Source organism: Oncorhynchus tshawytscha, linkage group LG02 (assembly GCF_018296145.1).
Source record: "Oncorhynchus tshawytscha isolate Ot180627B linkage group LG02, Otsh_v2.0, whole genome shotgun sequence".
Lineage (NCBI taxonomy): Eukaryota > Metazoa > Chordata > Actinopteri > Salmoniformes > Salmonidae > Oncorhynchus > Oncorhynchus tshawytscha.
Window position 1 is genome coordinate 12,887,828 of NC_056430.1, and position 286,658 is coordinate 13,174,485.

General features: G+C 42.1%; 1 protein-coding gene across 2 annotated transcripts; it reads left to right on the plus strand.

The window, feature by feature from the left end:
• The first annotated feature begins 29,379 nt into the window (after positions 1–29,379).
• LOC112221587 (metabotropic glutamate receptor 4-like) lies at positions 29,380–239,851 on the plus strand. 2 transcript variants are annotated; one of them, XM_024383748.2, is made up of 10 exons: positions 29,380–30,349; positions 133,482–133,698; positions 172,109–172,244; positions 172,998–173,152; positions 173,998–174,138; positions 183,330–183,530; positions 199,793–199,929; positions 200,846–201,781; positions 234,406–234,652; positions 237,026–239,851. In XM_024383748.2, exons 1-10 carry the CDS (start codon positions 29,804–29,806, stop codon positions 237,073–237,075), a joined length of 2,766 nt encoding a protein of 921 aa, XP_024239516.2. In that variant the 5' UTR covers positions 29,380–29,803; the 3' UTR covers positions 237,076–239,851. The 2 variants fall into 2 exon arrangements, with proteins under 2 accessions (XP_024239516.2, XP_024239508.2); XM_024383740.2 differs by having other exon boundaries at positions 234,406–239,851.
• The last annotated feature ends 46,807 nt before the right edge of the window (positions 239,852–286,658 follow it).

Genomic DNA, 286,658 nt, shown 5'->3' on the forward strand with positions numbered 1-286,658 from the left:
CTTGAGATAGAAGCTGTTTTTCAGCCTCTCGGTCCCGGCTTTGATGCACCTGTACTGACCTCACCTTCTGGATGACAGCGGGGTGAACAGGCAGTGGCTCGGGTGGTTGATGTCCTTGATGATCTTTATGGCCTTCCTGTAGCATCGGGTGGTGTAGGTGTCCTGGAGGGCAGGTAGTTTGCCCCCGGTGATGCGTTGTGCAGACCTCACTACCCTCTGGAGAGCCTTACGGTTGAGGGCGGTGCAGTTGCCATACCAGGCGGTGATACAGCCCGCCAGGATGCTCTCGATTGTGCATCTGTAGAAGTTTGTGAGTGCTTTTGGTGACAAGCCGAATTTCTTCAGCCTCCTGAGGTTGAAGAGGCGCTGCTGCGCCTTCCTCACGATGCTGTCTGTGTGAGTGGACCAATTCAGTTTGTCTGTGATGTGTATGCCGAGGAACTTAAAACTTGCTACCCTCTCCACTACTGTTCCATCGATGTGGATGGGGGTGTTCCCTCTGCTGTTTCCTGAAGTCCACAATCATCTCCTTAGTTTTGTTGACGTTGAGTGTGAGGTTATTTTCCTGACACCACACTCCGAGGGCCCTCACCTCCTCCCTGTAGGCCGTCTCGTCGTTGTTGGTAATCAAGCCTACCACTGTTGTGTCGTCCGCAAACTTGATGATTGAGTTGGAGCGTGCGTGGCCACGCAGTCGTGGGTGAACAGGGAGTACAGGAGAGGGCTCAGAACGCACCCTTGTGGGGCCCCAGTGTTGAGGATCAGCGGGGAGGAGATGTTGTTGCCTACCCTCGCCACCTGGGGGCGGCCCGTCAGGAAGTCCAGTACCCAGTTGCACAGGGCGGGGTCGAGACCCAGGGTCTCGAGCTTGATGACGAGCTTGGAGGGTACTATGGTGTTGAATGCCGAGCTGTCGATGAACAGCATTCTCACATAGGTATTCCTCTTGTCCAGATGGGTTAGGGCAGTGTGCAGTGTGGTTGAGATTGCATCGTCTGTGGACCTATTTGGGCGGTAAGCAAATTGGAGTGGGTCAAGGGTGTCAGGTAGGGTGGAGGTGATATGGTCCTTGACTAATCTCTCAAAGCACTTCATGATGACGGATGTGAGTGCTACGGGCAGTCGTTTAGCTCAGTTACCTTAGCTTTCTTGGGAACAGGAACAATGGTGGCCCTCTTGAAGCATGTGGGAACAGCAGACTGGTATAGGGATTGGTTGAATATGTCCGTAAACACACCGGCCAGCTGGTCTGCGCATGCTCTGAGGGCGCGGCTGGGGATGCCGTCTGGGCCTGCAGCCTTGCGAGGGTTAACACGTTTAAATGTCTTACTCACTTCGGCTGCAGTGAAGGAGAGACCGCATGTTTTCGTTGCAGGCCGTGTCAGTGGCACTGTATTGTCCTCAAAGCGGGCAAAAAGTTATTTAATCTGCCTGGGAGCAAGACATCCTGGTCCGTGACTGGGCTGGGTTTCTTCCTGTAGTCCGTGATTGACTGTAGACCCTGCCACATGCCTCTTGTGTCTGAGCCGTTGAATTGAGATTCTACTTTGTCTCTGTACTGGCGCTTAGCTTGTTTGATAGCCTTGCGGAGGGAATAGCTGCACTGTTTGTATTCAGTCATGTTACCAGACACCTTGCCCTGATTAAAAGCAGTGGTTCGCGCCTTCAGTTCCACACGAATGCTGCCATCAATCCACGGTTTCTTGTTAGGGAATGTTTTAATCGTTGCTATGGGAACGACATCTTCAACGCACGTTCTAATGAACTCGCACACCGAATCGGCGTATTCGTCAATGTTGTTGTCTGACGCAATACGAAACATCTCCCAGTCCACGTGATGGAAGCAGTCTTGGAGTGTGGAGTCAGCTTGGTCGGATCAGCGTTGGACAGACCTCAGCGTGGGAGCTTCTTGTTTTAGTTTCTGTCTGTAGGCAGGGATCAACAAAATGGAGTCGTGGTCAGCTTTTCCGAAAGGGGGGCGGGGCAGGGCCTTACATACCAAGCTGCTGCTACTCTGTTTATCATATATCCTGTTGCCTAGTCACCTTACCCCTATACATATCTACCTCCCATCACTCTAGTATCCCTTCACATTGTAAATATAGTATTGGAACTGACCCTGTATATAGTATGCTTACTTACTTACTTATTGTGTTCTTCATATTTCATGATTTTTGTACTTTTAGTATTACATTGTTATTGATTATTACATTGTTGGGCTTTGAGTTGCAAGAAAGGCATTTAACTGTACTTGTGCATGTGCCATTAAAACTTTTCATCTTGCAACAGTATCCAACAGGCCATTCTTGTCTGCCCAGCCAGGTATGAGGTGTTGAACGCTCAATCAATGTTGTTAGTTATGAGGCCGTGTGCAAAAGCACACGTGTAACTCTTGCCTAAAGGTTATTTTGTGCCCTTTTCAAATGGATCCATTCTCTATTACAAACATTGCCTCTGAACCTGAGGAAAGGTTATTCTTCTCACATGAATCCCACATCATTCCCACACCTATCTGACATTTTGTGACTACGATGCACTTATGTTGTTTTACTCTTAATATTTAGCAGAGCATATGTGGGTCTTTCTATAAACTAGGGTACCAATGAGCATTTATTGTAGTGGACAACTCTTTGAAGCTGTTGCAAAGTCATTAATACATTTGTGTCTACATTAAGATATAAAGAGATAACGTAGATACATTCAATATAATTCATGAGTTGAATCAAAACCTATGTTTAAACCCTTTCTCATGCTTGGAGTCTTTACAGTTTTGGCAAAAATCGTGTGACATAAAAAACTACCTTTCTTACCTTACATTTATGATACTGTTGTTTGTTGTTATATCATATACTAAGCAGTTAACAATTAAATTACACTTGATTCTGTGACATTCCTGAATATTGCTGTCTGACTTTTTTTTTGTATGGAGATCTCAGAAGTGTACTGTAACCATGGAACATTTTAAATCTCCCTATGTTACGGTGTGAAAACAGTTTTCATGGGCACACATATCCAAAATAATGTATGTGATTGCAAAATCCAATGCTTCAAACAGAAAGAGTAACTTTAATAAGATGAACAATAATAAAACATGATACTGTCATTAACAGTGTTCTTATAATTATGCATAATAGTTGTTTGATGCAAGTTTTATGTTTAGCTCTTTAGTTACGTGGGGACATTATCACGCAACATCAGCTTATACAGGAAAGGATTTTCTGAATCACAGTCAAGTGATAAAGAGCTTGTGTGATACTGCACGCGATTTAAGAACAGCCAAAGTGCGGGAATTAATGTTGATCTGGAGGACTGACAGAACATTTTGGTATCTATGTTGTTAAGATAATTAGCCTACTTTGTGGACAACAATAAATCTATATTCCTGAGGTAAGATTTTGGTCAGTGTACATTTTGATCGTTTGTTTTCCTGAGTTTAAATGGAGCAATCGGGAACATGAAAACAGTCAGCTTATTTTTATTTTTTGAAAGATATCGAAATATAAAACCAAAAAACGACTTGATATTTCGATGTTCAATTGTGGGTGGGGTTAAATGTGGAATGCCTGGTCAATTATTATAATGGCGCCGGAGGGGATGGCTGCCGTTTTATGGGCTCACAACCAACTTAGCTATTTATTTTTTCTTCACATTGTTTGTTTTATACATTTTGTACATGATGTTGCTGCTACCGTCTCTTATGACTGAAAAGAGCTTCTGGATATCAGAACAGCGATTACTCACCTCGAACTGGACAAAGATTTTTCTTTAATGAGTCCGAAACCAGGCCCAAATCCCCATCATTCGCGTGATGAGAAGATGGAAATACAGGGGGCGGATATCGGGGTGCCTTGTGAGAATTCTTTGGCGAGTGGGTAACCCACCTCTGCCATCCTTTCCATTGGCCAAAATGCAATCACTGGAGAATAAACTGGATGATCTCCGTTTGAGAGTATCCTACCAACTGGACATTAAAAACTGTAATATCTTATGTTTCACTGAGTCGCTGAATGACAACATGGATAATATACAGTTGGCTGGGTTTTCCGTGCATCGACAGAACAGAACAGTTACATCTGGTAAGACGAGGGGTAGGGGTGTTTTGCCTATTTATGAGTAACAACTGGTGCACAATGTCAAATATTAAGGAAGTCTTGAGGTATTGCTCGCCTGATGTAAAGAACCTCATGATTAGCTGTGATCATGGCTCACATCAACACCATCATCCCAGAAACCCAAGACCCACTCCAATTCGCATACTGCCCAAACAGATCCACAGATGAAGCAATCTAAATCACACTCCACACTGCCCTTTCCCACCTGGACAAAAGGAACACCTATGTGTGAATGCTGTTCATTGACTACAGCTCAGCATTCAACACCATAGAGCCCACAAAGCTTATCACTAAGCTAAGGACCCTGGGACTAAACACCTCCCTCTGAAACTGTATCCTGGACTTCCCAATGGGCCTCCCCCAGGTGGTAAGGGTAGGCAACAACACATCTGCCACGTTGATCCTCAACATGGGGGCCCCTCAGGGGTGCATGCTTTGTCCCCTCCTGTACTGCCTGTTCATCCACGATTGCATGGCCAAGCACGACTTCAACACCATCATTAAGTTTGCTAACGACATAATGGTGGTAGGCCTGATCACAGACAATGATGAGAAAGACTATAGGGAGGAGGTCAGAGACCTGCCAGTGTGGTGCCATGACAACAACCTCTCCCTCAACGTGAGCAAGACAATGGACCTGATTGTAGACCACAGGGAAATGAGGGCCAAACACGCCCCCATTCACATCGACGGGCTGTAGTGGAGCGGATCGAGAGTTTCAAGGTCCTTGGTGTCCACATCACGAACAAACTATCATGGTCCAAACACACAAAGACAGTCATGAAGAGGGCACGACAACACCTTTTCCCCCCTCAGGAGACTGAAAAGATTTGTCATGGTCCCCAGATCCTCAAAAAGTTATATAGCTGCACCATTGAGAGCATCCTGAAGGGTTGCATCACCGCCTGGTATGGCAACTGCTCGGCATCTGACCCACAAGGCACTACAGAAGGTAGTGTATATATCCCAGTACATCACTGGGGCCATGTTTCCTGTCATCCAGGACCTATATACTAGGTGGTGTCAGAGGAAGGCACCAAAAATAGTCAAAGACTCCAGTCACCCAAGTCATAGACTGTTCTCTCTACTACCGCATGGCAAGCGGTACCGGAGTGCCAAGTCTAGGTCCAAAAGGCTCCCTAACAGCTTCTACCTCAAAGCCATAAGACTGCTGAATAATTAATCAAATGGCCACCCACGCTATTAACATTGACCCCCCCCCTGTTATTAGACTGCTGCTACTCGCTGTTTATTATCTATGGATAGTCATTTACCACTACCTACATGTACAAATTACCATGACTAACCTGTACCCCTGCACATTGATTCGGTACCAGTACCCATTGTATATAGCCTTGTTATTGTAATTTTATTGTGTTACTTTTTATATATTTTTTTGCTTCAGTTTATTTAGTAAATATTTTGTTAACTCCATTTCTTGAAATGCATTGTTGGTTAAGAGCTTTTAAGTAAGGATTTCACGTTAAGATCTACACCTGTTTTATTCGGCACATTTGACAAATACAATTTGATTTGATTTGAAGTGCACAACCAACACTTCCATTCAAAGTAGGAGGTCACCCTTCTAACTCCATTCTATTAATCTCTTCATTTATTATTGATGAATTAATTGATTAATAGCTGCCCATACCGATCCACAGCTGTAAATAGTTAGCTGACTGATATAGCCTATTTACCTAGTTAACCATTGGTAATCTTATTAAATGATGCTTTACAGCCAAAACAACAATGTCTATTGCTAGACTAGAGATATGCCCCTGGCTATAGTTAATCAGTGGTTGCACATTTAACTAGCTGGAATGAAGCTAGGGTGTGAAATTTGGACATGTGAATATATCCTTCCACTGTTTATACAGCAGGTCTCCAGATATCCATACCTGTCTGGTCAGCCTGATAGGTTTTATTTATAATTTTTTATTTTTTTTATCACCTTTATTTAACCAGGTAGGCTAGTTGAGAACAAGTTCTCATTTGTAACTGCGACCTGGCCAAGATAAAGCATAGCAGTGTGAACAGACAACACAGAGTTACACATGGAGTAAACAATTAACAAGTCAATAACACAGTAGAAAAAAAAGAGAGTCTATATACATTGTGTGCAAAAGGCATGAGGAGGTAGGCGAATAATTACAATTTTGCAGATTAACACTGGAGTGATAAATGATCAGATGGTCATGTACAGGTAGAGATATTGGTGTGCAAAAGAGCAGAAAAGTAAATATATATAAACAGTATGGGGATGAGGTAGGTAAAATTGGGTGGGCTATTTACCGATAGACTATGTACAGCTGCAGCGATCATTTAGCTGCTCAGATAGCAGATGTTTGAAGTTGGTGAGGGAGATAAAAGTCTCCAACTTCAGCGATTTTTGCAATTCCTTCCAGTCACAGGCAGCAGAGAACTGGAACGAAAGGCGGCCAAATGAGGTGTTGGCTTTAGGGATGATCAGTGAGATACACCTGCTGGAGCGCGTGCTATGGGTGGGTGTTGCCATCGTGACCAGTGAACTGAGATAAGGCGGAGCTTTACCTAGCATGGACTTGGAGATGACCTGGAGCCATTGGGTCTGGCGATGAATATGTAGTGAGGGCCAGCCGACTAGAGCATACAGGTCGCAGTGGTGGGTGGTATAAGGTGCTTTAGTAACAAAACGGATGGCACTGTGATAAACTGCATCCAGTTTGCTGAGTAGAGTATTGGAAGCTATTTTGTAGATGACATTGCCGAAGTCGAGGATCGGTAGGATAGTCAGTTTTACTAGGGTAAGTTTGGCGGCGTGAGTGAAGGAGGCTTTGTTGCGGAATAGAAAGCCGACTCTTGATTTGATTTTAGATTGGAGATGTTTGATATGAGTCTGGAAGGAGAGTTTACAGTCTAGCCAGACACCTAGGTACTTATAGATGTCCACATATTCTAGGTCGGAACCATCCAGGGTGGTGATGCTAGTCGGGCGTGCGGGTGCAGGAGGCGAACGGTTGAAAAGCATGCATTTGGTTTTACTAGCGTTTAAGAGCAGTTGGAGGCCATGGAAGGAGTGTTGTATGGCATTGCAGCTTGTTTGGAGGTTAGATAGCACAGTGTCCAAGGACGGGCCGGAAGTATACAGAATGGTGTCGTCTGCGTAGAGGTGGATCAGGGAATCGCCCGCAGCAAGAGCAACATCATTGATATATACAGAGAACTTGTGGAGATCTGAGAGAATTGGACAGGTGTAACCGAAATTCCACCAATATCAGAGGGTAAGGTGGAGCTCTCACAATGTAACCACCCATCATTCCCTCTCAGATCTCCACAAGTGTCTAGACTCTGGGCAGTAGGGGCTAGGGATTGTTTCTAGACAGGCCATGGGTATTATGGTAGCTTAGTCAGTCAGTCAGTCTGGCACTGTCAAAAACATTTTAATAGCTGTCAAATTCTTGCTTCCTCTGTCCTTGTGAGATTCTCAAACCTAGATTAGTTGCATTCTCATTCCTCGTCTCCTTCTCAAAGCCCATTGGATGAGAAGGTCATAGGTCCCTCCCCTCTCACCTTCGTATCCAATGGGTTTTGAAAAGGAGGCGAGGAGATAGGATGTGAGTGTTTCCCCCATTCCTCTTCCCTCTCAAAGCACATTGGAGGAGGGGAGGGAAGGTTCCTATAGTCGGGATCCAATGCAATGTCAAGGAGAGGAAAGGAGTAGAGGAAGCAAGAATGTGATGTTTAGTTCACACACACACACACACACACACACACACACACACACACACACACACACACACACACACACACACACACACACACACACACACACACACTGCTTGAAGAGTTTACTGATTATAATGAAATCATTATTTGTTATTATTATCATCAATGATTTTGTTGACAGAACCCATTGTATTATATTATTGAATTAAATTATTATATCAACTTAAAAAATATAGAAATGCTGTTGTTTATATTTTTCATTCTTCTGGAAGGTTTTGCATGGCTATAAATGATAAAGAAGTTGACTAAAGCAGTCTTGGCCACAGGCATGACAAAGAAACATACAATGTCCATGTTTCATGTGACATTTAGAATGACATGTAAATGTTTTGTTGTTGCTAAGGGTCATGGTCTCATTGTGCCAATTTAAACTCTTATTCCCGTAACTACATATTTGAAGCTGCAAGAAAATCATATTTGAATACAGTCCATTTGGAAACTATTCAGACCCCTTAACCTTTTCTACATTTTGTTAGGTTACAGCCGTATTCTAAAATGTTCCTTCATCAATCTACACACAATACCCCACAATGACAAAGCAACAACTGATTTGTAGAAATGTTTGCTCATTTATATTGAAAAACCCCCAGGAAATTTTACATTTACATAAGTATTCAAACCCTTTACTCAGTACTTTTTTGAAGCACATTTGGCAGTGATTACAGCCTTGAGCATTCTTGGTTATGATGCTACAAGCCTGACACCTGTATTTGGGGAGTTTCTCCAATTCTTCTCTGCAGATCCTCTCAAGCTCTGTCAAGTTGGATGCAGCCACCACAATGCTTCACTGTAGGGATGGTGCCAGGTTTCCTCCAGATGTGATGCTTGCCATTCAGGCCAAATAGTTACATTTTGGTTTCATCAGACCAGATAATCTTGTTTCTCATGGTCTGAGAGTCTTTAGGTGCCTTTTGGCAAACTCCAAGTGGACTGTGATGTGCCTTTTATTGAGGAGCGGCTTCCGACTGGCCACTCTACCATAAAACCCTGATTGGTGGAGTGCTGCAGAGATGGTTGTCCTTCTGAAAGGTTATTCTATCGCCACAGAGGAACTCCTGAGCTCTGTCAGAGTGGTCATCGAGTTCTTGGTCACCTCCCTGACCAAGGCCCTTCTGCCCCGATTGCTCAGTTTGGCCGGGCTGCCAGCTCTCGGAAGAGACTTGGTGTTTCCAAACTTCTTCCATTTAAGAATGATGGAGGCCACTGTGTTCTTGGGGACCTTCAATGCTGCAGAAATGTTTTGGTACCCTTCCCCAGATCTGTTCCTCGACACAGTCTTGGAGCTCTATGGATAATTCCTTTGAACTAATTGGCTTGGTTTAAGCTCTGACATGCGCTGTGAACTGTGGGACCTTATATAGACAGATGTGTGCCTTTCTAAATCATGTCCAATCAATTGAATTTACCACAGGTGGACTCCAATCAAGTTGTAGAAACATCTCAAGGATGATCAATCTAAACAGGATGCACCTGATCTCAATTTTGAGTCTCATAGCAAACCTGTTTTCACTGTGTCATTATGGAGTATTATGTGTAGATTGATGAGGAAATTGTTTTATTTAATACATTTTAGAATAAGCCTGTAACGTAACAAAATGTGGAAGAAGTCAAGGGGTCTGTATACTTTCTGAAGGCACTGTATATCAAACCATTTTGAAATGTTGACCCTGATGTCACACATTGGCCCCTTTAATTATAGAAAGACCCATTTACTGCTCTAATCTTGGTCTCAGTGGCTTGCGAAAGTTTTCATCCCCCTTGGCATTTTTCCTATTTTGTTGCCTTACAACCTGGAATTAAAATTTATTTTTCGGGGGGGTTTGTATCATTTGATTTACACAACATGCCAACCACTTTGAAGATGCAAAATATTTTTTACTGTGAAACAAACAAGAAATGAGACAAAAAAACAGAAAACTTGAGAGTGCAAAACTATTCATCCCCCCCAAAGTCAATACTTTGTATAGACACCTTTCGCAGCAATTACAGCTGCAAGTCTTGGGGTAAGTCTCTATAAGCCATCCATCATTCCTTAAATTCTGACCAGTTTCACAGTCCTTGCCGATGAAAAACATCCCCACAGCATGATGCTGCCACCACCACGGGGATGGTGTTCTTGGGGTGATGAGAGGTGTTGGATTTGCGCCAGACATAGCGTTTTCCTTGATGGACAAAAAGATACACTTTAGTCTAATCTGACCAGAGTACCTTCTTCCATATGTTTGGGGAGTCTCCCATATGCCTTTTGGCAAACACCAAATGTGTGTGCTTTTTTTTATAGCTAAGGCTTTTTTCTGGACACTTTTCCGTAAAGCCCAGCTCTGTGGCGTGCGAGGCTTAAAGTGGTCCCATGGACAGTTACTCCAACCTCCGCTGTGGAGCTTTGCAGCTCCTTCAGGGTTATCTTTGGTCTCTTGCCTCTCTGATTTATGCTCTCCTTGCCAGGTCCATGAGTTTTTGTGGGTGGCCGCTCTTGGCAGGTTTGTTGTGGTGCCGAATTCTTTCCATGTTTTAGCAATGGATTTAAATGGTGCATTGTGGGATGTTCAAAGTTTCGGATATTTTTTTTATAACCCAACCCTGATCTATACTTCTCCACAAATCTGTCCCTGACCTGTTTGGAGAGCACCTTGGTCTTCATGGTGCCGCTTGCTTGGTGGTGCCCCTTGCTTAGTGTTGTTGCAGACTCTGGGGCCTTTCAGAACAGGTGCATATATACTGAGATCATGTGACACTCAGGTGGACTTTATTTAAGTAATTATGTGACTTCTGAAGGTAATTGGTTGCACCAGATCTTATTTAGGGGCTTCATAGCAAAAGGGTTGAATACATGTGTGCACCACTTTTCTGTTATTTTTTTTCATTTCACTTCATAAATTGAGACCATTTTGTCTATTTTCATTACATGAAATCCAAATAAAAATCCATTTAAATTACAGGTTGTAATGCAACAATATAGGAAAAACGCCAAGAGGGATGAATACTTTTGCAAGAAACTAGATGCCAATTTCTAAAATTCTAATTTAAGTGTTATCCCAATGCCTGACTGATGATTTAAATCAGAATTTTCCTGGTCTCTGGAGACCATCTGACGGTGGGTTGTAAAGCTATTCATAGGATTCAGAGATATAGAGATTCAAAGCCAGGCCAATTAAATAGACATGACAGTCAAAAAACAGGACTGTGAGCATAAAACACTCTCATCACAATCAAAGTGGGATTATTACTCAATATCCATCTTAAACTGGGAGACAACAAAGGGGCATTGTGATGTCGACCATATTGTTTGATGCACTCTCATGTTGTGATCTTGTTAATTGAGTAAACATGTAAACATAATAATACATCTCTCACATCTTCATTCAAGAAAATATAAAAGAAGAATGCCAAGCAACTAATGATGAACAAACTGGTCAGGTTCCAGGAACACAAACATATTTACTCTATTATAGGGAGACACGCTTCTTTACTGACTCAACTCAATTATATATCTGGAAATAATATTTGTACCCCTTTAAAGACCTGCCCTTTAATTTGTAAGCCAAAAGAAACCTGCCCTTTAAAGTTAGAATCTGTTGCAGTGAAAATGCCACATCTGTTTTGGGATATTACAACAACAAATATGCTACTTCAAACAATGACCACTGTTTTATTCCCTCTGACATAACTATTTTAGTCCCTATGACATCACTGTTTTATTCCCTCTGACATCACTGTTTTATTCCCTCAGACATCACTGTTTTATTCCCTCTGACATAATTTCATGCACGATAGTAGAACAGCAGAGTATGTACTATTATAACATTCATTTTCCTCAGAACCTTTTCTCTCTCATTGTTTTTCAAATACTATAGAATCTGTCTATAGTGAAAACTGTTTGAATTTTGAGAATTAGATTCCTTATAGAATCATTAATTAGTTTCAGTTAGATATGCTGTGCTGGGGATGTGTGGAGGGTGTTGGGGGTAGTTCTTCCTGGGCTCTCCCTCCCTCCCCTCCCCTCTCTGTGTGTCATTGCCCTTTCTGCTGCATTTAAAGTGAATCTGCAGTGAATGAACTCTGATAAATGACTTCTCACTCACTAGGAGATAGTTGGGTGTATTCAAAGGACCTTGTCTCTTTCAATATGCTCACAATGAATCTCGGAACTTTGTGCAGCTTTCCATCGTCTGACTAACCCACTCCTCTGGGCCAACTAGCGCCTTCACCTCTATTGTGTGGATGTGTGCTCGGAGATTGTTCCTTCAGACTCCATTACTGATCCTACTGCCGAGCCTGAACAGTGTCAGGAACATTCAGGACATCAGCAATTAGGTGGGAGAGAGAGAGAGAGAGTGAGAGAGAGAGAGAGAGAGAGAGGGAGAGAGGGAGAGAGAGAGGGAGAGAGAGGGAGCGAAAGAGAGAGAGAGACAGAGAGAGACAGAGAGAGAGAGAGAGAGAGAATACCTAACCACTGTGACTGACCCAAAATTAAAGAAAGCTTTGACTATGTACAGACTCAGTGAGCATAGCCTTGCTATTGAGAAAGGCCGCCGTAGGCAGACATGGCTCTCACGAGAAGACAGGCTATGTGCTCACTGCCCACAAAATGAGGTGGAAACTGAGCTGCACTTCCTAACCTCCTGCCCAATGTATGACCATATTAGAGAGACATATTTCCCTCAGATTACACAGATCCACAAAGAATTCGAAAACAAATCCAATTTTGATAAACTCCCATATCTACTGGGTGAAATTGTGTGTGCCATCACAGCAGCAAGATTTGTGACCTGTTACCACGAGAAAAGGGCAACCAGTGAAGAACAAACACCATTGTAAATACAACCCATATTTATGCTTATTTATTTTATCTTGTGTCCTTTAACCATTTGTACATTGTTAAAACACTGTATATATATAATATGACATTTGTAATGTCTTTATTGTTTTGAAACTTCTGTATGTGTAATGTTTACTGTTAATTTTGATTGTTTATTTCACTTTATATATTCACTTTATATATTATCTACCTCACTTGCTTTGGCAATGTTAACACATGTTTCCCATGCCAATAAAGCCCTTGAATTGAATTGAATTGAGAGAGAGAGAGAGAGACAGAGAGAGACAGAGAGAGAGAGAGAGAGAGAGACAGACAGACAGACAGACAGAGAGAGAGAGAGAGAGACAGAGAGAGAGAGAGAGAGAGAGAGAGAGCATAATGTACTTGTCCTCTTGCTCAGTTGTGCACCAGGGCCTCCCACTCCTCTTTCTATTCTGGTCAGAGCATGTTTGCGCTGCTCTGTGAAGGGAGTAGTACACAGCGTTGTACGAGATCTTCAGTTTCTTGGCAATTTCTCGCATGGAATAGTCTTAATCTCTCAGAACAAGAATAGACCGTTTCAGAGGAACATTATTTGTTTCTAGCAATTTTGAGCCTGTAATGGAACCCACAAATGCTGATGCTCCAGATACTCAAATAGTCTAAAGGCCAGTTTTATTGCTTCTTTAATCAGAAAAAAGTTTTCAGCTGTGCTAACATAATTGCAAAAGGGTTTTCTAATGATCATTTCGACTTTTTAAATGATAAACATAGATTAGCTAACACAACATGCCATTGGAACACAGGAGTGATGGTTGCTGATAATGGGCCTCTTTACGCCTATGTAGATATTCCATAGAAACAATCAGCCTTTTCCAGCTGCATTAGTCATTTACAACATTAACAATGTCTACACAGTATTTATGGTCAATGTGGTGTTATTTTAGTGGACAAAACTGTGCTTTTCTTTCAGAACAAGGACATTTTTAAGTGACCCCCAACTTTTGAACGGTGGTGTATGTTATTTGATGTTGTTTCAATGTTGATAGTAAAATTATGTTTGAATCAGCATCATTGTTTCAACTTCATGCCATCAACCTAAATAAAGACGTATTTTGAAATAAAATTGTAAGCCGCAGTCCAAAGATGACTGCCTCTGTGTACAATGCTTAGCTTTGGAAAATCAGCTGTGTGCGATTCAGCTGAGCTATCATGTCAACACATTTAGACACTGATCAGCTTCCATGCTCATTTGCATAGACTACCTAAATATCTTGAATAGTTGAAAGTAACTCCTCTGACTGTTTTACACAAGCTGTATGTGAAAGTAAATTTGGAGCGAGGTTGGGATTATGTAGGCTACATTGACATTTGATTTGCCAAATGGACATCATTTCAACGTGAAGCTATGTATACTATCATTCATCCATGGTTGATTGGATCTTTGGAAGTTAAGAAGTAGTTACCATTTTCCATTTAAAATATGATGCCAAATTCATGATATTAATAATAGACTTTGTGAAATAGGTAACGTAGAGATGAGGTCTTAAGGGCAGGTATTCAGAAGGATGCAGAAGGTCCTGTTGGAAAGGTGTACATATTTATCCACAGCGTGATAGCTGGCAATGACGGGTAGACAATAGACTTACCTCTCATACAAAATAACGAACCGCACTAAGACTAAAACAGGCTTGCCATGTAGCTTCCAAAGCCCTTACAGATTGGCTCAAGCAGCCTCCCCACTTGAATTCTAAAACAGAACTCCATTGCGCTCCAAAAGGAGCCGAAACATACGAGGTACACATCCTGGAACATACCAATATGTATGGCGACATAACGCCAAACTGTGGCTCACACAAATGTATCTGGCTTACTCATAAACAGACGTGACCACTTCCATGTACACTTTAAATTAGGCACACGTTAAACAACAACCATGAATTGTTACCTGAATGGAACCAGCGAATGGCAGCAACCTACACTCTAAAAAGAAAAGGTTCCTGGAGTATATTTTAGGGGTTCTTCAAATTGAAACTATGGGGGAACCCTTATACGTTATTTGAAGAACCCTTTCTTCAAAGAACCCCTTTGAATGGATCCTGGAATAACCTTTTGAAGAACCTTTTGGGTTAATTATTATTAATAATAATAATATGCATTACAATAACAACAATAACACTTTATTTTAGTTGCCAGTGTTTATTATGATTTTAGTGGCAAAGCAGAATAAAAAAAACAATTATGAGGTAAACTCCCAGCAGAGTCCCAAGTCCAATGGGTATATCCTCTGGCGTGTGTTGATGTTGTATTGATGTGTTGATGTTCTCCGTATCCATAGCCAGAATGATTTTGCAGTGCATGGTGAACGAACAGGTTTCCTGTTATATTCATCCGAGGTGTAGGGAGGGTGAAGTCTGTGAATCCCAAAAATAGTAGTTATACAGATGATTAAAAAAACATGCACACAACAGTATTCATACCTTGGTTTACGTGGTAAATGTGAATGATTTTTTATTTATTTTGGACATACCTTGTCCATAACGTAGAGGCCTAGGGGATATTCATTGAAGAGGTAAGGGAGGACAATGGTAAATCTGATCTGCATTACATACTGTACCAATACCAACTGACATACATGTGTATGCCTCCTCATCTGTATACCTGCAGACAGACAAAAGTGAGCAGTTCAGTCATCTGCACCCATTACAGCTTTCCTTTAACATATTCTTATAGACTACAGTACATATTCTTACCTCTTTGTTTATTGATATCTACTGAATTGTGTCCATTTTCTGTTTTAGAAAGATTTGCACAAATATGAAAAGATAGGCAGTGTCATCACAAAACAATTTCAATTTAGATCATACAAGGGCCATTCCTTAACTTAAATTGAGGAGATCTTTAACATGTTCAGTTACTGTAAGTGCCTTACCTGCTGTCCTTTCAAATTCAAATCCAAGTGTTTCAGTTGGGCAATTAGGTTCCTGCAAGAACCCCCACCAACTAAGGAGGTCCCTCGATGAACCCCACCTCCTATGGGGTTCTTGGAAGAAACTTTTTGGGGCAATTTTCAGTGCCAAGAACGCTTGGTTATTCAAATGACTCTGATGATCTTAGAAGAACCCTTGTTGATACCTTCATTTTTGGAGTGCAGTAACATATAGCGGTACACAACCCAAATGACACAGACAAGACAGGACACACGGAGCTTCGACACAATGTGGGAAGTATGGACAAAGGAAAGCATTAACAGAATGAAACACACAGAGTCTTTAACTTGTGTTACAATGATTCTGTGCACCAAACCAACATTTCACTCTTGTAGGCTAGAGACAGGAAAATAACCGCATTTATGACTGGAACCGATTATACGAAAATACCTTTCCATACAAACATTTTCCTACCGACATTTTCCTACCAAACTGGGCATGAACTATAAACAGTAGCTTACTGCTAACAAAGGAGCTAAAAAAAAATACAGTTACTGTATGTCCAGTATAATGCTCCTAGAAAGAAATGGCAAAATGCATAAGAGACAGAATATTTTAATGTAGGGCCTAATGGCAGATTAGACAGTGTGCACCGTTTGTGACGAGTGGGCACAAATCTACATCATCACACAATTTTACCTTTGGATGTTTTCTTGTATATGAAGGATGGTTGATGGATTTCAAATGTATCTAAACGTTATTAATATGTTGGATTCACGTTTTCCATCTCAACCAAAAATCTTTGTTGAAAAGTAGGACTAAATCAAACTTTATTTGAAGTGCATTTAAAGTTGGATTTGATTTAGTGATATTTTGTAAATCTGATTTTTGATGATGGACACGTGAATCCAACATACACTATAAATACAAATGTCTGTGGACACCCCTTAAAATTGGTGGATTCGGCTTTTTCAGCCACACCATTGCTGACCGGTGTATAAAATCGAGCACACAGCCATGCAATCGCCATAGAAAAACATTGGCAGGAGAATGACCTTACTTGAAGAGCTCAGTGACTTTCAACGTGGTACCGTCATAGGATGCCACCTTTCCAACAAGTCAGTTCGTCAAATTTCTGTCATGCTAGAGCTGTCCCGGTCCACTGTAAGTGCTGTTATTTTGAATTGGAAACATCTAGAAGCAACAACGATTCAGCAGCGAAGTGGTAGCCCAGACAAACTCACAGAATGGGACTGCAGAGTGCAGAATCGCATACTGCTTAAAAATCGCCTGACTTCGGTTGCAACACTCACTACCGAGTTCCAAACTGCCTCTGGAAGCAATGTCAGCAGAAGAACTGTTCATCGGGTTTGGGTTTCCATGACCCAACAGCCGCACAAAAGCCTAAGATCACCATGCGCAATGCCAAGCGTCGGCTGGAGTGACGTAAAGCTCGCCGCCATTGGACTCTGGAGCAGTGGAAACACTTTCTCTGGAGTGAGGAATCACGCTTCACCATCTGGCAGTCTGACGGACGAATCTAGGTTTGGCGAATACCAGGAGAACGATACCTGCCCCAATACATAGTGGCAACTGTAAAGTTTGGTGGATGAAGAATAATGGTCTTGGGCTGTTATTTATGGTTCAGGCTAGGCCCCTTAGTTCCAGTGAAGGGAAATCTTAACACTACAGCATACAATGACATTCAAAATGATTATGTGCTTCCAACTTTGTGGCAACATTTTGGGGAAGGCCCTTTCCTGTTTCAGCAATGCCCCTGTGTACAAAGTGAGGTCCATACAGAAATAGTTTGAGGAGATTGCTGTGGAAGAACTTGACTGGCCTGTAAAGAGCCCTGACCTCAATCCCATCGGACACCTTTGGAATAAATTGGAACACCGACATGCGAGCCAGGCCTACATGGCACCACATCAGTTCCTGACCTCACTAATGCGCTTATGGCTGAATGGAAGTGAGTCACCGCAGCAGTATACCAATATCTAGTGGAAAGCCTTCCCATAAAAGTGGAGGCTGTTATAGCAGCAAAGGGGGGACCAACTCCATTTTAATGCCCAAGATTTTGGAATGAAATATTCGACGAGCGGGTATCCCATCATGTGGTGTGTATATATAGTGTCTTCAGAAAGTATTCACACCCCTTGACTTTTTCCACATTTTATTGTGTTACAGCCTGAAATTAAAATGGATTCAATTGAGATATTGTCACTGGCCTACACACAATGCTATCAACAAGGTAGGTCCTATAGGCCCTAGTTTTGTCGTACCTGGACTACTGTCTAGTTGTGTGGTCTGGTGCCACAAAGATTTAAAAAAATTCACAGGATAATGCCCCATGCCACAAGGCTAGGATTGTCCAGGAATTATTCCATGAACATGACAGTGAATTCACCTTACTGCAGTGGCCTGGTGCCCAGTCACCAGATCTCAGTCCAATTGAGCATCTGTGGGACGAGATGGAACGAGCTATTTGGAGTAGAGATCCACTACCAGCCAACTTGACACAACTGTGAAAAGCATTGAAGTCAACATTGTCCAGCATCCCTGTGGAACGGTTTCGACACCTTGTAGAGTCCATGCCCCAACAAATTGAGGCTGCTCTGAGGGCAAAAGGGGGTGCAACTCAAAAATAGGAAAGTGAACAATATTTGTTCCATTTCTATGTGCAATGTTCAATGTATGCGTAGTTCTGATGATTATGTTGAAATTAGATAGATGTAAAAACTGTTAGGTAAAGTCAATGTATATAAGTTTAAGTTTTACCCTAATTTCAATGTTTACAACGCTAGTTGAAATGAGATGAAAATAGTACCGTAATGGACGATGATTTTCCACATTGATTCCAAGTCACAATACATAGACAAATTATGTTGAACCAACATTGATTCCACCAGTGTGTACCCAGTGTCCACATTGTTTCACAAGCAGTTCTCCATAACTATCAGGAATCCAGGTAAGACCCAAGTGCAGACGGTGTGAAGTAACAATGTTTATTGTAACAACAGCGGCAGGCAAACGGCAGGTCCAAGATTAGCAGAAACCCAGCACCTCTCCTCCGGGCCGTAACCCTCCCAGTCATCAAGGTACTGAAAACCTTTGCCCAGTGGTCGAACCCTCAGGAGGCATCTCACCGTGTATGCTGGCTGGCAATCGATGACATGGGGGGAGGGATGTGCCTAGAAACAGAAGACAAGGGGCAATCAGACATAGTTTTGAATCTAGATATAGAAAAGCCCGGACCTTACCGAACCCCTCCTGGAGGTCCTGGTACTCTGCGGAGCAGTCCGGGGCAATTTCCAAGCCCCCAGAAAGACATCCCGGGGCAGGCAGAGCTGACTTCAGGCAATGAGTGTGGCAGGACAGGCTCCAGCCCACAATGGCACCAGTAGCTCAGTCAATGGAGGGATTGTGTCACTAGAGCCAAGATAATTCCAATACCTCGGGAACCTGAGGCGAGTCAACCAGCAGGAATTGGATCGTCTCGCTGTGGTTCCTCGACACTTGTAGGTTGACGGGGTTGTCTGGTGGTTGACCTGGCCTATACAGCACCCGTCCAATGCTCTAACAGCCATGGGAATGGAGAGGGGTTAAGTGGGGCTGCCCAGCTCGGAAGCCAGGGTAACCTCCATGAGACTCACATCGGCTCCGAGTCGATGAGTACCTGCAAAGACTTTAACTGGTCACCCCACAGCAGTGTTTCATGGAGAGGGGGGGCGAGTAATGGGAGAAGAACAATTATCTTTAAGACCCACCAGTGTACTCACTCAAACAAATGAGCTAGGTCTCTTGAAGAGACATGTAGACACAAAATGACCGGCAGTACCACAATACAGACAACTCTTCATCTCAAGTCTGCATATGCGTTCTGTCGGACACAGCTTAGCCTTGCCGAGCTGCATCAGCTCGTTGTCACGGCCGTTGGAAAAAGACGACCAAGGTGCAGCGTGGTGAGTGTACATACTTTTAATAGTGGATGTCGCCGACAAAACAATAAACAATACAGAAACAAACCGTGAAGCTTAAGGCTAAGTGCCATCAAACAAAGTTAACCTCCCACATACACAGGTGGGAAAAATGGTATCTAAGTATGGTTCCCAATCAGAGACAACGATATACAGCTTTCCCTGATTGAGAACCATACCCGGTCAAAACATAGAAATAGAAAATCATAGAAACACAAAACATAGAATGCCCACTCCAACTCACGCACTGACCAAACCAAAATAGAGACATAAAAAGGATCTCTAAGGTCAGGGTGTGACACTCATGAAGAGGTGAGTCGACAGTCTCTGGAGGCTCTTGGAGGGACTCGGGTAAGTTCAGATCCTCTCGGGGACGTAGACGTCGGGGACTTCCGGAGTTCATTAGCTGCAAGGTGGGATCCCTGAGTGAGCTATTGGGACTGCAATCGGACCTCTTCTCCCTCCTAAGTTCCCGTAGCCGACCATCGATCCGGATGGTTAAAGTGATGAGTGAGTCGAGATCCGTCAGTAGTTCTCAGGCTGCCAGCTCATCCTTTAACACCTCGATAATCCGCACAGGAACGTGTCGAACAGTAATGATGTAATAATGTAATAATGTACACTATCTTTGAGTGGTCCGAGGGGAACAAAGAAGGCTGCAGCTCGAAAACGAGGGAGCACTGGGAGAGAAAGGTCCGGCATGTTCTGGAATCTCCATCGTAGCGCTCTAGAGGGAGGTAAGCGGGGTGCCCCGGGACCCGGGGTGACGGCGCTGCTACCGGCCGGGTTACAGAAGGGTTGGGAGTTTACCGTCGTGGTAGGCCGCCTAGTAGGCAACCAACGGATTTGCTCCCGCAATGCGTCCAAGTTTTGGTTGTGACGTTCGGCCATGGCCTGGAACCCTTCCATCAGACTGTAAAGCCTCTCCTCGTGTCTACTAATGGTGGCTCCTTGGGAGGAGATGGTGTTGCGGAGCTGGTCCAAGTCTGCTGGGTAAGTCATGACCAGTTCATACTATCAGGAATCAAGGTAAGACCCAAGATCAGACGGTGTGAAGTAACAATGTTTATTGTAACCACGGGAGCAGGCAAACGACAGGTCAAGGCATGCAGGGGTCGACAATCTAGAGTGGGAGCCAAAGTACAGGGACAGGGGGAGTTCAGTGATCCAGAGGTGGAGCGAAGTTACAGGATGGCAGGCAGGCTCAGGGTTAGGTGAAACAGATCAGGGTGTGACAATAACGACGAATAGAGGTTAGCCTATATACCTGAACTTTAAACAGAGACAATTAATTGAATTTCTAAGTAGACCAGACCCCACTGCTATTGTATTGGTGTCTATGGGAGACCCACCCCATTTAGTAGACTAGAACTGACTATTTTTTTCAATTAACTACAGTATCTTCATTTATGCACCAGATTTCGTTTAAACTCCCAAAACAGGCTAAACCACTAACAACTAACATTCCCCTCTCTTTCATGTTGGCAAAAGGGTCTATGCCTCTGTCATACAATAGTACACACTTTCAGTTTTTGTTGTCCTAGACTAATCTACCTGGCAAAATTATTCGTAGCCTAACTTCCTCGCAGAGGCAACAATGAACCAGCTAAATTAGCTAGCTAGTTAACACGAGCCTACAAACATTTTAGGCAACATATTGAACTTCAATTATGTAAGGCCGGTGGCACAATATATGAATATATGGTTAGATCAGATCAGATCAGATCAGAGCAGATTAATTCAGCCACTTGCGAGTCGAAAGAGAAACAGAGTAGAAAGAGAAATTGTTGAATAAGTGTTTTTCTTTCATTCACATTTTTGGGGAAGCCTGACTTCCCCTTGGCATCCGTGAACACACACCACTGCGTAAGAAACAGGTTCATGCAAAGAATGTGCATAACAAAAGCAAATAGACAAACATTTAGACAACATCAATAATGATTAATGCATTCCACCCTGCATCCCACTGATGACTTGCCTTGACTTGAAGCTAAGCAGGGCCTAGGCTACATGAGGTGTGAGACTATAATTTGAAAAAGTTACTAAAATAGACACGCATTGCTTTTTTAAACTTGAATGAGGGGTGCAATGGAAAACACTGATGGGAGAATGGAATTCAAATTATTATATTCAGTCCAAGAGCACAATGTCCTCTGCCAGCAAAAGGCATGTTTTTTTTTTATGGGGCATTACCGCGACAGAAAGGGGATGCCGCCGGGAAAATCGAGGCATTATCAAGTGCTTGTCGAATTGTGAATGAGAGACTGATGAAGTGTGTACACAGGCTGGACATTATTCAATTGCTAATATATAATTAAAAAGTGATGGGCTAATATTGTCACCCATCAGAGTATTCTTCACTTAATCTTGTCTTTACATGTGCTAAATAATATATGTCCGAAATTTCTTTTGATTTAGCATTGACGATTATCATGCACTTGTCTCGAAACGGGGGCAGGGGAAAAAATACATGTAATGTATTCACTTAAATAGAGAATGGAGGACAATTTTCCCGTGGTTAATTTTCATGCCAGGCAGGTTGGCTAAACTCCTGTTATAAAGAGAAGCAATGTGCTTAATATTTGGAAAGTTGATAAATAAATATTGTAGGCCTAGGTTATAGAAAGCGGATGGGATCCTCCTCTTTTTGATAGAGGCCATTACTCTGTTTTCTCATACAATTTAATAGCCTATAGAAATGTTGCGCAACATGAGCTGATGGGCTCTCATGAAGTGTTTGATTAGATTTCCGATCAGATTTGTATTGATGTCAGAGCGATTAGAGGGACATTAGAGTGCAAAGTGCTAGGCAGTTAGCAAGTTTGGTAGGCTACAAATGACCATCAGCGGCATCAGAGCTCCGAGAAGCCTAATTAATGTGACTAAATGGTCACGTGGAATTTGACTGCGATCATGACTATGCGATAATACGGTCATGGTAGCAGCCCTAGGCGGAAGGAGGCGCAATCAGGTGGGACCATTCGAGCCAATGAGAGGGCAGATATGCCTGTGAACTCAGGAACAACTCCGATAGAAAGTATTTTTTTTGTTTCCAAAATGGTACGTGCGCCTGTATCTAGCTTTAGCTGTAGAAGAACGCAAGTCTGTATGTTTAAAAAAAAAAACATTTTACATCACTCTGACGTTTAATGACGTGCCACAACCCATTCATACATAAAGTAGCACACTGTCGTAAACCATAGCAATGTACAGTTCAATGTACAGCATGTCACACCATACATAACAGCATCCACTTATATTAGTTCATTCGCAAACAACCTAGCCATTATGAATCTTCTATTTGTTCAAATAAGCCTCACGTAGCAAATTAGCAGTTACATTTTTTTGTTGACCAAATTTGTGACTCTCATTGAGCTACGAAAATTCCTCACTTGATGCTCTTATTTTCGTGCAGATTTTTGGCACAAAGTAAACCGTCTTGCTTCGCCTCTTCCTCTGCACCAAAATAGGTTGGGTTACAACAAATTGAAACAATGTTTCAATAGGAAGTTGTGTGTGTAATCCTTGCAATGTAGGCCTAACTCGTAGGCTGGTACAAACTATATCTGTGCACTAATAAGCACTACAAAGTTGCCAGTTTGTTGTAGAGTTCCATTTGTAGGGTAGTGTCAAGGTGCCAAAATTTGAGATACAGCTACCCGAGGTAGAACAAAACACATCCCTAATGTTTAAAAAAGTTTACTGCAGAAGTGGTTACAGTATATGAATAGATATTATGGATAGATGTCTTCCAAAATCCAATATGGCTGCCATAGTACCATTTAATGGAGGTTAAAGCACATGTAAATATGAATTTTGGAGATGAGAGGCATTTTTTCAGAATTGTGTACAACATTCTTGTCCATAGTGACTGTTTTGGTGTAATTATTTTCTGAATCCAATATGGCCAACATGATTGCACTCAAACACCTTCGCCTTTATATAAGTGGCCCTTGTTTTTTGTCTTGCATTATTCTGTCTTTAAAAGGGCTTCATAAGGCTCTTGGTATATCTAAGACTCAGTGGCACTACCATGCCTCTGTGTTTGAATAGCTAAAGCCACATAGCTTTTCAATGTGTGCTCATGTTTAAATCTTATTCAGACTTACAGCATAACAATGGGCAATTCCGCAAATATGATAAGAAGCCTTTCACAACACAAGCACACAGTAGCGTAACCAAGTTACAGAAAAGCAACCTTTAACACAGCAGTCACTTCCTGTAAGAGCGTATATGTACAGCTCTAACCTTTTGCCTGTTTTCCTCATTGAAACTAAGGTTGAGGGCAGTGTGCAATGTCGATTCAAAGTCTGATAAAAAATATTTTTCTAGACAGCAAAATATAAAAAATATTTGGTTCCAGCATACATCGTGGGGTCATTTGGATTGGTTTTGAAATGGTTTTAAATGTTACTTCAATACATATAGTGAAGGCCCACTAAGGATTTCTTGTCAATGATTGTCAGTTTGTGTTGGTTCATTGTGGTGAACACCTGCCTTATGCACTTGACATCATGTTTGGTTGCATTCTACCCATACATAATATTTTCATTTATTCCACCTTTATTTAACGAGGCAAGTCAGTCTTATTTTCAATGACAGCCTAGGAACAGTGGGTTAACTGCCTTGTTCAGGGGCAGAATGGCAGATTTTTACCTTGTCAGCTCAGGGATTCAATCTTGCAACCTTTCAGTTAAAAGTCCAACACTCTAACCACTAGGATACCTGCCACCAAGTCAACATGTATGGCAACTCCAGGGTAGACAGCCAGGATGGTGGTCATGGTTTTCTGGAAAAGGTCATGTGCCCGCTCAACCATAACTTTAGAAGAGTGCCCTGCAAATTCCATTGTGCATCACGAATGCAGGGAGCCAGCGGAAGGTCATTGGACTAGCAATTATACCACAATGGGGACAAGATGTAAAGTTAGGGTTAGTATGAGGGTGTCAAGAGTCCAGGGTTGGATTCTCTTTCCTTTTATTGGAGCGTCCACATTGAATCATTGATCCTCAAAGAGGTGTGGAATACTTGGTGTTGCCATGCCAAGCAGTCTGCTGCCTTTCCTGTATTCGAGACAAAAGTGTTTGAGTGTAACTATAGCAGGAATATTGGATTTCCAACAAAGTTTAATTGTACAGAAATAGTCTTGAGTGCAGGTCATAAGGACAGTACACAAATCTGAAAGATGTCTCTCATTTAAACATGTATATATACAGGTGATTGTATCACAATTTAATGGTATTGTGGCAGCCATATGCAATTTTGGATGCCATATAGGATTAGTGGTCAAATCTGGGAGTGGCCCCAAATGTAACTGTAAGAGTAGGAGCTGAACAAATATAATCTTTCACTGAAATAGACAACTGTAATTTATGTCTGAGCCCAGTTGTTTTTCTCAGAGCCCATTAGATTAAAATAATTACATCACCAAAAGAACATGTGGAACTGTATGTATTTTTGTCAGACTGGACCATACAGCACTGAATGAGAGTTAATCTGATATTTCCGTCTATTGTATCTCTGTGTTTACAGCACAGGAGGCTGACGACGGGGAGAATGGCTCAAAAATAATGTCCGGAACGAATATAATGGCATCAAACACCTGGAAACCATGTGTTTGATGTATGTGTTTCCGTTCCACTAATGCCGCTCCAGTCATTAGAGAGAGAGAGAGAGAGAGAGAGAGAGAGAGAGACCCTTCTCCCAAATTAAGGTGCCACCAGCCTCCTGTGGTTTACAGGTCTATATTTCCAAGATACATTAAGATATCCTTAATCTGTTTGTTTGTGTATGTAGAGCAAACAACAGATTACTTGTATTCTAAATTGCAGCAATTTTAGTGCTTGCAATATTGGGTTAATGAGATTATAGAGCCCATCCCCCTTCCGGCCAGGCATTATTCTGCATGATTTGAGTTTAGTTGGTGTGTCACAATATTTATCAATTTAACCACTTGTCATAACTTTACTTTCATTAATCTGATGACTATTATTTGTTTAATCCACTAACTATGTTTAATTGTTATCCGATTAAATGAATCATGTAACACTTAACTCATTAGGATTTAGGGCACCACGGAAGATGTTGTTTAACCTCTCTAGGGTATGTGGGACATCCCACCTGACCAACATCCAGTGAGATTGCAGAGCGCCAAATTCAAATACAGAAATACCCATTACAAAAATTCAGAAAAAGATACAACTATTTTACATATGTTAAAGATTAACTTCTTGTGAATCCAACCAGGGTGTCAGATTTCAAAAATGCTTTACAGTGAAAGCATACCTTACAATTATTTGAGAACATAGCCCAGCAGACAAATCATTACAAACAGTAGCCAGCCAAGTAGAAGAGTTACACAAGTCAGTAATAGAGATAAAATAAATCACTTAAATTTGATGATCTTCATATGATTGCACTCAGAAGACATTCATTTATTCAATAAATGTTCCTTTTGTTCGATAAAGTCTCTCTTTATATCCAAAAACCTCTGTTTTGTTTGCGCGTTTTCTTCAGTAATCCACAGGCTCAAACGCAGTCACAGCAGGCAGAAAAAAAAATCTAAATTGTATCCGTAAAGGTCATAGAAACATGTCAAACAATGTTTATATTCAATCCTCAGGTTGTTTTTAGCCTAAATAATCGATAATATTTCAACCGGACAATAACGTTGTCAATATAAAAGGTAAACAAGAAAGGCACTCTCTCAGTCGCGTGCATGAAAAAGCTCTGTGACACGGCAGGGTCCACTCATTCAGACTGCTCTTACGCCCTGATTTTTCAGAATACAAGCCTGAAACAATTTCTAAAGACTGTTGACATCTAGTGGAAGGCATAGGAACTGCAATTTGAGTCCTAAGTTAATGGATACTGTAACTTCTTGAATGGATTTTTCTCAGATTTTCGCCTGCCAAATCAGTTCTGTTATACTCACAGACATTATGTTAACAGTTTTGGAAACTTTAGAGTGTTTTCTATTCAAATCCATGAATTATATGCATATCCTATCTTCTGGGCCTGAGTAGAAGGCAGTTTCATTTGGGAACGCTTTTCATCCAAAATTTCAAATGCTGCCCCCTACCCTAGAGAAGTTAAAGAGTTACCATTTCCCAAATTAAACTCTATAATGTCTTTACCTATAACATCCATAAAACAGTCAACATATGAATTGTAACCTCTTATCATATCATCATTCTGAACAATCGTAACCTTCTTGGATCTGCAAAACTTCCAGCCTTGCTCATGATTCAGGACTACATTAATTGTTCTAATCATTTATTTACTAGCTAACTAAATAATAACACAAAATAAACATACGCCCTTTACATCAGACAAGGTTCCGTAGCGGACTGACACAATATGACGGCTTATAACACAGAGATGGAGAGGGGGAAAAAGAGAGAGATAGATGGACACTTATTGTGGATACATTCTATAACTATTCACCCATTAATCATATACTTTGCACACAAATCGCTGCCCGTTTGTAGTAAGAAATCATGAATGTATTTACGTGTGAAATGCCTTCGTTCATCGTTTATCTCTGTTGGAACCAAGCCTTCTTGGTTCCGACAAAGAGTTTTGGTTGGCCTTCTCTCAGACTTGAGTGTAAGGCTCTGATTGTGCACAAGAGGTTACAATGTTCTTCTTCTTATTTGTCCATGGCTTCAATGACTTGTCATGTAGTCTAGAGCAAGCGGACAAGCTCTCTGAACTCACTTGACGCTTGGCTACTTAATGTGCAAAGGATGTCAAAAACTATCATCTCATTAGAAATTGAAAATCACATTCCAATCTTAACACACATACGTTCATAAATGTTCATATTATATACACAACATATTGGATGGAAACTTGACAGTTTCCTTTAAAGTGTATATACTTTCCCAGTTACGGTATTTCAATTTCATGCATACAGTTGTTAATGACATCACAAAATGAAAAGCAATATTATATTTGTTTTCCACATTCTTTATGTTAGAATTATTGTTCCATTATCCACTTTTTGGACGTTAGAGTTTAGAGCAGGCAAAACTCTCTGGAGAAAAAGGGATATTCCTTTTAACCAATACTGTCGGGTAAAGAGAGAATGTCTCTTGTAATTTACGACAGGGTGTAAATGGTCGATCATCCAGCTGCTCCCCCTCTGTGGGAGACAGAGAGGCCTGGTTACCATCCCCCCCAGTCTGATCTGACCCATTCTGATCCTCACAGGACAGTCATGACACACTTTTGCAGTATAATATTTACTCACAACCATACATTTCATAAATGGGAGACATAAGAGATGTGAAAAACCATGGTTGTGTTTTGTTCTACCTCAGGTAGGGGGATCTCAAAAACTAAAGCCCTTATTCAGGAATGGCCACTAGGCATGGGGTTAGTGACTTCGATTTGGGGATGGTGCAGCAGATCGGTGGGCTACACCTTTGGTGATATAGTTTCTTATGCAACAGTATATTGTGTCCAATTCCCTCAGTATTATACTTTTTTAATGGGCGCCCATCACAGATAGATATTGCTCTGGACTATCAAAAATGTTTGATTTTGCGTGGCAGATTTTGCGTGGCAGATTTTCCAATGACACACTGCTTCTACATTGTGCTTGACTAGGATTTGTGTGAACGTATTCACGTCAAGTAAAACCAAATCATTAAAATGATATGAAAATGATAAGTGGCATAGAGATGGAATTGAATCCAATTTGGGCTATCTTCCCACAAGTGAATGTGGGCGTGTACAGTTAAAGAACCAAGTCACGCTATATGGGTTTAAACTTTGAAGAGCTAGTTCTTCTGGGGACATTTCTCCTCTTACCTACTCCTGTATCATAGCAGCTCTGCTCCTGTAGTAATATTGCAATTACCATTTCACAGTCTCTTCAGAGAAACCATCCCAATGGTTTGATGCCGTACAAGGTGCAGACTCCGATATGACAGCTTTGTGGGAAAGAAAGGAGTGGGAAACGTGCTGATGGAAGAATAGGAAAGGAGGACTCCAATAGGAGAAAGTGTGATGATTCATCCAATATCTTCCTCCTCTCTAATCTGTCATTTGACAGAAGGGATAAGAGGTGTCAAGAGGAATGTGGAATTTCTATAAAATACACAACATATTGGTCTGATGTTGCCTTAGCGTCATCTTAACATGTTGGTCTGACGTTGCCTTAATGTCATCTTTGGATCGGGAACGGTCGGGAAGAGGTTAAGAACTAATCAACAGAAGCAACATAATTGTATGGAGGAAATATCTCATTTAAGTACTGACAGTAAGAACCGAAAGAGATATAGTACATGTAATCAAGACATGAGAATACACGTCATACAATTTTTTTTGCAACATAACAATGCTAGGCACATTAGTACAGTAGGCTAGTTTTCCTATTGAGTATGTTGAAAAGAGGCGTGTGGGAGCTAACTTTCATGCCTTTCGACCTTGGGAGACCATGGCAACCCTTTTTAAAATCAAGATAGAGAGGTGGGTGGGTAGGGAGAGAGAGAGAGAGAGAGAGAGAGAGAGAGAGAGAGAGCATGTGAGAGTGAAAGACAGCATGTGAGAGAAAAAATGTGTCTCATCATTCCACACAGGATTGCAGCAAAAGGAGTTTTGACAGAAAAAGAAAGCAGTGAAAAGCTCAAACCAACATAAATCCCTTCTCTCATCTCTAGCCCCTCTCATTCTGTGTGGTGTTTCTCATCGCTCCTCCTCTGCTTTATCTTGCAGGAATTCACTCAGCAACCCGGAGAATTGAGCCGAGTGGCCTGAAGGCTCTGACACGAATCAACCAACCCCCCCCAAGGGAAGGGGAGAGATTAAAAACTCCTGATCGACGTGGAGGGAGAGAGTAAGAGAAGGAGGGAGAGAGAGAGAGGGGGAAAAAAGAGCTTATCATACACCTTTGCTCTTCTTAATGCCCCCTGTGAGGGATCGCCATAGGCAGGGTGGTGAGTAACAGCGGGCAGAGGAGTAGCTGCCCACCACACTAGTCAGACCCAGGAGTGAGGAGAATATAAGGAAAGAAAAAGATAAGAAAAGAAGAGGATATATCCTTTGAAGAACCAAACTTAGAGCAAAGCAACGAGACACATCACCTGTTCTGTGCCCACCTCTTCGAAAAGTATTATTAAGATTAACCCCCATGACATAAAGTAGTGTTCTCTGTGTTCCTGATTCCGCTGGGTTCTAGAGTGTGTCAGTATTCGTGTCTGGGCTGTGGTCATGGTGTCTCAGCTCCAGGGGTGTGCTTTGCATCGGACAGACAGGATCTGTCACAGAGGCAGCCTGATTAGGCTCTTACTTCTACTCTACTGCTCTCTCATGACCGCCCAGGCTGCCAAACCCAAAGGCCCGGGTGGCACACACCTCAACTCCATCCGCATCGACGGAGACATCTCCCTGGGAGGCCTGTTCCCTGTGCACGCCAGGGGCAACGAAGGCAAGGCCTGTGGCGAGCTGAAGAAGGAGAAGGGGATCCATCGTCTGGAGGCCATGCTGTTCGCCCTGGACCGTATCAACAACGACCATTCCCTGCTGCCCAACATCACGCTGGGAGCACGCATTCTAGACACGTGTTCCCGGGACACCCACGCCCTGGAGCAGTCACTTACCTTCGTCCAGGCCCTCATCGAGAAGGACGGGACGGACGTCAAGTGTCTTGGCGGGGGAGCACCCATCATCACCAAGCCTGAGAGGGTAGTGGGAGTCATTGGAGCCTCGTCCAGCTCTGTGTCCATCATGGTGGCCAACATTCTGCGGCTCTTCAAGGTAAGGACCACCCCTTGGGGGTCTTCACTACCTGGTTGTGTGGTTGTGGTGGAGTGTTTATAGTGTGAGTGTCTCTTGGCGGGTCAAACTCAACCAATTTTTATAGATGCAGGCCAGCGAAGCCACTACACAACACAACAATAAACAATGCATTGAATGTACGTTAACGGTGACAAACGGTGCCCACAAACTGTTAGGGCCTACATACAGCTGTCCCGACCGCAGAGCTTTCCTTTAAGCACCATGGAGTGAATCCTTATCACCGCTACACCTGGCTATCAGCTGAGCCACGTCTGGCAGCAAAACATTTTACTCACTCTCATTTACTGCCATTTTAAAAACCATAGCTGATGTCTGACTTCTTTAAATAAAATGTGTTTCTACTGGTTCCTTGTGGATTGTTGTAACTCGATAACAACCACATTCTCCTTCAATAATAATACATGCCGACATGAGTTTTGACTTTACAACCGCACAAAAACATTATTACATTGATGTTCAGTAAATTCATAATGTTTGTTTTCATGTATTTAACACTTAGCTCTAAGTATAAGCAAGTGCAAGAAAATGAGCGGCCACGAAGTAGGCCTATTCGTTCAGCACTTTCAAAATGGACAGCAACAGACATTCTGATAGATGTTAGTAAAGATAAAATCAGCAAGATGTTGAGGCCTTAACTTTACTCTTCATAAAGTCACCACACACACAGAGAGAGAGAGAGTGAGAGACCACACGCACACAGAGAGAGAGAGAGACCACACAGAGAGAGAGAGAGAGCGAGAGTCCACACACACACAGAGAGAGACCACAGAGAGAGAGAGAGAGACCACACACACAGAGAGAGAGAGAGAGAGAGACAGACAGAGAGAGAGAGAGAGAGACAGAGACAGAGACAGATACAGAGAGAGACCACACGCACACAGAGTGAGAGAGAGAGAGAGAGAGTGAGAGACCACACGCACACACAGAGAGAGAGAGACCACACACACACAGAGAGAGAGAGAGAGCGCGAGAGAGAGAGAGAGAGACCACACACACACAGAGAGAGAGACCACACACAGAGAGAGAGAGAGAGACCACACACACACACAGAGAGAGAGAGAGAGAGAGAGAGAGAGAGACGTTTTATAGACAATGTACCGGTGCAGAGACAGTGCATTGAGCAAACTAAACCACCATCAAAATATGAAATGGAATTACATTTGGCCCATTACTGAACTTCTGTTTAAAAATAAATGTTTGAATTGGATTGTCATTGGCAAACGTGGTTACAGACCCAACAAAATAGCATCCCCTTCCTTGTGGAGAAAAGCGCACGAGCTAATTATAATACACAAAGTAAACAATACAATTAAATGCATAATTGAATTGCCTAAAGTGTGACCCACCAGCTGGATATGGTCCTATTTAGCAAAATTTTTAATTGTGATTTTTTAAGATGGGATAAAAGTAGAAAACGGTATATCATACACTGCAGTTGAGGAACAATGGGAAAGTCATTCTGTTTTGAAAGTTGATAAACTTCTAACCCCAATTTTTAGAAAATAGCTATTGAATATTTTGGTAAACCTACTGGAGAGCTCTTCTTTGTCTACCCAATTCAACATCGTTCACACCCTCTTAAGCCTTAGCCCCATCCATCTCTTTAAGGATTCACATGTGAGGCCACGTGCTAAACAGAATGAGTAGTGTAGTAAACAACCAAAGATTTCAAGACTAAAAGTGGTAAAAGTAGTAGACTACATTAAGGGAAAAAATCCAGGGAAAAAAACACTTTATCTAGTCCTTGGCCTATATCCTAATCTGACTTTGGTGTAGGTCATGTTGTTCTTCACATTACTGTCTCTGATAAAGATGTAAACAGTACAGTGAAATGATCACTTGCATAGTAACAATATCAAAAACAGAAATTGTCCAGATAAAAATATTTCATAAATATTTAATAATTTTTAGATGACTCTTACCCAGACATACTTGTCTAAATTGATGAGTCATGTTAAATAAATGCTATAGCCCCCCCCCAGCAAAACTAGCTAAGTGGATGGGTCACTATTGTCTAGACATGTACACATGTTCATGAAAAACAATAGATGACCATAAACACCCATGACTAACTTGACTAACTTGATGGGTCATGTAATCTTCTGGAAAACTGGAGTCTTTTGTTTAGACATGTAGCTACAGTAGCTAGCGAAACAATGAACTGACAAAATCGCAACTCACACTACTACCAATACAAACATTGTCATAGCTGTAGTATGAATCTGCAGGTAGCTAAAGCAGAAAGTAGCACCTGCTAAATTCAGGGCGTCAATGTTGTTGAGAAAAGTAGCAAAACGTTTGTAGTTCTTGATGGCAAATGTTATTTCTTTCAAAAACGCAGCTATAGAAAGGACAATCTACACATACTGAGCAGCTCACATTATAGACAGAAGAATGCTACACGGCAGACCAATCCAAACTCATGTCCAGCCCATCCATTATCTCAGCCGATCATGGCTAGTGGGAAGGTTCCTCACTTTTTCGTGGCTAAACCAACTAGGCTTGTAATTTAACAATTGTATTCGTATTTACAGATGTAATACAAGTTTGTTATTATGGCACATGAAAGTTCACATATTCCTGAAGGCATGTCTGGGAAAAAAAAAAAAATTGTAATAAAAAAAAGATGTTCTAATGCCTCTCCTGTGAAGTAGTGACGTGCGACATACACCTAGCTTCCTGAAACGGGTCACAAATTATGACTAAGATACAAATGAGATAGTCCTACACTGGATATATGAAACATTAAGAACACATGCTCTTTCCATGATATGACCAGGTGAATCGAGGTGAAGTCTATGATCCTTTATTGATGTCACTTGTTAAATCCACTTCGATCAGTGTAAATGAGACAGGTTAAAGAAGGATTTTAAGCCTTGAGACAAATGAGACATGGATTGTGTATGTGTGCCAATCAGAGGGTGAATGGGAAAGAAAAAATATTTAAGTGCCTTTGAACGGTGTATGGATGTGGATGCCAGGCGCACCGGTTTGTGTCAAGAACTGCAACGCTGTTGGGTTTTTCCCGCTCAACAGTTTCCCGTGTGTATCAAGAATGGTCCACCACCCAAAGGACATCCAACCAAATTGATACAACTGTGGGAAGCGCATTGGCGTCAACATGGGCCAGCATCCCTGTGGAACGCTTTCGACACCTTGTAGAGTCCATGCTCCGACGAATTGAGGCTGTTCTGAGGGCAGAAGGGGATGCAACTCAATATTAGGAAGGTGTTCCTAATGATTGTATACTCAGTGAATTTAAGCAATGTGAAAATGAAGATGTACAAACTAACTACGGCTTAAGGCAACGATGAACAGATAAGACACAAGACATGAGCGAGCTGAGACGGACGTAGCCTATATGCCTCATTCAGCTCTATTTAAATGGACAGCGCCAGAAATTAGAACATGGGCTGTTCTTATAGTATTCTCCTTATCCACCAAGTCAGAACTGTGTAGTAAATAACGTGGAGACATAAGCAGACAATGAAAGCTCTTACAATATTAGATGAAGACATTTCTCTAAAACAGGCTATAGGCTGCACCACCAAGTCAGAACAGTAGACTAACTTCTGAGGGGGGGAGGGTCCAAATTTGTAGGCTACTTAGCGTCTTACATAACATACATATAGTGTTACTTTCTTAGCTACAGTATTAACATCTCCCTGGCATATTACACCACTTATGCATCATACAAGACATATTTTTGGACTCACCATTGTTGTACTGTGCTCACTTGAACAGAATGGTGGCGTCGGGGTCCTTGTGGGCAAACTTCTCAATTATTTTGTCGTCAAAGTCTGTCATTCTCTGGATGATGTCATGCTGGATTGACAGCATGGCCAATGCATTCAACCTTTTCTGGCCCATGGTGCTGCATTTGAATGGATCGCGATGATGATGTACCCTTAATAAGGTGTTGGTCGTCAGAATGGCTTTGTAGCCCGTAATCTCTTTCACGCATTGGATTAAAAAATCAAATCAAAATCAAATCAAATTTATTTATATAGCCCTTCGTACATCAGCTGATATCTCAAAGTGCTGTACAGAAACCCAGCCTAAAACCCCAAACAGCAAGCAATGCAGGTGTATAAGCACGGTGGCTAGGAAAAACTCCCTAGAAAGGCCAAAACCTAGGAAGAAACCTAGAGAAGAACCAGGCTATGCGGGGTGGCCAGTCCTTTTCTGGCTGTGCCGGGTGTAGATTATAACAGAACATGGCCAAGATGTTCATAAATGACCAGCATGGTCGAATAATAATAAGGCAGAACAGTTGAAACTGGAGCAGCAGCACAGTCAGGTGGAAGTTGAAACTGGAGCAGCAGCATGGCCAGGTGGACTGGGGACAGCAAGGAGTCATCATGTCAGGTAGTCCTGGGGCATGGTCCTAGGGCTCAGGTCAGTTGAAACTGGAACAGCAGCATGGCCAGGTGGACTGGGGACAGCAAGGAGTCATCATGTCAGGTAGTCCTGGGGCATGGTCCTAGGGCTCAGGTCCTCCGAGAGAGAGAAAGAAAGAGAGAAGGAGAGAATTAGAGAACGCACACTTAGATTCACACAGGACACCGAATAGGACAGGAGAAGTACTCCAGATATAACAAACTGACCCCAGCCCCCCGACACATAAACTACTGCAGCATAAATACTGGAGGCTGAGACAGGAGGAGTCAGGAGACACTGTGGCCCCATCCGAGGACACCCCCGGACAGGGCCAAACAGGAAGGATATAACGCCACCCACTTTGCCAAAGCACAGCCCCCACACCACTAGAGGGATATCTTCAACCACCAACTTACCATCCTGAGACAAGGCTGAGTATAGCCCACAAAGATCTCCGCCACGGCACAACCCAAGGGGGGTGTGCCAACCCAGACAGGATGACCACATCAGTGAATCAACCCACTCAGGTGACGCACCCCCTCCAGGGACGGCATGAGAGAGCCCCAGTAAGCCAGTGACTCAGCCCCTGTAATAGGGTTAGAGGCAGAGAATCCCAGTGGAAAGAGGGGAACCGGCCAGGCAGAGACAGCAAGGGCGGTTCGTTGCTCCAGAGCCTTTCCGTTCACCTTCCCACTCCTGGGCCAGACTACACTCAATCATATGACCCACTGAAGAGATGAGTCTTCAGTAAAGACTTAAAGGTTGAGACCGAGTTTGCGTCTCTGACATGGGTAGGCAGACCGTTCCATAAAAATGGAGCTCTATAGGAGAAAGCCCTGCCTCCAGCTGTTTGCTTAGAAATTCTAGGGACAATTAGGAGGCCTGCGTCTTGTGACCGTAGCGTACGTGTAGGTATGTAAGGCAGGACCAAATCAGAGAGATAGGTAGGAGCAAGCCCATGTAATGCTTTGTAGGTTAGCAGTAAAACCTTGAAATCAGCCCTTGCTTTGACAGGAAGCCAGTGTAGAGAGGCTAGCACTGGAGTAATATGATCCAATTTTTTGGTTCTAGTCAGGATTCTAGCAGCCGTATTTAGCACTAACTGAAGTTTATTTAGTGCTTTATCCGGGTAGCCGGAAAATAGAGCATTGCAGTAGTCTAACCTAGAAGTGACAAAAGCATGGATTAATTTTTCTGCATCATTTTTGGACAGAAAGTTTCTGATTTTTGCAATGTTACGTAGATGGAAAAAAGATGTCCTTGAAATGGTCTTGATATGTTCTTCAAAAGAGAGATCAGGGTCCAGAGTAACGCCGAGGTCCTTCACAGTTTTATTTGAGACGACTGTACAACCATTAAGATTAATTGTCAGATTCAACAGAAGATCTCTTTGTTTCTTGGGACCTAGAACAAGCATCTCTGTTTTGTCTGGGTTTAAAATTAGAACGTTTGCAGCCATCCACAATTAATATAATTATCAATTGTGTGTAGTGATCCCTTTTGTCTCTCCCTCTCTTTCTCAGTCCACACCCAACTTCCCTTTGTCCACCAAGCCGTCATATCGGCTTAGCCCACTAGGGAATCTTCCCTATCATTTGTTAGTAACATATATACTGTTTGTTTGTTTATGCATTTCTGTGATTATTTAGTTAGTTCGTAAATAAATGATTAAGCCTATTGTTGTATGAATGAGTCATAGTAAAGTCTATGTTTGTGCAGACAATCAACAATTTATGACGTTTGGAATGAGACTGACGTGAGGTAAAGAATAATTAATTAACAGAAGACTAATTGATCAGATATTAAAATATCTGAAGAGTTATATTCGGAAATTTTCCATGGTGCCCCGACATCCTAGTTAATTACATTTACATAATTTGTTTAATCACATAATAATAATTAGAGAATTTATTTGATAAAATAACAGTCTTCACTTTTAATGATGCCAAAGATACAACACTGGTTTGCTAGCTAAGATGTTGAAAGTATGTTGTTGACATGATCAGTCCAATCAAAGCAGTACCCAAGGGGGCTTGAACTACCTAGCTCTCCGGTAGATTCTGCGGTGAAGTAGTGTACCCATGAGTGACAGAACCCTGAGCCAATCACGGCCCCTCCACCACAGAAAGCACTGAGCTAGGCTGAAACACCTGCATTTTGGAGCTGCTTACTCAAGAATGAGTTTGGATGCTGCTTTATTAACTCAATGATTTTCTTCATTGTTTGCTAAATTGATATGTGACATGAATTAATGCCAGAATTACATGCAAAACATACCTTTTTTTAATAGGTGGGGCTCAAAACAGATGGGTTTTCACACCACCTGCCCTGAAAGACGGGTCACCACTGATTGACGTGCTTGCAGTGTTGTAGGGAATGTCTGATATATATACACTGTGGTGTTTGCAGCGTCGGATGTGTTAGGGCTAGTGAGTAGCCAGCTAATCTTTATATTTCAAGTCTAGCAAATTTGGATCTATTTGCTTGCTAACAAGATAGAACAGTTGAACTGTTATGAATACACCCTTGAATACACACTGTTTTAAGAACAGTGAGTGGTGGGACACAATGCAAATAGTCCGTGTAGCCATTTGATTATCTATTCAGGAGTCTTATTGCTTGCACTCACTGCACTCACTGGGAGGCTGGGCTGCATCTTGTTAGCTCCCTTCTCATACTGGTTCTAGCCTGTCCTGAGGAACCACTGCACTCACTGGGAGGCTGGGCTCCATCTTGTTAGCTTCCTTCTCATACTGGTTCTAGCCTGTCCAGAGGAACCACTGCACTCACTGGGAGGCTGGGCTGCATCTTGTTAGCTCCCTTCTCATACTGGTTCTAGCCTGTCCTGAGGAACCACTGCACTCACTGGGAGTCTGCGCTGCATCTTGTTATCTCCCTTCTCATACTGGTTCTAGCCTGTCCTGAGGAACCACTGCACTCACTGGGAGGCTGGGCTGCATCTTGTTAACAATTTTGTGGTTACTGCATGATATTATATGTGTTATTTTATTGTTTTGATGTCTTCACTAGGGATAGGCATCCTGTTAACGAGACAGTTGTAAATCATGCAGAGCATTGTGTCACGATCGCAGATTTTAGAGAAACAACAAATGTTGGTACATATAAGTGTCTTATATTGGCTGAAAGCTTAAATTCTCGTTAATATAACTGCACTGTCCAATTTAGAGTAGCTATTACTGCGATAAAATGTAAATGTTGTTTGAGGAGAGCTCTTAACATCAAAACACTTGTTTTCAAAGCGATAGGTTTGATAAATTCACCTCTGAAGGTGAAATGTTGTTGGGGGTGCGTACTGGCAGCAGAGAAGTCAGGTGCAGGAGAGCAAAAACGGATTTACAATGGCGCAGTTTAATAAACAAAACCACTGTAAACAGAACAAATAAATCCATGGGTAAAACAAAACCCATCATCACCAGCATAACGTGCACAAGCACTACAATAAACAATTCCAGACAAGGACATGGGGGGAAACAGAGGGTTAAATACACAACATGTAATGATGGAATTGAAACCAGGTGTTTGGGAAGACAAGTCAAAACAAATTGAAAATGAAAGGTGGATCGGCGATGGCTAGAAGACCGGTGACGTCGACAGCCGAACGCCGCCCGAACAAGGAGAGGGACCGACTTTGGAGGAAGTCGTGACAAATGTGTCCTTACATTCTGAAATCTCGCTCTGATTTGTCATCCAAAGGATCCCAGAGATAACATGAAGTGTCGTTTTGTTAGATAAAATAGTTTTTCATATCCTTAAAAGGTCCATATAGCATGCACAATCGATTTTTTATTTCCACTCGTTCAATTTGCAAATCTAACCCTAAACGTTGTTTCAACCAGGCAAATCACATTCGTACTTATTCCTCAGAGATCCTAGAACATAACCAGACTTCACTTTATCATTAGGGGTGTAGTATATCCGATTGGACACCAAATTTGGTCAGAGAGCAACGCCTTCAAGGCACGCCGATGACGCGGGCAGTCTTCACTTGATCAACTGTAACTTTGTCAAATAAGCACCAATCGGTGGCAAACAAAGCTAGATAGCCAATGAGCTGGGCTTTATGAGAAACCCCGTATCTGTCACAAAATGTAGCTGCTAACCTTGTGCGACAGCAAGCCTTTTCATTTTGGACAAAACTATAAGAATATGGAGAGTTATGAAGTTATGAAAACTGGGTGTTTTGCAAATGTTAAACTTATAATATGGCTGCTAATACTGGAAAAGCTAAATCAAAGTCCAAGTATGCAGATTTGACAATATTCTTGCAGAAAAATGTAATGTGAATGTAAATGTCTCCTTCACGATTTGCCCAAATATACCTGGGTGACTTCACACTAAATGTCATGTAGTAATGTCATGTAGTTTGCTCCTACTTCAAGTTATCTGTCTGAAACTTTCACATATACTGCTTTCACATATACTTGTGGACACCATCGGAATTACAACCAGAGTGATGGATAGATATAGGACCTTTCTGTTTCATTACAAAGATGGTGGTAGAAAACCCCCCAAAAAACGGTAGATTTTTTTTACCAGATATATTGTGTTATATTCTCCTACATTCATTTCACATCTCCACAAACTTCAAAATGTTTCATTTCAAATGGTACCAAGAATATGCATATTCTTGCTTCAGGGCCTGAGCTACAGGCAGTTAGATTTGGATGTCATTTTAGGCGAAAATTGCAAAGAATGGGCTACCCCTAAGAAGTGTAAATATCTGACTCCACACCATGGGAGTTCCCATAATCTTACAATAATCCCATTGGCTATCTCAATCTAACCATCCTTTGTCTCGGTTGCTAAGCAATCGCAGCTAGTGCCTCTCACCCATAGAGTTGTATAGAGGGTACATAGTCAAAACTACAAGATGGGTTCTCTAGTACATCTCTCAGCTCTCACTATCCTGAATAATAGGATGCAACAGCCGTTCATGTCATTGTCTCCTAATAGAACAATAACAGTTTGTCTTTTGACCCGAATTCATTACTTTTGATTGCCCCCCCATGATAGAAAAAAGTCATTTTCATCCAGATGCTGTACTTAGTCATAGAGCATACCGAATCCCATGGTTTCACTGATTTATAAGCCCAGACATCTTAATTGCTTTCTCTGATCTGTTAATGCTACTTCTGCTGTTGTTCAGGTTTGATTGCTGGAGTTGGCTCCAACCTGTCAAACTACTGCCATTTCATTGAGTCATTCATTCCTTCTGATAAGAAATGCTTTGCCTTTACTCTCCTGGAAGTCATGCATTCAGACTGCGTTTTAAGACTAATTGGATATTTTGCAGATCTATTACTAAACATCTCACTATTTGTGATAATTGGATTATATATTTTAGCCTGATAAAATTCATAAAAAAATATTCTGGTAAAGACAAGACAGGCACTTCCAGCGATTTATTATCTTTATCACAGATCCTTCCCTATGCTGGAGTTACATGCATCATCATGAATACTGGTGGCTCAGTTATGAATGGGTGTTTACACAAGCAAAGCTCTGCCTGTGTAACGCCATTCATCTGGCAGAGGGCTGTGATCAAAGAGCTCCAGTGGACGGGGAAGGGAGGGTGAGGGACATGGCTTTGACAGCCCTTATGTTCTGCCATAAATACCTTGAATGCTCCAAGCTGACTCCAACATCACAGGGCTATACAGTACCTACCAGGAGGAGTGTATCCTCTATCCTCCTCAGCTGTAAGCATAGCCCTGAGTGAGCCCAGCATGGTGGCGGGCTCTTAAAATAATACGCATCTCCGACAGCACTCTCTGATCCCTTTCGCTCAGGAAGCCTGTTGGAAGTCCTGCGTCATTAGCACAGCATACTCTTATCATTACTGCATATAGCAGGTTTCCCTACCTATTTAATGTGTCTCTCTCTGATCTCTTCTTCTACCCCTTTACTCCCCTCCTATTTCTACATGACCCCCATCAAACTCCCCTCATAATAACAGTCATGTGATGCAGGTAGACAGTTCGATCCGGATGTGGAGAGAACCTGAAGTTGGCCACATGTTGAGTCAACACTGTTCTAATTTCAAGGGATCAAATCAAATCAAATGTATTTATAAAGCCCTTCTTACATCAGCTGATATATCAAAGTGCTGTACAGAAACCCAGCCTAAAACCCCAAACAGCAAGCAATGCAGGTGTGTATCCTCTATCCTCCTCAGCCTGGCTGTAAGCATAGCCCTGAGTGAGCACGGTGGCTAGAAAGGCCAAAACCTAGGAAGAAACCTAGAGAGGAACCAGGCTATGAGGGGTGGCCAGTCGTCTTCTGGCTGTGCCGGGTGGAGATTATAACAGAACATGGCCAAGATGTTCAAATGTTCATAAATGACCAGCATGGTCAAATAATAGTAATCACAGTGAACAGGTCAGGGTTCCATAGCCACAGGCAGAACAGTTGAAACTGGAGCAGCACGGCCAGGTGGACTGGGGACAACAAGGAGTCATCATGCCAGGTAGTCCTGAGGCATGGTCCTAGGGCCCAGGTCCTCCGAGAGAGAGAAAGAGAGAATTAGAGAGAGCATACTTAAATTCACACAGGACACTGGATAAGACTGGAGAAATAGGAGAAATAATCCAGGCATGGAAGAGCACCAGTAAGCCAGTGACTCAGCCCCTGTAATAGGGTTAGAGGCAGAGAATCCCAGTGGACAGAGGGAAACCGACCATGAAGAAACAGCAAGGGCGGTTCGTTGCTCCAGTGCCTTTTCGTTCACCTTCACACTCCTGGGCCAGACTACACTCAGTCATAGGACCTACTGAAGAGATGAGTCTTCAATAAAGACTTAAAGGTTTAGACCGAGTCTGCGTCTCTGACATGGGTAGGCAGACAATTCCATAAAAATGGAGCTCTATAGGAGAAAGCCCTGCCTCCAGCTGTTCGCTTAGAAATTCTAGGGACAATTAGGAGGCCTGCGTCTTGTGACCGTAGCATACGTGTAGGTATGTACGGCAGGACCAAATCGGAAGGATAGGTAGGAGCAAGCCCCTGTAATGCTTTGTAGGTTAGCAGTAAAATCTTGAAATCAGCCGTTGCCTTAACAGGAAGCCAGTGTAGGGAGGCTAGCACTAGAGTAATGTGATCAAATTGTTTGGTTCTAGTCAGGATTCTAGCAGCCATATTTAGCACTAACTGAAGTTTATGTAGTGCTTTATCCGGGTAGCCGGAAAGTAGAGAATTGCAGTAGTCTAACCTAGAAGTAACAAAAGCATGGATGAATTTTTCTGCATCATTTTTGGACAGAAAATGTATAATTTTTGCAATGATACGTAAATGGAAAAAGCTGTCCTTGAAACAGCCTTGATATGTTCATCAAAAGAGAGATCAGGGTTCAGAGTAACGCCGAGGTCCTTCACAGTTTTGTTTGAGATGACTGTACAACCATCAAGATTAATTGTCAGATTCAACAGAAGATATCTTTGTTTCTTGGGACCTAGAACAAGTATCTCTGTTTTGTCTGGGTTTAAAATTGGAACGTTTGCAGCCATCCACTTCCTTATGTCTGAAACACATGCTTCTAGCAAGGGCAATTTTGGAGCTTCACCATGTTTCATTGAAATATACAGCTGTGTGTCGTCCGCATAGCAGTGAAAGTTAACATTATGTTTTCGAATGACATCCCCAAGAGGTAAAATATATAGTGAAAACAATAGTGGTCCTAAAACTGAACCTTTAGGAACACCGAAATGTACATTTGATTTGTCAAAGGACAAACCATTCACAGAGACAAACTGATATCTTTCCGACAGATACGATCTAAACCAGGCCAGAACTTGTCCGTGTAGACCAATTTGGGTTTCCAATCTCTCCAAAAGAATGTGGTGATCGATGGTATCAAAAGCAGGACTAAGGTCTAGGAGCACGAGGACAGATGGAGAGCCTTGGTCTGACGCCATTAAAATGATATTTACCAAATGCATAATTGCAGTATCAGTGCTATGATGTGGTCTAAAACCAGACTGAAGCATTTCATATGGATTGTTTGTCTTCAGGAAGACAGTGAGTTGCTGCGCAACAGCTTTTTAAATTTATTTTGAGATGAATGGGAGACTCAATATAGGCTGATAGTTTTTTATATTTTCTGGGTCAAGGTTTGGCTTTTTCAAGAGAGGCTTTATTACTGCCACTTTTAGTGAGTATGGTGCACATCCGGTGGATAGAGAGCCATTTATTATGTTCAACATAGGAGGGCCAAGCATAGGAAGTAGCTCTTTCAGTAGTTTAGTTGGAATAGGGTCCAGGATGCAGCTTGAAGGTTTAGAGGCCATCATTGTGTCAAGAGATATAGTACTAAAAGTGTCTCCCTTGATCCTAGGTCCTGGCAGAGTTGTGCAGACTCAAGACAACTGAGCTTTGGAGGAATACGCAGATTTAGTCCGTAATTTGCTTTCTAATGATCATGATCTTTTCCTCAAAGAAGTTCATGAATTTATTACTGCTGAAGTGAAAGAAATCCTCTCTTGGGGAATGCTGCTTTTAAGTTAGCTTTGCTACAGTATCAAAAATAAATGTTGGATTGTTCTTATTTTCCTCAATTAAGTTGGAAAAATAGGATGATCGAGCAGCAATGAGGGCTCTTTGATACTGCACGGTACCAAGCTAGTCGGAAGACTTCCAGTTTGATGTGCCGCCATTTCTGTACCATTTTTCTGGAAGTTTGCTTCAGAGCTCGGGTATTTACTGTATACCAGGGGTGTCAAACTCAAATACCCAGTGGGCCAAAATGTAAAACCTGAACAAAGTCACGGGCCAACATTGAACAAATTAACCTTTTAATATGGACCCAAACAAGTTTTGCTTTAACATTGAATATGGAACAAGCATCGCTTATTACCATACAATATATAATTTAATAGTGGAGACATGCAAAATCGAATTTCAAATGAAAAAACACATCAATGGCATTCATTTATTAAATAAATAAAATTTAAATAAAAATTGTATGCCTCTTTTCTATTTGCAGCCTTCTGATTTAAATACCAAAATAAACTTTTTCCACTGGCTAATAATTTTACAAATAAAATGATAATAAATCAATCAACCATTCAAGCCCATGCCTTGTAGCAAGAAAAAGTGCATAAAGAAAACGTTAATTATTGCACACTGGTCTAATCTGATGTGCCCAAGCCAGATACCTGGCATCTCTTCTTGGATGCTAGTTCATCAATGTCTGGGCTCAAGCTCTGAGCTGAAGAAATCCTCAGTATCGAGCGAAGATGTTCATCAGTCAGACGTCTCCTGTGAGTTGTTTTGGTCATCTTCATCGAGGAGAAAAGTTGCTCGCATAGATAAGTGCTGCCGAACATGGAGAGCATCTGAGCAGCTTGGGTGCGGAGCTGAGGCATTGTGTCAGGGATGAACCGTGGAAACTGTGCGGCGCCCACAGCATCATACTTTGACTTTAGCGTGTCGTTGCACTGGAGTTCAATCAGCTCCATTTGGATGTTGGTTGGTGCATTTTCCACATCAACTGCGAAGGGATTACTAAGCAGTTCAAACTTGCATTTCTGGGCATCGAAGTCGGCAAATCGCCGGCTAAACTCAGTGGCGAGAACACTGAGTTTTTCAGCAAACTGTGCGCATGGGAACACGGCGGTAGAGATCTGCGCTTTTATGGATTGGCAGCAGGGAAAATGGCAAGGGTTTCCTTGCAGCATCTGATTCTCCCACAGGCACAGTTTAGTTTTGAAGGCCCTCACTGCAGCGTACATGTCTGTGATGATGCGCCCCCGCCCCTGAAGCTGCATGTTCAGCGCATCGAGATGGCTCGAGATGTCACAGAGAAAGGCCAGCTCACACAGGAACTTTTGCTCCCGGAGCTCTGCTGTATCCTTCCCTTTGGTTTCCAGGAATTGACATATTTCCTCACGCAGCTCGAAACATCTGTTCAGTACTTTTCCTCTGCTTAGCCATCTCACATCTGTGTGATACGGCACGTCTGCGTATTCCGAACCACACTCCTCCAGAAAAGATTTAAACTGGCGGTGATTTAGACCTTTGGCTCTTATAAAGTTAACTACCTGTGTTACTGTGGTCATAACATGTTCCATCTTTAGGGCTTTGGCACACAGTGCTTCCTGATGTATGATGCAGTGGTAAACAGTTAGCTCACCTGCACAGTTCTCTTCCCGCATCTTCTCCCGAACCATGCCCACCAGTCCACTCTTTTTACCGCACATCGCTGGCGCACCATCTGTCGTTAATCCAACGAGTTTATCCCACGGCAGCTTTATTTCAGTTACACATTTGGAAACCTCCTCAAAGATTCCTTTCCTGTGGTTGTGCCATGCATTGATTTGAATCCTAATAGCTCCTCCGTAACACACAGATTTGAGTCCACTCCACGGATGAAGACTGACAGCTAAGCAGTATCAGATGCGTCGCAGCTCTCATCCACAGCGAGGGAGAACGCAACAAAATCTTTTCCCTTTTCCATCAGCTGGTCATACAGATTGGTGGCAAGATCACATGTGCGATCAGCTACTGTGTTCCTGCTCAGGCTCACGTTTGAAAATGCTTGTTTTTTCTCTGGGCATACGAGGTCACAAACCTTCATCATGCAGTTTTTCATGAACTCTCCCTCATTAAAGGGCCGGGCTGATTTTGCGATCTCTGCTGCCACTATATAACTAGCCTTTACAGCAGCCTCGCTTTGTGATGTGGCTTTTTTAAACATATTCTGTTGTGAAACCAAACTTCTTTTCATCTCCTCTACTTTCTGGCTCCTTTGAGTCATGTCCAGGTCCTTGTATTTGTCATGGTGTTTCGTTTCATAGTGTCGTCTAATGTTGTACTCCTTACTTACAGCCACGTTGACTCCACAAACAAGACAAACAGGTTTGTCTTTTACATATGTAAACAGATATTCTGCCTCCCACTTGTCCAGAAAGCTCCTGTTTTCTGCCTTTCTTTTTGCCATTTTTGGGAAGGGTTAGCTCGCTGACAGTTGTAGCGTCTATGTTGCTATGACTACTGTCACAGAGGAGAGAGCGTTTCTGGGTCCTGTCCTGATTGGCGAGCGAAAACAGCAGAGCATTATGGGATTCGTAGTATTAGTGGTGAATGCGCTGTATAATACCGGCGGGCCAGCTCTAGTAGTAATTTGGTATTGTCTCGCGGGCCAAATATAATTACCCCGCGGGCCAAATTTGGCCCACGGGCCAGAGTTTGACACCCATGCTGTATACCAGGGAGCTAGATTCTTATGACAAATGTTTTTCGTTTTTAGGGGTTCAACTGCATCTAGGGTATTGCGCAAGGATGAATTAAGGTCCTCAGTTAGGTGGTTAACTGATTTGTGTCCTCTGATGTCCCTGGGTAGGCAGAGAGAGTCTGGAAGGGCATCAAGGAATTTTTGGGTTGTCAGAATTTATAGCGCAATTTTTGATGCTCCTTGGTTGGGGTCTGAGCAGATTATTTGTTGCGATTGCAAACATAATAAAATGGTGGTCCGATAGTCCAGGATTATGAGGAAAAACATTAAGATCCACAACATTTATTCCATGGGACAAAACTAGGTCCAGAGTATGACTGTGGCAGTGAGTAGGTCCAGAGACATTTTGGACAAAACGATGATGGCTCCGAAAGCCTTTTGGAGTGGGTCTGTGGACTTTTCCATGTGAATATTATTAAAGTCACCAAAAATGTGAATATTATCTGCTATGACTACAAGGTCCGATAGGAATTTAGGGAACTCAGTGAGGAACACTGTATATCACCCAGGAGGCCTGTAAACAGTAGCTATAAAAAGTGATTGAGGAGGATATGGTCACTAGTGTAACCAGGAGGTGAGGCCTCATTTAACACAGTAAATTCATCAGGCTTAAGCCATGTTTCAGCCAGGCCAATCTCACCAGGATCAGTCAGGATAACCACAGTACAGTGCCTGCTTTTCTTGGGTCTCACTGGTGAACATTCGAGAACATTAGGACACAGCTCCTCATTCCAGTGATTTCTTTATTTTCGCAACTGTATACATTGTAAAAAAAGTAATGAATACATCAAAACTATGAAATAACACATATGGTATCATGTAGTAACCAAAAAATAAATCTAAATATATTTTAGATTCTTCAAAGTAGCCATTGATGACAGCTTTGAACACTCTTGGCATTCTGTCAACCAGCTTCACCTGGCATGCTTTTCCAACAGTCTTGAAGGTCTTGAGGGAGTTCCCACATATGCTGAGCACTTGTTGGCTGCTTTGTCTTCCCTCTGCGGTCCAAATCATCCCAAACCATCTCAATTGGGTTGAGGTCGGGTGATTGTGGCGGCCAGGTCATCGGATGCAGCACTCCATCATTCTCCTTCTTGGTCAAATAGCCCTACACAGCCGGGAGGTGTTTTGGCTCATTGTCCTGTTGAAAAAAAAACGATAGTCCCACTAAGCGTAGATCAGATGGGACAGTGTTTCGCTGCAGAATGCTGTGGTAACCATGCAGGTTAAGTGTGCCTTGAATTCTAAATAAAGCTCAGACAGTGTCACCAGTAATGTACCCCCACACCATCACACCTCCTCCTCCATGCTTCACAGTGGGAAACACATATGCTGAGAACATCCATTCACCTACTCTGCGTCTCACAAAGATTTGGACTCATCAGACCAAAGGACAGATTTCCACTGTTCTAATGTCCATTGCTTGTGTTTTTTGGCCCAAGTAAGTCTCTTCTTATTATTGGTGTCCTTTAGTAGTGGTTTCTTTGCAGCAATTTGACCATGAAGGCCTGATTCAGTTGATATTGAGATGTGTCTATTACTTAAACTCTGTGAAGCATTTATTTAGGATGCAATCTGAGGCTGGTAACTCTAATTAACTTATCCTCTGCAACAGAGGTAACTCCGGGTCTTCCTTTTCTGTGGCGGTCCTCATGAGAGCCAGTTTCATCATTGCACTTTCCTTGAAGAAACCTTCAAAGTTCTTGAAATTTTCCTGATTGACTTACCTTCATTTCTTAAATGGACTGTCATTTCTTCTTGCTTATTTGAACTGTTCTTGCCATAATATGGACTTTTACCAAATAGGGTTATCTTCTGGCAGGGTCTACAGTCAATCACGGACTACAGGAAGAAACCCAGCCCAGTCACGGACCAGGATGTCTTGCTCCCAGGCAGACTAAATAACTTTTTTGCCCGCTTTGAGGACAATACAGTGCCACTGACACGGCCTGCAACGAAAACATGCGGTCTCTCCTTCACTGCAGCCGAAGTGAGTAAGACATTTAAACGTGTTAACCCTCGCAAGGCTGCAGGCCCAGACGGCATCCCCAGCCGCGCCCTCAGAGCATGCGCAGACCAGCTGGCCGGTGTGTTTACGGACATATTCAATCAATCCCTATACCAGTCTGCTGTTCCCACATGCTTCAAGAGGGCCACCATTGTTCCTGTTCCCAAGAAAGCTAAGGTAACTGAGCTAAACGACTACCGCCCGTAGCACTCACATCCGTCATCATGAAGTGCTTTGAGAGACTAGTCAAGGACCATATCACCTCCACCCTACCTGACACCCTAGACCCACTCCAATTTGCTTACCGCCCAAATAGGTCCACAGACGATGCAATCTCAACCACACTGCACACTGCCCTAACCCATCTGGACAAGAGGAATACCTATGTGAGAATGCTGTTCATCGACTACAGCTCGGCATTCAACACCATAGTACCCTCCAAGCTCGTCATCAAGCTCGAGACCCTGGGTCTCGACCCCGCCCTGTGCAACTGGGTTCTGGACTTCCTGACGGGCCGCCCCCAGGTGGTGAGGGTAGGCAACAACATCTCCTCCCCGCTGATCCTCAACACTGGGGCCCCACAAGGGTGCGTTCTGAGCCCTCTCCTGTACTCCCTGTTCACCCACGACTGCGTGGCCACGCACGCCTCCAACTCAATCATCAAGTTTGCGGACGACACAACAGTGGTAGGCTTGATTACCAACAACGACGAGACGGCCTACAGGGAGGAGGTGAGGGCCCTCGGAGTGTGGTGTCAGGAAAATAACCTCACACTCAACGTCAACAAAACTAAGGAGATGATTGTGGACTTCAGGAAACAGCAGAGGGAACACCCCCATCCACATCGATGGAACAGTAGTGGAGAGGGTAGCAAGTTTTAAGTTCCTCGGCATACACATCACAGACAAACTGAATTGGTCCACTCACACAGACAGCATCGTGAGGAAGGCGCAGCAGCGCCTCTTCAACCTCAGGAGGCTGAAGAAATTCGGCTTGTCACCAAAAGCACTCACAAACTTCTACAGATGCACAATCGAGAGCATCCTGGCGGGCTGTATCACCGCCTGGTATGGCAACTGCACCGCCTTCAACCGTAAGGCTCTCCAGAGGGTAGTGAGGTCTGCACAACGCATCACCGGGGGCAAACTACCTGCCCTCCAGGACACCTACACCACCCGATGCTACAGGAAGGCCATAAAGATCATCAAGGACATCAACCACCCGAGCCACTGCCTGTTCACCCCGCTGTCATCCAGAAGGCGAGGTCAGTACAGGTGCATCAAAGCTGGGACCGAGAGACTGAAAAACAGCTTCTATCTCAAGGCCATCAGACTGTTAAACAGCCACAACTAACATTGAGTGGCTACTGCCAACACACTGTCAATGACACTGACTCTACTCCAGCCACTTTAATAATGGGAATTGATGGGAAATGATGTAAATATATCACTAGCCACTTTAAACAATGCTACCTTATATAATGTTACTTACCCTACATTATTCATCTCATATGCATACGTAGATACTGTACTCTATATCATCGACTGCATCCTTATGTAATACATGTATCACTAGCCACTTTAACTATGCCACTTGGTTTACATACTCATCTCATATGTATATACTGTACTCGATATCATCTACTGTATCTTGCCTATGCTGCTCTGTACCATTACTCATTCATATATCCTTATGTACATATTCTTTATCCCCTTACACTGTGTATAAGACAGTAGTTTTTTTTTTTTTTTTGAATTGTTAGTTAGATTACTTGTTCGTTATTACTGCATTGTCGGAACTAGAAGCACAAGCATTTCGCTACACTCGCATTAACATCTGCTAACCATGTGTATGTGACAAATAAAATTTGATTTGATTTTCTGTATACCACTCCTACCTTGTCACAACACAACCGATTGGCTGAAACTCATTAAGAAGGAAAGAGCTTCCACAAATTAACTTTGAACAAGGCACACCTGTTAATTGAAATGCATTCCAGGTCCACCTTGTGAAGCTGGTTGAGAGAATGCCAAGACTGCAACGCAGTCATCAAGGTAAAGTGGTGGCTACTTTGAGGAATCTGAAATGTAAAATATATTTTGATTGTGTTAACACTTTTTTGGTTTCTACATGATTCCATATGTGCTATTACATAGTTTGGATGTCTTCACTATTATTCTACAATGTAGAAAATAGTACAAGAAAATAAAAACCCTTGAATGAGTAGGTGTGTCCAAACTTTTGACTGGTACTATAAGTACATTAATAAATGGCTAATGGCATTACACTTATAACACGTCTACAAAGGGCTATAAACACAGCATCACTATAAACATAAACTTAAACATTCACCTCTTGGAGAAGATAAACTAATTACTTGGATTGACAAGGGGTTAAGATTTATGGAACTCTCTATGTCCAGACTGGTTTGAGAATCTACCGGGTGCCAACGGGTCGTAAATTACTCTGGCATGTGCAAGCTCCAAGAGCCGTCTGGGATGACTCTAGAGGCTGGCCGAGCAATAAAACACTAATAAAGGCCACTATGGAACATGTTGCTGTAGCGTGTGCATGCAAAATACTATGTTTACCAATAAAACAATTAAACCACTTCTGTGAAAGTACTGGTGCAACCAATGCATTAATAATACTTATGGCTGTACAGAATAATACTACATACAATAAATAATACACAAAGCAGTATTGACAACTCTAACATTAAATAATAGTTACAGCCATACAGTAGAATATTTGGCTGAAAGTTATCAAAGGAACTTTAAGTAATTAGTGGTAATTACCTATTATTACACAGCATGTAGACCCACCAATAAACCCCCCTGCAACTTACATTTCTATTCATGCACAACAGTCAGACATTGGTGTTACTGACAACAATAAAAAATCCTCAAAAGTGTGTCTTCTCCCTTCGGACAATGATAACACTGGACCGGTGCAGTGTCCAGATGCGTATTTCCAAGCGCTCTGATTGGTTGGGAATGGCAGGGCTATGATTGGTGAGGGTGATTGACGGGATTGTGAGGGGTAGTTAGGTAGAGGAAAGAGGAGCAGGACAAACTTTTTTACACACTTACTGTACGGTACCATGTTTGGTACTGACTAGGCCAGTCCAGACGGAAAAAAAACACACACACCCTAAAAATCCCACCCGATTTCCTCCCCACACACCCCCAAACACTATTAGGCCCATTTGCACGCAAGCCTCTCCCAGTAGCAGCCTCTCCCAGTAGCAGCCTCTCCCAGTAGCAGCCTCTCCCAGTAGCAGCCACACACGTGCAGTAAGCAGGTTTTAAAGGGAACTGTTTCCTCAGCATATCTCCTACATACAGATGTGGTCCAGAGCAGCATGATGAATATTTTACTCTGTGGTTATGTAATGGCAGCACAGGGCCCTGAGCTGCAGAACATCTCTGTGTAGCTTTTCCCTCAGAACAACGGAGCTACTGTGACAGGCAGCTGAGGAAAGGATAATTAATGTTAAGAGACTAGCCATGCTGTGTGATTTCATTATTCATTTGCATAGCAGATGCCCTCACCTATAAATTTCACAACCAGGCAGTCGTTTACTGTTTATCACAGTACACAGCAGCAAAGGCTCATGGGGGATTAGCTATAGTACCAACCGAATATGCCTCGGTCAACAAAGCCCAGATAGGCTAATTAGAGAATCCTCATCATATTTGTTATGATCTCTGGCATGTTTTTATACACAAACCGTAACATTTCTCAACACGCTTGATGTAATATTGATACCTGCACTGTGGAGTGCCATCACCGTGCATATTGTTCATAGCTAGTTCTCCTTTCTTCAAGTTTTTCCCAAACAGATAGTAAAAGTTATATTTCCTAGCGTGCAATCAGGAGTCATTTTATGCATGAGGTGATAAGAGAGCCTACTATTTACATTCTGCCATTATTATGAATAATGCAAAGCTGTTACGGATAATAAAGGGTTCAAAAAGATTAGCACTCAGGAATAAACTTCAGGATTCTTCAACTCATGCTGCTAGTTAGTTTACTCACTTTCTTTGAGCCGTTTACATTTTAAATGAACGCAAGCACCGGAGTTACTGGCTCTCGTTGAATGCATTTACGGAAATAATTAGAAACCTCTTCATAAGATTTGTTGACCCATTGTGTGTTGACTGGAGAGATGTGTCGTGACATGAGTACAGATCTATTAGGGTTAGAGGGAAGGTGTTTGTGATGGTCCGCTTCAGTCTACTCCCTGACGGTCCCTGCCTCCCATTTAAAGGTCAATCAATAGAGAGTCGGAGGAAAAAGGGAACAGGGACACAAGTGAAGGCTGCTGTCGAATAGGTGCTTGACTGCCCTAAAGGGGACGGCCCAACTGCTCACCTCTCAAGTCTCTGTTCTAATCTAGCCTAGGTGTGTAGAGAGAGTTGGGGCAGATTTTGGCGTGCCTCCACACCCCAATGTTATCGCCGTCTCATGGGGTTACATGTGTTTGAAACATTAGAACTTCCTCTGCCTCACTGCACGCACACACATGCAGACACACACATGCACATACACACACACATGCAGACACACACACATGCACATACACACACACATGCACATACACACTGTCCTGTCAGAAGTCACGTTCCTCAGTTTGTATACTTTCTCTGCTGTGGGGAAAGGCAAGAGTTGAAAGACAACAGGTTGGTCGGTTAAATTACATTTCCTCTCTTGTAAATAAACTGCCAAACTTCAAACCCCCTCCTTCCCTCTATCTTAAGCTGTCACGACAGAAACGTGACACTGCTACACTCACTTACTTTCCTTTCCTCCTGGCATGTCTTGATCTACAAAAATCCATTTCCACTGCGTTATCTGTGAAATTACAATTCAAGTAGGGACTAAATAAACACTGAAGTAAACATTCTGCTAAACACGATGGCAAAGTTCCTCTGTGGCCAGAAGCTATAGGAGATGTATTATTACTTTTTTAAACAGGAGGTACTTTATTAATGGACTTCCTGCACGTCCTTAACAGCAGCGCTCCAGGCACCATGTCATTTTCTTGTTTGCTTTTCTGTTTTCACACTTTATATGGAGAATGATATTACTGCTCTGAGCTGAGCCAGTAGGACGTGTTCAATTGGAATGAAACAGTTACTGCAGTAGTCTCTCTCTGTAAGTTTTGTCAAATCACAAAGTTACCTTTCAGTAGGTGACTCGGTACAACAAACTATGGGGCACCAACGAAAAAAAACACATTCACCTGACCAAAAACACGTCCATTGAATGTAGAGCCCACCCACAGAAGCCCCGCTTTCCTGGCTATAATTCCGTGGCTCATATTAATTTTCTAAATTCTTCGGACTTCAGGTAGCCTAAAGGAGAACGTATCACGCAATTGACAAACCTTTTCAAGCACACAAAGACTACTGGATTCGGCACTGACTTAGGTGTCCGTTAGAGGGGAGAGAGTACTCGTCCCCCTAGATGTTGTTGGCTTTGGGTCTTAGTATCGTTGTTTTGTGTTCGCTAAAAGGGAACAACTTTCTGCTCTGCTTGCATAGTGTCACGCCCTGACCTTAGTATTCTTTGTTTTCATTATTATTTTGGTTAGGTCAGGATGTGATGAGGGTGATATGTGTTTTTGTCCTGTCTAGGGTTTTTGTATGTTTATGGGATTGTTCTAGTCTAGGTGTTTATATGTCTATGGTTGCCTAGATTGGTCCTGAATCAGAGGCAGCTGTTTATTGTTGTCTCTGATTGGGGACCATATTTAGGTAGCCATATTCCTTGTGTATTTTGTGGGTTATTGTCTATGTATAGTTGCCTGTGTCAGCACTAGTGGTTATTAGCTGCACGGTTGTTTAAGTGTTCTTCCTTTAATAAAGAGGAATGCATTCGTATCATGCTGCGCCTTGGTCTCCTCGTTACAATGAACGTGACACATAGCTATTGCCTCCTTGTTTGGGTAGGATTTTGTTTGCTAAAAGCCTACCACTTCTGCTCTGCTTGTGTAGCAAGCAGTGGTGGAAAAAGCACCTAATTGTCATACTTGAGTAAAACTAAAGATACCTTAAAAGAAAATGAAGAAATGAAATGAAGAAAAGTAAAAGTGAGTCACTCAGTAAAATACTACTTGAGTAAAAGTCTCAAAGGTTTTGGTTTTAAATACACTTAAGTATAAAATATACTTCAGTATCAAAAGTAGAAATAATTTCAAATTCCTTACATTAAGCAACCTAGACGGCACTATTTTATTTTTTCATTTACGGACACCAGGGGCACACTTCAACAGTCAGTCATAATTTACAAACAAAGCATTTGTGTTTAGTGAGTCTGCTGGATCAGAGGCAGTAGGGATGACCAAGAATGTTCTCTTGAGAGGTGCAAGAATTAGACAATTTTGCTGTCCTGCTAAGCATTCAAAATGTAACAAATACTTTTGGGTGTCAGGAAAAATGTATGGAGTAAAAATTACATTATTTTCTTAAGGAATGTAGTGGAGTAAAAGTAAAAGTTGTAAAAAAATATAAATATAAAAATTAAAGTACAATACCCCAAAAAACGACTTAAGTAGTACATTCAAGTATTTTTTACTTCAGTACTTTACACTACTGGCAGCCAGTGCAGCCTTGCTTGAGTAAGATGGCCAGTGGCAAGAGTATGTTCAAAAAGGCTAATCAGATGGATTTGAACCTCTGACCGTGCCCTAGGGTATCCTACGAGTTCCTGGATTTCTGTTCTACCTAATAATTGCACACACTTGATGACCTAGGTCTAAATCAGTCTCTGATTAGAGGGGAACAATACAAAAATGAAGGCACTGTTCCGATGGGCCGGTTAGACTGTTCACATGGCCCGGGTAAACTGCTCCCATGGCCCGGGCAGACTGTTCCCATAGGCTGGGTAGACTGTTCCCATGGGCCGGGTAGACTGTTCCCATGGGCCGGGTAAACAGTCCCCATGGGCCGGGTAGACTGTTCCCATGGGCCGGGTAAACAGTTCCCATGGGCCGGGTAGACTGTTCACATGGCCCGGGTAAACTGTTCCCATGGCCCGGGTAGACCGTTCCCATGGGTTGGGCAACCCTGGTTCCTGGAGATCCATGGAGAGTTCCATCTCGTCAGGATCTGTTGTCCCAGGAATATGTGTTTTTATCTTTTTCCAAGTTCTTTGGTGGACATTTTGATGTTCTTGCAAACGCTTTTTGAGCAAGGCATTTTTGTCTTCTAAACTGAATGTTTTTGTGGCAGCCATCTCAGCGTGTCATGTAAAGATTGATGGCTCTACTCAGAGGTCTCATCCTCTGGTGGTGCTGTATCTGAAAGGTGTGCGTCAGCTCAGATCAGTGTGTAAGCACACAAATTAACTGTGAATATTTGCTTAATATAAATAAATCAAAAATATTTTAAACCTCGGCCCCGAGATGCAAAAACTTCCAAATGCAATGTCCCAAGAAGGAAGTTACCCTACCTAAATAATGCAAAAGTTACATTTTAAGCTTATTCATGGGGAGAGAGAATGCAGGAGACAGTCAACTAATAAAGCAGGCAGCGGACCATTTTGTGGTGCTGAAACATAAAGCTGCAACCACAGAGCAATCAATGGAAGGTGAACAGTGCCTGCTGCTGAAAATATAGATATGTTTTTATGCAAGTATTGCACAGCGACAGATGGAGAAAACCTTCACCAGTCGGGTAATTCATTTCATCAATGATCTTCATTTTAATTTCACTTTACAAACAACAAGAGAGCTTAATTGGAGTCTATTTCTTCAGAGCCTAGGCCTATATAAAATAACTTAACTGGCTGAGGTAGGCTATAAGGCTTACAGTTTCTTTATTGGCTATATTCCTCTGAGCATGCCACCTGAAACGCACAGGAGGACTCTGCACTCCTGAACGCATCCCTGATTTGGCTCGATGTCTGGAATTCAATCAGCTCAGTTTGAATTGCGGCCTCATCCAGCAACAGAATATTTTTCTTAGCAAGGGAGGAGCATTCTCCACCTGGGTGGACTGTGAGAGGCGCACGTACAAACACAATGATATCCTTGTGCATGCTGTAGTCTTCAAATCCTGTGGAGAAGATGTCCCTCGGCTGCTTGAGGAAATCTTCCATGCTTCGGCCTAGTCCCTCTGCCTATTGTTTCTTCAGTGTGCTGAAGTGCAGTAGCCTTCCAGATGACAATTCCAAATTGAACAACTCAAGCTTCCTAGTAAAGGCCTTAAGTTTTTCCACCATGTCTACAACTGTTTTCCTTCCCTGTAACTGCAGATTTAACCCGTTTAAGTGACAGAATATGTCAGCCAAAAGAGCTGTGAGTGTAGCTTGCAGTTAGCTCTTCAATGTTTCTGCGTCGGGCCTCTGGGACGGGAAGGCCACTTTGAAAGTTCCATGCTCAGATTCATAATGACGTCTGAGATTGAATTCTTTGCAAACAGCGACATTTTCATTGCAAATAAGACACACTGGCTTGGTATTGGGAAAAGATGGTAAGATGAACGCATATCTCTCTGTACATTCTTCCTTCAATTTTCATTATCCAACTTTCTTTTGCTATCAAGCAAATTGTTCTGAAGGAATGTTGACGTTAAAGTAGTGTAGCCTACAGTAGGCTACGTAGACCTGTTTTTACCCACCAATCAACGCATAGAGAAATAGACAAAAATAATAATTGAATAGAGACATGGTGATTTTATGAGTATAATCAGATCGAAATGATTATGTTATTGTCACAAATTATTATGAACTAATCAGATGTGTTAAAAATATTGTTCAATTTGTGGTGTAGGCCAATTAATTGTGCTAATATTCTATACTAATTATGTTATGGCCCTAGGAAAAAATGTGTCCCAAGGCCAAACCGAGTTGACGAACCCTGCCCTGTGGGTATGAGCCTTGGGCTGCCTTGGTGTCTGGCAGCATGTAGATTGTGCATTTATTCAGGTTACCGCAGTTTCCTTGTGGGTTTGAGTCTTGGGCTGCCATGGGTTTTACTTGAGGCGGCATAGAATGCACATGATCAAGTCACAGCAGGTGCCTTGTTGTTTTGGATTTGCGGTTCCTTGTGTGAGTTCTGACATTCCAGACTCCTTGGGTCTTTGTGCTAACCTTTTTTGAACCCGTAGGCTCTATGGACTTGGGCTGCTGAGGTCGATGTTAGGCAACGTTTTGTCCGTGGTTTGTTCGGTCTCCACAATCACCCGACCTCAACCCAATTGAGATGGTTGTGGTGAGTTTGCCCACCGAGTGAAGGAAAAGCAACCAACAAGTGCTCAGCATATGTGGGAATTTTTTCAAGAATGTTGGAAAAGCATTCCTAATAAAGCTGGCTGAGAGAATGCCTAGAGTGTGCAAAGCTGTCATCAAGGCATGGGGTGGCTACCTTGAAGAATATAAAATGTAATATTCTTTTTGATTTGTTTAAAACTTTTTTGGTTACTACATGATTCCATATGTGACTCACCACCTGGATTTGGTCTTATGTAGTAACATTTGAGATTGTGTTGTTTACATTGGAGAAAAGTTGAGACTCAGTTGAGGAACAATGGGAACACTTTTGAGAAAATGGCCTTTGACTATTTTGGTAACTAGTGAAGAGCTCTTCCTTGTCTACACCCATTCACACCCTCTTAAGATTTAGCCCCACCTATCTCGTTTCATTCTCGGAGCATTCCGAGCACACACTTGACACTCTGGCCGATGATTTGTTTACCTATGGATAACATGAAAACAGCCTAACCAGCTCTGCTGCAACAATTTCATTATGCTTTTCTGCAGACGTTTACTGACACCGGCCATATTCAACGGGTGTTGTACACTTTAGCTTAAGACATGTAGCTAGCTAGCTAGGTAAACAATGAACCTAGCTAGGTAAACAACTGTTAAGATCACACAAGTCACGTAACGTTAGCTAACGAGCCAGCCAGCTAACGTTAGCTAGTTAAATAACAATGAACACAGTGCCAAATCATGTCATTACTACCCTGCATGAATATGCTGTGGGCTAACCAACCAGGTTCAATGTTAGTTAGCTAGAAAACGGCTCTGGGATATGAATAATAATGTCAGCTAAGGAGCCAGCCAGCTAACGTTAGCTATCTTGCTAACAGTACACTTTAGCTTGAAATGAAACCACTTTCTGTCAAAATCTGACAGAAGTCTGAAAATGTATCTTGCTAACACTAGACTGTCTTACCTGTATACATCATTGTGCATGATAGACGCGTCTCCCTGTCACAAATGCCATGCCATGGTTGCCCTTAGTTTGAAGATGTAATCCGGAGACAGGTATATTCTCCATATCTTTAGCTATCATACTCTAATTCCACTGATTTCAAAACTTGATCCCCCAGAAAGTGGAGAGCAACACTTACGCAGATCCACTACACAATACATTTTTAAAAAACGGCGTTTGACAGTATCACCAACACAGACTGACCAGATCAAATAGACAGAAGCCTTCTATATGGCAGACCAATCCGAACTCCTCTCTCGGCATTTCCAGCCCACTCATTATCTCATCCAATCATGGCTAGTGGGAATATTCCTGGCTTTTTCTGTGGCTTAACCAACAAGGCTCGTAATTTAACAATGTTATTCGTATTTACAGATGACAAGTTTGTTATTAAAGTTCACATGTTCGAAAAGGTATTTCTGACAAAAAAATCTGTTTGATAAAACATGTTTTTACATTCAAACGGCTCTCCTGTGAAGTCGTGACTTGCGACATATGCATAGTTTCCTGAATCGGGTCACATACAGTGGGGAGAACCAGTATTTGATACACTGCCGATTTTGAAGGTTTTCCTACTTACAAAGCATGTAGAGGTCTGTAATTTTTTATCATAGGTACACTTCAACTGTGAGAGACGGAATCTAAAACAGAAATCCAGAAAATCACATTGTATGATTTTTAAGTAATTCATTCGCATTTTTTTGTATGACATAAGTATTTGATCACCTACCAACCAGTAAGAATTCCAGCTCTCACAGACCTGTTAGTTTTTCTTGACCTGTATTAACTGCACCTCTTTGAACTCGTTACCTGTATAAAAGACACCTGTCCACACACTCAATCAAACAGACTCCAACCTCTCCACAATGGCCAAGACCAGAGAGCTGTGTAAGGACATCAGGGATAAAATTGTAGACCTGCACAAGGCTGGGATGGGCTACAGGACAATAGGCAAGAAGCTTGGAGAGAAGGCAACAACTGTTGATGCAATTATTAGAAAATGGAAGAAGTTGAAGATGACGGTCAATCACCCTCGGTCTGAGGCTCCATGCAAGATCTCACCTTGTGGGGCATCAATGATCATGAGGAAGGTGAGGGATCAGCCCAAAACTACACGGCAGGACCTGGTCAATGACCTGAAGAGAGCTGGGACCACAGTCTCAAAGAAAACCATTAGTAACACACTACGCCCTCATGGATTAAAATCCTGCAGCATGTCCAGGCCCGTCTGAAGTTTGCCAATGACCATCTGGATGATCCAGAGGAGGAATGGGAGAAGGTCTTGTGGTCTGTGGAGATAAAAAATAGAGCTTTTTGGTCTGAACTCCACTCGCCGTGTTTGGAGGAAGAAGAAGGATGAGTACAACCCCAAGAACACCATCCCAACCATGAAGTATGGAGGTGGAAACATCATTCTTTGGGGATGCTTTTCTGCAAAGGGGACAGGACAACTGCACCATATTGAGGGGAGGATGGATGGTGCCATGTATCGCAAGATCTTGGCCAACAACCTCTTTCCCTCAGTAAGAGCATTGAAGATGGGTCGTGGCTGGGTCTTCAGCATGACAACGACCCGAAACACACAGCCAGGGCAACTAAGGAGTGGCTCCATAAGAAGCATCTCAAGGTCCTGGAGTGGCCTAGCCAGTCTCCAGACCTGAACCCAATAAAAAATCTTTGGAGGGAGCTGGAAGTCCAAATTGCCCAGCGACAGCCCCGAAACCTGAAGGATTGGGAGAAGGTCTGTATGGAGGAATGGGCCAAAATCCCTGCTGCAGTGTGTGCAAACCTGGTCAAGAACTATAGCAAACATATGATCTCTGTAATTGCAAACAAAGGTTTCTGTACCAAATATTAAGTTCTGCTTTTCTGATGTATCAAATACTTACTGTATGTCATGCAATAAAATGCTAATTAATTACTTATAAATCATTCAATGTGATTTTCTGGATTTTTGTTTTAGATTCCGTCTCTCACAGTTGAAGTGTACCAATGATAAAAAAATGACAGACCTCTACATGCTTTGTAAGTAGGAAAACCTGCAAAATCAGCAGTGTATCAAATACGTGTTCTCTACACTGTATGTGTTATTTCATAGTTTTGATATCTTCACTATTATTCTACAATGTTAAAAATAGTAAACATAAAGAAAAACCCTTGAATGAGTAGGTGTCTCCAAACTTGCCTAGTACTGTATGTAAAAATGTGTGTAATTTACATTTTAAAGGTATCTCCGGCATGAGTATTCTTTAGTATGCTATGCTTTTATTTGTTTTCCTTCATTTGATTGAATTGTCACCTTAGTCTCTTGTCATTATTTCTGGTTCCATTATTTAGCTAGCAGAGCCATGCTGTGGCCTTGTCTCCCATGATATTTTTTCACCTTCTCCCGCCACTGTATCACCAGTCCCTAGGGTGGCTGGTCCAATGGTTAGGTATGACGCACACAAGACGTCAGACCAAATTCAATCATAGGTACTGTTAGACTTACACTTTGGGCTTATTTTAAGCCTTTTACTTTTTGCTTTGTACCTACCTACCATATCAACCATGCCTCGAAATCACTTTTGATTAGCTGAATCAGGGTTCTTAGTGCTGGGCTGGATTAAAACATGTGAACCCGATCTCAATGGGTCGCCAGGACCAAGGTAGAAACCCCCCTCTCTAAGAAGTCCTTCATGTACTCACCAACTTTAAACATCTGCTATCTGAGCAGCTAACTGATCGCTGCAGCTGTACATAGTCCATCGGTAAATAGCCCACCCAATTTACCTACCTCATCCCCATACTGTTTTTATTTATTTACTTTTCTGCTCTTTTGCACACCAGTATCTCTACCTGTACATGACCATCTGATCATGTATCACTCCAGTGTTAATCTGCTAAATTGTAATTGTTCGCCTACCTCCTCATGCCTTTTGCACACAATGTATATAGACTCTTTTTTTCTTTTTTCTTTTTTTCTACTGTGTTATTGACTTGTTTATTGTTTACTCCATGTGTAACTCTGTGTTGTCTGTTCACACTGCTATGATTTATCTTGGCCAGGTTGCAGTTGTAAATGAGAACTTGTTCTCAACTAGCCTACCTGGTTAAATAAAGGTGAAATAAAATTGTAAAAAATAAATGTAACCCCATCAACACACGGCGTCTTTATGTAACCCCATCAACACACTGCGTCTTTATGTAACCCCATCAACACACTGCGTCTTTATGTAACCCTATCAACACACTGCATCTGTATGTAACCCCATCAACACACTGCGTCTGATTGTAACCCTATCAACGCACTGCATCTGTATCCAACCCCATCAACACACTGCGTCTGTATGTAACCGTATCAACACGCTGCGTCTGTATGTAGCCGTATCAACACTGCGTCTGTATGTAACCCCATCAACACACTACGTCTTTATGTAACCCTATCAACACACTGCATATTTATGTAACCCTATCAACACACTGCGTCTTTATGTAACCCTATCAACACACTGCATATTTATGTAACCCTATCAACACACTGCGTCTTTATGTAACCCTATCAACACACTGCATATTTATGTAACCCCATCAACACACTGAGTCTGTGTGTAACCCTATCAACACACTGCGTCTGATTGTAACCCTATCAACGCACTGAGTCTTTACGTAACCCTATCAACACACTGAGTCTTTACGTAACCCTATCAACACACTGCGTCTGATTGTAACCCCATCAACACACTGTCTGATTGTAACCCTATCAACACACTGTGTCTGATGGAAACACTATCAACACACTGCAGAGAGATACACTGACATATGAGGTTGTTTCACATAAACAGTTACACCTCAGGAAATGCTTCCTATTCTCCCGTAGACCAGTGAGTGACATCGTGGGATGAGGACCTGTGTCTGCAGTGACGTAACACCTCATTTAGGAGATGACAACTGAATCAAGATGAACAGCTCTGCTCAGTATTAGTCTGTCGACTCCTACCCAATGTATTAATTCCAGGGTGATAGCCCAAACAGGCCCGTAAAGCTGTTTACACCCTCTCTCTTGTTAATATTTTTTTTTACACAATAGCGGCGGATAAGGCAGAGCAATGAAACACAATGTTCCTTATTCTTCTGAGGTAAATCGTTTTTCTTTTTTTTTACCATACTTATGGAACAATCTCCAAAGGTCTCTAAAATTGGAAGAGTTAGTGCCTGTAGGGCAATTCAGATGGCTGATGACTTTTTTTTGATGAACAATGTGTTTGTTTTCTATTATTGTGTTTTGCATTTTGTGTGTTGGTGTGTGTATTGATGTGCATTCATTAATGTGTATTCATTGATGAATACTGAACAAAAATCTAAACACAATATGTAAAGTGTGGGTCCCATGTTTCATGAGCTGAAATAAAAGATCCCAGAAATGTTCCATACCCACAAAAAGCTTATTTCTCTCAAATGTGCTCAAATGTGTTTATGTCCGTGTTAGTTACCATTTTTCCTATTCCAAGATAATCCATCCACCCAGCATATCAATTAGCTGAATTAACAGCATGATCCTTACATAGTTGCACCTAGTGTTGGGGGCAGGAAAAGGCCACTTTAAAATGTGTAGTTTTGTCTGACAACACAATGCCAAAGATGTCTCAAGGTGAGGGAGCATGCAATTGGCATGCTGACTCCATGAATCTCCACCAGAGCTGTTGCCAGAGAATTGAATGTTAATTTCTCTACCCCAAGCTGCCTCCAACGTTGTTTCAGAGAATTTGGCGGTACGTCCAACTGGCCTCAAAACTGTAGACCATGTGTAACCACGCCAGCGGCCTGTGCTCTCCAAAGCCCCACCCCATGGCTGCATCCCTGCCCAGTCATGTGAAATCCATAGATTAGGGCCTAATGTTTTTTTTCAATTGACTGATTTCCTTATATGAACTGTAGCTCAGTAAAATCAGTAAAATTGAAATTATGGCATGTTGCATTTATATTTCTGTTCAGTATACTGTATATTCGTTGATGTGTATTCATTGCTATATTCGCTGCAGTGTATGATGATGTGTATATTGGCGTGTAAAGTTTATTTTTATGTGTATATTTATGTGTAAACTATATACAAAAGTATGTGGACACCCCTTCAAATAAGTGGATTTGGCTATTTCAGCCACACATGTTGCTGACAAATGTATAAAATTGAGCACACAGCCATGCAATATCCATAGACAAACATTCACAGTAGAAAGGCCCTACTGAAGAGTTCAGCCCTCAGTGGTCCCGCTCTGTGAGATTGTGTGGCCTACCACCTCGCGGCTGAGCCGTTGTTACTCCTAGACTTTTCCACTTCATAATAACAGCACTTACAGTTGACCAGGGAAGCTCAAGCAGGGCAGAAATTTGACAAACTGACTTGTTGGAAAGGTGTCATCCTATGACGGTGCCACATTGAAAGTCACTCAGCTCTCCAGTAAGCCCATTCTACTGCCGTTGTTTGTCTATGAAGATTGCATGGCTGTTTGCTCGATTTTATACATCTGTCAACAACGGGTGTGGCTGAAATAGCCGAACCCAGTATTCTGAAGGGGTGTCCACATACTTTTGTATTTATAGTGTAAATTCTGACAGCAGCCATAATCCTAAATGATCACAGTCACTGGGAAAGATGTTTGCCTTTGTTTCTATGAAAATGCTTTCCAGAAATTATTGGTAAATTATAACTAAAGAGTGTATTCTGTCAATTGCACTACGGACAACTGGCAAATTGATGTTTTTAAGAAAGTACGCTTCTGCCATGAGAAAATATAGATATTTATAATGTACAAAGTGATGACCCTTTCTGTGATTATCATTATTTTCCAAGGACTCTCTCTGTTCAAACCATGTGCTTAATTTGCTCCTATTCAGCTGTCAATATTCATGTCTGTTTCTCTATCGAATAGCATTCTTCTCCACAACTCAGCCAGTAACGGTCCACGTCATTGGTGACGCAAATCACAAGACGTTTACCAACTTTTGTGAGTCTGCATCCCAAAGTCATTCTACCATCTGTTGTGCTGGATGGCATCTCAGAAGACTAAAAATAATTAACAGTGACATAAATGTACGCATGTGTATGCATAGTGGCATTCATGCATATGTGAGTGTGTGCCTTACAGGTAATCATGGTACAATCTATCAAAACGTAAAACGTTATTCATCCCTTCTTCATATGTCTCAACATACTATGAACAAAAAGCTATGTTTAACCACTGTGGTTTGGGCATCCAACATATCAAGACAACAACAACACTGATCTTGACAAACACTGGCCACTTTAGTTCAGGTTCTCTCTCCACCGTTAGTAATAGTTGAATTGCTGTGTATTTTTAATAAATGATCAAAAAATTCAAAAAACCTGTTTTCACTTTTTCATTATGGGGTATTGTGTGTACATTGATGAGGGGATAAAACAATGTAATCCATTTTAGAATATGGCTGTAACATAACAACATGTGGAAAAATCAAGGGGTCTGGATACTTTCCGAATGCGCTTTATATTGATTGCTGATGGACATGGTTATCTATGGGTTATCTATGGTGGGTATGCTCAGTATTTCTTATCATCCCTACAACAGCAGTACAGGTGATTACTCCTAGCTCAAATCAAATTGTATTGATCACATGCTTTGCAAACAGGTGTAGACTAACAGTGAAATGCTTACTTAGGGGCCCTTTCCAACAATGCAGAGAGAAAGAAAATAGAGAAATTATAGAAAAGTTAAACATGTAATAATAAAAGTAATAATAAATACACAATGATTAACGATAGCTTGGCTATATACACAGGGTACCAGAACCGAGTCGATGTGCAGGGGTACAAGGTCATTGAGGTAGATATATAATATAACTAGGAATAAAGTGACAGATCATAAACAGTAGCAGCAACATATGTGATGAGACAAAAAAATTGGGTCAATGCAGATAGTTAAACAGTAAAAAAATTCTTGACGCACCCATCCCTTTAGCGGGATCATTTTCATCAACACCCGCTGAATAGCAGCGCGCCAAATTCAAATTAAATTACTAAAAATATTTAATTTCTATGAAATCACAAGTGCAATATAGCAAAACACAGTTTAGCTTGTTGTTAATCCACCTGGCGTGTCAGATTTCAATACAGCTTTTCAGCGAAAGCAGAACAAGCGTTAATGTAAGAACATCTCTCTCAGTAGACAAAATATTACAAACACTAGCAGCCAAGTAGATTGGTCACGAAAGTCAGAAAAGCAATAGATTAAATCGCTTACCTTTGATGATCTTCGGACGTTTGCACTCACGAGACTCCCAGTTACACAATAAATGTTCCTTTTGTTCCATAAAGATCATTTTTATATCCAAAAAACCTCCATTTGTTTGGCGTGTTATGTTCAGAAATCCACAGGCTCGAGCGGTCACGACATCGCAGACGAAAATTCCAAATAGTATCTGTAATGTCAACAGAAACATGTCAAACGGTTTTTATAATCAATCCTCAGGTTGTTTTTAAAATATATAATCGATAATATATCAACCCGGGACTGTCGCTTTTTCAATAGGAGAGGGAGGGACAATGGCTGCCCCACTCGAACGAACACCCAGGTATCCACTGACGCGATGTTATCTTTCTCGCTCATTTTTCAAAATAAAAGCCTGAAACTATGTCTAAAGACTGTTGAAAAGCCATAGGAAAAGGAATCTGGTTGATATCCCTTTAAATGGAGGCAAGGCATCCAATGGAACAGAGAGCTTTCAGGAAAAACAGCACTTCATGGTTTGATTTTCCTCAGGTTTTTGCCTGCAATATCAGTTCTGTTATACTCACAGACAATATTTTGACAGTTTTGGAAACTTTAGAGTGTTTTCTATCCTAATCTGACAATTACATGCATATTCTAGTTTCTGACCTGAGAAATAGGCAGTTTCAAATGGGTACGTTTTTTAGCCAAAAACAAAAATCCTGCCCCCTACACTCAAGAAGTTAACCAAATAGCTACCTGTACTAACTATTTAGCAGTCTTATGGCTTGGGGTTAGTAACTGTTCAGGGTCCTGTTGGTTCCATACTTGATGCATTGGCACCACTTGCTGTGCAGTAGCAGAGAGCAGTCTATGACTTGGGAGACTGGAGTTTTTTTAGGGCCTTCCTCTGACATTGCCTGGTATAGAGGTCCTGGATGGTAGGGAGCACGGCCCCAGTGATGTACTGGGCTGTACGCACTACCCTCTGTAACACCTTGCGTTCAGATGCCAAGCAGTTGCCATACTAAGCAGTGATGCAGCTCTCAATGGTGCAGCTGTAGAACTTTTTGAGGATCTGATGGCCCATGCCAAGTATTTTCAGCCTCCTGAGGGGGAAAAGGCGTTGTTGTGCCCTCTTCATGACTGTGTTGGTGTGTGATGACCATGATCGATCCTTAGTGATGGGGTCACCGGGGAACTTGAAGCTCTCGACCTGCTCCACCACAGCCCCGTCGATGTGAATGGGATGTGTTCGGACCTGTATCCTGTAGTCCACGATCAGCTCCTTTGTCTTGCTGACATTGAGAGAAAGGTTGTTGTTCTGGCTCCACACCGCCAAGTCTCTGACCTCCTCCAGTTAGACTTTCTCATCCTCGTCAGTGATCAGGCCTACCACCGTCGTGTCGTCGGCAAACTTATTGATGGTGTTGGAATCGTACTTGGCCATGCAGTCAAATCAAATCAAATGTATTTATATAGCCCTTCTTACATCAGCTGATATCTCAAAGTGCTTTACAGAAACCCAGCCTACAACCCCAAATGGCAAGCAATGCAGGTGTTGAAGCACGGTGGCTAGGAAAAACTCCCTAGAAAGGCCAAAACCTAGGAAGAAACATAGAGAGGAACCAGGCTATGAGGGGTGGCCAGTCCTCTTCTGGCTGTGCCGAGGGGAGATTATAACAGAACATGGCCAAGATGTTCAAATGTTCATAAATGACCAGCATGGTCAAATAATAATAATCACAGTAGTTGTCGAGGGTGCAGCAAGTCAGCACCTCAGGAGTAAATGCCAGTTGGCTTTTCATAGAGATACTCTTAATGATCGGCTAATTCTCGTCCGGTGAACAGGTCAGGGTTCCATAGCCGCAGGCAGAACAGTTGAAACTGGTTGAAACTGGAGCAGCAGCACGGCCAGGTGGACTGGGGACACCAAGGAGTCATCATGCCAGGTAGTCCTGAGGCATGGTCCTAGGGCTCAGGTCCTCCGAGAGAGAGAAAGAAAGAGAGAGAGAATTAGAGAGAGCATACTTAAATTCACACAGGACACCGGATAAGACAGGAGAAGTACTCCAGATATAACAGACTGACCCTAGCCTGACCCTAGCCAGTCGTAGGTGAGCAGGAAGTACAGGAGTGGAATAAGCACGCACCCATGAGGGCCCCCTGTGTTGAGGGTCAGTGTGGTGGTTGTGTTGTTGCATACTCTCACCACCTGGGGGTGGCCCTTCTGGAAGTTTAGGATCCAGTTGCAGAGGGAGGTGTTCAGTCCCAGGGTGAACTTGGAGGGCACTATAGCTGCTATAGTTACTGTTATGGGCTGTAGACTAGTCTGTAGAGGAGAGGGGAGGCAGCAGTCTGGCTCATATGTAATCATCTGTCTGAAAGGAGTCTGAACTCTTGTTAGCCGGCGTACTGGAGGAACACAGATCGATTGTCCAGACAGATGCAGTAATGTAAAATTGACAAGGGTGAAGTGAGGTTGACTAGTGAAACTAGTCCCATTGTAACTGTGCTACCATTCTAAAGGTCAGGACTCTTTTTGTTAGGGCTCCTGAGTAGCGCAGCGGTCTAAGGCACTGCATCTCAGTGCTAGCGGTGTCACTATAGTCCCTGGTTTGATTCCAGGCTGTATCACAACCGGCCCTGATTGGGATTCCCATACGGTGGTGCACAATTGGCCCAGCATTGTCCGGGTTAGGGTTTGCCCAGGGAAGGCTGTCATTATAAATAAAAATGTGTTCTTAAACTGACTTGCCTTGTTAAATAAAAAAATCACATATGATGAGCATGGGTGAAGGAATAATCATTGACCAGGTGTGTTATACAGCTACAGACAGTATGTTGTATTGTCACATACACCGGATAGGTGCAATGAAATGTGTTGTTTTACTGGGTTAGCCATAGTAGTATAGCACCCCCAGATGGGGCAGTGTGTGTCTATGGGGCAGTGTGTGTGTGTGTGTGCGCGTGCATATCTGTGTATGTGTGTGTGTATGGTGCAGTGTGTGTCTATGGGGCAGTGTGTATGTGTGTGTGTCTGTACCAGTGTGTTTGTGGGTGGGGTAAAATGCCACCGGTTCTACCGGGACACTTTGCAGCAGCAGAGTGTTTGTCATCCTCAGCAAGGCGCTGTGTGTGTAATTCTGTGTGTAGTTTTCCCTGGGCTGGAGCCTGGGCACTGAGGCATGTGAGGACCATTACACACATGCATGCCTGGCACTCTGTGTCTGGATGATGAAGAGATCTCAGATGATGCTTCTCCTCTCATCCCCACAGCCCCTGGCCAAAATTCTATTTGTAGTCGATACAGGGCAAATCCCTGCCCTGCCATGCTATGTCGACTTGACATGCACTCTTTGTCATCAGTATAGTCATAGTTATTATTTACGCTGTATGTGCTCAACAAATACTGCCTGTGTTTTCAGGTGTAATATTTCAATGTTTGCTTATTTAAAAAAAGTACAGAGCAAAGTACCTGTATCGCTTTGTATGAGATACTACTCAGATTAATTTGTATAATAGACAAATTATTAGATGGGACTACTGATTTTGATGGATTGGAAAATGAGGGATATTTACTGCTAGTGCTGAGCGATTAAACAACTAGTTCAATTACTTATATTCCATGTATATATATTTTTTTGAGTCCAAAGCCCCTTTTCACTAGAGAGAAATCAAATAATTAATGAGTTAATTAAGTGAATAACTATATGGGACGCTGGGCTGTAGGGAGTAGTAGTTTGCATTAAGCAAATAGTTAACCTAGTTCAGCGCAAAAACGTGGTAATTAACTACAATGACCATAATCCATTGCACCTGTTCTTTTCCGTCTCGAACAGAGATGTATACACTATTACACCTGCTAAATGAGGTTAGATACACACAGACCGCATGGTCCGCTGCATGAGAGAGGAATGTACACAACACAACAATGAAAGAGTGGGATAGAGACAGTTTGTGAAAGTATGCCTTATCTACTTTGAAAAATGAGTACAATGATTGTCAGTCAGCTCTGCACCATACTTAGGCAGGCTAGCCTAGCTAAATAGGATGACTAAAGCCATTACAGTGTGGGGAGAACAGAGACAACGTTAGATGGTTGTCAGGCTGGCTGCCTGAGCAGAGAAGAGATGATTACTTTAAGGAATTAAAAATAATAACGTCATCAAATAAAACGTAAGTAATGTAAGTAATATACACAACTGAAATATTTGATTATTTCAAAGTCTTTTCCTATTTTACTATGTGGACCTGACAGAGACAATGGAATATTTTCAATGTTTTGACAATTGAATGTTCACTATTTTTGGCTTCGGAATTTCCATTAAAAAGCTCTAATCATTTTTATGTCATTATTTCATAATGCATTCAATGTTTACGAATATAATCCAAATCAAAGACCATGATAATTTTTTAATAATCATACCTAAACAAGACCAACCTCAAAAAGCACTAATCGCTCAGCACTATTTATTGCTAATATTTGCAAGACACCTCATTGGCCCCAGGGCTCAAAGCCCCAAATTGGTCCATAGACTTTGATTGGGAGACTTTGAAGTTTGGTCTACACCCTCATATAGGTCTGAGGGGCTTCCAAAATGCTTCAACTTTGCAGATAATATGATAATCGTTGCCCTAGATGTCCTGTTTGGTCTACCAATGTTCATCTGAGGTCACATGTTCCTCTCTTATAGTTCCTCTCTAATAATTAAGATCAGGAATTAGGCAGGGTTAGATGATGGATAGGGAACTAGTTTTACTGCACGCTGTGTTGTGTCTTCAGCCTAACCCAACAATGTAAACAAAACACGATAATCAGAGCTTGATACTGTCATGTGGAAATTAGAAGCAACAAATTGAAAGTGTTGATTTTTGTACCGGTGTGCCACACCTGGAAGTCTTGATAAATCACAACCTTTTCTTACTAATGTTGTTCCGGTGTATACAAGCCGATAAAGTTGTAGAAACATGAACTAAATGTTGACTAACAGATTGGATGTGGTAAAGGACACGTTTAAGCTGCCTACATCGTGAACTAGTCTCCAAATAGCCGTAGGGGTTAGGAGGGGACATGGATCCCCCCATGTTTATCATCTCCTTGCAGATACATGCCCCACTAAATCACATCTGAGTGTGATGTGCTGAGGAGGAGGATTTTCTTTAGTCCCTTCTTAGACTGGCAACTTTTCCCCATCGGTGTCAATGATCCGGTGTGGGAATGCTATCTATCCCTAGCAGCCCTCAAAGCCTGTATATGCCTGTAAAGCACTCAAGTAAGTTTTACCAATTTAACTCTCTCTCCCTGATTGCTGACGGTACAGATCTTTAAGTCACAATTCTCTATAATGAATGATCTATGACCTCTTATTATGTACAGTATCTGGCCATTGGTGATGTTAGGTGATTGGAAGTAAGTGATTATGACTTTCTTTGGTATGATGATAATTAGAAAGTCAGGGAAGAATTGTAATAATTGTGTTTTTGACACGTCTCTGTCTGGTAAAGATAATTTTTTGGAATATTTAGCTGAGGGGAGAACAAGATCAGGTTAATTATCCATTTAAACTTTGATGTATTTGATAATGTAAGAGAACTGTAGCAAGGGGTTGGATTTCATGTAGGCTATAGAGCAGGTAAAATATACTTTATTCTTGAAATATCTCCATGATTATCTTTGTCTTCTGCTATCTTTGTTCTGTTTCAGTCGGTGACTTTACATCATCAGTCCTCGTCGAAAATAGGTTTCCTAAGAACATATCTTTCATTCTGTCTCTCTGTTTCCTGCTATTTTCTCATCCTATTGTGGATTCCCTGCAGTGTCTGAATGAGTTCTCACCTACCTGTTTCCCTGTCCCCTTTCTGCTCTACTGACTGTGTCCCTTTCAATCCGTGTCTCTCTGGGGGACAGCAGGCTGGAGGTCTCTCTGGGGGACAGCAGGCTGGAGGAGACCACTACATTATATAGATAGCCTGTGGTGAACTACTGCTTCTCCTGTGGAATAACAAGTCGCTCACATTGATTTTAAAATAACCATAACTTATAAAGGTGGGGCATTTGCTAATAAATGATTTGTGTAGTGTTCATGTAGGTCTTATAATGGGCGTATGAAGGCTTCATAGGTTATATTTGGTTTTAGGTGTGACCAACAAATCTACTTTCTTAGTGACTAAAACTAGGGAAGAATGATCTAGGCTAGGCAAGCAGATGATGAACTTTGCAGAATATTTATTTATTTTAAGGTTTATTTTAGGCCTCTAAATTTAGATTTTCAATAAGGAATGTATGGCATTGGGGTGGGGTTGGTGTGTGGATGTCTGGAGTTATTTTAAGTAATATAGCCTACTTTTAATGGTGTCCCCTCATCTGTCATGCCCATTCATCTCATATAGCCTCAGGGGGAAATGCAATATTGTTCCCTCTAACACACTGTATTGTATCACAGGCAGGAAAACAGAACTGTGATGGTGGGTTTAGAGATTAGTCTTTTCAAAGGGGCTCCAGTGAATGTTCATGAGAAATGCATGAGAACTACACAGGGAGGCCAATTGATGCTTCTTTAAGCTGAGCCTGGTGGAAGGGGGACAGTGACAAACAAATCATGTGATACAGATGTGGTCAAATGGCTCCCTTGCATGGTTCACAATTTCTTCTAAAATAGGTTGAAATAATTTTTTATTTTTTTGTGTTCACACATTTATTTGTTTGATTTACAACTAGACAGGGCCAAGAAATAAATTATCCAAATTATTAAAAAAATTCATATTCATTTGTTGGCAGGTAATGATTCTCGTTTACTGTGTAAATGACCTGCACCTGCAGGTGCCTACAGGGTAAAAATAGCCATTCAACCAGCTTTTAAAAAAAATGGTTAAGAAAACCTAACATTCTGTTTACTCCATTGTAAAGCGCAAGGGTGCCAATATACAGTGGGGAGAACAAGTATTTGATACACTGCCGGTTTTGCAGGTTTTCCTACTTACAAAGCATGTAGAGGTCTGTAATCTTTATCATAGGTACACTTCAACTGTGAGAGACGGAATCTAAAACAAAAATCCAGAAAATCACATTGTATGATTTTTAAGTAATTCATTTGCATTTTATTGCATGACATAAGTATTTGATCACCTACCAACCAGTAAGAATTCCATCTCTCACAGACCTGTTAGTTTTCCCCTCCTGTTCTCCACTCATTACCTGTATTAACTGCACCTGTTTGAACTCGTTACCTGTATAAAAGACACCTGTCCACACACCCAATCAAACAGACTCCAACCTCTCCACAATGGCCAAGACCAGAGAGCTGTGTAAAGACATCAGGGATAAAATTGTAGACCTGCACAAGGCTGGGATGGGCTACAGGACAATGGGAAAGCAGCTTGGTGAGAAGCATTGAAGATGGGTCGTGGCTGGGTCTTCCAGCATGACAACGACCCAAAACACACAGCCAGGTCAACTAAGGAGTGGCTCCATAAGAAGCATCTCAAGGTCCTGGAGTGGCCTAGCCAGTCTCCAGACCTGAACCCAATATAACATTTTTGGAGGGAGCTGAAAGTCCGTATTGCCCAACGACAGCCCCGAAACCTGAAGGATCTGGAGAAGGTCTGTATGGAGGAGTGGGCCAAAATCCATGCTGCAGTGTGTGCAAACCTGGTCAAGAACTACAGGAAACGTATGATCACTGTAATTGCAAACAAAGGTTTCTGTACCAAATATTAAGTTCTGCCTTTCTGATGTATCAAATACTTATGTCATGCAATAAAATGCAAATGAATTACTTAAAAATCATACAATGTGATTTTCTGGATGTTTGTTTTAGATTCCGTCTCTCACAATTGAAGTGTACCTATGCTAAAAATTACAGACCTCTACATGCTTTGTAAGTAGGAAAACCTGCAAAATCGGCAGTGTATCAAATACTTGTTCACCCCACTGTATTTGACCATGTCTGTATGCCTGTGCTACCATGAGGGACGAAGCAGCATCTGCATGCACTGCACATTGCTGCATTTGGATGTAGTTGGAAATTCCCTATAGTTCATTCAAAATGATCCAATGGCCGTGGATTAAGTTTCCAGAGCCACGTTTCCCCCTCTCTCGCTCTAGTGTGGAAGACCCATTGTACCATTGACCCCACTATAGAATTATGTGAGCAACAATCAGAATGCTCATTGTTGATGTTATTGCGTGTCAAACCATAGTGCCAAGTAGAGATGGTATGTTCTCCCACGTCTTTAAACATCGAAATCCACTTTTGAACAGATCCAATATTACAAGTATAATTATTCTCTAATCAAGGGTTTCTGTTCTGTCAAATGCATTTTTTCTATGCATGACTTATTTTCAGTCCTTGATGTAACATGGGAAAAATATGCTATATAGCGGAGGCTAGAGTCTCTCCATCTTTCAGGTGTTTGTTCTCAGTAACACACTGTGCAAGAATGAGCAAATTATCCACGGTTACATTTAGTGTACCAGTATATACAGTATGTATCTGGTGTGACAAACTGGTGAGCTGGGGCTAGTTTGATAAGTCAATCATCCAAAGTAGTACTTTCATTCATCTCGTTATTAACCTATAATTAACTTGGTCACTTAATTAACTTGGTCACTTGCACTGCTAAGCCTGACCTTTGTAGCTTGACTCCTGACCTTGACTCTTCAAGACGAGCATCCGTAAGGAAACTTGACCATATAAGTCGGTCGAGTGATAAATTGATTCCTGTGACATTTTTTGTTGTTCCTGTTGTTAGTATGTGTGTTCTCGCTTCGACAACACTGCATGGAGGACTGATAAGGATAAGGCAGAGTGGTTGGGGAACTGACTGCACCGCGTAAGTCATCCGTTTCTATCGAACACTGATAGTCGTGGTCTGTTTCAAACGGCCAAGCCCTGCCGAGCTGATAGCTCCTCTAATGCATGTTTGGCCCCAGAATGATATGGGCAGTAAAAGGGGAACGAGATGTACTGTAGAACTAGAGATATTTTCTCAGTCTGGTGTTTTCCATGAAAGAAGGTAAGCATTTCTGTTAAGAAATGTTGATGTTTGTGACTTGACCAGGAAAAAAACATTTGCGATATTCACATTATCCACTACCACACATCAGCTATCATTCCCTCCAATACCATCTTGACTTCAACCCAGGCCTCGATGCTATAGTATGATACCGCAGATACATAGGGTCTCTGTGTGAAACCCTGGTAGAGACTAATACTTAGGGTGCAGAAATGTATTCTTCCTCTACAGTTCTCAGTTTTATCCTTTGTAATTCAAATCAAATAAATTACTCTTGGATCCCATTTCGGCTGGGCAAGCCACCCTTTTCCATTTAGCTCATGCCCAAAGCCGCCAGGATAATGGAATTTGAGCTGTCCCGCTTGTGACTCATCCCTTTGCCATGAAAGCATTAGAAGGTCACAGATGTGGATTTCCATAAGGCCATCCACCCTGCTGCTATTCACAATGCGGCTACCCAACCTGCTATTCACCATATCTTATGTAGAATCTCAGAAAGGCACATGACTGCTAGAGCCATCTCGCAAATTCAATATACACTGAGTGTACAAAACATTATGAACACCTTTCATGACATAACCTGACTAGGTGAGTCCAGGTGAAAGCTATGATCCCATATTGATGTCAATCAGTGTAGATGAAGGGGAGAAGACAGGTTAAAGAACGATTATTAAGCCTGGAGACAATTGAGACACGAATTGTGTATGTGTGCCATTCAGAGGGTGAATGGGCAAGACAAAAGATTGAAGTGTCTTTGAACGGGGTAAGGTAGTAAGTGCCAGGCAAACCAGTTTGTGTCAAGAACTGCAACGCTGCTGGGTTTTTCATGCTCAAATGTTTCATGTGTGTATCAAGAATGGTCCACCACCCAAAGGACATCCAGCCAACTTTAACACAACTGTGGGAAGCATTGGAGTCAACATGGACCAGCATCCCCGTGTAGCGCTTTCGACACCTTGTAGAGTCCATGCCTCGATGAATTGAGGATGTTCTGAGGGAAAAAAGGGGTGCAACGCAATATTAGGGAGAAAACTTATGTCGCAGAAGTGGAAGCGATATAAAATGTATGTGGGAGAGGTGGAAGCGATATAAAATGTATGGGAGAGGCAGAAGCGATATAAAACTTGTGTGAGAGGTGGAAGCATTACAGATAGTGTACAATCTCGGGAGGTCCTAGCCTGGTTTTTGAAGTGCTGTTAGATTGGACAGCAAGGCAAAACAAGATGTTGATATATCCAGACTTGTGTTGTTCCTTAAAGAAAGACCAGGCCACTGATAAGAGCGGTCTAATTGAAACGGCAACCTGAGAAGGCAATCGATGACTTACACTGGTGCAGAGAGCCCTATATTCCTCAAGAGGTGCCTATTGATTAGATTTCATACAATCTGATAACTCTGATTGATCTTCTCCATTTTTAAAGGTTCAGGCTTGGATCAACGGCTCTGAAACCCCCCAACCATAGCTGTGGAAGCTGGTGAGGAGTTCACAGCCACTCACGTTCTCCTTCCATCAGCACACATAATCATGTAAAGTATTAGATAACGTGACGGAAACACATATTGAAAAAATACAGTGAGACATCTCATGGTTTTCTCATTTAGTCGAAAAATATATGAGAAAACATTGGCGCAAAGGCACAATCTAAGTTTTCTGTAAGTTTACGCCAGTGGTTGTGAGTGTTCATCTTCTTTGGTTTTCCTGGTGGATACCTTCACAAAGACCCTCCTCTCTCACTGTCCTCCAGAAAGTGTCAGGGTGATTTTAATTGAAATCGCCTTTAAATGTATCAAAATTACCCAGAAGGACCCTATGACAGGGAGCTGGTGGTACCATTATTTTGAGCCGACCTCTCCAGCGGAGCCTATGCTATAGTGGTAATATGATCCTCCCTACTCTGCAGTTTTGTTGTGAAGGAATGAGAATGTAGAGTGGAGAAAGAGCAGTGTATGAACAGGGCTAAGTGCCTCCCTATTATCCTCTCAGCACAATCTCACGAGATTCTCTCACACTAGTCTAGTGTGGGTGTAGCTAGGAACCAAAAATTGGGATGCTACACAGGAATTAAATAAGATACGTTGCATAGAAACTACCATCTGCTATGGCCGATTTAGGGTAGACTACAGTGGTGGTAATTACATTATTCCCTTCCAGTTTCAATTTAGCTGACAATACAATTATATTGTCAAGTAAAAAAACAACAAGTGAAATACAAGTAGCCTAAAATACCAATTAAAATCTGAAAGACTTGAACATTTGACTAGATCTGGATAATTTGATAGTAGCTCCTGATACATAATATTCAAAGAGTCATATAATCATGTCTTCAGAGTTATTGGTTTGAATCAATTACAGTATATGTGAATGGACAAAGCCATCAATCACATGACACCATTCATTCCTATGTAAAATGTGAATTGAAGCCTAAGGAAGTTGGTTAAGACAGCGTCTCATGGGCTGTGTTTACACCGGCAGCCCAATTCAGATTTTTTTTTTCCACTAAGGGATGCATTGAAATGTTCTATTTCAGTGAAGGGGAAGGTTTAGTAGTTTTTTAAATCTAGTCCATGGGAGGGTCATGTAATTTGTCATTGAAATTTCAATATTTCTCAGTGTTTTAGAATACGTTGCTTATTAGGCTATATATTGATGTGTGCCCAAATAAAACTAAGCTGCATTACACAGTGCAATGGATTTTCCAACCCTGTGCCCCGCTGCTCTGCTCTTCCTGATCGAACACAGTTTTGTGTGCTGCTTAACCAAATGCTATACTGTGAAGGGCTGTGGCAGTTCAGGAGGAGAGTCAAAGGTTTCTTCCAAAAATTATTTTGGATTAGGCCTATTCCAAAAAATGCACTATGTTCTGTTCAGTTTGAGAAGGAGAGCGCAAAGATGAGAAGGAGGATTGGAGGTCAACATTGATAGCTTGCTACTACTATAATAGATTTAATGAAATGTTTCTTGCCCATGATGTATTTATCAGAGTTATTGACTTCACAATAAGCCATATTCGAGTAACTTACATCTTGGTGCTGAAACTTAAAGCAGCAGCTGCGGAAATGGACAGCTAATGGTGATGAAAGAATGCAAATTCATGTAAACAATCTTCATTTTAATTAGACATTGCTAACAACAAGAGGGCTTTGGGTTGGTGCCTATTTTTTCCTATTTAAGAAATGAGGTCGGCCTACCTGTTTGAATGACCAAATTTGGCTATAGGCTGCTATGTCCATAGATTTGTCAATTCCTTCACTCACCATGCACTTTTTAAATAGGCTGTTAAGTTAAAACCAATACTCAAATTGAGGGGGAATGAGAGGGTATACTATAGGCCTACCTTTATTAAAGAAAATGGCAAAGAAATCACAGCCTACCCCTTGTTAGCTTAACATTTTGAGGAAAATTAAAGGGATCCGATTACATAAAGTGATCTATCACAGCGTTTTGGTGCACACTGCTTTATGCTAGAAACTAGCTGTAAAATACCTGGGAAATGTGTGACTCCGATGGATATGGGGATATCATTGTTTAGTTTCTTTGACATTCAGAGGCTGACTTTGATTGGGAAGTAATCTAATTCTGTCACTATCAACTGATTAAACTATTCACTTTATGTACAAAAAAAGATGTTTAAACCCAGACACCTTTTATAGAAACACTTGTGACTTTCTCTCGTTGGGTTAATCTCACCCATCTACACAAAATTGTAACTTGCCCACCCAGGAACTTTCAATGTTGTCTTGATCAGCGACTCCAGTGTATATTTTGCCTTGTGTTTTAGGTTGTTGTCCAGCTGAAAGATTAATTTGTCTCCCAGTGTCTGTTGGAAAGCAGACTGAACCAGGTTCTATTCTAGGATTTTGCCTGTGATTAGCTCCATTCCATTTTCTGAATCCTAAAATACTCCCTTGTCCTTGCCAATGACAAGCATACCCATAACATGATGCAGCCACCACCGTGCTTGAAAATATGAAGAGGTACTGTTGGACGTACCCCAAACATAACGCTTTGTATTCAGGACATAAAGTAAGTTCTTTATTTATTTAGTATTTATTTTTAATTTTGGAGGGGGTGTAGATCAGCTTTATTATTGCAGATAGATTGTAGCTTCCATTAATGTAATTGTCTGCATCATTTCCAATCCCTCATATATATTGTTTTGTATAAAACACCAAATTAGTCAAAAGTTTGGACCCACCTACTCATTCCAGGGTTTTTCTTTATTTTTACTATTTTCTACATTGTAGAATAACAGTGAAGACATCAATACTATGAAATAACACATTTGGAATCATGTAGTAACCAAAACATTATTAAACAAATCAAACATATTTTATATTTGAAATTCTTCAAAATAGCCACCATTTGACTTGATGACAGCTTTGCACACTCTTTGTCACGCCCTGACCGTAGAGAGCGTTTTATGTCTCTATTTTGGTTTGGTCAGGGTGTGATTTGGGTGGGCAGTCTATGTTCTATTATTTTCTATTTCTATGTGTTTGGCCGGGTGTGGTTCTCAATCAGAGGCAGCTGTCTATCGTTGTCTCTGATTGAGAACCATACATTCCCCCCACATGTTTTGTGGGAAGTTAACTTTGTCTTTGTTCAGGGCACATAGCCCAAAGCTTCACGGTTAGTTTTTTGTTCTTCGTTTTGTCGGCGTAATTTTTTGAATAAAGAGAAAATGTACGCTTACCATGCTACACCTTGGTCCAGTCCTTCAGCCAGCCGTGACACTCTTGGTAATATCTCAACCAGCTTCATGAATGCTTTTCCAACAGTCTTGAAGGAGTTCCCACATTTACATAATTATTCAAACCCTTTACTGAGTACTTTGATGAAGCACCTATGGCAGCAATTAGAGCGTTGAGTCATCTTGGGTATGATACCACAAGTATTTGGGGAGACACACCTGTATTTGGGGAGTTTCTCCAATTCTGCTCTGCAGATCATCTCAAGCTCTGTCAGATTGGATGGGGAGCATCACCACACAGCTATTTTCAGGTCTCTCCAGAGATGTTCGATCAGGTTCAAGTCCGGGCCACTCAAGGAATTCAGAGACATGTCCTGAAGTCACTCCTGCGTGGTCTTGGCTGCGCGCTAATGGTCGGTGTCCTGTTGGAAGGTGAACCTTCGCCCCAGTTTGAGGTCCTGAGCGCTCTGGAGCAGGTTTTCATCAAGGATCTCTCTGTACTTTGCTCTGTTCATCTTACCCTTGATATTGACAAGTCTCCCTGCCAATGAAAAACATCCCCACAGAATGATGCTGCCACCACCATGCTTCACTGTAGGGATGCTGCCAGGTTTCCTCCAGATGTGACGCTTGGCATTCAGGCCAAAAAGTTTAGTCTTGGTTTCATCAGACCAGATAATATTGTTTCTCATGGTCTGAGTCCTTTAGGTTCCTTTTGGCAAACTCCAAGCTGGCTGGTATGTGCCTTTTACTATGTGCCTTCTGTCTGGCCACTCTACCATAAAGGCCTGATTGGTTAGGTTCTTAGGTTCTTGGTCACCTCCTTGCCATTAGGTTCTTGGTCACCTCCCCGACCAAGGCCCTTTTCCCCCAACTGCTCTGTTTGGCCGAGCTGCTAGCTCTAGAAAGAGTCTTGGGGGTTCCAAACTTCTTCCATTTAAGAATGATGGAATCCACTGTGTTCTTGGGACCTTCAATACTGAAGACATTTTTTTGTACCCTTCCACAGATTTGTACCTTGACACAATCCTGTCTCGCAGCTCTACGGACAATTCCTTTGACCTCATGGCTTGTTTTTTGCTCTGACATTCACTGCCAACTGTGGGACCTTATATAGACAAATGTGTGCCTTTGCAAATCATGTCCAATCAATTGAATTACAACAGGTGGACTCCAATCAAGTTTTGCCTCTTCACTGTTGACGTTAAGACTAGTGTTTTGCGGGTACTATTGAATGAAGCTGCCAGGAGTGATGGTTGATGATAATGAGCCTCTGTATGCCTATGTAGATATTCCATAAACAATCTACAGTTTCCAGCTTCAATTGTCATTTAAAACATTAAATATGTCTATACTGTATTTCTGATCAATTTGATGTTATTTTAATGGAGAAAATTGGATTGAATACAGTGGCGTTCAGTGGCGTTTAAGATGAGGGAGGACAATTATTTATTCCTGAGCATGGCCTTATTTCTATTACAGCATATTGGATGACACTCAATCATTTTCAATTAACCCAGTTCAATGTAACAGCGATAGGTTTAGACTACTACATGATACTCTAATTATCTCTATACCCATCATGAGGTTGCTACAACCCAGGGAACGAGGGATACCTAGTCAGTTATACAACTAAATGCCTTCAACTGAAATGTGTCTTCTGCATTTAACCCAACCCCTCTGAATCAGATTGGTGCGGTGGGCTGCCATAATAGACATCCACGTCTTCGGGGAACAGTGGGTTAACTGCCTTGCTCAGGGGCAGAACAACAGATTTTTACCTTGTCAGCTCAGGGATTCAATCCAGAAACCTTTCGGGTACTGGCCCAAAGCTCTAACCACTAGGCTACCTGCCACCCTATGAATGAAAGTTTACAACGTAGGTGCACCCAGGTCAAGAGGCACATTTGAGGTCACAGACAGTAACACATGGACAGACAGTGACATTCAATACGGCCTTGCACACTCTTTCCTGCATCTAGCTGATAAAGGGTGTAATCATAAGTCCAACAGTTGCAAACAAAAGTTTCTAAACGGTTTATCACCATTTTGTTCCATTTGGTTCCGTTTAAGAAACATGTTTCAACACAATTGGTGGAATGAATACACCCCTTATCACGCATAAACACAGTTCACTTTTATAGTATCCATTTTGTATTCATCTATGCGCTTTACTCCTCTCACCTCTTCCCTTCGCTTGTGGACTTCAATGCACAACACATCAGCTGTATATGACCAACCGAAAAAAAACATTCCCAAGCCAGACCACTTCACACAGCCTACATCGTTGTCAGCATAGCTAGTAGAACTAACACGTAAGTAAACCCGCTGCAATCATGCAGTACCGTTACAGTGTACAGTCAGTAAGCAGTTTCGATGGCGTGCCCAGTGGCAATAAATTAGTAATACCAAAAGCATACCTTGACGTGGAATAGTTCCAGTGTTGTGTTGGAAAGTCATAGCCAGCTAGCTAACATAGCATCCCTCTGTTTGAGCAGGGTAAACCTGGTAGCTGCATTTGCTAGCTATGTTAGTGAAACTGAAAGAGAAAAATTACAATCTCTCTATTTCTCTCTTGATTCTCCTTCACTTTGGAAGAAAATAATTTGTTCAAAACTGTTAAACTATTGTCTTTCTCTTTTTGAGTCAACTACTCACCACATTTTATACACTGCAGTGCTAGCTAGTAGCTGTAGCTTATGCTTTCAGTACTAGATTAATTATCTGATCCTTTGATTGGGTGGACAACATGTCTGTTCATGCTGAAAGAGCTCTGATATGCCGGAGGATGTCCTCCGGAAGTTGCCATAATTACTGTGTAAGTGTATGGAAGGGGGTGAAAACCAATGGTCTCCTAGGTTTTGTATTGAAATCAATGTACCCAGAGGAGGATGGAAGCTAGCTGTCCTCCGGCTACACCATGGTGCTACCCCACAGAGTGCTGTTGAGGATACTGTAGATCTTCTTAGAAAAATTGTGTGTTTTAATCAATTATTTGGTGACGTGATTATATTTAGTATTGTTTCATGTAAAAATGATAACTTTTAAAATGTTTTACAATTAAAACATTTCTGAAATTCACTGAGAAGGTGTCTGAATGTAGCAGATTATTAGGAGCTAGGTATGCAATGTAATAGGCCTGGCCCAACCATAGGGACTCATCAGGGTCAGATGTACTAAGCATTATTTGAATGTTCATTTTGATAACTGTAATCTTCTCGGTGGAAAATCTCAATATGGTGCTGATGGGTGAAAAGCAGGGTGGGCATAAACCCATTTGGTACATTGTTATCCTGCAGGAATTTTAATCAGTCTACCCACAAAGACATTATTAATTACCATATTTCTAGCTGAAGCTGCCTTCTCTGGTCGTTTGTAGCAGAGTAATTTCTTGCCCCAACCCTGATGATCTGTGGAGCAATATGATCACTAATGAGCTTATGGAAATCCAAAGTTCGAGGCAAGAATAGCTTTCAATACTTAATGAACGTACCCAGAGCGGAGTTATTTGAAATGTAATGTGCGGATACATACTCGCTTTGCTTGATTTCAGTACATTATTCTTTGTAACGGCTAAGATAACTGCCAATGGTGAGGCCATTATCTCTCTGTCTCTCTTGGTCTCTCTGTCTCTCTCTGTCCCTCTCTCTGTCTCTCTCTCTCGGTCTCTCTCTCTCTCTCTCTCTCTCTCTCTGTCACTCTCTCTCTGTCGCTCTCTCTTTGTCTCTCTATAGCTAAGTAATACCTACATTGTGTTCATATGATGTCACATGAATGCTTTCCCAAGCTGGAATATTAGGATTTATTTATTCTCTGGGAAATATATTAACTCAACATTTCCATGGTTTCCCAATGCATTCTACAGTTGCTTCTCAGCACCTTAGCAACTATTTTGTTATCATAGTTAGTTGACTAGAATAGCCCTTGTGATTTCTGGACATGACTGATTCCACTGCTACATGTCAGATTCAATATTCATTCCAGCGTCTTGATTATGAATAGATTACACTTTAACTCACTTTCAACTGTCTGTCATAACTGATTATCCCCAGTGTATCTCTGTGAGTGGATCTGGTGGTTTTCAGGAACAGAGCTGCCCCACAGCAGTTGGTGACACAGTGTTTAAACCTGTCAGTCAACCTGTTTAAGCGAGGTACTCAACCACTCAAGGCAAGTTGTGAACTGTTACTCCCCCTATTTGACAAAGATGCCCCCTTTCCACTGAAGTGTCAGGGAGGAAATGTTCATGGAGCCTCTTATCTCAAGCGCTATCCAGGGTTTTAGGAATCTGTCTGGTATTGGGATATTTTCCAACCATCCTTCAACCACCCACGGTCCATTTCCAGCCATGACCTGGCAGAACGAATGCTTGAATGAGTACTAGTCTTGCCTGAGCCCCAAATACTTGTGTTAGCCACCACAGCTTAGCTCAGGGGCAATGAGCTAAGATGACCTCTGTTCACTACCTGGTTGATCACCTTCCTGTGCCAAGAGCCCATCTGGTTTTTCCATGGAAATCAGAGGGACTTTAGTTTGCCTGCCTAGTTTAGTTTGTCTGCCTAGTTTCATACGTATGTGTTTGTATGATACACCATAACCAAAACCAATTGCCCTCTGGGACAAATAAAGTTAAAACTTGAAACTTCATAACATGTCCTCAGTCATTTGACTGACATCCTGTAAGAACAACGATAATACTTCCACAAAAACGTGTGAAATCTCACATCCATGTCACACTAACTAACTGTCCTGACACTAGGATATATTTTTAGGAGCGAGCCAGCCCATCATATGCCTATACAAATATAGCCTGACAAATGTCTATACATGCAGGTAAGAGACCTATGAATTACATTGTGAATCCTAACAGACTTGTGCTTGTGATGGAAAGCCTTCATTAGGGAGGGAGATTCCTTGAAAAGGGAAAGGAACATTTCATGGAGGAAACTCACTGCTAAAAGAACCTTCATTTCCAATGACTTGTGTGACCAAACACATTTCTCCAGCTGTTGTCATGCTCGGGCTCATTCATCAGGGCTGGGAAGACTATTTAACAATAACATGTCTGCTGCTACTGAAATAGGGGAAAGACCGTCAGTTGGTTTCACCTTATCTACCTTAAACATGCCTCGTCTGAATTCATGGCTCTTCCTATACTCTTTAATTGCAGTTTAAGATGGCTTTTCTTCTTTCTCCCTCTCTCTAGTCTCTAGCAAATTTAAATTTAGACATGAATTACTGAAAATGCACGGTCAAGAGTTTTAACCAAAATCACACCAGGAGGGTATGCGACACTACATTTCACCATCAGTAAATAATCTTGTGACAGTAAAATCTAATAGTACATTTAATTAACTTCAATAGCCTACCTTGAATAAAAAATGTAGAAAATAAAATAGTTAATTTCACATCAGTTATCTATGATAAGATTTAGATGATTCATACAGCATGTTTTTTTGACTGAAAAAATACATTACACAGTATCAGATTTGATTCTAACTTTGTTCAGGATATTGATTAATCCAAAAATATGTTATGACATTACATGAACGCACACCATTCACATACCTGTGTTTACTTGTTTGCTGGAGGAGGCCCAAAGATACCACATCTGTCTATTTCCCAAGGCAGGGGGAGGGTAAAAAAAAAGGTAATTCAGACCATTTTCTGAGCTTGGCACAATCTTGCCTTGTACATCCACAAATAGTTTAGAAAATATAGATGACTAAACCCTACTTGGGGAATTGGTCTGAAAGAGACAGATTGAAAGTGCATGTCACAGAGGCTGAAGCAATCAAAGGATGTGTATTTCAACTCAAAGGGGGTCATGTCAAATCGCACATAAACAGCATGATAAATCCAAGCCTCCCAAATCCCTCCCTGACGGCTTCCAAGGTGCTTTAGTGTTGCTGGTGTTGTTGCTTTAGTGTTGCTGGTGTTGTCATGTTGGTGTGTTGGTGTTGGTGGTGTTGTTGTATTGTTGGTTTAGTGTTGCTGGTGATGTTTTTGTGATGGTGCTTTAGTGTTGGTGGTGTTGTTGTGTTGCTGGTTTAGTGTTGCTGGTAATGTTGTTGTGATGTTGGTTTAGTGTTGCTGGTGTTGTTGTGTTGGTGTTTAGTGTTGGTGCTTTAGTATTGGTGGAGTTGTTGTGTTGGTGATTTTTGGTTTGGGGGGGTGGGTAGATCAGCTTTAATATTGCACATAGATTGTGGGTTCTATCAATGTAATTGTCTGTGTTGTGACGTTGTATTAGTTAATGTGACGACTGTTGTTCATCGAATGATTAAAGTTTCTAATTGCGTGATTAACTGAATCAAGCAATTATTAACTCATTAACCTGGGGCAACATGGGAAAACTAGTTTTTATTGAGTTTCTATTTCCCAAATTAACTCAAAGTATATCAGAATATCGATTTTACAACAGCCGATAATTAACCAGTTACCTCTAGCAATCTCGTTCTGAACGTCGTATAGCCCGTGAATCTGCACGGACCCGGGTCTCACCAATGTGTTCGTACCACACCAACCTTAGTTTAATATTTATTTACTGAAAAGCTAAAATGATGATAAAGATACACATAAACAAACATTATAGGCTATTGATTAGAACTTAGTATAACGGGCCAACACACTATGGCGCGTGTTACTCAAAATGGGGATTTCAAAGAGAGAGAGAGAAAAAAGAAAGTACATGAGAGAAATTTACATTTGGGTGAATTTGTCAGCTATGCTATTCTAACCTTAGCCTTGCCCCAAACTGCCGCTCTTATGGGTCAGAATATAATGATGTAATTACGTGGGGATGATCTCCGAGGATTCTCTGCGTGGACTGTTCAGGGGACCGTTCAGGCTGCTCGATGACGCACTACTCCGGCGCACCTCTCTGATCGTCCTCTCGATGTCAGTGTCCTTTTGGCTTAGGAGTCTGTTCCCTCACCTTTTGCTCTGGAAGGGGTCTTCTGAGGACAGACAGCTCTGTAGCTCAGAGCTCACAGCATAGGAATGAAACCCTTTAGATACCACGGTTCGCTGGGATTGGATGCTAAGGGGTCCGGCTTGAATTCACCCAATTAGACACAGCTACTCATCCGTAGCTTGGGTAGAAAAGGATTGCTTTGTCTTCAAACTTGTCTTGCATTCTGGGTTCGTTGACTTTTTAGGCCTTGGCTGCAACTTGGGTCACATAGTCTTGTCTGTGAATTCTTTACTCACAGGTTTTATACCCTTGGGTCAGAAGTGGGCGTAACCGCATTTAGGACAATTCTCTGGGCGTACCAAGTTAATGAGGGCAAGGTCTAGATTTCACTCAAATCCAATTTTAGACAGCTAACTTAACATTTCATCTTTACCAAAACATTCCCTTTGATTTGGACATTTTCCAAACAACGTACAATGTATAAACATCAAACATATACTAGGAAAACTCTTCACGTTACAATGTTTTCGTAATAACGTAATCTATTAACCTTAACACCGTAATCTATTAACCTTAAGCCTTAACCTTAATATCAAAACAAAAATGACATACATTTTCAAATTCCATCTATCGTCATGACCACCATAGTGGCTGACGGAAACCAAAGTTCCTTTATTTCATGTTTAATGTTCTGAGGCTGGTTCTCCATAGTAACAGGACAAAGGAATTTGTCTGTGGCCTGAGATTTACCAGGGGTGTGAGGGGTTATAAAAACCCACATCTTCAGACCCATATATCTCTCCTCCCTGGTGGGGTTGAGAGATAATCTGTAGGGTTGTGGTCTCCTGTAACCTGACCTGGTCAGGACAGTCATGACATCTGCATAATTTCCAATCCCCCATATAAATTAAAATAGCCCAGGCATTTATACAGTATATAAATACTTTATCAAAGGCCTTTTCAAAATCAGTTATGAATACCAGGCCTTGTTTCCCAGTTTTTCATATTGTTTCCAGTACTTGTCTTATATTATCTCCAATGTATTGTCCATGTAAAAAACCTGTCTGATTAGAATGAAGAATATCTGGAAAAAACATGTTTAATTCCATGAGATATGCATTTTGCAAAGAATGTTGCATTACAACACTGAAGTGTAAGAGGCCTCCAGTTTGTTAGGTGGACTGGATGTTTATATTTACCACCTGGGTCCTGTTTCAGCAATAGTGAAATCAGACCTTCTTGCTGAGTATCTGATAGTTTACTATTGTTATAGGAGTGGTTAAAACATTGTAATAACGGACCCCTGAGCACAGTGGCTTTGGAAAGTTTTCAGACCCTTTGACTTTTTCAAAATGTTGTTATGTTACAGCCTTATTCTGAAATTGATTAAATAAAAAAAATCCTCAACAATCTACACACAATACCTCATAATGCCAAAGCAAAAACAGGTTTATTATTACAATTATTATTTACTTAAGTATTCTGAACCTTTTGCTATGAGACTCGAAATTGAGCTCAGGTGCATCCTGTTTCTATTTATTATCCTTGATGTTTCTACAACTTGATTGGAGTCCACTTCTGACAAATTCAATTGACTAGACATGATTTGGAAAGGCACACATCTGTCCTTATAAGGTCCCACTGTTGACAGTGCAGTGGGAAAACCAAGAGGAAAAACCAAGCCATGAGGTCGAACAAATTGTCCGTAGAGCTCTGAGACAAGATTGTGTCGAGGCACAGATCTGGGGAAGGGTACCAAAAAATGTGTGCATCGTTGAAGATCCACAAGAAGACGGTGGCCTCCATCATTCTTAAATGGAAGAAGTTTGGAACCACCAACACTGTTCCTAGAGCTGGCCGCCCAGCCAAACTGAGCAATCTGTGAAGAAGTCCCTTGGTCAGTAAAAGGCACATGACAGCCGCTTGGAGTTTGCCAAAAGGAACCTAAAGGACTCAGACCATGAGAAACAAGATTATCTGAGCTGATGAAACCAAGATTGAACTCTATGGCCTGAATGCAAAGCGTCGAGTCTGGAGTAAACTTGGCACCATCCCTACGGTGAAGCATGGTGGTGGCAGCATCATGCAGTGGGGATGTTTTTAAGCAGAAGAGAGTGGGAGAATAATCAGGTTTGAGGCAAAGATGAACGGAGCAAAGTACAGAGAGGTCATTGATGAAAACCTGCTCCAGAGTGCTCTGGACCTCAGACTGGCGTGAAGGTTCACCTTCGAACAGGACAACGACCCTAAGCACACAGCCAATACAGGAGTGGCTTCGGGACAAGTGTCTGAATGTCCTTGAGTGGCCCAGCAAGAGCCCGGACTTAAACCCGATCGAACATCTCTGGATAGACCTGAAAATAGCTGTGCACCAACGCTCCCCATCCAACTGACAGAGCTTAAGAGTTTATGCAGAGAGGAATCAGATAAACTCCCAAAATACAGGTGCGCCAAGCTTGTAGTGTCATACCCAAGAAGACTCGATGCTGTAATTGCTGCCAAAGGTGCTTCAACAAAGTACTGAGTAAAGGGTCTGAATACTTATGTAAATGTGAAATTCCAGATGATTTATTTTTAATAGAGTGAGAGAGAGAGACTTTGCAAAAAATGCGAAAAAACAGTTTTTGCTTTGTCATTATGGGGCATTATGTGTAGATTAACGAGAGTAAAAAAACAATATAATCTATTTTAGAGTAGCGTAACAAAATATGGAAAAAGTAATGGGGTCTGAATGCTTTTTGAAGGCACTGTACATCGAAAAAGGTTTGATATACTGTACATCAACTGGTATGCCATCCAGCACTGGAGTTTTCCTGGACATAAAGGCTTTAATTATGTAAATTTATTTTACACTTAAATAAATAAAAAATTCTTAAAATGGGAAAACCTTTGCTTCCTCTTTGAAAATATTGTTTGGTGAATCGTGGATGACTGTCATTTGTGACAAGTTTCTATAAGTTATTTTTGGTAGGATTTCTATGTTGAGGATTAAAAAAATATTTGGTGCATTCTCCCCCATATTCCATCCAGTTCACTCTGCAGCCGATGTAAGACCTTTAAACAGGTCAACATTCACAAGGCCGCTGGGCCAGACGGATTACCAGGACGTGTACTGCGAGTATGCGCTGACCAACTGGCATGTGTCTTCACTGACATTTTCAACCTCTCCCTGTCCGAGTATGTAATACCAACATGTTTTTATCAAACCACCATAGTGCCTGTGCCCAAGAACACTAAGGTAACCTTCCTAAATGACTACCGACCTGTAGCACTCACGTCTGTAGCCATGAAGTGCTTTGAAAGCAAAGGATGGATGATCATGGCTCACATCAACACCATTATCGCAGAAACTCTACACCCACTCCAATTTGCATACCGCCCCAACAGATCCACAGATGATGCAATCTCTATTGCACTCCAACCTGCCCTATGTGCGAATGGGCAGTGAACATCTATGTGAAAATGCTATTCATTGGCTACAGCTCAGCGTTCAACACCATAGTGCCTTCAAAGCTCATCAATAAGCTAAGGACCCTGGACCTAACACCTCCCTTTGCAACTGGATCCTGGACTTCCTGACAGGCCACCTCCAGGTGGTAAGGGTAGGTAACAACACATCCACCACACTGATCCTCAACTCAGGGGCCCCTCTGGGGTGCGTGCTCAGTCCACTCCTGTACTTGTTGTAACTTTAATGTGTTTGAGTTTATTCTTTGAGCTATATCTAAAGATATTTCTTTAGATTTATTTGCATATGTAATTGTATTGGGTTGTGTTGAATTACGCTTTTTTACTGCAAGTCCCAGAATGCCTTGCGAGAGGAATGAGTGATAACGCGCCAATTATGTGCAGGTGCGGGTGATTGTGGCTGACTTTCCGACAGCATCTTACCTGCATTGCTCTGTACCAAAACAATTGTTGTTAAATGTAACGTAAACAAGTATTCTTACTAAAAGAAGCTTTCGTATCAAAACCGACGTCCCGAGTCATTACTAAGAAGTTAGTTAATCTAAAAGTACTCCCTGTTCAATCATGACTGCACAGCTAGGCATGACTCCAACACCATCATTAAATATGCCGATGACACAACAGTGGTAGGCCTGATCACCAACAGCGACGAGACAGCCTATAAGGAGGAGGTCAGAGACCTGGTCGTGTGGAGCCAGGACAACAACCTCTCCCTCAACGTGATCAAGACAAAGGAGAGGATTGTGGACTGCAGGAAAAAGAGGACAGAGCACGTCCCCATTCTCATTGACGGGGCTGCAGTGGAACAGATTGAGAGGTTCAAGTTCTTTCATGTCCACATCACCAACAAACTAACATGTTCCAAGCATACCAAGACAGTCTTGAAAAGGGCACGACAAAACCTATTCTCCCTCAGGAGACTGAAAAAGTTTGCTATGGGTCCTCAGACCTAGCCTTGTTACTGCTGCTCTTAATTACTTGTTACTTTTATTTCTTATTCTTATCCGTATTTTTTAAAACTGCATTGTTGGTTAGGGGCTCGTAAGTAAGCATTTCACTGTAAGATCTACACCTGTTGTATTCGGTATATGTGACCAATAACATTTTGATTTATACTACACGCAATATATTTTTTAAGTTACTCCAGTAATTTTTGTTTTTCCTCTAACTTATTCTGTGCGTCTATGGTACAAATGTTGATATCTACCTGTAATGTTTGTTCCTATTTTTTCATTGTTAATATGAGCTCTTTTGACCTACATTGTTTTTGTTTCAAAGATGACTATTGAATTGCATGGCCTCTAAAGCCACATTTGAAAGTGTCCCACACAACAAGGGGATCTGCTGTAGCTGTGTTACGAAGTAAAAAGTCAGTTATAAATGATTCTGTCTCAGATAAAAACAAGTTGTCAAATGTCCAATATCCTCGCCCATGTGGAAATTCTGTAAGAGTAATGTGTATTCCAACTATTTTTTATTTCACCTTTATTTAACCAGGTAGGCTAGTTGAGAACACCTTTATTTAACCAGGTAGGCTAGTTGAGAACACCTTTATTTAACCAGGTAGGCTAGTTGAGAACACCTTTATTTAACCAGGTAGGCTAGTTGAGAACACCTTTATTTAACCAGCTAGGCTAGTTGAGAACACCTTTATTTAACCAGGTAGGCTAGTTGAGAACACCTTTATTTAACCAGGTAGGCTAGTTGAGAACAAGTTCTCATTTGCAACTGCGACCTGGCCAAGATAAAGCGTAGCAGTGTGAACAGACAACACAGAGTTACACATGGAGTAAACAATTAACAAGTCAATAACACAGTAGAAAAAAAAGAGAGTCTATATACATTGTGTGCAAAAGGCATGAGGAGGTAGGCGAATGATTACAATTTTGCAGATTAACACTGGAGTGATAAATGATCAGATGGTCATGTACAGGTAGAGATATTGGTGTGCAAAATAGCAGAAAAGTAAATAAATAAAAACAGTATGGGGATGAGGTAGGTAAAAATGGGTGGGCTATTTACCGATAGACTATGTACAGCTGCAGCGATCGGTTAGCTGCTCAGATAGCAGATGTTTGAAGTTGGTGAGGGAGATAAAAGTCTCCAACTTCAGCGATTTTTGCAATTCGTTCCAGTCACAGGCAGCAGAGAACTGGAACGAAAGGCGGCCAAATGAGGTGTTGGCTTTAGGGATGATCAGTGAGATACACCTGCTGGAGCGCGTGCTACAGATGGGTGTTGCCATCGTGACCAGTGAACTGAGATAAGGCGGAGCTTTACCTAGCATGGACTTGTCAATGACCTGGAGCCAGTGGGTCTGGCGACGAATATGTAGCGAGGGCCAGCCTACTAGAGCATACAAGTCGCAGTGGTGGGTGGTATAAGGTGCTTTAGTGACAAAACGGATGGCACTGTGATAAACTGCATCCAGTTTACTGAGTAGAGTGTTGGAAGCAATTTTGTAGATGACATCGCCGAAGTCGAGGATCGGTAGGATAGTCAGTTTTACTAGGGTAAGTTTGGCGGTGTGAGTGAAGGAGGCTTTGTTGCGGAATAGAAAGCCGACTCTTGATTTGATTTTCGATTGGAGATGTTTGATATGAGTCTGGAAGGAGAGTTTACAGTCTAGCCAGACACCTAGGTACTTATAGATGTCCACATATTCAAGGTTGGAACCATCCAGGGTGGTGATGCTGGTCAGGCGTGCGGGTGCAGGCAGCGAACGGTTGAAAAGCATGCATTTGGTTTTACTAGCGTTTAAGAGCAGTTGGAGGCCACGGAAGGAGTGTTGTATGGCATTGAAGCTCGTTTGGAGGTTAGATAGCACAGTGTCCAAGGACGGGCCAGAAGTATATAGAATGGTGTGGTCTGCGTAGAGGTGGATCAGGGAATCGCCCGCAGCAAGAGCAACATCATTGATATATACAGAGAAAAGAGTCGGCCCGATGCTTGAACCCTGTGGCACCCCCATAGAGACTGCCAGAGGACCGGACAGCATGCCCTCCGATTTGACACACTGAACTCTGTCTGCAAAGTAATTGGTGAACCAGGCAAGGCAGTCATCCGAAAAACCGAGGCTACTGAGTCTGCCGATAAGAATATGGTGATTGACAGAGTCGAAAGCCTTGGCAAGGTCGATGAAGACGGCTGCACAGTACTGTCTTTTATCGATGGCGGTTATGATATCGTTTAGTACCTTGAGCGTGGCTGAGGTGCACCCGTGACCGGCTCGGAAACCAGATTGCACAGCGGAGAAGGTACGGTGGGATTCGAGATGGTCAGTGACCTTTTTCTTGACTTGGCTTTCGAAGACCTTAGATAGGCAGGGCAGGATGGATATAGGTCTGTAACAGTTTGGGTCCAGGGTGTCTCCCCCTTTGAAGAGGGGGATGACTGAGGCAGCTTTCCAATCCTTGGGGATCGCAGATGAAATGAAAGAGAGGTTGAACAGGCTGGTAATAGGGGTTGCGACAATGGCGGCGGATAGTTTCAGAAATAGAGGGTCCAGATTGTCAAGCCCAGCTGATTTGTATGGGTCCAGGTTTTGCAGCTCTTTCAGAACATCTGCTATCTGGATTAGGGTAAAGGAGAACCTGGAGAGGCTTGGGCGAGTAGCTGCGGGGGGGGGCGGAGCTGTTGGCCCAGGTTGGAGTAGCCAGGCGGAAGGCATGGTCAGCTGTTGAGAAATGCTTGTTGAAGTTTTCGATAATCATGGATTTACCGGTGGTGACCGTGTTACCTAGCCTCAGTGCAGTGGGCAGCTGGGAGGAGGTGCTCTTGTTCTCCATGGACTTCACAGTGTCCCAGAACTTTTTGGAGTTGGAGCTACAGGATGCAAACTTCTGCCTGAAGAAGCTGGCCTTAGCTTTCCTGACTGACTGCGTGTATTGGTTCCTGACTTCCCTGAACAGTTGCATATCGCGGGGACTATTCGATGCTATTGCAGTCCGCCACAGGATATTGGTGCCCTATCAAGTTTTTTTTTTTTTACTTTTGGTGCCAGTGAGAATGTCAAAGGAAAGTAGTCAAGAAGAATAGCTTGGTTGAGCCTCCGCCTTGTAAATCTCGCTAGGTCAGGTGATATATCAACTAGTTCCAATATATCCATGATATTTGTGATGTGCATGAGGGTGATAGTTTGTAGTGTGATTTCCATTTTAGTCCATTAAGGTATTTAAAGCCATATTATAATCTCCAACCATAATAATATAGTATATTTAGACTAGTTTAGTATCTGGAAGGCCAGCATCCCGGAGTCGCCTCTTTACTGTTGACATTGAGGTGTTTTGCGGGTCCTATTGAATGAAGCTGCCAGTTGAGGTGTCTGTTTCTCAAACTAGACACTCAAACTAGACACTAGACACTTTCTCAAACTAGACTCTAGACACAAACTAGACACTCCTCTTTATATTCTGGTTAGAGCAAATTAGCGCCGTTCCGTGAAGGGAGTAGTACACAGCGTTGTACGAGATCTTCAATTTCTTGGCAATTTCTCACATGGAACAAGAATAGAGCAAATCAAATCAAATCAAATTTTATTTGTCACATACACATGGTTAGCAGATGTTAATGCGAGTGTAGCGAAATGCTTGTGCTTCTAGTTCCGACAATGCAGTAATAACCAACAATTAATCTAACTAACAATTCCAAAACTACTGTCTTATACACACAAGTGTAAGTGGATAAAGAATATGTACATAAAGATATATGAATGAGTGATGGTACAGAGCGGCATAGGCAAGATACAGTAGATGGTGTCGAGTACAGTATATACATATGAGATGAGTATGTAAACTAAGTGGCATAGTTAAAGTGGCTAGTGATACATGTATTACATAAAGATGCAGTAGATGATATAGAGGACAGTATATACGTATACATATGAGATGAATAATGTAAGGTATGTAAACATTATATTAGGTAGCATTGTTTAAAGTTGCTAGTGATATATTTTACATCATTTCAAATCAATTCCCATTATTAAAGTGGTGAAGTTAAGTCAGTGTGTTGGCAGCAGCCACTCAATGTTAGTGGTGGCTGTTTAACAGTCTGATGGCCTTGAGATAGAAGCTGTTTTTCAGTCTCTCGGTCCCAGCTTTGATGCACCTGTACTGACCTCGCCTTCTGGATGATAGCGGGGTGAACAGGCAGTGGCTCGGGTGGTTGTTGTCCTTGATGATCTTTATGGCCTTCCTGTAACATCGGGTGGTGTAGGTGTCCTGGAGGGCAGGTAGTTTGCCCCGGTGATGCGTTGTGCAGACCTCACTACCCTCTGGAGAGCCTTACGGTTGTGGGCGGAGCAGTTACCGTACCAGGCGGTGATACAGCCCCCCAGGATGCTCTCGATTGTGCATCTGTAGAAGTTTGTGAGTGCTTTTGGTGACAAGCTGAATTTCTTCAGCCTCGAGGTTGAAGAGGCGCTGCTGCGCCTTCTTCACGATGCTGTCTGTGTGGGTGGACCAATTCAGTTTGTCTGTGATGTGTATGCCGAGGAACTTAAAACTTGCTACCCTCTCCACTACTGTTCCATCGATGTGGATAGGGGGGTCTTCCCTCTGCTGTTTCCTGAAGTCCACAATCATCTCCTTAGTTTTGTTGACGTTGAGTGTGAGGTTATTTTCCTGACACCACACTCCGAGGGCCCTCACCTCCTCCCTGTAGGCCGTCTCGTCGTTGTTGGTAATCAAGCCTACCACTGTTGTGTCGTTCGCAAACTTGATGATTGAGTTGGAGGCGTGCGTGTGGCCACGCAGTCGTGGGTGAACAGGGAGTACAGGAGAGGGCTCAGAACGCACCCTTGTGGGGCCCCAGTGTTGAGGATCAGCGGGGTGGAGATGTTGTTGCCTACCCTCACCAACTGGGGGCGGCCCATCAGGAAGTCCAGTACCCAGTTGCACAGGGCGGGGTCGAGACCCAGGGTCTCGAGCTTGATGACGAGCTTGGAGGGTACTATGGTGTTAAATGCCGAGCTGTAGTCGATGAACAGCATTCTCACATAGGTATTCCTCTTATCCAGATGGCTTAGGGCAGTGTGCAGTGTGGTTGAGATTGCATCGTCTGTGGACCTATTTGGGCGGTAAGCAAATTGGAGTGGGTCTAGGGTGTCAGGTAGCGTGGAGGTGATATGGTCCTTGACTAGTCTCTCAAAGCACAGCCCAGCTTTGATGCACCTTACGGTTGTGGGCGGAGCAGTTACCGTACCAGGCGGTGATACAGCCCGCCAGGATGCTCTCGATTGTGCATCTGTAGATGACGGAAGTGAGTGCTACGGGGCGGTAGTCGTTTAGCTCAGTTACCTTAGCTTTCTTGGGAACAGGAACAAAGGTGGCCCTCTTGAAGCATGTGGGAACAGCAGACTGGGATAGGGATTGGTTGAATATGTCCGTAAACACACCAGCCAGCTGGCCTGCGCATGCTCTGAGGGCGCGGCTGGGGATGCCGTCTGGGCCTGCAGCCTTGCGGGGGTTAACACGTTTAAATGTTTTACTCACCTCCGCTGCAGTGAAGGAGAGGCCGCATGTTTTGGTTGCAGGCCGTGTCAGTGGCACTGTATTGTCCTCAAAGCGGGCAAAAAAGTTATTTCGTCTGCCTGGGAGCAAGACATCCTGGTCCATGACGGGGCTGGTTTTCTTTTTGTAATCCGTGATTGACTGTAGACCCTGCCACATACCTCTTGTGTCTGAGCCGTTGAATTGAGATTCTACTTTGTCTCTATACTGACGCTTAGCTTGTTTGATTGCCTTGCGGAGGGAATAGCTACACTGTTTGTATTCGGTCATGTTTCCGGTCACCTTGCCCTGATTAAAAGCAGTGGTTCGCGCTTTCAGTTTCACGCGAATGCTGCCATCAATCCACGGTTTCTGGTTTGGGAATGTTTTAATCGTTGCTATGGGAACGACATCTTCAAAGCACGTTCTAATGAACTCGCACACCGAATCAGCGTATTCATCAATGTTGTTGTCTGACTCAATACGAAACATATCCCAGTCCACGTGATGGAAGCAGTCTTGGAGTGTGGAATCAGATTGGTCGGACCAGCGTTGAACAGACCTCAGCATGGGAGCTTCTTGTTTTAGTTTCTGTCTGTAGGCAGGGATCAACAAAATGGAGTCATGGTCAGCTTTTCCGAAAGGAGGGCGGGGCAGGGCCTTATATGCGTCGCAGAAGTTAGAATAGCAGTGATCCAAGGTTTTGCCAGCCCTGGTTGCGCAATCGATATACTGATACAATTTAGGGAGTCTTGTTTTCAGATTAGCCTTGTTAAAATCCCCAGCTACAATGAATGCAGCCTCAGGATGTATGGATTCCAGTTTGCAAAGAGTCAAATAAAGTTTGTTCAGAGCCATCGATGTGTCTGCTTGGGGGGGAATATATACGGCTGTGATTAAAATCGAAGAGAATTCCCTTGGTAGATAATGCGGTCGACATTTGATTGTGAGGAATTCTAAATCAGGTGAACAGCAGGACTTGAGTTCCTGTATGCTTTTGTGACCACACCACATCTCTTTAGCCATAAGGCATACGCCCCCACCCCTCTTCTTACGAGAAAGATGTTTGTTTCTGTCGGCGCGATGCGTGGAGAAACCAGCTGGCTGCACCGACTCTGATAGCGTCTCTCCAGTGAGCCATGTTTCCGTGAAGCAAAGAACGTTACAGTCTCTGATGTCCCTCTGGAATGCTACCCTTGCTCGGATTTTATCAACCTTGTTGTCAAGAGACTGGACATTGGCGAGAAGTATACTGGGGAGTGGTGCACGATGTGTCCGTCTCCGGAGTCTGACCAGAAGACCACTACGTTTCCCTCTTTTACGAAGTCGTTTTTTTGGTCGCCGGCTGGGATCCATTCCGTTGTCCTGGGTGAAAGGCAGAACACAGGATCCGCTTCGCGAAAGTCATATTCTTGGTCGTACTGATGGTGAGTTGACGCTGCTCTTATAATCAGTAGTTCTTCTCGACTGTATGTAATGAAACCTAAGATGACCTGGGGTACCAATGTAAGAAATAACACGTAAAAAAACAAAAAACTGCATAGTTCCTAGGAACGCGAAGCGAGGCGGCCATCTCTGTCGGCGCCGGAAGTAGACTGACGAGTTTCAAAATAAAGTTCTTTGTTTCCGGTACCACTTGCCATGCGGTAGTAGAGAGAACAGTCTATGACTGGGTTGGCTGGGGTCTTTGACCCTTTGAATTTTTAGGGCCTTCCTCTGAAACTGCCTGCTGTAGAGGTCCTGGATGGCAGGCAGCTTAGCGCCAGTGATGTACTGGGCCATACGCACTATCCTCTGTAGTGCCTTGCGGTCAGATGCCGAGCAATTGCCATACCAGGCAGTGATGCATCCAGTCAGGATGCTCTCGATGTTGCAGCTATAGAACCTTTTGAGGATCTCAGGACCCATGCCAAATCTTTTTAGTTTCCTGAGGGGGAATAGGCTTTGTCGTGCCCTCTTCACGACTGTCTTAATGTGTTTGGACCATTCTAGTTTGTTGTTGATGTGGACACCAAGGAACTTGAAACTCTCAACCTGCTCCACTACAGCCCTGTCGATTAGAATGGGGTTGTGCTCGGTCCTCCTTTTCCTGTAGTCCACAATCATCTCCTTGGTCTTAGTTTGTTGACATTGAGTTGGTACTTTATTGTTGGTGGTGTTGTTGTGGTGTTGGTGCCTTAGTTTTGGTGGTGTTGTTGTGGTGTTGGTGCCTTAGTTTTGGTGGTGTTGTTGTGGTGTTGGTGCCTTAGTATTGGTGGTGTTGTTGTGGTGTTGGTGCCTTAGTTTTGGTGGTGTTGTTGTGGTGTTGGTGCCTTAGTTTTGGTGTTGTTGTTGTGGTGTTGGTGCCTTAGTTTTGGTGGTGTTGTTGTGGTGTTTGTGCTTTAGTTTTGGTGGTGTTGGTGCTTTAGTGTTTTTGAGTATTGTTCCTGTGGTGTGTCTTGTGTTGTTTTTTTGCCCTCTGAGAATGAAAGATTTAGGTTATTTCTGCTTGGGCAGTGGTGCCTGATGTGTCATAAGAGAGTCAATATGCATTGTTGCCTTGGTGGCACCCCAATCTAATTACCTGTCAAAGCCGCTAGAGCCTGATGCAGCCTGGTGCTCTAATGCATTTAGGTGACAAAAATCAAATAAACAGAAAATATTGACCCTAGCCTCCGGCCAACAAACTGTGGGACCAACAGTATTTAGGATAACTAATTCAGACTCTGTTTACATTTGGGGATCATAAAAAGGACATGTCAAAAAATCTTAATAGAAAATGTTTTAATGTTCTGAGTGGCAACAATATCACGGAGTGGTTTTTGTTTACTTCATAGAATCCAGGAAGAAGACACTGACTGGTTGGGCTGAACTTAGAAGTTCTCATATACAACTGAAGCAATGTTTCACACATTCCTACCAGACAGTTGGTGAAATTTAGCCACTCTCAAATTCCTATACAGACAGAGCTATGGATGCAAGGACTGACCATTCATGATATCAAAATTATAGTGTTAACCATGTTTTGAGGCTATATAATGTTTGTTTACATTGATTTGGTATACAAACGGTGTAAAACAAGCTTATTTTGACGTTTGATGGCTTAAGACAGTGGAATTAAGCTCATGAGGAATTGACACGTTATATTCTTCAAGAATAAATGGGTATATATAATGAATTTAATAAAAGTAAAAAAAATGTATGCAGCAGCTAAGGATTCCAACTGTTATATTATTAAACTGTTATTCATATATACTGTACAAGCCACTGCATGGACATAATTCAGTGTGGTGAGACATTTTCTCCTCCCACACCATTTCTCCAAAACACATATGCAGCTATGTATTCTACCCTGTTAAGTACATCAGGTTCTCTGACATCACAAACAGGTAGGGGAGGTACATCATTAGGTGACCAATGCTAATCACCACAATTAAGAAAGAGGTATTTTTCTCAGACGATACATCACCCCCTTTTACCTAGAGCACTGCTTTCAACCACAGGCACATTTGAATAATTAATGGTCCTGGGGATCATTAATAATTTAGTCCTTTATTCATTAAACAACAGAAGGAGAGCAACAGGGGTAGTGTCATTGAAGACGCCTCTTTCCAGTTTGTTCCAGTTTGTTCCAAGGAAAAATAGGGAAACAAGGTGTTTTTTGTGAATGGTTGTACACAGAGAGCTAACATCAACAGTATGCATGTCGGTCTCTCTCGAGTCAAAGTAGAGGAGAGATTGACTGCATCAAGTCTTGTTTTGTGAGAGATATTAATGCGTTGAAAATTACAAATTGTCTGCATAATCAACTTACATATACAGTGCCTTGCGAAAGTATTCGGCCCCCTTGAACTTTGCGACCTTTTGCCACATTTCAGGCTTCAAACAAAGATATAAAACTGTATTTTTTGTGAAGAATCAACAACAAGTGGGACACAATCATGAAGTGGAACGACATTTATTGGATATTTCAAACTTTTTTAACAAATCAAAAACTGAAAAATTGGGCGTGCAAAATTATTCAGCCCCCTTAAGTTAATACTTTGTAGCGCCACCTTTTGCTGCGATTACAGCTGTAAGTCGCTTGGGGTATGTCTCTATCAGTTTTGCACATCGAGAGACTGAATTTTCCCCCATTCCTCCTTGCAAAACAGCTCGAACTCAGTGAGGTTGGATGGAGAGCATTTGTGAACAGCAGTTTTCAGTTCTTTCCACAGATTCTCGATTGGATTCAGGTCTGGACTTTGACTTGGCCATTCTAACACCTGGATATGTTTATTTTTGAACCATTCCATTGTAGATTTTGCTTTATGTTTTGGATCATTGTCTTGTTGGAAGACAAATCTCCGTCCCAGTCTCAGGTCTTTTGCAGACTCCATCAGGTTTTCTTCCAGAATGGTCCTGTATTTGGCTCCATCCATCTTCCCATCAATTTTAACCATCTTCCCTGTCCCTGCTGAAGAAAAGCAGGCCCAAACCATGATGCTGCCACCACCATGTTTGACAGTGGGGATGTTGTGTTCAGGGTGATGAGCTGTGTTGCTTTTACGCCAAACATAACGTTTTGCATTGTTGCCAAAAAGTTCAATTTTGGTTTCATCTGACCAGAGCACCTTCTTCCACATGTTTGGTGTGTCTCCCAGGTGGCTTGTGGCAAACTTTAAATGACACTTTTTATGGATATCTTTAAGAAATGGCTTTCTTCTTGCCACTCTTCCATAAAGGCCAGATTTGTGCAATATATGACTGATTGTTGTCCTATGGACAGAGTCTCCCACCTCAGCTGTAGATCTCTGCAGTTCATCCAGAGTGATCATGGGCCTCTTGGCTGCATCTCTGATCAGTCTTCTCCTTGTATGAGCTGAAAGTTTAGAGGGACGGCCAGGTCTTGGTAGATTTGCAGTGGTCTGATACTCCTTCCATTTCAATATTATCGCTTGCACAGTGCTCCTTGGGATGTATAAAGCTTGGGAAATCTTTTTGTATCCAAATCCGGCTTTAAACTTCTTCACAACAGTATCTTGGACCTGCCTGGTGTGTTCCTTGTTCTTCATGATGCTCTCTGCGCTTTTAACAGACCTCTGAGACTATCACAGTGCAGGTGCATTTATACGGAGACTTGATTACACACAGGTGGATTGTATTTATCATCATTAGTCATTTAGGTCAACATTGGATCATTCAGAGATCCTCACTGAACTTCTGGAGAGAGTTTGCTGCACTGAAAGTAAAGGGGCTGAATAATTTTGCACGCCCAATTTTTCAGTTTTTGATTTGTTAAAAAAGTTTGAAATATCCAATAAATGTCGTTCCACTTCATGATTGTGTCCCACTTGTTGTTGATTCTTCACAAAAAAATACACTTTTATATCTTTATGTTTGAAGCCTGAAATGTGGCAAAAGGTCGCAAAGTTCAAGGGGGCCGAATACTTTCGCAAGGCACTGTAGCTCTGATAGACATACTTACCCTTAACGGACAGGCCACCAGGGGTCTCTTCACAGTCTCTAGGTCCAGAACAAATTCAAGAAAATGTGCAGTATTATATAGAACTATGATTTTATGGAACTCCCTTCCATCTCATATAGCATAAGTAAATCATATTAAATCATAGCATCATATTTGGTTTCAAAAACAGATAAAGCTCCCTCTTGTGACCTTATTTTTGTGTGTATGTACTGACATGTATGTGTAACTGATAGATCCACGTGCGCACACATTATTATTTAGTAGTATTTTTTTGGTGTGTGTGTGTGTATTACAGTTTCCTTATAGGGAAACTTTACCGCTAGACACTATTTGGGGTGTTTGTCCAATCTCCCTACCAGTGTTGTGTTCGAGACAACCTAATGCGAGATCGAGTCAAGACCAAGACCGGAAAAAATCGAGTCCGAGTCAAGACCATGATTGCAATTTGATCAAATCCCCACCATAATATGACATCCAGTATTTCTGTGTTCATAAATCAGAACAGCATATAGGTTCTTTACACATTCAAAATAGTGAAAGAATGCATGCTGAGGGAAAATAGAGCAACTCTACAAAATATTACTAACCCAAACACAGCGGGGAACAACGGGCCTTCTATGCCTTCAGAGAAGGGCTAAGGATTTTTAAAAATGATTATAATATAGAATTGCATTATTATTTTCAAAGATATTCTGATTTGTCTCTTTAGTTTGTGTTGGACAATAAAGGGTTATTATATTTATTAAGCTTTATTTAGCTCGGCAAGTCAATTAAGAACAAATTCTTGTTTTACAATGACAGCCTGCCCCGGCCAGAATCTAACCATTCTGTGCCAATTGTGCACCGCCCTACCGGAGTCCCAGTTACAGCCAGATGTGATACAGCCCACGATGGAACCAGGGTCTGTAGTGGCACCTCTAGCACTGAGATGCAGTGCCTTAGACTGCAGCGCCACTCAGGAGGCCACAGTTAACACAGACAAGAAAAAAATATCCAGTTGGGATTTTTATTTGCTGGTCTCTGGGGAGATAAATCTAGCTAGCTAAGTCAGCCATTGACTAGGCCATCAAAAGCTAGATAAAGGCATCTGCTATTCAACTGTATTAGGACAACATTTTGGAGTGATAGCAGAATCAACCAATCACATTTTCACTTAATGGGCGGGACTGTTTTTTACAAAAACACATGGAAACTTCTGCCTTCTTACTGGCCAACAGGTCTCTTGTAGCTCAGTTGGTAGAGCATTGTGCTTGAATATGCAAGGATTGTGGGTTTGATTCTCACCGGGGACTGGTATAAAAATGTATGCCTTAACTCCTGTAAGGTGCTTTGGATAAGAGCATCTGCTAAATGACCTTTTTTTTTTTTTAAACATGTCACTGTGAAGTAGTTTTCCCATGGTCTAGCTTGCTAGCTTTTGTTGTTGGCTAGTTTGCAGAGGCTGCAGCAGGTGATATCAAAGAGGATGTTGTTGGTAATTCCCTTTTCAACAAAAAAACTTTCAATAAGAAGTTACAGTACGTTTCAAATTATCATCATCTGGTGAGTGGAACTGTGTTTTTTATGGCAGTATACTTGTTGTTGTTAGCCATCTCTTTGAAAATATTAACTAAAGTGGTACTGACGGGCATTTTAGCAAACATGAAATCTGTTCATATACACCCCCAGGAAGAATTAGAGGTTGTTATTTTTATTTGATTACATTTTTTATTTTTATATTTTTACAAGCGACCCCTTCAATATGGTCAGTTTCACGTTTGAAGAAATTCTTAGAATGTTTGGGAATTGCGTATACTAAGAAATTTGTGAAAATTCTATAGCAATGTAGAATAGGAAAGCAGCCGTGCGTTTGGACAATTACTAGACACTGCAGTAAATAAAACCAAATAAAAACAACACCTGTCTTGTCCAGGACCGGAGTCTACACAGACCGTGACGCAATAGCCAATCCGAGCTGAAGTAGGCCTTTAAACAAACAAGCCATTTGCCACACTGACCTGCCATCACTCACTTTGAACTGGACTGTGTTTTTACAGGCAGTTGCAGCAGCGTGACTTTAGATCTTAAGAAGCATTCGCCAAAAGCCACAAAATGCACCTGAATTGATTTATGCAAATATGTAAACATCACCGGAGTCCTCTTACATTTAGGAACCATGAAAAGGTAGGCTCTCTCTCCCTCATTCATGCACATCAACAACAACAAACATGAATGTAATATTTGTGTTGTGGAGAAATGACCAGGCAGGAGAGGGGAGTACAGTTAGTTTTCGTTTAGTCAAAACCCCTCGTGCTCTACAGTTCCCGGCACCCCAGTGCGCATGTGCATTTCCTATTAGGTGTAGTAACGTAACACTGCTGTAATGCATTACTGCTTAGTAACAGCACAGTAACTAATATAAACAGATGTAGATCCCAGATACTACAATGAACAACTAATGCTAGCCAGAGCAAGATGAGAGAAAATCTAACGAAGGAACATTAGATAAACCCTCTCAAACCTTTTCTGCTAGCTGACCGTCAAAATAGCACTGAAAAACGATGGGGAATTGTAGGCTGCTCATCCTTCTGCAGCTTGCCTGCCAATGCTTGCGTGTCCCAACCAAGCACCCAAGCTAACTGGCTAAATTTGGCTCAAGTTGCTAGCTTAGCTACTTCCAGACACAAATGAGAGAACACCTCACTCTGACCATTTTACTCATCATAGCAGAACTGGTTAGGCTGTTTACATGGTATCTAGAGCATTCTTGACTAACTTACTTTTTTGTCTACTTTCACTGACAACGGTCATATTCAGCGGGTGTTGCGCATTTGTAAATTCATCAGTCGTTCTGTACTCTGGCACACTCAGATGAGAGCGCTCTGAAATCGGAGTAGATAGAGATATGCTAACTGGATAACAGTCGTTCAGGTCTTTGCTAGCCAACCAAATGACAGCTGCATCTCTAGCTGTGTATAGCCACTGAAATACAATATATATTAGAATCCATGGTTTTAGTTGCAACAAAAATAGATATGCTAGCCCATTAGCCATGTTATGACTGACTTTTGATTATTGTCCTTGCAGTTTGATTGTATTGACATTCCCAGCCTTAGTTACATGCGTCTGTTTTTGTCTAGAATATTGAGTCATTGAAACTGAAACAGTGCATCCCGAATGCAGACAGCAAACATTGTACCAGGTCAGCTGTGATTTACAACCTAATAGCAATATGTTTTGGACAACCAAGAAATGTATTGTTGAATTATATGAATCATGATTGAACTGCATCCATCTATTCTGCCAATAATGCCTTAGTGTACGTCATGGAACATTGAGTGAAATATAACCTATTTTTAAAACCTCTTAAACGTTTGATATGTTTTTGACAGCTATTATGATTGTCTGTTTGTTTCATTCCTGCAAAGTAGTTAAAACGCTGTCAGTTCCATACTCAATTTTAGGTCAACGGTTACTTTGTGTGTTAAACGCAAAAAAATGTTTTGCAATGGGAAGTAATAGTTGTACATTTCTATTGGGAAATGCTTAATGGTTGTGTTTTTGTATTCTTAAGATTGGGTCCTACTGGCTTATTTTGTCCGAGTTTATGGACTGCTTTATCCTTTAACACCATGCTGTGTGTGACTGCTGTCTTTCCATTGGCCCTATGCAGCGGTGTAGTGGTGCTTGGAGAAATTGGTATATTCAAATTTTGCCGAAAAGTTCACAAATGTCCCGCCCAACGAAGGAAAGCCACCCTGTTTGAAAAATCCTATGTTTTCCGATTAGTTTTACCATAGATTTATCAGATTTCACTCTCAAAAATCACTTTTTTAATTAGAACAATTACAAAAATGTACTGCTATAATAAGTCCACATCAATGCTTAAACCACATCAATCTGATTGGGTGGGCCTGTCAGGGCCCACCCAATGTGTTTTCTTTATTATTTTGGTCAGGCCAGGGTGTGACATGGGTGAATTATGTGTTGGTTTTGTCTAGTTTTTTTGTGTAGGTTATGGGATTGTGGTTAGTGGAGTTGTCTAGAAAAGTCTATGGTTGCCTGGAGTGGTTCTCAATCAGAGGCAGGTGTTTATCGTTGTCTCTGATTGGGAACCATATTTAGGCAGCCATATTCTTTGAGTGTTTTGTGGGTGATTGTTCCTGTCACTGTGTTTGTTGCACAAAATAGGACTGTTTTGGGGTCCACGCATACGTATAAAGATAACCACGCTGCATTTTGGTCATCCTCCCTTTACCAGAAGGAAACCGTAACAATTTACTGGTAAATATAAGTTGAAACTTATTTTCTTCCCTACCAGCTACCAATGTCATTCTTCTGTGAGCTGCTCCATGCCAAAACTCTTGCTGCCTGCAGACGATATTGCTCTGAAACTAGGCTTTGTGGGCATGTGAATACATTTCATGTGATTTGCAATTGTGTAGGCTACTTTGTATATGATTTCTGTATTGTACTACATAATTGGTAAATTGTATACTGCCACTACACTACATCAGTAGGGATTAAGAAGTGAGTATCTGTAATGCCCACTGAAAAAAAGTGTCTACATAGCTTATACCTGCATATAGCATCCACTAGAGCACTGGCACTTTGTGTTTTACAAAAAGTACACTCTTCTACATTAGTGCGCTGGTATTATGGTTGCTGTTCTTTCAGAATCATGAACCTGTCACACACTGAAGGCCTATAGGTTCACCACTGAACAAACATGTCTATAAAGGCTGTTAAGATATTAATGTTTCAAGAAAGGAGTGTATATATTTGGCCTAGCTAAGTAGTTTTATGTGCTGACTGAATGGAAACTGATAATTTTGAGTTTTTTACTGTGCACCAGCTGGTCTCCGGAAGAAATTAGAAGTCCTCACTGTCCGAGACCAAATACAAATGTGTTCGAAACAAGACCGAGACACTCAATATCTGATCTTGAGACACTCTGTGGTCTCAAGACCTACAACCCTGGCCAGGCAGACTGGTTTGAGTCAAGAACTGCAACGCTGCTGGAAATATTTCACTCTCAACAGTATCCCACATCCAGTACCATTTTCTTGTTTTGTATTTATTTACGGATAGCCAGGGGCACACTCCAACACTCAGACATAATTTCCAAAAGATGCATATGTGTTAAATGTAGTGAGTCTGTCAGAACAGAGACAATCAGGATGACCAGGGTGCCTATTAGGGTGCTGTCCAGCCATGCTGGCAGAAGAGGAATATTTGTGATAAAATTCTATCATGGACAGTTCTTACCTAGAGGGTCACTGCAGACCCCATGGATCATGTTTCTGTGACCATCGTTCTTCAGAACCTCCATGATCAACTGTTGGCGGAAACCTAGACCAGGAAGGCAAATTACAAACGAGTAAGTTGTTTTGCTGTTGGTATCTAGCTAGCAATATAAGCTGTCTTATCACACAAGGCAGTGTTGTTCAGTACAGTATCATTTTGTGATCAATTCGGCCTTAACAAGGCTTACTAGTATCACTACAAGCTAAGCTATCCAAGTTGAGCTAGCTAACTTTGTTTTCTATACCCAAAATGTACTGTTGCCTAATGTTATAGCTAGCTAGCATAGCTAGCCTCAGTGAATCTTGTATAATTTTTTTATGATGATTACTAGAGCTGTGGTGGTCACAGATTTTCATCAGCCAGTGTTTGTCAAGCAAATAACTGTCGGTCTCACAGTAATTGGCCATTTAATTAACAAACACATTTAGCATCTCCTGGCTTCCACAAATAGCCTACAAGCCACTGATGCAGACCTTTGGAACATCTACGTTTAATACATCTAATGTAATATAGCCTACACCTTCACAATAAATCCATTATTTATTTTAGACAGGTCTAAAGAAGCATTATATGAAGAAAATGTTGGAAGAACTGTCCATATTTACTCTTAGTCAGCCAACAAGATGACTAGGCCTAACGAACAGCAAAAGCACTATCCTATGTCAATCTACTATCCCCCATAGTACAAAAGTTGACCTATTCTGTGCAATAAATCAATATTCCAAACATAGTCTGGGACAGTTGTGGGATGCAATTTATCCCAAATGAATACAACCACTAGCATCAAAAAATGTATTTTTACACAACGTGGCTGACACAACAGATCAGAACATTTACTGTAGCTTCAAGAGTTGATCAACTATTTGGTTATTTCTTCACATTATAAGTACAGCAATGAGCACATGGCAATATGCAATAAGCACAAATGTTCCATTACTGAGAGAACACCGATTATGAATGTAATGGTTTTATTTAGAATATTTTTATGGTGAAAATGATCTTCCCCAAACTTGAAACTCATGCACTGCTTATGTATGCCAGTTAGGCTCTAAACCCCTTGTAAAGCAGATCAATGTGCTACATTTTAAGAAGTTATTTGGCCACTTTAGTTGTGATACAAACCTTATCAAAACATATAGGCCTATGGGTTAGGCAACATGAGGTGTGCGACTATGTTTCTTAAGCTGGGCATCATTATTTATTTTATTTTTTAACCTTTTATTTAACCAGGCAAGTCAGTTAAGAACACATTCTTATTTTCAATGATGGCCTGGGAACAGTGGGTTAACTGCCTGTTCAGGGGCAGAACGACAGATGTGTACCTTGTCAGCTCGGGGGTTTGAACTTGCAACCTTCCGGTTACTAGTCCAACGCTCTAACCACAAGGCTACGCTGCCGCCCCAAGTGGTAGGCTAATATTGTCACCCATCAGGCTATTCTTGTAACGAATCTTGTCTTCGTCTGAGGAAGAGTAGAAGGATCGGACCAAGATGCAGCGTGGTAAGTGTCCGTCATAATTTATTGACTGAACGCACAAAACAAAATAACAAAGTGAAATAGAAGAAACGAAACAGTTCTGTAAGGTGACATACACTAAACAGAAAACAACCACCCACAAACAATAGTGGGAAAACAGGCTACCAAAGTGTGGTTCTCAATCAGAGGCAACGATTGACATTATTAACTGATCAAATCAAATGTATTTATATAGCCCTTCTTACATCAGCTGATATATTAAAGGACTGTACAGAAACCCAGCCTAAAACCCCAAACAGCAATCAATGCAGGTGTAGAAGCACAGTGGCTAGGAAAAACTCCCTAGAAAGGCCAAAACCTAGGAAGAAACCTAGAGAGGAACCAGGCTATGAGGGGTGGCCAGTCCTCTTCTGGCTGTGCCGGGTGGAGATTATAACAGAACATGGCCAAGATGTTCAAATGTTCATAAATGACCAGCATGGTCAAATAATAATGAATTTACTAACGCTCAACATCCGTTGAATATGGCCAGTGTCAGTAAACATCGGCAAAAAAGCGTAATTCAATTATTGCCAGCAGCACAGTTAGTCACCAATGCTCTGGATAACATGAAAACATCCTAACCAGCACTGCTAGGGCAAGTAAAATGGTCAGAGTGAGGTGTTCTCTCATTTATGTCTGGAAGTAGACAGCAAGCTAGCTAACCTTAGCCAGTTAGCTTGGGTGCTTTAACTGCCGTTGTGAGGTCAGAACCCTCAGATCAACCCTATTCCTCAGCTAGAGCGTTCAGTGTGTGCTCGAAACGCTCCACGTGAAACGCTCTGAATTTACAAATGGACAATATGACAACACTCTGAATTTAGGAACGGCCCAGAGCGCACTCTGAGCGCTCTCTGGCACTTTATGAATGCACCCTTCATATTGGAGTGTTCATTAGTGACCGAGTCTGTCATATAAGGAATTAAGATGCCATTAGCTCCCAATTTGGCAGCAGCTTAAACCAAATAACTGTCACATAACATTAAAATACCAGAGCTTATGAATTAATGATCCATCAATAAAGGAACATTGATATCACAGGTAAATGTTAATGATCAAATGACCTTTTATTATAGAAAAAGCTCAATATTTAAAGTTGGATAAGTCTTATTTTGATGTCTCCTGATCTTTCCAAACAATATTATTATCCAGCATAGGGCCAAACCAAGCCTATTTCCATGCAGATAATTGGAAGTCACTTGAAGTTTTACATTCATAACACCTCAACCAAGTCAGAGGCCACAAAATGCACAAGGGCCCCTACTCTAGTCGTGGGTAATGAAGTTATACATTCAAAGAGACAACCTTAAAAATACTTAAAGCCTTTGTTGTGGACAGCCAATTAGTATGTTTAGCATGTCTTCCTGGGCCTAGCCCTCTCCATGGGGATGCCGTTAACAAAGAGGAATCTGCTGTCATCAGCAATCTGGGTTATTGTAAAAACTGAGGCCAGCGTTCGGTTCAATTACAAACTACACGCATTCATACTATATAAACAGCTATGGCCTTTAAAACTTAGAGGGGAGGAGGGTGTAACTTATACCTACTGTCTTTACACCCAATTACATCTTCAGACCTACATGATTGATTGATTATGTGGCAGGTAGCCCAGGGGTTTGGGCCGGGAACTGAAAGGTCGCTAGATCAAATCCCAGAGCTGACAAGGTAAAAATCTGTTGTTCTGCCTCTGAACAAGGCAATTAACCCACTGTTTCTAGGCTGTCATTGTAAATAAGAATTTGTTCTTAACTGACTTGCCTAGTTAAATAAAGATTATAAAAATTATGGCTTGAATATGTTCAAATATATTCTTCCCCATTCTTTGAATGATGTGAATATCCAATTGGACCCACCCCATCTGCCTACAGAAATGTACTGAGTGAAACACGGCAACAGGGAGTGTCTCATCTCATTCATTCCAGACGACGACATCAAGCGATCACGTCAACTAGACTGGTGTCAGACTGAGTTTGCAAAACAGCAAGTGTTTTAGACAAACAAATCAATACCTGGAACAGTTTCCATTAGGGGAAACAAGCGGGATAACACAGCCACTACAGGAAGAGTATAATGTGACGAATAGCTAAGATTATTAATGCCTGTATCCCACAGCAAGGCACAGTTAATGGATACATCTGAGTTCTCCCTACCAGACATTATATTGGCCTCCAACATGGCATGCCCTGTGACAGACTAGCGTCCTGTCCAGAGGGTGTGCTTGTACATCAAGCTGCTTCATGATACAGAAAAGGGATGCCGTTATGGTCCATTCTGGCTCGGACAAGGATTACAAACATGATAGATTCTGCTGGCCTCAAACGGTAGACTCTGAAGACCTGATGAGCCATCAACTCATGTTTCTCTCATTTTAATAGTCACATTTAAGACCATTTGTTTTTCCTGACCAGGACCTCTAAGGCCCTATCCTTCAACATAACAGATTTCTGGAGAGAAGTCATTACACAGATTCAGTCCAGTTCACGAAGATTGAGACAGTTTTACAATTTTTATTTTTTTACTGCAGCCAAAACCGAGGAGAGAGACTGGACTAGTTGTTGAAAATATATACATGATTGTGATTGGGCCATAGGATGATGTCAATCTGTTTTGGGCGATGAGGGGATGGGCATTATTGAAACAGCCATTTCCTCACTGCAATGGAGAGCCAAAACTGTAATGGTCAAATTTGAGAGATGGAAATATTATGAAAGGTCTAATGCACGGTTTGAGACTGTATTATCAGCCTCTTGGGACAGGGGTTTTAAATTGGCCAGACAATTGCACAATGAATAATCGAAATTGTTGACACTCAATCTCAAAATATTTATTCTCTCTAATTTCACGTTAATACTTGTATACTATACTGGAGCTATGGCAACTGCAACGCTCGTCTGATGAAGGAGTGGACCAAAGCGCGGTACATGTTCATGATAATTTACTGAGACAGAATAACGAACTGGAACAAACCGAAACAGTTCTGTCTGGTGCAGACACGAAACAAAAAACAACTTACCCACAAAACACAGGTGGGAAAAAGCTGCCTAAGTATGATTCTCAATCAGAGACAACGATAGACAGCTGCCTCTGAGAACCACACCCGGCCAAACACAAAGAAATAGAAAACATAGAAATAAAGAAACTAGAATGCCCACCCTAGTCACACCCTGGCCTAACCAAAATAGAGAATAAAACCTTCTCTGTGGCCAGGACGTGACAGCAACAACGTTTCAAAACCTCAATCTTCTATATTCTGTTCTCAATTTGATGTTGACACTTTTATAGTTGCAATACATCAGTGCTGTGACATCTGAATGATGTGTCAAAGTGACAAGAGTTTTGTTTGTGAGCTTCTAATTAAAAAAAGGTGTCATTTAAATCCATCATATTAGCTACATCACATGATGTGAAGTGTAGAGACAGCTCTTTGTCTCTGTCACAGATCCACTTGGTTAGTGTTTGCGCCTTCTGAGTGGTAGCAATCTGTTTTGTTCTCTCATTATGCAGCCTTTGTTTTTCTGTTCTTCAGACTCAGCCATTTGCTGCTCCACTTAGCCTGACAGTAACAAAGGGAAACTTCCATCCCGTCTTAGTGTTAACACCAGCTGATAACAATTGAAGAGAAGCATTGGAAACAGAACTGGGCCAGTTCACTAAAATGAGTTTACCCACAGCACTCATTGTGCTACCTGGCTGCAAATTAAGATAACCACCACTTACTAGATAGAAAACTAATTGTTTCAGATCTTAAAGGTGACACAATTTTATAATTTTACTCAAATGGAATGAAATACTCACAGTGCATTGGATCTATACTTCACCATTTACAATTCTGGACTCAGCTAAATGGTATAAAAATAACAATAACAAAATAAAAACACCATTGTTAGTGGATGTTTTTCTTTCTAAAAGTGGTTTTAATGTAACTACTGTATGTTGTTGCCTCACAGTACTATATGTACTAAGTAGGCTAGAGAGTGTAACCTCTACATATTTAAATACAGCCAAAACGCTATGCATTCTAAATTAAATCCACACGAAACTAGAGCACAGAACTGCAGACTTTACATTGCTCTGCTAGAATACTAAAAACATATTTTTTTTCTGGTGAAACAATTCCGAATGCAGGCTTTGCTTGGCGACAGCCAGCAGGGTATCAGTTGTGAAAGGGTTTACAGTTTTGGAATAAGGTAATACAGACAGAGTAGAAACAAGGACAGAGACCTGGACCCATGAGGAGAAGTAAAACCAAAGACCTTGTTTTTCTCTTATTACAGTTAATCTGCCTGAAAGAGGTGTTCTACTTCCTGTTTTGTTTTATTTATCAAAATCCCCATCATTATTATGAATTTAGTGGGGAATAACAATCTGATTCAAATATTTAAAACAGTGATGATACACTGGAAGAGGGTAACCAATCATCGTCCATCTATTATGACATATGTTAATTATCATCCATATTCTTCAAATTGATTTAAATATTCAGAAAAATGTTTTAATAAGATTCTTTCATGTAACTAGATAACTGAAATTCACCTGCCACTATCTTTTTCTCTCCAGTAGAGGCCAGGGTTAGAGGGCCACCAGCACACAGATTCAGATTTGTGTACAGAATAACATATGCCATTTAGTAGACACTTCTATTCAAAGCGACTTAGTCATGCATGCATACATTTCACATAGTCGATGCAGCTGGTCGTTGCAGCTGTATTCCTCGATCTAGACAATGTTTTCAACACTGTCAACCACCACTTTCTTATCGGCAGACTCAACAGCCTTGGTTTCTCAAATGACTGCCTCGCCTGGTTCACCAACTACTTCTCAGACAGAGTTCAGTGTGTCAAATCGGAGGGCCTGTTGTCCGGACCTCTGGCAGTCTCTATGGGGGTGCCACAGGGTTCAATCCTCGGGCCTACTATTTTCTCTGTATACATCAATGATGTTACTCTTGCTGCTGGTGATTCTCTGATCCACCTCTACGCAGAAAAACACAATTCTCTATACTTCTGGCCTTTCTTTGGACACTGTGTTAACTAACCTCCAGACGAGCTTCAATGCCATACAACTCTGCTCTCCAACTGCTCTTAAATGCAAGTAAAACCAAATGCATGCTCATCAACCGATCGCTGCCCACTCCTGCCTGCCTGTCCATTATCGCTACTCTGGACCGTTCTGATTTAGAATATGTGGACAACTACAAATACCTAGGTGTCTGGTTCGACTGTAAACTCTCCTTCCAGACTCACATTCATCATCTCCAATCAAAAATTAAATCTAACATCGGACTCCTATTTCGCAACAAAGCATCCTTCACTCATGCTGCCAAACATACCCTCGTAAAACTGACTATCCTACCGATCCTTGACTTTGGCGATGTCACTTACAAAATAGCCTGCATCCAATTTGCTGAGTAGAGTGTTGGAGGCTATCACAGTGCCATCCATTTTGTCGCCAAAGCCCCATATACAACCCACCATTGCGACCTGTATGTTCTCGTTGGCTGGCCCTCGCTTCATATTCATTGCCAAATCCACTGGCTCCAGGTCATCTATAAGTCTTTGCTAGGTAAAGCCCTGCCTTATCTCAGCTCACTGGTCACCATAGCAGCACCCACCCATTGCACGCTTTGCTTTGCTTTATCTTGGCCAGGTCGCAGTTGTAAATGAGAACTTGTTCTCTACTAGCCTACCTGGTTAAATAAAGGTGAAATAAAAAAAATAAACGATATGGGTGGTCCCGGGATTCAAACTCACAGTCCTGGTGAAGCAAGCATAATTCTGTACCAACTGAGCAACAGAGGACAAGAAGGATACAAAAACTCTCAACTTGCTGACCTGACCCTTTTAATTCACAAGTGTTTGTCAGTTGAAGCAGCGCCAGTACTCAGTAGACTACATGTTGCTGCAATTTGACAGTGGATGCAAAATTAAGTTAAGTCATCCATAAAGTACTTTGTGGCTAGATTGAGAAATTATGACAATCATAAACTTGCTGTCGAGATGATGTCATCTGTTCTCAAACCTGGATATCAAAAAAGTCTTCTGTCTACTCTCTCTGGCATGGTTCGCCTTGAGCTCGACACGTTGCATATTGAAAGGACGGTCCAATAATGATTTGGGGTATTGAGGTCATATTACTTATCATCCCTGGTCCACATCATAATGTGGCTGGGCCACACAACGATAAAGTTTCTACTGTGAATAAGCACTAGCACAATTACACATTATACAAATCGGTCAGAGTCTAAGTTTACATTACTGATGTATATTTATACATTTATGCAAACATATGCACGATTTTGGTCTCATTTACAAAAATACATATACTGTATTAATGTCATTGATTTACCCTCACCTCCACTGGGGGCAAGATGAAAGTTGATGGGTAAATGTGAAAGCATCAGAATGTCAGTGTGTTGTAATGATGCTGCTATAAGTGCAAAGGCATGTCTACTTAAGGTCCGGATGACTCTTGTTCGGATCTCATTTAATCTAAGGACATTTACAGATGTTATCATTAAATGTCTTGATGGCATAGGGCATTATTTTAATTGTAAATTAGACATTTGAGAATGGGGCGTCAGGTTGATATCCAGATTGAGGAGAAGTTCCAGGTGGAACAGAGAGGTGCATCATGTGGATCTACATTCATCAGCCCTCTCCCCAAAGACAGGCAATAGTCTGTAATACATATTATTAAAGTGAGAATCACTTGTGAGACAATGAATTCTAATGAAGTGTCAAGATTGACTTGTAAAGTCAGAGTGTAATTCAATGAAAACAAAGCACATTGAGAGACCTTGCAAGGTAATTTATCTTTGTATCAGCTAATAAACAGTAGTGTTAAACAACAGTAATGTTATTCTGTTTATTATTGGCAGTGATTCATAAGTCACTAATTGACAAAGTGAGCATATCTCTGTTTGGCTGTATTGTTTCACCCCAGCTGATCAAATCAAATCACATTTTATTTGTCACATGCTTTGTAAACAACAGGTGTAGACCAGAGGAGGCTGGTGGGAGGAGCTATTGAAGGACGGGCTCATTGTAATGACTGGAATGGAATCAATGGAACAGAGTCAAACGGTTTCATCTGTTTGATACGGTTCAACACTGTAGAGTAACAGTGAAATGCTTACTTACGGGTCCTTTTCTAAGAATGCAGAGTGAAAGATAAAACCATTTTTACACAAGGAATACATTCATACAGTGAACAACGAATAACAATAACGAGTCAAAATAACATGGCTATGTACAGGGAGTACCAATACCGAGTCGATGTGTACAAGGTAATTGAGGTAAAGTGACTAGGATAGACAAGACAGTAGCAGCAGCGTGTGTGTGTGTTTGGCGTCAGTATGTTTGTGTGTGTGGCGTCAGTATGCATGTGTGTTTCTGTGTGTTGGGGTGTAGGTATGTATGATTGTGTGGGTAGAGTCCAGTCTGTGTACATAGCATCAGTGCAAGAGATTTAGTTCAAAAAAGGGTCAATCAATCAAATGCATTTATGAAGACCTTCTTACATCAGCTGATGTCACAAAGTGCTGTACAGAAACCCAGCCTAAAACCCCAAACAGCAAGCAATGCAAGTGTAGAAGCACGGTGGCTAGGAAAAACTCCCTAGAAAGGCTGGAACCTAAGAAGAAACCAGGAGAGGATTCAGGCTATGAGGGGTGGCCAGTCCTCTTTTGGCTGTGCCGGATGGAGATTGTAGCAGAACATGGCCAAGATGTTCAAATGTTCATAAATGACCAGCAGGGTCAAATAATAATAATAATCACAGTGGTTGTTGAAGGTGCAACAGGTCAGCACCTCAGGAGTAATTGTCAATTGGTTTTTCATAGCCGATCATTGAGTATCTCTACCACTCTTGCTGTCTCTAAAGAGTTGAAAACAGCAGGTCTGGGACAAGGTAGCACGTCCGGTGAACAGGTCAGGGTTCCATAGCCACAGGTAGAACAGTTGAAACTGGAGCAGCACCACGACCAGGTGGACTGGGGACAGCAAGGAGTTATCAGGCCAGGTAGTTCTGAGGCATGGTCCTATCGCTCAGGTCCTCTGAAAGAGAGAAAGAGGGAGAGAAAATTAGAGAGCATAATTATATTCACACAGGATACTGTGTCGTGTCTTTACTATCATTAAATTAAGACATTTAGTTTTTATCAAAGATTCTCTGTAATTAGGAAGTCGGGGCACCAAGGAAACTATTCAGATTACAAAGTTATAATTTTCCTAATATAACTTTTCAGATATTTTCATATCTGATCAATAGTCTTCTGATTTAATTAATTATTTATTTTACCTCACGTTAGTCTCATTCCAAACGGCGTGAATTGTTTGCTTTCTGCACGAACCCAGTCTTCACTATGAGTCATCCATACATCAATTGTCTTAAATACGACTTCTTTGTCATGCAAGTTAAAAATCAACAAAATATCATGACCACATGATGTCCTGTTTGTAGATCATCGTTGCAATCCCCTCTGGTGGTTGAACTTGGTAGGCTTCTCTGAGAGCGGAGCAGTCCACCACAAGAATGGGCAGTTGATGTCTGGTTGGTGATTATGTCTGGTTGGTGATTGCCGTTGTGGTCCTCTCTAGTGGTTTACCTTGGTAGGTTCCCTGGAAGCTGCAAAGTACCCCAGGAAGGGCCAGAAGATGTCCTGGTTGGTGATCACCGTTGCGGTCCCCACCTCTGGTGGTTTACCTTGGTAGGCTCTCTGACAGCGGGGCATGCTGCCACAAGGATGGGCCGTGGGTGTCCGGATTTGAGGTCGCCGTTCCGGACCCGTCGTCTGGTCCTCGTCCAGACTGGAAGATCTGGGCAGTAACTTAGGCAGATGTTAACAACGCACACACACTCATGAAATATATATAATTACATTCATTTCCAATGAGCGGCTTTGTGGCACTAAGTGATGGTTGTACGTGGAATTTGTTTATGGCTCTATCACTTCCTAAGTGTCAAAGGAACTGAACTGAAAATAAATGAAAGCATAAACAAAAGATATACAAAATATGGTTCCCACACAAAAATCATCTAATTGGACTGTATTCTACATATGTACAATGTTCTGGCAAAATTACTATCATGGCATTGTCTCTAATGCCATATCTAGGGTTTTCCTACTTGGTGTGTTGCTTAGGCACTATCCTAAGTTGATAACTATATGATAAGTCTACAGCTGTAAGGCACTAGTTTTGGGCAGTCAACAGGGATGACCTATGGACTTCTGGGAAAAAAAACTGGTGAGTGCTGTAGAGTCAAAGGCCTAGAAGTAAATGTTCAACTTTACTAAGGCTGGTATTTTGCTTGGATCCTTAAGTGATCCTAGCATAAATACTAATTGGATGTTCCATTGTGCATGTGCGTTTATGCTTACACAAGCGCGCATGTCAACGGAAGAAAACCAAGTATCCTGGCAGATTACAACTTGTTCAGAATGAGTCTGGTATTTTTCAGGCAATGCCTGGAGGTCAGTCAGAATTGGTGTCGAGGGAGTCTGTAGTAGTTTTTACTACAAGTCACTGTCTTCCACTATTGCAGTGGTGTTAGGTATGAAGTCTATTTCATAGCTATGTTATCCACGGAGGAGCTAACCTCACGACCAAAGTACTCTTTAAGTAATGGACCAGTCGTACGTGGTGTGATCATGGTTAATGATTCTAATAATATTCCTCCTGAATGGAGGATTCTATTTATTAATGACATGTGTGTTAACCATTGGAAGAGTGCACTGGAGATTCCCTTCCACGTGTTGCACTCTGAGTGACTCCTATGTTGCTATTGTCAAGGGTAATTTGATTGGTTAGGTCTCTAACCTTCTTACTCATTGTAGCTGGACTGACTGTCACTGGTATTGGTACGGGTGCTCAAAGGGACCAGTTATCCTACCGATTTATTCTGAAATATTATACTACCGGAACACATGATTGGAGCATTTTACTAGTTGTATTGTAGTTGAACCTACACATGACAAGGAATGATTATTGTTTCCATTTGTTTTGGAGGTGGACAAGTCCACTGGACTTCCTTTATGACCAGTGTGGTACACCTCAGTACTCTCTTAGATGTGTTCTAAAATAATCCCTGTCTAGGGGCCTGTCTGCTCCTCACTGTTCTCATAGGGGAGTTTACAACTAGATTTGATTTATGCTCTGGCGGCCTCGTACGGTGTTGTCCGTAGTCTTGACCCCCTCACCGGCCTCGATGAGGCTCATCATGGGTCTGGGCTACTATTCCCCCCCTTTGTGTCTCAGGATCCCCCCACCAGCGGGTGGTGTTGGTGTCCGAGGGGCAAACGAAAAGGTTGGTCCCTATGTACGAGTTGTCAGCGGCCGCATTGTTATGAGAATGGCTGTAACCTTTCAACCAAATCATCTGGTGTTTGTGCTTCAAAACGCTCAGTGGCTGTCGAGGCATGTCAGTCACCACCGCGTCCGCGTGTGGCAACCTCTTCAGTACCTGAGAACTGAGATGAGGATATCGGTCTGTGATATCGCAAAGTGTTTCAGCAGTGGGAGTCATCGGGTTAGTTGCTGGAATGACTCCATTTGTGTCATTGTAAGGGGTGACAGTCCCCAACAAAGCGGAAGGTGTATCATCGGAAGCAGAATATACTCTGTGCATCCATGTTTTTCTTGCTGAGACGGCCGCAGTGCTTGCGGAAGTATCCGAAGGGCAAGAGGAGTTCATCTCAACTACTGTATTGCACAACTGCGAGGAGGGAAGTTGCTTATTCACAGCTGGCTCGAAACAGACAGCTGGCTCGAAATCATGAAAAGAATGGTCAATCAGGTTGGCTGATGGAATGTGTCGAGATATCGTAATATCTCCTTGAATCGGATTCTGCCCCAAGAGGTTTCTAAACGTACAGACACCCCTCGTGATTGACTGTTTTGCAGCTAGCGTTAGGGGAAGACAGTGTGGTCAGTGGAGAAGGCACTGTGGCCTGTGACCATACCTGGTTGGTTTTCCAATCCATCAATGGGAGTAACCGATCCATCAAGTCTGCTCCAAGTAGCAGGGGTACAGTTTCGAGGCTGGTAACATACACAGGGTGAATGAGCGATACGTCCTTGAAGTGTAGTTTCAGCATGACTGTCAATGTAAGAGGCGAGGTAGTCTGAGTGACCACTCGAAGTGTAGTGTCGCATCGTTCCACTTTCAGCCAACGTTTAGTTGGCTTCAGAGCCCTTTTGAGATCATCTAACAATGTTTGCGTGATGAGTGATATTGTTGCACCCGAATCAATTAGCGCATGACAAGTTAAGCAGTCCTCCAGGACTGTTTCCAGGTATGGCCGTTTAGATTCGTGGTTAGTGGACATATTCCCAACAAAGTGGAGTGGTCATTCGCAACGACGTGATGTGCCATTTCTGTTCAAGGTGGAAGCAGAAGGACTTTTCCGATTTTGTGTGGGCTTGGCTTTAACAAAGCGTTTGACCTTTTTCTTCTCCACCTTTGTATCAGAGTCTATCGACAAAGCCCGGGGGCTTGTTTCTTGATCAAGCGGGCCCTGGATAGGGTCTTGAATGAGAGCGGGAGAAATTTGAACTTTAACGTCCTTGCTATGGGTGTTAATTCCTGCGGACCTGGTGTCCGGTAATTCCTCGTCTAGTCCTTGTGACTTATCTTGTACCCTTTTCTCAAATTGTTCTCACTTTATTTTTTCCTTTAGTGGAACTTCTGGAGAACATTGGTCTATGTTTTGATCGTCCATCAACCCTTTGTTACCTTTGTGGGTTGGGTGCAGGAACGTAGCGAACAGGTCGATTGTAGTGGTAGTCATGTTGATGGTGACGCACTTTACAGTTATTTCGACTGCGGAGGTTATTGGAATCATGGTTTCGTGGTAGAAACTGTTGTTGTGCGTCATCTCTCAACGCTCCAATACCTGATAATACACCCTCTACCTGGAGTGAGTGCTCCTGGTCAAACTTCAAAACCGAGTGGTCAGGGATCTTAGCGCTGTAAACTTTTGATGCCTCAAAAGCTGAGCTTGCAAGCTCTCTGAGTTGTAAGATAGGCAAGCCAATGTGGGCGGCAGGGCCCAAGTAGTTAATGAAGGTAGGATACATGTTCAACAGGAACAATTGTTGAAAAGGTAACAGATATTCCATGCCTGTTTCAGTGAGTAGGCCAAAGTAAGCTGAATGGAGCCTATGCTAGTAAGCTTGTGGGTGTTCGCTCCAAACTTGTTTGACGTGTTAGCCAGTGAGCTATCGTGTTTGCGAGTCGCAGACACGTAGTGTAGTCATTTAGCACGTGTTGCTGTTGTAGACGAATGAACCTTGTCACGTGTCTTTTCGACTTTCGCTTCAACAGGTAAACCCTGTCAGAACCCGTAGCGATTGGATAGCCATCCAACGCATCCTCTATGTCAACTAGGAACGCCTCAGTATCATTTTGCTGACCTGGAACGGGTTCAAAGGTGGGGAAATTCTTGATGAGTTTGTCAAGGTATTCCGCGCCAAGCGGGCGGAGAGGGTTGGCTTCATCCTGTGGAGAGATTGGGGCCGAAAGGCCAAGAGGAGATGCCAAGCCTTGTTGTTGTTGGCCAAGAGGCGCAATATTACTCAGTGCCGAATGACCAAGAGGAGAAGACTGAGGGACACATGAGGGAGGCAAGGTCTGAAACCTATTGTCTTTACTCCTGTGAGTACAGGGCTCCGGTTGCTTGGATTGGTAGTCACACCGTAGGGCATGACCATTCTGGACTTCCTCCAGATGGAACCCAAGGGTGGTATTCTGCTGCATTGCAGAGTCCACTTGAGCGCTTAGAGTACTGATTTTGGACACGTGAGTGTCACACTTGCTCCTTTCGGTCTCAAACTTATCTGTCATGGTTTGGAGATAGATGTCTTGAGTACGGAGCGAAAGATTCAGTGATGAGATTTCCTCCTCTTGCTTAGAAATCAACATTTCCATCTTCATCACCTGAGTTCTCTCATCATTCATTTGGTCAGCGACTTCAATGAGTTCTGCTGATTTGTCATCCAACTTTGTCATTGTGTTCATTAACTGATGGTCTTTGTTCTGCAGCGTTTTGAGTAGAACAGTGTTACTTTGAGTAACGTTCAACAAAACTGCCTCCATGTTATCAAGTAGAGCACTCCTGTTTGTAGATAACTCTTCAGATTTATCTAGTTTGGCGTGGACATCATCGTACTTAGTTTTGGCTAAATCGAGTTGTTCCTGTAGCATTTGATGTTGTTCCTGTAGAAGACAATTTTGTTGAAGAGCTTGTTCTTGTTCATCATCATACGTTTTTGCAATTACATTTAATTGTTCAGGTTTCAAGTGCAGTTCCATAGTTAGCAGAATTGTTCCCTTTTCTGCATTTGTCATTGGTTTCCCGGATCTCTCCACCTGTCCCTTTATGTCTACCATTACCTGCTCGTGCTTCAGCTGTGCATTACGGTATTGGATAGATGCCAATCTCGGGTGGCAAGACATCAGTGCTAGACTGGAGAGAACCTTTACGAGAACCTGCTCCTGATGTTTGATTTTGGAAAGCGTTGTTGTCTGCTGTTTTTCCGCTAATGGCATAATTAGGGTTGGTATCGCTGCTGAGGTCAGAGATCAATCCATTTATGGGTTGAGGTTCACTAATTAGCGGGCGAGTGGGGACTACCCCCTCTTATAGCTTGCACATTGTTAGAACATTCAAAAGGAAAATTGTTTTCCAAAGTTTGCTTTTGGAATATATTGGGAACTGCAAAGTCGATTTTAATCTATTTATAGACATTGATGAACCATCAGTACTGTGGGATTTGGACGTGAATGAATTTGCAAAAGCAAATTGAATTAATCAATGATAATGATTAATCATACCTGGATAGGCTATCTGAGAATTCAACTTTGAAATAACCTGGGAAGTGTCACGCTCTGGTCTTAGTATTTTGTGTTTATATAATTATTTGGTCAGGCCAGGGTGTGACATGGGGTTATTTTGTGTTGTGGTATTGGGGGTTTTAGTAGGTATTGGGATTGTGGCTGAGTAGGGGTGTCTAGCATAGTCTATGGCTGCCTGAGGTTCTCAATCAGAGTCAGGTGATTCTCATTGTCTCTGATTGGGAACGATATTTAGGTAGCCTGGGTTTCACTGTGTGTTTGTGGGTAATTGTTTCCTGTCTTTGTGTTTGCACCAGTTAGGACTGTTTCGGTTTTCATTATTTCATTTCGTTAGTTTTGTAGTTTCTGTATGTATAGGTTTTCCTTCATTAAAATATATCATGAATCATCATCACGCTGCATTTTGGTCCGATCCTTGTTCTACCTCTTCGTCAGAGGGGGAGATAGAAGAGCGCCGTTACAGGAAGTTGGTTCATCCAGGTTACTGTTGCAAAATTTAAGGTGTCTCATTTAATTGGAAGAACCTAGAAAGATTACAAAGTTATAATTTTCCTAATATAACTTTTCAGATATTTTCATATCTGATCAATAGTCTTCTGATTAATGAATTATTTATTTTGTCTCACGTTAGCCTCATTTCAAACGTCGTAAATTGTTGGTTATCTGCACGCACCCAGTCTTCACTATGAGTCATCCATACATCAATTGTCTTTTGATTTTTTTTAAATTTAAATTTTACCCCTTTTTCTCCCCAATTTCGTGGTATCCAATTGTTTTTAGTAGCTACTATCTTGTCTCATCGCTACAACTCCTGTACGGGCTCGGGAGAGACGAAGGTTGAAAGTCATGCGTCCTCCAATACACAACCCAACCAAGCCGCACTGCTTCTTAACACAGCGCGCATCCAACCCGGAAGCCAGCCATACCAATGTGTCGGAGGAAACACCGTGCACCTGGCAACCTTGGTTAGCGTGCACTGTGCCGGCCCGCCACAGGAGTCGTTGGTGCACGATGAGACAAGGGTATGCCTACCGGCCAAGCCATCCCTATCCCGGACGACGCTAGGCCAATTGTGCGTCACCCTACAGACGACGCGGTCGGTTACGACAGAGCCTGGGCGCGAACCCAAGGTCTCTGGTGGCATTTCTGTGAATTACGCAATTAGTAAATAAATTATTTAAGACAATTTATGTGGCCTCCTGGGTGGCGCAGTGGTTAACCACTGAAATGTTTCCTCCTCCGACACATTTCTGTGAATAAGTCATTCACAGAAATGCATAAACAAACCATAGATAGTTACAAGGAAATGATAATGGAGTTTCCCTAGTGGGATAAACCGGCATCGCGCTTGGTGTACAAAAGGGAAGTGGGGGTCGACTGAAATAAGACAGCACACAGTTGATAATTATAACAATTGAAATGCTAATCCTTTGCACATGAACGCTCACTCATTTGGGAACAATTGCAATCAATATATATACAGTATTTGGGTCTCTGTTGAAAAGTTTGTTTCTGTTGGAGAGTGTCCGTCCTCTCTCTCTGTCGTGGTTAGAATGGATAGTTCAGAGTGACATTCATTCATTGTCGTTATAGAATCGATGTTTCAGCGGTTGTCGGTCTTCCCGTTCAATGATACTGAATAGCTGCAGACTAGTAATTAATATCAAAGACTTATTCTTAATCTGTCGGTATCGATAGTCTAAGAGTTTAACCACGTGGGATGGTTAAAAAGATTCAGCAGTCTGGTCTCAACCTTGGCCCTCTCGTTATCAAGGTAAGCTGGTCTGCAACCTTTGTCCTCTCGTAATTGAGAGAAGCATGGTCTGTTGAGAAATTCTCAAAGTGGGGATTTTATTCGGGAGTTGCAGAAAAGGGCCTGTCCCAGGATACCCGACCCTAACTGGGCTCATGGGCGGTCCTCTGATTTAGTTAAAGTCAAAAGGGAATTGGAGTTTCCTTCATTAACTTCTTGGTGACAAGAAGGCAGTATTTTAACGTCCGGATGAAATGCATGCCCAAATTCAACTGCCTGCTACTCATCCCCAGAAGATAAGATATGCATATTATTAGTAGATTTGGATAGGAAACACCCCAAAGTTTCTAAAACTGTTTGAATCATGTCTGTCAGTGTAACATAACTTATTTAGCAGACGAAACCCCGAGGTCACTCTCTTTTCAATATGTTTTCATTGGGAATCCAGATTTTTAAGGGACCTTCTTGCAGTTTCTACCGCTTCCACTGGATGTCACCAGTCTTTAGAAATTGGTTGAGGTTTTTCTTTTGTGTAATCAAGAAGTTGCCCTGTTCAGAATGAGGGTCACTTGTAGTGTACTAGATAGAGGAGCGTGACCAGAAAGTTAGCTACAGTTTCTTTTCCTCCTGTATTGAACACAGATCATCCCGTCTTCAATTTTATCGATTATTTACGTTAAAAAATACCTAAAGTTGTATTACAAAAGTAGTTTGAAATGTTTTGGCAAAGTTTACAGGTAACTTTTGAGATATTTTGTAGTCACATTGCACAAGTTGGAACCGGTGATTTTCTGGATCAAATGCGCCAAATAAATTTACATTTTGGATATATCGACGGAATTAATCGAACAAAAGGACAATTTGTGATGTTTATGGGACATATTGGAATGCCAACAAAAGAAGCTTGTTAAAGGGAAGGCATGAATTATATTTTTATTTCTGTGTTTTGTGTCGTGCCTGCAGGGTTGAAATATGCTTTTCTCTCTTTGTATACGGAGGTGCTATTCTCAGATAATAGCATCGCTTGCTTTTGCCGAAAAGCCTTTTTGAAATCTGACATGTTGGCTGGATTCACAACAAGTGTAGCTTTAATTTGGTATCTTACATGTGTGATTTTATGAAAGTTTTATTTTTATAGTAATTTATTTGAATTTGGCGCTCTGCATTTTCCCTGGCTTTTGGCCATATCCCAGAGAGGTTAACTTCTTTGGGGTAGGGGGCAGTATTAGGTACCTTGGATGAAAAACGTGCCCAAATTAAGCTGCTTGCTACTCAGCCGTAAAAGCTAGAATATGCATATAATTAGTACATTTGGACAAAAAAACACTCTGAAGTTTCTAAAACTGTTTGAATGATGTCTGTAAGTATAACAGAACTCATATAGCAGGCAAAACCCTGAGAAGACAATTCAACCAGGAAGTGGGAAATCTGAGGTTTGTAGTTTTTTAAACTCAGCCTCCATTGAAGATACATGGTGATATTAGCTATGTTTCATTTCCCAAGGCTTCCACTAGATGTCAACAGTATTTAGAACCTGTTTTGAGGATTCTACTCTAAAGGAGGGGCTCATAAGGGCTCTTTGAGTGAGTGGTCTGGCAGAGTACCACAGCCTCAGTCTGGCGCGCTCATGTGAAAGGTAGCTACGTTCCACTTCATTTGTACAGACAGCAGAATTGTCCGGTTGGAACATTAACGACATTTTATGTTAAAAACATCTTAAAGATTTATTCCATATTTAGTTTGGCATGTTTCTACGGGCTGGAACGGAACTTTTTGAACTTTTCGTTCGGCGCGACCTGAACGCCCTTTTGGATTTGTTTACCAAACGCCCTAACAAAAGAAGATATTTGGACTTAACTGAATATTCCAAAGTAGCTCCATAATATCGACAGAAACATGGCAAACGTTGTTAATAATCAATCCTCATGTGTTTTTCAAATATCTATTCGATAATATATCCACCAGGACAATTGGTTTTTCAGTAGGACCGATTGGAATAATGGCTACCTCTGTATTTTACGCGAGAATCACTCTGGGAGCCATCAGGTGACCAGTTGCGCAATGTAGCCGCTTACTTACCGCTTTCTTCAACATAAATGCGTAAAACTACTTCACAATGCTGTAGACACCTTGGGGAATACGGAGAAAAAAGTAATCTGGTTGCTAGCCCATTCACTGCTCAATAGGGACGCATTGGAACTAAGTGCTTTCAAAACATGAGGCACTTCCGGATTGGATTTTTCTCAGGCTTTCGCCTGCAATATCAGTTCTGTTATACTCACAGACAATATTTTTACAGTTTTGGAAACTTTAGTGTTTTCTATCCTAAACTGTCAATTATATGCATATTCTAGCATCTTGTCCTGACAAAATATCCCGTTTACTACGGGAATGTTATTTTTTCAAAAATGAAAATACTGCCCCCTAGTCACAAGGTTAACATGCTATTTTTGAGTAATGTTGACTACTGTCACACCCTGACCATAGTTTGCTTTGTATGTTTCTATGTTTTGGTTGGTCAGGGTGTGATCTGAGTGGGCATTCTATGTTGGATGTCTTGTTTGTGTATTTCTATGTCTGGCCTGATATGGTTCTCGATCAGAGGCAGGTGTTAGTCATTGTCTCTGATTGGGAACCATATTTAGGTAGCCTGGGTTTCACTGTGTGTTTGTGGGTGATTGTTCCTGTCTCTGTGTTTTGCACCAGATAGGACTGTTTTAGGTTTTCGCACGTTTGTTGTTTTGTTAGTTTATTCGTGTACAGTTTCTTTATTAAAGTACAATGAATAACAACCACGCCGCATTTTGGTCCGCCTCTACTTCACCTAAAGAAAACCGTTACAACTACAATATGGCGGGTATCTTTTTGGGTGCTTTGTTGTCTAAAGGCTGTACTCAGATTATTGCATGGTTTGCTTTCTCCGTAAAGTTAAAAAAAAAAAAAATCTGACACAGCGGTTGCATTAAGGAGACGTTTATCTAAAGTTCCATGTATAATAGTCGTATCTTTATCAATGTTTATTATGAGTATTTATGTAAATTGATTTGGCTCTGCAATATCACCGCATGTTTTAGAACTACTGAACGTAACGCGCCAATGTAAACTCAGATTTTTTTTATCTAAATATGAACTTTATCAAACAAAACATACATGTATTGTGTAACATGATGTCCTATGAGTGTCATTTGATGAAGATCATCAAAGGTTAGTGTTGAATTTTATCTCTATTTCTGCTTTTTGTGACTCCTCTCTTTGGCTAGAAAAAATGGCTGTGTTTTTCTGTGGCTTGGTGGTGACCTAACATAATCGTTTGTGGTGCTTTCGGTTTAAATCATTTTTGAAACCAAATTGTAATAAACGGACCAGTTCGTAGCTGGATTCTTTATCGATCTTTTATACCTTCTCCAGAACAGAAATGTTGTTCGAACCTCAAGTTCTGTGAGGTGGAATAAATTCCTTTGTTCTCTATGAAAATTCACTTTGTCTCTATTCTGTGGCCATGAGGAGATCATCTCCTCCAGGAGTTTACGACCTCTCTCTGACCACAGCAACCTGTGTGTAGGACACAGGGAGAGGGGGATGGGGCTTGCTGTACCCGAAGAGGGCAATATCATGACACCGGATAAGACAGGAGAAATACTCCAGATATACAGACTGACCCTATCCCCTGACACAAACTATTGTAATACATGGGTGATTAGCTATTTAGCAGTCTTGTTTAGCAGTCTTGCTTGGGGGAAGAAGCTGTTCAGAGTCCTGTTGGTTCCAGACTTGGTGCAGTGGTACCTCTTGCGATGAGGTAGCAGAGAGAACAGTCTATGACTTGGGTGGCTGGAGTCTTTGACAATCCATTGTGCCTTCCTCTAACATTGCCTGGGCAGTTAACCCACTGTTCCTAGGCCGTCATTGAAAATAAGAATTTGTTCTTAACTGACTTGCCTAGTTAAATAAAGGTAAAATTTAAAAAAGAGGTCCTGGATGGTAGGGAGCTTGGCCCCAGTGATGTACTAGGCTGTACTCACCACCCCCTGTAGTGCCTTGCGGTCGGGTGCCTTGCAGTTGCCATACCAAGCAGTGATGCAGCCAGTCAAGATGTTCTCAATGGTACAGCTGTAGAACTTTTTGAGGATCTGAGGGCCCATGCCACATTTTTTTCCGCCTCATGAACAGTTGATGAAGTACAACAGGAGGCATAAGGAAAGATAACACCCAGCCAAACACACACAGCATTTTATGAATACAATTTATTGAAATAACTTAATTCACACTGGTTATTGATGCATGGCTTTTAATTTGCAAGTCTCCTTTAGTATCCAATGAATTGCCATGTTTTCAGTAACAGATTAATAGGGTGGAAGTTCTTCTTACAGAGACCTGCTATTTCTGGAAGCATTCTTTAGTAACCATACAATCACAGCAATTATAAAGCTTGGCAGACAATACGTATCCGCTGTGCATATGTTTACTTTGACACTTTGTGTGTGAAGTGAAGTTACAGTGCTTAGCCAGGTTGATAAAAAAACTGCAGAAAAAACACCTTCTGGTTTAGTCACTCAATGTCTTTCAGCTTTAGCTGTGATCTTTCCCGCAACTTCATTTACATTCCAAAGAGTGCTTGATAAAATGCAAGCCTGAGAATTTCAAGTTCTTGACTTGCTAATTGTGCTTAAACAGTTGTTAACTCCAAACCGCAAGATTCCAATTATAATATGCATAATAGCAACATAACAGACATACAGTGGGCATTCTGATGGCTACACTTGAACAGGAATAGCACCCAAAGGAATATCTGGTTAACAATGGTAATCCACAATGGTCACTGTTTAAAATCTGTTTCCAGTTTCATACTAGCTACCATTACATTTGTATGCCATGATTAAACATTTATCCAACTAAATCCATCGGATACAGCTTTAGGAGAAATATTGATTTATTGATGCCATAGTCTTAACACTGCCACACCCCATTAACTCTCTAAGGTCAAAGTTCAAAGACCCTTTAAACTCAATACCTACTTGGCCTATATACTAACACATCTTGTCTTATTTGGGTCCGAATTAGAACACTTAATGTTTTGAGCATCGCAAATTAGATATACCTGTGAGAATGATGTAATTTGATACTCTCTATTCTTGATAGTATCCCATCACAGTCCCTGTGAGGCATTCTCAATTTCATTAACATGAAGGCACTTAGTGGACTAAAACCCGCTGTGCCTTCATTTTGTAGGTGTACTCCATAGACAATTATACTGCATTTGGATTTCTTAGAGATTTCTTAGAATATAAATCACTCTTAGCTAATTTAGCTGGTATAATTAGTGACCATCCGCTTTCTTTCTTTAATATACTGTATTTTGGTAAGACAAAGTATCAAACAGAAGGGCTATACTGCCGATCAGGACATTGGTTCCTCCTATCTGTGGAGGAAAATCTGTTTCAATTCCTTCTTTAACTAGAAAAACATTACATGCAGTCACCCACTTAATGCGAGGTTATACTCACCAACAAATCATTAAGAGCATTTAAAAGGCATCACTGTCCTTGGGGCTGGAACACAACTCTGTACACTACATATACTGTGAAATTGAGCTGAGAATACTTCCATGTATCAAGACTGAATCTGTTCATACAATTATGTACAATATAAAGGAAAACTTCAAAAATATAGTGTGAAACATTCACCTTTCCTATTATTGTGAATTCAAAATGAGCCTTTATTGTTGCTAACTACTATAGTAGCATTGAAGTGTTTCAACTATCAACTCTATTTCCTGAGTCTACCCACATTAAGCACAATAATGCAGGCTGCTCATGTCCCTTATTATGGACTTCATGGCAAGGCAACTACTACATCAGGGAAATGGAACACTCTGAGGGCCAAAGCATCTTGTGGGTCATGCTGGAGCCTTTCAGGGACTCTGGCCTCTAACCTGTCTCTTTGAATACTTTTCAAACCCAGCTACGGCTTGAGTGGACTGAAACAGGCCTGGTTATGGTATAGGACAGCAAACACCATGGACCTACTGCACTGTAGCTACTATACCATAGGCTACCAAACAGGCAAATAAAGAGATAGGAAAATATGTGTTTTCTTTACTGCGTTATGCAGTAGCTTTTTACCCAAACATATGATATCTTCTTTAACTGAGCAGAGATTTTAAGGGTTATCGAAATGCTTAAATGTATTTGTGCATTTTCATGTAACGCTGTGTCATGACGTGACCCTCTTTGAGTATAATGAGTGCCTTCCCCTGCTCTCCCTCTTACACCCAGGTTCTGTTATCTCAGGTTGTAAATTCCTACAGGAGACTCTCTCCTCATGGCCAGGCAGTATAGTCAGAGAGAGTTTCACAGTAGAACAAAGGAACTTCTTCTACATCACAGAATTTGAGAACTGAACAATATCCATGTTTTGGTGAGTGTGTACAACGGTCGGTGGAGAATCCAGCTACAACCGGGCCATTTTGTTTTATGATTGTGACCTCAGGAAAGACAATACAGCCACATAACCATAACTCTGTTTATACAGGAGCCTCAGTTCTGAGGCTTGCATCTTATTATTGTATAAAATGAATGAGTAAAGATGAAACTATTTGTGAAATTATGTAATGTGATTTTAAACTGTTAATGTGAGAGAATTGTATTTATGTTTAAAGTTTCACTAAGTCATTGGCCTGCCCCCATGGGCACAGACATTGGTCTGGCGTCATGGGACAGCTTTTCCACAGTTCCGAATAAAACCCCCACCTGGAGAAATCATCTTCAGACCATGCCTACCTCGGTCAGCTGAGGGAGCTAAGGTTTGAGTAGAGACCAGAAAAACCTCAGTACAAGCTAAGGTTGTAATGGTTGCTGAATTCTAAACTATACCATATGGTTAAACTCTGAGACTATCGATACCGACAGAATAATAGCAAATCTTCAACACTAATTACTAGTCTGCAGCTAGGAATTATGTACCATTGAATGCGAAGACCGACAACTGCCAAAACATCTATTCTATAAGAACATTTCTGAATGGAACTCTGAAGTATCCTTTCTAATGACAGAGACTCCAGCGACGCAAAGAGAAGTTCAGATGACCTTTCCAACAGAAAGACGGACGATTCCAACAGAGATCATAACGACACACTGAGCATAAATATATATATTGATTGCAATTATTCCCGAATGAGTGAGAATTCATGTGCAAAGGATTAGCATTTCAATTATTATAATTATCAACTGTGTAGTGTCTTTGTCTTTTGTCTTTCACGCCATTCTCAGTCCCTTTGTCTACCAAACCGTCATACTGGTTTAGCCCACTAGGGCACATCCCCTATCATTTCCTTGTAACCATATCTACTTTGTTTGTTTTATGCATTTGTGATTATTTAGTTAGTTAATAAATAAATTATTAAGACAATTGATGTATGGATGACTGGGTTTGTGCAGATAACCAACGATTTACGACGTTCGGAATGAGACTAACGTGAGGTAAAGAATGATTCATTAATTAGAAGACTAATTGATCAGATATCAAAATATCTGAAAAGTTATATTAGGAAAAGTATTACTTTGTAATCTGAAGATTTTCCTTGGTGCCCCGACTTCCTAGTTAATTACATTTACATTATTAGTTTAATCACATAATAATAATTACAGAGAATTGATTTGATAAAATAAGTCTTCACTTTAATGATGCCAAAGACACAACAGCTGCATCGAGCAGGCTACACTGCTCCCTAACAACTGAAGCATGGCCATTGCTGTAAATGTCAATGTGTGTAACGGTCTTCTTCCTCCTCTGATGAGGAGTAGTAGGAAGGATCGGAGGACCAATGCGTAGTGTGGTAAGTGTTCATGATACTTTTAATAGAACACAGAAAAATACAACATGAAATAACAAAAACCGAAACAGTCCCGCGTGGAACACACAGACACAGAAAACAATCAACCACAAATCAAGGGTGAAAACAGGCTGCCTAAGTATGGTTCTCAATCAGGGACAACGATTGACAGCTGCCTCTGATTGAGAACCATACCAAGCCAAACACAGAAATACCAACTCATAGAAAAACAAACATAGACAACCCACCCAACTCACGCCCTGACCATACTAAAACAAAGACATAACAAAAGAACTAAGGTCAGAACGTGACAATGTGTTCTCAGTCAACTTACCTGGTAAAATAAGGGTTCATTCAAAATAGATAAATAAAATAAAATGTAGGCTACATACTGTCTCTTAGCCTCACCTCAATGTAAATGAACAACAGTAAAACCTACTGACCAAATCGGATCAAATTGTATTCGTCACATCCTTCGTAAACAACAGGTGTAGACAAACAGTGAAATGTTTACTTAATGACCCTTCCCAACAATGCAGAGAGAAATAAAATAGAGAAATGATAGAAAAGTAAAAGACTTAATAATAACCAGGACCATGGCTACCGGTAAATTACAGCGAAGTGTTGTCTGAGAAAAAAAATATATATATTTGGTGGGTGCTATATCTGTCCTATTTCAAATGGCGAGACTGCAACTGAGAGTCTGAGAGTCGTTTTAGGATTTAAATGGATGAACTGGTGTCATACTAAATTGTTTCATTGCTTTTAAAAATAGTGGTAGGGAAATTTGTGTAAAAACATCATGATTGAAATGAAAAGTCCACTTTAAAATGTCAGACTTGTTTTGTCATAACTAAAAATGTATAAACCCTTACAAAAACATCTGTAATTACAATGAATTATTTTCCTGCTTTGAGAAACTGGTTCAAATGAAAAGCCTACATCTGTATGTAAACTTGTCTGGGCCACAATGGCCCATCTCCTGGTCCTCTAGCGTGAGGACAAGTACACCCCTTTTTTTTTAGAGTCTTTGGTAGGAATAAACCAGGGATCGAATCCCCAACCTTCCATTCTCAGAGACAACACATTAACAACAAGGCCACTGAACTATCAAAGGTAACTGTCTTCTAATGTTTTACACTGAATATTGGTAAAACATGACAAGGGTCTGGAGAGAATGTGGTGCCAATGGATAGGGAGCCACAATTCTGAGTCTGTGTCAGTCCACTGCCAGCCAAGATATTTGTTTTTGTATGGATCTGTGGTGGGTGCTAACTTGGCAGCAGGATGGCATTGGGTCAGATGTAATATTGAGTGTTTCCAGAGAGTGTTTGTGCTTCTGAGCTTGCTGCCCAATGATAATGAACCACCTAGCTGTGGTGGAGAAAGAAAGCTGTTGCATTAAAATCATGGTTCCCCACTAAAACAGAACAGTTAGTCATATCACCCACTAAATCACAGCCAGGAAAATACTTCTTCAAGTTGTACATTTTTGTCAGTTAGTAGACACTCCTTTCCACAGCAATTAGTGCATACATCTTCTTACTGGTCCCCTGTGGGAATTGAACCCGCAACGCTGGCATTGCATGTACCATGCTCTACCAACTGATCCATCACCATTCCTGTCCCCCTGAGACTGACTGTTTGCTGTTCTCCTCTCATCCACCCACCCTCCCTCTCTCCTCCAAATTCTTCTCCTCTTCTCCATGTTAACTCATCCTTTCTTCTCTCTCTCCTTAGATCCCCCAGGTGAGTTACGCCTCCACGGCCCCGGAGCTGAGCGACAACACACGTTATGACTTCTTCTCGCGCGTGGTGCCCCCAGACACCTACCAGGCCCAGGCCATGGTGGACATCGTCAAGGCCATGCGCTGGAACTACGTCTCCACCGTGGCGTCAGAGGGCAACTACGGAGAGAGCGGGGTGGATGCCTTCATACAGAAGTCTCGAGAGGATGGTTAGTGGGTTCTCTGTGCTTTTGTTCTGTTCATTCATCATTCCTCTTGCCATATGAACTGAGGATGATGCAATAGAAGAAGGCCCCTAGTGGTCGAGCTGACCTATTTTCCTTGGGTTTGTCTTCTGAAAGTAGGAGTCCATATGCTGTACACATCTCACCCAAAACAACAATCTGCACGAATACATGGTTATTTATTACCTTTATTTAACTAGGCAAGTCAGTTAAGAACAAATTCTTATTTACAGTGACAGCCTACCAGGACACAGTGGGTTAACAACAGATTTTTTCCTTGTCAGCTCAGGGATTCGAACCAGCAACCTTTTGATTACCGTTCTCACAAACCATTGGAGGTGGGTGGAATACTAAATTGACATATGGAAAATATAACTTCAATCCAAACTTGAGTTATGCATCATGGCTTACTTTTACATTTCAATTTCCTTTTGCATTTCAATTCCCCATGGTTGGTTGGAAATATAAGTATTTAATTTAATTCAATTCTTGATGTGTGATATGGTACGTATATCTTTGGCTTCCGGGGGATTTGCTGAATATCAAGTACACAATTAAATTGTCCAGAGAGATAAATCTGTTGCATAGTATGAATGTGGTCTCACAATATATGAATAAATACTGTAAGTTTGTAATATCCGATGGTCCACTTATAGGGTGTTTTGAATGCATCATGACTAAAATAAGCTCAGAAGTTGGTGTGTGTGTGTATTAATTAGCAGATTAAGGCTACTCAGAATCTAGAGAACCCCTTCCTTGTACTCTGACATTCTGAAAGTGAGCACCTACCTGGTTCACTTCTCTTTTTCTTTTTAGAGGAGCTTAGGTGTCAAGTGCCCTTTCACCTTGATCCGATACAACTGCCTGATTTATTCTCTTCTTTTTATCTGCAAAAGCGTGTTGAGGTTAAGTTTTGACGTAAACCACATCAGCCTCAAAAACACTAAGAGAGTGTTGAGGTTAAGTGTTGAAGTCAATCACATCAGCCTCAAAAGCACTAACACCGTACCCAAACCATCTGCGAGCGTGTGCTATCGTGATTTTGTTCCCCCACACCAAACCTGATCACGACATGCAGGGTAAAATATCAAAACAAACTCTAAACCAATTATATTAATTGGGGACAGGTCGAAAAGCATTAAACATTTATGGCAATGTAGCTAGCTTGCTTGTTGTTGCTAGCTAATTTGTCCTTGGATATAAATGGTGAGTTGTTATTTTACCTGAAATGCACAAGTTCCTCTACTCCTACAATTAATCCACACATAAAACGGTCAACTGAATCGTTTCTAGTCATCTCTCCTCCTTCCAGGCTTTTTCTTCTTTGGACTTTATATGGTGATTGGCATCTCATAGTTGCCATGATAACTGACCAAACTCAGTTCATCTTTCAATCACCCACGTGGGTATAACCAATGAGGAGATGGCACATGGGTATCTACTTCTATATAAACCAATGAGGAGATGGGAGAGGCAGGACTTGCACCGTGATCAGCGTCACAAATAGAACTGACTTCTATTTTAGCCCTTGGCAACACAAATGCTCGTTGGCGAGCGCGAGCGGTGTGGGTGCAATAATTGAATAACATGTATGTTTAAATGTATTTATTTTGGTGTGGCCAGCATGTAAGTGTGTTGAGGTTAAATGTTGTAGTCAATCACATCAGCCTCAAAAGCACTAAAAGAGTGTTGAGGTTAAGTGTTGAAGTCAATCACACCAACCTCACTCTATGATGAGTCAGAAATAGGCGACAGTATGAATTAAATAGTGCCTACACCTACTTTACATTTTGCCATTGTTCTTGCCTTACAGTTGTCAAGGAAGGGGTGTGCTTGTTGACAAACTTTGCAATGCATTACACAATCTGCCAATAGTCTCTTACCAACTCGATCGTCAAACTCCACTTATCAAAACCAGAAAAACATAAAAGCTAGGCCTTTTCCTAGACATGTGGGTGTATTTCTGCATTCAAGTAGGCGGTAACAAACAACTCTGACAGCATTGCACATAGCCACCTGTTTACAAAAGCTAACTGTAAGTTGAATATTAAATTAGCGTTTTGTCACTTGTGCACAGCAACAACACTTGTCGAGGTAAAACATTTTATATTCATCTTTCAACTGCCAGAGTACATGCTCTGCAAGTTCTACAAGCTTTATTGTTTCCCTACAGTCCATTAACACAGAAAACAGAGATCATCTGGATATCTCTGTGGGACAGTGTAGTAGAGAAACGCAGTCCCCTCAAGAATTAGAAACAGAAGGAGTCAGAATCAATAAACTAGGTTTAATTCGAGGAGTGCGAACAAAGGAGCAGGCAATAAGGTAAATTGGTGTGTCCTAACACTGGTATTTCACTACACCAAAACCAGATGTTTAACCAACTGCAGATACAGTATGTGTTTGAGTATAAGGTAGCCTACATTATGCTAATGAATTACAGGTATATTATGCTATTATATTATCATTATATTATCATTATAATACATTGCATATACAAAGTGCTTTTTTAGAACCCAAAGAAGACACTTTACATAATGCATCAATAAGGTAGTCTGATGGGTTTTTACATACTGTAGGTTTAGCATATTGCCAATGTTTTTTTATAGCGACAGTACCTTTCACTATGGCTAGCTGTTACACCTGTGCAATGTTGATCTCTGTGTGAAGAATTGCCCTGAAATTATAGGATTGTGTCATGACTATTGAGCAGAAAAGGTTGATTAAGTTTTGTGTTGGAATCCCTTGGCCATTTATCTCAGTCAATCAAGCCTAAAATGTTGTTCATACAAGCTGGCTTGGTTGACAGAACCCAGTTTATAGGTGTAGACATTGTTCTGTTCAACATCTACAGAAACAAATAGGGATGTCTTCATCTATAGTAACACAGATGACACATTAAAAGCTAGACACAAAACCATTTTTATCACGACAATAAAAACAATAAAAAGAAGCGCGAGTGAAAAGTGACTGCCATGAGTCAACTTAAGAGCCCTATCTCTCCCTCTCTCTCCTCATTACTCCTCTCCTCCAGTCTCTCTCGCACTCCCTCCTCACTACTCCTCTCTTCCAGTCTCTCTCTCTCCTTACTAGTCCTCTCCTCCAGTGTCTCTCTCTCTCTCTCTCTCTCTCTCTCTCTCTCCTCACAAATCCTCTCCTAAAGTCTCTCTCTCTCTCTCTCCCGCCCCATCACTTCTCACCTACAGTCTCCCTCTCTCCCCTCCGCACCAATCCGTCTGTCTCTCCCAGTCCCTCCAAGGAGTTTCACTGTACTTGGTTGACTAAGCAGAACGGAAATTAAATGTAGGAGACCTTGGGGTGGCCTAGTCATGTCCCTGACTGTCCCTGTCCCTGGCTTGCACTTGGCTGGGCAGGCCGCGGTGAACTGAGACAGACTTGGCCTAAGGTACCCATCATCAATTTACCCTACTATCACTCTCAACCCCTTGACTAAACTTTAAATCACCCAACCCACCCCACCAATCGGGTACAGTCTGGATGTGGGTGTCATTTTGACTGTGGTAAAATTCCCTGAGATGTTGCGAAATGACTGCCGACTACATGTAGTGGAATGTATATGAAAACCTATTTTTAAGATGTCCACGACAAGGCTGAAATAATCCATGGAGATTGAAATGGACACAGTATTTGTGATTCCTGCGATGCAAATGAGAGATGAAGTATTCCGAACTTGTTTTGGATTAAGTGTCATCCCTTCTTTTTGAAGTGATCTTTGCAATTTTGTGCACTGCAAGGGCTGTTAACCAGATTATTATGTCCCCTTATGTGTAGTAGCCATCACATGCTGTAGGGAAAACATTGTCTGAGGACAGGCGCAATGATTAGAGGTGTCCCTCGAGTTGGGGGCTGGGATATGGATGAGAATCTTTAGCTTTAGTAACTAATCCCCATGTAGATTGGGCTTTTGGCAGACCTTTCTAATCATATACATTACAGGATCATTATCTCATAGAAACTATAGATGATACATTTGATACCTCTCACTCTGAACAAAGTCTGTTTCTTTTCTACTAAGTATGAACATTTATAAATGTCAGTCATAGGTTCTTCTAATACACTTCCCATATGGACCTGAGCTGGATCATGTGCCAAGAGAGTGAGCAGAACACTGTGCGTGTGTGTGTGTGCACCCACATATGCCGGGGGTCATTGAGGGGTGCTGTTAAGAGGCTTTTATTATATAATAAATGTACAGAATGCAGACATGTTGTGACACAGGCAGGGCATGGCAGTGGTAGTAAACTGTAGGCTATTAGGGCCAAACCTGTTGAGAGCCATCTTTGACCGCAGACTAGACACTCGCTTTGGCGCAGAGTTGTTGACTACTGTGGAACCATGCCTTAAGAGATGTCATCTATCAAGTTAATGAAACACAATGTCAATAAAGACCCTAACGAGATTCCAGCAAGCCATTAGGTTGTCTGACATCAACATGAGAAACTCTCCTGACTGTCTGCGTGTGTATATGTATTTATTATGGATCCCCATTAGCTGCTGCCAAAGCAATAGCTACTCTTCCTGGGGTCCAGCAAAATTAAGGCAGTTAACACAGTTTTAAAACATTACAATACATTCACAACACACTGTGTGCCCTCGGGCCCCTGCTCCACCACATCTCTACAGTTCTAAATCCATGTGTATATATAGTGCGTATGTTATCATATGTGTGTGTGTGTGTGTGTGTGTGTGTCTGTGCTAATGTTTGTGTTGCTTCACAGTTCCTACTATTCCATAAGGTGTTTTTTTATCTGTTTTTGAAATCTAATTTTATTGCTTGCGTCAGTTACTTGATGTGGAATAGAGTTCCATGTAGTCATGGCTCTATGTAGTTCTGTGTGCCTCCCATAGTCTGTTCTGGACTTGTGGACTGTGAAGAGACCTCTTGTGGCATGTCTTGTGGGGTATGCATGGGTGTCCGAGCTGCGTGCCAGTAGTTTAGACAGACAGCTCGCTGCATTCAACATGTCAGTACCTCTCATAAAGTAGTGATGAAGTCAATCTCTCCTCCACTTTCAGCCAGAAGAGAATGACATGCATATTATTAATATTAGTTCTCTGTGTACATCCAAGGGCCAGCCATGATGCCCTGTTCTGAGCCAATTGCAATTTTCCTAAGTCCTTTTTTGTGGCACCTGACCACACGACTGAACAGTAGTCAACAAAACTAGGGCTTGTAGGACCTGCCTCGTTGATAGTGTTGTTAAGGCAGAGCATTGCTTTATTATAGACAGACTTCTCCCCATCTTAGCTACTACTGCATCAATATGCTTTGACCATGACAGTTTACAATTGAATGTTACTCCAAGCAGTTTAGTCATTTCAACTTGCTCAATTTTGTAACGTTCTTAGTCCTCATCTGAGGAGTATGAAGGATCGGAGGACCAATACGCAGCGTGGTACGTGTCCATGATGAATTTATTAAACACAGAACACTAAAACAAAAATAACAAAGAGAGACACAAAACGAAACTGTCCTGTCTGGTGACATACACAAAGACAGAAAACAATCACCTACAAAACACAGGTTGGAAAAGGCTACCTAAGTATGATTCTCAATCAGAGACAACAAAACACCTGCCTCTGATTGAGAACCATACCAGGCCAAACGCAAAACACAACATAGGAAAACGAACATAGACAACCCACCCCAACTCATGCCCTGACCAACCTAAAACAGAGACATAACAAAACAAAAAAAAATCAAAATCAAATTTATTTATATAGCCCTTCGTACATCAGCTGATATCTCAAAGTGCTGTACAGAAACCCAGCCTAAAACCCCAAACAGCAAGCAATGCAGGTGTAGAAGCACGGTGGCTAGGAAAAACTCCCTAGAAAGGCCAAAACCTAGGAAGAAACCTAGAGAGGAACCAGGCTATGTGGGGTGGCCAGTCCTCTTCTGGCTGTGCCGGGTGGAGATTATAACAGAACATGGCCAAGATGTTCAAATGTTCATAAATGACCAGCATGGTCGAATAATAATAAGGCAGAACAGTTGAACTGGAGCAGCAGCACAGTCAGGTGGAAGTTGAAACTGGAGCAGCAGCATGGCCAGGTGGACTGGGGACAGCAAGGAGTCATCATGTCAGGTAGTCCTGGGGCATGGTCCTAGGGCTCAGGTCAGTTGAAACTGGAACAGCAGCATGGCCAGGTGGACTGGGGACAGCAAGGAGTCATCATGTCAGGTAGTCCTGGAGCTCAGGTCCTAGGGCTCAGGTCCTCCGAGAGAGAGAAAGAAAGAGAGAAGGAGAGAATTAGAGAACGCACACTTAGATTCACACAGGACACCGAATAGGACAGGAGAAGTACTCCAGATATAACAAACTGACCCCAGCCCCCGACACATAAACTACTGCAGCATAAATACTGGAGGCTGAGACAGGAGGGGTCAGGAGACACTGTGGCCCCATCCGAGGTCACCCCCGGACAGGGCCAAACAGGAAGGATATAACCCCACCCACTTTGCCAAAGCACAGCCCCCACACCACTAGAGGGATATCTTCAACCACCAACTTACCATCCTGAGACAAGGCTGAGTATAGCCCACAAAGATCTCCGCCACGGCACAACCCAAGGGGGGGGCGCCAACCCAGACAGGATGACCACAACAGTGAATCAACCCACTCAGGTGACGCACCCCCTCCAGGGACGGCATGAGAGAGCCCCAGCAAGCCAGTGACCCAGCCCCTGTAATAGGGTTAGAGGCAGAGAATCCCAGTGGAAAGAGGGGAACCGGCCAGGCAGAGACAGCAAGGGCGGTTCGTTGCTCCAGAGCCTTTCCGTTCACCTTCCCACTCCTGGGCCAGACTACACTCAATCATATGACCCACTGAAGAGATGAGTCTTCAGTAAAGACTTAAAGGTTGAGACCGAGTTTGCGTCTCTGACATGGGTAGGCAGACCGTTCCATAAAAATGGAGCTCTATAGGAGAAAGCCCTGCCTCCAGCTGTTTGCTTAGAAATTCTAGGGACAATTAGGAGGCCTGCGTCTTGTGACCGTAGCGTACGTGTAGGTATGTACGGCAGGACCAAATCAGAGAGATAGGTAGGAGCAAGCCCATGTAATGCTTTGTAGGTTAGCAGTAAAACCTTGAAATCAGCCCTTGCTTTGACAGGAAGCCAGTGTAGAGAGGCTAGCACTGGAGTAATATGATCAAATTTTTTGGTTCTAGTCAGGATTCTAGCAGCCGTATTTAGCACTAACTGAAGTTTATTTAGTGCTTTATCCGGGTAGCCGGAAAATAGAGCATTGCAGTAGTCTAACCTAGAAGTGACAAAAGCATGGATTAATTTTTCTGCATCATTTTTGGACAGAAAGTTTCAGATTTTTGCAATGTTACGTAGATGGAAAAAAGATGTCCTTGAAATGGTCTTGATATGTTCTTCAAAAGAGAGATCAGGGTCCAGAGTAACGCCGAGGTCCTTCACAGTTTTATTTGAGACGACTGTACAACCATTAAGATTAATTGTCAGATTCAACAGAATATCTCTTTGTTTCTTGGGACCAATAACAAAAGAACTAAGGTTAGAACGTGACAGACCCCCCCCCTCCCAAAGGTGCGGACTCCGGCTGCAAAACCTGAACCTATAGGGGAGGGTCTGGGTGGGTGTCTGGACCCACCCACCCGCTCCTGACTGACCGGTGGCTCTGGCAGCTCAGGAAAGACGGGCGGCTCTGACAGCTCAGGACAGACGGGCGGCTCTGGCAGCTCAGGACAGACGGGCGGCTCTGGCACAGGACAGACGGCGACTCTGGCAGCTCAGGACAGACGGGCGCCTCTGGCAGCTCAGGACAGACGGAGCCTCTGGCAGCTCAGGACAGCCCTCTGGCAGCTCAGGACAGACGGGAGCCTCTGGCAGCTCAGGACAGACGGGAGCCTCTGGCAGCCCTGACGGGAGCCTCTGGCAGCTCAGGACAGACGGGAGACTCTGGCAGCCCTGGACAGGCGGGAGACTCTGGCAGCCCTGGACAGGCGGGAGACTCTGGCAGCTCAGGACAGGCGGGAGACTCTGGTAGGCTGGACAGGCGGGAGACTCTGGTAGCGCTGGACAGGCGGGAGACTCTGGCAGCTCAGGACAGGCGGGAGACTCTGGCAGCCCTGGACAGGCGGGTTGACTCTGGCAGCTCAGGACAGGTGGGTTGACTCTGGCAGCGCTGGACAGGCGGGAGACTCTGGCAGCTCAGGACAGGCGGGTTGAGTCTGGCAGCGCTGGACATGCGGGAGACTCTGGTAGCGCTGGACAGGCGGGAGACTCTGGTAGCGCTGGACAGGCGGGAGACTCTGGTAGCGCTGGACAGGCGGGAGACTCTGGCAGCTCAGGACAGGCGGGAGACTCTGGCAGCCCTGGACAGGCGGGTTGACTCTGGCAGCGCTGGACAGGCGGGAGACTCTGGTAGCGCTGGACAGGCGGGGGCACTTGTAGGGAAGAGACGGAGAGACAGCCTGGTGCGGGGGGCTGCCACTGGAGGCCTGGTGCGTGGAGGAGGCACCGGATAGACTGGACCGTGGAGGCGTACTGGAGGTCTCGAGCACAGAGCCTGCACAACCCTACCTGGCTGGATACTCCCCGTAGCCAGGCCAGTGCGGCGATGTGGAATAGACCACACTGGGCTATGCTGGCGAACCGGGGACACCATGCGTAGGGCTGGTGCCATGTACCCCGGCTCGAGGAGACGCACTGGAGACCAGATGCGCTGAGCAGGCTTCATGGCACCTGGCTGGATGCCCACTCTAGCCCGGCCAATACGAGGCGCTGTGTAACGTACTGGGCTATGCCTGCGCACCGGGGACACCGTGCGCCTCACGGTATAACACTGTGCCTGCCCGGTCCACCTTTCTCCACGGTAAGCACGGGGAGTTGGTTCAGGTCTCCTACCTGACTTAGCCACACTCCCCGTGTGCCCCCCACAAGACATTTTTGGGGCTGCCTCTCGTCCCAGCCGCGCTGCCGTGCTGCCTCCTCATACCACCGCCGCTCAGCTTTCACTGCCTCCAGCTCTGCTTTGGGGCGGCGATATTCCCCAGCCTGTGCCCAGGGTCCCTTGCTGTCCAGAATCTCCTCCCATGTCCATGAGTCCCGAGATTTCTGCTGCTGCCCGATACCACGCTGCTTGTTCCTTTGGCGGTGGGTGCTTCTGAAAGTTCGTCGTCCTCGTCTGAGGAGTATGAAGGATCGGAGGACCAATGCGCAGCGTTGGTACGTGTTCATGATGAATTTATAAACCCAAAACACTAATACAAAAATAACAAAGAGAATGACACGAAACGCAACCGTCCTGTCTGGTGACATACACAAAGACAGAAAACAATCACCCACGAAACACAGGTGGGAAAAGGCTACCTAAGTATGATTCTCAATCAGATACAACTAACAACACCTGCCTCTGATTGAGAACCATACCAGGCCAAACGCAAAACACAACATAGAAAAACAAACAGACAACCCACCCCAACTCACACCCTGACCAACCTAAAACAAATACATAACAAAAGAACTAAGGTCAGAACATGACAATTTTCCACATTATTTATTACAAGATTTAGTTGAGGTTTAGGGTTTAGTGAGTGTTTTTGTTCCAAAAACAATGCTTTTAGTTTTAGAAATATTTAGGGCTATCTTAATCCTTGCCACCCACTCTGAAACTAACTACAGCTCTTTGTTGAGTGTTGCAGTCATTTCAGTCGCTGTAGTAGTTGACGTGTATAGCGTTGAGTCATCCGCATACATACAGTAGAATCTCTGGCTTTACTCAAAGTCAGTGGCATGTCGTTTAGTAAAATTGAAAAAAGCAGAATCAAACGTGCAGAATCAAACGTTGTGCCCAGGGTTCTTTCAGAACATTTCCAGAATGTATATAGAAACATTAATAAGCAACTGAAACATTGATAGAGGTCAATATGGGGATTTTTATTTAAACTGTAGGGATTGTATTCACATCAAATTAACCCAGAACTGCCCATTGAATGTCAATCGGTAAACAATGAATATGATTTTTTAAAATAATTTAAACTGGACACCTCATATCTCCCTAGAAGACAAATCACCCAACGATGCAGTCTGTAATCTAATCCACCATAAATCCATACAACAGTTAGGAACATCAGAGTCTTCAACTAACTATGGAGCCATTCTGTAACCTAATCCACCATAAATCCATTCAACAAATAGCTGCAGACGCTGATGTTTCTAACTATCAAGGCAGTCTGTAACTTAATCCACTATAAATTCATACAACAGATAGCAGCAGATGTTCCATATGACCTTTTACTTGCAACCATTCACCCTAGTTAAATAAAGGTTAAATAAAAAATAAAAACCCGATGCTATGGTCATTTATGTCTTCATTTACGGTCAGACATTAAACAATTGTCTGTCTAACCCTCCAGATGTGTCCTGTTGTATTTCATATAGACAATTACATGCCTGTTCTTAAATTGTGGCAGACGGACGGAACAGCCACCCTGACCGTGTCTCTCAGGCATCTCTATTGCACAGTGAATGACCAGGCATCTCTATTGCACAGGCATCTCTATGGCACAGTGAATGACCTTGCTTCTCAGGCAACTCTATGACACAGGGAATGACCATGCCTCTCAGGCATCTCTATGGCACAGTGAATGACCGTGCCTCTCAGGCATCTCTATGGCACAGTGAATGACCGTGCCTCTCCGGCATTTCTATGAATGTGAATGACTGTGTCTAGAGATATTATGACATGCCGGTAGAGGGACAGTAGAAGACAAGTAGCTGGATTGTTTTGGGGTCAATTCAATTTAATTTCCAGTCAATTGAGAAAGCAGACTCAATTCAATTCATGCTTTTCAATTAGAAGAATTTGGAGTTTGGTTTCAGTTCTGAGTTGATTGGAATTTAAAATACATTTACCACAACCCTGAAATTTAAATTTAAATTTACCACTGTAGATGTACAAGTCAAACGTTCGGACACACCTACTCATTCCAGTTTTTTAAGTATATTTGTTTTACTATTTTCTAAATTGTAGAATAATAGTCAAGACACCAAAACTATGAAATAACACATGGAAGTAACAAAAATGTAGTATGTAGTCATGTAGTAACAAAAAAAGTTAAAACAAATCAAAATATATTTGAGATTGTTCAAAGTAGCCAACCTTTGCCTTGATGACAGCTTTGCAAACTCTTGGTATTCTCTCAACCAGCTTCATGAGGTTGTCACCTGGAATGCATTTAACAGTTAATTTAACAATTAACAGGTGTGCCTTGTTAAAAGTTAGTTTGTGGAATTTATATCCTTAATGCATTTGAGCCAATCAGTTGTGTTGTGACAATGTAGGGTGGTATACAGAAGAGAGCCCTAATTTGTAAAATGACAAAGTCCATATTATGACAGGAAAAGCTCAAATAAGCTAAGAGAAATGACAGTCCATCATGACATGAAGGTAAGTCAATCTGGAAAATCTCAAGAACTTTGTAAGTTTCTTCAAGTGCATTCGCAAAAAACATTCAAGACCCAGAGATACCTCTGCTGCAGAGGATAAGTTCATTAGAGGTAACTGCACCTCAGATTTCAGCCCAAATAAATGCATCACAGAGTTCAAGTAACAGACACATCTCAACATTAACTGTTCAGAGCAGACTGTGTAAATCAGGCCTTCGTGGTCAAATTGCTGCAAAGAAACCACTACTAAAGGACACCAAAAAGAAGAAGATACTTGTTTGGGCCAAGAAACACAAGCAATGGACATTTGACCTGTGGAAATCTGTAGTTTGGTCTGATGAATCCAAATATGAGATTTTGAGTTCCAACGGCCATTTCTTTGTGTGACGCAGGGGAACGGATGATCTGAGCATGTGTGGTTCCCACCGTGAAGCAAGGAGGAGGAGTTGTGATGGTGTGCTGTGCTGTGCTGTGCTGGTGACCCAAAATTATAGTCATATATTAGCTGACACTGACGTTAACCTTATCTATAGTAATTCACAACCTCTTTTGTGGCATATTTTATTGAGCATGTGTGGTTCCCACCGTGAAGCAAGGAGGAGGAGTTGTGATGGTGTGCTGTGCTGTGCTGTGCTGGTGACACTGTCTCTAAGATGTATTTCGAATTCAAGGCACACTTAACTTCCATGGCTACAACAGCATTCTGCAGCAATACGCCATCCCATCTGGTTTACTATCTTTGGTTTTTAACATGACAATGAACCAACACATCTCCAGGCTTTGTAAGGGCTATTCGACCAAGGAGGAGAGTGATGGATTGCTGCATCAGATGACCTGACCTCCGCAATGACTCGACCTCAACCCAATTGAGATGGTTTGGGATGAGTTGGACCGCAAAGTGAAGGAAAAGCAGCCAACATATTCTCAGCATATGTGGGAACTACTGGTTGAGAGAATGCCAAGAGTGTGCAAAGTTGTCAAAGCAAGGTGTGACTACTTTGGAGAATGTCAAATATAAAACATATTTTTGTTTGTTTAACAATTTTTAAGTTAATACATGATTCCATATGTGTCATTTCATAGTTTTGACTATTATTATTCAATGTAGAAAATTGTAAAAATTGTAAAAATTAAGCAATACAGTTTGTTCTACATGGGGAAAGCCCCAGAGAAAGTTTGGGTGATGAAAGAATGGTAAATTTATCCTGAAGTACTGTGAGGAGGCTGCACAAATATGCCACAAAAGAGGTTGTGAATTACTATAGATAAGGTTAACGTCAGTGTCAGCTAATATATGACTATAATTTTGGGGAAAAGAGATGAAAATAGGCTGTGGCTGGTTGGTAGACTGGCTGGCTGTGGGAGAGATCAACATTAAGCGGGCACCCAATCACTCGGCTTCTCCGTCGTGTGCCGAGGAATCCAGTTTTGATTCGATTTGTGGTTACCAAATTGCATTTACCAACAGGAGAGGCAATCAATTTGGAGGGGAAGAGCAGAAAATGAAACATATCAAAGGGTCGAAAGTGTATGAGATAATTGGACAATCCATACATGGAATGGTGATATGACTCTGAAACATCCTGGCCACTGGGACAATGAGAATGGAAACAAGAATTGGAGTAGAGCGTGTGTGTGCGTCCGTGTGTGTTTGTACAGTATGGATGCATGCACATGTCTTTGTGGGTGGGTGGTTTGTAGGCGGAAGTGACTAAATGTTTTCTATTGCAATAATAACTCATTAAGAAAGGGAAAGGTTTTTGTGAAACAAAATCAGAAGATTATGGAAATTGATCAACTCATGCAGCTAATCTGGATTACAATTCTACAGTTCCAACTGCTTCTCATTAGAACAAATTTAGAGCACTTTTGTAAACGGGATCAGATTTAGAGCATACACTAATCGACTTCGAAAGTCTTCATATCGTTAATCAAGCAGGACAATTCAGATATTTTTTGTATTATTATTAAACTTTTTTTTACATGAAGTAACTGATACTTAAAGGATATCTGTATCTTTTGTGTCATTTAGTAAATTGTGTAATATTCTATAATACCAACAAAATATTCTGTAATATTCCTTAATTCTACAGAAATACTACTCTACATTTGATCTGAGAATATACTATTAACTAAATGTAAAGATGATGTTCATTGAAGGCCACGAGTTAGCTTGAAAGTGAATGTCACGCCCTGACCTTAGAGATCCTGTTTATGTCTCTATTTGGTTTTGGTCAGGGTGTGAGTTGGGGTGAGTATTCTATACTCTATCATTTGCATTTCTATGTTTTGGCCGGGTAGGGTTCTCAATCAGGGACAGCTGTCTATCGTCGTCTCTGATTGAGAACCATACTTAGGTAGCCCTTTTTTTCCACCAGACTGTTTATGGCACATAGCCTTTAGCTTCACGGTTTGTTTTGTAGTGTTTATTGTTTTGTTCGGCGTCTTTTCTAAATAAAAAGAATGCGTTTGCTCACAACGCTGCACCTTGGTCTCCTCCTTACATCAGCCGTGACAGTGAAGTTATTGAAATTCTTACAGTGGTCTTGACTGGTGGAAAATGTAGTTACTATACAGCCTGAACACTGCCAGCCTGAACACTGCCAAAACACTTCTCCAAAAATTGTACTGGTTTGAGTCATTACAATAACTTAGTTTGTTTCAGTTGGGTTGTTTAAATGGTAATTTAACATTAACAACATGTTCTCAGTGCTGAGAAGTTGAAGAGGGCATACACACATCCTCTGTTGCTTTCCATATAGGAGGGGATGGGGCCCGATACAGCCTGCCACAGAATAGCCATGAATTACCTTGGAACACAGATCCTTTGTCTACAGTACACAACAAGGTCTGGGATCAATTTCATTCCAATTCCGTTCTGTCAATACAGGAAGGGAATTCAAATTCTATTCATGCTTTGAAAACCCCTTTTTGAAGATAAATGGCATTTTTTTACCATTCATGAATTGAATGTCAATGCATCTCCTGAATGGAATAAATTGAAATGGGATTGACCCTAACCCTGCTGCATAATCCCTACAGGGTGAAGATAAATTCTGCATCTACTTCCACGCACACACACACTGTGTGACAAAACCTCTACTATATTGTGAGTGGGCTTTGAAGGTCTGAGACGGGTGCAACAAGTGGCCTCAATGGATTATGAAAAATACGTCACAAAAATGTCTATAATAGAAAAATAAGTACTACTGCCATACCCATAACCATACATTCCCAATCTCCTCTTTATCAGGTATGGCTGGATGAAAGCCCCTGTTAAGTGGAGGAAAAACAAGTCAAACAATCTATCAGGACCTCATTGTGCAGCAAAACACAAATGGAATTAATGTGAACACCTGAAGCCCATTATGGTTGAGCACCTGAAACCCATTACGGTTGAGCACCTGAAACCCATTATGGTTGAGCACCTGAAACCCATTATGGTTGAGCACCTGAAACCCATTACGGTTGAGCACCTGAAACCCATTACAGTTGAACACCTGAAACCCATTACGGTTGAACACCTGAAACCCATTACGGTTGAACACCTGAAGCCCATTATGGTTGAACACCTGAAACCTACTATTATGGTTGAACACCTGAAACCTATTATGGTTGAGCACATTAATCAGTGTCTCCAGTAGCCTATCTGAAGAGAAGTGAATCAACATGAGCGGTATTGTCACAAGCAGATGGCTCACACCTTCACTAAGAGACCCTGATGTGAGTCCTTGGCCCCTCGCAACAATGGGAACCCGACCGCTTGGCAAATTTACATAATAATTATTCTGCAGTGTTCACCACTGTCAGACATTTCCAACTATTTTCAAAATCCCCAGGCTTCTTGTAATGGGGCACAAATGTAATTTTGTTTCTGCATGAGGACCTTGAAGGGTCAATTTGGAAATAGCATGGAGGTGGAGATGGGGGAGCCAGCAGGGGAGGGGGGCAGCGGGGAGACTGGTGGAGACGGGGGAGCCAGCAGGGGAGGGGGCAGCGGGAGACTGGTGGAGACGGGGGGAGCCAGCAGGGGAGGGGGGGCAGCGGGGAGACTGGTGGAGACGGGGGAGCCAGCAAGGAGACGAGAGGGAGACGTGTTAGACAGGCTGCTGTCACATGTGACACATAGGATAGGTTGTAGCCTGGTGCCACAAAACAACTTGGTGGATGAGCAATCTTCCAACACAGCTATCTGAAATCACTCAAACCTTAATTACGGAAACTGGATTCTGAAGATTTTTTTTTACATTTAATGCTGCTCCATGAATAAGATTTCCATAAGGTAATAGGTTGCACACTGAGATACAAATAGTATTGCGATTGGCCTATTAGTGCTGATGAGGTCGGGCTGATGTTTGAACTCGGGGCTCAACAGTGAGGATTGATTGAATGAGGGGTAGAGAAAAAACAGCTTTAGTTTAGAGCTGTCTTTAAGGATTCCCACTTTCACCTTCATTGGTAGAACTCAAATTCTAAACAATTGGGAAAATGATGAACCTGCAAGAAAACACTAATTATTTTTACATATGCAGTATTCTATTTACTGTTGATGGATTAGAGGTTGATGGATTTCAGCATCACAACAAAAGCAGTCATGGTAGATTGTTTTTTCCTCAAAACAGGAACAAACAAGATGCTTAATTCAACAATGTGTTGATGGAATACTTTCCTGTTTCTTTCCCAGCAATCATCATCATCCTTCTGTTAGCCTAGCTGTGAGGAGCTGCAGCCAACTTGGCACCCAGGCATTTCTGATTGTTCCCCTTTGGATTTACGCATCACAGTCTCGTTTTTTATGTGGGACTGTTTCCGCTACAACAGATTCATATAAACAGTGGACCTCTCGCTGCTTTATGAGAATGTGTTGCTGTCTATCAGTCTCCTAGACAAGCAGCAGGAGTCTGTTGCAGCATTATAAAATGTCATATTTTCTGCTAGTACAGACAGAGACACAGGCGTAGCTATTTCAGCTATTTTAGTGGCAAGAGGGGAAACTTAACATTAATTTGTTTGTTGCTGTTTAAAAGTTGAGTGCATTTCTCCTGTTCTCTTTGCCAATATCGATATTCTGTCGACGAAGTAGCAAGTGGCTAGAGAGGTATGCAACTTTCTCTGCAAAATTAATCTGAACGCCTGGCTTGGCTGGAGTTCAAGTATTTAAGTGTTATTGGAGACATTATGCTGGAGCCTTTAAGTTATGGAGGCTCTGCAAGAGTGTTTCCAATTTAATTTTGAATGAAGCGCGCGGCAAGAGTGATTGAGTCTGGCAGGAATCACAGGGTACAATTTTGACATAATGTCACTTTGACTCAGGGCGTGTAATTCCCCAGTGACAATGTGCTGAACAGAACCTTCTAAAAAAGGACAGGGAGAGGAGTTGCTAAATGAGAGAGTTGAAAGTTGCAGAGACAGAAAAAGTTCTAACTTTTGGAGTCAACTAACATTGTGAGACTTGGCACTTTGGAATCGATTTTGGCAGGACGTTACCATAGCAAAGAGGGGAAGCTAGGAGGATTGATTAGAGAAATTATCAGTGTACTGTCCCATAAGGAAATATTGGGTAGATAAGGGTAGATAATCTTGCTAGTGAAAAGAACCAAAGGTAAATTTGCAGGAAGGTCTGTATTCGTCAATGAGTGGTCAAACAAGATCCTACTGTAGGATGAATACCTCAAAGAATACCGTCAATCTTCAAGACCTTACAGTTTGCTCTTGTACTGTCAAAATATTTGAAAAACACCGGAGATCATTTTAAAGATTGTGTTTACTGAGGCAAAGTGTTAGAGTGAGGGCTAGTTGAACGGAGGGCACGCAACTGAAATCAATATAGCAGCTATCATCATTTGCTGGGTTTATTAATGGCTTGGCACCAAGCTTGCAAAGAGAAAAACACCCACTTGCATTTAGGCAATGCTCCAGCTCCTGCGGCCCTCAATCCCATATCAATCATCTAGGTGAACATTTTTCTCCGATTTTCTCAGCATTGATCTGGCGGCTTAAACCCCCTCCAAAGAAAAAAACAATCAACAAATGAATGGCATCAATTATGTGATAAGGCTGCCAGGATACACAAATGATTTAGCATGGGTCATAGTGTAAAATCTGGCAGCGTTTTGCACAACTCCCTCTCTCCAGGTCCAATAGCATTATTTATTTATTTAGAGCAGGGGTCTTCAACCTTTTCTTGCCCAGGACCTCCTCCCAGACAAACCGGAGACCCCCATCATACGTTAGCAAATTTTCACGTCTTATCTTATCAGGTGAATGATAATGGCAGGGAGAAGTAATCATTATTTTGAAGTGAATAGATTTGGTGGATGTTTTTTTTTGTGGATGGTGTAATTGGCTCCAGTCAGTGTAATTGGCTCCAGTCAGTGTAATTGGCTCCAGTCAGTGTAATTGGCTCCAGTCAGTGTAATTGGCTCCAGTCAGTGTAATTGGCTCCAGTCAGTGTAATTGGCTCCAGTCAGTGTAATTGGCTCCAGTCAGTGTAATTGGCTCCAGTCAGTGTAATTGGCTCCAGTGAGTGTAATTGGTTCCAGTGAGTGTAATTGGTTCCAGTGAGTGTAATTGGTTCAAGTGAGTGTAATTGGCTCCAGTGAGTGTAATTGGCTCCAGTGAGTGTAATTGGCTCCAGTGAGTGTAATTGGCTCCAGTGAGTGTAATTGGCTCCAGTGAGTGTAATTGGCTCCAGTGAGTGTAATTGGCTCCAGTGAGTGTAATTGGCTCAAATGAGTGTAATTGGCTCCAGTGAGTGTAATTGGTTCCAGTCAGTGTAATTGGCTCCAGTGAGTGTAATTGGCTAAAATTAGTGTAATTGGCTCCAGTGAGTGTAATTGGCTCAAATGAGTGTAATTGGCTCAAATGAGTGTAATTGGCTCCAGTGAGTGTAATTGGCTCCAGTGAGTGTAATTGGCTCCAGTGAGTGTAATTGGCTCAAATTAGTGTAATTGGCTCCAGTGAGTGTAATTGGCTCCAGTGAGTGTAATTGGCTCCAGTGAGTGTAATTGGCTCAAATGAGTGTAATTGGCTCCAGTGAGTGTAATTGGCTCAAATGAGTGTAATTGGTTCCAGTGAGTGTAATTGGCTCCAGTGAGTGTAATTGGTTCCAGTCAGTGTAATTGGCTCCAGTGAGTGTAATTGGCTAAAATTAGTGTAATTGGCTCCAGTGAGTGTAATTGGCTCCAGTGAGTGTAATTGGCTCAAATGAGTGTAATTGGCTCAAATGAGTGTAATTGGCTCCAGTGAGTGTAATTGGCTCCAGTGAGTGTAATTGGCTCCAGTGAGTGTAATTGGCTCCAGTGAGTGTAATTGGCTCCAGTGAGTGTAATTGGCTCCAGTGAGTGTAATTGGCTCCAGTGAGTGTAATTGGCTCCAGTGAGTGTAATTGGCTCCAGTGAGTGTAATTGGCTCCAGTGAGTGTAATTGGCTCCAGTGAGTGTAATTGGCTCCAGTGAGTGTAATTGGCTCCAGTCAGTGTAATTGGTTCCAGTGAGTGTAATTGGTTCCAGTCAGTGTAATTGGTTCCAGTGAGTGTAATTGGTTCCAGTGAGTGTAATTGGTTCCAGTGAGTGTAATTGGCTCCAGTGAGTGTAATTGGCTCCAGTGAGTGTAATTGGTTCCAGTGAGTGTAATTGGCTCCAGTGAGTGTAATTGGCTCCAGTGAGTGTAATTGGCTCCAGTGAGTGTAATTGGCTCCAGTGAGTGTAATTGGCTCCAGTGAGTGTAATTGGCTCCAGTGAGTGTAATTGGTTCCAGTGAGTGTAATTGGCTCCAGTGAGTGTAATTGGCTCCAGTGAGTGTAATTGGCTCCAGTGAGTGTAATTGGCTCCAGTGAGTGTAATTGGCTCCAGTGAGTGTAATTGGCTCCAGTCAGTGTAATTGGTTCCAGTCAGTGTAATTGGCTCCAGTGAGTGTAATTGGCTCAAATGAGTGTAATTGGTTCCAGTCAGTGTAATTGGCTCAAATTAGTGTAATTGGCTCCAGTGAGTGTAATTGGCTCAAATGAGTGTAATTGGCTCAAATGAGTGTAATTGGCTCCAGTGAGTATAATTGGCTCCAGCGAGTGTAATTGGCTCCAGCGAGTGTAACTGGCTCCAGCGAGTGTAACTGGCTCAGCGAGTGTAACTGGCTCCAGCGAGTGTAACTGGCTCCAGCGAGTGTAACTGGCTCCAGCGAGTGTAACTGGCTCCAGCGAGTGTAACTGGCTCCAGCGAGTGTAACTGGCTCCAGCGAGTGTAACTGGCTCCAGCGAGTAACTGGCTCCAGCGAGTGTAACTGGCTCCAGCGAGTGTAACTGGCTCCAGCGAGTGTAACTGGCTCCAGCGAGTGTAACTGGCTCCAGCGAGTGTAACTGGCTCCAGCGAGTGTAACTGGCTCAATGTTAGTAGTTGAGAAATAAAGTTATTATAAATATATTCTCTAATTTAAAATGTGTTCTGTGGCTGCTAGCAATATTTTATACACTGAGCATGCCAAACATTAGGAAAATACTGATATTGAATGACACCCACTTTGCCCTCCTCAATTCGTCAGGGCATGGACTCTACAAAGGGTTGAAAGCATTCCACAGGGATGCTGGCCGATGTTGACTCCAATGCTTGCCACAGTTATGTCAAGTTGGCTGGATGTCCCTTTTGATACATTCTTGATACACACGGGAAACTGTTGAGCTTGAAAAACCCAGTAGCGTTGCAGTTTTTGATACAAACCGTGCACCTGATGCCTACTACCATACCCCGTTCAAAGTGTACGAAACATTAAGCACATCTTCTCTACTCCATGAGATAGACTGATCAGGTGAAAGCTTTCATCCCTTATTGATATCACTTGTTAAGTCCACTTCAGTCAGTGTAGATGAAGGGGAGGCAGCAGGTTAAAGGATTGATAAGCCTTGAAACAGTTGAGACATGGATTCTGAATGTGTGCCATTCAAAGGGTGAAAGATTTAACTGCCTTTTGAACAGGGTATGTGCCTTTCAACGAAGCATGCAACTCAGTATTAGGAAGGTGTCCTTAATGTTTTTTACACTCAGTGTATATATACACAATACCCCTAATTTCAAGGTATTCAGAGATGTCTGACTGCATTGTGCTCGACTCTGTTGTGTAACAGGTCTATACTCAATAATACTGGTTGATAACTCTGATAGACCAGAGTTATCAAGGATGCAAGTTGAAGAATAGAAAGGGAAAAAAACAGCATGAGCGACCAACCATAGACTCTGATTCAGTGTGCATCACAGGTGGTTGGTGGCACCTTAATTGGGGAGGACAGGCTTGTAGTAATGGCTGGAGTGAAATCAGTGGAATTGTATCAAATACATCAAACATGGTTTCCATGTGTTTGATGCCATTCCATTCGCTCCGTTCCAGACAATATCATTAGCCGTCCTCCCCTCAGCAGCCTCCACTGCTGTCAATACAGAGTGATGACATGAACTCCATTATATCAGGAGGACAAAGAGAAGCTAAAAAGCTGCAGAAATAATAGAATGATAAGAGAATTATCATGTTTCACTGTCTGCGGAATAAAAAGGCAAGGCTAATGAATTTGGCTTGTTGAAGAGGGAGCTCCGCTCAGTTTATCTCCTCCCCGTTTGCTTTTCAGTGCTTTTCACTATCCCATTAGAGTTGAAGGACCTGGGCTTGGCCCTGTGATACCATAACTGTTTCAGGGATTATCCCCACTTTAGCATGGCTCCTCCACCTCCTCCTCTCATGACCAACAGTCATGTAGGAGGTGCAGTCCTGATTGACACGGCCTGTTCTACATGGTCTGGAGCTTAATCCCAGATTACTATGTTTGGGTCAGCTGTGTCGAGGAGCGAGGAGTCAAGACATGACTAGCATCACAAAGAGCTCTGACTGATCCCTCCCCTCTATCTTCTTTCTCTCTCCTTCACTTTCAGAGCACTACAGAGAGGCCTTGGTCTGACACTACCTAACAAGACGTTCAGTTTGGAGAGATGTTTGGTGCAATTTGTGTCTTTGATATTCTGTTGGTTTCTCTGCATTGCAATTCATTAAATTCACTTTTTAAGAGGATAAGCCTGACGCAGTACCCACAGTCCAAGCCATACACATAAAGTAGCATAGCTCATTACTCTATGCCATAGAGCCTGCTGCACAGACTCTAAAAAGTAATTTAGCCCAAGCCAATACGAATGATGCACTCATTTGTTATCCATGTTTAGGTTGGCCTGGAGTGCCCTGTCAAGTTCTCTTTTATTGTGGAACTGGGAGCTGAACAATGTGTGCACTCTTCTCTGAATTCTCTTCTCGGACCCGATTTAGACAACACTTTTGATAAAGCTGGCACCGAACAGTGCCATCTTCCAAGATCCTTTTTAACTCTAAAATAACATTTCCGTCACACATTATGGAAAATCTTACAGGAATACCTTACATATCCTATTTATTGCCTTTTTAATGCACCCAAATTATGAAAATATAATCATATCCCTTTGAGAGTAGTCTCCGGGTATGCAGCTATTGCTATCCTTGCTCTAGGTAGTAATATGACTTGTTAACAACAGTAATCCACGAACCCTATCTGTACGGAAGAGTTGCAGCTGCGCTGGATGGAATCAAATCAAACTACATTACAGAAACAATTTCTGAAATTGCATTTTCATTTCAAACGGTGCATCAACTAATGCATGATTTATTAGTAGTTTGTTAGATAAAATGATGTATCTAAATGTCTAAATTAATACTAATGGGCTTCTTCATGGACTATTTGAACTGCAACTGACAATTGGCAATCTGCAACTCATTAGGCAAATGATACTGCCTACTGCAAACACAAGTTAGACAAATAGGCCTTGGAGTCAGCTATGTTTAATGGCTGTTGGCAGCAACAATAGTGTCTGAGTCAGGCAGGCTTATCTTTGCAATATAGAATATTTAACAACATAGCCTACTGTGAAGAAGAAGAAAAAAATGATTGGAGAAATGTCAATGTTTTTCTTATTAACACCTCACAACTATCACGCTATTGAGAATGGATATAGAAACTTGCTTCCAGTACACCAGTAGCAGTGCATGGGTAAAATTCAATGGGGAAGACAGAAAAAAAAGTTGTATTACAACCTGTGTTGTGATAATTGTATTGTTTGCTCTATAACCTGTTAGTTCATATGCCTTGCCACCGTGATACAGGGGAAGTCAGAAGTTTACATACACCTTGGTCAAATACATTTAAACTCAGTTTTTTTTACAATTCATGACATTTAATCCTAGTAAGAATTACCTGTCTTAGGTCAGTTAGGATCACCACTTTATTTTGTGAATGTGAAATGTCAGAATAATAGTAGAGAGAAGGATTTATTTAAGCTTTTATTTCTTTCGTCACATTCCCACATACACTCAATTAGTATTTGGTAGCATTGCCTTTAAATTGTTTAACATGGGTCAAACGTTTTGGGTAGCCTTCCACGAGCTTCCCACAATAAGTTGGGTGAATTTTGGCCCATTCCTCCTGACAGAGCTGGTGTAACTGAGTCAGGTTCTAGGCATCCTTGCTCGCGCACACCTTTTCAGTTCTGCCCACAAATCTTCTATGGGATTGAGGTCAGTATTTTGTGATGGCCACTCCAATACCTTGACTTTGTTGTGCTTAAGCCATTTTGCCACAACTTTGGAAGTATGCTTGGGGTCAATGTCCATTTGGAAGACCCATTTGCGACCAAGCTTTAACTTCCTGATTGATGTCTTGAGATGTTTCTTCAATATATCCATGTAATTTTCCATCTATTTTGTGAAGTGCACCAGTCCCTCCTGCAGCAAAGCACCCCCACAACATGATGCTGCCACCCCCGTGCTTCACAGTTGGGATGGTGTTCTTCGGCTTGCAAGCCTCCCACTTTTTCCTCCAAACATAACTATTGTCATTATGGCCAAAAGTTATATTTTTGTTTCAGCAGACCAGAGGACATTTCTCCAAAAAGTACAATCTCGTTTTACTGTGGATATAGATACTTTGTAACTGTTTCCTCCAGCATCTTCACAAAGTCCTTTGCTGTTGTTCTGGGATTGGTTTGCACTTTTCACACAAAAGTTCGTTCATCTCTCGGAGACAGAATGAGTCTCCTTCCTGAGCGGTATGATGCCTGTGTGGTCCCACGGTGTTTATACTTGCACATTGTTTGTACAGATAAATGTGGTACCTTCAGACATTTGTCAATTGCTCCCAAGGATGCACCACACTTGTGGAGGTCTACAATTTTTTTTCTGAGGTCTTGGCTGATTTCTTTTGATTTTCCCATGATGTCAAGCAAAGAGGCACTGAATTTGAAGGTAGGCCTTGAAATACATCCACAGGTACACCTCCAATTGACTACAATGATGTCAATTAGCCTATCAGAAGCTTCTACGCCATGACATCATTTTCTGGCATTTTCCAAGCTGTTTAAAGGCACAGTCAACTTAGTGTATGTAAACTTCTGACCCACTGGAAGTGTGATATAGTGAATTATAAGTAAAATAATCTGTCTGTAAACAATTGTTGGAAAAATTACTTGTGTCATGTACAAAGTAGATGTCTTAACCGACTTGCCAAAGCTATAGTTTGTTAACAAGAAATGTGTGGAGTGGTTGAAAAATGAGCTTTAATGACTCCAACCTCAGAGTATGTAATCTTCCGACTTCAACTGTAGCTACAGAGGCAACTTCCATCCTTTCAGGCAAAGGGCACAATGTATAAATGTATATTTGGATCAGAATTGCCTTTAAAATCCGTACTGAGAATTAAGTAAAACCACAAGTTCAAATCCCTCTCTCCATCCTTTGCTGTTTTTAGCTAGCTAGCTACCACTGGAGAACAACAAAACAACAAGACGAAACAATTCAAGTTGTTTCTGTCAATGACATTTTGCTCTCATTGTGATGTGATTGAATTGAAGCCAAATCCAAACTGGCTTCCCTTTATTTTGGTTCACCAGGACCAGTAACAGTTGAGCTCCCTTAGTTTAGCTCTTTTTGACCAGACAGCATCAGATAGACGGCCAACAGAGGGGAACTGTTTCGCTCGCTCAGATGCTTTCTCCGGTGAGATACATTCAGCCTCTTGTGAATTGAAGGAACATTATGAAGGCAGATACCTTATTATATGTGTTTTATTTTTGTGCTGCCTTCCCTTGGCATCAATGAATACATGCCACTGCAGAACACTACACTAAAGTCATAATTGGGTTCCTCCTACATGGCATCATCAACTGATTAGCATTAGGAAGATAAATAATGAAACTGTACTTTCTCATTCCAGTACACTTGCAACAACTATAAGGTAGTTTGTGAAATACACATATTTGTGTGAAATGCACACAGGTGGCTCCAAGTCGTTTATCCACCACTTCCAGGACTCTAAAATGAAATAGACAGTAAGAGGACACAGCCAGAGTAATCTTTTCTTCAAGCCACATACCAGTAAGTGCATCATAAAAAAATCTGTGCTGGCAGAAGTGTATTCCAGTGGGAAAAAAATTCAGAATTTAGACGAACACAGCCATAATGAAAATATTGCTGCATTAGATTCCATAATGAAAAAAATGATATTGTCCCTTTGAATTCTTTTCATCTTTTGCTTCTTTGATGCAAAATTGGTTTGGTGCAACACAGCACTTAAGAACATCATAGGGTAGGTGGAATGTTCTTTTTTATCCTTAATCTTAGGGCCATGCACAGAACTCAACACTTTTTTTTACACACTTCAGATGATACAGTATATTAGGCATTTTAGGGAAGTTGAGGAAACATATTTTCTATTCTGAAAAGAGATTAAGTAAATCAGAAAAATATCTTCAACTTCTCCAGATGGAGTGTTCCATCTAAATGGCTTTTTATCACTACCACCCAAAATGTTTAAAACAGATCCACAAAGAGGATATTTATGTAAATGACTTCACACATCAGTCATCAGGTTCCACTATTCTTCAGTTACAGCTTGTTTTGCAGTGTTTTTATGCAAATATATTCTCCCGTTCTGTATTCATTGTGTACAGCAGAACGTTTGATTAGCATTTTTACTACCCTGTGTAATGAATGGGCAGCATATGCCTGTTTATTGTGGGCCTATTTTGCCCGTATCTCTGCATGTGTGATTTCAGAGCTCTGTTATCTTCCGCGCCTGGCATCTTAAGGGCTTGGATTTTTCTCCTCTGAAGCCACTCTGTTCCCAGGCAGTGGTGGAAAAAGAACCCAATTGTCATACTTGAGTAAAAGTAGTACTTTAAAGTATTTTTACTTAAGGACATTACACCACTGCTCCCAGGCAACAAGTCTCACTAATGATGGGTGATGATGCTTGTGGTGTGTTAACTATAGAGGGAAAAAAGGCTGAGATAAAGTCTTAGAAAGTCTGCATTCATAGCTGGGAGTTCAACATTCTCTTGTGTTGAGGATGTTTGTTCCAACTGCCTTTTCCTTCCCACTGACTTAAAGCTTTCTCATTAGACGTCCATAAACAGTCAGAATAATTGTGAATTGTAAAGCAAAACATGAGGAAGGGGTTGGTTTGACCCAGACTGTCTGAATAATGAGTAATGGCTTTCCCTTAATGCATCAAACTAGTTGTCTGCTATCGACCTTATTCCAAACCTTATTCCAAACCGGAATCATAATGAGTAACACTTCGTAGAGTTTATTTTCTAGATATGACTAAAGAGAAGACGGCAAATAGAGAACATACAGCTGAATTCATTTTTAAAAACTAAATCATTCATTTGAAATGTTATAATACAATATCAAACTGTATTGAAACTAAAAGCACACACAGTCCAAAAGATTGTTTTATTTTGGTTCTGACCGAGAAAATGAATGTGATTGTGATTTGCCGCACAACGTTCCATTGGCCCAGCGAGGCCCACTACTTCCTGACTACAGACAGACACCTTGTCATTCCGGATGACCCAGTCTCCACTGTGACATACGAAGGCAGTGGAGCGATGTGCCAGGGCTCTAGGATCCTGCTGTCAGGCAGTCTCCTCCATATGGCACCCCAGTCCATTTCCTCCGCTTTTTAATTAACGCCTGTAGATGGTAAAGGCGGTCCCTTTTTCTGGAAGGACAGGTCAAACCTGTGCAAAACGCTCTCCCAGGGAGGAGCATCTACAAGCTGTTCAGATTTAATTGGCAGGGGTTGTTCTATTCTCTCACATAATACAGTTTGTAAATGACTCAAACCCCTAAAGCTCTCAATCTACAGAACAAACGAGCATAACCTACCTGCCAGTCCCCGAGACAAAGAAAACACCTAGAATTTATCTCAACAAGCAAACATGGTGTTGTGGTGCATCAATGACCTGGGTTTCCATACGTTTCTTGAACCAAATCAGAGAGCTATTGGCTCAGCTTGCTTCAGATGTAAGGTAGTCAAAGGGAGGTGTGCTTGATACACTGTCGGCTACATGGGAGTTGTGTTTTGTTCGAAACATTATAGACGTATAGTCTTATAGTTTAAAAGCCTGAACTGGGACTTAATCTGCATATCTGTAAGTTGCAAAAATGTAGCAGACATTCTATATATTACTAAAACCACAACAAATTTTAAGAAATACACAAAAAAATCTGAATAATTCCCATCACTCCAATTCTAAAGGCTTGCTGTTCACATAGATTGCATATTACTGCAAAGCGGACCGACAGTCTGCCCAAGGCAGCTGTAGACGTTTGAGTGAGGTCAGGAGGAAGTCAACTGTTCTGATTGAAACCTCTGCCCTCGATGCAGCTTGGTCCCTTTAGGCATTACATTTTCTCAGTCTGTCAGGTGTGGGCCACTGCTCCAGGGTTGCGTGCTGAGTCCAAAAACTCAGTCTGGTCAGTTTAGCTTAAGATTCAGAATGACCTTCCAGGTGTGAGCCCTGCACTGAACTGTTTGATCTATAGTACACTACCACAGCATTTAAAGTAACAACAGGCTTACACAAGGCCACAATAATATGCTTTGAATCACTGATATCAGCATCAATATAGCAGTGCAAGTGGTTCAATTGGCAATTTGTGGTTCACCTATTCCAATGCACACCCCAAGTGTTTATAAACTACAACACCATGACATGTGTCATGACATGTATCATGTGTCAGCATTCAACCAGTCTGCATCATATGCAAGACAAAAAACTCTTGCAGTGTTGCCAATACATTATTCAACAACTTCACATCGATATGAAAAACACTAGTCAGCCTCCCTCCCCCATGCTTGTGCCAAATTGTCTGTTATGGGAGAGATTTGCAGAGTCCCACTGGAGTTGTTCACTTCACAAAAGTGAAGGGGCATTGTGACACGGTTTTGTGGCAGAAAACTTATGCTGCTATTTTGGGTGGAAATTTAACACTGGGTAAAAGAGCAGGGAACAGATTTGTTCATTTGTTCTGATCTGTTATTCTAACCACTCAGGTGAGCTAACAAGATGTTGAAATAAGTGCTTCACCCCGCACAAGGCCCTGCATCCTGGCCTAACCACTTATTCGAAATTCAAATGATTTTGTATCATATTATGCTAATTACTATTTGTAAAATAACAGGGCAAAGGGATCTGCTGTTTTGGGAAAATAATAATAGTTAATTAGGTCATTTTTGTTGGGCTAATTGTTTACATGAAACAAACAGACAGGTATCTAGCTAATCATTATAAGTGAAATTAAGCAAATTAATGTATCACTTTATCAAAGGAATATTGTTAAGTAAAATACAGACAAAACTCAGCCGGGAGGAGAGCTAGTTGAGTGTGTGGTATTAAACTCAACACACTGTCGTGTCCTTGGCTATGCCGGATTAAGTGATATGACATGCTATTCTATAAAATAATTTTTCCGTAATTAATATTACCTGATCGAGCTAATCATGTAAATATAATTAACTAGAGTCGGGCACCACAAAATAATATTTATAGTGCTGTTATCTTCCGAATAAACTCTGAAAGACCTAGTAATATTTTACATAAATAGCAGTCAATATTAATCGCCATCTTATTTCAGTCTCATCTGAAAGTTGTAAATTCTTGGTTATCTGCACGAACCCTGGCTAACAAGTTGAACCAGCAATACAAAATTGGGTTTAATGATTTATTTACTAAATACCTAACTAATCACACAGAATTACACATACACATAATTAAATCATAACTTGATTACAAATTACGTCATAAAGGAAAACGTCCCTAGCGGACGGAACAGATATGACATCTGGTTACACAAAAGAAAAGGGGCTAGGTGAAAGTGAAAGAGCGGGAAGACTGAGGAACAAAGGACGAAGCTGTGCTATCGTAAATACAGTATCTTATGCATTCTAAATTACCGCCCATTTGGAAAAGGAAAATGCAATAAATATTGACTCTGAGCTGCGCTTCGGTAGGTTGGTGGTAGATGGAAGGCCGTGTTGCCCAACTGAGTCCTTCGTCCTTTGAAGAATGTCTCTGCTGGTAAATTGAATACGTTGTAATGACGTCGTTGTGTGGTAGATGGGATATTCTGTCTGTTTCTTCCTAACCCTTGTTTGCAGTGGCGGCTGCTAACTCAACGGCTAGGAGGTATCACTTCTGTAGTGAATAAGAGTTCAAAGTTAATACCATTCGCAACCAAAGCTCACGCTGATGTTGGTTTCGTTCTGTAGTTATTATCTGAACCATTCTGACATCGGACCGTCATCCTCACGTCCTTGGAACAGGAGGTTATATTGTTGTCAAGGGCTTATATAGGAAGGGAGAGGAGGGCGTGTTTGAAAAGTTTTATAACCCAAGTCCCTTCACAGGGGCGGGCCACTGATTGAGCAGAGCCCTATCTTATGAAAACCCAAATCTCACATTTTAAAAGCTAAAATCACATTTCATCCCATCACGAATAATTTCATATTCAAACATTTAAATTGAACAACAATTCCATGTGAATCCGATAACTCTGATGTGTAGACTTTCCACTGTAGAGTTTATGTCATCTTATCATTGATGAGAATGTCTCAGATGACAACCGAACTGACATCATATTCATTAAGTACCACCGCATATGTTCAGATGGTCGGATTACCAGAATATAGTTCATTTCCCCCCACCTTCTGATGTTTCCAGAATCTCTATGTTAACCAAGGGTTTTGCAAATGTAACATCAGTAGGGTAGAGAGAGGAAAAAGAGGGGAAGAGGTATTTATGACTGTCATAAACCAGGCCAACGTCATGACAACACACACTGTTTCCAATGAATACTTGTGGAGTGAGCGAAACACTGCCTGAGGGGAAAGGGAAAGGGGATATCTAGTCAGTTGCACAACTGAATGCATTCAACTGAAATGTGTCATCTGCATTTAACCCCATCAGAGAAGTGCGGGGGGCTGCCCTAATTGACGTCATCGGCTCCCGGGGAGCAATTTTTGTTGGGGTTAACTGCCTTGCTCAGGGGACACAGGCACAGGCATGATGCAAGGTCAGATTCTAAAGGGGCTCAAGAAGAAGTCTTATGTAGTTTTATGGCTTGGGGGTAGAAGCGGTAGCAGAGAAAACAGTCTGACTTGGGTGGATGGAGTCTGACCATTTTTAGGGCCTTCCTCTGACACTGCCTGGTATAGAGATCCTGGATGGCCGGGAGCTCGGCCCCATTGATGTACTGGGCCGTACTCATTACCCTCTGTAGCGCCTTGTGGTCAGATGCCAAGCAGTTGCCATTCCAAGCAGTGATGCAGCCAGTCAAGATGCTATCAATTGTGCAGCTGTATAACTTTTTTTGAGGATCTGAGGGCAAGTGGACAATGCTATGATTGGCCAAACTGAAACGACACTGGCCATAACAAAATACTTGATTAAATGTACCAGCCCACCCACCCAAAAGATGGGAATCTAGAATGTTTAATCCCCGAATGGCTAGACAGGCTAAATGCCCACAAAGACATGAATGACGGCCAAACAGTAGCGGAAATAATTACAATTAGGAAATTCAGTGGAGCAGTACAACAACGAATTGGGTTTCTGGGCAACAATGATTGTGTTTTTAAATTTAATGAACATGAATTCAGCATGGGAAAGACATAGCTTTGTGTCAGTTTGAACCCTTAAGCCACATTGCACTTCAACACAACCATAGGACTATACGTGTACACATTTACAAAAAGAATTTGAAGTCTGAGACAGTTTTGTTGGGGTACAGTGCTATGAAAAAGTATTTGCACCCTTTCTAATTTGCTCTACTGTTTCAGTGCATCACTCCAATACACATACATTAAGCTGTATATAATGCAGTGTAAAAGTACTGCCCCCTTCTGACTTTCTCTACTTTCGCATATTTTTTATAATGAATGGTATCAGATCTTCAACCAAAATCTAATATTAGATAAAGGGAACCTTAGTGGACAAATAACAGCAATTACAAACTTATTTCATTTATTTTATATTGAAAATTATGCCAGGCCTTATGCAAGACTGATCAACGACTACAGGCAGCATTTGGTTGCTGTCATTTGGTTACACTCAACCAGTTATTGAGTGTTTTTTATTTATTTTAATTTTGTTATTTCACCTTTATTTTACCAGGTAGGCCAGTTGAGAAGAAGTTGTCATTTACAACTGCGACCTGGTGAAGATAAAGCAAAGCAGGGAGACAAAAACAACAACACAGAGTTACACATAAACAAACATGCAGTCAATAACACAAGAGAAAAAAAATGAAAATCTATGTATAGTGTGTGTAAATGCAGAATAGTAATGGAGGCAAAATAATTATAATTTAGCATTAAGCATTAAGTGTAAAGGGACAATAATTACTTTTTCACACAGGGGAATTGGGTGTTACATAGCTTTGTTAATTAAATAAAATAAGTATCAATTTGTTTTGTTATTTGCAAACTCAGGTTCCCTTTATATAATATTAGGTTTTGGTTGAAGATCTGATGAGATGCACTATCAAAAATGTGGAAAAATAGAGAAAATCAGAAAGGGGGCAATTACTTTTTCAAGGCACTGTATACAGTTTAATGTATGGGTAGTGGAGTGCTGATGTGAAACTTTTCATTATCTTTATTCATATTTAATCCTATTTAGAGAATACATCATATTCTACGTGTATTACACAGCGGCTTCAGAAAGTATTACCCCTTGACTTATTCCACATTTGGTTGTGTTACAGACTGAATTCAAAATGGATGAAAGAGTGTCTCACCCATCTACAAACAATACCCCTAAATGACATAGTGAAAACAAGTTTATGGAATTTTTTTCACATTTATTTTTTCACATTTTTTTATTTTAGCCCCTTTGTTTATAGAGTTCTTGCCCGCTATAATCATTAAACTCTAACTGTTTTATTAAAGTACCGATTTGCCTCAAAGTGAAATCCGTGATTGGTTGCCTTCCTCTCTAGCAACGGAGTTCAAATCAAATCAAAGTTTATTTTTCACGTGCGCCAAATACAACAGGTGTAGACCTTACAGTGAAATGCTTACTTACAGGCTCTAACCAATAGTGCAAAAAAGGTATTAGTAGAACAATAGGTAAGTAAAGAAATAAAAACAACAGTAAAAAGAGAGTGAAAAAACAGTAGCAAGGCTATATACAGTAGCGAGGCTATAAAAGTAGCGAGGCTACATACAGACACCGGTTAGTCAGGCTGATTGAGGTAGTATGTACATATAGATATGGTTAAAGTGACTATGCATATATGATGAACAGAGAGTAGGAGTAGCATAATGAGGGGTTGGCAGGTGGTTGGTGGTGGGACACAATGCAGATAGCCCGGTTATCCAATGTGCGGGAGCGCTGGTTGGTCGGGCCAATTTAGGTAGCATGTACATGAATGTATAGTTAAAGTTACTAGGCATATATGATAAACAGAGAGCAGCAGTCTAAAAGAGGGGTTGGGGGGGGCGCACAATGCAAATAGTCCGGGTAGCGATTTGATTACCTGTTCAGGAATCTTATGGCTTGGGGGTTAACTGTTGAGAAGCCTTTTTGTCCTAGACTTGGCACTCCGTTAACGCTTGCCATGCGGTAGTAGAGAGAACAGTCTATGACTGGGGAGGCTGGGGTCTTTGACAATGTTTAGGGCCTTCCTCTGACACCGCCTGGTGTAGAGGTCCTGGATGGCAGGCAGCTTAGTTAATATCCTTGTAGTAACTGGGTGTATTGATACACCATCCAAAGTGTAATTAATAACTTCACCATGCTCAAAGGATATTAAAATGTCAAATTGTTCATGTTTACCCATCTACTAATAGGTGCCCTTCCTTGTGAGGCATTGGAATAACTCCCTGGTCTTTGTGGTTGAATCAGTGTTTGAAATTCACTGCTCAACTGAGGAACCTTACAGATAATTGTATGTACTGTGTGGGGTACAGAGATGAGGTAGTCATTCCAAAATCATGTTAAACACTATTATTGCACACAGTCCATGAAACACATTTGTACTCCTGAACATATTTAGGCTTGCCATAACCAATGGGTTGAATACTTATTGACTCAAGACATTTCAGTTTTTCATTTTTAATTAATTTGTAAAAACACAATTCCACTTTATGGGGACATTATGGGGTATTGTGTGTAGGCCACAAAATGTAAAGTTCATCCATTTTAAATTCAGGCTGTTACACAAACATGTGAATTCTTTCTGAAGGCCCTCATTTGCTGACAACAAACATTTTGAGAATAAGAAACGGTAGTTTCACTGTATGCAATTAGAACTGTAGATCATTATGTGCTGGAAAAAAGGGTGACATTATACACAAAGCAATTCTGGAGTCCTGAAAATGGAATGAAAACACAAGCAGTTGCTCACAGCAGTGCATTTCAGTGGGAATGAGAATGATTCTGTGTAATGGAATAGCTGAACAGTAGGTTGCTCGGTGCACAAACTATTTTGACATGAATGATATTCTATTTTCAATTCTATTCTATTTCTCATTTTCTTGGTGAGGAAATTCCCCTGTGATTAATAGATCTCACCATATTTTAGTCCTAAATAACGTAAATGAGTTACTTCTAGTTCGTTCAGCCATTCCTATGGGGAAAATAAATGGGGAAAGTATAGGGTTTTGGGATAAACACCAGAAATAAGGTTTGAGATTAACACAGGTTTAAGAGATCTTTTACATCTCATAATAATGTCAGTCAGTTAGCGTAACTGTTACGTTCCCCAGCAAGAAATCCAAATAATGTCGCTCAAACAGAAGGAGGAACAAAGAGTTACTGACAACAATCAAACAAAACAGGTGGGATTATAGGAGGGGTTCTGAAAGACACTCATCCACTGAAAGTTGACTATTAACAACAACTGGATCCAGCACAGGTGTAACACATACTGACTAATTGTAATGCTCCGGGGGTCGTGGGTGTGGAGTCAGACGCAGGAGACAGAGAGTGCAAGGCTGTGCTCTTTTAATGCACCAACGCACCACAGGGTGCTCACAATAATAACGGCCCCTAACACGGGGAATGAGAAAGGTACAACTGAAATTTCACGACGAGGAACAAACACGTTCCTCTACATTAGAGCCGAAGGTTACAATCATTAATCCCGCACAACAACCAGGCGGGCCGGCTGTCTAATAAAGACAAACTAATCATTCACCAATAGGTGCTACCAATAAACATACAAGGAGGGGGAGGAAAGACAATCAGTGGCAGCTAATAGGCCGGTGACGACGACCGCCAAGCGCCACCCGCCCGGGAAGGGAAACCACCCTCGGTCGGACTCGTGACAGTACCCACCCCCTGACGCGCGGCTCCCGCAACTCACCGACACCGGCCTCGAGGTCGCCCCGGAGGACTAGGTGCAGGGCGATCCGGATGGAGGCGATGGAAATCCCTCAACATGGATGGATCCAAGATGTCCCCCACCGGTACCCAGCACCTCTCCTCCGGACGGTACCCCTCGCAGTCCACGAGGTACTGCAGGCCCCTCACCCGGCGTCTTGAATCCAGAATGGCCCGGATCGTATACGCTGGGGACCCCTCGATGTCCAGAGGGGGGAGGGACCTCCGGCACCTCACTGTCCTGCAGGGGACCAGCTACCACCGGCCTGAGGAGAGACACATGAAACGAGGGCTTAATACGATAATAGGAAGGGAGTTGTAATCGATAACACACCTCGTTTATTCTCCTCAGGACTTTAAAGGGCCCTACACAGTGCTGACCCAGCTTCCGGCAGGGCAAGCGGAGGGGTAGGTTTCGGGTCGAGAGCCAGACCTTGTCCCCCGGTACAAACACAGGGGCCTCACTGCAGTGGCGGTCAGCACTCCTCTTCTGCCATCCACTCGCTTGTTGTAGAGATTCCTGGACGGCCCTCCAGGTCTCCTTGGAGCGCTGTATCCATTCCTCCACCGCAGGAGCCTCGGTCTGGCTTGGATGCCATGGTGCCAGGACCGGCTGGTACCCCAACACACACTGAAAAGGGGACATGTTAGTAGAGGAGTGGCGTAGTGAGTTCTGGGCCATTTCAGCCCAGGGAATGTATCGTGCCCACTCCCCTGGCCGATCCTGGCAATACGACCGCAGAAACCTACCCACCTCCTGGTTCACTCTCTCCACCTGGTTCACTCTCTCCACCTGTTATCACCTCCGGTGATAACCGGAGGTCAGGCTGACAGAGACCCCCAAACGTTCCATGAAAGCCCTCCATACCCGGGACGTGAATTGGGAAACTATGTCCTCCGGCACCCCGTAGTGCCGAAAGACATGGGTGAATAACGCCTCCACAATCACTAGAACCGTGGTGATCCCCTGAGACGGCGGAAGATTGGTCAGGAAATCTACGGATAGATGTGACCATGGCCGCTGTGGAACGGGGAGGGGTTGTAACTTCCCTCTAGGAAGGTGCCTAGGAGCCTTACTCTGGGTGCACACCGAACAAGAGGAGACATAACCCTTAACGTCCTTAGCCAAAGTAGGCCACCAATACCTCCGCTGAAGGCTCCCCACTGTCCTCGTCACCCCAGGGTGACCCGAGGAGGGTAGGACGTGAGCCCACCAAATCAGTTTGTCCCGAACACCAAGCAGCACGTACCTTCGCCCCGCCGGACACTGAGGAGGCGCTGTTTCCGCCCATAACGCCCGCTCGATGTCCGAGTCCACCTCCCATACCACTGGTGCTACCAGCTTTGAAGCGGGAAGGATGGGAGTAGGTTTGGTGGACCCATCCTCCGTGTCGTAGAGGCGGGACAGTGCGTCAGCCTTTACGTTCTGGGAGCCCGGTCTATAAGACAAAGTAAACTGGAACCGGGTGAAGAATATGGCCCACCTTGCCTGACGTGGGTTAAGTCTCCTAGCTGCCCGAATATACTCCAGATTCTGGTGGTCGGTCCAGATGAGAAAGGGGTTCTTAGCCCCCTCAAGCCAGTGTCTCCACACCTTCAGAGCTCTAACCACCGCTAGCAACTCCCGGTCCCCCACATCATAGTTACGCTCCGCTGGGCTGAGCTTCCTTGAGAAGAAAGCGCAGGGGCGGAGTTTTGGTGGCGTACCCGAGCGCTGTGATAGCACGGCACCCACCCCAGCCTCGGACGCGTCTACCTCCACTATGAATGCTAGAGAGGGGTCCGGATGTGCCAACACGGGTGCATCAGTGAACAGCGCCTTCAACTTTTTGAACGCTCCGTCCACCTCTGCTGACCACTGCAACCGCACCGGGCCCCCCTTCAGCAGTGAGGTAATGGGAGCCGCTATCTGGCCAAAACCCCGGATAAACCTCCGGTAGTAGTTGGCAAAACCCAAAAACCGCTGCACCTCCTTTACCGTGGTCGGAGTCGGCCAATTACGCACGGCCCTAATGTAGTCGCCCTCCATCACCACCCCGGAGGTGGAAATGCGATAACCCAGAAAAGAGACGGCTCGTTTAGAGAACACACATTTCTCAGCCTTGACGTATAGGTCATGCTCCAGCAGTCTACCAAGCACCTTGCGTACCAGAGTCACATGCGCGGTGTGAGTGGCCGAGTAGATCAGAATGTCATCGATATAAACAACCACTCCCTGCCCGCACAGGTCCCGGAGAATCTCGTCTACAAAGGATTGAAAACCGGTTGGAGCATTCTTTAACCCATACGGCATGACGAGGTACTCATAGTGGCCTGATGTGGTACTAAATGCGGTTTTCCACTCGTCTCCCTTCCGAATATGCACCAGACTATACCCGCTCCTGAGATCCAGTTTTGTGAAGAACTGCGCTCCGTGGAATGATTCCACCGCCGTAGCGATGAGAGGTAGAGTATAACTATACCCCAAGCAAATATTGCAAGTCACAAACAGTTATATCACCTACAGCATGGTCAGTTAATGTTTTCGACAGTTTACTAAACAACTACTGATTTAGAACCACAGAGAGTTACCCCAGGTCAGCAAAAAGACAACCAGAGCACTGCCTCCACTATTCCAGCACCATTTCAACATATACATTTAAACATAATCAAATCAACAAGGCCATATATGCTTGGTTTAATACACAGTACAAAAAAATGTGAGATGCCAAAAACAATTTAGTCCAATCAATGATGCTAAATATCTTGTGGTTGTCCATGGTACTGATTTCTATCTGTCTCTGTGTGTATGCGTGCATACGCACACACTTGTAGAATAGTTGAACACCAATGCCGTCCCATTCTCTTTCATGTTGACAAAACGGTCTATAGCTCTGTACGCTTTTAGTTTTAGTTTTCTTAGGCTACCTAGCTAAAATACTTGCTAGCCTGACATCAATGAACCAGCTAAGTTAGCTAGCTAGCGTGAGCCTACTAGGCTACATCCAGGCTACATATTGAACTTCTATCACCTCAGGCCAGTGGCGCAACATATGAATTTATGTTTAGATCAGAATCAATGTCAGAATCCTTGGCCTGTAGAGAGAATTAAGTCAAAACCGCAAGTCCTAATACCCATCTCCAGCCATGGTTTAGGAAAGGGTCGATATCTAGACACATTTTTCTGACAATGGTGAAGTTTTGCTTAGGAGATGATTTGGTTGTTGTGAAGCCAAATCCAAGCTGGCCTCCCTTGGGGGGTGTTTTGCTGAGCCAGGACAATCCCACACTTGAGCGCAGCTTAATGCTGATTGGCTAATTATTTTAGAATTGTTTTATCAAGGGAGGCCAAATGATTGCTGACATCTTTTGTTCCAGACAGCACCAGATACATGGGCTACACATACTGAGACAGAGGGGCGCTCGTATAATTTTTCCGGTGAGATTCAGCCAATTGCGAATTGACGGAACATCTTTTATTGGTCAAATATCTGGAGAAGCATGGCTTCCCTTGGCATCCATGAATACACGCCGCCGATTCTAACCCTATTGTCCTACCGCTATCTAATTACCATAACATTTACTACTTGCAAATATTGTTTTAATATGTGACGTCTGTCATTGCTTTCATCATCACCTTGTGTGTATTTCTGCTTTGGTATAGTGGGTCTCTAATTTCCATATTTCATTTGAAGCTGTTCTCCTCCCCGTGGTTTAAGTGTGTTGATTAAAGATGTCCTTGGTAAGGGTATCATCAAAATGAACATGGATCAAGTGAAGTCCTATGTGTCAGATTTCCTCTCTGCCCCCCACTGGGCAGTAACTGAGCGTCAGATGCAAATGTTTTCACAGCAGGTGGATTTAGTGAAGCCGAAGGATTCATACAGTCACAAACCTCAGAGGGAACAATGTTGTTGAGAGTTCTGCACTTACTGGTGATCTACACTCTTAGAAAAAAATACTTTTTGGCTGTCCCCATAGGATAAACATATTTGTTTCCAGGTAGAACCCTTTTTGGTTCCAGGTAGAACCCTCTGTGGAAATGGTCCTAAATAGAACCCAAAAGAGTTCTTCAAAGGGTTCTTCAATGGGGACAGCCGAAGAACCCTTTCAGGTTCTAGATAGCACCTTCTTTTCTAAGAGTGTACTGATAGCTCAAGTTGAGCTTCTGTGGAAAGTGAAAACCTTCCAATCCAGCACTTAACCTGCCACTCAACTGCTTTGTGTTTTCTTTCTCTCTGTTGTAGGAGGTGTGTGCATCTCTCAGTCGGTCAAGATTCCCCGGGAGCCGAAACAGGGAGAGTTTGATAAGGTCATTCGCAGACTAAGAGAAAACCCAAATGCAAGGGTGGTCATTATTTTTGCCAATGAGGATGATATCAGGTAAGGGTATTATCATCGTAGCATTGACAAGTTGAATATGAAATATACTAAAATCATACAAATGTTCATTATAAGAAATACGCAGCATGAAATATTATCAATCAAAGGGAGAAGAGTCAATCTGCAGAAATAAAAAGCTTGACATTTAAATGATGCATTATGTCTTGGTCGAGCGCTGTCATAATTCCCCCTTTTAGATCCTCCAACGGTAACTCGTGTTAATATGCTTCCACACATCATCTTAGTGACAACAGGATAAACTTGGAAATTATCTTAATCGTTTAGCCTTTCGTTGTCCTTACGTAAGTCAATGTTACCAGCCACTGTACAATAAGCTTTAGATGACTAATGTTGCCATAAACCTGCTTTAGAAAACTCAGGTGAAAAACAAAAAACCTGGAAAAAGTATTTGCTTTAGTTCTATTGTTAACATTTTCTGCAAAAAAAATGATGATTTTTCTGGGCACACAATACACCAGACCATACATACACATCACATTCTGTATTAATCAGACCAGCCAGACAAATACAATGGGATCCAAATTAGTTTTCACCTTTTCACCTTCACTATGGATAGGACAGATGTAAGAATGAGTGAATTCAAGTTGAATCATGAATGCAGTGTACTATATAAGTCATTGTTGTTTGTGTAGTTATTAATGCAGTACAGCCCTAACAGTTGGTTCATAGAAAGTGTTACCATAATATCACATGTATTACTGGTAGCTAAATGTGTTTATCCACTTGTACCAGGCGGCTACTCCAAGCAGCCAAGAAGGCCAACCAAACTGGCCATTTCATCTGGGTGGGCTCAGACAGCTGGGGCTCAAAGATCTCTCCAGTGTTACACCAGGAGGAGATGGCAGAGGGAGCAGTCACCATCCTGCCCAAACGCCAGTCCATCAGAGGTGAGGGGGAACAGAGACATCTTTAAGGTTGCTGGGGAAACTTTTAGATTGGCAGATTGATTTGGTTGATTGACTGAATGATTGCTTGCTTGATTAATTATTTAATTGTTGGGGGGATGGTTGTAAGGTGAACAAAGAAAGATTTTAGGTTGCTGCTATGAACTTTTAGATTGGCTTTGATTGATTTGATTGATTGATTGGTAGATCTTGTGTAGCTTTCCCTAAATGTACAAGGATAAAGGGACTGAGATAAATTAAATTGTTGTAGATTACAGAATAATGGATTTAGCATTATGTTTATTTTACAGACGAGACGTTGACATGGATCAGTAGTGCGTTATTGTGCCAGCAGCTGGCAGCGTACATAGGCATCCCAATTGTGATCTTTTCTTCACTAATTTTGTTTTTTGACCAATCAGATCTTTTGCTAATAATTGGGCAAAATGTCAAAATTGGGTTTCTTGTGTAAATACCGCCATAGAGATATCTCTGTTAACAAGTCTCACCAGATCTTGTTCATTTTAACACAGGACACTTCCAAGCCCGATAAACTGTTGTAAAATATAAAGCATTTACTGTCCTGTGCTAGCATCAGTCCCCTTGTCCAGACCTCTGTCATGATCTACTCAGTCTGCCAGCCAAGCCAGAACTCTGGTCTATAACAAAATCAGCCATTATCAGTACACTCATTGTTAAAGAAATACCCACCCTGTCAAAAACATAGTTAAAAGTGTTGCCCCAATGCTCCATTACATTCCACCACATGTCAATAACTGTATTGGCAAGGACACTGTTGCCAGAGTGAGTGCACTGATGATGACAATGATGTGATCGATCTCTTCCAGGGTTTGATCGTTACTTCATCACCCGCACACTGGAGAACAACAGGAGGAATATCTGGTTTGCTGAGTTCTGGGAGAACAACTTCGCCTGCAAGTTGAGCCGACATGCTTTGAAGAAAGGGTCCGGGCTGAAGAAATGTACAAGTAAGACAATTCTTCTTTCCTTTTCTAACAATTTAAAAAAAATCTACCTTTATTTAACTAGCCAAGTCAGTTAAGAACAAATTCTTATTTACAATTACGGTCTACAGGGGAACAGTGAGTTAACTGCCTTGTTCAGGGGCAGAATGACAGATTTTTACCTTGTCAGCTCAAGGATTCAAACCATTCAGGGATTCAAACTTTCGGTTACAGGCCCACATTGCATCTCTACTGATCTCAACCCACCTTTAGAAAATGGTTAAGTTTCACAGGTAGAAACAGCTGTTTTCCTGACCATGTGACTGAACCCGGAAAACCCTCTGTCCTTATCATAGAATGATGTGGCCCTTGGCTTAAGATACACCATCGAAAGCTATAGGTACAACATGAGCTAGATTAAAAATTATGATGATGAGGTATTATTTGGGCCTTGTGTTTTGGCTGAGTAGACAGTTTGCCTGTCCTCCCACCAGGAGATGGCAACAGAACAGGGTAGTAGCAGGTCTGTGTGGTTAAACATCTCTACTTCCAGGATTAATGCCATATGCTATCCAGATGTGTCCTGGTGTGTTCTGTCTTAGTGTCCTGGAGATTGTTTGATCGTCACAAATTCATCCCAGGCGTTCAATCTTGACTTGGAGCTCAATACCTTCTCTCTAGGTGTTCTAAGAATCCAGCTGTATGTGACATAAGGCTAGTGGTATGATAATGGTCTGAAATGCAATTAACAGCAAAATGCTAACCCTACGGGTTTAAAATCAAATTATTCCTATTGTGATTTCTGTTGTCATATGTTCATATATAATGAGTCTTAAGAGGCCTGGGTAAGGCCAAAATGTCATAAATATGCCAACTTTGATGAATTATTACTCAAGTATGCTTTATATGTCAAATATATGTAAACAATCCTTCCTCCAAATGACGATTCTATGGATTACATTTTGTGAAAATCCCCTCAAATCATGTTTTTTTTTGTCTTGGGTTTGGACAGTCACTCAATTGTAAAATGCAGTTACTGACATAAATACAGTGTATGAAGGAACACAACATACTGTATCATATAATAGGCATTCACATACATTCAATTCACATGTAGCAAATGTACATCCTTAAAATTAATGAAGCGAGCATAATTCATATTCATGTTCTAATTGTATTTGTTTAATCACACTGCTACATGGAACAGCAATCAAATACTCGCAATATACTACAAAACTGTCAAAGGCTGCACTAACAGAAGAATTTCCTTCCCTTTTGTTTTCTATTAGGTACTGTTTGGGTTTTAAGTCATTAGGCTAGCACTGCTGTTTCTGGGAGTGTAGCAAGGCATCTAACTACAAGTGGATTAGAGGCCATCTCTCCTCACCCAAGCCAGTAATTCAAAAATCAGCAACAGTGTGAGGTCAGTAAGCAGACATGTCTTAGGTATCTTTATTTATTTATTTTTGACCTTTATTTAACTATGCAAGTCAGTTAAGAACAAATTCTTATTTTCAATGACAGCCTAGGAACTGTGGGTTAACTGCCTGTTCAGGGGCAGAACGACAGATTTGTACCTAGTCAGCTCAGGGATTTGAACTTGCAACCTTCCGATTACTAGTCCAACGCTCTAACCACTAGGCTACCCTGCCACCCCTGGGGAAAATATGGCAAAATAAGATTTCAACAGATCAATATCATCAGTCTAAACAGAAGACTAATGCCAGTCACATCCTCTCAGTGCCACTATCTACTGCATTGCTTTTTCATGGATGAACTGGCTCCGTGTGAAGAAAAGATCTGGGAGAAGAAAAACCCCTTTCAAAAAGCCAAGGATATAGCTACAGATCTTTATCTTAATTTGATCACTATTGTCACAGATACTTTTCCTCTGCAGCAATACATACAAATAGTAGTGCATTCAAGGTTTAAAAGGCTTCTAAAGTTTGTCATTTCCACCATGACAAGTCAGCAATAAGCTGAACGATCTGAGTAAGGATTGGAGAGATATAAATTGCAAACTGAAGGACAGGCTTTGTGTCAGTCTCAGTCACATTGTTTTTTAATGTTGAACTAAACTTGCTTGATGACTTCATTCACTAGAAGGACCTGGAGGAGGAAGGGTTGGGGAACTGGGACATCAACCTTGACTCATCAGCTCATTGACTCATCAACTCATCCATGCATGGGTGTTACACACTGAGATAGATTGGTCTTGAGGCGTAGATGGAGTAAAGAGGTCAATCGGACTGACCAAAACAATGGAATTGCCATGGAAACGTGTGAGGGAAAGGGCCAATGGGGAAAGATGCCTATTCTCCTCATTACCCCCAAACAAAATTAGCCTGCATTTAGGCTATTGTTTATATATGTATTTCACACTATGATGAGGTAAAAATCAGCATATAAAATTTGTATGGTTGTCAACCCCAACATATGTTAATGTCATCATCACCAATCAACTGCCCTACAGTTAAAAAATACTTTGACTACCACCAACAATTTATGTATACAAACGGGAGTTAGCATTTAGCACTAACTTCCTCTAAACCTGAAAAGGGACAATTTCTAAATGTTATGCAGCAAAGAAAAATAACATTGTGGGCCTGTTACAATACATAAATCATGATGGATTTGACAACTATCCACTTTGTTTGATCAGATTTGTTGAATGTGCACCAGACTGGTCAATGGAACAGTCTGCATTCCATTTACACATTTACCGCATAAATTCTGGCATAGCTGCTCTGGAACAGTGATACAAACTCAACAGGCATGTTATTGTGAGTGGGTAAATCATGTGTGCCAGAATGTTATTCTTTGACACTTCTTGACATCTGCATTGCTCCCTGTGGCTGAAGCCTTGGTCTCATATGGATGTCATGACAAGACAGTTGGAAGCCTGCCCTGTCTTTTTCATCTAAAAAGTTACAATGTGTTTGGAAAGTGGAGACATCAAGAATCTCAAAAAGTAAACATTGCTATAGACACCCAGCAGTTTTGGAGCAAAGAGATTTGCACTAGCTAATTACCAGTAAATAGGTCAATTGTTTCACCTCACGTTTAGCAAGAGGATTAGCTAGCTACCTAAAATTGCTTACGGTTAGTTAGGAATCGATTCTACACATTTTGCTAGCTACAGTAGCACTAACCTGTCTCTAAAAATGAGAATGTGTCTTTAGTTGTTTATATTTTCCCATTGTGAGGCACGTTCATGCCTAATTGGGGTGGCAGGTAGCCTAGTGTTTTGAGCGTTGGGCCAGTAACTGAAAAGTTGCTGGTTCGAATCCCTGAGCTGACAAGGTAAAAATCTATTGTTCTGCCCCTGAACAAGGCAGTTAACCCACTGTTCCCTGGTAAGCTGTCATTGTAAATAAGAATGTGTTCTTAACTGACTTGCCTAGTTAAATAAAGAAAATATCCACTTTCTGTGAGTATTGTCAGGACTAATCAATACATATGGAAAAATAGACACATCCAACTTGTTCAGGTGCCTGAGAGAACCAAATTAATGATAATTTTGCTCATTGCTTGGGGTGAACAAAATGCTAAAATAGCTAAATGTGCGGAGAAAAATCCAGATAAGATGAAGATCTGATGAAGAGCTTTGCCATGTGAAAAGGCTGTGAAGGATTTATGTGAGTGACAGTCTGAGTTAAATACCTTGCCTGCACAGCTCTGTTTGCAAGAAATATGATGGGGTGTTGTTTTTCTAAGGCTGTGTGGAAGTTTGTTGACGTAGCAGAAAGTCATAAACTTCTTTGGCTTTGCAATCCCCTCTCAACGTGCAACGTTTTCAGGAATTCTCCAGGTGCCTCTGGTGGTGCTGGCGAAGGCTTTGCACCTGTCTTCAAGGTGCTAAGCAGACCACATGGGGTATGAGTGAAGAATAATCAATGTCCTGGGAGGGCTCTGTGTGCTCACAGTGATCAAAGAGAGAGCGAGCGTGTGAGTGACTGGTAGACTAGTCTTTTATCTGTGAATGAGTGAAATACACAGCTGATATTGATTAATGTAGAGAGGAGCAGGAAGGTAGAACGGGTCCCAGCTCTCTTTCCTGGGGTTTGATGCCTCTGTCTAATTAATACAGTGGAGAACAGCATGCAGCATAGCAACACACAGCAAGCAGCATAGCAACATAGACACAATGGCTGAGTCCTTTGCCATAACCATGTGATATTACCACAATAAGTTATGGTTTTAATTCACCAAACTTATGTCATATGAGATCCAAAATGGTCTCACGTGTCTCTAATGAACAGTTTGTAAAATGTTTACAACATCCTGTTTTTTTATCCATGTGTTCCAGCTTGCAGGTTTTGAGTTGGCAACTTCAGGACAGATGATTTTGAGATGGCAGAGTCAGGACAGACGAATTGGGAATGTTCATCAATGTAAACATCCTACATTTCCCAAGGCACACATAGGGGGAGATGTTCTCATGTGAAAAAATGGATGAAGATTGACTATGGATGAAGTTCATGTTTTTATCGACGATGAAGGGAGATGTGGCCTGGTGCCAAACCCGAGCATGCAGAGATTAACAGGGTCAGAGCCGACCCAGAATCACTAACTCCTTTCTGTGGCACCCTGGTAGAGGGACACGACCTTGCTGTGCTGCTGCTGCTCCTAGTCTGAAAGGATTTCTCTGAAGGCAGCGAGCCAGCCTTGGGAGTGCGTGGGCGTGCTCCGACTCTGCAATGAGATGAGAGGCTTTGCTAGGAAAGAGAGGCAATACCAAGTGTGTGTGTGTGTGTGTGTGTGTGTGTGTGTGTGTGTGTGTGTGTGTGTGTGTGTGTGTGTGTGTGTGTGTGTGTGTGTGTGTGTGTGTGTGTGTGTGTGTGTGTGTGTGTGTGTGTGTGTGTGTGTGTGTGTGTGTGTGTGTGTGTGTGTGTGTGTGTGTGTGTGCCACCATACCTCAGCGTGAGAGAGATATACTATATCACTCGTTCCTGGGCTGACCCACAGCCCAACCGCATCAGCCAACCTGTGGCAATATTTAGAGAACTTGGGGCTAAAAAGGTTCTATCTGGATATTTGTCAAAATGTAGTTATTGACATAGCATTGTTCTGTTCAATGTTCTCTACCTATATTATACACCATTTCATGTTAAGGTCAAAATAATACACGATAGAAATGGCTAAAACCATTCAAACCAATGAGTGTTCAGAACTTCAAAGCCAATTATCTCAGAATCATCTATTTATTTACTTTTACCCTTTTTCTCCCCAATTTCGTGGTATCCAATTGATAGTTACAATCTTGTCTCATTGCTGCAACTCCTGTACGGACTCGGGAGAGGCGAAGGTTGAGAGCCATACGTTCTGCGAAACACAGCTCAACCAAGCCGCACTGCTTCTTGACACACTTCACCCAGAAGCCAGCCGCAACAGTTTTTGCAGATAGAACCTTATAGTCCTAAGCTTTCGATGTGTCTGTCCAATTTTGGTGCATGTGGCGCTCAATTACCACAGTTTACCACAATTATCACAGCCGTAACCTGGTTCTTTATTTATTTCATAGATGCATAAGCTTTAGTTTTTTGCTGTGGCAAACTGATATATAGCAGATGAAAGATGACTGAAAGAGAGCTATCGATTTGGGGCTAGCAGGCTTTTAAGTTGAAGTGGTTCTGCTAAGATCAGAAAATTGTCTGGCACCAATATCAGGACAGCGTTGCAAGAGGAATGAAGTAGAGTGATGCAACACGGTTTCTGCAGAGAAAATCAAGAATCAATTCTTTCCATGAAACAAATTACCAGATAGAGCTGCAACTATAGCAAAAAATACCTAAAATATCAAATTAATATGTTTCAATACAGACATACTTGACATAGCACATTCCTTATCTATACTGTATATCATACAGTGTACATATCAGGCTATTACTATGCATAGTACCTATTCTAATACTAGGCATAGTACCTATTCTACTACTAGGCATAGTACCTATTCTACTACTAGGCATAGTACCTATTCTAATACTAGGCATAGTACCTATTCTAATACTAGGCATAGAACCTATTCTATTACTAGGCATAGTACCTATTCTATTACTAGGCATAGTACCTATTCTATTACTAGGCATAGTACCTATTCTAATACTAGGCATAGTACCTATTCTATTACTAGGCATAGTACCTATTCTAATACTAGGCATAGTACCTATTCTAATACTAGGCATAGTACCTATTCTATTACTAGGCATAGTACCTATTCTAATACTAGGCATAGTACCTATTCTATTACTCGCCATAGTACCTATTCTATTACTAGGCATAGTACCTATTCTAATACTAGGCATAGAACCTATTCTATTACTAGGCATAGTACCTATTCTAATACTAGGCATAGTACCTATTCTATTACTAGGCATAGTACCTATTCTACTACTAGGCATAGAACCTATTCTAATACTAGGCATAGAACCTATTCTAATACTAGGCATAGAACCTATTCTAGCATAGAACCTATTCTAATACTAGGCATAGTACCTATTCTATTACTAGGCATAGTACCTATTCTACTACTAGGCATAGTACCTATTCTATTACTAGGCATAGTACCTATTTTATTACTAGGCATAGTACCTATTATATTACTAGGCACAGTACCTATTCTATTACTAGGCACAGTACCTATTCTATTACTAGGCATACTACCTATTCTATTACTAGGCATACTACCTCTTCTATTACTAGGCATAGTACCTCATCTATTACTTGTTATTTTTATCTGAGTCTTTATTATTGATTATTGTACTACAATAGTTAAGGTAGTTAGCACACAAGCATTTTGCTACACCTTTTATACCTGCTGTAAACTGTGGGCGTGGCCAATACAATTAGATTTGATTATATGTGAAATTAATAAAGAAAATGTTTTACAGTATTCTCCTGCTGGAATGCTTTAAATCCATAGCTATTAGGTTTGCAATGGGTGAAAATACAATATATTTCCATGTACATGAGGTTTGATCATAATGCATCAAAACTCAAAACTACATTATTGTCCAAACAGACCCACCTATACTGAGACTAATTTCCCTAGTAGATTTATGCTTACACACAAGACCGTCAATCTTGTTCTGTAACAAAAACAATTCTCCCCCAAACAACCCAACACAACATGGTATTGTAGAAAAACAGAAACAAGCAACGGTTGCTTCCTAGGCAACCTACATATAATTACATCTTATTAATTGCCGCTTATGTAACATATTACCTATACATCACTTATGAGATGTAATTCTATGTAATATACTGTATATGACATGTTTATACATCACATAAATATTATACTGTATATGTCACTGGACATTTTTCAAACAGGAAGTGAAGAACAACAATAATCCATTTATTCCTAGAGAGAAGAAAAATAGTGATTTCTCTGAGGAGAAGACCTTACACTCCACATATTGGAATTTATTGGCTCCTCTGCAGTGGTCTAGCTAAACATTTACCTTGCAGCTAATTTTGAGAAGTATCAGGAAGGAGGGGCCAGTCAGTCAGTGCATCAAGGCCTAGACGCTAGCCTAACGGAAGGGTAATGTATTTTTCTCTATGACTCCTGGCCCTTTGCCACACCTTCCATTACAAGGTCCTACTGTTCTTAAGTGCTTCAAACAGAACTGGCTTAGCCGTGTACTCAACTTTGCTGACTTACTTTACACTAAGTTCCTAGCATTTCAGATTGACAAAGAACTAGCAGTATAACTGTGGACCCTGGCATAGTGAAAGCATACAGTCTCAGTACATTGAATCCAGTTGGTGGTAATTAAATAGGCACAGGTTGTACCAAATAGCGCCCTAATTCCTATCTAGTAGACTTTATAGGTAATCGTGTGCCATTTGGGACACAGCCATTGGTATAAAGTATTTTCCAAACATTACCTCTTGTCTTTGTCTGCCTGTATGTCTCTTCAGCCTCTTCTCAGAGCAAAACCTATTATGTTTGACTCAAATCCATGCCACTCCATTTAGTATGATATGTTACTTTATCTTAGGTTACATTACATTGACTAGAAGTAACATAGTAAATGTAAATCGGGGACTTTCAAATTAGTATCATATGTTACGTTTGGTATGGACAGTGGGATACTTAATAAGGCAAAATGTAATGCAAATGTCTAGCGACCCAAAGGTTGCGTGTTCGAATCTCATCACGGACAACTTAGGCATTTTAGCTAATTAGCAAATTTGCCACTACTTACTACTTTTTATCTACTTTGCAACTACTTACCTAACTCTTGGCTACAACTACTAGGGTTGCTTAGCTGACCCTTCCCCTAACCTTCCCCTTTAACCTAACTCCTAACATTAATCCCTAACCTAACATAGCATATCCTACTAAAGCAGTTGCACGTAATATATCATACTAAATGGTTCAAATGCGATAAAGACCGAGGAAACTATACGTCCTTCCATGTTTCTTATTGTATGACCGCTATCACATTGGTAGGCCAATGTAATGTAACTTAACATAAAGTAATATGTCATACTAAATGGAGTGGCATGGGATTTTGAGACCAGGTTAGTCTCTTGCTGTCTCTTTCTGTACCTTCTCATCAGCCATCTTCACACCGGAGTAACCATAGGTCATACAGCTCACAAAACCAATGACAGTGTAGATAAGTGTAAGGCCTTTTTTTCCCCCAACAAAGGACCCACTTTGCCCTTTAAAGTGGACTCATATTTTTGATAAGCCACCACAGCAGATGGAATACTAATCAGTAATCATGTAGTACCAGATTGACGAGCATTTCAAATACACATTTAGAAGATCCAATTCAATCTGGTTCTAATGATTGCTTCGCATCATTCATGGTAGTGTGTGCTTGACAAAGCTAACAATGGAGAAATTGAGTACCAGCAAAAATAAGTTATTTTCCTCCTTAATTTGCAAGTCAAAGAACCATCACTGTATGGAAGCTACTCATTTGGTCACCACCTGAGTGTAATAATCACCTACTGTTGAGATCAACACAATAGGAACTCAATTTTAACATAACATGTTATTCGTCATAATATTCAAGACGTGTAGGCCTACCTGTTATTGTATTTCTGTATTATTTCCTAAACTATCACATTTAACATTGCTCATATGCTTGGGATCACCTTTCTATTAAGCTTAAGGTGATACTAGGGTTGGTGACCAGTGGTATAACGTATTGCATTTCTCAGATACCTAACTTGGTTGTCGCTCTGCTCTACAGATCAGGAGCGGATAGGGAAGGACTCCAACTATGAGCAAGAGGGGAAGGTGCAGTTTGTTATCGATGCTGTCTATTCCATGGCCCACGCGCTGCACAACATGCACAGGGAACTCTGTCCGGGGAAGGTGGGCCTTTGCTCCAGGATGGATCCCATCAATGGCACTCTACTGCTCAAACACATCCGCATGCTCAACTTCGCAGGTCAGCCACCTACTTTGTACACACAGACACACACACACACACACACACAGACACACACACACAGACACACACACACAGACACACACACACAGACACACACACACAGACACACACACACAGACACACACACAGACACACACACACAGACAGACACACACACACACAGACACACACACACAGACACACAGACACACACAGACACACACACACACACAGACACACACACACACACACAGACACACACACACACACACACAGACACACACACAGACACACACACACACACACACACACACACACACACACACACACACACACACACACACACACAGGGTACCCAGCACCCAAGCACACACCACCTCACCATTTCTATCAGATTTGTGATGTTTTTCTATGATTATTTAATAAAATGGGATTAATTACACAATGTGAAATATTTACACACGATTGAAGACATCTCTAAACTGAGAGGAGAGGAGAGGAGGGAGAGGAGAGGAGAGGAGAGGAGAGGAGAGGAGAGGAGAGGGAGGAGAGGAGAGGAGGGAGAGGGAGGAGGGAGAGGAGAGGGAGAGGAGAGGAGGGAGAGGAGAGGAGAGGAGAGGAGAGGAGAGGAGAGGAGAGGAGAGGAGAGGAGAGGGAGACTAAAAACCATTCAGAGTAACACATTGTCAAGAGAGGGCCTCTTGAAGAAATAGAGGAAATATCTTTTGACGTTTTACAGAGATTCATTTCAAATGGATTAAACGGAGAGAGAACAATGCTGCTTGCTGGAAAATCTAGAAAACTCCTTGAAGGGCGGCAGTCCATTGAAATACATACTCCTGGAATATTTTTGGGATCAGTGTCTGGCAAAACATCCAAGAAAACACTATAATTGATTACATTTATTACAAAAGATGCAATGGTGTATGTGAGAAACATGTATCTCCTAAGGAGGAGATATGAAACCAACAACTGCATGTTTTTTTCCTGGCTTATTTGAAGACACCAAGGAAAACTACACCAACTACACTAACAACAAGATCAGTTGTAGCAGGTACCCCGATCTGTTTGTAGACACTGTGCGACACAAGTGGGCTGCTTCTAGGTTACACTCAACTTCCTCCTGTTGGCATTATCAGCAGCACACATCAGTATGTTTAACATGGACAACCAACCCACTGGGGCTATGGGAATAGCAGACTGGGGGGTCATTTATCAAAGATAATATTTATCTCCTCACCAGATACATAAATTACTCATCAAAATACCTCCAAAGGATACATTTTTTTTTTTAATTGCTTGGAAACAAAAATCATATGACAGATTGGTGAGAGCAGTTTAAAATGCTTTTTTGTTTCACTTGTAATGAATTATTCCAGAGGCCACAACCAGTGCTGTTTGTTGTTGTTGTCGTTGGGTTCAAGGTCTCCGCTGAGATTTAATTACAACCCAGTCTCAGTTTTAACTGCAGAGGGTCTAATGTGTCAATCCTCTTATACACTATGTTTAAAGCATCCAGGATCATGTGCAAACGTCAAAAAAGGTCAAACGTCAACAGCCTCCCAAAAGCAAAGCATTGGTAGTGTAATTAGTCACAGTGAGGTGGCCATATCTGTGGCAGGATGACAATCATTACCAATCTTATCTAGGAATATTGGTCTCTGTGGACTATCGCTACATCTCTACTCTCACAGTAGCAGAGAGAACCCCTCTTTGTTCAAGTGTGAGGATGCTTATCCTACTGTCATTTCAAAAAGTACTAAGTAGGTTCTTTGATGTCTTGCTCTGCTTCTTCTTATAGAAACCACAAGCAGTATGACAGTGGTTAAGACCTGGCATAGACATTTGTAATAGTTAGTAGAAAGTATTTTTCAATTATACAAAATTCAATAGTGTTGATGTCAGCCACTCAGTTCTAAGACAGAGGGCATATTTTTATAAATCATTAACCTTCGTGCTTTACCCTTCCCATATCCTCTGATACTTTTTTTTGTCTATTCTAAAACATCCACTTCTCAAATGTTTAATTTTGGCTCGCTCAGTAGCCGTCAATGCCTCAACATACAAAGCAAAGGTATCAAACATTTTTCAACCTCACTCTAGCCCCTGGTCCCAACCTCTCCCAGCACATTCTTCCATCTTGTGCCCACTTCTTCCTTTGATGCTCCAAAGACTGGCATGAAACTTCAATGAGCCACGATTGAATGAAGCTTCCCATCAGTGTTCTGAGTCTGCTGCTATCACGTCTGAGAAACAGTGTTTTCTTTTTGTCTTTTAACTCTACTGCAGACAGAATGCAGTGGGCCTTTCGACTGTCAGTCTCCACAGACACTGCAGTTGTGACTATGGAACAAAGGCAAAGCACTGTGGGTTTTTCCCTCTCAGCGTGCTTCTTTTCCCCTCTTCTCAGGGAAGTGCCAATTCTTCATTGTTGTGTGTCTCAGACACTGCCAATTGAAATTGTAAAAATAAATCTGCATGCCATCAGATGTTCTCTTTTTTTTTACATGAAGTTGAAGAACAAGGCTTCACGTCAGTTAAGGCGCATAAAAAAGAAGGCCTTACACACAGCATCGAAGTCAGCCAATGACTGTACACTAAACATACAGTACATACCTATATTGCTGGCTTACAAATGGGGAAACAGGAATGTAAATGTTAGTTTAAAAAAATAGTTACTACCTCATATTGTTTCTAAATTACATGGCAAGATACATTAAATACTGTATCATGAGTACATCAACATTTTGATTCTAATAGGTGAACTCTGAGGACATTAACTGGTGTCCACTTCTTTCATGAGTATGGTCTATGGGTATGATAGCCCAGCTTGAGAGTACTAGAGAAGATAGCAAAGGTTAATTTTGTGAAAAGTAGTAGAGAGAGAGAGAGGACCTCAACATGACAGCAGGACATATTGCCCAAGCCGTGAGAAGAGCAACAGGCCCAACCCCCACTATTACATCCGCCCAAGCCCCATCCTGTGACCTAAGAGGTATGTATCAGATGCTCAATATGCTCTGCTCACACCTACTGTGATGGTCCCGGTCTAAACCACACAAAAAAAACATTAGACACTACGGAACACAAAGCTTTTACTAACTGATCCTGGAATATACAAGATCTGAGGTCATCTGCCTTTGGCCTAAAGAGCATAAACCCAGACCTAATCAAAGAATATTGGAAATACAGGCATTGCCATCCTACAAGAAACATGGTATAAAGGAGACGGACCCACTGGTTGCCCTCTAGGTTACAGATAGCTGGTAGTCCCATCCACCAAACTACCAGGTGTGAAACAGGGAAGAGACTCAGGGGGTATGCTAATTTGAAATAGAGCAGGGCTAACCCACTCTTTTAAATTCATCAAAACAGGAACATTTTACATCTGTCTAGAAATGAATAGGGAAATTATCTCAACAGAGGAAAATATCCTTGTGTGCTACCTATATCTCCCCAATAGAATCCCCATACTTTAACTTTAACAGCTTCTCCATCCTAGAGGGGGAGATCAACAATTTCCGGGCTCAAGGACATGTACCAGTCTGTGGAGACCTAAATGCTAGAACTGGACAAGAACTGGACAATAACTGGAACCCTCAGCACACAGGGGAACAAACACATACCTGGAGGTGACAGCATTCCCTCCCCCATATGCCCCCCTAGACACAACTACGACAACAAAAAACGGGTCACAGCTCCTGCAGCTCTGTCTGGCGCTGGGTATGTACATAGTCAATGGTAGGCTTCGAGTGGACACCTATGGTAGGTACACCTATAGCTCATCTCCTGGCAGTTGTACTGTAGACTACTTTATCACTGACCTCAACCCCGATCTCTCAGAGTGTTCACAGTCAGTCCACTGACACCCCTATCAGATCACAACAAATCACACTCTTCTTGAACAGAGCTGTGCTCAATGATGAGTGATCCAAGCTAAAGGAATGGAATCATTTTAAGAAATGCTATAGATGGAAGGAAAAGGGTGTGGAAATCTACCAAAAAACAATTAGGCAAAAACAAATTCAGTCCCTTCTAGACAATTTCCTGGACAAAAGGTTTTACTGTGATTTTGAAAGTGTAAACTCGGCAGTAGTAAACATAAACCTGACCTCTCAGATTCCCTAGCAAATCTAAAACGTTCAAGCAGACAAGTTAAGAAAATTAACAACAATGGCAAATGGTTTGATGAAGAATGCAAAAACCTAATAATTTATTTTGAAACCTATCCAACCAAAAACCTTAAAACAATACAGAAATACACTAGGGAAAAAGAAGTCATAAATCTGTCAAGAATCCATATAATCTAACCACTTCTGGGAAACTCTAAACAAACAGCAACACGAAGAGTTATCTACTCAAAATGAAGATGTATGGATACACCACTTCTCCAATGTTTTTGGCTCTGTAACAAAGAACAAACAGCAAAAACATATACATGATCAAATACAAATCTGAGAATCAACTATTAAAGACTACCAGACCCCACTGGATTCTTCAATTCCATTGAATGAACTACAGGACAAAATACAGACCCTCCAACCCACAAAGGCATGTAGGGTTGATGGTATCCTAAATGAAATGATAAAATATTCAGACCACAAATTCCAATTGGCTATATTTAAACTCTTTAACATCTGACATATTCCCCAATCCACAAAAGTGGAGACAAATTTGACCCCAATAACTACCGTGGGATATTCTTCAACAGCAACCTTAGGAAAATCCTCTGCATTATCATTAACAGCAGGCTCGTACAATTCCTCAGCAAATGTACTGAGCAAATGTCAAATTGGCTTTTTACCAAATTACTGTATGACAGACCACATATTCACCCTGCACACCCTAATTGACAAAAAGCAAACCAAAACAAAGGCAAAGTCTCATGCTTTGTTGATTTTAAAAAAAGCTTTTGACTCAATATGCCATGAGGGTCTGCTATACAAATTGATGGAAAATGGTGTTGGAGGAGAAACATACAACATTTTAAAATCCTTGTACACAAACAGCAAGTGTGTGGTTAAAATTGGTAAAAACACACTTCTTTCCACAGGGCCAGAGGGAGATAGGGATGCAGCTTAAGGGATGATAGGGATGCAGCCTCTTCAACATATAAATTCAGCAAAAAAAAGAAACATCCTCTCACTGTCAACTGCGTTTATTTTCAGCAAACTTAACATGTGTAAATATTTGTATGAACATAACCAGATTCAACATCTGTGGCCACCAGCAGCATTACGTACTGCAGTGCATCTCCCCCTAATGGACTGCACCAGATTTGCCTGTTTTTTTTTCTGTGAGATGTTACCCCACTCTTCCACCAAGGCACCTGCAAGTACATTTCTGGGGGGAATGGCCCTAGCGCTCACCCTCCAATACAACAAGTCCCAGACGTGCTCAATGGAATTGAGATCCTGACTCTGGTCATGGCAGAACCCTGACATTCCTGTCTTGCAGGAAATCATGCACAGAACGAGCAGTATGGCTGGTGGCATTGTCATGCTAGAGGGTCATGTCAGGATGAGCCTGCAGGAAGGGTACCACATGAGGAAGGAGGATGTCTTCCCTGTAATGCATAGCGTTGAGATTGCCTGCAATGACAACAAGCTCAGTCCGATGACCCAGACCATGAAGAGCACTTTTTGCCAGTCCTGTCTGGTCCAACAACGGTGGGTTTGCCCTCAGTCCAGCCTCTCTCAGCTTATTGCGGACAGTCTGAGCACTGAGGGAGGGATTGTGCATTCCTGGTGTAACTCTGGCAGTTGTTGTTGCCATCCTGTACTTGTCCCACAGGTGTGATGTTAGGATGTACCAATCCTGTTCAGGTGTTGTTACATGTGGTCTGCCACTGCGAGGACGATCAGCTGTCTGTCCTGTCTCCCTGTAGCTCTGTCTTTGGCGTCTCACAGTACGGACATTGCAATTTATTGACATGGCCACATTTGCAGCCCTCATGGCTCCTTGCAGCATGCCTAAGGCATGTTCATGCAGATGAGCAGGGACCCTGAGCATCTTCCTTTTGGTGTTTTTCAGAGTCAGTAGAAAGGCCTCTTCATTGTCCTAAGTTTTCATAACTGTGACCTTAATTGTCTGTAAGCTGTTAGTGTCTTAACGACCTTTCCACAGGTGCATGTTCATTAATTATCTATGGTTCATTGAACAAGCATGGAAACAGTGTTTAAAACCTTCACAATGAAGATCTGTGAAGTTATTTGGATTTTTACAAATTCTCTTTGAAAGACACGGTCCTGAAAAAGGGACGTTTCTTTTTTTCCTGAGTTTATATCAACGAATTGACGAGGGGACTTAAACAGTCTGCAACACCCGGCCTCACCCCACTAGAATCTGAAGTCAAATGTCTACTGTTTGCTGATGATCTGGTGCTTCCTTCCACAACTAAGGAGAGTCTACAGCGCACCTAGATCTTCTGCACAGATTACGTCAGTCATGGGCTCTGACATTAAATCTCAGTAAGACAAAATAATGGTGTTCCAAAACAGGTCTAGTTGCCAGAAACATGAATACAAATTCCATCTAGATACCATTGCCGTAGAGCAAGCAAAAAACAATACATACCTCGGCCTAAACATCAGCGCCACAGGTAACGTCAACAAAGCTGTGAACGATCTGAGAGACAAGGCAAGAAGGGCCTTCTCTGCCATACAAAGGAACATAAAATTTGACATACCAATTAGGGATCTGTCTAAAAATACTTGAATAGTTATTAGAACCCATTGCCCTTTATGGTTGTGAGGGCGGGGTCTGCTCACCAACCAATAATTCACAAAATGGGCCAAACAACAAATTGAGACTCTGCATTCAGAATTATGCAAAAATATCCTCTGTGTACGTTGTAAAACACCAAATAATGCATACAGAGCAGAATTAGGCCAATACCCGCTAATGATCAAAATCCAGAAAAGAGCTATTAAATTCTACAACCACCTAAAGGGAAGTGATTCTCAAATCTTCCATAACAAAGTCATCACCTACAGAGAAATTAACCTGGAGAAGAGCCCCCTAAGCAAGCTGGTCCTTGGGCTCTGTTCACAAAAACAGACAGACACTACAGAGCCTCAGGACAGCAACACAATTAGACCCAACCAAATCTTGAGAAAACAAAAAGATAATTACTTGACACATTGGAAAGAATTTACAAGAAAACAGAGCAGAATACCTGGCCACTGTGACTGACCCAAAATTAAGGAAATCTTTGACTATGTACAGACTCAGTGAGCATAGCCTTGCTATTGAGAAAGGCTGCTGAATGCAGACCAGGATCTCAAGAGAAGATGGGCTATGTGCACACTGCCCACAAGATGAGGTGGAAGATGAGCTGCATTTCCTAACCACCTGGCAAATGTATTACCATATTAGAGACACATATTTCTCTCAGAATACACAGACCCACAAAGAATTTGAAAACAAATCCAATTTTGATAAAATCCCATATCTATTGGGTGAAATACCACAGTGTACAATCACAGCAGCAAGATTGTGACCTGTTGCCACAAGAAAAGGGCAACCAGTGAACACTATTGTAAATACAACCTTTAATTATGTTTATTTATTTTCCCTTTTGTACTTTAACTATTTGCACATCATTAGAACACTGTATATAGAAATAATATGACATTTGAAATGTCTTAATTTTTTTCAAACTTTTGAGTGTAATGTTTACTGTACATTTCATTCATGTTTATTATCTATTTCACTTTCTTTGGAAAAGTAAACATATGTTTCCAATGCCAATAAAGCCCCTTAAATTGAAATTGTATTGAATTGAGAGAGTAAATCTGCAATGTAAACAACCGGAGGAGAAGTCTCATACCACATCATATCCTCTCCGGTCTCTGCCAGGGGGGAAGTGTTGGCCTTGTCTGTCATGGCCGACAAGATGGAGCATCACCATTATACTGTATCTGTTCTGTTGGGCCCTTGGAGGCCCTCGCTGCATCTCTGTGTGGTCTTCTCTCTTTCCTTTTTTATGACTATTCCCAGGGAAATCCTTTAGTGATCCTCACAACACTATGTCCATTTTCTTCCTCTCTTTATTTCCCATTTCACATATTGAACATTTCTGATAATCCATTAACTCGAAAAAGCATTCAGTGGAGCGAACAGGCCTGAGTTTCAGTCATCTCAAGAGTAGTGTTTCAGTAGAACAAATAGGCCTGACTTTCAGTCATCTCAAGAGTAGTGTTTCAGTGGAGCGAATAAGCCTGAGTTACAATGTACTGCATGATCGCTCCATCACTGTAATGTAGTCGTGTGTGTGTGTCTGTGTGTGTGTGTGTGCGCATGTGTGTGTACGGGCATGTTTGTGGGCATATGTGTGTGTGCGTATGTGCCAACGGAGTCCACTAAGGGCCCTCATTAGGCCCCTGACACAGATAGGCCCCATTTAGACATGCAATGTGTGCCACATGACAAGCCTAATCGCTCACCCTCAACACAGGCCTTGACCAGGCAGCCTCAGCATGCTGTTACTTACAACTAGTTGAAATGGACAGCTGGACAAAACACACCTAGAGAACTGAGGTGGAATAGCGCCAATAGTCTGTAAATACATGGCTGCACCAATGATGCCTCTTTATCTACTGAAATGTATTTTCTATCTAGATATTGAAAATGGAATGGAATATAGAATGGAATATACTTAAGCATTGAGGCCCGACGAGGTGTTGTATATGGCCAATATATCACGGCAAAGGGCTATTTTTAAGCATGACAAAACATAGATTGCCTGGACCCAGCCCTTAGCCATGGTATATTGGCCATATACAACAAACATCCGAGGTGCCTTATTGCTATTATAAACTGGTTACGAATGTAATTAGAGAAATACAAATAAATGTTTGGTCATACCTGTGGTATATGGTCTGATATACTACAGCTGTCAGCCAATCAGCATCCAGTTTAAAATCAAATCAAAACAAATGTATTTGTCACATACACACGGTTAGCAGATGTTAATGTGAGTGTAGCGAAATGCTTGTGCTTCTAGTTCCGACAATGCAGTAATAACCAACGAGTAATCTAACCTAACAATTCCAAAACTACTACCTTATACACACAAGTGTAAAGGGAAAAAGAATATGTACGTAAAGATATATGAATGAGTGATGGTACAGAACGGCATAGGCAAGATGCAGTAGATGGTATCGAGTACAGTATATACATATGAGAAGTAATGTAGGGTATGTAAAGAAAAGTGGCATAGTTTAAAGTGGCTAGTGATACATGTATTACATAAAGATGTAGTAGATGATATTAGGGGGAGGTAAATACATATACATATGAGATGAGTAATGTAGGGTATGTAAACATTATATGAAGTAGCATTGTTTAATTAAAGTGGCTAGTGATATATTTTACATAAATTTCCATCAATTCCCATTATTAAAGTGGCTGGAGTTGAGTCCGTGTTGGCAGCAGCCACTCAATGTTAGTGGTGGCTGTTTAACAGTCTGATGGCCTTGAGATAGAAGCTGTTTTTCAGTCTCTCGGTCCCTGCTTTAATGCACCTGTACTGACTTCACCTTCTGGATGATAGCGGGGTGAACAGGCAGTGGCTCGGGTGGTTGTTGTCCTTGATCTTTATGGCCTTCCTGTGACAACGGGTGGTGTAGGTGTCCTGGAGGGCAGGTAGTTTGCCCCCGGTGATGCGTTGTGCATACCTCACTACCCTCTGGAGAGCCTTACGGTTGTGGGCGGAGCAGTTGCCGTACAAGGCGGTGATACAGCCCGACAGGATGCTCTCGATTGTGCATCTGTAGAAGTTTGTGAGTGCTTTTGGTGACAAGCCAAATTTCTTCAGCCTCCTGAGGTTGAAGAGGCGCTGCTGCGCCTTCTTCACGATGCTGTCTGTGTGGGTGGACCAATTCAGTTTGTCCGTGATGTGTATGCCGAGGAACTTAAAACTTACTACCCTCTCCACTACTGTCCCATCGATGTGGATAGGGAGGTTCTCCCTCTGCTGTTTCCTGAAGTCCACAATCATCTCCTTTGTTTTTTTGACGTTGAGTGTGAGGTTGTTTTCCTGACACCACACTCCGAGGAACCTCACCTCCTCCCTGTACCACTGTAGTGTCGTCCGCAAACCTGATGATTGAGTTGGAGGCGTGCATGGCCACGCAGTCGTGGGTGAACAGGGAGTACAGGAGAGGGCTCAGAACGCACCCTTGTGGGGCCCCAGTGTAGAGGATCAGCGGGGTGGAGATGTTGTTACCTACCCTCACCACTTGGGGGCGGCCCGTCAGGAAGTCCAGTACCCAGTTGCGCAGGGGGGTTTTCGAGTCCTAGGGTCTCAAGCTTGATGACGAGTTTGGAGGGTACTACGGTGTTAAATGCTGAGATGTAGTTGATGAACAGCATTCTCACATAGGTATTCCTCTTGTCCAGATGGGTTAGGGCAGTGTACAGTGTGGTTGAGATTGCATTGTCTGTGGACCCATTTGTGCGGTAAGCAAATTGGAGTGGGTCTAGGGTGTCAGGTAGGGTGGAGGTGATATGGTCCTTGACTAGTCTCTCAAAGCACTTCATGATGACGGAAGTGAGTGCTACGGGGCGGTAGTCGTTTAGCTCAGTTACCTTAGCTTTCTTGGGAACAGGGACAATGGTGGCCCTCTTGAAGCATGTGGGAACAGCAGACTGGGATAAGGATTGATTGAATATGTCCGTAAACACACCAGCCAGCTGGTCTGCGCATGCTCTGAGGGCGCGGCTGGGGATGCCGTCTGGGCCTGCAGCCTTGCGAGGGTTAACACGTTTAAATGTTTTACTCACATCGGCTGCAGTGAAGGAGAGTCCGCAGGTTTTGTTTGCGGGGCCGTGTCAGTGGCACTGTATTGTCCTCAAAGCGGGCAAAACAGTTATTTAGTCTGCCTGAGAGCAAGACATTCTGGTCCGAGATGGGTCTGGTTTTCTTTTTGTAATCCGTGATTGACTGTAGACCCTGCCACATACCTCTTGTGTCGTTGAATTGGGACTCTACTTTGTCTCTATACTGACACTTAGCTTGTTTGATTGCCTTGCGGACGGAATAGCTACACTGTTTGTATTCGGTCTGTATTCAGTCATGTTTCTGGTCACCTTTCCTTGGTTAAAAGCAGTGGTTCACACTTTCAGTTTCACTCGAATGCTGCCATCAATCCACGGTTTCTGGTTTGGGAATGTTTTAATCGTTGCTATGGGAACGGCATCATCCATGCACTTTCTAATGAACTCGTTCACCGAAATAATGTTTTTTGTTGTTGTTGTCAATCATAATGACCTTTATCTAATGTCAATGGGTCTTAAAAATGATGCTCATCATCCTTGTTCAGATAACTTGTGTCACCGCATGATTCCTGTGGATCTGTCTAGTTTCTTCATAATCCATACAGTCTATCCCTCTGTGGATATAGCTGGCTCTTGGACTGCAATGTTAAACTGTGCCCTACTTGGTTAGAGAATTCGTAATGGGTTTGAAAATGTGGCAAATAGAGAGTGATTGTTGAGGATACTTGTTATGCTAGGATGATGAGTTGTGATTGTTGAGGATAATTGTTATGCTAGGATGATGAGTTGTGATTGTTGAGGATAATTGTTATGTTAGGATGATGAGTAGCGATTGTTGAGGATAATTGTTATGCTAGGATGATGAATGTGTATCAGCCTTCTCTTTCCTCAATCACATGCCAACAGAATAGTGTCATTTAACACTGAACACACTATAGAGTACATGGCAGTGCTGGTGTGAAACATTAAGAAAACAGAGACCGTGACGGAACATTTTTTTTCCTTCGGTCCACGAATCCTCTGTTGAAATAATCGTAACTTTTTCTTAAATTGCAGGTGGCAGGTAACCTAGCGGTTAGAGCTTTGGGCCAGTAACCTAAAGTTCTCTAGTTCGAAAACCCGAGCTATCAAGGTAAAAATGTGTAGGTTTGCCCTCGAGCAAGGCATTTAACCCTAATTTGCTCCAGCGGTGCCATACTACTATGGCTGACCCTGTAAAACAACATATTTCACCTATCCGGTGTACATGACAATACAGCATTTATTTTTTTGCGCCGTTGTGAACATTAAAATCACACAAGATTCACAAACTGTACCTCTATCAAGTTTAATCAGCTTATCGTGTCTATCTGAGCTCTCCAGAGAGAGACTCAACTTTCGTATTCAGTCCAATCACATACTATTCATGTTTCTTGATTGTAAAAAATAATGAGAGGTTGAATCACGAGAGACAAATCAACCATAAAATAGCAGGAAAAATGCCCTGCTCATTCATTGCTGAACTTCTCTTCAGATAATATCACACTTGGAGGGTGAGTGAGTCTGTAGGCTAAGTGCATGGAAGTGTGAGTGTGGCAACTGTTAGACGGCTCAGCTCGGCTCCTGAATAGGAAATGACTCCAAGGACAATGGACTGCATAAAGAGAAACTAAACAATGCGCCGAGAGTGCATTCAATTTCATTTTCAGGACTGCAAAATGGCTGCAATTTTGAAGATTGCTCTCAGGACCTTGTTTCTGTAGTCGAAAATATGCTTCAGGAAACTTCTGAATAAAAGTTATGAAAATATTTAGCTAATTTCAAGTCTTCAGGGTTTTGCTGTGGTGACTGCAAGAGGATATATAGATTTTTGCTTATGGTATCATACAATGCCCTCAGTTTAGGCTCTGGTATGGTATACTCTAAAGTGGTTCACTATCACTATGTCAGTCTGCTGTGAGGATACACCTTTCGGATACTCAGTTTCCATTAGTACTCCGAGTTTTCCTTACTACATAACTTAACCAGGAAAAACTTTACTCCCTAGCCATAATGTCAAACCAAAAGCCTTTTAAATGTAGCTCTGGAGAACAATGGTACTAAAAAGTAACATACAATGCACAAACATTTGTCTGAGCCTTAAGTCTGGACTGTAATGTTTCTGACATGCATCTGCAGACCTGTACTGTAGCCTGTACTGTGGCCTGTACTGTGGCCTGTACTGTGGCCTGTACTGTGGCCTGTACTGTGGCCTGTACTGTGGCCTGTACTGTGGCCTGTACTGTGGCCTGTACTGTAGCCTGTACTGTAGCCTGCACTGTGGCCTGTACTGTGGCCTGTACTGTAGCTTGTACTGTAGCCTGTACTGTAGCATGTACTGTAGTCTGTAATATAGCCTGTACTATAGCATGTCCCTAAATCTGCGTGATCTTCAACCAGCTTCTCTTACTATCGTTGTCATGCCATGTATGACAAGACAGTATTGCAACGGCATGCCTGCATGACAACAATAGTCTGAGAAATTGGCTAAAACTCATACATATATGAGGACATGCATGCCAGAAGGCATGCCATGAACATACAGTCCATCTAGAGAACAGCCTGGTTAAGAGATGCCAATAATCTCTGGGCCAACCTCAGATTGGAGCAGCAAGCATGACCAAAAGACCGTAAACTGTTAAATGTAATTAGATCTGCAGTGGCAGGCTGTGGTGCCACATTAGTGTCTGAAAGGTCCAATGTGGCAGTCAGGATCCATTTTCCTTTCACAGTGACAGCATGGTGCCAGTGCCATGCGATGGGCTACGGCCTCAAATCCTTAACACACCCTAATACACAGCTCCAACTGAGCCAGTGGGAAAGCTATGTCTTTTTGTAAAAAATAATTGTAATGGAAAAATACTATGATTTATAATCCCAGATACAAATGATACAAATGATTACACTCATGGAGAGTGCTTTTTAAACATATCTCCTTCATAAATAACATCTGCTGTAATCCCTCTCATCTGCTTCTTTTGCTGTGAGATGTGGGGCTGCATTGTCGCTGAGGCACGGCTGAGCACACAGTAAATCCTTAATCCAGAGGGGCTGGCTCATCGAGATGTGGATTAGGCTGCTGCGTACGTCTTCCGCCTGACGCTAAACAAAGAGAAGGAAAAAGCATACTCTTCAGCAGAAATCCGAACCGCCGAGATCATCCACGCTTTCCCCCTTGTTTGTAAGATGGGACACCCATTGTGCTTGGGGAGACTTGTTGATAAGCCAGGCATGAAAAGGGAAATGCCAGCGCCTTACGCCTTCCATCAGTGGATGGCTGTGTACTGCTGCATGTTCAAACTTGAGTTTTGAAGTGGAAGTCGATAGGGATGTACTCTTTGCATCCTCAGCAGAGAGCAGTGATGCTATACTTAATATATTCAAAGATGCTTCTTTGAGAAGTAAATGTTGTTGTTTAAATAATTTATAATATCACAAAGGAGAATCTCAGGAAAATATGTCGTTGTGTATTGTTTGTTGTGTAGTGGGGACTGTTTTGTTGATGGTGAGAATCTGCTGACATTTGGCTTCTAAGTCATGTGACATACCATTACTATAGCTCGAATGGCAAAACATATTGGGGAAAACATTAACAAAGAATTTCAGTGTGCGATAACACTACACAGTAACACATTGTAGTTTGACATTATTCTCACAAAAGCTGTTTCCCAAAATCCCCCCACCCACAGTTCTCACTTAGAGAATGGAAGAAAACATTTTAATAGATGACTGAAGAGATGATTTGACTAGGCAGAAACCCCTAGACAGAACAGACCAGAGAGAGAATATACAATCAGCATATGCCACTTATTCTCTCCTCACCCCACAAGTTACATTTCAAACTTTCTTGAATAGAGAAGTTGAATTTTCATATTTATTTTGGTTACCCGCCTACATTTGCATATTCTGCTTTGACTTTTTTGTATATATATATATATATATGCATACAGTAGGGGTCTTTTAAAAAAAAGTGTTAAACAAATCAAAATATATTTGAGATTCTTCAAAGTAGCCACCCTTTGCTGTGATGACAGCTTTGCACACTCTTGGCATTCTCTCAACCAGCTTCATGAGGTAGTCACATTGAATCCATTTCAATTAATAGGTGTGCCTTGTTAAAAGTTAAATTGTGGAATTTCTTTCCTTCTTAATGAGGTTGAGCAAAAGGGTTGTGTTGTGAGGTAGAAGTCCATATTATGGTAAGAGCAGCTCAAAAAGGCAAAGAGAAATGATGCTTTAAAGAAATGCTTTAAAACATGAAGGTCAGTCATTCCAGAAAATTTCAAAAATTTTTAAAGTTTCTTCAAGTGCAGTTGCAAAAACCATCAAGCACTATGATGAATTTGGCTCTCATGAGGACCGCCACAGGAAAGGAAGACCCAGAGTTACCTTTGCTGCAGAGGACAAGTTCATTAGAGTTACCAGCCTCAGAAATTGCAGCCCAAATAAATGCTTCACAGAGTTCAAGTAAGAGACACATCTCAAAGTCAACAGTTCAGAGGAGACTGCGTGAATCAGGCCTTCATGGTTGAATTTCTGCAAAGAAACCACTACTACAGGACACCAATAATAAGAAGAGACTTGCTTGTGCCAAGAAACACGAGCAATGGGCATTAGACCAGTGGGAATCTGTCCTTTGGTCTCATGTGTCCAAATTTGCGCATTTTGGTTCCAACCGCCGTGTCTTTGTGAGACACAAACTAGGTGAACGGATGATCTCTGCATGTGTGGTTCCCACCGTGAAGCATGGAGGAGGAGGTGTGTTGGTGTGGGTTGCTTTGCTGGTGACACTGTCTGTGATTTGTTTAGAATTCAAAGCACACTTAACCAGCATGGCTACCACAGTATTCTGTAGTGATACACCATCCCATCTGGTTTGCACTTAGTGGGACAATCATTTGTTTTCCAACAGGACAATGACCCACCACCAGGCTGATTAAGGGCTATTTGACCAAGAAGGAGAGTGATGGTGTGCTGCATCAGACGACTTGGTATCCACAATCAGTTGAGAGGGTTTGGGATGAGTTGAACCACAGAGTGAAGGAAAAGGAGCCAACAAGTACCCAGCATAAGTGGGAACTCCTTCAAGACATTTGGAAAAGCATTCCAGGTGAAGCTGGTTGATAGAATGCCATGAGTGTGCAAAGCTGTCATCAAGACAAAGTGTGGCTACTTTGAAGAATCTCAAATATATATATATTTTTTATTTGTTTAACAGTTTTTGGGTTACTACATGATTCCATATTTGTTATTTCATAGTTGTGATGTCTTCAATATTATTCTACAATGTAGAAAATAGTAAAAATAAAGAAAAACCCTTGAATTATTGTGTCCAAACTTTTGACTGGTACTTGTGTATATATATGTATATGTATGTATATGTATATGTATATATATATATATGTATATGTATATATATATGTATATATATATTACAATTCAAACAAATGCTTTCACTCTCTCTCTCCTCTGTCCTTCAGGAATAGCTGGCAACCCAGTGCTCTTCAATGAGAATGGCGATGCCCCTGGTCGCTATGAGATTTATCAGTACCAGATCAGAAACAGAACAGCTGAGTACAAAATCATCGGCCACTGGACCGAACAGCTCTATCTGAACGTAAGCATTTATTTTTTATATATTTAATATGCAGATAGAGTACTTTAGTTATATTATCAGACTTATGCCCTCCAAATGACCTTTACCTGTTTCACCATTTGGTGTCTGTGGTTCTCCTCCCAAAGAAACTTTGATGGAATGTTGTCATCTGTTGGTTCTACTTTAGTGCTTCCTTTGCTCAGTAATTCCTCCTTAACCATTAGCTACGGCTTTGTGCACATGTCTTCAATGGTGCAAACATCCAGAGGGTGCTTTAATGATTAACAACAAGTGACTGGGATGAAAAGAAAACAATAAGACCTTAAAAAGATACCATCCACTGTCTTGGTGAAACAATATGGTGGAGTTGTGGACACAGGAGCTTACAAATCTATAACAATGAATTACATGAAGCTGGCCCTGCAAATAATGTTTGAATAGAATATGAAGAGATGGCCTCGGGCGAAGAAAGATTGAAAGAAAAAATAAATGTGTTTCCATGGAGTCGACCTGGGTCTGTACCTCAACGCTGTGTGAATGGTGGAAGACAGTGAATGTTGTTGTAAATGTGGTGTAAATGCTAGTCCTGTGGTGTGCGCCAATTCTCTTTCCAAAGGAGCTTTTAGTTTAATAGGATTCTTATAGCTGTTAATTAAATACACATTTGGGGATGCGTTTTCCGCCTATGAATTTAACAACCAACATTGATGGCAAAAAAAAGTTAATAACATAACACTAAATATATCTTTTCAATAAGACAAATAGTGATTATGTGTAATATACTTTTTAATGGAGAGGAGAAAGAAGCCTGAAAACTAACTGTATGCCAGTGGTAATTGCTATTATGCAAGAAGAGACTGTTTATGGGTTACAGTGTTAGTTATTTGTGAAGTGTTTGACTGTACCCCTCATCTCATCTCCTCTCCACCCCCCCCAGATCCGAGCAATGCACTGGCCAGGTGGAGGTCATCAGATCCCTTACTCCATCTGCAGCCACCCCTGCCAGGCCGGAGAGCGCAAGAAGATAGTGAAGGGCATCCCTTGCTGCTGGCACTGCGAGCGCTGCAACGGCTACCAGTACCAGTCAGACACCTACAGCTGCAAGATGTGTCGCTTTGACCTGCGTCCCAACGAGAACCACACTGCCTGCCGTCCCATCCCCATTGTCAAGCTGGAGTGGAGCTCCCCATGGGCCATCATCCCTGTCCTCATCTCCGTAGCGGGCATCATGGCCACTCTGTTCGTGGTGATCACCTTCATCCGCTACAACGACACACCCATCGTCAAGGCGTCAGGCCGCGAGCTCAGCTACGTTCTGCTGACTGGTATCTTCATGTGCTATGCCACCACCTTCCTCATGATTTCTGCCCCTGATGTTGGCATCTGCTCCCTCAGACGGATCTTCCTGGGTCTGGGGATGAGCATCAGCTACGCAGCCCTGCTCACCAAGACTAACCGCATCTACCGCATCTTCGAGCAGGGATCCATGTCGGTGAGCGCCCCCAGGTTCATCTCCCCAGCCTCCCAGCTGGTCATCACCTTCAGCCTGACGTTGGTGCAGCTACTGGGTGTGTGTATCTGGTTTGGGGTAGACCCGTCTCAGGCCATCATCGACTACGAGGACCAGCGCACGGCCAATCCGGACATGGCCCGTGGCGTGCTCAAATGTGACATCTCTGACCTTTCACTGATCTGCCTGCTGGGTTACAGCATGCTGCTCATGGTCACCTGCACGGTGTACGCCATCAAGACCCGGGGGGTGCCGGAGACCTTCAACGAGGCCAAGCCCATCGGCTTCACCATGTACACCACCTGTATAGTCTGGCTGGCCTTCATTCCCATCTTCTTTGGCACCTCCCAGTCCACAGAGAAGGTAAGATCTGGCTGGCCTTCATCCCCATCTTCTTTGGCACCTCCCAGTCCACAGAGAAGGTAAGAGCTGGCTGGCCTTCATCCCCATCTTCTTTGGCACATTCCAATCCACAGAGAAGGTAAGCTTAGAGTTGTCTTCTTTCTTGGTCTGTTCGTTTTCTGTTGTTGTTGATATGCAAAAGGACAGCATTAGCAGAAATATGATTCTACAGACCGTGTCTCTCTCTTTCTCAAGTTGAAACGTATTTATTTTTTATAATGCTTTGTTTATAGAGAGGCAATTGTACCTTTGTTCATCATGGAAGGACTGTGTTGGTCAGTCAGTGTCCTGTAGATGGACATGGCTGGATGAAAATAGCATTATGCTATGGAATGCATGAGCGTTTTCTGGCAGAGCTTAATTAATTAAGTTTTTGTAAGTCTCGAGGTTTAAGGAGGTATAAGAAAGCTCAGGAAATATTTAAGTTTTTTGTACACCTATTTAATCACTTATTTGTGTCACAAAATGACCACTATACTTCCATTATTTTGTATCAGTTACCTTCTGAAGAGTCAAGTGACACTTGTGGGGGTCGTAGAGCAAAACACCATCATGTTCGTGAGAGTCTGCCCTTTCCGTAGTGGGGTTATATTAGTTTGAAGCGCAAACGGTTCAGAAGCTACAGACAGAAATGGGCACATCAGCAATACGAATTCAGACTAGTCCAAACCGTACAGACGTTTTTTTGAGAAGACCGATTGTCGGATGTCTCATGGTCTGACAAACGCTGCTGTAGCTCGGCCACCTTCCACCGCAGATGCGGAAGGACGATAGGTGGATGTGGTGGATTGAGACGCAACCCATGCAAAAAACTGATATCTCTAGTTTAAACTGAGGATTTTGATGGGGATTTTTTAAATTATATTACTTAAATTGATGCAGGGATGTGTTAATGGGGCTAGGGGGCAGAATTTTAACTTTTGAATAAATAGCGTGCCCAACTTCAACTTCCTGCTACTCATGCCAAGAATATAAGATATGCATATTATTCATAAATTTGGATAGAAAACATTCTGAAGTTTCTAAAACTGTTTTAATCATGTCTGTGAGTATAACAGAACTTATGTAGCAGGCAAAACCCCGAGGACTAACTGTTCAGATTGTTCTTTTTTTTGCCTCTCTCTGTTCCCTGACTTGTTATTGCCAAGGGATATTTCTTAGGAACAGTTCAGTTCCTACCGCTGCCACTGGATGTCACCAGTCCGTGGAATTTCGTTGAGGTTATTCCTTTGTGCAATGAAGAAATAGGCCAACTAGGAACTGGGTTGCGCAAGACGTGAATAGTGGCGCTGTTTTATTTTTCATTCCTGTATTGAACATAGATTGCCCCGTCTACAATGGGATTGATTATTAACGTTTAAAAATACCTAAAGTTGTATTACAAAAATAGTTTGAAATATTTTGGCAAAGTTTATAGGCAACTTTTGAAATATTTTGTAGTGACGTTGCGTTTTTTGTAAGCTGTTTTTTTCTGAATCAAACGTGCTTTATAAATGGACATTTTGGATATATATGGACGGAATTAATCAAACAAAAGGACCAATTCTGATGTTTAGGGGACATATTGGAGTGCCAACAAAAGAAGCTTGTCAAAGGTAATGCATGTTTTACATTTTATTTCAGCGTTTTGTGTAGCGCCTGCAGGGTTGCGCCTGCAGGGTTGAGGCTATCAGATAATAGCTTCTTATGCTTTCGCCGAAAAGCATTTTAAAAATCTGATATGTTGCTGGATTCACAATGAGTGTAGCTTTATTAATTGAGTATATTACATGTGTGATTTAATGAAAGTTTGAATTTTATAGTATTTTATTTGAATCTGGCGCTCTGCATTTTCCCTGGCAATTGGCCAGTTGAGACATTTGCGTCCCACCTATCCCTAACTAGTTTTAATAGACTCTATTTAAAGTCACCGTTGGTCTCATGGTGAAATCCCTGAGCGGTTTCCTTATTCTCTTGCAATTCAGTTAGGATGGACACTTGTAACTTTGTGGTGACTGGGTGTATTGATATACCATCCAAAGGGTAATTAATACATTTACCATGGGATATTCAATTTACCAAGGGATATTATATTATGTATTAGATCTGCCTGACCACTTCCAGATATAGTCAGGCACGAATTGTGTCTGGATATCTTACAAGTGTAGACTGATCTGGACAATAATACCATTTAAATCATCATTATATCACACTCTAAAATCAATGACAGTGGCACAATTGACTTATGGCATCAATATGTTTCTTAAAATAGATCATTAAAAATTATTTTTAAAGAATATATGTCATATAATGTGCATACATGGAGGTACCAGAGACACGGACACGTATAAAAAACACATTTTAATAGCATGGAAATGTGCGCACATTCACAATGTGGACAAGATCAGGACAAATGATGCACATTTCCACCCTAATTTGAGTAAACTAATGGACAACAACACTTATGCTTCTACTTCTAGCTTATACATTATATATAATGGTGTTCAGAGATACATGGGAAGGGTTTAGGATGGCTGAAGGAAGTAACACATATGGAATCATGTAGTGACCAAAAAGAGTGTTAAACAAATCAAAACATATGTTAAATTTGAGATTCTTCAAAGTAGCCACCATTTGCCTTGATGAGAGCTTTGCACACTCTTGGCATTCTCTCAGCCAGCTTCATGAGTTGGTCACCTGGAATGCATTTCAATTAACAGGTGTGCCTTGTTAAAAGTTAATTTGTGGAATTTCTTTCCTTCGTCATGCATTTGAGCCAAGGTAGGGGTCGTATACAGAAGATAGCCCTGTTTGGTAAAAGACCAAGGCCATATTATGACAAGAACAGCTCAAATAAGCAAAGTGAAATGACAGGCCATTATTACATTAAGACATGTAGGTCAGTCAATGCGGAAAATTTCAAGATTTTTAAAAGTTTCTTCAAGTGCAGTCGCAAATACCATCAAGCACTATAATGAAACTGGCTCTCATGAGGACCGCCACAGGAAAGGAAGACCCAGAGGTACCTCTGCTGCAGAGGATAAGTTCATTAGAGTTCCCAGCCTCAGAAATTGCAGCCTAAATAAATGCTTCACAGAGTTCAAGTAAGAGACACATCTCAACATCAACTGTTCAAAGGAGACTACATGTATCAGGTCTTCATGGTCGAATTGCTGCAAAGAAACCACTACTACAGGACACCAAGAAGAAGAAAGTTGCTTGGGCCAAGAAACACGAGCAATGGACATTAGACTGGTGGAAATCTGTCCTTTGAGTCCAAATTTGAGTCCAAATTTGAGATTTTTGGTTCCAACCGTGGTGTCTTTGTGAGACACAGGGGTAGGTGAACAGCAGATCTCTGATTATGTGGTCCCTACATGAAGCATGGAGGAGGAGGTGTGATGGTGTGAGGGTGCTTTGCTGGTGACACAGTTGGTGATTTGTTTAGAATTCAAGGCACACTTAACCAGCATGGCCACCACAGTATTCTGCAGCGATACACCATCCCATCTGGTTTTGCTCTTAGTGGATACCGAGTATGTTCACAACACCGTCAGACTATTTTATTGGTAAACTACACAGTAACGTACAAGTGGTATTTTTTGTGCTCCAATAAATAATATAGTATACTTATCATAAATTGGATGTAATCCAGAGATGTTAGGAAAATGATCTAGATCCTCTGAGGCTATGGAGGGATCCAAATTGTGGATTTAAAGGAACATGAATCATCAGCGTAAAGTGACACCTTCATTTTTAAGCACTGGATTCCTAGTCCCTTAATAGTATTGTTGGGTCTGATTTTAATAGCTAATCTTTTTGATGGCCATAATAAATAGATATGTCGACAGTGCCAATCTGTCACGCCCTGGTCTTAGTATTTTGTGTTTATATATTTATTTGGTCAGGCCAGGGTGTGACATGGGTTTATTTTGTGTTGTGTTTATATATGGGGGTTTTTCATAGGTTTTGGGATTGTGGCTTAGTGGGGTGTTCTAGCAAAGTCTATGGTTGCCTGAGGCGGTTCTCAATCAGAGGCAGGTGATTCTCGTTGTCTCTGATTGGGAACCATATTTAGGCGGCCATATTCTTTGAGTGTTTCGTGGGTGATTGTTCCTGTCTCAGTGTTTTGTATTTCACCAGATAGGCTGTATAGGTTTTCACGTTCTGTTTGTTGTTTTGTATTTCGTGTTTATTCATTTATTAAATATGTATCTAACTTACCACGCTGCATTTTGGTCCGACTCTCTTTCGACAGAAGAAAACCGTAACAGAATCACCCACCACACCAGGACCAAGCAGCGTGGTGACAGGCAGCGGCAGCAGGAGCTACGAAGTTTAGAGTATACGACTTGGGAGGAAATAGACAGGTGGGCGTTCGACCCAGAGAGAGTGCCGGAGCCCGCCTGGGATTCGCTGGAGCAGTGCGAAGAGGGCTATAGGAGAATGGAGTCGAAGAGACAAGCACGGCGGTGCAGAAGGAAACCCGAGAGTCAGCCCCAAAAATGTATTGGGTGGGGGCTCAGGGAAAGTGCGGCAGAGTCAGGGTTCAAACCTGAGCCAACTCTCCCTGTTTATCGTGAGGAGCAGCGATCACAGGACTTCTGGACGTGGGAGGAGATATTGGACGGAAAATGACCCTGGACACAGCCTGGAGAATATCGCCGCCCCAAAGAAGAACTGGAGGCGGCGAAAGCGGAAAGGCGCTGGTATGAAGAGGCAGCACGGCGACGCGGATGGAAGCCCGAGAGTCAGCCCCAAAAATGTATTGGGGGCTCAGGGAGAGTGTGGCAGAGTCAGTGTTCAGACCTGAGCCAACTCCCCCTGTTTATCGTGAGGAGCCAAGGAGGAGACCAGAACCAGAGCCGGTGTTGGAGGTGAGTGAAGCAGAGACTGTGAAGGAGTTAATGGGGAAAGTGGAGGAGAGAGTTATGAGGGAGTTGCTAGTTTGGTGCTTTAGGTATGATATTCGTCCGACGGAGCGTGTCGGGGATTTGATGGCACCTGGGTCAGCGCTCCATACTCGTCCTGAGGTGCGTGTTAGTCGGCTGGTGAGGAGTGTGCCAGCCTCACGCACTAGGCGTCCTGTGTACCTACCTAGCCTTGCACGTCCTGTGCCAGTCCTGCTCTCAGGCTCTCCAGTACACCTTCACGGTCCGGTCCATCCTGTGCCACCTTCACACACCAGTTCTCCGGTGGCAGCTCCCCGCACCAGACTTCCTGTGCGTGTCCTCGGTCCAGTACCACCAGTGCCAGCACCACGCACCAGGCCTTCAGTGCGCCTCGCCTGTTCAGCGCTGTCAGAGCCTTTCTCCTCTCCAGCGCTGTCGGAGTCTCCCGCCTGTTTAGCGCTACCAGAGCCTTCCTCCTCTCCAGCGCTGTCGGAGTCTCCCGCCTGTTTAGCGCTACCAGAGCCTTCCTCCTCTCCAGCGCTGCCGGAGTCTCCCGCCTGTTTAGCGCTACCAGAGCCTTCCTCCTCTCCAGCGCTGCCGGAGTCTCCCGCCTGTTTAGCGCTGCCAGAGCCTTCCTCCTCTCCAGCGCTGCCGGAGTCTCCCGCCTGTTTAGCGCTGCCAGAGCCTTCCTTCTCTCCAGCGCTGCCGGAGTCTCCTGCCTGTTCAACGCAGCCAGAGCTGCTAATCTGCATGGAGCAGCCAGAGCTGCCAGTCTGCATGGAGCAGCCAGAGCTGCCAGTCTGCATGGAGCAGCCAGAGCTGCCAGTCTGCATGGAGCAGCCAGAGCTGCCAGTCTGCATGGAGCAGCCAGAGCTGCCAGTCTGCATGGAGCAGCCAGAGCTGCCAGTCTGCATGGAGCAGCCAGAGATGCCAGTCAGCCAGGATCCACCAGTCAGCCAGGATCCGCCAGATCTGCCATTCAGCCAGGGTCTTCCAGATCCGCCAGTCAGCCAGGATCTTCCAGATCCGCCATTCAGCCAGGATCCACCATTCAGCCAGGGTCAGCCATGATCTTCCAGATCCGCCAGTCAGCAAGGATCCACCAGTCAGCCAGGATCCGCCAGTCAACCATGATCCTCCAGATCCACCAGTCAGCCAGGATCCGCCAGTCAGCCAGGATCTGCCAGAACCACCAACTAGCCAGGATCCGCCAGTCAGCCAGGATCTGCCAGAACCACCAGCTAGCCAGGATCTGCCAGAGCCTACTACCTGCCTGAGTTTCTTCTCAATACTGGGCTTCCTCTCGGTACTAGGCATCCTCTCAGTGCTGAGCTTCCCCTCAGTGCTGAGCTTCCCCTCAGTCCCGAGCTACCCCTCAGTCCCGAGCTACCCCTCAGTCCCGAGCTACCCCTCAGTCCCGAGCTACCCCTCAGTCCCGAGTTTTGCCTCAGTCCCGAGCTTCGCCTCAGTCCCGAGCTTCCCCTCAGTCCCGAGCTTCTACCTCCGTCCCGAGCTGCCCCTCAGTCCAGTGAGGTCCTTGGTGAGGGTTATTAGGCCAAGGTCGGCGGCGAGGGTCGCCAATCAAAGGACGCGTTACAGGGGGACTAAGACTTGGTTGGAGTGGGGTCTACGTCCCGAGCCGGAGCCGCCACCGTGGACAGACGCCCACCCGGACCCTCCCCTATGGGTTTTAGTGTGCGGCCGGGAGTCCGCACCTTGGGGGGGTTCTGTCACGCCCTGGTCTTAGTATTTTGTGTTTATATATTTATTTGGTCAGGCCAGGGTGTGACATGGGTTTATTTTGTGTTGTGTTTATATATGGGGTTTTTTCGTAGGTTTTGGGATTGTGGCTTAGTGGGGTGTTCTAGCAAATTCTATGGTTGCCTGAGGCGGTTCTCAATCAGAGGCAGGTGATTCTCGTTGTCTCTGATTGGGAACCATATTTAGGCGGCCATATTCTTTGAGTGTTTCGTGGGTGATTGTTCCTGTCTCAGTGTTTTGTATTTCACCAGATAGGCTGTATAGGTTTTCACGTTCCATTTGTTGTTTTGTATTTCATGTTTATTTGTTTATTAAATATGTATCTAACTTACCACGCTGCATTTTGGTCCGACTCTCTTTCGACGGAAGAAAACCGTAACACAACCTTGTTTTACTCCTCTTGACAGTTTAATAATTTCTGAGAAGTAGCTATTATTTAGTATTTTACACCTAGGGCACCTACACCTACTATTCATAACTTAACCAATTGTATAAATGATTCTCCAAAATTGAAATATTTGAGGCATTTACAGTGGGGCAAAAAAGTATTTAGTCAGCCACCAATTGTGCAAGTTCTCCCACTTAAAAAGATGAGGTCTGTAATTTTCATCATAGGTACACTTCAACTATGACAGACAAAATGAGAGAAAAAAATCCAGAAAATCACATTGTAGGATATTTAATGAATTTATTTGCAAATTATGGTGGAAAATAAGTATATGGTCACCTACAAACAAGCAAGATTTCTGGCTCTCACAGACCTGTAACTTCTTCTTTAAGAGGCTCCTCTGTCCTCCACTCATTACCTGTATTAATGGCACCTGTTTGAACTTGTTATCAGTATAAAAGACACCTGTCCACAACCTCAAACAGTCACACTCCAAACTCCACTATAGCCAAGACCAAAGAACTGTCAAAGAACACCAGAACCAAAATTGTAGACCTGTACCAGGCTGGGAAGACTGAATCTGCAATAGGTAAGCAGCTGGTTTGAAGAAATCAACTGTGGGAGCAATTATTAGGAAATGGAAGACATACAAGACCACTGATAATCTCACTCGATCTGGGGCTCCACGCAAGATCTCACCCCGTGGGGTCAAAATGATCACAAGAACGGTGAGCAAAAATCCCAGAACCACACCGGGGGACCTAGTGAATGACCTGCAGAGAGCTGGGACCAAAGTAACAAAGCCTACCATCAGCAAGGGCATTGAAGATGAAACGTGGCTGGGTCTTTCAGCATGACAATGATCCCAAACACACCGCCCGTGCAACGAAGTAGTGGCTTCGTAAGAAGCTTTTCAAGGTCCTGGAGTGGCCTAGCCAGTCTCCAGATCTCAACCCCATAGAAAATCTTTGGAGCGAGATGAAAGTCTGTGTTGCCCAGCAACAGCCCCAAAACATCACTTCTCTAGAGGAGATCTGCATGGAGGAATGGGCCAAAATACCAGCAACAGTGTGTGAAAACCTTGTGAAGACTTACAGAAAACATTTGACCTCTGTCATTTACCAACAAAGGGTATATAACAAAGTATTAAGATAAACTTTTGTTTTTTACCAAATACTTATTTTCCACCATAATTTGCAAATAAATTCATTAAAAATCCTACAATGTGATTTTCTGGAATTTCTTTTCTCATTTTGTCTGTCATAGTTGAAGTGTACCTGTGATGATAAATTCCAGTCATACCTTATCAAAAGTATTTTCAAAATGAGCTATGAACACCAGGCCTGGTTTCCCTGATGCTTCATAGTGTTATATTGTCTCTTATATTATCTCCAATGTATCATCCATGTAAAAACAAATGTCTGATTAGGATGAACATATCTGACAAGAGCTTTTTAATTCTGTGTGCTATACATTTTGCTGGAATTTTTGCCTCACAAGACTGAACTTTATGGGGCCTCCCATTTTTATATGGACTTGATATTTATATTTACCACCTGGGTTCTGTTTCAGTAATAGTGAATTCAGATCTTGTTGAGTAATCTACTATTTTTGCTAGGAGTGGTTAAAAGATTCTGAAAGCAGTCCTCTGAGTACATCAAAACCGTTTTGATTTATCTCAACTGCTAAGGCCTTAATTGCATCAAGAAGTTTCTCCTCTGTAATTGGCCTTCACATGAGTATTTCTATACAGATGTTCATTTTACATTATTGATAGAAAAACAATCCTTACAATTAACTAGTTAGTGGAGATGGAGAAAGCTGTATTGAAATGCTTAAAATACTTTGCTTCCTCTTTCAAAATATTGTTTGATGAATCATGGGTGACTCCGTAATTTATAACATGTTTTGTACATTTTTGGTAGCATTTCTATGTTGAAGATGAAAAAATAATTTTGTGAAATTTTCCCCATATTTCATCCAGTTTCTTTTATTGTTTTAAATAATATATTCCACTTGATATTTCTTGAATAAGTTATTTTCTGTTAGTCTGTGGTACAGTTTTTCTTTATCTACCTGTACTGTTAGTTCCTCTATTTCCTTTGTTAATAAGAACTCTTTTAACCAACATGTTTTTTGTTTTAAAGATGAGTATTGCATTGCAAGGCCTCTAAAGGCACATTTGAAAGTGTCCAATACAATAATGTGATCTGCTGTACTTATGATGGAAAAAGTCAGTTAAAAATGATTCAGCCCTGGTTAAAAACAAGTTGTCATCAAATTGGATTTGATAACATTTCCAATATCCTCGCCCACATGGAAATTCTGTAAGAGTAACATATATGCCAATTATTTGATGGTCCCACCGCATTCTAATCTTTGGTGCCAGCAAGAATGCTATAAAAAAGTAGTCAAGACGACAAGCTTCATTGAGCCTCCGCCATGTACGGTGTGCAAAGCTGTCATCAAGGCAAAGGGTGGCTACTTTGAAGAATCTAAAATAAAATGTTTTAACACTTTTTTGGTTACTACATGATTCCATGTGTTATTTCATAGTTTTGATGTATTAACTATTATTCTACAATATAGAAAATAGGACAAATAAAGTAAAACCCTTGAATGAGTAGGTGTGTCCAAACATTTGACTGGTAGTGTATATCTAACTAAGTCAAGACATTTAAGCCTCCATATATCCACTAGTTGTCAAATCCTGATCTGTTTCACCGTCCTTGGGATTGTCTCCACCCCCCCTCCAGGTCTCGCCCATCTTCCCCATTATCCCTTGTGTATTTACACCTGTGTTCTCTTTTTGTCCGTTGCCAGTTCGTCTTGTTCGTCAAGTCAACCAGCGTTTTTGTTCTCAATGCTTTCTTTTCCCAGTCTCTCTTTTTCTCGCCCTCCTGGTTTTGACCCCTGACTCTGAGCCTGCCTGCCGACCTGTACCTTTGTCCCATCTCTAGAATGTTTGACCTCTGCCTACCCTGACCCTGAGCCTGCCTGCCATCCGGTACCGTTGCCCCACCTCTGGTTCACTGACCCCTGCCTGTCTTGACCTGTCTATTGCCTTCCCCTGTTGGGAAATTAAACCATTGTCAATTTGACATGCCTGCATCTGGGAGTTACCTTGATTCCTGATACTAGTTCCAATATATCCATGATATCAGTGATTTCCTTAAGTGCATGAAGGTGATAGTTTGTAGTGTGTAGTCCTTTATGATCCATTAAGGTATTTAAAACTGTATCGTAATCTCCCACCAGAATAATAGAGTATTGTATTGTAGGCTTGATAAAGTATTAAATATTTTTTCAAATAAGTGTGGATCATCATTATTTTGACCGTATAGATTAATGAGCCAAATCTGTTAATAGTCCAGTAACACAGTAACATATTTAAAAGAATCCATCTTACTTATGGATCTGTTGGGACAATTTGCACATTTGAATCAAAATTATTGTTTGTTAATATCATCACCTGGATCCTAGGGCCTTTGCGAGATTGAGACCCATCGTTTAAAAAGAGCCCACAGCGCCACCTATAGAACAGAAGCAGATTAACAGCCAAAAGCATTTCCAACACCCACACCTTGATTGTATTGTATACTGTTATTTAAAAAAGTATCCATATATTAAAAAATCTTGCACATCTTAATTTATTTCCACAATTAACAAATAGTATGCGTAATAGTGTAAGCGTTTCAAACGAAGGACCTATAAACTGGATTGTCATTAGAAAACAAAACATTTTTGGCAAGCAATTATTGTTTGGGAAACAATTATTGTGATTCATCCTATGCTGTTCCTATCATCATTACCTCTTAGCAACAGATGTGGGATACATACACACACTCTCCCCACCCTTCCCCCCAAAACAACAACATGTTCAGATGTTAAACAGTTGTTCCATCCCCGAGCTCAACTCAAGAGAAGACTTGATGTGCAAATGCTTACTCTATACAGTTGTAGCTGTTTGAGAAGGCATGCAAAATTGAGCAAGAATGAGGCGTATAATTTAATAACTTTGTAAAATGTATGAAATCACATACAAGGCATAAAGCTTAAGTTACAAGGCATTCACAAGCATTACAAGGTATTATTCTAGGCATGATCAGAGAAGGAGGGAGAGAAGTCAAAGCCTGAAAGGCCATGCCCTAAGAGTCCCTGAGGTGGAGAGAGAAAGAGAGAGAGTATCTCACCAGCCCAGGTCAGGAACAAGGAAAGAGAGAGAACAATGAATCTAAGACACCTTTATAACATCAGAGTTGTTTACATTCAAAATCTGAGTTGTTGAACCTTTAATTAGACATCAGACCTACAGGATGTGAAGACAACTGAACCTCTGCTACCCAGAGGCGTGACAAGAGGTGTTTGGTGACACTAAAACAGAGAAGGATAAATTCCTGAGAAGATAATAAAATGTTTTACATAGTGTTGAATAGAGTCACTTCGGGTGATGGGCCACCGTACATGATTGGTTTTCTTTCAAATACTTTTGAGCAATCGGTGGAGACTGCCTGGATTGGAGTGTTAGATGGGTGGGGTTTGCACTCGTTGGGACTATTCTATGGGTTTTGTTGTGCCAGGTAAGCTGAAACACTATTCAAAATGTTTTTAAAAACTTTTTGAATCCCAGGTCTACTGGGATGTACAGGTCAAATGGGACACTGGGAGAAATGGACGGAGGTTGAGATTTTAGCACATAACTGTAGCTACAGTACAGTGCAGTGTAGGGCTCCACAGCCTTGAGATAAAAACAATGGTTGAAATGAGTAGGTGGAAGTAGACAGCTATTAGGCAGTCAAACAAAGAACAGGGCCTTCAAAGCTGTCATGGAGAGCACTGGTTATCTACTCAGGGGTGAGAGGCCAGTGAATGGCTCTCACTGGCAGGGAGGATACTATCAGTGAGGTTGGAGTAAAACAACAAAGAGTGGGTCTAAAGAGCTACTATAATGTCATCATCATCGTAGTCTTTCCCACTGGATGACAAAATTATAATAATATATTCTGCTCTGTTAGCTTCTCTACACAGCTTGTACATGACTAATAGCTAGTACATTACTAATAGCGTGTACATGACTAATAGCTAGTACATTACTAATAGCGTGTACACGACTAATAGCTTGTACATGACTAATAGCTTGTACATGATTAATAGCTTGTACACGACTAATAGCTTGTACACGACTAATAGCTTGTACACGACTAATAGCTTGTACATGATTAATAGCTTGTACATGACTAATAGCTTGTGCATGACTAATAGCTTGTACATGACTAATAGTTTGTACATGACTAATAGTTTGTACATGACTAATAGCTTGTACATGATTAATAGCTTGTACATGATTAATAGCTTGTACATGATTAATAGCTTGTACATGATTAATAGCGTGTACATGATTAATAGCTTGTACATGACTAATAGCTTGTACATGACTAATAGCTTGTACATGACTAATAGCGTGTACATGATTAATAGCTTGTTCATGATTAATAGCTTGTACATGATTAATAGCTTGTACATGATTAATAGCTTGTACATGATTAATAGCTTGTACATGATTAATAGCTTGTACATGATTAATAGCTTGTACATGATTAATAGCTTGTACATGATTAATAGCTTGTACATGATTAATAGCTTGTACATGATTAATAGCTTGTACATGACTAATAGCTTGTACACGACTAATAGCTTGTACACGACTAATAGTTTGTACATGACTAATAGCGTGTACATGATTAATAGCTTGTTCATGATTAATAGCTTGTACATGATTAATAGCTTGTACACGACTAATAGCTTGTACACGACTAATAGCTTGTACATGACTAATAGCGTGTACATGATTAATAGCTTGTTCATGATTAATAGCTTGTTCATGATTAATAGCTTGTACACGACTAATAGCTTGTACACGACTAATAGCTTGTACACGACTAATAGCTTGTACATGATTAATAGCTTGTACATGATTAATAGCTTGTACACGACTAATAGCTTGTACACGACTAATAGCTTGTACACGACTAATAGCTTGTACACGACTAATAGCGTGTACATGATTAATAGCTTGTTCATGATTAATAGCTTGTACATGATTAATAGCTTGTACATGATTAATAGCTTGTCCCTGATTAATAGCTTATACATGACAAATAGTTTGTACATGATTAATTGCTTGTACACGATTGAATATCACTTTTTCACTACGTGCGACATTCTTCTATTCTTCTGCAGTGCTTTACTGTGCATTTCATTATGACCATTGCCAGTTAGATGCATTCAGTCATAGTGTGAGAATGTCCATAGAGATACTTGTGTTAACGGGATGAAGCCTTTACTGAGATCGATTAATTGTGTGTAACTCCTGTTATCAGTATGATCTGTTGTTAACACACTGCAGACTCATCTGAAGAACAGACTGTTGTTAACACAATGCAGACTCATCTGAAGAACAGACTGTTGTTAAGACACTGCACCGTGTCTAATGACCGAAAATAGCTTTTAGAAATCAGAACTGCTATTACTCACCTTGATCTGGACGAAGAATTTCTCTATGTCCAGTTCAATAGGCAGGTAGCCTAGTGGCGGCAGGTAGCCTAGTGGTTCGAGCATTGGACTAGTAAACAAAAGGTTGCAAGATTGAATCCCCGAGCTGATAAGGTAAAAATCTGTCATTCTGCCCCTGAACAAGGCAGTTAACCCACTGTTCCTAGGCCGTCATTGAAAATAAGAATTTGTTCTTAAATGACTAGTCAAATAAAGGTTAAAAAAAGAGGGATTTAAGAAAGGGATTTACTCCAGACACCCGAACAGGCCCTCAGCCCCATCATTCGCAGGAGAAAGAGACGGAAAAGTTATCTCGGAAGGAGATCAGGGTGACTTGTGAGGATCCGCTGATGAGTGGCTATTCTGCCTTTGCCAATTGGTACTATTGGCCAACGTACAATCGCTGGATAATGTATTGGACGAACTAAAAGCATGTATATCCTACCAACGGGACATAAAAACTGTAATATCTTATGTTTCACCGAGTCGTAACTGAACAACGACATGAATAACATACAGCTGGCGGGTTATACACTGTATAGGCAGGATAGAACAAGGGGTGGCGGTCTATGTATATTTGTAAAAAAAACAGCTGGTGCACGATATCTAAGGAAGCCTCAAGGTTTTGCTCGCCTGAGGTAGAGTATCTCATGATAAGTCATAGACCACACTAATTACCTAGGGTGTTTTCATCTGTATTTTTCGTAGCTGTCTCATACCACCACACACCGATGCTGGCACTAAGACCTCACTCAAGGAGCTGTATACCACCATAAGCAAACTGGAAAACGCTCATCCAGAGGTGGCGCTCCTAGTGGCTGGGGACTTTATTGCAGGGAAACTTAAACCCATTTTACCTCAATTCTACCAGCATGTTAAATGTGAAACCAGAGGGAAAAAAACTCTAGACCACCTTTTCTTTACACACAGAGATGCGTACTAAGCTCTTCCTCGCCCTCCATTTGGCAAATCTGACCATAAATCCATCCTCCTGATTCCTGCTTGCAAGCTAAAATTAAAGCAGGAAGCACTATTGACTCTGTCAATAAAAAAGTGGTCAGATGAAGCAGATGCTAAGCTACAGGACTGTTTTGCTAGCACAGACCGGGATTATTCCGATGGCACTGAGGAGTACACCACATACATACCTCAAGCAGAAGCCAAGGATTACAGGCAACATCCGCACTGAGCTAAAGGGTAGAGCTGCCGCTTCAAGGAGCGGGACTCTAACCCGGAAGCTTATAAGATATCCCGATATAACCGCCGACGAACCATCAAACAGACAGAGTCCATACAGGAGTAAGATCGAATCTTACTGCACCGGCTCCGATGCTCGTCGAATGTGGCAGGGCTGACAAACTATTACAGACAACAAAGGGAAGCACAGCCGAGAGCTGCCCAGTGACACAAGCCTACCAGATGTCCTAAATTACTTCCATGCTCGCTTCGAGGCAAGTAACACTGAAACACGCATGAGAGCATCAGCTGTTGCGGACAACTGTGTGATCACGCAGGGTAGCCGCAGGGTAGCCTAGTGGTTAGAGCGTTGGACTAGTAACTGGAAGGTTGCAAGTTCAAACCCCTGAGCTGACAAGGTACAAATCTGTCGTTCTGCCCCTGAACAGGCTGTTAACCCATTGTTTCTAGGCCATCATTGAAAATAAGAATTTGTTCTTAACTGACTTGCCTAGTAAAATAAAGGTTAAAAAAATAATAATAAAAAAAAATAACCGATGTGAGTAAGATGTCTAAACAGGTCAACATTCACAAGGCCACAGGGCCAAACGGATTATCACGACGTGTACTCTGAGCATGTGCTGACCTACTGGCAAGTGACTTAACTGACATTTTCAATCTCTCCCTGTCTGAGTCTGTATTACCAACATGTTTCAAGCAGACCATCATAGTCCCTGTGCCCAAGAACACTAAGGTAACCTGCCAAAATGACTACCGACCCATAGCATTCACGGACTGTATCCATGAAGTGCTTTGAAAGGCCTGTCACATCAACACCATTATCCTAGAAACCCTAGAACCTCCTCCCAGCTGCCCACTGCTCTGAGGCTAGGAAAGACTGTTATCCTCTATAATTGAGAATTTCAATAAGCATTTCTCTATGGCTGGTCATGCTTTCCACTTGGCTACCCCTACTGCCCGGCACCCTCCACAGTACCCCGCCAAATCCCGCACCATTTCTCCTTTACCCAAATCCAGATAGCTGATGTTCTGATAGAGCTGCAAAATCTGGACCCCTACAAATCAGCCAGGCTAGACAATCTGGACCCCCTCTTTCTAAAATTATCTGATGAAATTGTTGCAACCCCTATTACTAGCCTGTTCAACCTCTCTTTCGTATCATCTGAGATTCTCAAAGATTTGGAAGCTGCCGCAGTCTTCCCCCTCTTCAAAGGGGGTGACAATCTAGACCCAAACTGCTACAGACCTATATCTATAATAACCTGTCTTTCTCATTTCTTCGAAAGCCAAATTAACAAACAGATCACCGACCATTTCGAATCCTGCCATACCTTCTTTGCTATGCAATCTGGTTTCCGAGCTGGTCATGGGTGCACCTCAGCCACACTCAAGGTTCTAAACGACATCATAACCGCCATCGATAAGAGACAATACTGTGCAGCTGTATTCATCGACCTGGCCAAGGCTTTCGACTCTGTCAATCACAACATTCTTATTGGCAGACTCGACAGCCCCTTGGTTTCTCAAATGATTGCCTCGCCTGGTTTACCAACTACTTCTCTGATAGAGTTCAGTGTGTCAAATCGGAGGGCCTGTTGTCCGGACCTCTGACAGTCTCTATGGGTGTGCCACAGGGTTCAATTCTCAGGCCGACTCTCTTTTCTGTATACATCAATGATGTTGCTCTTGCTGCTGGTGATTCTCTGATCCACCTCTACGCAGACGACACCATTCTGTATACTTCTGGCTCCTCCTTGGACACTGTGTTAACTAACTTCCAGACGAGCTTCAATGGCATACAACTCTCCTTCCGTGGCCTCCAACTGCTCTTAAACGCAAGTAAAACTAAATGCATACTATTCAATCGATGACTGCCCGCACCTGCTCGCACGTCCAGCATCACTACTCTGGACGGCTCTGACTTAGAATACGTGCACAACTACAAATACCTGGGTGTCTGGTTAGACTGTAAACTCTCCTTCCAGACTCACATTAAGCATCTCCAGTCCAAAATTACATCTAGAATCCTTCCTTTATCGCAACAAAGCATCCTTCACTCATGCTGCCAAACATACCCTCGTAAAACTGACCATCCTACCGATCCTCGACTTCGGTGATGTCATCTATGAAATAGCCTCCAACACTCTACTCAACAAACTGGATGTAGTCTATCACAGTGCCATCCGTTTTGCCACCAAAGCCCCATACACTACCCACCATTGCGACCTGTTCGCTCTCGTTGGTTGGCCCTTGTTTCATACTCGTCGCCAAACCCACTGGCTACAGGTTATCTACACATCTCTGCTAGGTAAAGCCTCGCCTTATCTCAGCTCACTGGTCACCATAGCAGCACCCACTCGTAGCACGCGCTCCAGCAGGTATATCTCACTGGTCACCCCCAAAGCAAATTCCTCCTTTGGTCGTCTTTCATTCCAGTTCTCTGCTGCCTCTGACTGGAACGAATTGCAAAAATCTCTGAAGCTGGAGACTCACATCTCCCTCACTAGCTTTAAGCACCAGCTGTCAGAACAGCTTACAGATCCCTGCACCTGTACATAGCCCATCTGTAAACAGCCCATCTATCTACCTACCTCATCCCCATACAGGTATTTATTTATTTTGCTACTTTGCAACCCAGTATCTCTACCTGCACATTCATCTTCTGCCAATCTACCATTCCAGTGTTTAATTGCTATATTGTAATTACTTCGCCACCATGGCCTATTTATTTCCTTAACTTACCTCATTTGCACTCACTGTATATAGACTTTTTCTTTTCTTTTGTTCTACTGTATTATTGACTGTATGTTTTGTTTATTCCATGTGTAACTCTGTGTTGTTGTATGTGTCGAATTGCTATGCTTTATCTTGGCCAGGTCGCAGTTGCAAATGAGAACTTGTTCTCAACGAACCTACCTGGTTAAATAAAGGTTAAATAAAAAATAAAATAAATAAAAGAGCGAGTCAGTTAGTTACATACAGGACCTGAGGCTGGGGCTGACAGGTAAACAAAATGAGATACCGTGTTATTGAAACAGTCCAGGGGGCATCCACTGTGTAGCTGAGTGATCATAGGGTCAAGAGAGCAGCAATAGGTGAGTCAGGGTGCCGTTCGGTAGTCACTACTACGCTGTCACACCCTGACCATAGAGAGCTTTTTTTTCTCTACGTTGGTTAGGTCGGGTGTGATTAAGTTTGGGTTATCTAGGTAATTATTTTTCTATGTTGGCCTGGTATGATTCCCAATCAGAGGCAGCGGTTTATCGTTGTCTCTGATTGAGGATCATATTTAGGTAGCCATTACCCCATTGTGCTTTGTGGGATCTTGTCTATGTAAAGTTGCCTGCGAGCACTACCTGAGCTTCATGTTTCATTTGGCATTTTCTTGTTTTTTTTAGTTTCACTACCTCATCAAATCAAATCAAATGTATTTATATAGCCCTTCGTACATCAGCTGATATCTCAAAGTGCTGTACAGAAACCCAGCCTAAAACCCCAAACAGCAAGCAATGCAGGTGTAGAAGCATGGTGGCTAGGAAAAACTCCCTAGAAAGGCCAAAACCTAGGAAGAAACCTAGAGAGGAACCAGGCTATGTGGGGTGGCCAGTCCTCTTCTGGCTGTGCCGGGTGGAGATTATAACAGAACATGGCCAAGATGTTCAAATGTTTATAAATGACCAGCATGGTCGAATAATAATAAGGTAGAACAGTTGAAACTGGAGCAGCAGCACGGTCAGGTGGACTGGGGACAGCAAGGAGTCATCATGTCAGGTAGTCCTGGGGCATGGTCCTAGGGCTCAGGTCCTCCGAGAGAGAGAAAGAAAGAGATAATTAGAGAGAGCATATGTGGGATGGCCAGTCCTCTTCTGGCTGTGCCGGGTGGAGATTATAACAGAACATGGCCAAGATGTTCAAATGTTCATAAATGACCAGCATGGTCAAATAATAATCAGGCAGAACAGTTGAAACTGGAGCAGCAGCACGGCCAGGTGGACTGGGGACAGCAAGGAGTCATCATGTCAGGTAGTCCTGGGGCATGGTCCTAGGGCTCGGGTCCTCCGAGAGAGAGAAAGAAAGAGAGAAGGAGAGAATTAGAGAACGCACACTTAGATTCACACAGGACACCGAATAGGACAGGAGAAGTACTTCAGATATAACAAACTGACCCTAACCCCCCGACACATAAACTACTGCAGCATAAATACTGGAGGCTTAGACAGGAGGGATCAGGAGACACTGTGGCCCCATCCGAGGACACCCCCGGACAGGGCCAAACAGGAAGGATATAACACCACCCACTTTGCCATAGCACAGCCCCCACACCACTAGAGGGATATCTTCAACCACCAACTTACCATCCTGAGACAAGGCTGAGTATAGCCCACAAAGATCTCCGCCATGGCACACCCCAAGGGGGGGGCGCCAACCCAGACAGGATGACCACATAAAGAGGATGAAACCATACAACGCTGCATCTTGGTCCACTCATTATAACGATCGTGACAAAAGATCGCAGCACAAACGGACCAAGTAGCGTGGCCAGAAGGAGCAGACATCCTGGACATGGGAGGATATCTTGGACGGTAAGGGATCCTGGACGTGGGAGGAGATCCTGGCTGGAAAGGATCGCCTTCCATGGGAGCAGACGGAGGCAGCGAGGGAACAACAACGACAACACCGGGATTCGCAGCTGCGACGGAAGCCCGAGAGGCAGCCTTAAAAAATGTTTTGGGGGAGGCACACAGGGTGGTTGGTGGAGCCAGGTTTTGAACCAGAGCCAACTCCTCGTATTCACCGTGGGGCGCATGTGACCGGTCAGGCACCATGTTTTGCGGTGATACGCACTGTCTCCAGTGCGCATTCACAGCCCGGTGCGTTCTGTGCCAACTCCTCGCACTTGTCCTGCCAAAGTGGGTATCTGTCCAGGGATAGGTTGTGCCAGCTCAGCGCGCCTGGTCTCCAGTGCAATCAGAGACAATGATAAACAGCTGCCTCCGGCGACAGTTCCCAGTCCAGAGCTTCTGGCGACAGTAACCAGTCCAGTGCTTCCGGTGATGTTTCACAGTCCGGAACCTCCTGAGACGGTCTACAGTCCGGAATCTCCTGAGATGGTCTACAGTCCGGAACCTCCCCTATTGAGTCAGGTGTTGCACCTTTGGGCGGGGGGTACTGTCGGGGGACACAGCATTCAGAAAAGCTAGCGGGCCAGGGCTAGTAGATGGTTCTTCGGCGACATCGTAACAGAATAGCCAGATGAGACCACATCGGGCGATCATGTCCGCAGTCCAGTCGTGATGGATAGGCGGGTCTCCATGTCAACAATAAAAGGTCCAGGCCAGTTGGCAAAGGAGGTATTGTAGCCCTAGAATTAGCTGGTATATGGGCCATGCTCGATGCTAGCTCAAGGCTAGCTGGTGCTAGCTTTGGGACAGGGGTATTAGCTAACAGTTGCCAGCTAGCTAGCTGTAATGATCCAGTGTAATGATCCAGAGCGCAGGTGTCCGGTGATATGGTAGAGAGAAGCAGTCCGATATGCTCTGGGTTGATATCACACTGTGCAGACTGGCAGGTGTTGTCCGAGCTAAGGCTGGCTGATGACGGGGAAAACGGTAAAGACTGCTAGCCGTGGCTAACAAAGACTAGTAGCTAGTTAGCTGGCTAGCTCCTGATGGAAGTTCCAGTTATAAGGAACAAAAATTGTAGATCCGTACCACATTGGGTGAGGCGGGTTGCAGGAAAGTATATTTAGTTCATAGATAGAAAGTGAGATGAATATATATATATATATATATATATATATATATATATACAAAAAAAGACTGGCTATTTACACAGGATAAGACATGGGATAAGACAAAGAAAGATACACACATCCTACTGCAACACCATCTTGGATTTCCATCACTAAGCTAAGAACTCTGGAACTCAACACCTCCTTCTGCAACTGGATCCTGGACTTCCTGACGGTTCGTCCCCAGGTGGTATTTAAAAAAAAAAAATTTTTGGGACGTTATTTTACCAGGTAAGTTGACTGAGAATACGTTCTCATTTACAGCAATGACCTGGGGAATAGTTACAGGGGAGAGTAGGGGGATGAATGATCCAATTGTAAACTGGGGATTATTAGGTGACCGTGATGGTTTGAGGGCCAGATTGGGAATTAAGCCAGGACACCAGGGACAACACCCCTACTCTTACGATAAGTACCATGGGATCTTTAATGAGCTCAGAGAGTCAGGACACCCGTCTAACGTCCCATCCGAAAGACAGCACCATACACAGGGCAGTGTCCCCAATCACTGCCCCGGGGCATTGGGATATGTTTTAGACCAGAGGAAAGAGTGCCTCCTACTGGCCCTCCAACCCCACTTCCAGCAGCATCTGGTCTCCCATCCAGGGACAGACCAGGACCAACCCTCCCTAGCTTCAGAAGCAAGCCAGCAGTGGTATGCAGGGTGGTATGCTGCTGGTAAGGGTAGGTAACAACACTTCCGCCACACTGATCCTCAAAACGGGGGCCCCTCAGGGGTGCGTGCTCAGTCCCCTTCTGTACTCCCTGTTCACTCATGACTGCACGGCCAGGCACGATTCCAACACCATCATTAAGTTTGCTGATGACACAACAGTGGTAGGCCTGATCACCAACAATGATGAGACGGCATATATGGAGGAGGTCAGAGACCTGGCCGTATGGTGCCAGGACAACAACCTTTCCCTCAACGTGATCAAGACTAAGGATATGATTGTGGACTATAGGAAGAGGAGGACCGAGCATGCCCCCTTTCTCATCGACAGGGCAGTAGTGGAGCAGGTTGGGAGTTTCAAGTTCCTTGGTGTCCACTTCACCAACAAACTAACATGGTCCAAGCACATCAAGACAGCACTACAATACCTTTTCCCCCTCAGGAGACTGAAAAGATTTGGCATGGGTCCTCAGATCCTCAAAACGTTCTACAGTTTCACCATCGAGAGCATCCTGACTGGTTGCATCACAGCCTGGTATGGCAACTGCTTGGCCTCCGACCGCAAGACACTACAGAGGCTACTCTCTGTTATCTCTGCATAAGTCACTTTAATAGCTCTACCTACTGTATATATATATTACGTCAATTACCTAGGAAAATCGGTGCCCCTGCACTGTTAGGGCTTTCTTCCGTCGAAGGAGAGTCGGACCAAAATGTAGCGTGGTTAAATCGAGACATCTTTAATGACGATAAATACGAAACATACAAAAACAACAAACGGAAATGTGAAAACCTAATACAGCCTGTCTGGTGACAACTAACACAGAGACAGGAACAATCACCCACAAAACCCACAGTGAAACCCAGGCTACCTAAATATGGTTCCCAATCAGAGACAACGAGAATCACCTGACTGTGATTGAGAACCGCCTCAGGCAGCCATAGACTATGCTAGACACCCCTACTCAGCCACAATCCCAATACCTACTAAAACCCCAATACAAAAACACAACACAAAATAAACCCATGTCACACCCTGGCCTGACCAAATAAATAGAAAACACAAAATACTAAAACCAGGGCGTGACATGCACATTGACTCTGTACCGATACCCCCTGTATATAGCCTCGCTTATGTTATTTTACTACTGCTCTTTAATTATTTGTTAATTAAAATAAATAAATAAATGTATGCATTGTTGGTTAAGGGCTTTACAAGTAAGCATTTCACTGTAAGGTCTACACCGGTTTTATTCGGCACATGTGACAAGTAAGATTTGATTTGATTTGAAGAGCAGAAGGACACCTGCGGGGCTTAAAAGGGAAAACAACTATTACAAGAAGAGTATTCAGTGTTTTCGTAGTCTCTCTTAAATCCTGTCTGATATCATCATATTATGTTTATAACAATATAAAAATACTAGAGCACACTGAGCATAAGGATCAGTTTAAAGATTTATTTAATAAGAACAAGATAAACTAACACCAACTGCAAAAGCTCCAAATGAATATCTGATTTGATCTGAACACGGTTTATCTCTTGTAATCAGTAGCAAACAGCGATGGATATCAATAACTACTGTCTTCCAGCTGTCTTCTGCCTTGAAAGATAAAAGAGAATAGTGAAATAGAAGAGATACTTAATGTCAGCTTTTTCCAAAACAAGGTAATCCATTAGCTAGTGTGTCTTTGAATCACTAAACAGGACAGTGGAAGAAAAACGACCTTAAATGTGATGGTAAAGCTTTTATTTTATCCCCCCTTTACAATCCCTCAGAACCCCAGCCCTGCTAATTCAATTTGAAGACTTGAAACAAGTTATCTTATAGAGGCTTTAGATAGGAGGTGGCTTTTCTTATCACAATTATATTAGACATTCATTCATTAGTATTTCCCTCAAAAAAGTGCAGATGCTTTTGGGGAGAGATAGCGTAACTGTTATTCATTAGGAGGAGGAGAGACATGATTGCCAGGAGGCCAAAGCTCTGCTAGGTGAGAGAGAACACAGTGGCATGATGGAACGGAGACATGGTCTCTTATACTGCTGTCTGCTTTCCTTTAAACTGTATTACTGCAGCTAGATAGTATTATAGTATTATACACGTGCTCACACAGGAAACTTTGACACCTTCACAGAATCTCAAGGAGATGTAATATTCAGTTTTGAATTATTATGTTATTAGTCAGCAGTTCTTAAATACGATCTTTTGTGCTATAACATGCAGGATGTGGCATCCACAATCAATAATACTGGGCTGCAGCACACACAAACTGCCTGATTTTCAAATCAATGACAATAATGCCATGACAGATTCTTTGCACTGTTACGTAAACCATGTTCCTTTTTAAGAAATGAACATGTCAAAACAAAATAACCTGATATTCATCAAGAGTGACAGATGCAACAAAGCCTTGCGGCTAGAGATTATATGTCTTTTAGAGCAAATGAAATGCTGTTGATTGACCGCATATGTTCCCACCACCAGTTTACAGCGAGCCTCCCTGATCTGGCACTCCAAACATACTCATTCATTTGTCATCGTGTGTCAGGAGAAATGTTAAAAATGCCATGGGATTCCTACTCTATCATTCAAATGAAGACATCTGGCCTATCTATAGTGTGTGTTCACGGAACATGATATGGATGTCGATGTGGCACTGCTTCACCTGGAGAGGTGCTGTAAATCAGAGGGAGTGGGAGTCTGTCTGTCAGGTAGGGGGAATGGGAGGCTGTCTGTCAGGTAGGGGGAGTGGGAGGCTGTCTGTCAGGTAGGGGAATGGGAGGCTGTCTGTCAGGTAGGGGAATGGGAGGCTGTCTGTCAGGTAGGGGAATGGGAGGCTGTCTGTCAGGTAGGGGAATGGGAGGCTGTCTGTCAGGTAGGGGAATGGGAGGCTGTCTGTCAGGTAGGGGAATGGGAGGCTGTCTGTCAGGTAGGGGGAGGCTATTTTATTTTTTTATTTATTTAACCTTTATTTAACCTTTATTTAACCTTTATTTAACCTTTATTTAACCAGGCAAGTCAGTTAAGAACAAATTCTTATTTTCAATGACGCTGCCGCCCTGTCAGGTAGGGGTACCTTGTCAGCTGGGAGGCTGTCTGTCAGGTAGGGGGAGTGGGAGGCTGTCTGTCAGGTAGGGGGAGTCAGAGGCTGTCTGTCAGGTAGGGGGAGTCGGAGGCTGTCTGTCAGGTAGGGGGAGTCAGAGGCTGTCTGTCAGGTAGGGGGAGTGGGAGGCTATCTGTCAGCTAGGGGGAGTGGGAGGCTGTCTGTCAGGTAGGGGGAGTGGGAGAGGAGCTCTACCATGGAGTCCAAAGAGAAGGTGTCTCTCCTCATAATGGCAGTACCAGTGTGTGGGTAAATCACTGTGGATGCCAAGCCAGGGAAAAAATGCCCAATTCCATCCCATGTCAAATCAAATTAAATCAAACTTTATTTGTCACATGCGCCAAATACAACAAGTGTAGACCTTACTGTGAAATGCTTACTTATGAGCCCTTAACCAACAGTGCAGTTCAAGAAAAGTTAAGAAAATATTAACAAAATAAACTAAAGTACAAAATCATAAAAAAACAAATAAAATAACAATAACAAGGCTATATACAGGGGGTACCGGTACCGAGTCAGTAAGTGGTGGTACAGGTTAGTTGAGGTAATTTATACATGTAGGTAGGGGTGAAGTGACTATTTGTAGACAATAAACAGCAAGTAGCAGCAGTGTACAAATCAAATGGAGGTGAGAATATTGAAATAGTAGAGATACAAAATGTGTTGTGATAATGACATTGTTTGCTCTATAACCTGTTAGTTCATATGCCTTGCCACCGTGACATATAGCCCTAAGGCTGAGACAATATGAAGACACAATGGCAGAATAAATTCAACAACACATTTGTTTCATCGCAAAACCAGAGAGAAACATCTGTCCAGTGAAGTCCACAAAGCATATTGCATGTAACAAACATGACCTACAGCATGGACAATCAAGTTAATGCTTTTGACATTTTCTGACTACTTTTAGAAAAAACATGTTACCTCACCCTCAACACTAATGCCATCCTCCTCTATTTAATTTTGCCAGAACGGTCTATGACACTGTGATACAGTACACACTTTTAATTTTTGTTGACCTGTGCTACCTGGCTAAAATGCTTACTTACTGTCACGTTCTGACCTTTATTTCCTTTGTTTTGTATTTATTTAGTATGGTCAGGGCGTGAGTTGGGTGGGCAGTCTATGTTTGTTTTTCTATAATTTGGGTATTTCTATGTTTCGGCCTAGTATGGTTCTCAATCAGAGGCAGGTGTCATTAGTTGTCTCTGATTGAGAATCATACTTAGGTAGCCTGGGTGTCACTGTGTGTTTGTGGGTGATTGTTCCTGTCTCTGTCTTTGCACCAGATAGGGCTGTTTAGGGTTTCACACGTTTCTTGTTTTTTGTAATCAGTTGTTCATGTGTACGTTTACGTATTAAAAGAACCATAGACACTTCCCACGCCGCATATTGGTCCTCTGATCCTTTTCGCCTCTCCTCTTCGGAAGAAGAGGAGGAAATCCTTGACACTTACTAGCCTAACTTCTTTTCATGGGAAACGATAAGCCAGTTAGTTAACATTAGCCTACTACATCTAGCTACATATTGAACTTCCATCCTCTTAGGCCAGGGGCACAATGTATGAATTTATGTTTATAAATTCATTATAATCATTGGCCAGTATGGAGAATTGAGTAATACCACAAGTCCAAATCCCTATCTCTGTCCCTGGCTAATTTAGGAAAGGGACCATTTTAGCTAGCTAGCCTCTCTAGGCTAGGGGGCGGTATTTTCACGTCCGGATGAAAAGTGTGCCCAAAGTAAACTGCCTGCTACTCAGGGCCAGAAGATCTGGATGGAAAACACTCTGGAGTGTCTAAAACTGTTTGAATGATGTCAGTGAGTTTAACAGAACTTATTTGGCATTCAAAACCCCAAGGACAAACCATCCAGGATTTTTTTGTTGTTGTTGAGGTCACTCTCTTTTCAATGGGTTTTCTATGTGGATCTAGATTTCAAAGGCACTTGCTTGCAGTTCCTAACGCTTCCACTGGATGTCAACAGCCTTTAGAAGTTGGTTGATGTTTTTCCTTCGAGAAATGAAGGAGGGCTGTCCAAAACCAACAAAAGAAGCTCTTCAAAGGTAAGGCATGAATTATATCATTATTTCTGAGTTTTGTGTCGCGCCTGGCAGGATGAAATATGATTGTCTGTGTTTGTTCGATGGGGTGCTGTCCTCAGATAATCGCATGGTTTGCTTTCGCCGTAAAGCCTTTTTGAAATCTGACACCGTGGCTGGATTATCAAGAAGTTAAGCTTTATTTTGACATATTGCATGTGTATTTTTAAGAATGTTAAATATTTACCATTCTGTAGTCTGAATTTGGCGCCCTGCACTTTCACTGGATGTTGGTCAGGTGGGAAGGTAGAGTCCCATCTAGCCTAGAGAGGCTAGCTAGTAACCGGAGGACAACAACACAACAAGGTGCAACTATTAAAACATTTTTTTGTCAATGATGTTTGGCTTGATGTGATGTAATTGTTGTGAGGCCAAATCCAAGCTAGCTTCCGTTTTTGGTGCGCCAGGACCATTCATAGTTGACCGCACTTAGTTTAGCTCAACACTGATTGGCTTCCCTTGCGTTCAATGCTACAGGCGGCAAGACTATCATACTCTTTTTGACCAGACAGCATCAGATAGATGGGCTACATGTACAGAGACAGAGAGGTGCTGTTTCACTCGCTCGGAAGCTTTCTCCGGTAGGATATACATTCAGCCTCTTGCGGAGTGAAGGGAAATGATGAAACACAGAGAAACAAAAGATAAATTACTATACAATATGTTTTTACATAGTTTTTTTGGTCAATTTTTTTTGTGATACCTGTCTTCCCTTGGCACCCATAAATACACGGATGCACACAATTCCAACACAATTCGCCACTTTAGGAAGAGCTGCCATTATGGTGCTTGTGAGTGGTTCTGTCCATCTCTTTTATGTTATGTATTTTTCATTATTCTGTTGACATTGTTTTTTGTTGTTGTCTCTGGGCTGCTAAGAGAGTAGGTTAGTTCAACAGAATCAGATAACACGCTGTGATGTTATGTGTCCATATACTGTTATGCAGGGTCAGACACAGTTCTCACCACGCCACCTGCAGAAAGAGAGTGATAGACAGAGCAATCAGACAGAGCACTCTGCTTTGGGTTGTTGTTGGTTTTTCATAGATAAACAACATTAGTCATTGAGCAGCTGTCCCAGAGGCCCAATAGAACATAATGAGGATCAATGGGACAGCGCACAGATGCCTGGATACGATCTAAGATTTCACAGTGGTTTCATCAGCTACAAGATGCAAGCCCTTTGTTTGTGAAGTTGTTGACCAGTGCATTCCTAGCGGGAGAGGTAGGGGATTGGACAAGAAGCTAATCAAGGCCAAAACATTGCAGTCTCTTTGTAAATCACGTTCTCCAGCAACAGCACATTGGTGTCCCCGAGGGCAATAAACTGTTATTGGCTTAATTAGACTATAATCACAGTTAGTTTTGATACAATAAGATATGACTGCACTGTATGTTCCCATGCTACTCTAAGTAACCATGCGAGGCTATGAAATCCCTCGACAACTAAAATATAGAAATGACATTGAAATTAATAATATCCTGTCATTTTGAATGTGCCATACTGTACTATGAATAAAACCATAGAACCAGCATGTTTTCTCATTGAAAGTGTTTTTTTTTCATCAGTCTTCAGAACTAGCATGTTATCCAGCCTGCTAAAGAAATACAGGTCCGTAGAAGTCATATGTTCTATGTGTGCAGGTCTTCCAATAGCACTGTTCCAATATGGAAGTTCATAGATTGTTCAAGCACATTCCTCATCGACGCTCAGTCCCCTTTTTTATGGTTCTCTCTTTCACTCATTAGTGTTACAGTGTGGTGTCTGTCTGAGGCATGCATTAGCTCGGGCCTGCACTGTCGATGACGCAGTTATGAGAGGTGTGTGCACCTTTACCATCCTACCTCTGTATGCTGCTGTGAACGTGCTAGGGCAGAGGCAGATTAAGAAGAAGTACAGGCTAATGATCCAGCCAGTCTACTGAGCCAAGTCACAGTCGGAATATTGATTTTATCTGGTTTTGCTCTGATTTACACTCACAGTCCTATGGTGGACAGTTGATTTTAGGCTTATTCAACAAAACTAAAATGCCAAACCATAATCCAAATATTCAGATTCTACAGTGATAGTGATTCTAATATTTAACTCTGCATTATAAACTGGGTGGTTCGAGCCCTGAATGCTGATTGGTTGAAAGCTGTGGTATATCCGACTGTATACCACAGGTATGACAAAACCTTCATCTTTACTGCTCTAATTACGTTGGAAACTAGTTTATAAGAGCAATAAGGCACCTCAGGGGTTTATGGTATATGGCCAATATACCATGGCTAACGGTTGTATACAGGCACTCCGCGTTGCGTCGTGCAGGAATCAAATCAGATTTTATTTTATTTGTCACATACGCCAAATATAACATCTGTAGACCTTAATGTGAAATGCTTACTTACAATCCCTTAATAACAACAATGCAGTTCAAGAAATAGAGTTAAGAAAATATTTACTAAAGTACATCAAAATGGAACACAATAAAATGACATAACAATAACGAGGCTATATACAGGGGGTACCGGTGCCGAGTCAATCCCGGGGTACAGGTTAGTCAAGGTGGTTTGGGGTCAAGGGACTATGCATAGATAATTAACAGTGAGTAGCTGTTTTGCTTCATTTGAGGATGGCATGCATGGGATGGACATAGAAGTATTCCTGTCTTCAAAGTCAGCTACAGTTGACTCCATGTCTGATGAATGCAAACTGGGTGTAATTACAATGCAGTTTACTAGAGTAACAGGAATTAGAGGCCTAACATTTGAAATGCTTTCCCCTCCGGACATAAATATACAGACCGAACCGACCCGAGGTCAACTAGACGTGTTCCATATAGACCTGGTCGAATCCAGATCTGATCCGAGTCAATTATTTTACTACTTTATTATCCAGAACTGATAAAGTGCAAGGGAGAGGAGGGAAGGACGTAATCACGTACAGGTGGATCCGTGAAGATCTCTTGTAGAAATTTCCAGGTGAACAAAATTACACATTTATAACATCAGTGTTACATCAGCTGTTACAGAGTTATGATCCAGAGTTGTGAACCAAATCAAATCAAATCAAACCAGGGTTGTGAACTAGGCTTATGAACCCTGGACCTATCACGTTTTAGGGAAGACCCAGATGCAGACAGTGTTGAAGTAACAAAAGTGTATTACCAAAACAGGGGCAGGCAAAACGACAAGTCAAGGGCAGGCAGAGGTCAGTAAGCCAGATCAGAGTCAAAAGGTACAGAACGACAGGCAGTCTCAGGGTCAGGGCAGGCAGAGGTAAATAATCCGGGGCGGTGTGACAAGGTATAGAATGGCAGACAAGGCTCAGGGTCAGGGCAGGCAGAATGGTCAAAACCGGGAAAACTAGAAAACAGGAAGAAATGAAAAAAACAGGAGCAAGGGGGAAAATACTGGTAGGCTTGATAGACAAAATGTACTGGCAACAGACAAACAGAGAAAACAGATATAAATACACTTGGGATAATTGGGAAGATACACAACACCTGGAGGGGGGTGGAGACAAGCACAGATCAGGGTGTGACAGAAGAAGAGTTATGAACCAGGGTTATAAGCCAGGGTTATGAGCCAAGGTTATGAACCAGGGTTATGACCCAGGGTAATGAACTAAGGTTATGAACCAGGGTTATAATCCAGGGTTTGATCCAGAGTTATGAACCAGTCAAATACAATAAAGTGATCACAGAAGTCAAATGATCATCAGTACTCAGTGACTTCACACAGTAGTAATCACATTGGATAATTCTAGACTTACAGATGTAAACTACTCAACCAAGCATTGTACTAGCCTGGTGTTAATATGGTGCTAAAATACAGTGGCTTCAGAAAGTTTTCATACTTATTCTACATTTTGTTGTGTTACAACCTGAATTCAAAATGGATTACATATTTGTATTTACTCACGCACCCAATACCACATAATGACAAGGTGAAAACACGTTTTTAGAGCTCTTTGCAAATGTATTGATAATGAAATACAGAAATATCGAATTTACATAAGTATTCACACCTCTAGGTCAATACATGTTAGAATCACCCTTGGCAGAGATTACAGCTGTGAGTCTTTCTGGTTAAGTCTCTAAGAGCTTTGCACACCTGGATTGTACAATATTTGCACATTATTCTTATAAAAAATCTTGAAGCTCAGTCAAATTGGTTGTTGATTATTGCTAGATCTTGCCATAGATTTTCAAGATGAAATGAGAATGAGAATTTGTCTCAGACTGTCTGCTGGAAAGCAAACTGAACTCGGGTTTCCTTCAGGATTTTGCCTGTGCTTAGCCTATTCCATTAATTTTTATCAAGAGAAAAAACTCCCTAGTCCTTGCTGATGACAAGCAAACCCATAACATGATGCAGCCACCACCATGCCTGAAAATATGAAGAGTGGTAGTCATGTGTTGTGTTGTATTTGCCCTGTTTTGCAGTTTTATTGTAGTGCCTTATTGCAAACAGGATGCATGTTCTGGAATATTTTTTATTCTGTTCAGGCAACCTTCATTTCACCCTGTCTTTAGTTCAGTATTGTGGAGTAACTACAACGTTGTTGATCCATCCTCAGTTTTCTCCTATCACAGTCATTAAACTCTGTAACTGTTTTAAAGTCACCATTGGCCTCATGGTGAAATCCATGAGCGGTTTCCTTCCTCTCCGGCAACTGATTTAGAAAGGAAGCCTGTATCTTTGTAGTGACTGGGTGTATTGATACACCATCCAAAGTGTAATTAATATCTTAACCATGCTCAAAGGGATAGTCAATGTCTGTGAGAGACTCTACCACCGCTGGCTTCTGCTCCTTCAACCCTGCATCCACCATCCCCTATGAGAGAGAGAGAGAGAGAGAGAATAACAACACAGACCCACTAGCAGAGGGTCACGTCTGGGGAAGGTACACTATGTTGATGAAACAACAGCAGGGATTTTATTTTCTGGGTTAGATAGCTGGCTAGAGAGAAAGGTCTGGTCAAACAGATTTTCAAGCAGATTTTTATTATAATGGTGATCTCTCAGTCAAATCCAATATTTACAGGTTAACACACTATTGGGATGTATGTTTGTTTTGGGTTGGGTCATACAGTATCATGCTGTGGATTCACCTTGTTCTATACCATTTTATATCATCCCAACCTTTAATTACTTTCCCCTGATCAGGTCAGGTGATCAGTATTTGTAACAATGTAGACATTACAATTCCTGCAAGCCTGTCCCTCCCCTTTAATGTTCTCAATAAGCTAGCCTAATTAACACAGCTCTGCTTAGCAAACACTTCAAGTGGAGTGAGTTAGACTGCTGATCAGCAAGGCCCTCCCCTGTGATTCACAATGTTCAGCCATGGATAAATATTTCATGAGGTTGTTTCCTTTGTATAGAGTAGCATGTATGGAGTCAAAATAGACTGGTGTTTTGAAATTGCCGTGAGTTCCATGTTAAAACTAGCACTGCAAAAAATGCAACAAAAGTGTTTTGGTCTGATGCACTGTGGTGGTGGGGAGTAGGGTGGGGTCTTATGAAGAAAGTATGTTGATTTAATAAACAGTGTTATGGACTAGCCTTTGTGCTCTGCCCTCCTACCAACAAATTACCTTAAGTAATAATTTACTTGTCTAATGTGCATTGTAACTAATCATAGTGATAGGCCACATACATGGTTTATATGTTCTAGTAAATGAGCTTCTTACACAATAACATTGATGAGGAGCAAGGCTTTGACATGTATTCAATGATATCAGTTCTGTCCTTCACAAACCTTGTCCATCTCTTCATGAATGACATACGCCAAGGACAAACTGACAGAAGTATTTAAACCTCAGTAGTCAACAAGGCTTGACGTGAACATTAACATCGACAGTAAACCACCAGGGATGAACATTAACATCTATAGTAAACCACCAGGGATGAACATGTAGAATAGATGCCTTCACGGGTCCAAAATGTCGGGGGTATTCGGGTACAGGTGGATCCGTGAAGACCTCTAGGAGTGTGGTAATAGCTGTCAATACTTAGTGCTCTTTATTGCCTTTGGGCAGGGAATACAGCCAGCAGATTCCAGATGGCGCTTACATTAACCCTAACCCCATCCTTACCCTTAAAATAATTTTGAGACATATGTCTAACTCAATCTCCTTGACATTACTTTACAGATGTACATCCAGACCACCACTCTGACCATCTCCGTGAGTCTGAGTGCCTCTGTCTCTCTGGGGATGCTCTACTTGCCCAAGGTCTACGTGATCCTCAGGCACCCGGAGCAGAACGTGCCCAAACGCACACGCAGCCTTAAGGCCATGGTCACTGCCACCACCATGTCCAACAAGTTCAACCCCAAGGCCAGCCTACGTCCCAATGGAGAGGCCAAGACTGAGCTGTCTGAGAGCCTGGAAACACAAGGTGAGTTAAAAGGTGAAGACTTACAGTATGTATGCTATATACTGTACATGCTAGAATTAGCTGAGCGGATCCTTGTGTTTGTGTTTAATGTTTCTAAGATTAATTTAGTCCTTCAGGTGCTGTAAATCACATAAATAATTTGGTCTAAGAGGTAGAAGGTAGAAAGCACAGTATCCAATTCATTATTTACAAGCCACCTCATGCCGTTGTTATTTTACACTTCAATGGATTTAGGAAATTGGCTGCCATTGTTTTCATTTTAAGTCTGTTTGTGAGTTGGGGGAGATCTTAAAACATTCCCTGATATGCTCAAATACTCCACTGTGTGTAGGTCACAAAGAAGGGCATCAGTACTATTACACTAGCTACCTTATTATAATGGACCTATTGTGTTTCATTTAACGTATTAGATCCATTTAAATTATTGTTATACACTGTCTACAACAACCATGTTTTATTTTCTAATTGCAATGCACTGAGTTGATTCTCACAGATAAACACTTGTGCTCAATATGGTGATCAGGAATCTACGTTTCCTTTTTTCACTGTTTGGCTCAGATTTGTGGCACTGCTCAAAATTTTCAAAGCCATGACCTTTCTGAACCAGCTGAAATTCTCGCTGTCTAAGTCCATCTCACTCTAATTTCAATAGCAATCAAATGGCTTGGTGGTTTCTGGGACAGACTCAGGCTTTATACATCTGTGGTAAATAATGACTTCAACCATTGACTCAGCAGAAATTACTCAGGTGATGGCCAAAAGACAAACACCTGACCGGCTTGCCTCCCAGAGAAAAGAAAAGTGAGGTCTGAGTTGGTCTGTCAACAGAGATAGAATACCTATTTGTGGACAAATCTTAATGACGCACGCATATCAATCTGATTCAATGTTCCCTGAGACCTACAGTATTTTGGGGATTATTTAGCCCCTGCAATATTTCTTCTACCAATAACAAAACTACAGTGATGTGGGGATATTGTCCCCAAAAAATACATTGTGGACAATATACTTGTGTTTATAAAGAATGCAACATTGTAAATATTTGATAAAAAATGTCTATAAGGATGCTGAGCATGGACATGCGTTACAGAACATCGACATATAGGCCTATATCCTAAAATACATTTATTTGGTTTAATAACAACAACAGCTACATTAAGCCACACAGTAACACAATAAATGAGAAGAGTAAAGACAGAGATTCAATAATCAGCATCCGATTCTTGTCCTGGGCCAACCTGAGGACAACTAGACCCATTCCGTATAGACCTGGTCGGATCCACATCCCATCTGAGTGGGGGGCTCCCGAGTGACGCAGCGGTCTAAGGCAGTGCATCTCAGTGCAAGCAGGCGTCACTACAGACCCTGGCATGATTCCAGGCTGTATCACAAATGGCCGTGATTGGGCGGCGCACAATTCACCCAGTGTCGCCCATGTTAAGGTTTGGCCGGGGTCGGCCGTAAATAAGATTTTTTCTTAACTTACTTGCCTAGTTAAATAAAGGTAAAAAAAACAATGCAGAGGTATTTAAATAAGCACCATTTTTCATTGTCAGGGTCATTGCCAGTGTGGACACAGCATGATGTAATTGAAAAATTCCTGTCTCCCTCACCAGCTGACATTAGTAGCAGGGACGGTAGGATTTATCCGCAGAGGATCAGCCAACACGGTCTAGGGAAACAACTGGATGGTCAAAGCCTTATTACCCAGTAGACAGACAGGGGATAGGAGATGGAGGTCTGCGGAGACAACAGGATGGTCGAAGCCTTATTACCCAGTAGACAGACAGGGGATAGGAGGTGGAGGTCTGGGGAGACAACTGGATGGTCGAAGCCTTATTACCCAGTAGACAGACAGGGGATAGGAGGTGGAGGTCTGCGGAGACAACAGGATGGTCGAAGCCTTATTACCCAGTAGACAGACAGGGGATAGGAGGTGGAGGTCTGCGGAGACAACAGGATGGTCGAAGCCTTATTACCCAGTAGACAGACAGGGGATAGGAGGTGGAGGTCTGCGGAGACAACAGGATGGTCGAAGCCTTATTACCCAGTAGACAGACAGGGGATAGGAGGTGGAGGTCTGGGGAGACAACTGGATGGTCGAAGCCTTATTACCCAGTAGACAGACAGGGGATAGGAGGTGGAGGTCTGGGGAGACAACTGGATGGTCGAAGCCTTATTACCCAGTGGACAGACAGGGGATAGGAGGTGGAGGTCTGGGGAGACAACTGGATGGTCGAAGCCTTATTACCCAGTAGACAGACAGGGGATAGGAGGTGAACACTACTTCTTTTGCCCAGTGTATACAGTACTGTAGTAACTGTGACGTACCGCTGGCCTTCTCTGTGTTGTTCGCTTCTTCTTCTCTTTCAGCTTTCGCCACAAAGCAGACATACATCAGCTACAGCAACCATGTCATCTAAGAGAGGAAGGCCATCGTCGTTGTTCTGGATGGTCACCTCATGGCGGGTGAAAATGTTCTTATGCACTGGAATAAAATGGGAAATAGAGGAAGAAAATGGACATGGGACATGTTGTGAGGATCACTAAAGGATTTCCCAGGGAATAGTCATAATAAAGGAAAGAGAGAAGACCACACAGAGATGCAGAGAGGGACCCTCAAGGGCCCAACAGAACAGATACAGTATAATGGTGATGCTCCATCTTGTCGGCCATGACAGACAAGGCCAACACTTCCCCCCTGGCAGAGACCGGAGAGGATATGATGCGGGATGAGGCTTCTCCTCCCTTCTCGTTGTTTGCATTGCAGCTTTATTCTCTCTCTTTCTCTCTCTCTCTCTCTCTCTCTCTTTTTTTTCTTATCTTATCTGGAGCCGACCGGACTGACATGCAATCCAATTGAAAGAATCTGTTCAGGTGTATGCCATGCAAGGTTGTAGTCTGCCAGTGTTCTCAACAATAAGGGACATTGCTCTCAATGCTTCAGGAAGTTGCAGAGCCACCAGGATGAGCGTAATCAGTCTTTAATTTCAAGGAGGATTTTAAGTTACATAATTATTATTATTTTTTTTTTTAAAGGTATTCCAGTTTAAAAAGAAAATACTGGATGAAAGAAACCATTCCAACAATGCAGGATAATTGTACGCCATCATATTTTTGTTGTTTTTGCCTTACCTGTCTTCATTGAGTTGACCCAAAAAATTATAATGATGTTGACAAAAAAATAATATGGTCATTACTGATTTTGAGCATGCCAGTTTGAACATCCTGTGTTGTGTTGTAAAAAAAAATATTTGGAATGCGTTCAAACTCTGTTGCAGTGTCGTTTCTATTATATGTAAATTCCAAACTGGTGATGGTCTAGTGAGTGATCTTTGTTTCTTTGTGTGAGGTGAGGCCCTGATCTGTGTTACCAGCTAACCAAAGGCTACCACTGTCCTCTGCCCACTTTGCCCATACTTTAATACTGTAACTCCAGACTAAAACAAAGAGTCTCTCAGTACAAATAGAGAGGTGTCATGGTGGACTGAACACAGAGGTGCAGAATGCCTCAAGATAAAAACGTAATATTCCAAATCTCTAAATATTAGCACTTCACTCCACATACTGTTCTCATGGGCAATAACCTTCAATCTGGATAACAACACAAAACAAATGATAAGGCTAGAGAAATGTATCGACCAATATCACCAATACAATCAACACCCAAACATGTCGGAGAGTAAGCATGGAGTACCAATCCCCAAAACAATATGAGACTCCTTGATGGACACATACGATTTATGCTTTTCACCACTCGGAATGGTAAGTGTAAAAACCAACTTGCTAAAGTCGATAAACAATAAACTGGGCATACTTGAACTAGTCAGTAAAGATATAAAGCAATTGAAGGCGAGCCGCGAGATCAGTGACGAAAAAGAAACAATGGAGAAAGAAACAAACAAGCTAAAAGCTACAGTCAAATACAATTGAAACGGACGTTAAAGAACTTAAAAAGGAGAACATGTTTCTGAGACGAGCCTTACTTGAAATACAGACTAGATCTATGAGAGCAAATCTGGTACTTACTGGTATCAAAGAAAAAGAGGGTGAAGATCCTGAAAGTGTGATGAAATAATTATGTCTTGAAGAGCTACAGATCCCAGGCGATACTGTTAACAAAATCAAACTCTAACGTGTACACCGTTTAGGACAGAGAGGACAGAGATATAAGCACCCAATCATTGCCAAATTTGCATTCTTCCAAAATAAAATAAATGTTAAAAGCCTAGGTGGAAGACTCACTGGCACGAAAATAGGCATGAATGATCAGTTCCCGAAGGAAATTGCAGAACTGCGTAGTTTATCTCGTCGTCGATAAACTGTATATTGATAACCAATTGTTCCGTGTCACCAAAACTACTCCATGGCTATTCTAAAAATTACAAAGTTCCCATAAAGGAGTCCAATAACGGAACATCCAATACTATCCATGGTAGTGATTGTAATAATTTTTTGGGGAAAACTAGTCTCTCAGGCTGCAAGAGGCCCTATAGTGAGATACCATCAATGACCCCCATCCATTTCCAGCAGCTATCCTACCGGTCACACAAAGGTACAGCTAAGTTGTATAGATCCAAATCCATTAAATGGGGAGTAAAGTATCCCCAGGGGAGTATGCCATACAGTAGTCATGCACCCAAGATGATATCCGTAATGGATAAAACAGTGGTTTTATGTGGTAAAACAGTAGACTAATTAATAAATAAAACAATTATCTCTGAGGACTGTGTCATGTTTTGCAAAATGCTTCAGCGATATACTAGTAAACTACATGACCTCAAGCTACAGAAAGGAATCTACTCAAGACAAAATGCCAAAGGATCCAGTAGTCCTTTCAGCCGCCATCAGTTCTCTGAATAAATACATCAGAAGTGGTTGCTGTAAAACTGAACAGTCCTTTAGTTTATTTTATTTTATATTGTGAGGTCATTTGTGATGTGAACTCAACGCTGCTTTTCCATTAACCTCTGTATTACTAAAATAATAAAATAACGTGAGTGCTGACCGAATGAAATGGCAAGTTAATGTACATTATTAAATAGATTGATGATGTCCGCTTTTATGTCTTGACAAATCTAAAAAGGGAAAAATGTAAAGAAAAAAGAAACAGTGCCTGGCTATCTGACTACGTATTTGTAAAACCTATTGAAAAGTAATGAAGTGTGTGGAGCATGTCCATTTAAAAAAAATATACAAAATCACATTTCTAATAAAATAAAAATTACAAGCTTCTCTTCTTTCTTTCAAAATTGTTCTCTCTTACGGTATTGCATTTTTATGACCTAAAGTGTCATTAGGTCAGAACGGGGAAACAGTAAATAAATAATTGAGTGTAAAGCGTCAGTAGGTCAGAATGTGGAAACCGTAAAATAATAATTGAGTGTAATGTGCAACATTTATCCGTTCGGTATGAGAGGAGGCCTTGCTCCACTGGTCTGGCTTGTCAGAAAGAGAGGAAGGGAGAGGGAAAGGGAGAGAGAGGGACATAGAAAGAGATGGAGGGAAGGAAAGAGCGAGGGAAGAAGAGCCAACAGGACTGACCTGACTGTCTCGGAGAGGGCAGCAGAGGGCAGAAGCGATGTCATTAGTTTAGAAGCAAGAAGTTCAGGAGGTATCAGGACATTAACTGGTAAAATAACTTCACTATTTGGCAAGGACCAAAATAACAATGTGGTATAACAGCTAATTACCATTTTATAAAGAATCTATAAACTAAACAGTTTCATAAACTTGTTAACTCCATTATAAGTCATTTTAAATAAATGCTAATGTAAAGTGTTACCGAAAAAGGATTTGTTGACAATGTTATCTATCACAAAAAAGTTGAATTAGAGGGACAACAAATCCCGTGAGTTGGTTTGTTTCTCATTACTTGTGAGAGACGTTGTTGACCCCTTTATCCTTTGATACAACTGCCACACCTCCTGTGATGATGCATGGTACATGTCTGTGTGTGAAAATGTGTGTGAGTGTGTGTGTGTGTGTGTGTGCGCGTGTGCGCGTGTGGCTATGACAAAAGAAGAGCAAACTAAAGAAAGAAAGAGGATTATGAACACCAATTAATAACAGAGAAATGAAAGAAAGAAAGATCATCAACTTGACAAGAAAGACAATGACTTCCATCGTCAGCTTGGTTGTGTTGACATAATTGCTTTAATAATAGCATCACAGGGGAACAGAATTGGTGGTGGAAAACAAGCAATTATTTCAAATGAATGGTTAGTAGGCCATATTTTTATACTTCAATCCATGGCCCCTGCAGTGGTAATGTCCAGCATTGAGAGTCTATTCATCTCGAGCCTTCAGAATGATTGCCCCTCAATTAGGCAACAGAAACCAGAAAAATAACAGTATCACAGTCTCATATTGCTAAATTCATGTTATTTGTACACTGGAATATAGCTGAAATTGTGTGCAATAGCATAAGGTGCCATCTAAACACCATCACCCTCAAACGCTATAGCATACTTAAGGTGTGAGAGAGCAATGCCTGTGTCTTTTACCTCCTAGTATTCAGATCACAACAAACAGCATTTTCTAATGAACTCAATTAAACACATTGCTCACAACACATGAAAAACCAAATAATCATTGTTCACATATTCAATAGACTGAAAACGATAAGGTTTTAATTAACATACAAATAGATGACTAACACAATTTTAAAGGCAACATGTTTTGTCAACAAAAACAAGCTGGAATACAAGGTCAGAGAAAAACATTAGTGACTAAACCGACTCAAAACCACTAAATGCAGGACTTGCCACAGGGAACAATGTGTAAAAATAGATGAATACATGACAACATTTTACTTGAGCATCTGGATGGTTTTTTGCTTCAATAAGTCTCAATCGGAAAGCCTGCCATTTTAAATAAACTCAAGTGTGTTTAGGACAATTTCATCCGCTGTTGCAAAGTAATAGCGAAGAAAATGTGTATTCTGTCAAAATATGACAGTCCGACCATTCTACTGTGAAAAAGCACTGAGGAGTTCAATGCAATCCTCTGAACTGTTTAATTGCAGATTGAGTAATACACTTGCTTTGATTGAAGTTGAGATGTTTAAGCCCATGAATCATACAGTATATGGCACTGATGAGTCTGTAATGGACAGTTAATGAAGACATCAGTAGTAATTGACATCCATATAGTTGATCTAAAGATCTGTTAGTGAAGCCACCAGAAGACACACCATACCAAACAACAGCTAACAGACCATCTTTCAGATCCACAGATATTAGTTAGATTTCTTCATGTGTGGCAGGATTCCCAACCCTGTCAAAACATCACTCCACAGCAGACGGGACACAGAGAAGAATCACTGAAAATCTTTTTCTGACAGATTATTCCTGCAAGTATGAGGCCTCCATGCGTCATCCATGCATCACCTTTGCATCCATCCGTAAGAGAACATTGGGGTGTAATACATTCCATAGATAACTTGAACACGCTGGCCAAGATGTGGGACACTTGAACATTTCCAACAATAGAGTAGGTGGTGAAAATCATTTAAATAGTTGACTGACTTCAACGATGCCATCAAAGGCAATTATGATTATACACTTTGTGTTTGTGCCTGATTCATGAGCTTGTGTAGTTGAAGGGCATTTCTTATTTACAATTTTCTTATCAGTTCACTGTCTGCCAGCCCACAATACTGCCACCTCCCATGACAGAATGAGTACAACCAATAGACACAGCTACAGGAAACAAATGTTCATTGCGTTGTGCACTAATACACAGTACAGAGACCTGGGCATTGCAGCATTGTTTGTCTCCTTACGAATCCTGGGCTCCCTCTACTGTGGTGCACTGTACTGTCTGGATAGCCTCAAACAAACAGCTCTGTCCTGTCCTTGTCCTGCTTGCTCTCCTCTCCTGTGAAAACCAGGCTTTGCTTTTCAAGAGGAGAGCCACACAGGCTCTTTTAAAAGCTTAACAGCTCTGTCCTGTCCTTGTCCTGCTTGCTCTCCTCTCCTGTGAAAACCAGGCTTTGCTTTTCAAGAGGAGAGCCACACAGGCTCTTTTAAAAGCTTAACAGCTCTGTCCTGTCCTTGTCCTGCTTGCTCTCCTCTCCTGTGAAAACCAGGCTTTGCTTTTCAAGAGGAGAGCCACACAGGCTCTTTTAAAAGCTTAACAGCTCTGCCCTGTCCTTGTCCTGCTTGCTCTCCTCTCCTGTGAAAACCAGGCTTTGCTTTTCAAGAGGAGAGCCACACAGGCTCTTTTAAAAGCTTAACAGCATTCTGTTGGGGACTGCGTACCCGGAAATGACGTGGCTTCTTGCTTTACAAAGGGGATTGTCAGAAACCTCAAATAAAATATATTCCATTCAGGACCTTTTACGTCTACACTTAGTGTATAATTAAAAATATATATATTTCACCTTTATTTAACCAGGTAGGATAGTTGAGAACAAGTTTACTGCGACCTGGCCAAAATAAAGCAAAGCAGTGTGACACAAACAACAACACAGAGTTACACATGGAATAAACAAACATGCAGTCAATAATACAATAGAAAAAGTCTATATACAGTGTGTGCAAATGAGGCAGGATAAGGGAGGTAAGGCAATAAATAGGCCATAGTGGCAAAATAATTACAATATAGCAATTAAACACTGGAGTGAATGATGTGCAGAAGATGAGTGTGCAAGTAGAGATACTGGGGTGCAAAGGAGCAAGATAAATAAAATAAATAACAGTACGGGGGATGAGGTAGTTGGATGGGCTATTTACAGATGGGCTATGTACAGGTGCAGTGATCTGTGAGCTGCTCTGACAGCTGGTGCTTAAAGTTAGTGAGGGAGATATGAGTCTCCAGCTTCAGTGATTTTTGCAGTTCGTTCCAGTCATTGGCAGCAGAGAACTGGAAGGAAAGACAGCCAGAGGAGGAATTGGCTTTGGGGATGACTAGTGAGATATACCTGCTGGAGCACATGCTACGGGTGGGTGCTGCAAATCATTCATAACACCTGCTCTTTCCATGACATAGAAGAGGAGGTAAATCTAGGTGAAAGTTATGATCCCTTATTGATGTCACTTGTTAAATCCACTTCAATCAGTGTAGATGAAAGGGAGGAAACAGGTTAATGAAAGATTTTTAAGCCTCAAGACAGTTGAGACATGGATTTTGTATGTGTGTCATACAGAGGGTGAATGGGCAAGGCAAAATATTTCAGTGCCTTTGAATGGGGTATGGTGGTAGGTACCAGGCCCACCGGTTTGAGTGTGTTAAAAACTGGGTATTTAACTGCTGCTGGGTTTTTCAAGCACTCAACTGTTTCCCGTGTATCAGGAATGGTACATCACCCAAAGGACATCCAGACATCTTGACGCAACTGTGGGAAGTAATGGAGTCAAGAATGGCCAGCAACCCTGTGGAACGCTTTCGACACCTTGTAGAGTCCATTCCCGGACGAATTGAGGCTGTTCTGAGGACAAAAAGGGGATGCAAACTCAATATGAGGAAGGTGATCCTAATCTTTTTTATACACTCAGTGTATATTTCCACACACTATATCATAATTCAAATATGAACAACTGCATTTACAATGTTGCTCCTAGGTTTGAGGGAAGGAGGGAGAAACAGGATACATCTTTTATACTTTATGTTGCTAGGAACACAAGGTTTGCTTCATGAATACCTCTACCGTGACACAGTGAATGCAGAACTCAAAGCTCTTAATGTCTTGACAGTTCACTGATTGGTTTAAAGCCTTGTGTTGAGGTTAATGCGGTTTGGTTCGTACAGAGAAACATGCCCAGCTATAACCATATGCACACTGTTAAGCGCGGAAAACACATCCCACTCAATCTTTGAGAAATGGCATAATTATCCTGCAGCGATTAGGGAAGAGGAAACTGATGTAAATATCTGTTAATTATGATGAACTGAATTGCAATTCTGGTTTATTTGAATCTATGTTAATTCATTCAACTCTATTGTACTTGTTTCCCTCCTAGCGTTTGTATCCATTATCGACTGAGATGTTGCCATATCTAACTGGTCGTCTCATCTCCAAGGTTGTGGTTACCCATCCGAATGGCTGAATAACAGAAGATTCCTTAGGTGTCTACTGAACATAGTGTTTAAATGAGCCCAAGGGAGAGAAGGCAGAAATGTGGACAGACTCTGGTAGCATGTTCCCCACAGGGAGGCAAACCAGGAGTAAGGAGGTGGGTGATGGCTTTACCATGAAAGTAGGCCAACGTGACCGGGACTGCACCACTGCTGTATCCATTTACTGCCAAGGCATTTGCTTAATTTCACAACCCTATTCAATCATACTTACCTGATTTTCACTTGGAAATGATGTGCTAACTATCGGGACTTGCTGGTATTTCAACTTACTCAATACAGCTGCTGCTAGCTACAATGAACCATGATCCGGTCAGTGGTGTGGGTTTTAATGAAATAAAGAAAACAAAAAGGAGAAAAAAATAAATGGTAAATTGTAGGGGCGCAACATTGGTTGTAGAAGTGGGGGGGACAATTTATTTTGTATCCAGTCAGATAAACACACCAAACAGTCTACCTGGCCGCTCGGAGGCATCCACATTGTAAAGTGCATTGTTGCCTCGTTATGTATCACATTCCAATAATAAAATTGTCTGGGGGGGTGGGGGACATGTCTCCATCTCCAGTGAAAGTTGCGCCCCTGGTAAATTGACAGTCCATCCAAACCTGACAAAGAAGGAAGTTCTGACCCGCATTGGTTTCCTCTTGATCCTTGGCTAGCCTACATTCTCTCTCTCTCTCTCCCTCATGTCCTCGCATCCCAAGTCTGGAACAGACATCTGTCTGAAGGTAGTCTGAAGGTATGCCAATGATGTGGATCCCTGCTTTGTAACTTTAAGTAGATTAATGAGTCAATGGTCTTGTGTTGATTTGCTTGGAGTCATGTCATTCTCAGCACAAATAACCAGGAAGAGCATTGTAATTTAAATAGTGTGTGTCTACAACATATGGAGAGGTCTATGGAGAGGTCTATGGAGAGGTCTATAGAGAGATCTATGGAGAGGTCTATAGAGAGGTCTATGGAGAGGTCTATAGAGAGGCCTATGGAGAAATCTATGGAGAGATCTATAGATAGGCCTACGGAGAGTCTATGGAGAGGTCTATAGAGAGATCTATGGAGAGGTCTATGGAGAGGTCTCATTAAATATCTGGTAGTCAATCATGAGACAGACACAGTATGGCTTGCATCTTGAATGGCTTGCATCTAAATGGATTGCATTTAGAACAGTGATTTAAGGACTTAAGATACTTCTCCAAGAAATTGGTGCCCTTGTTTCTTGACTAAGAATGTATGTGATATTAAATTCTGTCTTGCGATTGACGAAGTCCCGTGAATCCAATGAGCACCCTCCTGATGCTTCTTAAAACTCAAACATGTCAGGACTCTCATTTCCTTTGTTATCTGGAGGGTGGTATTGTAGCAACATTTGACAATGGCTCCCTGGATTTTCAACATTTCACATAAAACTTCAAACAGATAAATTGGTTTGAGGGGAGAGAAAAATACCATTATAATCCAAAGTGGGTTTTGATTAAGACGTACAGTAGGTGTTCTTCTGACTTTAGTGTTTATGATATCATATACAGTATATGCTGCACCCACAATCCATACTAATACAGTACCAATAAGATAACGAAATTCATATGACCTGCTATCGCGTAATGTTCAAAACAATTCCCATTTGGTGTTGAATATACTCTGAGCATGTACAGAAGACTCCAGGTTTTTTCTCCTCCCATCCACAGCTCCCATCATGTGGCACCTGCATGTGGAAAATGTAATATCGGAGTTCACTCCTGGCCAGTATCAAGTACCCTTTGTGGAATGGCCCGGTGTTCCATGCTACTCTGCAGCAAAGCACAGCTTCCAACCCCCCTATCCTAATAGCCCACAGGTGTTTGGCTAATTTGATGCCTAGAAGCTATTTGGAGCTTCATCCAGCTGATTGTGTGTTTGAAACAATTGTGATCTCTTACAGCTCACAAAGCATTTTCCATTCCTTCCTTGTACATAGATTTTTGGATGTTATTAATAAGTAAACAGAGGGAGGTTAACTGCAGCCGGACTCAAATGAAGAGTACAACGCATACTGTTAATTTCATTCTGAACATGTGTGACTATGAACTAATGATGTACAATCAGGAAGATACAGGATATTTGGACTTTCCATTGATATCACAAGTCACACAGAAAACCTTAATTTGACATGGTCCTGGAAGTCTAGACTACATAAAGTACAAGAAGAATTTTCAATCTAATGCACTAAAAACAGTGCTGATTATATAAGGGATATTACTACACCTGTTAGTTATTCAGAGTCTCTGCAGTGGTTGCGATGCATCCCCTGATTCTACAACTGTTGCATGCAGTGGCATCGTGGCGTCATATGTTACAGGGACCCCATAGCTGTATCTCATGGGTTTAAAGAACAAAACAAAAGAAATAGAAATAAACCTGGCTAAAAGAATACAGTGGTTTGTCTTCAATCATCATGATGCAGTAGTCTGGTATCAACTGATACAGATGCAGTGCAAGTAGATGGAATTTCATTTCATGATAAACACATATTCCATTTGAGAGGAGAGTGCATTTAGAGTGAAAGCATTTGGCTATGCATCCCACATATTCCATGAATCAAAATCGTAGCATTACCATCAATTTCATGGTTATGTCAAAAAAACAGTCATGTTCAGGAGGAAAGAGCTCTTGTTTGATGTCGAATGTGTTAAAATATCTATTGACAGCTTAAAGTAAAGGGATTTTTCTTTATATAAGTAACACTTTAGGAGGTGAATAAGTTTGCTTTAGCTGGAGGGGTTTAAAATAAGTACAGTGTCACTGCTCACTCCATGTGACAGCGAGAGGGAGCCTAGAGGGATTACTAAATTAAAATAAAATCACCTAATGTCTTACTTCTCAACCTCCAGGAAGAACTTGGCTTGTCCATGTCAACTAGCCCTCGACATTGCTGCTGGCACGGGATAGACACTTGACTGAGAAACATGTCTGATGTATATTAGTGAGTTGACAAGTCTTAAATAATTTCTGAAATATCTGGAGAGAGAGCAATCTGTAAACCATGTCATTGTAAGATGTGTTGAAAAATTGTTTTCCCCTTTTTCATTGTATTGCTTTGTTGTGACTTTGTGCTGTAATATACTGAAAGAAGTCCAGCATAGCAGCAACAGGATAAGTGGTTGTTATGATGAGAGGTGATGGATTACACACACATATTTGGTTTTCACTCCATATTGCCTTGTCCAAGGTCGGAAACAGCTCAGGCGGCAGCAAAAACATTAAATGAGTACACAATCCCATTTCAAACAAGCCTTAACTTGAACAATAATTTTTTTCACACTTTGCTTCCAAAACTACAATTTATTTCTTAATCTGGCAATCCGTCATCTTTTGTACAAAGGGTGGGTCTAATCCTGAATGCTGATTGGTTAAAACTGGCAAGGGCCTGTGAATAGCCCACCCATGATCCGGACAAGGTAAATACAGACACTGGATCAAACCTTTCAAGTTTGACGGTTTACTGTCCTCGAAATGTGCGATAATGTTATATTTCATTTGCTCTTGAGCAATTGCAATTTAATCAATATTTTGAGAGGATACGGACAGAAGATTCAGATCAGACTTTTAAACATTTTCATACAGTCCATGTTCAAAGAAATATCAAAATAATAAGTGAAAATTCAAGCAAAATATATTCAAGACTCTATAGTACATTTGAAGACATTACTGTAAAAGGGCCTTTGCCTTTGTCTTGGATGATATACTTTAAATAACTGTGGCTTGGTAAAAAAACTCACAAGGAAAATGTAACGCCTTGATTTGTTTCACCTGTTCCTGTAATTGCGTCCACCCCCTCCAGGTATCGCTTATTTTCCTAAGTGTATTTATCCCTGTTTCCTGTCTCTCTGTGCCAGTTCATCTTGTATGTTTAGTCAAGTCAACCAGCGTGTTTTTCCCATACGCCTTTTGCTAGTCTCCTTTTCTAGTCCTCCCAGTTTTGACCCTTGCCTGTTTCTGGACTCCGTACACGCCTGCCTGACCCTTCTGCCTGTCTTGACCACGAGCCTGTCTGCCACTCTGTACCTTCTGATCTGGTTTTGACCTTTTTGCCTGTCCACGACCATTCTCTTGCCTACCCCTTTGGATTATTAAACATTGTAAGACTCCAACCATCTGTCTCCTGTGTCTGCATCTGGGTCTCACCTTGTACCTTGATAGAAAAACTCTTAGACAAATCTATCTTTTCATTTAGGCTTGGAAAAAAACTTGAAAGAAAAAACTCAGTCAAATCTCATGCATTCATGGTGGCGCCGGAGAGTGGGACTGCTGTCTTATCGGCTCTCAACCGATCATGCCTTTTTGTTTGTTATTTCGCTTTCTTCGTAACTCGTTTTGTACATAATGTTGCTGCTGACCGAAAGAGCTTCTGGACATCAGAACTGGGATTACTCACCTCAAATTGGACGAGGAGTTCTTCCTCAATGAGTCGGACGCGAGGGATATACTGCACACACCTGACCAGGGCCCTATACCTGTGAGTCGCTGAAGAATGAAACATAGATTTTGAGGCAAAATATCCGGGTGCCTTACGAGGATCAGGCGATGAGTGGCTAATCTGCCCTTGCCTTCCGTTCTGCTAGCTAATGTTCAATCGCTGGATAATAAATGGGATGAACTAAAAGCAAGTGTATCCTACCAAAGGGACATTAAAAACTGTAATATCTTATGTTTTACAGAGTTGTAGCTGAATGATGACATTACCAACATACAGATGGCGGGTTATACACTCTATCGGCAAGACAGAACAGCAGCCTCTGGTAAGACACTAGGCGGGGGCCTATGCATTTATGTAAACAACAGTTTGCGCACAATATCTAAGGAAATCTCCAAGTTTTGCTCGCCTGAGTTAGAGTATCTCATGATAAGCTGTAGACCACACTATTTACCTAGAGAGTTTTCATCTGTATCTTTCGTAGCTGTCTACATACCACCATAGAGCGAAGTTGGCACTAAAACCGCACTCAATGAGCTGTATTCCACCAATAAGCAAAAAAGAGGCGGCACTCCTGGTGGCCGGTGACTTTAATACAGGGGAACTTAAAACAGATTTACCAAATTTCTGTCAGCATGTTAAATGTGCAACCAGAGGGAAAACAATTCTAGGCCATCTTTACATCACATACAGAGACGCGTTCAAAGCTCTCCCTCGACCTCCAATTGGCAAATCTGACCATAACTCTATCCTCTTGATTCCTGCTTACAAGCAAAAATTAAAGCAGGAAGCAGCAGTGACTTGGTCTATAAAAAAAAGGTCAGATGAAGCAGATGCTAAACTACAGGACAGTTTTGCTAGCACAGACTGGAATATGTTCCGGGATTCTTCCAATGGTATTGAGGAGTACACCACATCAGTCACTGGCTTTATCAATAAGTGTATCAAGGACGTCGTCCCAACAGTGACTGTACGTACATACCTCAACCAGAAGCCATGGATTACAGGCAACATTCACACTGAGCTAAAGGGTAGAGCTGCCGCTTCAAGGAGCGGGACTCTAACCAGGAAGCTTATAAGAAATCCCGCTATGCCCTCCGACGAACCATCAAACAAAGGCAAAGCATCAATACAGAACTAAGATCGAATCGTACTACACCGGGTCTGACGCTCGTCGGATGTGGCAGGGCTTGCAAACTATTACAGACTACAAAGGGAAGCACAACCGAGAGCTGCCCAGGGACACGAGCCTACCAGACAAAGTAACTTCTATACTTGCTTTGAGGCATGTAACACTGAAACATGCATGAGAGCATCAGCTGGTCCAGATGACAGTGTGATCATGTTCTCTGCAGCCGATGTGAGTAAGAAGTTTAAACAGGTCAATATTCACAAGGCCGCTGGGCCAGACGGATTACCAGGACGGGTACTCTGAGCTTGCGCTGACCAACTGGCAAGTGACTTTGCTGACATTTTCAACCTCTCCCTGTCTGAGTCTGTAATACCAATGTGTTTCAAGCAGACCACCACAGTCCCTGTGCCAAATAACACTAAGGTAACCTGCCTAAATGACTACCGACCCGTAGCACTCATGTGAAATACCATGAAATGCTTTGAAAGGCTGGTCATGGCTCACATCAACACCATTATCCCAGAAACCCTAGACCCACTCCAATTGACATACCACACCAACAGATCCACAGATGATGGAAAGCCCCCTCCTGTACTCCCTGTTCACTCATGACTGTACGGCCAGGCATGACTCCAACACCATCATTAAGTTTGCTGATGACAGAACAGTGGTAGGCCTGATCACTGACAACGAGGAGACAGCCGATAGGGAGGAGGTCAGAGACCTGACCGTGTAGTGCAAGGACAACAACCTCTCCCTCAACGTAATCAAGACAAAGGAGATGATTGTGGACTACAGGAAAAGAAGGACCGAGCACGCCCCCATTCCCATCGACATGCTGTTGTGGAGCAGGTTGAGAGCTTCAAGAACCTTGGTGTCCACATCACCAACAAACTAACATGGTCCAAGCACATCTAGACAGTCGTGAAAAAAACCTATTCGGCCCGTTGTGCCAGTAAGCAAAAGGATGCTGGATCGAATCCTTGAGCTGACAAGGTAAACATCTGTCGTTCTGCCCCTGAACAAGGCAGTTAACCCACTGTTTCTTGGTAGTCCGTCATTGTAAATTAGAATTTGTTCTTAACTGACTTGCCTAGTTAAATAAATTTTACATTTAACATAACAACCAGGCAACAGACCACAGATACAACATGGTCAATGCAGGAAACCCTACTATTGTCTACACACCACACAGTAAGACTATTTCTTGGTTAAGGCTGACAATGTAAGCCTTATTTCCAGCAATACAGTTATCTGCAGGATGAGATCCATTGCTCCTCCATCACCGCTTACACTTTTGATGTATGGACTTGACAGGTCAAACATCAAAAGAGCATTCCCCATCACCCTTCTTCCTATTGCCGTTTTATTCATGCTGATCAGAGGGAGCCTGACAGCAGAAGGATCTCAAGAGGCCATTACTATGTGACATATTAGACAGCTCATCTGCCTGCACTGGATGGATGGAATTCTGTGAACCTCCAGCAATGCCTAAGATGGGCACTTTCAGCATGTTAGCCTAAATTATTACCATCATTTCCTTCAGGCAAAGGGTAAGGTTGCAGCATGGCTGGTGCTAAGTGACGGTCATAGAGCCAAAAGTAATGATCGTAACGCCATTATGGAAGACGATGATTAGCTGGGATGCCATATTTCATTTACACCTCGATCACGTTTTTTTCTGAAGATAAGAGGAAGAAATATGCTCCATGGGCAGAAGACCAGGATGTGACAAGCAGCCAAGACCTGCCAAGAGACTGGGACTAGCTACCTCTTAAGCAACAGCGACCATAGTACAGAAGCTGCACTAACACTGCAAGGGAAGGTTGTTGAAAAGGGGTCACATTGTTTTAGGCCTCTTTGGCGAATGGACTAAAAAGTAATGCCCAGGCCCTGCCATAGTGAAGTATGTCTTCCTCTGGTGAATAACACTGAACAAAAATATAAACGCAACATGTAAAGTGTTGGTCCCATGTTTCATGAGCTGAAATAAAAGATGCCATACAGTTTCCATGTGCACAAAAGGTTTACTTCTCAAAATGTTTGTGCACACATTTGTTTACATCCCTGTTAGTGAGCATTTCTCAATTGCCAGCATAATCTATCCACCTGACAGGTGTGACATATCAAGAAGATGATTAAACAGCATGATCATTACAGAGGTGGACTTTTTGCTGGGGACAATAAAAGGCCACTCTAAAATATGCAATTTTGTCACAATGCCACAGATGGAAGTGACATGCTGACTGCAGGAATATCCACCGAAACTGTTGCCAGAGAACTGAATGTTAATTTATCTTCCATAAACCGCCTCCAATGTCGTTTTAGATAATTTTGCAGTACCTCCAACCGGCTTCACAACCACAGATCACGTGTAGCCATTCCAGCTCAGGACCACCACATCCAGCTTCTTCACCTGTGGGATCGTCTGAGACCAGCTAGCAGGAAAGCTGATGAAACTATGGGTTTACACAACCGAAGAATTTCTGCACAAACTGTGAGAAACCGTCTCAGGGAAGCTCATCTGCACCTTGTTATCCTCACCAGGTTCTTGACCTGACTGAAGTTCAGCATCGTAACTGACTTCAGTGGGACTTGTTTACCTGCTGCTGTGCGTTTTGTTGCTAACCTTACTTTGCTACCTGCCAACTTTACGTTTTTAACTTTTTAATTACAGTTTATATTTTTAGTTTATCCCTCACTCAACTTTTTTCATCCAACTTTTTCACTCCGGACGCTTTATCTGGACGTGGTTCGTCAGGACCTCCACCAGCCGAAGCTAAGTAGTAACATTAACCTCTCACAGTCCCCGAAACTTTCAACTGAATCTCCCCATTAAGCACCGCGTCAGAGTCAGAGGCCGAGCCTTCTCTGGTCTCTACTCCTCCCTTTATAGGGTCTGAGACGCCGAAGCCTCCCACCATTAGCTCTGACAAATTGCAAACCATAGTCATTGGCGACTCCATTACCTGCAGTATTAGACTTAAAACCAGTCATCCAGCGATCATACACTGTCATGGGGCAGGGCTACCGACGTTAAGGCTAATCTGAAGATGGTGCTGGCGAAAGATAAAACTGGCTAGTGTAGAGAGTTTAGGGATATTGTTATCCACGTCGGCACCAACAATGTTAGGATGAAACAGTCAGAGGTCACCAAGTGCAACATAGCTTCAGCAAATCAGCTAGAAAGATGTGTCGGCATCAAGTAATTGTTTCTGGCCCCCTCCCAGTTAGGGGAGTGATGAGCTCTACAGCAGTCTCACAATCGCAGGTTGAAAACTGTTTTCTACCCCTCCCAAAATATAGAATTTGGAGATAATTGGCTCTCTTTCTGGGACTCACCCACAAACATGACCAAGCCTGGCCTGTTGAGGAGCGACAGACTCCATCCTAGCTGAAGTGGTGCTCAAATCTTACCAACAATCATAGACAGGTCTCTAACTCCCGTAGGTCCACAATGAGATAGGGTGCAGGCCAGGCAGCCTGCCAGCTTAGTAGAGTCTGCTCCTAGCACAGTCAGTGTAGTCAGCTCAGCTATCCCCATTGAGGCCGTGTCTGTGCTTCGACCTAGGTTGGGCAAAACTAAACATGGCCATGTTCGCCTTAGCAATCTCACTGGAATAAAGAACTCCTCCATTCCTGCCATTATTGAACGAGATTGTGATTCCTCACATCTGAAAATAGGGCTACTAATATTAGAAACCTCACTTCCAAGGCAGTTATAGTCAATGAACTAATCACTGATCATAATCTTGATGTGATTGGCCTGACTGAAACATGGCTTAAGCCTGATGCATTGACTTTGTTAAATGAGGCCTCCTCATCTGGTTACTCTAATGACCATATCCCCTGTGCATCCCGCAAAGACAGAGATTTTGCTAACATTTATGATAGCAAATTTCAAAACCTGATGTTTTCATCTTTTGAGCTTCTAGTCATGTAATCTATGCAGCCTTCTCAATCACTTTTTATAGCTACTGTTTACTAAAGGCCTCCTGGGCCATATACAGCATTCCTCACTGAGTTCCCTGAATTCCTATCGGACCTCGTAGTCATGGCAAATAATACTCACATTTTTGGTGACTTTAATATTCACAGACCCACTCCAAAAGGCTTTCAGAGCTATCATCGACTCAGCGGATTTTGTCCAACATGTCTCGGGACCTACTCACTGCTACAGTCATACTCTGGACCCAGTTTTGTCCCATGGAATAAATGTTGTGGATCTTAATGTTTTTCCTCATAACCCTGGACCATCAGAACCCCATTTTATTACTTTTGCAATTGCAACAAATAATCTGCTCAGACCCCAATCAAGGATCATCAAAAGTCGTGCTATAAATTCTCGGACAAGCCAAAGATTCCTTGATGCCCTTCCAGACTCCCTCTGCCTACCCAAGGACGTCATAGTACAAAAATCAGTTAACCACCTAACTGAGGAAATCAATTTAACCTTGCGCAATACCCTAGATGCAGTCGCACCGCTAAAAACAGAAAAAAAATTGTCATGAGAAACTAGCTCCCTGGTACACAGAAAATACCCAAGCTCTGAAGCACGCTTCCAGAAAAATGGAACGGAAATGGCGCTACTGAAATGCCTGGGGTGTAGTGGAGGAAGAAGTCAGGCGCAGGAAACAGAGACTTCAGAGTAGTGATACTTTTTTATTCACCACACCAGTGAAAACGACGCCACCCAAACAAATGCCACAAAACACAGGGGAACTAAACAGTCCAGAACAACACGTGTACACGCAAAACCGTGACTTACAGGCGTGCACAAGAGTACACAGAAAACAATCCCGCACACCCAGCAGGCGGGCTGGCTGGATAATAAAGCCCAACCAATTAACCTAACTAAACACAGGTGTAACTAATAAACAGACAAGGGGGAAAACAGATCAGTGGCAGCTAGTAGGCCGGTGACGACGACCGCCGAGTGCCACCCGAACAGGAAGGGGAGCCACCTTCGGTAGGAGTCGTGACAGTACCGTGCATTATCGAAGAGCCCTCACTGCTGCCCGATCATCCTATTTTTACAACTTAATTGAGGAAAATGAGAACAATCCCAAATGTATTTCTGATACTGTCGCAAAGCTAACTAAAAAGCAGCATTCCCCAAGAGAGGATGGCTTTCACTTCAGCAGTAATAAATTCATTAACTTCTTTGAAGAAAAGATCATGATCATTAGAAAGCAAATTACTGGCTCCACTTTAAATCTGCGTATTCCTCCAAAGCTCAGTTGTCCTGAGTCTGCACAACTCTGCCAGGACCTAGGATCAAGGGAGACACTCAAGTTTTTTAGTACTGTATCTCTTGACACATTGATGAAAAATAATCATGGCCTCCAATCCTTCAAGCTGCTTACTGGACCCTATTCCAACTAAACTACTGAAAGAGCTACTTCCTATGCTTGGCCCTCCTATGTTGAACATAATAAATGGCTCTCTATCCACCGGATGTGTACCAAACTCACTAAAAGTGGCAGTAATAAAGCCTCTCTTGAAAAAGCCAAACCTTGACCCAGAAAATATAAAAAAACTATCGGCCTATATTGAGTCTCCCATTCCTCTGAAAATATTAGAAAAAGCTGTTGCGCAGCAAATCACTGCCTTCCTGAAGACAAACAATGTATACGAAACACTTCAGTTTGGTTTTAGACCCCATCATAGCACTGAGACTGCACTTGTGAAGGTGGTAAATGACCTTTTAATGGCGTCAGACTGAGACTCTGCATCTGTCCTCGTGCTCCAAGAACTTAGTGCTGCGTTTGATACCATCAATCACCACATTCTTTTGGAGAGATTGGAAACCCAAATTGGACTACACAAACAAGTTCTGGCCTGGTTTAGATCTTATCTTTCAGAAAGATATCAGTTCGTCTCTGTGGATGTTTTGTCCTCCGACAAATCAACTGTAGATTTCGGTGTTCCTCAAGGCTGTTTTAGGACCACTATTGTTTTCATTATTTATTATACCATTCGGAATCATAATGTTAACTTTCACTGCTATGCATAAGACACACAGCTGTACATTTTGATGAAACATGGCGAAGCCCCAAAATTGCTCTCCTTGGAAGCCTGTGTTTCAGACATAATGAAGTGGATGGCTGCAAACTTTCTACTTTTAAACTCGGACAAAACAGAGATGCTTGTTCTAGGTCCCAAGAAACAAAGAGATCTTCTGTTGAATCTGACAATTAATCTTGATGGTTGTACAGTTGTCTCAACTAAAACTGTGAAGGACCTTGGCGTTACTCTGGAGCCTGATCTCTCTTTTGACAACATATCAAGACTGTTTCAAGGGCAGCTTTTTTCCATCTACATAACATTGCAAAAATCAGAAACTTTTTGTCCAAAAAGGATGCAGAAAAATGTATCCATGCTTTTGTTACTTCTAGGTTAGATTACTGCAATGCTCTACTTTCCGGCTACCCGAATAAAGCACTAAATAAACTTCAGTTAGTGCTAAACAATGCTGCTAGAATCTTGAATAGAACCCAAAAAGTTGATCATATTACTCCAGTGCTAGCCTCTCTACCTTGGCTTCCTGTTAAGGCAAGGGTTGATTTCAAGGTTTTACTGCTAACCTACAAAGCATTACATGGGCTTGCTCCTACCTATCTTTCCGATTTGGTACTGCCGTAAATACCTACATGTACGCTATGGTCACAAGACGCAGGCCTCATTACTGTCCCTAGAATTAAAAAGCAAACAGCTAGAGGCAGGGTTTTCTCCTTTAGAGCTCAATTTTTATGGAATGGTCTGTCTACCCATGTGAGAGATACAGACACGGTCTCAACCTTTAAGTCTTTATTGAAGACTCAACTCTTCAGTAGGTTCTATGATTGAGTGTAGTCTGGCCCAGGAGTGTGAAGGTGAACGGAAAGGCACTGGAGCAACAAACCGCCCTTGCTGTCTCTGCCTGGCCGGCTCCCCTCTCTTCAAAGGGATTCTCTGCCTCTAACTATTACAGGGGTTGAGTCACTGGCTTACTGGTGCTCTTCCATGCCGTCCCTAGGAGGGGTGTGTCACTTGAGTGGGTTGAGTCACTGAGGTGATCTTCCTGTTCGGGTTGCCACCCCCCCCCCCTTGGGTTGTGCCATGGCGGAGATCTTTGTGGGCTATACTCTGCCTTTTCTCAGGATGGTAAGTTGGTGGCTGAAGATATCCCTCTAGTGGTGTGGGGGCTGTGCTTTGGCAAAGTGGGTGGGGTTATATCCTGGGCCACAGTGTCTCCCGACCCCTCCTGTCTCATCCGCCAGTATTTATGCTGCAGTAGTTTATGTGTCGGGGGGCTAGGGTCAGTCTGTTATATCTGGAGTATTTCTCTTGTCTTCTCCGGTGTCCTGTGTGAATTTAAGTATGCTCTCTCTATTCTCTCTGACTTAATCAATTATTCTCTCTTTCTTTCTCTCTCTCTCTCTCTCTCTCTCTCTCTTTCATTCTTTCTTTCTTTCTTTCTTTCCTTCTTTCTTTCTGTCTCTCGGAGGACCTGAGCCCTAAGACCAAGCCACAGCACGACCTGGCATGATGACTCCTTGCTGTCCCCAGTCCACCTGTCTGTGCTGCTGCTAAAGTTTCAACTGTTCTGCCTGCGGCTATGGAACCCTGACCTGTTCACCAGACGTGCTACCTGTCCCAGACCTGCTGTTTTCAACTCTCTAGAGACAGCAGGAGCAGTAGAGATACTCTGAATGATCTGACATTTACTCCTGAGGTGCTGACCTGTTGCACCCTCGACAATCAGTGTGATTATTATTATTTGACCCTGCTGGTCATCTATGAACTTTGAACATCTTGGCCATGTTCTGGTATAATCTCCACCCGGCACAGCCAGAAAGGACTCACCCCTCATAGCCTGGTTCCTCTCTAGGTTTCTTCCTAGGTTCTGGCCTTTCTTTGGAGATTTTCCTAGCCACCGTGTTTCTACACCTGCATTGCTTGCTGTTTGGGGTTTTAGGTTGGGTTTCTGTACAGCACTTTGTGACATCAGCTGATGTAAGAAGGGCTATATAAATATATTTGATTGATTGATTGAAAATGCTCACCTTCGATGGCCACTTGAATGCTGGATAAGTGTGCTCTTCACGAATGAATCCCGGTTTCAACTGTAAAGGGCAGATGGCATGCAGTATGAATGGTGTTGTGTGGGCGAGCAGTTTTCTGATGTCAACGTTGTGAACAGAGGGGGTTATGGTATTGGCTGGCATAAGCTACGGACAACGAACAATTGCATTTCAAGTTCAATGCACAGCGATACCGTGACCGATCCTGATGCCCATTGTTCGTGCCATTCATCCGCCGCCGTCACCTCATGTTTCAGCATGATAATGCCTAGCCCCATGACGCAAGGGTCTGTACACAGATAACAGTTGTTCCATGGCCTGCAATCTCACCAGACATGTCACCCATTGAGCCCATTTGGGATGCTTTGGATTGACTTTTACAACAGCGTGTTCCAGTACCCTCCAATTTCCAGCTACTTTGCACAGCCATTAAAGAGGGACAACATTCTACAGGTCACAATCAACAGCCTGTCAACAGATGACATTAGATTCTGTGAACCTTGATTTGCAAATTAAGCACAGGTTTATTTTTATTTAACCATGCAAGTTAATTAAGAACAAACTCTTATTTTCAACAACAGCCTACCCAGCCAAACCTAGTCACTGGGCCAATTGTGCACCGCCCTATGGGACTCCCAATCACAGTCAGATGTGATACAGTCTGGATTCGAACCAGGGACTACAGTGCCAAATCTTGCACTGATATGCAGTGCCTTAGACAGCTGCGCCACTCGGGAGTCCACTTTCCACAGGTGAGTTGGGTTGGGATTTGGGTTCTCTCCACTGGGTTTTAACATCAGTGATTCTCTTTCGAAGTGGATTCCACAAAGAGTTGACTTGTTATTAAAGAAGTGTGCTTTATTAAAAACTTATTTCTACAAGAGGGTCTCGTCCATCATGAGTTCTACGCAGCGTTCCATTATTATTAGAGTAGAGTTATCATTCCCGTCTGTAGAAACACCACTCAGACAGGAAAAGATATTGGGCCCAAGACAGAAAGATATATACTAGTCCCGTCATCTCTTGATGAATTACTGCTTCGGCTGAGTTTTTTCGCTGGTACTGTACTTAGGGTTGCCAGTGATATATACCAAATAGCCTCAGGCTGGTTGGGAGGTGCTTTGAGTCAGTCTGTCAAGAGAGCCAGGCTATTTGACAGTCTGTCCCAGGTAGACAGGGAGAGAAGACGGTGGTATAAAAGACAATCCCAGACGGTGTCCTTTGAATTAAATAATGTTTTATGCCCTTTTCCTAAATGATTGCAGCCCTCTACACATTAGGTCATGGGACAATATGTGATTTAACATAACAAAATCTCCCTGTGTGTCACATATCCTAAAACCTGTTCGTTGAGCTCATAGCATGATAGATGATCATTGTAGCTCCAGTGTCATATCAGGGTCAAAGTGACGAAGCAATTAAAAGGTGACACCTTTGACACGGTCCTTCATGTTTCAGCACGTCTGGTGTTTGAGCTTGTTAAAGCAGCATAGTGCAGGGAAAAAAACAGGAAGGAGATTCAGAAAGACGCTGCTTGTGAAGAAGTTTCTTTCGGGGACATAAAAAGCTACAATAATGTTTTCAAGTAGAAAAACTTCTCTCCAGGTTCTTTAAACATCTTGTAAGATAGTTGAAGATTACTAATAGGTCTTTTCATCTGCAAAGATTTATTTGAGGCTTGGATTTCACCTGGTCAATTCTAGTTTAAAGGAAAGAAAACTCAAAATAACCTTCTGGCTTCAGCAGAAATGTTATATTTTCAGTTATTAGTTCATCAACGTATCCGGCTCAGATTTTCCTGAATAGGAAATTGGCGGACTTTACTATTTGTCTGTATATCCCCTTGTATCAAAGCAAGGACCGGTGGCTGTTTTCATTAGTAGGGAACTCAAATCAATACATCAATAATATTTGTATGAGTAGTCAGATGGTCCTTCTGATGTAAATGAAGGATGATGATTTTCCCTTTCATCAGTCCTAATGTACGGTACCCAAGACCCCAAGTCCACCTCTCCAGATGCTTTTACAATATTGCTGATCTATTCCTCAAATTAATAAAAAAGGAGCCAAGTGTACAGCATGGGGCTCTTTCTTTAGATGTTAACATTAGAACATGCAGCTAGTGTTACCATGGGTCTTCAAATTCTATACACCCCTCAGAATGTATATTCATGTGTAATAGAGTTTTAAGGCTGAAATCAGTCTTCTGAGCGAAATAGTTCTGTAAAAAAAGGAATGCCATATAAAAGCCTATTCCAGCTCAACATCAGTGTCCCGAGAAAATCCCATTTTCAAATGGGCCTAAAATTATTATTGTGCATTTCTCTATTATTACTTCACAGTAAACATGAATCTCAAGCCAAGATAATGAGATATCTAACCTATATTGAACTGATACAGTACCTCATTTATAGAAGAGTCAAAGACTAACAATGCCACCTAGTGGTAAACCATTTAGCTTCGATAAATTAGGACAGAATGCAATCATGGTTAACTGGAATGTTCTTCTTCCACAAACAGCACATTCTCAAATGCAGCGGCAAAGATTGATGGTTTTCAACCAATTCAAACTAATTCAGCATTTCAAACACTGAATGATTTCATATGACGCACACACATACTACTGATGTTGTGGCCTAATTCCATCTCTCTACAGAAACCTGATCCAAGTGGTTTTCACTGATGCTCAGCACTGCTGATCAGTTTCACTGAGGCTATTTTAAACTGCAAGCAGACACACACGAGTCACACACAAGTGAATGCCTGGTCCACGTCTGTAGACTCACTCTCTCACAGTCTAAGTCTAAATCTTAAAGTATTTCAAATGAAATAGGTCCTGGTTTATCAACAGCAGTAAGATATGGCAAAGGAAACAAAAACCACTGAATAACGTTCCTTGATGACTCTCTGCTTTTATGTAGTTCTCAGTGAAGAGCTTGTCTCTCAACACGAGGGTGATAATCCAGTGATGTCAAAAGAGCCAGGGGTCAATATTAAAGTCTTCATCCTATTGACCCAGACTGAATAACCTTGGCCTTACTTATACATTGTCGGTCATGACTTCAAGTTCAAAAACCTTGTTCAGTTATATCAACATCCAAACTGCCCATTTTTGCCTTGGCCATAGTCAGCCCTTGGCATGTAGGGCAAACACATTTAATTCAGTATGAAAATATTGAAGATGAATATGAATGTTTGCCAGTCAAACAAACAAATAAAAGAGTGCAGAAATGGACTGATATACGTGTGTTTGTCTCGTCCCGTCTCGTCCCGTGTAAATAGTTGTTTTCCTCGTTTTTTCCCACATATATTTTAATCTCACTTTCCTTCTACGAACTGAATATACTTTCCTGCAACTCGCCTCCCCCAGTATGGTACGGATCTGCTATTTTTATACTCTAGAATCGGAACCCCCATCAGAAGCTAGTCAGCTAACTAGCAACTAGCTACTAGCTAGTAGTCTGTTAGCAACTGCTAGCGATCTTCACCGTTAACTCGGACACCAGCCAGCTTCAGCTCGGTCAATACCTACCAGTCTGCACAGAGCGATATCAACCCTGAGCATATCGGACAGCTTTTTCTCTACCTCATCACCGGATTCCTGCCGCAAGCCCTGGTCCATTGCACCGGATCGTCTCAGCTATCTAGCTGCATTCGAGTGGCTACTGCTGCCTAAAGCCTCTGTCCCGAAGCAAGCACAAGTTAGCCTTGAGCTAGCCTCAAGCTAGGCCCATCTCCCGGCGAGCCGAAGATGTCTGCCAGGTATTTCTTGGGATACGATTACTCTTTTTTCAATTAGCCTGGACCCTTTTTTACCGACACAGAGCCCCTCCCGATCCAACACGGCTGGTCTGCCGTGGCTTTTCCGTTGTGATGTCCCCAAAGGCCCATCTGCTAGCCCAGGCCCGCTAGCTGTCTGAATCGCCGTGTCTCCAGCTCGCATAGCGTAGTAGTGTCTACCGAACGGCTCCCTGACTCTATGATCACCTGGCTTTAACCTGGCTTAGCCTCTTATGCCCCCTCAGCCCCCAGCGGTGTCCTCGATACCATATGTGAATTGATTGCCCCCCATCTATCTTTCAGAGTTCATACTGTTAGGTGACCTAAACTGAGATATGCTTAACACCTTGGCCATCCTACAATCTAAGCTAGATGCCCTCAATCGCACACAAATTATCACGGAATCTATCAGGTACAACCCTAAATCTGTAACCATGGGCACCCTCTTAGATATCATCCTGACCAACTTGCCCTCTAAATACACCTCTGCTATCTTCAACCAGGATCTCAGCGATCACTGCCTCATTGCCTACGTCCATAATGGGTTCGCGGTCAAACGACCACCCCTCAGCACTGTCAAACGCTTCCTAAAACACTTCAGCGAGCAGGCCTTTCAAATCGACCTGGCCCAGGTATCCTGGAAGGATATTGATATCATCCCGGCAGTAGAGGAAGCCTGGTTGCTCTTTAAAAGTCCTTTCCTCACCATCTTAAATAAGCATGCCCCATTCAAAAAATCTAGAACTAATAACAGATATAGCCCTTGGTTCACCCCAAACCTGACTGCCCTTGACCAGCACAAAAACATCCTGTGGCGTTCTGCATTAGCATCGAATAGCCCCCTCGATATGCAACATTTCAGGGACGTCAGGAACCAATATGCACAGTCAGTTAGGAAAGCTAGGGCTACCGTTTTCAAATAGAAATTTGCATCCTGTAGCACTAATTCCAAAGGTTTTGGGACTCTGTAAAGTCTATGGAGAATAAGAGCACCTCCTCCCAGCTCCCTAGGCTAGGAACCACTGTCACCACTGATAAATCTACGATAATAGATCACTTCAATAAGCATTTTTCTAAGGCTACCCCTACCCCGGCCAACAACTCTGCACCACCTGCATCAACTTGCCCAAGACCCCCCCCTGCTTCTCCTTCACCCTAATCCAGCAAACTGATGTTCTGAAAGAGCTGCACATTCGGGACCCGTACAAATCAGCTGGGCTAGACAATCTGGAACCTCTCTTTCTAAAATTATCAGACAAAATTGATGCTACTATTACTAGCCTCTTCAACCTCTCTTTTGTATCGTCTGGGATCACCAAAGATTGGAAAGCTGCCGCGGTAATCCCCCTCTTCAAAGGGGGAGACACTCTAGACCCAAACTGTTATAGACCTATGTCTATCCTGCCCTGCCTTTCTGAAATCTTCGATAGCCAAGTTAACAAACAGATCAACGACCATTTTGAATCCCACCGTACCTTCTCCACTCTGCAATCTGGTTTCCGAGCTGGTCATGGGTGCACCTCAGCCACGCTCAAGGTCCTAAACGATATCATAACCACCATTGATAAAAGACAGTACTGTGCAGCCGTCTTCATCGACCTGGCCAAAGCTTTCGACTCTGTCAATTACCGCATTCATATCGACAGACTCAACAGCCATGGTTTCTCAAATTACTGCCTCGCCTGGTTCTCCAACTACTTCTTAGATAGTGTTCAGTATGTCAAATCGGAGGGCCTGTTGTCCAGACCTCTGGCAGTCTCTATGGGGGTGCCACAGGGTTCAATTCTCGGGCCCCTCTTTCTCTGTATATATCAATGATGTCGCTCTTGCTGCTGGTGATTCTCTAATCCACCGCAATGCAGACGACACCATTCTGTTTACATCTGGCCCTTCTTTGGACATTGTGTTAACAAACCTCCAAATGGGCTTCAATGCCATACAACACTCCTTCCATGGCCTCAAACTGCTTTTAAATGTTAGTAAAACTAAATGCATGCTCTTCAACAGATTGCTGCCCACACCCGCCCGCCGGACTAGCATCACTACTCTAGACGGTTCTGACTTAGAATATGTGGACAACTACAAATTCCTAGGTGTCTGGTTAGACTGTAAACTCTCCTTCATAACTCACATTAGGTATCTCCAATCCAAAATTAAATCTAGAATTGGCTTCCTATTTCACAAACAAAGCCTCCTTCACTCATGCCGCCAAACATACCCTCGTAAAACTGACTATTCTACTGATTCTTGACTTCGCCGATGTAATTTACAAAATAGCCTCCAACACTCTACTCAGCAAATTGGATATTTTCTATCACAGTGCCATCTGTTTTGACACCAAAGCCCCATATACTACCCACCACTGCGACCTGTATGCTCTAGTTGGCTGGCCCTCGCTACATATTCGTCGCCAAACCCACTGGCTCCATGTCATCTATAAGTCTTTGCTAGGTCAAGCCTCGCCTTATCTCAGCTCACTGGTCACCATAGCAGCACCCACCCGTAGCACATGCTCCAGCAGGTATATTTCACTGGTCATCCCCAAAAATCACTGAAGCTGGAGACTGATATTTCCCTCTCAAACTTTAAGCATCAGCTGTTAGAGCAGCTCACCGATCACTGTACCTGTACCTGTACCTATTTATTGTGTTATTGACTCTACGTTTGTTTATTCCATGTGTAACTCTGTGTTGCTGTTTTTGTCACACTGCTTTGCTTTATCTTGGCCACATTGCAGTTGTGAATGAGAACTTGTTCTCAACTGGCCTACCTGGTTAAATAAAAATAAAAAATAATTACAAAATCTGTAAGAGGATACATTCAATACTTGCAAAAGGAAATACTTGATGTAACCATCCTTTACCCTGATAAAACACATACGCGATTAGAAGACGTAATAGGGACAGGAAAAAGGACCACGACTTCCAAAAATGTTTGAATTGAAGATTATGCAGCATTTGAAAAAGATAATTAAATATTGATTCAGGAAAATCCTTTGATCAATTCGTTGTGTCCCTCCTAGGTAACCGTAGTCATGGAAACAGCCTCAAAAATGTAAATTATATATTAGAGAACAAGATTATTGTATGGCATTCAAATCTCCAAATATGGGTTGCATGAGGTTAACTGCAATTTGAAGATTGGGATATACTTGGATTGGAAAGGGACAAGATGGTAGAATGATATTATGTAGTTTGTAGTAGATTGATGTATCGTTGTTATTGCATATCCCCTCATTCCTTATCATTCAAAAGTATGCCACTCCAAGTGGCATGGATAATTTTTGTTGTTGCGCTATTTACAGTGACTTAACTTTAACTTGGTAGTGACTTTGACTGCAAGTCCATTCGAGAGATCGCAATCCAAACAGAAAATGGAGGAGGGCGGTTGTGCATGTGAGAAGACACATTGGCCTATCCAGTTGTCGAGGGCGTCAAACGCTTCACTCCGAGATGCCGTTCATCTTGCTTGCATCTTGTGAGAAGTAGAGCCTCTTGACAAGGGGCCTACTCCCGTTTATGAGAAAAATATTTTAATCAAGGTGGCATTCCATTTGAATCAATGTGTAATTAAATGAAGTGTTATCCCCTGGGGTGGTGTCTAACATGCTAAATAAAAAAAATAAATGTACACATTGCGTCTGCGTTGCCAAGGGCTAAAATAGAAGTCAGTTCTGTTTGTGACGCTGAACGCGGTGCAAGTCCTGCCTCTCCCATCTCCTCATTGGTTTATAGAAGCATATACCCACGTGGGTGATTGAAAGATGAACTTAGGTCAGTTGGTCAGTTGTGGTAATACACATTATTATGAAAGTTAGATGCCAATCGTGAGATAAAGTCTAAAGAAAAAAATGCCTGGAAGGAGGAGAGATGATTAGAACCGATTTGGTTGACCGTTTTATGTGTGGATTAATTGTTGGCGTAGAGGACCTTGTGATTTTAGGAAAAATAACAATTCAGTTAAATCCCAGGACTATTTAGCTAGCAATTGCAAGCTAGCTAGCTAAATTGCCATAAATGTTTAATGCTTTTCGACCTGTCCGAAAATGAATATGATTGGTTCAGAGTTTGTTTTGATATTTCAACCTGGGTGTGTTGTGATCGCGTTTGGTGTGGGGGGACAAAATCAGTTTGCGCACGATGGCGCATACGGACATAAGGGACTAGCGCCCACTCCCTTGAAAACATAACCTGTGAAGTGCTGTCCTCAAGGGGTCAAAACTTTTGAACTTTCTTCTTTTCTAAATGCAAGGCACCAATATGCAGCCAAATTCTACAAACAAATATTGAAAAATATTAATATAACACACTCAAAGTGTGGGTAGAGTACCACCAATATTTTTAGATAGCAAACATATGAATTTGAAAAACGTTTTCCCCCTGCAAGCAACAGTTTTTAAATGAAAATGATGATTCAACTAAATGGACTGTTCTGGACTGTCCTGGCTGTGAGTCAGCATTATATCATGTCATATTATGTGATATTACAGATATAGGATCTTAATTCGATCACTCTTTTGTTGTTGTGAACTTTCCTGAACCACAGGGATTGCAGATGAGCTTTGTGATTTACATAAATTCACTGAAAACCTACATTAGCACACAGTTATATTAACACTATTGTACTTTTTACGTAGCCAGCAGCATACCAACCTGTGTCCCAATGCTGTCTAGCGTCTAAAGCTAAGCATGGTTGGTCCTTGTTGGTCCCTGGATGGGAGACCTGATGCTGCTGGCTAAATTCTCAGTCTAACCATCATGGCAACCTAATCATCCCCAGCTTGCAATTGGTTCATTCATCCCCCCTGTAACTGTTCCCCATGTCGTTGTGGTGAATGAGAATGTGTTCTGGTCAATTTAGCTGATAAAATAATGGTTCAATAAAATTAAAAACAAATTAAGGTCCTACACCTGCATGTTTGTTTCCCATGGCCCCAGTCCTTACTGACAGAGTAAATATGCCATCAGCACTGCTTCTGTCTGTCATTTTCTGCTTCTGTCTGCTCCTGTCCATCATCATACCTACTATAAAGCAGTGACTGTCACAGTAGTGCATCTAGTACTGGTTCACTGTCACTGTAATGCATTAAGTACAGGGTCACAATCACACTGGTGATGCTGACTGACTCTGAACAATCATCTGAGATGCTCTCAGTACCCCGTTATCAAGGACAATTCATAGCGGCCATGAGGCCTGTAAAGAATGCCATACTGTTCTGGATAATGATTTTAAAAGTACCCAGATTCATGATAAATGTACAGATGATTTATGAAGCATCTACAAAGCATAATATTACTTCATACTAGCAGCTGTTCCATAATTTATGAAGTGTATAAATTTGAGTTCCCATGTACAGTGTTTCTCATTTGTCAAAAGTCATTTTACAGTGTTTCCCCTGCAGCAAGTAAGGTTTTGTATGGAATGTATCACAAATCTCATGTTTACCAAGGCCTGCTCAGACCATTTCACAATGGCTTCACGAGGACACATTAAAGCCAAAGTGATTTTGTTGTGGTTTGATCCATAGAACATTAGAATGATTGACGAGACGATCCAAAACACAACTGTATGTGGAGTAAAATAACAGTGCAGCTGTTTGATTGATTGCTGGAGAACTGTTGCACATTAATACACACCCGGGCGCGAGTGTGTCATTTAATGGTCTGGTATAATTTATTGTTTTTACGTGTCAGCAGATTCCAAGTATGACCGGTACAATTATCACCAGACCCAGCAACATAACCTACAATTATGCCTTGGTTCAGAGTCTTTACAGTCGATGATTGCATTCTGCATGTTGCTTTAATTGTTTTATTTCATGGAGTTATACTGGAAATATCCTACAGTTAAAAGTATGACCTTCTAAGCAAAGAATAACAACAAAAAAAACATATTTATTTAACCTTTATTTTATCAGGCATATGACTTACTAGTAACAGTAAGTTGCCTGTTTTTTTGATAATTACTGTATTCTGTAACAATAAGGAGTTAGGCTAGTGATGTGGTGGAGGGTAACCTTAAACATAAAGGGATAGATAGATCACCATAATTACTTTTTAGCATTTGTGTCCAGAAACTAAGTCAATATCCTCTATATAAAATCAAATGAAAACAATCTTATTTGTCACATGCGCCGAATACAACAAGTGTAGACCTTACCGTGAAATGCTTACTTACAAGGTTAACCAACAGTGCAGTTCAAGAAAAGTTAAGAATATAATTACCAAATAAACTAAAGTAAAAAATTATAAAAAGTAACACAAGAACATAACAATGATGAGGCTATATACAAGGGGTTTAGGTACCAAGTCAGTGTGCGCGGGTACAGGTTAGAGGTAATTTGAAGTGACTATGCATAGATAATAAACAGCAAGTAGCAGCAGTGTACAAAACAAATGAAGGCGGGGTGAGGTCAATGTAATAGTCCGGTGGCCATTTGATTAATTTTTGAGCAGTCTTATGGCTTGGGGGTAGAAGCTGTTAAAACCTCTAGTGACTCGCCATCCCGCATGCGGGAGCGTAATCATCGCCTGACACTAATTAGCATAACGCAACGGACATAAATATCCCTAGAAAATATTCCTATTCATGAAAATCACAAATGAAATATATTGAGACACAGCTTAGCCTTTTGTTAATCACCCTGTCATCTCAGATTTTCAAAATATGCTTTACAGCCAAAGCTAGACAAGCATTTGTGTAAGTTTATCGATAGCCTAGCATACCCAATCAAAACCCTGCAAAAGGTTGTTTTACTCCTTTGTTGGTAAACAATGTAAATGTAAACGAACACTTTATGGCCCTAAAACAAAATACTTAAATTTTTATATCATGGAGGGTTAGTCCTTGTATCTATAGCTCTGTCTATGAGTTTGAGAGTGGTGTTGTGTCTTTGGCATCATTAAAACTGAAGACTTATCTTTTTCAAAAATTCTTTGTAATTATTATTACGTGATTAAACTACTTAATCATGCAACTGTAATTAACTAGGAAGTCGGGGCACCAAGGAAAATATTCAGATTACAAAGTCACGTTAGTCTCATTCCAAACGTCGTAAATAGTTGGTTATCTGCACGAACCCAGTCTTCACTATGAGTCATCCATACATCATTTATCTTAAAATCATTTATTTACTAACTAAGTAATTCACAGAAATGCATTACACAAACAAACAAAATAAATATGTTTACAAAGAAATGATAGGGGGATGTGCCCTAGTGGGCTAAACCGGTATGGCGGCTTGTTAGACAGAGTGATAATTATAACAATTGAAATGCTAATCCTTTGCACATGAACGCTCACTCATTCAGGAACAATTGCAATCAATTTATATATTTTTACGCTCAGTGTGTCGTCGGGATCTCTGTTGAGAAGTCCGTTTCTTTTGGAGAGTCTGTCCGCCCTCTCTCTCTGTCATGGTTAGAATGGGTAGTTCAGAGTGAGATTCATTCATGTCATTATAGGATAGATGTTTCGTCGGTTGTCGGTTTTCGCGTTCAATGATACCGAATTCCTAGCTGCAGACTAGTAATTATTATCAAAGACTTGTTCTTTTTCTGTCGGTATCGATAGTTTAAGAGTTTAACCATGTGGTATGGTTAAAATATTCAGCTCTCTCCCTTTGGTTTATGGTTTATGGTCTCCTCTCAAACCTTGGCCCTCTCGTTATCGAGGTCAGCTGGTCTGGTGATAGAAAACCCATGTGGGGGTTTTATTCAGAAGAGCAGAAAAGGGCCTATCCCAGGACGCCAGACCATAACTGTGCTCATGGGCTGTCCTCTGATTTAGTTAAAATCCAAAGGGAGTTGGAGTTTCCTTCATTAAACAGCCCAAAATGACATTACACAATTTCACAAACAGTATCATCCTCACTAATTCATCTTATACAACAATTAGACGGAAGCCTCATATCTGAGGCTATTGTATAAACAGCGTTATGGTAATGTGGCCGTTTATCTCGCATGAGTTTCACAAAATTGTACCAAATGGACCAGTTCATAGCTGGATTGTTCACCGATCTTTTATACATTCTCCAGAACATAAATACTGTTTGGACCTTCAGTTCTGTGAGAACTGAAATTCCTTTGCTCTCTCTATGAAAATTCACTCTCTCTCTATACTGTGGCCATGAGGAGATAATCTCCTCCAGGAATTTACGACCTGAGGTCACAGCAGCTTGAGTGTAGGAGACAGAGAGAGGGGGATGGCGCTCGCTGTACCCAAAGAGGGCAACGTCATGACAGTGGTAATATTTCTTCAGCCCCATCCCTCAGTTGTTAACCAATTATTTTTTTATCTAGGCAAGTCAGTTAAGAACAAATTCTTATTTACAATGATGGCCTACCCCCAACGACGCTGGGCCAATTGTGCGCCGCCTTATGGGACTCCCAATCACAGTAGTTTGTGATACTGCTCAGAATTGAACCAGGGTCTGTAGTGATGCTTCTAGCACTGAGATGTGCCTTAGACCGCTGCACCACTCAGGAGCAGAAATCAGTTGTGGTGTGACCATTTTGTTGTTTGAATTGCATATTTATAAATTAACCAATTAACTGTAAACGATTATATGTTACATTTTGAAAGAAGCTTCTATGCTAAGACTGACTGCAAAAAAAAATAAGTTAATGTGCAATTTCTTGGAACAAACAATGTCATTTAAGCAATAAGGCCAGAGGGGGTGTGGTATATGGCCTGGATACAGCCTGTAGGCGTGGTATAATGGCTTATTGCTATTATAAACTGGTTACCAACATAATTAGAGCAATACAAATACACGTTTTGTTAAACCTGTAGTATATGGTCTGATATACCACTGCTGTCAGACAATCAGCATTCAGGGCTCGAACTACCCAGTTTATAATAAGCGATAATGCCCGAGATGCCAGTGTTTGGAGGATATAATGGCACGGTTGTCATTAGGCTGGAGTGCAGGCAAACCGTGCCAATATATCCTCCAAACATTGGCTAAGAGTGGATTATCACTTTTATACAATGGTTTATCAACATAATCAAATAATGATTGATATACTTTGAATGTCTAATAATGATCAAATAATGATTTACATACCTTAAAAACGTTATTTTGATGAATTTATAAATACTATTGCATCCTTCCACAAGATATAGTCCCGACAGAAAGCTAAAGTTGCTACGCAAGCCGGCTGGTCGTTCGTTCTATCGATTCAGTTGCCAGAGACGCGACCCAGTCGTTCAGTCTATTTGTTCTGTATCTATGGTTGCGAGCCAGTCCTTCGTTCTGAATGTTCCTTTACCATACTGGGTGGCAACGTTCTTCTTCTTTGCTTGCTAGCTAGCCAACTATGACTAACTTGCAGTCCGAATAAGAGCAAAGTCTCCGCATTTGTTTGTCTCCGCATTTGTTCGCATTTGTTTATTTGTTTAAGCTGTTTTTTAGTGCCATTTATTTGGATACATCCATAACAATGAGCTAACGAGGCACGATTTCGCCTGGTATAGAAAATGTGCTCCCCCTCAGGATACTGTTGTTCAGAGGAGCTAGCCAATAACAAAGTGAACACATTCACTTCAAACTGAAGCTGGAAAGACTGCAAACTAGCTGCGATTAGTTTAGTTTTAGATCTTTTCAAATGACATTTGTTTGTATATATTCATTAAAAATTACACCAGCTGATTCATGATTTAGACTTGCGGAGAAACGCTGCCTGGCTGTCTGTCTCGTCCTGAATCCCGACTCCAGACACGTTTTAACCAATCAGCATTCAGGATTAGACTCACTCGTTGTACAATGAATAATAGATCATAACTGTATCAATATAATGTTGGATGGGATGGACGGATGTGTTGGCCAGGGGGAGGTGGGAAGCCATGTTGTGTGTTTTATTTGAGAATGTCAGATTTTGTACTGTCTTCGTTACATTCTCTCTTGACAGCATTCACCAGCTATCCTTCACCACAACCCAGATCATCATAGTGAGACAACCCACCCGCTGAGCGTGCTGATAATGGCTATCTCCATCATTGGGCTCATGTAACACTGCTCTCTGACATAATGCATATGTGCACATGTATCCTTTTTAGAGAGGGGATGCAAGAATGAGGGAGTGTGCTTTAAGATCCCTTTCACGCTTGCCCTAACACTGACAGACCATGTGCGAGGCATCAGCGGTGCTCCAGTTTAGAGTTCAAGGGTGGGAATCTGCTCGTTCACACCAGTGATAATTAGTGTTCTGATTTCTGGTGGGAAAAATGTTTAGTCTTGGCTGGCTTATGTTGGGGAGAGAGCTAGGAGGTGTAGCTGGAGGCTGGGTGGTGGAGCTGGGAGGTGAAGGTGGATCTGGAGGCTAGGAGCGTACTGTAGGCTGCAGCAGTGCATAGCTAACTCACAACAGAGCTCAGAGAGTCAGAGAGCCTCGTTCATCCTCATGATACTGTGTTGATCCCTTTTAGTAGCAGCCAAGTCACGGCCCTGCTATCTTTCACCTTTTCAATTGTATGTGTCTTGTATTAGCACTGGATTGAGTGGCATTAATTGGACACATGTCACCAGTAAATAGATATTAGGGAGGTCAAGTCAACTAAGGAGTGCTGTGTTTGCAATATTCCAACTGAAGCGTCCCGGCATTCACAAACAACAGGTGTTCCCTTTATGAGTGCACTGGGAGCTATATGACAGGGACAGACTCAGGGTTTATCACCCTGGTCAGGGAAATAGAGGGTGAGGGAAACAGGGATTTAATGTCAGGGGATGAGCCACCATAGTGTGATGTCTAGAGGTGTGGGTAATAGTGAGAGGCATTGAGACAGAAAAAACACCATCGCACCAGATGAGGAGTGGGGCTATTAGGTACTGCCTTCTCTTATTGCAGGATGATGACTAAAAATGAAACAGATCGTCCCATGGCTGAAAATAGAGACATCTCAGTTATCCCCTCCCCTCCCCTCCCTCCATACCCTGACCACATGATTCAGAGAAAATACCAGGGAGGCCACCCCCCCGACTAACCCAAAAGCTGCTGCTCATGACCCCAGCGGGGGAGAGGACCCCAAAGAATCTAGACTCAATCACTGTTCAAGAGTACGAGGCTTATTATGAACCGATTCTCCTCTGACTCGTTCAGATAACACATGATCCCAAAGATCAACAGCCTCAACAGCCCCACAGCTCCATGCTGTGCTTAGCAAGGCCTTATGTTTCCATCTTATTAGTTCACAGAAACAAGAGGATTATTCAACATAAAAACATCATGTATAGGACAGGAAGAGTTACTTATACAAGCTTTCACTCAGCCTTGAAACTGAACCTGAAAACTGTTTGATAAATGATAGAATAACACAACATCAACGATGTAGTGTAGACATTTGCAGGATTATCTAGAAAGTGTTGCTAAGGCATCTCTTGCACATAGTTTTGAATATTTTGTCATTTTGGCCCATTGTTCAGGTAAGGGATCTGTGTAAGTACAAATTATATCACCTTTGATCACTGTTAAACATATAATTACCCCACATATAATTGTCTCTCTTGAACTGTATTTGGAAACCGGATAAAAAGCTGTGTTCAACCCCTTTCAGCCCCTTGTGCCGTAATAAGTGGTCCCACAACTCCAACAAATGTTGTTAGTGGCAGATTGCCAGACAACGGAACATTTTGGACTAAATTCTTAATTAACATGCTTGTACTTGGTGCAAGACGGTGGAACATTTTTGTTCTAAATTCTTAATTAACATGTTTGTAGTTGGTGTCAAACAGTGGGACATTTTGTGCTAAATTCTTAATTAACATGTTTTGTACTTGGTGCAAGACAGTGGATCATTTTTGTGCTAAATTCTTAATTAACATGTTTGCAGTTCGTGTCAAACAGTGGAACATTTTGTGCTAAATTCCCAATTAACATGTTTTGTACTTGGTGCAAGACAGTGGATCATTTTTGTGCTAAATTCTTAATTAACATGTTTGTAGTTGGTGTCAAACAGTGGAACATTGTGTGCTAAATTCTTAATGAACATGTTTGTAGTTGGTGTCATCCTGCTCCCTCTGTAACCACACGTGTTTACATCAACTGCTAAACTACAGTACTACATTCTAGAACGAGATACTGCATGATTATTTATAGACATGAGCGCCGCATCAAAACCCACATCTTCTTATTTGGAATGAAATATATGGGCATAGTAGTACGTGACAGTACACGGTGCAAAAAAACACACCACAATCACCTTTCAATGGATGGCTGGTCTTGAAACGGTCTAATGACTATGGTGACGTGTGGAGATATTTAGATAAACTGGGATGGTATACTGTATGTACTTGTTGTGTAATTGATAGTGTATGGAATAGTTTTTATGGAGAATAACAAACTCAGTGAGCTGACATGGTACATGTATATCAGTGTAGGCTGCTGAAGGGAGGACGGCTCATAATATTGGCTAGAATGGAGGAAATTTAATGGCATCAAACACATGGAAACCATGTAGCAGCTGTGTAAAAACAAAGGATGGGGGAGGGGTAAATGTAAATAGTGTAGGTGGCCATTTGATGAATTGTTCAGCAGTCTTATGGCCTGTGGGTAGAAAATGTTGAGGAGCCTTTTAAACCTAAATAGACAGAGGATCAAAGCTTTCAGGAACAGATAATAATAGATGAAATACGTGCCACTAGCTACAGTTTATGAACATTCACCATACTGGAGTATCACGTCTACTGCTTTCACATGATTTGCAACCATGCACAGAACCTCGTGTACGACTGACATTGCGATGAGGAAGTCAATTTCTCCGAATGTTGTCACTTCTTTTGCAGCCAAATGTCTCAAAACGATCAAATACCTTTGTAAATTGGCAAAATTGGAATCTTTAATACAACTTCTTAATAACTGGATCAACAACCAAACCTCAAGTTGAAATAAGACTATGTGTGCATTCTGCAAAGGCTTATTTAAAGTGTTCTGTTACTACAGAGCTGAATTTGGGAATCTTCCGTTGTTTACACTGCAATCGTGGACGTTGGGCGCAAAAAGCTTTGCCGAGCAACTCTTCATAACCTCCCTACAACCAGTTCTTTAATGACCATGGGGCTCAAATATATCCTCTGATTTAAATGCTGTCCAGGATTGTGTTCTGAGCAGGTTGTTTCAGCATAGCGACCCTGACAGAGTTGTAAATCAGGCCCAACAGTGTGAGGGAGCCAGTGACCTCATGACTACATGCCCTTTATAAGGACTAGGAACATTTGCTTTCCTGATCACAGCATGGCATTCCCAACAATCCTCAAATCTGAATCATGGTTGACTCTTGAATTATGGTTGACTCATGAATCATGGTTGACTCATGAATCATGGTTGACTCATGAATCATGGTTGACTCATTCTTCCAGCTCACAGCACCATTCAGTCTTGAATGAAATCAAATCAAATAAATCAAATGTTCTTTGTCACATGCGACCAATAAAACAGCTGTAGACCTTATAGTGAAATGCTTACTTACAAGCCCTTAACCAACAATGCAGTTTTTTAGAAAATACCCCCCAAAAAGTATGAGATAAGAATAACAACAAAATAAAGAGCAGCAGTAAAGAACAAAAGCGGGGCTACATACAGGGTGTACCAGTACAGAGTAAATGTGTTGATGGGGCACCGGTGTCTAAATAATTGAGGTAGTATGTACATGTAGGTAGAGTTATTAAAGTGACTATGTACAGAAAATAACAGAAAGTAGCAGCAGTGTAGAAGGGTTGGGGCAATGCAAATAGGGTAGCCATTTGAGTAGCTTTCAGGAGTCTTATGGCTTGGGGGTAGAAGCTGTTTAGAAGCCTCTTAGTCCTCGACTTGGCACTCCGGTACCGCTTGCCGCGAGGTAGCAGAGAGAACAATCTATGACTAGGGTGGCTGGAGTCTTTGACAATTTTTAGGGCCTTACTCTGACACTGCCTGGTATAAATGTCCTGGATGGAAGGAAGCTTGGCCCCGGTGATGTACTAGGCCATACGCACTACCCTCTGTAGATGAGCAGTTGTCATACTAGGCAGTGATGCAACCAGTCAGGGTGCTCTCGATGGTGCATCTATAAAACCTTTTGAGGATCTGAGGACCCATGACAAATCTTTTCAGTCTTCTGAGGGGGAATAGCTTTTGTCGTGCCCTCTTCATGACTGTCTTGATGTGCTTGGACCATGGTAGTTTGTTGGTTATGTTGACGCCAAGGAACTTGAAGCTCTCAACCTGCTCCATTACAGCCCTGTCATTGAGAATGGGGGCGTGCTCGGTCCTCCTTTTACTGTAGTCCACAATCATCTCCTTTGTCTTGATCACATTGAGGGACAGGTTGTCCCTGCACCACATGGTCAGGTCTCTGACCTCCTTCCTATAAGCTGTCTCATCGTTGTCGGTGATCAGGTCTACTATTGTTGTTTCATCAGCAAACTTAATGATGGTGTTGGAGTCGTGCCTGGCTGTGCAGTCATGAGTGAACATGGAGTACAGGAGGGGAATGAGCACACACCCCTGAGGGGCCCCCATGTTGAGGATCAGCATGGGGGATGGGTTGTTACCTACCCTTACCACCAGTTGCAGAGGGAGGTGTTTAGTCCCAGGTCCTTAGATTAGTGATTAGCTTTGAGGGCACTATGTAGTTGAACACTGAGCTGTAGTCAATGAATAGCATTCTCACTTAGTTGTTCCTTTTGTCCAGGTTTGAAAGGGCAGGGTAGAGTGCAATAGAGATTGCATCATCTGTGGATCTGTTCTTGCGGTATGCAAATTGGAGTGGGTCTTGGGTTCCTGGGATAAAGGTGTTGATGTGAGCCATGACCAGCCTTTCAAAGCACTTCATGGCTACAGACGTGAGTGCTACGGGTTGGTAGTCATTTAAGCCAATTCTGTTACTGTAAGGGTAAAAATGACTGCAAAGCCTTCTAAATCTACTAGCAGCTGCAAGGAAGGGATATACTTTGGCCTGTGATGGTGTGGGACCGGTGGTGTAGCACAGTTTCACAAGGTCCGAGCAAGCCACCTCAACACCATGCACAAAGCTATCACACCATGTAAAGGAACAACCTCCCATTTAAAAAACATTATAAAATGATTTTTTTTAAACTCAGTTAGACACCGTAACACCCTATTCATTTGTAGAATTATTGTTTAAAAGCCTTGATTGTTTAATTCTAACATTAGATTATTCCAATATGTAATACAAATCTCCAAACTTATTTTTGTTTTGTTTTATATCACTATTAAATGCTCCAGTACAAATTGTAAACATTATGGTATATTTTTCTAGATTTAGAACATGAAACTATCTTTTTAAAACAAACATTATCCCTTATGTCTAGCACAGCAAATAGTTGCAGAACAGTGAATATTTCCGATTTTTTTAAATCTTAAGGCGGTTAGCCATCGGTGATGGAGGTGACAAGTCACTTCTGAAGTTACAGACACACAAAAAAATTATTTGTACAATTATTTGTTTAAAAATCCCCAATAAACAGATAATCATTCTATCAGATCTTTCAACACTCCAAAGGAGTTGACGTTAGACAAAATGTCTATGTTTTACGTTGACAAAAACTGCATTTTTATTCTTCGTTGAAGTTGTATACTGAGTAGCAATTTATTATTCCCTCAGTTGCTTTATGACTCTAAAACATAATTAAATGTAACATATTTGAACCAGAATTAATTTTCTATTTTAATCTATCAGGCAGATGAAGTTGACAGTTTATGGTGGTGACCACGGTGATTCCACTATTGTTTGTTTAAACCTATCAAAAGTAGAGAACTTTACAGGCCATGAGCGGTCTTATTGCAAATGTTTTAATGAGGACATGAATAAGGGGTACTTATAGTGTAGCTGAGCCTGCTCAGTTGACCAAATCTCCAGACACATCTTTTAGGAATCAGTGTTTTGAGAAAAATATTATTTTAAGTCACAGAGGGCTATTGCAAGAAACTACGTATCATAATTTTCCAGTTTTGATTATTGCTAGTTCTATCATTATTGCCACCCTCCCCCCAAAATGAATGGGGGGGGTGAAAAGCTTGTACCAGACTGCTCGTTATGGCTCACACCTGTCACTCCATCACTTCCCTGATTACCTTCCCTTCATATGTCACTTCCTTTGGTTCCTTCCCCATGAAGGAACCTTCCTATGTTACATGTATTTATTAAAACACTCACTCCCTGAAATTGCTTCCCGACTCTCAGTGCACATTGTTACAAGTGATATGATGAAACTGGCTCTCATGAGGACCGCTACAGGAAAAGAAGACCCAGCGTTACCTCTGCTGCAGAGGATAAGTTGATTATAGTTAACTGCACCTCAGATTGCAGCCCAAATAAACGATTCACAGAGTTCAAATAACAGACACTTCTCAGCATAGACTGTTCAGAGTAGAATGCTGCAAAGAAACCACTACCATCTAAAAAAGAAACGCAACCTTTATTTAACTAGGCGAGTCAGTTAAGAACAAATTCTCATTTACAATGATGGCCAGCAAAAAGGGCAAGTAGTTACCGACAACAATACATCACGCAAAAAGGACACCAATAAGAAGAAGAGACTTGCTTAGGCCAAGAAACACGAGCAATGGATATTAGACCAGTGGAAATACATCCTTTGGCCTGATGAGTCCAAATTTGACCATTTTGGTTACAACCGCTGTGTCTTCGTGAGACGCAGAGTAGGTGAACGGATGATCTCTGCATGTGTGGTTCCCACCATGAAGCATGGAGGAGGAGGTGTGATGGTGTGGGGGTGCTCTGCTGGTGACACTGTCAGTGATTTATTTAGAATTCAAGGCACACTTAACCAGCATGGCTACGACAGCATTCTGCAGCCATACGTCATCTCATCTGGTTTGTATAGTGGGACTATCATTTGTTTTTCAACAGAACAATAACCCAAAACACACCTATCGGCAGTGTAAGGGCAATTTGACCAAGAAGGAGAGTGATGGAATGCTACATCAGAAGACATGGCTTTCCCAGTCAGCCAACCTCTACCCAATTCATATGTTTTGGGATGAGTTGGACCGCAGATTGAAGGAAAAGCAGCCAACAAGTGCTCAGCATATGTGGGAACTTCTTTAAGACTGTTGGAAAAGCATTCCTCATGAAACTGGTTGAGAGAATGCCAAGAGTGTGCAACGCTGTCATCGAGTCAAAGGGTGGCTACTTTGAAGAATCTCAAATATAAAATGTATTTTGATTTGTTCAACACTTTTTTGGTTACTACATGATGTGTTATTTCATAGTTTTGATGTCTTCACTATTATTCTACAATGTAGAAAACCCCTTGAATGAGTAGGTGTGTCCAAACTTTTGACTGGTACTGTATATAGTGTACAACCTCTGATATGGTTGCAATAAAAGAGGGAGGCAAATGGACATACACAGAGGGAAAACAAAGTAGCAGTCAGGGTGTCGACAGAGAACCAGAAGAGGGTGTAAATTATGAGGCAGAGCATTGGAAACAGATGGAGGCAGTTATAAGAAGCCAGTTGTGGGAACTCCTGTTATGGAATTTGATGAAAACTGAGACTTCATTGTCTGTGCCTGAGTCATATGAGATGACTGCGGAAACCAGACGATTGAGAAAACAGAAATGTCTTTCCCCTACGTGAAAGATGTCAGGGAACCAATCACAAAAACGGAAACTTCAAGAGCGTCTTACAAGTTAAGGTGAAGTTTGATGTTTCAAGAGGTAAGACAGCTGTTTCTCCCATTGACTATAAAATTAAATGTTTCCCACCCACATTGCAAACACACTCTACCTTTGAGTCGATGAGAGAATTATGTGTAATAACTTCGTAATTACACTTTATTTAACAGAAATGTGGTATTTTTATTTTAGAAAATGATATAATAATAGCTTTTTAGTTTCTTTCGGATTTCTCTGCAAACTTAAAAACAATTTGGACCAGGTAGTAACCAATTTAAGTATCAAAGTGTACTCAATGTTAGAACACACTTGCCAGATTAACTAAAATATGTTCAGCTGGATTCAGCATCATATTTTCAGGAGAAAAAAAAGTTTCCTGTGAGAAAAAGTTAATTTGTGACAATGTAATGGACCTGACAGCCTATTTAGAGTGTTTGGTGCCAACGTTGAAATTGGAGCCACAGGCTGAGTAAAATGTCACAAACATAAATGTATTACTTGAAAAAAAAAACAGCATGCAAAATCTATATATTTTCAAATCAACATATATAATGAGACAACAGCTGCATGCAATCAGATAAGGGGGTTGGCTGTCCCAAAACAAAGAAATGGCAGGGAACAAACATGATTTCTCAATGTATGAGAAACTTTCAAAGAGCGAGTCCTCGCGCTAGTTTGCGACTCTACGTGTTACAGGAACGCGCTCACCGGCCAAGCACACGCACTGTCGTGGATGCGAGGTCCGATCACTTCTGACACCAATGTAATGAAACAGCAGGGAGCAGGTCTCGAACCCTCCACCTTCGAGCCCGAGGTCCGGCGCGCTATCGACTGTGCCGCAAAAGCCTGCTCGTGTGGCAGAGTCGATTTCCGCACAGGGTTGTTACACACATCGGGACAAAGATCGTACTTTTTGGAAAAATGTCCTCTGATATGATGAAACAAAAATAGAACTGTTTGGCCATAATGACCATCGTTATGTTTGGATAAAAAAGGAGGTGGCTTGCAAGCCAAATAACACCACCCCAACCGTGAAGCACGGGGGTGGCAGCATCATGTTGTGGGGGTGCTTTGCTGCAGGAGGGACTGGTGTACTTCACAGAATAGATTGCATCATGATGCAGGAAAATGAGGTGGATATATTGAAGCAACATCTCTAGACATCAGTTAAGTTAAAGCTTGGTCGCAAATAGGTATTCCAAATTGACAATGACCCCAAGCATACTTCAATAGTTGTGGTTAAATGGCTTAAGGACAACAAAGTCAAGGTATTGGAGTCGTCATCACAAAGCCCTGACCTCAAACCCATAGATAATTTGTGGGCAGAACTGAAGAAGGGTGTGCGAGCAAGGAGGCCTACAAACCTGACTCAGATAAACCAGCTCTCTCAGGAGGAATTGGCCAGAGTTCACCCATCTTATTGTGGGAAGCTTGTGGAAGGCTACCCAAAACTTTTGACCCAAGTTAAACAATTTAAAGGCAATGCTACCAAATACTAATTGAGTGTATGTAAACTTCTGACCCACTAGGAATGTGATGAAAGAAACAAAAGCTGAAATAAATTATATTCTTTACTATTATTCTGACATTTCACATTCTCAAAATAAAGTGGTGTCCTAACTGACCTAAAACAGGGAATTTTTACTTGGATTAAATGTCAGGAATTGTGAAAAACTGAGTTTAAATGTATAAGGCTAAGGTTTCTGTAAACTTCCGACTTCAACTGTACCTGTATACCATGTAAAGGGAAAAGTAGGATACCTAGTCAGTTGTAAAACTGAACGCATTCAGCTGAAATGTGTCTTCTGCGTTCAACCCAATCCCTCTGAATCAAAAATGTGCGAGGTACTGCCATAATCTATTTCCACATCTTTGGCGCCCAGGGAACAGTGGGATAACTGACTTGTTCAGGGACAGAACGACATATTTTTACCTTGCCAGCTCGAGGATTTGACCCAGCAACACTTTACAGTTACTGACCCAACGCTCTAACCACTAGGCTACCTGTACAACATCATAGGATGTAATGTACACCTATATACCCCCCTCCCTTCTCTGTATAAGGATTACGTTTAAAGCCACCCCAACATGGTGATGACGATGGACATGGTATCAACAGAGGAGAAATGGCCTAAGGAGGTCCTGTGATCAAGCGTAGACAGTATTCTTACATGTCACCCTTGTCCACAAGTCACGACTAATAATTACAGTTATTTGCTGGCTATTCAATCCATAGAGCTGAAGATCATCGTTGTTCACGATTGATGTTTAAAGGCAATGTTCCCACGTTATACGGAGAGAGCTATAACACCGAACTTCGGCAATATGGATTGAATCGAACCCTAAGTATAAACCTGACAACATATTATTAAGACCAGGCAGTTGCTATATTTGACCTAAACCATTTGTTTCACATAATAATGTATAGATTATGTAAATTACACACGGTCTAGTTATCCCATTATCACAACGAGAGAATTAGCAACATGCGAGCTGATGTTTTCGAGAGGACGGAAAAGTGAAGTTTATGACACCTCTTGCCTTTAATGGCAAAGTGCAATAGTTTTACTGCAAGGGCAAAGCAGGGTGAGCACAGGAAGATTGTCTTGAAACGATCCGCTCAGGGAAGGAAACAAGCTTGGGCATTTCAAGGTCTGCTCCTCAGGGTCTAATTTTGCTCTCCAATTGCATGATCTGACCAAGCTCTCTGTTGCTAAGTGTGTTGGTAGGTTTCGCCAATGGTAATAAAATATATAAGGTCACTTAATATTACAGCCAATGCAGGTGCGTTCTCTGCAAGTAGGCAGTTATTAATACGAACTCATAAACCAAGTCCATAACATTGGGCACTACTACTAAGCCTTATGGGGCAAGACTTTGAATTTGTAAAACCGCAAAATGTATAAAACGATAAACCTATTTATCAAGTAACTTAGCTTAAAAAGGATAATATAACTTAACTTTTCATTACACATACAGTGTATTGTATAATTGCTTGGAAAGGTGTGAAATTTGAGATATAAGTAAATGAATAAATAAATAAAGAGTGTTTGCTTTGGGTGTCGTGTTGTGGTGGTTGTGGTCATGGCATTGATTTGTAATGGGACACGAACAGCTTTATGTCCTGCTTGATACCGACAGGATGAGACCACCTTTCAGACATCTTGCTGTGAATTCCCTATGTCAGGGATCAAGGGCAATAGTTAACTTTTATTTATGTTCTAAATATATAGATACCCTAATAACTTAAACAACTCACAGTTGGCATGACTGTGAGCCTCTTTTAAAGTACTATGCCAAATGTCAACCAGCGCCTAAATAAACATGTTCTATTCATACTCAGTATAGGCACATGCTGAAATAAACAAAATAAAAATTTACTCATGAGATCATATTTCTTTAAATAATTGTAACAGATGCATTTCACATCCTCCCTCTGAATTATATACTGTACCACTGTGACAAAAAAATGGAAAGAATGTTTTTTACAAAGGCTGTGATAAAATGTACATTAATATCCATTATCTTTTCAGGTCCATCTAATGGATAATTTATTGGATACCGGAATAACATGGCCCTTGGAGAAAAGCTTCAGCCGTAAAGTGCTACAGTACATTACCAAACATTTACATTGCATTCATCTTAAGATAGCTAGGTGAGACAGCTACAGCCAGATTCAGTAAGTCCCAAATCAAATATAAAATGTTAGTTTCTTGTTTAACATATGTCAAAATGGATAAATGAAAGCTTAAATTGTCCATTTGGCTCACTTCAAAGCGATACAAAATACAGTTTTACAAGTTATTAAAAGTACAGCAGCTTGGTTTACAAATTGAAGGTCAGATTTCTCAAGGTAATTATGATGCGTAGGCCTATTGACCATTTTGTCACGCGCGTTCTGTTGCTCTGATGTTGCTAGCTTGATTTTCTGAGTAAAACTGGAAACTGAATTGTGGCCGATTTTTATTCAGCAAGGCAGGCATTCCTCACCCGTGAGTGCTAGTATAACACTGCTGTGGACAGTGCCAATGATAATCACAATGTAATGAATACTCAGGGAGAAAAAGGTGTAGATTCACACGCAGAGTACAGCAGGTGTTTGATTCCCCTTCGCAGAAGGCAGGAATCGTGGTCACAGGCAGGCAATGGTCATACACAGGTAGACAAAAAGGCAGGTGAATTAAAACTAGGACTGAAGGCTTTAACTGGTTCTCACAAATGAGCTATGAAAAGGCTTAGTAGAGTCAAAATGAACAATACCTCACAAAGGCACAAACAGAATGAACTGAAGTAAATAAGGAGCTGATGAGACCAGGTGAGTAACTAACACAGGTGAAATCAATTAACAAAAATGAAAGACAGGGCTACGTTCAAGAACACAAAGAAAGTGCTACGCTCAAGAAACAACGAAACAGAACACAAGGTTGACTAAAAAACTAATTACAGAACCTTACACAGAAAAGTCTGAGTTAGTTGTCTTCTGGTAAATTAAACTATAGGACATTAGTTACACAGAAAGCTAGAGAGCTAATTTAGCTGGCTAGCAAACAGCTGTCGATATATTATTCAATCATTGCTAAATGTGCAAACCGGTGGTGTAGCCTACTATAGTAAAACTATTTTTTTTACAGTACTTGCAAACATTTCACGTCTTACGTTCATAGTTGACTTGTACATTTAAAAAAAAAAATTCAGCAGCCTACATGTTTGTTGTAACTAGAAGAGGCCTACTGGTTGATCTGGATCAAAGGGTGGCTGGCCCAGCAGCTGCTTGACAACTCTCAGGTAGCATAGACTCTAGAGCATGTTATGACGTCTTACCTGGGTTTCTTTTGTTGGCCTGACAAAGCAAAATATAACATGTAAACAAAATCACAAAACTGACACTTACTGAGTCTGGCTTTAAGTACATTTTCTTAAATAAAGAAGTTATCAGCAAAGGCAGTGCTAGTACAGTAAAAAAAGACAAGTGCACGTTTATTTTCTTTCTTTATATTTTTTTTTAATGGAGGGGGTAAAAAAAAAGAAAAAGAACATTGACCATTATGGTTACTGTAACCATAGAAATCACAGTGAAATGAATTACAGTAATTGAGACAGTAATCAATACTACCATACCCCTCAGACTTGACAGGAAAATAACAGCCAAGTTACGTTCCACACTAAATTTAATGGGACAAATTCAAGTCTTATGATTTACGCTTCATAAGAACCGTTCCAACACCACAGAAGAATTTACAAATATTAACCACTGAGCCAAAATAGCAATCACTGGTCATTTTCAATAATAAACGTTGATATTTAAAAATATATACAGTGGGGCAAAAAAGTATTTAGTCAGCCACCAATTGTGCAAGTTCTCCCACTTAAAAAGATGAGAGAGGCCTGTAATTTTCATCATAGGTACACTTCAACTATGACAGACAAAATGGAAAAAAAAATCCATAAAATCACATTGTAGGATTTTTTTATGAATTTATTTGCAAATTATGGTGGAAAATAAGTATTTGGTCAATAACAAAAGTGTATCTCAATACTTTGTTATATACTCTTTGCTGGCAATGACAGAGGTCAAACGTTTTCTTTAAGTCTTCACAAGGTTTTCACACACTGTTGCTGGTATTTTGGCCCATTCCTCCATGCAGATCTCCTCTAGAGCAGTGATGTTTTGGGGCTGTTGCTGGGCAACACAGACTTTCAACTCCCTCCAAAGATTTTCTATGGGGTTGAGATCTGGAGACTGGCTAGGCCACTCCAGGACCTTGAAATGCTTCTTACGAAGCCACTCCTTCGTTGTCCGGGCGGTGTGTTTGGGATCATTGTCATGCTGAAAGACCCAGCCACGTTTCATCTTCAATGCCTTTGCTGATGGAAGGAGGTTTTCACTCATAATCTCATGATACATGGCCCCATTCATTCTTTCCTTTACACGGATCAGTCGTCCTGGTCCCTTTGCAGAAAAACAGCCCCAAAGCATGATGTTTCCACCCCCATGCTTCACAGTAGGTATGGTGTTCTCTGGATGCAACTCAGCATTCTTTGACCTCCAAACACGATGAGTTGAGTTTTTACCAAAAAGTTATATTTTGTTTTCATCTGACCATATGACATTCTCTCAATCTTCTTCTGGATCATCCAAATGCTCTCTAGCAAACTTCAGACGGGCCTGGACATGTACTGGCTTAAGCAGGGGGACACGTCTGGCACTGCAGGATTTGAGTCCCTGGCGGTGTAGTGTGTTATGATGGTAGGCTTTGTTACTTTGGTCCCAGGTCTCTGCAGGTCATTCACTAGGTCACCCCATGTGGTTCTGGGATTTTTGACCCCACGGGTCATTTTGACCCCACGGGGTGAGATCTTGCGTGGAGCCCCAGATCGAGGGAGATTATCAGTGTTTTTGTATGTCTTCCATTTCCTAATAATTGCTCCCACATTTGATTTCTTCAAACCAAGCTGCTTACCTATTGCAGATTCAGTCTTCCCAGCCTGGTGCAGGTCTATCATTTTGTTTCTGGTGTCCTTTGACAGCTCTTTGGTCTTGGCCATAGTGGAGTTTGGAGTGTGACTGTTTGAGGTTGTGGACAGGTGTCTTTTATACTGATAACAAGTTCAAACAGGTGCCATTAATACAGGTAACGAGTGGAGGACAGAGGAGCCTTTTAAAGAAGAAGTTACAGGTCTGTGAGAGCCAGAAATCCTGATTGTTTGTAGGTGACCAAATACTTATTTTCCACCATAATTTGCAAATAAATTCATTTTAAAAAATCCTACAATGTGATTTTCTGGATTTTTTTTCTAATTTTGTCTGTCATAGTTGAAGTGTACCTATGATGAAAATGACAGGCCTCTCTCATCTTTCTAA

Coding starts and splice junctions, on each gene's coding strand:
- LOC112221587 (XM_024383740.2), top strand. CDS start 29,804: ATGGTGTCTCAGCTCCAGGGGTGTGCTTTGCATCGGACAGACAGGATC. Junction 133,699..172,108: donor ACAGAAGTCTCGAGAGGATG/GTTAGTGGGTTC, acceptor TCTCTGTTGTAG/GAGGTGTGTGCATCTCTCAG. Junction 183,531..199,792: donor CCGCATGCTCAACTTCGCAG/GTCAGCCACCTA, acceptor TCTGTCCTTCAG/GAATAGCTGGCAACCCAGTG.